At 45.2% G+C, this 288358-nt stretch overlaps 1 protein-coding gene across 2 annotated transcripts; it reads left to right on the top strand.

The window, feature by feature from the left end:
• The first annotated feature begins 49125 nt into the window (after positions 1-49125).
• On the top strand, positions 49126-271150 carry LOC144753689 (uncharacterized). 2 transcript variants are annotated; one of them, XM_078641288.1, is made up of 6 exons: positions 49126-49194; positions 150402-150599; positions 176485-176616; positions 186339-186470; positions 267337-267392; positions 270726-271150. In XM_078641288.1, exons 2-6 carry the CDS (start codon positions 150476-150478, stop codon positions 270927-270929), a joined length of 648 nt encoding a protein of 215 aa, XP_078497414.1. In that variant the 5' UTR covers positions 49126-49194; positions 150402-150475; the 3' UTR covers positions 270930-271150. The 2 variants fall into 2 exon arrangements, 1 of the variants encoding a protein (XP_078497414.1); XR_013594481.1 differs by lacking the exons at positions 176485-176616; positions 267337-267392; positions 270726-271150 and having other exon boundaries at positions 186339-186468.
• The last annotated feature ends 17208 nt before the right edge of the window (positions 271151-288358 follow it).

The raw sequence follows: 288358 nt of genomic DNA, 5'->3' as shown, positions 1-288358 counted from the left end.
CCCAGAGGGGTCACTTTGGGGTGACCTGTGTCTCTGGTTCGGAGATTTTTCTCTCCGCCGAGGAGACCTTCCTCTGGACTGGAATTTCTTTTCTTTAGGATTGGATTGTTTGTTTCCATCCCAGCTCTTTTTTTGTGATGTTGAATTATTATTAAAACATATTTTTCGGGACTTTCAATCAGTTGTGGTTTTACTGGTATTCCACCTAAACTATCTCTACCTAGTTCCTCATAGGATTTTTCTATAATTCTGGCAATTTCAGCTGGTTGGTCTGCTATATCTGTCTCCTTTAACCTCTGGCGGATCGCCACGTTTGCTGCTTCTCCCTTTATGTTGGCTAATAATATAGCCGAGACCTGCTTGAAGTCTTTTAGTAATTTCATACCAAGAGTTAAAGCGGGTTCTGGACCGTATTCGTCTTGAATTTGTTTTAGCACATCTGGTATTACCGAAATGGATGGAACACCGTGCGTTTTTGTGTAGATAGAAGCAAAGACTGTACCCCAAGTGTCACAGTCCTCCACGTGTGGTGCGATTCCCATTGGAAGACAGATAGTCAGAATCCTGTGTTTTTCTAACGGGGTGGTGTCTGGAAACACCGCCTCTATTTGGGTGATTTTTTGTGCTAACCAGAATGGTATTTGTTCCCGTTTAGCTGGTACTTTACCTAGGCAGGATTGTATGTTCTGTGGTGTAATTTTATTTGTGTTCCCCTGGTGAGGGGTCAGCTGTGGAATTTTAATTGCTGGTTGAATTGTTGAAGTCCGCATCACATATTGGACTAATTGTCTATGTAATTTTATTAATTGTTTTAGCTGTGTTAAAAGCTCTGCTGCAGACATCCCATCGATGTCTGGATGTGGTGTGTAACCGGCTAGGACCGGCCACGTTGCTCCTGGTCTCCCTAAGGGACCGAGCCTGGTGATGTGATTATTATGTTTTAGGGCGCCATTAAATAAGAGCAGGTGCTCTTGAAATTTAAGTGGTACTTCCACCTCCTCGAAAGGAGTGTACTCATTAGGAGGGTCCTCTGTTTTGTAATAGTGGAAGTACTTTGTTACAGCATTTGCTGCTGGAAAATGTATCCATGAATAATATACCTCTGTCTGCCGATATTCGTGTGCCTCAATTACGAATATGACTGTGCCACCTCTAGGTGTCAGTCCATTTTCTCTAAGTTTTAAAGTTATAGATTTTCTCTTGATGACCGGGATGAGTATTATATCCGGGTCTGTGTCTTGCAGTGCATTATCAGCTGCTGCGAGTTCAGTTGCTATCCTAACTGTCTCTCTTTCTTCATCACTGTCTACCATTTTACCGACAGGAAGGTTATTTAGTTTGTTTGCAGATCAGGTTTCTTATGGAAACAAAGATTAGATGCACAATATTTTGGAACAGTGTATCCTTCAACGTTGACTAAACCAAGAACCATACATAGGAGTTTCCTCCTGCGAGGTCTGGCGGATATTACCTTTTACCCACTCCAGACGTCTTTGGAGTATTATGGGAAAAAAGGGGTCTGAGTGAAAAAGCACGACTGAGTTACTCTAAATGTCTTACGTTAGTTTTATCGCCCTTCCAAACGTGTTGGGCGCCATGTAGTGTAGTTCCTATTATCCCAATAGGCTCTGCGCATTGGAATAATACCTTCAATAGTATAGGCCTAGACCAGACGTTAACTAGGTCTACTACTGTCGGTATTAGACTTAAAGTTTTGGGTTTGCCAGCTAGCTCAGAGTTCACTAGAAACTTTCTCGAATAGGCAAGGAGGAGTTGAACCTCCCTGGATAGACAAGAAGGGATTTAGTTTCTGACAACCATAGAACATGACAACTTTGCTCTCCCCTAATCAAGAGTGTATCTCTAGAGTCGTGTGAAAACAAAAGACGACTTATTTTACTCAGTCAGTACGTGCATTCTTAGTCTCACCAGATTGTAGAGAAAAGGAAGAGACGGGCGTGTTCAATAAAAGATGTTATTTATTGATCAGTCTCTTTTCTCATACAAGAGAAATGGATCGATATTATTGCAATACTTATGGTTAAGTAAAGTGCATACAATAAAAGCAGAAGTATAAAATAATACTGTAAAAACATTGATATGGTTTCTAAGCCATATGAAGGTTTAAAATGAATAAAATGAATACATACACATTTACATTTGACTAATCGTACTCAACTGGTGTTTCTAACTACGCCTACCCCGGGTACCTGACCTAAGCCTAATACGTGGGCGGGAATAGAAAGTTACAGTTTAAGTTAAGTTTGTTTTGCCAAGTGACTGACTAAAGAATTCTCTGCAAGGGGTTATTCAGTTCTGTACCTGGAATCTAGGATGAATGAGGGATGGTATCTCTCGTCTCTGGTCTCGATATCCCAGGCTGCCTGCGAGGGCTACCCGGAAGCGCCGGAGCTGGATTTCTCGGCAGGAGAAAGGCAGCGTCTCGTTCTCAGCGCGTCAGGAAGGCGGGGCTGCGCCAGCGGGGTCTGCTCTGCTCTGGGCTTCGGCAAGTCTGGCTGCTCCGATCTCGTCACCACCGCGTGTGTTTGCATAGGGCAATATCGGTAATATTTATACCTTTAAGGTGCCGAGATTGACGTAAGGATGGACATAGATACGTCAATAAGGATGTCATACGACCTGGTCGTTAGCACATTCTTTTGCTGAAGTTCTCGGTGAAATCAAAACAATGGCCGCAGGGTTTTTCCCAGGTCTGTCATAGGTTTGATTTGTTTTGAGAACTCCGTATGCCTTATCAGGGGCTGGAGGAATATCGCTTGTCTAATTAGATGGCAAGCGTTATGACCTAATCAGATAACACGTTCCTGTGCCGTAGTGTGGCTTTATCAGATAACGGTTCCTGCATCATGGGGGTTTTCTGCCTCATGGGATGGCTGCTAGTTAACTTGTTAACCAGAATAGGGTCAGGAATAGGGGGATCGATACAGAACCTATAGGAATACATCACAGAGCAAGCAGGTCTCATGTTTACAATGCTAGTGGAAAAGTATTGGTGTTGCCAATGCTTGTTTGTATGGCATTGTTTATAAAAAATAAAGTAAAAGAAGAACAATTTTTAAAGTGCCGTACAAAAGCAGACAGACATCTTAAAGTATTTCTGTACTGAACATTGAATTCAATATTTTCAATCTTATTAAATGGCATTGTTTATTTTTCAAAACATAACAGCCTTCTGAAGCCATGAATATGGAAGTATCATAATTTAAAGTAAAACATGCATTTATGAAAAGCCTAATTTACTTTTAAGCCGACTCAGAACTGGAACAAATGATCTGGTAATTTGGTGCTCTGTAGCAACCTAGGTGCAGATTTATATGCCTCGGAAGAAGCAAAATATCATTTCAGTCACGCTAAGTACACTTTCTGCCTCACATGTTGCTGAGTGAGTGCAGCACCAGGCCTTTCCCGTAAAGCCATAAATGGAGCCTTTGTGTGCCAAGCGCTGGGCTTTCAAGCAACATGTGGAAAGTAGGAGATAAAACAAAACCAACCTGATACAGTCTGCCCTTTAGTCAAACTTTGGAGAAAAAAAATATATATACCTGTTGCCACACCGTACCATCAACGAACCAGACACACTAACACACACAACAATCCGTCATGACAAAGGCAAGGGCACAACATGCATCTCATATTCACGCATTCTCTGTAGGATTGGTGGAAAGTCACAAGATCATCCCCCTGGAAACGTACCCAGGAAGGACCTTTAATTGGAGATCTCTGAAATAATATATGTGTTTCATTGATACATGTATGAGATTTTATACTGCATTCAGATGTGCAATAGCCTAGTAAACTCAAATGTGTCCCCCAAATGTGCACTTATGCTCCTTTCAGTTTGGATGAGAGATATTGTACAGTATGTACACAATCTCAATCTATAAGCAATATAGGGTCAGAAAGATTTGGTCCTTAAAGAAGGGACAGATGTTCCTATGGGAACTTTGTCAGTACCTATGCAAAGATATCTAATCTGCGGTGTGTTGTCAAGTATAATCAGGGGTTGAGTAATAACAGAGGTATTCTTTAAACAACACAGCAGCGATTTCTCTTCTAGGTGTTAAAAACATAAATGAAAGGCCTGTAACCTCTGTATATGCAATGAGAGGAGTTGGCCTAAAAGCTAGGGCAGTCGACCTCGAACCTGGGGAACTGGGTTAGAGTCTCGGCAATGACTCTGAACATCCTGTGATTCTGGGCAAATCACTTAATCTCCCCATGCCCCACAAAAATGAATGTGTCCTCATGTAATGTAACTGGTGCTATGTAAATCGTGCTGGTACCTGCTTCGGGTCAAGTTCGAGCTATATAAACCTCTGTAAAATAAAATGAATAACTCTCCCGGGGCTAGATGTAGGACAGAAAAAATAGTTTGCAACCCTTTTGTGAATGCAATTTTCCTCTGGGCCATGTACTAACACTATTTTGCGATTCGCAAATAATTTGCAATTCGCAAAATAGGAAGCGCCGTTCTCTTCCTAATAGCAACTCACAAGCCATGGACGAATGTTTTGCAACCGCAATTGTGGTCCCAAAACACTCGCAATTTACCGCCCTCTTCAAGAGGGTGGTAATGCAGTCACCAATGGGAAGGGGTCCCCAGGGGACCCTTTCCCCTTTGCAGATGCAGTTGGAATTTGTTTGGGGGGGCAAGCAGTGGTCTTAGGGAACACTAGCTGCCCTTGAACAACTGAAACGAAAACGTTTCATTTTTTCTTTTTAAATGCATCTTGTTTTCCTTTAAAGAAAACGGGCTGCATTAAAAAAAGAAAACCTGCTTTATTGAAAAGCAGTCTCAGACATGGAGGTCTGCTGAGCCAAGCAAGCCACCATCCCTGGGAGGGTCAGCCATTCCCAATGGGGTCGCAAATTGCGAGTGCCTCGTTAATATTCATGAGGTTCACATTTTGCGACCCCACTGGGAATCGCAATCAGTGCCTCTGACACTGTTGTACATTGTAAATTGCGACTCGCAATTTGAGACTCGCAATGGAGCGCAAATTGCGAGTCGCAATTTACACTGGTCGTACATCTGGCTCCTGGTCTCTGTGCAAGGTAGAAATGCCTTCAGAAAGCCTGGTTTATTTAAAAATTAGGAACTGTAGAGAAGTAAAAGGTATTTAAAAGAAATACCAGTGGCCGACCCTGCTTACCCAGGTCCCTAAATAACCCTGTTTAACCAAATACATTTCCACTGTAACAATAAATGTTGCAAATAGAAGAGATGGAGAGTCTGAAAACGCACTACAATTCTAAGCTGTATTTAGCCTGATTTATTTTACCATTAAGCAAACTTCATTGGGATCGATAAGTACATGACAATCATTTCATTTGGCAAAATTAATTTCATATTGATACATGTATTAACAACTAATACTTTTAACTTCCAGTAAGTTGCTCAGCTCATTGACCAATAACAATTCTGACAACAACAATACACAAAATTAAAAATAAATGTCTTATAAATAAATTATTTCAATTGATTGGATTGATGTATCAACATGCTTCGCCCACTTTAGTACTGCCACGGTACATCCAACACTTGTTTTGCGGCTATTCTACTTGCCAATTCTTCAGGGCTTCAATAAACAACATGGAGGGCTGTTCTATATTACAGCAATATTCACTTTTCACCAAATATAAAGGAAACCAAAACACTTCCTTGTGACTGTCTCCACTATTAAATCTTCACTACACCTTTGAAACAACGTGAGATACGTGTGTATTGGGAAACTCAGTAAATGAAAAAACTTTTGATGGACAGCACGCTTTGCAAAACTTTTTATGTTTTAAAAAAAAACATTTTATTACATTTTCAGATTAGTGCATGTTACAACAGTGGCATATGAATATGCCTCTTTTTTTTATATATATGCAATAATGCATGTTTCCTGGTATTACAGTTATACTTGCAGTGATGTAAAAAACGAGCACCACAAGCATTGCAATAAAATGGGTAACACGAGCATGCAGTTGTAATGACCAAAAGGAGAGATGGAACAGCTTCCAAACTCCCTAACCCGCCCTCCAGAGCAAGATTTGGGTGGTCATAGTATTGGCAGATATAAAATCTGTAGAGTATGTGTGGGGTCCAATGATTCGCGGGCGGTGTTGAACAGTCATAGTCAGCGTTCTCTGGTTGACATGCATAGCGATATTTCGAAATCGTGGAAGAGAGGTTGGCCCCCTATAGGGAACTTTTCACACTGCCGAGTCAGAACCAGGTGCTAAGCATGGGTCCATAAGTGTCTATCTATGTCGGCCTCTACTCCAGAGTCTACAACATGAACCTCATTGAGGTCAGTGAACCAGTAAACCTCCCGCCTCTCCCATCATATCCCAGATACTTGTGCGCGGAACTGTTCAAGTAGTGCATTCCAATCAAACAAGGTTGTTTTCTTGTGGAGGTCTCTGTACTCTTCACGCCGCAGTGCATGCTTTGCATCACTTTATAGAGAAGCTGAATAATGTAATAGGAGTATCATCTATTTCTCTGAGAAGCTAATGTTGCATCACAGGTGTAGGTAAGGTAGGACTAACAAACATCACATCAAGACCAAATTCAAGACTCACTGCACAATATGGCATCTCACATACAGACAGAAGCACCATAATAAATCCTGCCTACTTTGCAAGAAGTCCCATTACAATGGTGGCCAAGAGAACAAGTTGTTACATATTTTTCCTCATGGTATTAAAACACACCTGGTGAAGTTCTTACACCTCATTATAAAGCTTAGGAGGCATCCAGTTGTATCACTTTGGTGGGGCCTGTGCCAGACTGGCAGGTGACATCATGCTATATTTACAGATCTCCACGTGTCTGGAGGAGATCGCGGTGTCTTCTTTGAGGCCTCCACCACGAAGACTCCTCTGGAGGCACTATAAGATTGGTGAGCAATCACTATGTTTCAAGTGGTGGCTGAGAAGGTTTTTTTTTCATTTTTCAAAAACAAAACTCCCAAAGCATGAGTTTGCTTGAAAAAAATAATGATAATAATAACATAATGGCTCTCACACCTTGGGAGTTTACTTCAAGCATGTGGTAGTTATTTTACTTTTATCTGTTCAGGACCACAAGACTTTTACTAGCGGTCCCAAACAAGAAATAAAGTGTGTCATAAATCCACCCTAAATAAGGGGGAGGAGGCAGTGTGAGGTACTTAAAATGACTGTCCAGTGGGCCCAGGGCTGTAGGTCTAAGGTTTCCACTAGCAGAGCCAGTGGGAGCTTAAGTTGCAGTGACATGACAGTTTCCCTGACTCTAAATAGAGCAGTCAGAGTAGCAGTTTGGTGGACTGGGTAGTCTTCCACGTTTGCGGTGGAGTACCCTGTGGTGTGAAAAATGCTATTTGACCCCTGTAGTCTCTATGAGTTTTCTTTAATTCGAAAAACACCTTAAAATACAAATCACTCTTCTCCAATGTTTAACTTGAGCCTGTGGTGTCCACTGCTCATCACCGGCACTTGATTGTCAACACTGGCACTTATGACAGCCTGCCAAATGGTGGCGCTGTTTCGTGATTAACACAATCCTTGTTTATTATTTCAATATACATTAAAAGTGACTTGCCGCCCGTGCTATTGTTAGAGCTTTAGGGGCCTGGGATAGTCTGAATTGTCACACTTATAGGCATATGATGGCTATTAGTTCTGTTGGTACAGTCATTGGCAGCACAGGCAGGGACAATTAGTTGTGCAAGCTAAAGTAGCCCCTTGACAAGGGCCCTGGCACTTATGTTTTTTTTATTTATTTTTTTACAAATTAAGCACTGTCCTAGAACCACATACTTCCCTAGAAATAAGGTAGCGACGGCCCATGCTAGGAAGATTCAGCCCCCCTCCGTTAGAGAGAAAATGTTTCACTTCAGCTAAAAAAAACACGCCTGTCTGTGCCTGGGAGCGCCAGTCTGTGTCTTGTGTCAAAAAAGACATTCCCTGAAAATCTGGGAGCTCCTAGTTCCTTCTACAGCTCGGAGCTCTGCCTGCTCCCTGCTCAAACAACTGTGCATGCAAAGAACTATGTTAAAATATTTACATATTGGAAATCATCTAATTATGCATTTGGAAATGAGATTTGCAAATAAAGAATCTTTATTTCCAGTCACAGAAGAATCCTTGCTTAACTAGGTAAGAAACAACCCTTGCCTCCTAGGATATTATTCAAGGTGATTTCAGTTCTCTTAAGGCAACCATGAGGTAAAATGTACTCACTCATCCATTGTGCAGGACTCTTACTGGTTTTACAGTGGATAGGAAGATGATTGTCATGTTTTAACTATTATAAGTGTATTGAACAAAATACATAGCACCTGCTAATGTAAAACTTTACAGCTTTAGAAATGTCATAGTTGAAAAAGGATTGTGCAGCAACGATAGTTTGCTTTCGCTGCTGTGCATTAATTCATTTGGAATACATATGAGCCAATTGCATTCCCATAGTCACCAATTACTATTAAGTAATATTACTATAATTCACCATTAAATACTAGTAGCGGGCGTTTTATTATAGAAGGCATGTGTCAGTGAGTGTTACATAGAGATTAAATGCTATATGATTCACTCATTTTATTGTTCTGTTAATTTCCTTACAAGAATTGGGAAGAATATATGCTTATTTTCTTCTAATTGTATTTATTCTGATACTATTTGGTTTATCTAAATTGGTTTCTCGTGCTTAATGCTAGAGTCGCAGAAATACTTCTGCGAGTCTATCCAGCGAACTTCTCGTTATGTGATTGGCGTATTTGTTGTGAGTGTTTGCATTTGTTCTCTTAAGACTGCAAACCGCTAATTAATTAGCCATTGTTGACTGTGTTTTGTAAAATACATTGCTATATCTTTTTACTTTGTGTCAGCGGCTGTCGATTAGTCTCATACGTTCCTATTCCAGTCAGTCCTAATTACTTCTAAACCAAATTACACTGGGATGTGTATTCATTATACTGCTTCAAATAAGTAAATGAATGCTGGCGTCACCTAATTAATCAAACCTCTCAGAATGCACTGACGTAACACACAACTACAAGATAGTAGCCAAGGGAACAAGGAATACGTGGAGAGCAAGAGCGAGAATCTCTCCCTCACATTCTCAGCCTCTACACCTTTCTCCCCACCTCACCTTTTATCCCTCCCTCATTCTCTCCCTATCCCTTTATCCATTTTATCCTCACCCATAATACCACACTCACTCCCTCCATAACTATTCCTCTCCGACCTGATCCCTCTCACACACTCCCCCTCACGCCCTCGCACATTCTCTACCCTTCCTTCTCTCCCTCAGTCCCTATTCCTTCCTCTCGACATCACTTCCTGTATCTCCTTCACTCACCCTCTATTACTCCCCAGTACCTATGCTTTATATGCATTCCTTGCTTCCTATTCCTCTCACTCACTCTCTGTCGTTTCCTGGATCCCTTCAAAACATCACATACCCACTGCTCAACCCTCACTCACACCACATTACGCACTCACCCACTGTTCCTTTCTACTTATTCCCCTTTTCTATACTTCTTCCTGAAGACTTCTCTCCCTCCTTTTCCCATATTCCTCCTCAATCCTCACCCTTCCTCATCAATCGCTTGATATCACTCCTTGCTTCGTCTCCTCTCCATCCCTAGCTCACTCTCTAACCCTCCCTCACCTACAATCCCTCCCTCACTTCGCCAGGTGGTGCCACCCTTTTGAAAGGCCCATGCTGGTCTTTTGTTGATATGTTGTGGCTCTGTGGAGGCCAGGTCATGGCTCTAGGACTCTCGTCTGCTTGAAATGACCTGTATTCTCGTTTAATATGACAATTCTGATGATCATTTACGAAGACGATTGACATCTTTAAGCACTTAATAAAGTGATTAGTCTATTATTGTGTTTTAGTTTTCTAATTCAGAGGGGGGCACACATTTTCTCATCTGTTTATATCACTTCGTGCGAAAACACGAGCCATGTCAGTACACTGCTTGATTTAGGTTGTAACCCTAACTCACTCCTTATGCTTCCCTCACCTCATCTTCTCTAATCTCTCCTTCCCCTTTCTGTTCATAGTTCCAATTCTGTACTAATGAAGTGCCCTTCAATTGGGCGAATCCATCATTAAACCAGACCCTAAAGACCAAACAGCGCCAAGGGGCGACTAGAAATGGTCCGCGTTCCTCTTTGTTAAATTTCTCTCAGGTTACATAGCATAGTTGGATTTCAGTGTTGCTATTTTCACGGGTCCCTTTTGCGCATACAATGCACAGTGATTCAGTCTGAAATATCTTTTAATCTAAAATATGTTTTTTTGTATCATAACTAAATGCAAATCTCCGAATTCAACAAGGAATGTGATGTGAGCAAACAAGATAATGATCCCTCCGGAAAGAAAATTCATAAGTAGCCCCGAGACAACTTAATTCTTTAGGTTTACAAATGGTGCTGTGATCGAGTGCGACAAGTGAACCAAAGTGTAAATAAATATGTGGATGAAAATACTGAATCAGAATAATAGCAAACAGACACAGTTATATCTCATCATTATTTGTACACAACCTATGGTCAATTTATCGATGCTCCGTTGAACTTGCTGAACTTTTAGTAGGAAAAAATTGTATCCAGCACATAAAGGTAGCCACTCATGTCAAAGGGCATACTTTAGACCAGGTCTGGACTGTCAACCTGGAAATCTCCCATCTACAGATTGTTCCTTGAACATGGTCAGACCGCTACCTCATTACCTTTTCTACCCCTAACGTCCGTCTAAACAATGCCCCTCTGCCAGGCAATTTTATGGCCAGAAATTGGAGTCGAGCAGATATCGATGAACTCTGCTCCTTGTTAACAGTCTCAGCCCCTATTACCCCGGAGGAGTCCCCCCATGTCCAAGCGGAAAATATCAACACCTGGTTGGACTCGGCCAGAGACAGTATAGTACCACTAAGGAAAGTTAAAGCAAAGAGGCCTCATGATGCCCAACGCTCATTTTCGGCAGATCTGAAGGCAAAGAAACTAGCCTTGAGGAAAGCGGAGTGCATATGGCGACGTGACTACGGCCCGAATCAAAAGGCCGCTTTTGTGCCTCTACTAAGAGACTACAAAACAACTATCCTCCAAACTAAGGCAGAATATTTTTCTTCTAAAATATAAAATTCAACCAATAAAGCTAAGGACATCTTCTCCATAGTGGATGAACTCTCCGAATTAGATCTTGTCATTGTAAAACCAGTTCCCTCACAATCTCTATGTAACTCGCTCAATACTTTTTTATCAAGAAAATTGTCACCATCAAAGCTAGCATCCCCAAATCTACTACATTCCTGGTTTCCCCTCACTTTCGCACAAATTCTGCGCTCTTAGACCACCTTCCCCTCATTACTAAAGATGCCTTCCTTGCCCTACTCAAAAGAGTCGGATCTGGCTCTCCTACAGATAGCTGTCCTCCCTTTTTCCTTTGAGAAATGTTCTCGCGCTGCCATGACCCTCCTTTACTGCTTCTCAACAACTCCCTTGCCCAAAGGATTGTACCCAATTTATTTAAGATGGCGGAAGTTGTTCCTATCCTTAAGAAACCCAGCCTAGACCCACTAGCACCCGGCAGCTAGCATCCCATCTCCCTGCTACCCTACCCGAGCAAGGTTTTAGAAACCCATGTTGCCACCTGCTTTAGCTCTTTTGTAGAGCAGACACACTATTTGGACTCCCACCAGGCAGGTTTTTACCTGAACACTCCACCGAGTCCGTTATTTTGGCAGTTCTGGATGAACTGAGAAGGGGGGCGATCAGGGTACTACCCAGGCCCTGGTGCTTCTCGATCTGTCATCTGCCTTCAACACGGTCGATCACCATCTCCTGATCGACCGTGTAGGCCGCTCTGGGATTCAGGGCTTGTCTTTGAAATGGACTACTTCCTTTCTCAGCAACCGTTCTCAATCGGTGCTCCTTGCTAGCTTCAGGGCAGAGCAAAAAAAATTGACCTGACCCAAGTGGTTTTTGCCCTGGTCATCGCGCGTGTTGATTATGCAAACTCCCTGTATATTGGCATCCCGGCCTACCAGTTACACTGGCTGCAACTAGTCCAGAATCAGGTAGCTAGGCTAATTTTCGGCCAGCCAAAAGACCGTCATGTGAGACCATTGTTGAAAAGCCTTCATTGGCTTCCTTTACCCCAACGCTGCCTGTTCAAATTGGGCTGTACCATCTATAAAGCCCTTTCAGGACGTGGGCCCACTTTTATCACCTCAAACATACAGCAGTACACCCCCCTCACTACCTACGGTCCTCAAATAAGAACTTGTTGATCCCCCACACCTTCAAACGAAAAAACATGGAGGGCTTAGATACACGACCTTGGCCCCCCAGTTCTGGAACACCCTCCCACCTAACCTGCGTACCACCAATTCCTATACCAAATTCAGGAAACTACTTAAGACCTGGCTATTCACCCAGGCATACAACTGAAAACTCATTCACTATCTTACAACTGCAGCCGTCCTCCCTTAGCGCCAAGAAACCGCCTGGTGAACATGCGCTCTACAAATCACCTTTAACATAACATAACATAACATGCAAAGCAGAGTTGCCTGAACCTTTCTGAAGTTGTTACAGGAGAAGGGTAAACCCGGTGTCACTGGGACCTGGGTGCTAGACTGTATATATTAGAGTGGTCCCAGTGTATTGGTGGTTTTTACATGGAGGGGAAAAAAGGCAACTTAAACACATCAAAAATATTAAATAATGGAAAACACGATAATATTCTACCAATGTTATTTAATCACATTGGAGATATGCCTTTATGCAGAGAATAAATCGGAAGGGAAACCTAACAAGGCAACAGAATTCACATAAAAAACACATAAATAGTGCTTAAAGAAGGGGGGAGGGAGTGCAAAGTTGGTAAGTGGTGGGAGAGAAAGTTTGTGGTGGTGACAAAGTATCACAAGCAATTCTGGTATATATTGTTCATATACCGGATGGTCAAAGTACACATATTATATACATATTTGCCATATAACACATGAGGTCACAGTCTATTCATTACTGTTGATTGGGTATTGGCAAGTGTTCTAAATGTCGACGTTTTGACACCTCTTCCCATAGGTATCTTGAACCTTACTAGCGGGGTCTTCCTGAGGACAAGTGAGACGTGGTAAGGGCTGGGGACACCTAAGGAAAGAAGGATGGTGTGTCATTACCTAACTACAAACTAAAAAAGTATTAATAAAACTAAGTCCCAAAACAATGTGCAGGGTTTCTTAATATTACCATGAGTGCTGGGTCGGGCGGGGGTCTCTCACAAATCAATCATGGAGCAGGGGGGCTCCATAGCTCTCCAAGTCAAAACTGTGGGATAGGAGTGAGACGTCACCTGTGTATTAAAGGTGACGGTTAGCCAAACTATTAGGCATGGATAAAAGTTTTCTCATTCCAATTTGAAAGGACCACTACGCACTTACTTAATGGGCGTATGTAGCATAAAAAGTCCCGATATATCAAAGGTTATCTTTCCTGGTGGGCAGGGTAGTCCTGAAATTCATTGCAAAGTGTTGTCAAGCCCGAATTAATCAAGGGTGGCATGTGGAATACATTTAGGGAGGAGAGGAAAAAAAACAGCTAGTACAGAAGTCCGGAACAGCATGGGGTTAGAAGAAAAGGACCAAAGTGGTGAATCAAATTATCGCTAGTGGCGGGCGTGAATCAAACCGGCACCGGTGTTTGGCATGCATCGTGCTAGAGTGGGCATTCAGTCTGGAATAGAAGAGAGTTCCATGTCTTGTTCCGAGATGATGAAACAGCGTCTCAAGGTGCTAAGATTGTGAGGGTGTCGCTTGTGTGAAGGTCCGCTCCTGGTGTAAGTACAGCTCGCCCACCTTTCTGAAGCCAAACAGAGTAGACGTGAACCAACACAGAATTCCTAAGGCAGAGAGCAAAAGCTTTTTCAATCAGATAATCAGGAAAAGTAGTTTTGGCAGTATTTTCATAGCATAAACCTGGCAGAAGGGCCTCAGAAAGCTTCACAACAGAACCAGACTGCATGACACTTTTTTAGAGAGTACAGGCCAGATGTGCAATAATTTTTCCGGTCACAAAAGGCCCAATTTGCAGAATCGGGCAGTTTGCTCCTGAAAAAATGCTATTTCAGATGTACTAAATGCGATTCGGTAAATTATTACAGATTCGCAATTTGCATTTGCGTGTGTTGGATGTCCCTTCCAAATATCGAATTGATATGATATCTATTACTGTTTTGCAACCAAATTCCAATTGGAAAACAATAATACTTTACCACCATTTGATGGTAACCCATTCAAAAATGAGAATGTTGAAAAAATATTTATTTAAGAGCAGGATGTGGTCCCATGGTCTACAGCCTGCTCATAAAAAATGAAACTAAAGCGTTTCATTTTTTTTTTCTTTTCAAACACATCCCGTTTCCCTTTAAGGCAACCAGGCTTCATTAAAAAAAACAAATATTGCTATATTTAAAAGCAATCATAGACATGGTGGTTGGCTCTACCCAGCAGGTCACTATCCCTGTGAAGGCAGCGAATTCCAGTGGGTCGCAAATTGCACCCTACCTCATTAATGTGCATGAGGTAGGTCTATTTGCGACCCACTAGGAATCACTGATGAAAGTCATAAGAGTTTCATACATTAGGAATAGCAATTTCCTAAATGCTTTTTGATATATACAAAACACAAATTGCGATCGGTAACATGTTACCGAATCGCAATCTGTGATTAGCGATTCCGTATTTGGAAATGTCGAGTTTAGGACGTCCCTTCCAAATACAGATACACAGTGGTATATATGAATGTTTTGTGACCGAATTATGCTTGCAAAATATTAATTTTTTTATGGACCTCTCAAGGGTGGTGGTTTATCCATTCGCAAATGGGAAGGTGTCCCTTTCCTTTTGTGAATGCTGAAACATTTATTTTATAAGAGCCGACAGTGGTCCCACGGGCCAATACCTACTCTTAAAAAATGAAACTTTAAAGTCCCATTTTTTTTTCTAAACACATCCTGTTTTCCTCAAAGGAAAATGGGCTACATTGAAAAAAAAAGTTTGCTTTATGAAAAAGCAATCACAGACATGGTGGTCTGCTGACCTCAGTAGTCCACCATCCCTGTGATGGCTGTGATTCCTAATGAGTCGCAAACTGCGACCTACCTCATTAATATTCATGAGCATGGATAATTTGTGACCCACCCTAAATGAAACTCAATGAGTTTCATATTTTAGGAATATCGATTTCCTAATTGCAATTCGGACAGAATCACAATTAGGAAATCGGTATTCCTAATATTTGTATATCTGGCCCCAAGTGATTTGTCCAGGATCACAGAATAAGCCGAGACTTGGACTTTGTTCAGATGAAAAGTGGGAGTAGGGTACTGCAGCTAGTTGTGGTTACAGTGCAATAAATCACTTGTTACGAGACAAAAAGTAATAATAGTAGTCAATCTTTTTGTGAGGAAATTGCATCACATTTTTGCCACAAAGTGGAACAAATATACAATCAATTTTCTGCCTCTTGTGACTTTAGTACTAGTAAAGGTTCCACAAGTGCCTCAGATGCGGCTAGTGCTAGTCCTTCTGCTAATCTCAAACAATTCACAGCCACCACCCCGGACAAAGTTATTTAATTCCACTAAGTCAGGATCACTGTTCGACCCATGCCTTCTTCCATATTAAAACAGATTCCAGCTCCGATTACAATACTCTTAGCAGGCATCTTTAATGGGATGTTCAGCATGGGTATCTTTGGTGATCTTTGGGAAAGGGCCTCTATTTTACTGCTCCTAAAGGAATCAAATTTAGACCCAGACAACCCAGCCAATTACCGCCCCATTTTTAGGTTACCTTTCCTAGACAAACTTGTGGAAAAACTTATCAGCACACAATTATCAAAGTTCATTCAGGATAATCATCTGTTGGATCGATCTCAATTCGGCTTTAGGGCTGAACATAGTACCGAGACAGCACTAATAAAATCAACAGATGAGTTAAGAACTATCTGGATAAGATAAGGGGGGCTCTGCAGCATTTATCCTCCTGTATCTGTTGGCAGCCTTTGATACATTTGAGCATGTCACTCTTGTCAACCGTCTAAATAAATTGGGCATCGCCGACAAGACCTTAGCTCTACTTCAATCATGTCTGACTAACAGAACTCATTTAGTCATGCTAGAGAACTTTTCATGTAAATCTTTCTCACTCCTGTGTGGGGGTACCACAGGGATCTTCGATAAGTCCTCTGTTTTTTAATGTTTAGGTTTCAGAGTTGGCCCCTCTGATCAGATCTTTTGGCTTTTCCCCGACTTCTTATGCAGACGACACCCAAATTGTGGTTGCAGCCTCGAACAACATTGAAGTAACTACCTCTCAGTTTCACAACTGTATGAGAGTAGTTAGTGGCTGGATGGGAAAGCATTGTCTCAAGTTAAATGCAGAGAAAACCAAGGTGATATTCTTTGGTAATAACCCTTAATTCTGGAGCCCGGCATGCTGGCCAACAGAGATGGGAACTCTCCCCACCCCTTTACAAAAAGCAAGAAATGTATGCATAATAATAGACGACAAACTGAGCTTTATTAAACACATTAGCTCAGTTGTCTCGGCCAGCTTTAACACTCTGAGAATTATTAGAAAGATCCTTCCTTTTATCCCTCTGACCACCAGAAAAACACTTGTCTCTGTATTAATACTATCGAAATTGGATTACTGTTATGGTCTTTTTACCAAACTTAAAAAACAACATATGAAGAAACTTCACAGTGTACAGAATGCGGCAGCCAGGCTTGTTTTCGATCTGCCTAAATTCCACCCAGTTTCATCGGCCATCCAGGAACTGCATTGGCTGACGGTAATTAACCTGCAGCTTAGAGCAGAATTCCCCTGCCAGGGCACAAATCCTTCTCCCCCTACTTTGTTAAAGCATGGATTTGAGGGCACGGGGATGATATCAGTGGGGGCAAGCTAATCCCTTCTAATTAAGTCACCTCTGGGGCAGGTTCGGTGTCGAACTCAACACCTTGGGTCCTCATCTTTGGGTGATCCTGTGCAGAATGGAGCAGAGGTTGTTTTGGGGTTATCCACGCGGGTAAGAGTTGAGCACTGGACAATATTATTTTTCACATGCCTCCATAGTTGGAGGGGTTAAACTATGGACGGGGTAGCATGAACACCCATTGAGCAGCAATTTCTTGATGTCTATTGAGGATCCCATACTAGGGCTAGCCTGACTGTTCGCCAAACACTTATTACTGCTAGCCTATGACTCTGCTCCTCATTGATGGCAGGGCTGTGCTTTGATGTTGGGTGTTCCAGAGCATTTGTCATGATGCACCATGTCGGGCTAGAGCTGCTTGGTCAGTTCGGGCGTGGGCAAATTCTGCCAAGCTCATGCTTCCCATTGCACATCAACACATTTTGTGTTTTGTACGTTCACACCAGCTGGTCAGCTCCATCGAGTGGTAGAAGGGTTCATTGACTCTATTGCTTGTCGCTAACAAATATGTTGCACAGATTTGCATCCTCGAATCCTTGTCAGTTACAGCCTTCCACCCTTTTGAGGTGGCTGTTAATGAATACATCATTCAAATAACATGTAAAAGCACCCCATTGCAGGCAATGATGCTCTCTTAGATTCTGAGTGTGGCTATATTTGGTAATATAAGGCCTGTTAACAGGGCGGCCATTTTGTTAAAGGGAAGAATGAGACCATTTTGAAATACATCGCTTTTGCGATTTGCGGGGAATAGCGATCATTATGGAAATCATCAGTTTCATCCAAAGTTTGTATTCAAGCTTCAGATTTTCAGTTTCAAGTGAAGGGACTTTTACATTGTTTTAACATATACTGATGGTCACGCCGATCTAACCATGCCTATTGTTGTTGTCTTTTCTTGCTTTCCTATGTATCATAGAGCAATATTGCTGCGCTCTTTACTTGGGCGCATTTTTTGGCATGTGATGGTAACCATTACGCTAGTGCCTGCTGTTTTGGTCTGAGCTCTATGGCCATACAAAGCCCTAGCAAGGTTATGAATTCTCCCATCGCAAATTGCTTACTAGTTTGGGTTCATAACTTGCTTACTCGTTAAGGGCTAATTTACCAATCAAAACATTATTTAGCAGGGCACCGCTTTCAGTGTTTTAATACAACATTGGGCTGATTTTTTGACCTAGTCCATGCTTTGTGCAGGGAGTAATGCCAGAGGAGGTCTGTATTATGATTCTTAATTTCATAGCCTCCTTGGGACCACATGCTAAATCAATAAAGTGCAGCGGTCCAGCTGGTGCCCTTGTACATTCTTCCTTTTGAGTGGCCGCTTATTTACTTTCTTAGCTAGTCTGGGAAAGTTTAACACTGCTATTTGACCTGCACTAAGAGGACCCAATATGGCTAATCTAGGCCAATTTATTTATTGTGCTTTGCCTCTAAGTTTATTTTAATATGACGTGCTGTAGCTGTGTTTCACAAAAAGAAACCTGCTCGGATGAATTCCCCCATAAAACGTATTAACATTAAGTAGTAATAGAAAACACAAAGGAAAATGCTTTGCGCATGCATGCACTAACGTGAAATAATACATGAAAGGACTAAAACCGTATTTACATTGTGCTTTGAAAGAAATGAGAAATAATGCATGACTAAGCTGCATGTGCATTTTGTAGTTTGCATGTTGCATCTTGCTTTGAAATAATAAATAATGCCGCTTTTGCTGAAAGCTTATGCTAATAATAATAAATAATATCCACATTTGTAAAGCGCACAATCACCCGTTAGGGTCTCTAGGCGCTGTCGGGAAGATTAAGCAAGCTATTGCCCAGAGTCACATGGTGCTGGGCTAATCTGCCGCCGGTGCCAGGGATCGAACCGTGATCCCCAGATTCCGGAGTCAGTCGCCCTGGCCGCGGCGCCACACCTCTTCCTCCTATGCTAGGAAGGACCGTTAACAGGGAACAGCGCAAAGGTGGGTGGTAAACAGTGAAAAGTGCATTACCAAATAATTAATGAATGTTGATGTTCCATTTGTTATAGTGGACTGGATGAGACACCATTATGCTTAAGTTAGCCCCATAAAGGAGGGGCTGGAAAAAGAACGAAAATGTTATGACAGATACGCTGAAGGAGAATATTGAGTGCCTGTCAAAAGGATGTGACCAACCGTGGGACTAAAGACTCTTTCAGCCGACATTGCTTAAAATTATGTGCAAAAATGTTGAATGGTAACATGTAATAAATCATGTGAACAAGACAATTATGAAGTAATGGGAATGGATGTAGAACAATGAATATGCCCACAGTTTGAATGAAGACACAGTGGTGTGACAGACCACCCCCTAAGTCCATCAATCAACTGTTGAGTTATGTGAAATGTTCCAACTGATGTGGGATGGACATGTAGGTTTTGGGGTATAACTAGGGTGCCTTTAGGGGTGTGGTTTAGATTTTCAGGGAGAAAGAGAAGGAGGGTAAATGCATCACTGTTCGTCGGTTTGCAGAGAGGCCCAGCTGTTCCTAACCCTGTCCTTCTCCTGGGTCCTGAAATCTTTGTTCCCTGATTTTGTTTCAGGGAACCCCCACCATCACCTTGGCCAGGGGGGTAGTTTTCCACTGACCTTTAGGTTTGTATTATTCTGACTCGTTCTTGCAAAATCACTTACAAATGTATTTTGTCTCTGAATCCTTTGTCTCTTCACCTATCCACTCCGTCATAGGTATATTGTCACATATTATTTAGATGAAACTTATGTCTCTTTATGTCTCTTTATCTATCCCCTCAGTTAGATGTATTTTTGTTTCGCATTTAATTTTGTTGAAACTGATGTCTCTTAATCTATCCACTCCTTATGCGCATGTCATATTTGAATGATGAGTTTGTCTCTATTTGAAATTGCTGATGTTTTCTCTCCCTTTGTGAATTTCATTGCTTGCATTTGTGACCGTATGCATTGAGCATTTTTAATCATTTAATTTTGAGATAAAGCTTTATTAACTTTACCCAGAGTCTGTGATTATTTAGCTAACTGAATAGTTAGTTAGATAGTATTATCATTACCATCAACTATTCAACTAATTGGTTCATCGACCAAATAGAAGGAAAGTTGATGTATAAGTTAGATATATATTTTATGTCACACATGGATTTTGAAGGAAAAGAATTGATTGTATATATATATATAAATTGATACCAGCGCATCAGGGAATCGGGTGAATTTGTATGGACCATTGTTCTGTAATATTATCGAGTATTGATCCTTGATCAGGTATTGGTTTCGCGCTGGATCAGTTGCATAGGTCTAATCGGTGCGGTTGCTCTAGAGGATCCAGGATTTGATTTGGACAGAGAGGAAGAGGAATGGGAGGTTTGCACAACAACTCCAGAAGAATTGGGAGTCATTGTTGTGTTCTCCATAACAGTGTTATTAGGATGACTTCTGCTGCTTGTCCCCTGATCTGCTAAGTCACTCCAGGAATAACCAGAAGAAAAAGGCGTAATTGCGTCCCGGCCAGTTGCGAGAAAAGCAGAAAGAGCAATTGATGGACGGAATGCTGAACAATGAAAACATTCTCCCCCGGTCACAGAGATCTGGGTCCATCGTTTTTTTACTCAACACGCCACCCTCATCTATAAGCAAAACAGTCTTGACCCTGTCCCTCATGGAAACAGTCCAGCCATAACTTCCAGGCCAATGCTTCCCTGGACCAGAAACAAGCATACTAGAACTGGCTTCGGAGTATCACCCCTCATCAGCCAGGCTGGCTTGAATCAAGTGGCACAGTGAGCACAGGATCCACCCCTTTCCACTGAGGGCGACAAAAAGAACAATTGATGGACAGAATGCTGAACTGGGGATGAATGTTTACATTGTTCAGCATTACGTCCATCATCTGTTCTTTTTGCTTCAGTCTGAGAGAAAGACATCAGTTGATAGGCTAGTGGATCGGGCCGCCCCCATCTGTTAATAAAAACTGGAATCTGAAAGATCAAACTGTAAGTTAAAAGATCATTCTTGCCTTTATTTAGAACAATGGTGAATGGAGCTTCCACTTGCTAGAAACACTGAGGAATCTGGAGTTCCCATCCTTGATCTGTATTGTCCTTACCGGGAAAGTTAATTGCTAGGACTAAAAGGTTGTTGGTCAGGCGGAACCTTCTCACAATGTCCACTGGAGCACAAAATCTCGTATCCGGCAAGTGACTGATTTATTGAACTTCTGAAACATTTTAAATTCGAAGTAGATTGCAACAGTAAGGGGTCTTGACAGTGAGAGAGCGAATTGCAAAGGATCCCACCAAACGCACAGGACAGTTGATGTGTAACGCAGTATCTTCTAAGTATCATCTGTGTCCCATGGAGATCTCCCTGCATCTTTCCCCTCAACCAAGACTGCTGGCATCTGATTTGATTACTAGGTCCAATGACAATGCAAAGATAGCCTGGTTATTCTTAGATTCCATGTGGGCTGGCCACCACTGAATCTCACCTATTGGAAGAGGAAAACTGCTTGGGCAAAAGAGACACCCTTTTGAAGATGCTGGATCTTTAATCACTCTCAGGCATGGTAATGAAGTGGTCCCATGTAGATCGCTTGAATGGATGGTGAAAGAAGGCCCTCCAAGTGAGCTATCCAATTAAGCATGACCATATTTTCAAAAGCAGTCTGCAAATCTCTTTCTTGATGGCTTTGATGTTTTAATCTGTATGAGAAATTGTTGGTGAGGTTGAGTGTACAATGAATTCTAGAAACTTGATTTGAGTGTTTGGAGTTATGATGGATTTCATTTGATTTATCACAAATCCCAAGTCTTGTAGGAGTGAGTGCGCCCCTTTTTCCAGTCGCTCTGCCTGGTCCTTCCCACATTTATTACTAAGTTGTAAACTTTCATTTGTGAGGATCTCCCCATTGAAACAATAGGAGAGATGGAGGTGGAGATTTACACTTGAACGTTTGTGAATTGCATTTTGCAGTAAGTAAATAGTACTACTGAAGTACTACTTCACATACTAAAAACTGCAGTTTGTGAATTGGGCCTGCATTGTTCGTCTTCCTCTGAGGTGAGGTCAATAGAAAAGTTAGGGCTACCCTGTGACATTTTCACAGTGGGAAAAAAGATGGCAGTATCAGTTCTAGTACCCGACACAGTAGAGCACCCACAATATATAGTGGATTATTTGTTACTGCCCACCCGAGGTACATTATGGTGGGGGGGTTGGCCATCAGTGTGACACAGGCTCAGGTGGAAGCAATATTTATACATTTAATTATATCCCCAGCTTTAAAGAACCCACTCTACGATTTTTGCAACCTAGGCTCTTTATAGATCTGGGTGTCAGTAGGTGCCTGGAAAGGGTTAAGGACCCAGGGAAAAAAGTGCCACCTCAAAACTCTTCTTGGGCTGGCCCGAGGTTGGAAAGGGAGGAGAAGCATTCATACAACAGGACTGGGCAGTGCAAGGGTGTCCTTAACAAAAGCCAGGGGGGCTGACCAGCAAAAGGGCAGAGCCAGAGTGCTGACATGAACCAAGCACCTTAGCCTAAACTGAGGAAGGTGCAGAATGGTGAAAGGGACAAGGAAAGCAGGCAGCTTGATAAGAGCGCAAACACAATTTTTGCTAAATATGGCAATCATAATTCTGAGGTAAATGGGAGGAGAGAGGCAGGTCAAAGAAAAAGCACAAAGCTCTTTCAAACACCCAAGTCTGGGCAACAATCAGGTGTACTAGGATCTGCGTTGCTAATATAAATCTGCGCGAAGCCAATCCACAAGTAAATAAGCATAAATAAATAGATTAACAGGTAAATAGACAACCAATAGTGCCAGAATTAATAGGAACATTTGAAAGGTATACTTATCATAGCTGCTCCGAGCAGCAAGAAAGAGGATGTGTAACAGTAGTGGAAAGGTGGGATTTTTCTTCTAGAGTCTGCTTACCATTCTCCAAAATCCCGTCACAGGTCGACTGGACCTTTTTACCTGTCATAGAGTGAATTAGGCAACCTATTTACCACTAATCGATACTTGCAACATTTCCCAATTATCTTCCCCAAAGGACCACTGACTAAGAACCAGGTTTAAAGATTTATTACAGAAATGAAAACAGCTGAAGATACAAACACCTCAACACGAGGTTCAAAAGGTAAACGGGCACTAATACAAACATAATCCTACGGAAAAGTCTTAGGCGGCTTATGAATAATACGAGAATCAGTTCCAGAACCATCAGGCTAACAAACATTGCTGTAACTTGGATTCTGGTATGCAATGGAAAGAAAAGTCAAGTTAAAGCTATCCCTATCCTATACTAAGTGACATCCCTACTCAACAACAGCCCATCCTAGCAAAAAGGTGTCAGCCGTGGTGACTTCCAAAGAAGTTCACTCACGTTCTCTTGAATCAGGTGTAATTCTCAATCCTAGCTAAGCTCTTTGCCATCCAACCGCTCTCTCTAGCTCCTCAGCCCATCTGCTCTGCGTCCACCCTCGGGGTGCTGTCCCTAATACGAAACCCCAAAATGTGAGCGACACGCCTTTCGGTACAACCCTCTCGAAGGTGTTGGTTTCCAAAGTTTTCCACTATGGCATTCTTCCATCCTTGTCCGTTAAAACGTCCTTGGGTCTCAGGCTCTCCATCGCTTCAAGTTGTATCCTCAAATTCCTGGTCTACTCCTCCATGTCTGAGTCTAGCATTTCTAACTCTCATACACCATGGGCCCTTCTACTCTACTGTCTACTTGATGGTGCACCTGCAAAGGAATACATGCAATTTGGCTCACATTCCATAAATGTTGCAAAGTTTTCTAAAGGCATCTTTTATAAAACATTTCCACAGCTAAATGCTAAGCAAGACTTTTTTCAAACAGGCCTGCACGAGTTTCATGGACTAGGCCTCTACTTGATTTATAGGCCCAACATCTTGCATGAGCAATCGCTTGGTTCCCTAAGCCTCTAACCTTAACAGCTAATGCATTTTCTACTTTGCTAGTTATCGAGCATAAATGACACAGTTATACATTTCAATAAGCAAATCTGAATGCGCGATAGTGCTTGTTTAAACACGCTTCTCATTAGTGAAAGATTTCATTTCAACGACATCTCTACGTTAAACAGCAAGTGTGGATGTAATTCATAACCTTGGCTCTTCAGATTTCTAATCCCAGTTACTCTAGTTCTCCATCCCACATTGCATCTAAACATGATTAAAAGTCCTCTATATATACGGGTGCTGACTACTTGTACATATGATGCACCCCTACAAATTTGTCTTTAAATGGCGCTCTCTCAGTAGTCAAAAGTTATACTGGACTATGATTGGTGGATGAGTTCTATCTTTAGAGTAGTAGTTGTTCCTCTTAGAAATATGGATTTCTGATCCTTTTACGTTTCTTTATTGAAGTTCCAATATGGCTGTAATTAAAGCAAGATGAATGCATACTCTGAAGCCTCTGGTTCAGCCATAGAGCTGTTTTCATTGACTAAACCTCAAATAAGTGAGTGTTGCTAGAGCTGCCTCTTTGGAACTGGTGAAGCCAGTTCAGGTCCTGGCCTCGGCAACTGCTTTATGTTGCATGAGCTAATCACAGGATCTTCCTTTGCCTTAAAATATATCCATAGTTCTGTTCCCCTGGGGCCAATAGGTATTTTTTTCTTCAACTTTAACTTTCAATTTCTGTAACATGGCGATACATTTTATACATTGCCAACATAACATGCATAGTTACCACAAAGTAAAAATCTGAACAAATATGTAATCAATTGCACTTATAGTTCTAAAGTCGATGCACATTGCAGTGATCGCCATATTAGTGGCAAAAGCACTATACAGTGGCAATGTGATAGATGTCTGTGCAAGCTAAGGTTGATTGTTCATAGTGGGTAAGTATGCCTGGAGTGGGGCCCATATGTCCAGTAGGTGGGATGGATGAGGGAAGCAGCAGCAGGCCATACGTTTCAACGTGATCACTACATGTCATTCCACCAGCTTTCACAGCTTGAGCCAGCACTGCTTCTTCCCTGTAATGTTACTGTAAATCTACCCAAAATCAGGGTGAGTGTAGTAAACTTACGGAATTGTTTCGGTATCTCTTTCACTTACTCCAGGTTGCCCTTCAGCAAATTTACTACGGAATCCTCGGTGGTGATCAACTTTAGTGTATCTAGCAATTCACTTCAATGGTAGTGATTATAGGGTGAGCCCATGCCTTATGCAGTAAGTCGTCATTGGAATCATCACATCTAAAACAATTTGCATTGTCTGATAATCAAAATCTCATTATGTTAGGGGGGGTGTAGTAAGCCCAGTGAATATATTTAAGTTGGATCACTCTGAATTTACCATTCAAAGATATGTCTTTAATCCGTTGCCATAAGTAAGTCCATTGTTTATCAGTAATGATGTGTTCCAAATCAAGCTCCCACTTGCTTTTTAATGATGATAGCCCCACAGCCACTCTAATCATACACATAATTGTACGGTTGTGTGATCAATTTAGCAGGGTTTGGGTTCGCAAAAATGTAGGTGTGTAAAACTTTTTCTGTCAGATGGAAAGCCAGGATATGCTGCACCGAGTGACCCTCACAAACTATGGTATGTCAGGATGCCCATGGATGTAGGTCTGTCCCTCCCCTTATAAAGCAGTGGCCCATATAGAGATCACCAATAGTGCGTAAGTCTGTAGCACTGAGATGTCTAACCACGCCACTATCCATTGTCATCGGTATCACGAGGTTATGGACAAGGGGGAGGTTTGGTGAGTACAGAGGCACATTATGTAATTAATTGGCTAATGTAGAACAACCCCATTTAGTGCTATCCTGTGTATGTATGAATGTCATGCACTAGACGTCAAGGTGTTTTTAATATAATTGTTCGCAATGGTGTGGGGTGGGGCCAGTCCCACTTTCCTGTCTCCAAGTGCGGCTGCCTTCTATGAAGGTGCCAGTAGTGTACACATTGCACCTGGACCTACGAGGTAGTAAAGCACAAAATGAGTGGCCACCTCTTTTATAACGAGTAGTCAATTTATACCAAGCTATTCTAAGCTGACTGCCCACCCACACCAGGCTCAGCATCACAGATATTAGTTGATTAACGTAAGCATGTGTGAGAGAAATTTTGAATATGTGACATAATTTTGGAAGTAGAATCATTTACTTTAGTGCTACCTACTAACAACAGACAGTGGCAGTGTGATCAGTCAGTCAACCAGTTGTGTAATGGATGCCATACACTGCCCATAGTTTTCTCTAATTAAAACTGCAGGGTCTCAAAGATATTGAATTCCTAGGTATCTAACCGGTTCAAGTTGCCATTTGTTATGTTATGTTATGTTATTTTATTTTGTAATGCGCACAGCTACCCAACAAGGGTTTCCCAACGCAGGCCAGAACAGAAGCTAAGAGATATCGGAATTAGCAATGTAGATTAAAAAAACAGGTTTTTAATTGTTTCCGGAAGACGGAAAACATCTTCTCCCTCCTCATCCCATCAGGTAAGGAATTCCATAAGGTTGGCCCAAGAAGAGAGAATGAGCGCCCTCCCATTCTCGACAGTTTAAACCTCGGGATTTCAAACAGTTCTCCTGATGACGAGCGAAGCAGTCTTCGGGGGTGGTACTCATGAACCAGATCTTGTAAATATTTGGGGGCAGAGTCGATCTTTATTCTGAACATATAGCATAAGGTTTTACATTTTATGCGGTGTTCTACCTTAAGCCAATGCAGTTCTCTCAGGGCATTTCCCATGTTGGACATTCTGGGAAGGCCGCAGAGCAATCTGGCTGCAGAATTTTGCACCACCTGAAGCTAACGTAGTACCTCTCTGTTAGACCCCAGGAAGAGAATATTACCGTGGTCCAGGCAAGATGTTACTAGAGCCTGAGTTCTTTGGGTGTCAGCAGGGATCATCCAGATTATTTTTCTTGGCCATTTTAAGATGGTAAAACAGGTGGCTGCTGTCTGATCTGCCTGTTGTTTCATTGACAATTTATTGTCAATAATGAAGCCTAGATTGCATGCCTGAGAGGAGGGAGTAGGTATAGGTCCCATTTCAGCTGGCCAATGTTGGGGGCCCCAGCGTTCAGACCCTTTTCCAAAAATAAGTACTTCCGTCTTTTCCCCGTTAAGCTTCAGCAAATTTAGTTGAATCCATGCTGCAATCCTGCGCAGGCCTATTGCAGATTAGAAGGGTCCTGTTTCCTCCCTGCTGATAATGAAAAGATGATTTGTGTATCATCAGCATAAGAAAACAATGCAAGCCCTGCCGCTTCCGCAATCATTGCTAATGGTTGCACATAAATATTGAAAAACAGCGGGCTAAAAATAGAGCCCTGTGGCACACTGTACGGGGAAGAATAAGATTTTAAAGAGGCCCTGGTGGAGAACACCTGGAATGTGTGTTCCGCTAAAAAGGAAGACACCCAACAGAGCGCCGTCCCAGCGATACCCAGTGCCTGTAAAGATTCAAGTAATACGGTATGAGAAACCGTATCAAAAGCGGCACTTAGATCTAATAAAATAAGGGCAACTGTGTCGCCGGCGTCCAAGCGCTGGCGTAACATCTCAATAACACCTAGCAAAGTGGTCTCCGTGGAGAACCCTGCTCTGAATCCTGATTGCGAATTGTGCAGAAATTGAGATGCTTCCACAAACAAAGATAACTGGCCATTAATGTGTTTCTCCAAGAACTTCGAGAAAGTCGGGAGCAAGGAAATGGGTCTAAAATTAGATGGCATGGTCGGATCTGCATTTGGCTTTTTTAACAGAGGTAGGACCATTGCATGTTTCCAGACTGTGGGCATCTGTGCTTCTCTAAGAGAAGCGTTTAGTAACCCCAACACTACTTTAAGAGCAGGTTGTTCCATCTGAAGAAGCACTGAGGCTGGAAGCAGATCACATGGAGAACCCGATTTAATACCAGTTAAAATTTTTAATAGGGAACCCATATCCAAAAGATTCTCCTGCTCCAATTTTAGCCGCGAGACTTCTGACCCGGAATACATCCGGGTAGTGTTGACACATTAATTCCCCCTAGTTGCTGATGGATTAGTTAAACTTTGTTTATCAAGAACTTGGCAAGGGAATCGCATTGAGGTTCATCAAGAACAGGCGGACTAGGTTCAGTACCAGCACCTGCCAGCTTGTTAACCATAGAAAACAGTCCGCGAGCAATTTTTTGCCCCCGAAATAGACGAGGAAACATAATCAGCACGTGCCTTTTTACACAATGCATGAAACGCCGTCGACCATCCAGCGCGATCATAGGCGCAATATACGAAGTGGTTCACGAACACCACATTGAACCAAACTAGATACATACTCCTGGAATCACCTGGAAACTCTTTGTACCAAAAATTCACTGTATATATTTTTGCACCAGTCACCTTGCGCCGCCCATGCTGTTCACATTGTCACATGCGTCGCTACCTTGGTTTTCACTCACACACCTTGAGCACCAAGTGCAATTTGGGTTGTTCTCAATCTTAATATTTATGTATTGCAGTGCTGTAATAACTGTGAAATACTCTCTTTATGCTTTTGTCCCAAAATGCTTATATAAATGATGCCTTGAGCTCATGCCATAATCATATAGAGTCTCCTTGTCTCCTTCTGGATAATATTGTATTCATATCCACACTAATCGCCTTCAAATTATACCAGTTGGGATACCATATGTCTTTACTTCAACACCTCATCAGCGGTAGCAAGCACTATATGAATGCAAACCTTATCCCTCTCAATCCAAATAACTGACTAATATATCCACCACTCAAATTACTTTCATATTTCACTATACTAATTCGCCACTAATCCTTTATGGGTTCTGGAGTAGCATGCTACTCACCAAAAAAGTGCTTCAACACCTCATCAGGTGTAGCAAGCGCTATATAAATGCAAACCTTTTCCCTCTTCTATACCTCCACTATCCTTTTCAATCCAAAGAACTGGCTAACATATCCACCAATTAAATTATTTTCATATTTCAATATACTAATTCACCACTATTCCTTTATGGGTTCTAGAGTAGCTTGCTACTCGCCAAAAAAGCGCTTCGACACCTCATCAGGAGTAATAAGCGCTATATAAATGCAATTACAATACAGTTCAATACAATACAATACAATATCCCTACCTCTGTTTTTAAAAGTTTGACATTATCAAGCTTTTTGACCGTGTGGAACAATCTGTTGCCTCTTTCCTAGGAGTTTGTAGTGCAAGTAACACAAACAAGCGAACACTTTGCACTGCGGTTCACTATCACATGTTCGAGGAGGACTTCACCGGGCAGTAGGTTTGTTCACCATTTGATAATTTTATATATATATTTTTTACATGAGAAACTATGGCCAGTGAATTATTTGGTCTATGAGGGACTGCAGATGAGCAGCATCACCATCCTTCTCCTTCTTCGCTAGTCCACTGTTATACTACTCCAGGCCTTCCCAGCCCTCCCTGTAGGTTAGGGTTTTGCTTTTCATAACAAGGACATCAGGTCTAGGTCACTCTGTGTGGAAATAGTACTAGCTTGGTGAATACTAAAACTAGAGTATATACTTGTGTGCATTTGCATCCATTTAAAAATGACATGCATGTTTGCACCCTAGGACAGAATTGCGTTTGTTTCTGAACTTCACGTGTCCACATCCCACACAAAGGTTTGGTGGGTATTTGGGTGTCATAGAAGGGCCGCTTGTCCTAAAGGTCTGTAGCTTCTTGACTTCAGTCTGACTTTGGAAATCTCAGAAGTAGATGGTGTTTTGCCATTTACCTCGATGACAGGTTGTCCACCAAAGACCGCTAGGGCCACAGTTCAAGTGAATGTGGAGCTTTCATAAGGGCAAGTGGACTGGTATGTTGGTGTGGCTGATGAGGGGTGGGGGTGGTCCATGTCATACAGAGAAACCCGGAGGCAGACTCTGCCAGGCTACAGACCTTTCAACGCTCCTGGCCTCTCTGCTGTCTCACCGGCCCTGCCGGCAGCCTAGAGCAACCAGTCATTAATCAACCTGGCCCATACATATCGAATACTGTGGACATTTAAAAAGAAATCTGAGAGCTCACACAGCCCAGCTTACTTACCCGCAGCCTGAAGCAATATAGTTGCCATCACTGGTGCTTCCTCCTGACTTTCACCACAGTCCTGATGAAGTCCCTTGTTATGTTATGTTATGTTATTTATTCATTTTTATAGCGCACGGCTACTCAAAAAGAGTGTCCCGGCGCTTTTCTTGGAGAAAGGCAAACAAGCTGTAACATAATAACATAACACCAAATGAAAGACTAAAAGAACAGTAAGCCAGGAGTTCAAGAGAGAGCGGCTACTGAGTAAAAAGCCACGTTTTAAGGCCTTTCCTAAAAACCAGCAAGCTAGTGGCTCCCCGCAGGGCCAGCGGCAAGGAGTTCCATAGCTGAGATGCCAGCAATCCAAAAGAGCGCCCGCCAAGGCGCGCTTTCTTTACCCGAGGGACAACAGCAAGGTGCAGGGCTTCTGACCTCAGAGACCTGGTCGGATGATAGAAGACCAGTCTCTTTTGGAGGTACTTAGCTCCCCCCTTGTGAAGAGCTTTATAGACCAAGGTAAGAGCCTTAAAGGCGATCCTCTTGCGGATGGGCAGCCAATGTAACGTTGCCAGCAATCCCGAGGCACTGGAGCGCCTACTAAGGCCGAAGATTGCCCTGGCCGCGGCGTTCTGCACCACTTGAAGGCGCTGCAGCAAGTACTCTGGAAGGCCCAGGTAGAGAATGTTGGAATAATCCAACCTGGACCCAATCAGAGCCTGAACTGTCAGCGTCCTATGTTCCACGGATAACAAAGGAAGGAACCTCCGCAGCATCCTGAGGATGCCAAAGCACATACCCGACACCCCCAGGATCTGAGATTTCAGGGTTAACCTGTTATCCAACTTCACCCCTAAATTCTTTGCAACCTGAGAGGAGCAGGATGGAGGGAACATATCCCGTGGCCACCAAGTCTGCCAGTCAGGTTCGATGTCACACCCAAAGAAAAGTACTTCGGACTTGTCGGAATTGCACTTAAGGCTGTTTAGGTGGAACCAATGAAAAACAGCCCCAAGGCAATCCCGAATACTCTCCCCATCAAAGTCGCCTCCTCTCGTACAAGAGAAGAGGAGCTGGGTGTCATCCGCATAAGATACGATCTGGGCACCATGCGACTCCACCAGTGCCGCCAACGGGGTCATAATGATGTTAAAGAGGGTCGGGCTCAAAATAGAGCCCTGAGGGACCCCGACTCCCAGAGGCGGCATCACGGCGGAATCAGGCGGGGCCCAGATCGTTTGCCGGCGGTCGGCAAGAAAGGAGGAAAACCAGTCGAACACCGTCCCCCGTATGCCTATCTCGCGAAGTCTTGCGAGAAGACCATCATGGGGAACGGTGTCGAAAGCCGCCGACAGGTCTAACATCACCAGCATGACTTTGCCCCCAGAGTCCAGAACCCCCTTAATGGTTTCCGAAACCTCCAGGAGCGCAGTCTCCGTGCTAAGATGGGGACGAAAGCCCGATTGGGTGGCGTGCAAGATCTCATTAGATTCAAGGAAATTGGAAAGCACGCCTTGAACGTGCTTTTCCAGAATCTTCATGAGGGCCGGCAGCAGGGAGATGGGCCTATAATTGACTGGGGCCTTCGGGTCTAGGCCAGATTTTTTAAGCAAGGGAATCACCATCGCCTGCTTCCAGGTTTGCGGGACCTCACCTAGCCTCAACGAAAGATTCAAAAGCGGATTAGCCAACGGGTTGATCACATCCGCGACTTTCGCTAGAAATTTAGCCGGGCATGGGTCAAGGGGAGAACCCGATTTTAAATTGCCCATTAGAGCCAGGGAGTCCGGAGCAGAGATTGGAGGAAACACACTCAACGTCGCCCTAGGCCCCGCCTGTGGCAGTGTGATGATGTCACGTTCAATTTGACCCACAGACGTTGGTACCAGGAATGACTCCTGGATGCGTTGGATTTTGCTCGTAAAGAAGTCAGCAAGATCCGCAGCCCAGGTACCAGATGGTTTTTGGTCCGAAGTGTTCGACCAAGGTGAGGTGAATTCTCTCACGATGGAGAATATCTCCTTGCAGGAGTTGGAAGCAGCGTCAATTCTCCTGGCTAGATACGCTTTTTTTTCCAGGCGAATGTCCCGGTGATAAGCCTTTACCACCGTTTTATAGGTCAGCTTGGCAACAGTGTCATATTGTGCCCGCCAAGCTCTTTCGGCTACCTTGCACTGCTGCCGCGTAGCCGACAGTGCAGCGGTAAACCAAGGCGCGGAGACCCGTTTCGGTGTCGGGCGAGATGTTACTTCCGGGGCAAGATCGTTTAGCCTGTCCAAAAACCAGTCCTGCATGGTCTGCAAATCCCTGTCTAGATCGCCTGAAAGGAGACAGGGATAGGCCACAGCTGCTTGCGCCAGCATCTCTGGGGTTACTTGATGGAATGCCCTATGGACACGACCCTGTTGATGTGCCGGGGTAGGCACTGACTTACCTATGCCCTTGATCACAAATTTGGCAAGGAAGTGGTCTGACCAAAGGACAGGAGTAACCTCTATACCCTCAAGAGGTACAGACGAGAAAACTTGGTCAAGGGTGTGCCCCTTCTCATGCGTAGGCTCCCGAAGGTAAGGGATAAGTCCCAGAGGGGTTAGCGCCTCAGAGAGTTTGGTAGCAGCCGGATCGGATGGATCATCCAACCGAAAGTTGAGATCGCCAGCCACGACGAAATGTTCAGCTTTCAGGGCCAACTCAACCAGCACCAAATCCAGATCTTCAAAGAAGGTGCCGGGTGCACCAGGTGGCCTGTATATGAGCAGTCCCTTAAAGGATTGGTGGGGCGATAGAGTGATAGAGAAGGCTAGGGTCTCAGAGCCTCGAATGTCAATAGCTGGCAGGATCGCACAGGGGGTTCCTTTCCGGACCACTAACGCCACTCCACCCCCCCTTCCCTTGGCTCTATCCTTTCTGAAGATGTTATAATCAGGCGGGATTGCCATAGCAACGTCAGGGTTAGAAGAGTCGGTCCACCATGTCTCAGTAAGCATGAGGCATAGTGGCTTCTCTATGTCGAGAAGCTCATAGATGTCCTGCGCATGTTTGCATGCTGACCTGGTGTTTAATAGCATGCATCCGAAGCCCATCCTGAAGGTGTCATTGCTCGACCGTAAGGTGAGCGAGCGGGTCGGGTACCAGCCACAACCCGGGCAACGGGACTTCCCATGATATCGACCGGGAAAAACAGTGCGACAGCCAGAGACATGAGGATGGAAAGTGCGAAGTTCGCTAGGGGAATAGCGCAAAACGGGGGTCCCAGGGGGACACATCCCTGATGGTAGAGTCCCACCCGCCGCTCCGCCCGCCTCCGGGACGCTGACGGGCGCAGACGGGCAGGACTCTGGCTTGACTCCGGCGCGAGTCCGGCGCTACCGCTGCGCGTCACCGCTGCGCGGGTAGAGCGAGCATTAAATAGTCTCTGACCTGTGCTCCTATGAAGCGCTAGAGCGCTCAAACACACTCCACGCTCGCCACCACCAAGATGGCGACCAGGCACCAAACACCCAGGTAAGAAAGTGAAAAGTCCGCTCAAAACGCGGTGGGGGGCCCGATTATAGTGCAAGTGTGGGGGCACACAAATGACACTGTAGAACAGAGGAAAATACAATTTAGGCAGAGATAAGTATAAAAACGAAAATTTTTAAAATAGGCAGCGCTGTGCAATAAAATTACAGCAGCAATGCGCGCAAGCATGCAGTTACCTTTCCAAGGGTCGAGCAAATGAAATGCTCGCCCTAAATAGTCTCTGACCTGTGCTCCTATGAAGCGCTAGAGCGCTCAAACACACTCCACGCTCGCCACCACCAAGATGGCGACCAGGCACCAAACACCCAGGTAAGAAAGTGAAAAGTCCGCTCAAAACGCGGTGGGGGGCCCGATTATAGTGCAAGTGTGGGGGGACACAAATGACACTGTAGAACAGAGGAAAATACAATTTAGGCAGAGATAAGTATAAAAACGAAAATTTTTAAAATAGGCAGCGCTGTGCAATAAAATTACAGCAGCAATGCGCGCAAGCATGCAGTTACCTTTCCAAGGGTCGAGCAAATGAAATGCTCGCCCTAAATAGTCTCTGACCTGTGCTCCTATGAAGCGCTAGAGCGCTCAAACACACTCCACGCTCGCCACCACCAAGATGGCGACCAGGCACCAAACACCCAGGTAAGAAAGTGAAAAGTCCGCTCAAAACGCGGTGGGGGGCCCGATTATAGTGCAAGTGTGGGGGCACACAAATGACACTGTAGAACAGAGGAAAATACAATTTAGGCAGAGATAAGTATAAAAACGAAAATTTTTAAAATAGGCAGCGCTGTGCAATAAAATTACAGCAGCAATGCGCGCAAGCATGCAGTTACCTTTCCAAGGGTCGAGCAAATGAAATGCTCGCCCTAAATAGTCTCTGACCTGTGCTCCTATGAAGCGCTAGAGCGCTCAAACACAGGGCGTCCCTGCCCCCAAAACGCCAATTTTGCTGTTCCGTTTAGGGATCGAAACGTCAACACTTCTTTATTTTATTGTCAGGCATATATGACAGAGAATGTATATCTGTAAATATGTTATGATTTGACATTTAATGTATTTGGCAGGAAACTGTCTGGAAAGTCCTTTATCTAATTATTTACTGATGTATATATATGCGCACTACTGTCCTTTCTCACTATCCCTTCCAGGTACCCTGACTTCACATTTTTTGTGCACCAGTTTGTTGAAAAATATTTAGTTATGATTTTTCTTGTACTTTATATCTTGATTCTTTCCACTGCTGTGATGAAATCAAATCACATCCATTAGTGAAATAACTGTATGGTGGTGTTCTATCTTGTTCACACACAAAGGATTAATTATTGCTTTGTCTATCTGCTTTAAATTGCTCTCCACTGTGACATTACCTTATTGTACCACTCTCTGCCACCCCCGGCAGCAGAAGGACCAGCAGGTTCAGCACAGCCTACAGTAGTCTTACCAAATAATGTCAGCAAAGAATCCATTCTGGTTCTTGTGAAACTTGTAATGGTCAGTGTGTTGCCCAGAAATTACAGAACAAGCATTCCTCACACAAATGTCTTCTTCAAAGTATTTATTTTGTCACAAAGAGTTGTCTACCAAACATATAGCTCAGCTCAAGCCAGAGGAAATATCAAGCATAAGCATATTTCTCAATAGAAGAGGAAACGTGTTTTGAAGGCAAAGTTCATTTTATGATTTGAACAGAGACTTTTAATGCATCAGCAATGTGGGCTCTGGCCGCGGGCCCCAGCCTTTCGGTCCTGAAAGGCTAGGGGGGCCCTAGAGCCAGCTATGTTCTGCAGGGAGTCTTGTCCTGCTGACCTTAAATAATCTTAAACAGATTATTTTAAACACTGTTCCCCTTTCCGTTTAGTTTATTTTGTAATGTGAGTGGTGTGTGAGGGTCTATTACAGACATTCTGAGAGAAATGTTGTGTTTATGTTTCATGATGGTATCATCTTAATACAAGCCTCTAATGCCAACCTAGCTAAGATGGCCACTGTGTACCCCAATCTCAGGAAAGCTGTCTACGGCAACCCCACTGACCCCACTGACCCCTACCGAAACCACTACCTCTTCGCTGGGTTTATCCAGTACTCCCCCCTTAACAGTTTTAATTTCTCCACTTTTCCCAAACCCCTCCCTGATATATGACCTCAGAGTTGCCTTGTCCCTGGTTGGTTTATGTCAACCTCCGAGAACTCCAAGCCAGCAGGCGGACGTTCAGTTGGGTTTAATCTCCTTGCCGATTGAACCTTGACAACGTTCTCCTTGGCCCCTATTCTAACCAACCCTCAGCTCATTGACCTCTCCCCCCGGGCTAAGGTTCCTTCCTCACCATTACAAGACCCTCTAATACTTACTGCTCATCTTCCTCCTCATGAATTACCCACGACCAACGTGGACCACTCAGGCTTTCCCCGACTCCCCCGACGCTGGTAGCCTCACCTTCACACCTTACACCCCTAGCCCAACACTCAGACCTGGTGGTGCACCTAGATGATGTATTTCTACAGTTGAGCCATCTCACTTCGGAGCTATATGACCTGAAAGCCCTCTTAAATTATCTCTTCCCCATGATCAGCTCTACAAACAGGCCCAGAGCCGCTACTTGTGATAGCGAGCACAGTGGTCAGTTGTTAGCCCCTTCCTTTTTTAATTCTATTCCCTCTCCTATCTTCCCTCCCATCCCATCTCGAAATCTACTCCCTCTCTAAACTCTCCACCCGCCCCAAAAGTAGTGAGACCCACCCGGCATCCACTGATCTCCATGACCGTCTCAAAACTAGCACTACCTGGTCTAAAATTAACACAACCTTGAAATTCGTTCTATCCTTTCCAACCCTTACAGAGAACCTCCCTGCAATCTGAGATACAGCAATACTGTCAACCTCATCAGGGTGAACTTCACCCTGATCCTTCCCCCCCAATCCACTATGTCTCAAATGTGTTCTGCTAAATTGGAAATCAGCCAGTAAACACGCCTCAGATATCTTCGACCTCATCCAACACAATGATTTAGATATTATCATCCTCACTGAAACTTGGCTTAATCCCACTTCCACTCCTATCTTAGACCTCCTAGTACCCCCCACTCATGATATAATCAGGCTAGACAGAGCCTTGAAGTTGGGTGGGGGCCTAGCCTGTATCTTTAGGAATAATCTCTCAATCTCTCACTTGGAGTCCTCTTCCCCTTCTTCCTGTGAATACCTTTGCCTTAGCATCCCAAGTGAGAGCCTACCAATCTGCAAACTACACACCTTTTACCACCCCCTGAGAGACAATCTCCCTTTCATTGAGCAATTAATGAAAATCATCTCCAGCAATGTCGACTCAGCTGTGCCACAAATCTTCCTTGGTGACTTCAACTTGCATTGGTCTAACCCCAATTACCCCACAGTCTTTTACCTTATATAATTTCTTTATGATCTAGAATTGACTCAACACTGTGACCAACCAACTCATACTAAAGGAGAAACTCTAAACCTCTTCATCTCCAAGGAACAGATCATCACCTTAGATTCCATAACACTGTGTGACTGATCTTACCACCACAGCATCCTCTTTTATATTAACAGGGAGGTGGTGTTGAAGAAGGCTCAACTTCTGAAATCAAAGATATGGAAAAGGGACCTCAGCTCAATAAACCACAATGATCTCGCTGCCCACTATAAATACGTCCTTTCCTCCCAAGTTGACTTGGTTTAGATGCATACACTTACTGACGCCTACAATGTGACCATAGCCATCATCATGGATGACATTGCTCCACTCCAACTTAAAAATGCCTCTTCAAAAATATCCAAACCGTGGTATAATGATAACTTAAACACTGAACATCGCAACCTTAGGGCAGCTGATGCTCCTGGTGATCAAATCCTTCCTCAGATCAACTAAACTCCTTAGAGATATCAGGAGCCTTCTTGCCAAAGAATCAGCAGTCCGGACTGCTGATTCTTCGGCGAGTGCACAGGACCCTTTCTACTGACTAGCGGCGGCGTTCTCTAAGATTGTGCCGACCTTTGCTGCGGCTTTTCCCTAATGATTGAACTCTTTGACCGCACAACCGCTACAGTGAAACTCAATAAATTGCTGACCATTTTGGCGGTGGAAATGTCTTATGCCGATTTTGTCTTACTTCATGATCTCGCCCGGACACCATTGTGTTGTGTGTTCTCTTCAGAGTGGAGCCGGATGGCCCATTTCTCTAAGACTCTTTCCATGATACCACTGCCCCATTACCCTACCCATGTCCCGATGAAGACCCAGGTTTAAGGTCCTACCGTTACCTATTTTCCAGTTGGGGTCAAAACGTCGACATACCTTAACCCCTACCAGCTTGCGCAACCAGAATTCGGGATCTCTATACAAGCGAATGGAGCATGGTTCTGTTATTATTATGTTATGGACATTGATGTCCATGTTCTAGCTCGCTCTATGTTGAAGCCAGGTTTGATTAGCCTATTTATCGTTTGAATTCAGGACTAGCACTAATTACTGTACAAAACCTGCACACTCCTTTACTCACTGTCCTCCCTATCCCGTTACCCGCACTCCCTGGGGCACTATTGTAATTGCCGAATGTAATGTATATATGCTAAATTATATTTCTGTGCACCTTGTGATTAAATAATAAGTGTGCCTTCTGACATTTACATTTGTGTTCTCATATTGGCATACATTTATATTTGTATTGATATCCCTTGTTCTAATCAGACATTTAAGTTTTGGGACCACATAGAGAACTATCAACTTCCAGACCAGCATCAATCCGGTTTTCGGAAGCAGCACAGTACGGAATCAGGGCACAGTACCGAATCGGCCCTCTCACACATTATGGATGACATTCTGAAAATGCTCAACCAAAATTAATCCTGTCTACTAATCCTCCTTGACCTGTCCTCAGCTTTCGACATGGTTTATCATGTCAATCTCCTATCCATCCTGAAAAACAGAATGGGTTTCTCCGATCTGGTGCTACAATGGTTCTCATCCTTCCTTCATCACAGAACACAAAGAGTCAAGGTAAACAACTCTCTCTCCCAGCACTCTCCAGTTCTCATGGGGGTCCCCCAAGGGTCCGCTCTTTCTCCTATCCTATACAACCTCTTATTGGAACCTCTTGCTAACTCACTAACCTCCACAAACATTCTCTTCCACATGTATGCCGACGAAACACAACTATACTTGAAAATCTCATCCCCGGATAACATCATCTCACTCAACACTATCCTAACTAACGTCTACTCAAAATGGGTTAACCGAGAACCATCTCATGCTCAACACCTCCAAAATGGAGTTCCTGTTCATCTCCCCTTCGAACCATCTCCTCAAGCTCGATCTCTGGCTGACTCACCTCACTGCCTTCAACTGCACGCCGATCATCATAGACTCAGCCAAATCTCTTGGAGTTACCTTGGACAAGCACCTGAATATGAATATTCATATCAGCAATGTATGTAAGAGAGCAAACCACTTGATGAGGACTCTCAGAAATATCAAACCTTTCCTTCCACAAAGTGATTTCAAGCAGGTGGTCCAAGCGCTTGTCTTGCTGAGGCTAGTCTATGGCAGTGCTACCCTCTGTGGCCTTCCCAAATACGCCCTGGCTCCACTAAGGGCCTCTCTGAACACCGCAGCTAGACTGGTGACAGGTTCCAAACTAAACGAGCACATATCCCCAGTCTTGAAATCTCTCAATTGACTACCCTTTGAAGCACAAATTCAGCTAAAGATTGCAGTTCTGGCGCACAAAGCCATCCACTTCAAGACTCCCAGGTACCTGGCGCAAAAACTTGAACTATCCTGTGGGAAGAGAGCTTCAAGAAGCGCCACAACTTACCTCCTAAAACCTCTCATCCTTAGCAAAAAGAGAACTTGTCACCAGGACTTCTCTGGTCCTGCCCCAAAGATATGGATCTCTCTCCCACCGGAAGTACGCAGACTCTCCTCGACGACGATAAATAAATGTAACATCCATAAAAAGTTTATTTTCGACTAAAACAGGACCTCACATATAAGAAATGGGAGGTTGTCACAGAGATTATTTGCAGTAATATTAGTGTCACAATATTGAAAGCACACCTCACTATACCTGAATATTAGATGTAACAACTTCATAATTTGGAGGAGGGCACCCGTTCACTGGGCCTGGCCAAAGGGGGGAAAACAAAATTGTGCACCCCCAGTTTGATTAGGAAATCAGGGACACTGGAAAAATGGTAAACACTGCAGTTAGTGCCACCTAGTGGCCATGCCTAGTGGCCATGCATTCTGACAAAAGAAAATGTCAGAAGGGCTTTCATTCCATCCAGGATAATTACTGCTGCAACAGGATCGTAGGCCACCTCAAAAGTTAGGGGGCCGGGGCAAAGAGTCCGGCCTGCCCTGCCCGGTTTACTGCCCTGCACTGATAATTGAATCTTACTGATTTAATCCCATCACTGGTATAACCTCTCCATGTCCCTTGGGTGCCAGCATCATATGTGAGATGAGAGCCAACAGACGGCTACTTCCACTGCATTTAGCATTTAGTGGTGTCATAGGTAACGTTTTGCCACAGCTGCCTCCATCACTGCAGCTAGCGCCTGGATATCCTCTCGGGTGACAAGTCACGCTCTACAAGTACGTCCTGATTGATTGACGCGGTCTTCTTCACCTTGGCAATTGCTAAAAAGGCATACCACGAACCGGGGTGATAATGACTGCCTTTTAGTAAGGCCAACACCTCTGCCATTCACAAAAAAACATAAGAAACAAGTAGAGGTGATAGAAACAGGGTTTTCGATACACAACCACACATGCAGGTCAAGTTCTGTACCTTGGAACACTGTGTCACCAACAGCATTTCAAAAGTCGCGCCCCACACACGTGAAACATGTAAACCACAATCCTCTGCTCACATAGACACTTACATGCATCACCCTTTCGGGGCTACTTGTTGGTAGGTCATTTCACAATGGCTAGGTGAAGTTTGGACAACAATGCACTCATCCTAAGCAGACCGTTGAGAAGCATAAGAGTGCAGTGCATCGTTTACGCCTCTGCGCACGTGGATTAGGAAGTTAGCCCCATTATCATAGCTCAGTCCCTGGTAGCGGCCCAGCCCAGAGGTTTGAGCCTTTGGTTGTCAGAGGTGCTGCCTTTCAACAGCCCCCGCAAGGCGCACGCTACTCACTGATCCGGACCATCTTGCAGTAGGGTGACCAACTGGCATTGGTGCAAATTCAGGACGGTGAGTGTAAAAATTCAGGACAAAGGGTCAAAATTCAGGACACAAATTCAGGACAGGAGGTCAAAATTCAGGACAAAACTTCAGGACAATAGGTAAGTTTTACAGACACATCAGAGGTCGCACAATAGTATATAATTAAGCCCAGCCATTTCCAAACATATTCAACCATTTGCAAACCTATCCATCATGTATCCTTCCATCTATCATTTCACTCATCCATCCCTTCATCCATTCTTTCACTCATCCATCCATTATCCATCCATCCACCCGTTCACCCTATCCATCTGTACACTTATCCATCCACTCTTCATCCCATCCATCCATTAACTCATCCATCCAGCCATTTACCCTTTCACCAATCCAGCCATCCTTTCACTTACTAATTCTTCCACCCATCCACTCTTTTAGTCATCCATCCATCTTCCCTTTCTCTCTCCATCGACCCTTTCACTTAGTCATCCTTCCTTCCATCCATCCATCCACCCACCCACCCATCCATCCATCTACTCATCCACTAATGAATCCATCCATTGACCCTATCACTCATCCATCTATCATTTCACTCCTTCACACATCTATTCATCCTTTTGTCCATCTACCCTCCTTTCACTCACTCATCCATCCTTACATCCACCCTTTCACTTATACGTACATTCATTCACCACTTATCAATCCATCAATCCATCCATCATTTCACTCATTCACCCACCCACCCATCATCCACCCAACCATCCACCCACCCACCCACCCACTCATCCATCCTTTCACCCACCCACTCATCATCCATCCATCCATCCATCCTTCCCCTCATCATCCATCCATCCTTCCCCTCATCATCCATCCATCCATCCATCCATCCTTTCACCCACCCCCTCATCATCCATCCTTCTCCTCATCCATCCATCCTTCCCCTCATCATCCATCCATCCTCCCCCTCATCATCCATCCATCCATCCATCCTTTCACCCACTCCCTCATCATCCATTCATCCTTCCCCTTATCATCCATCCTTCCACCCATCCCCTCATCATCCATCCATCCATCCATCCTTTCACCCACCCCCTTATCATCCATCCATCCCCTCATCATCCATCCATCCTTCCCCTCATCATTCATCCTTTCACCCACCCCCCTCATCATCCATCCATCCACCCTTCTCCTCATCATCCATCCTTTCACCCACCCCCTCATCATCCATCCATCCATCCTTCCCCTCATCATCCATCCATCCTCCCCCTCATCATCCATCCATCCATCCTTTCACCCACCCCCTCATCATCCATCCATCCTTCCCCTCATCATCCATCCTTTCACCCACCCCCTCATCAGCTATCCATCCACCCTTCCCCTCATCATCCATCCTTTCACCCACCCCCTCATCATCCATCCATCCATCCATCCTTCCCCTCATCATCCATCCATCCTCCCCCTCATCATCCATCCATCCATCCTTCCCCTCATCATCATCCATCCATCCTTTCACCCACCCACCCATCCATCCATCCTTCCCCTCCATCCATCCCCTCATCCATCCATCCTCCCCCTCATCATCCATCCATCCATCCTTCCCCTCATCATCCATCCATCCTTTCACCCACCCACCCATCCATCCATCCTTCCCCTCCATCCTTCCCTTCATCCATCCATCCTTCCCCTTATCCATCCTTCCTTTCATCCATCATCCATCCTACCCCTCACCCATCTATCCATCCATCCTTCCCCTCCATCCATCATTCGCCTCACCCATCCTTCCCCTCATCCATCCATCCTTCCTTCCCCTCATCCATCCATCCTTGCCCTCCATCCATCCATCCATTCCTCCCCTCATCCATCCATCCTTCCCCTCATCTATCCTTCCTTTCATTCATCCATCCATCCCCTCATCCATCCATCCTTCCCCTCACCATCCATCCATCCCCTCATCCATCCTTCCTTCCCCTCATCCATCCATCCTTGCCCTCCATCCATCCATCCATTCCTCCCCTCATCCATCCATCCTTCCCCTCATCTCTCCTTCCTTTCATTCATCCATCCATCCCCTCATCCATCCATCCTTCCCCTCACCCATCCATCCATCCCCTCATCCATCCATCCTTCCACTCATCCATCATCCTTCCCCTCATCCATCCTTCCCCTCATCCATCCATCCATCCATCCATCCTTCTCATCCATCCATCCTTCCCCTCCATCCATCCATCCATCCTTCCCCTCATCCGTCCATCCTTCCCCTCCATCCATCCTTCTCCTCATCCATCATCCTTCCCCTCATCCATCTTTCCCCTCATCCATCATCCAGCTACCCTTCCACCCATACATCCAGCTATTTACATTTTCTCATCCATCCTTCCCCTCACTCATCAATCCATCAATCCTCTCATTATCCATTTATTCAATCTTTCATTCATCCATTCACCCTTTCACTAATTCATCCAGCCATCCACCCATCCCTTCACTTACTTACTCGCCCACCTTTCCATATTAATTTGAGCTGAGCCCTTTTGAGAAGAGGCCCATCAAGAACGTCACCCTCGCTGCAGGGGCCGTTCCAGGACTGGGACAGAATCCACCCAGGGCAGAGACACAGAGACAGGATCCACCACAGGGGGGGACAAGAGCCATCACAGGCGGGAGCGGGGGAGGGGGACCGGATCCACCACAGTGGGGGGACAGAAGCCATCACAGGCGGGGGTAGGGGGGACAGGAGCCATCACAGGAGGGGGAACAGGATCCACCAGGGTGGGCACTGGGGTGGGCATGCAGTATTCTAGTATCATCTTGGGCTCCTCGCCCCCTCCTGCACAAGACAACGGGAAGACAGGCTCTCTGTCCAAAATGCCATCCCCCACTGTGATGTACAGTACTTGCAGGAGATACTCTAAGAGAACTGATTGAACTTATTGTCCTCCATACTTTGTTAATCAGTGTGGGTGCGATTGTGCCATTTCTTTATTGTATTACATTATAGACTGCATGTTTGAAGATCTGAGGTTTGCTTACAATTTAGTGACAGTAATTAAGCTCGGTGAAGAGAAGCACGTGCTGCCTCGGTGTAATCAGGGGTGTAATCTGGCCGAGTCTAGGATGTTTGGGGCCCTGGGTAGAAATGGAATGTGTGATCCCCCCTCTAATAGCAGAGACGTGATGCATTCAGGGCTGTTTGCATCTGAATGGATGCCCCTGCTCCTGAAGCTGCAGCCCCTCCCTCTCAGTCACCTTCGAAGCACCTCTTAACAGCTCATCAAGGGCTGGAGGTGTGAGGGGTGCCATCCCGCTGTGCCTCTCCAATGCTTCTGGGTATCTGAGCTTTGATACTGCATCGGAGTCAAGAAGGGAGGTGGCGGCAAGCTGTGCCGGCTTTAGGGTGGGCGACCGGGGCCCGGCTAAAATGACGGACAAATGGCGTCCGTTAAATAATCCTTCACAGACAACGGACAGAAGGACGAAATTACGGACTGTCCGTGAAATTTACGGACGGTTGGTCACCCTATCTTGCAGTCTGTTCTCAGCAAGGCAATGGCTAGAGCAGTCAAGCTTCTTTAGAACTTTTTTGCAGTTTTATATAGTGCAAATTTGGCCCCAGGGCATTGGAGAGCTTTATATAAGAACCTGATTACGTTACAAATTTTTAAGACATGGCGAGATGAAGTGATTTGTCCAGAATCACAGGGTGTCGAGCAAAGGCCGGGAATCAAAATCTGGTTTCTAACAGCTAGATTCATGAAAGGAAATCCGGCTCGCAAAGGGCCAGATTCTCAGAATGTGGCCCTTTGCGAGCGCAAATTTTGCATTTGGGATTCATCATCCCAAATGCAAAAATTGCTAATTGCGAAATTGCATATTTGCGAGGAATTGCATTTAAGGAATCTCTATTTGAGATTCCTTAAATGCAATTCATTAACCATTTTTTATTTGCGAATTCGCTATTTCTGGCCGCTATTTACCGCGAAATCTGACTTTGTGGTAAATAGCGAAAACTTAGAAAAATGCACTTTAGTGCATTTTTCTAAGTGGTATGTTACACACACACATGTCCTTTGGACATGTGTGTGCGCAACATCAGGCTACATTTACATTTCAGGGGTGCTACAGGGTCTCCTTTGGACACCCCTGGCACCCTTGAAATCGCATCCTTATTTGCGATTAGCAAATTGCTAATCGCAAATAAGGAATGACTCCCCATTCATTCCTATGGGCCTGGGCCCATAGGAATGAATGGGGAGTCATTCCTTATTTGCGATTAGCAATTTGCTAATCGCAAATAAGGAAGCTGTAGAAATCGCAATTAAAATTGCGATTTCTACATGAATCCCGTTTTGCACGTCCTTAATAGCGATTCCTTAATAATCGCTATTAAGGACTCGCAAAACGGGACAATGATGAATCTAGGGGTAAGTTCCAAGATGAGCTGCTCTGGCCATTAGCCATATATCCTGCCCCTTATAACACAGACTTACACCTCTCTGTGGAGCACATACTTATTTGAGCCACCCTTACGGTTTCCGTGCTAAGTAAACCAACAACTTAGGTGTTCACTGACTTTAATTGAGCCTGGACATTTGCTGAGGGAGGAAAGGTAGCAGGGAAGAAGTCATTTTTTGGCACAACCAGTTTATGCTAAAAGGAGTTCTCAAAAAGTGCATCCTAAAGGGTCACTTTCCCCTTTGATGTATGGGCACACGGACACAAGCAGCCAGCACTGTCTGGTGTTAGTTCATGGGTCCCAAACATCATATCACGTTAGTCCTCCCAAGGCTTAGGCGGAGTGCTGAATAAAAACAGGGCCATACTGGGAACCCAAAGCAGCCCTGGCAATTATGTCAGACCGGCCCTCCGGCGGGGGAGGGGGTGGTGGGGGTGCAAGTGTGAAACGCTGCTGCTTTTGCCATAGGGGGGCAATATTTCAGCACCTGCAAAACTGGCGCCAGTAACAAAACCGGCACCCTCCCAGCACTGCTATTTTTGTTACTGGGGGCCGATATTGCAGCACCTGCAAAATCGGACCCCAGTAATAAAACTGACCCCCACTGCTGCAAAACCGGACCCCATCCTTCCAGCCTACCCGAGGTAATGCCCGATGCCCACTAAGACCAGTCCTACCCTGAATAAATGCAATTGCATCCAATACATCAGTAGGTGAGCCAAACGGGGCATTGTCCCTGCGATCTCCCTTTGCACTTCTGGGAGTGCATTATTGGACAGCTTGGAATACCTCATTCAGGTCTAAACAGGAAGGTCAGGGTAGATAGCGCGAACAAGTATTAGCAAAACCAGCAGGCTGTCTTTCATCTTGGGTTTTACTAAAAAATTTACTCTCTTGCTTTATCTATGTAGTGCATCTAGGGAGGAACGAATGTAGGGCAGGAAGTCCCAGTGTTTTCTCGAGATGTAGAATAGTCCCCCATGCAACACAATAAAAGTTCCTGAGAGGAGGAGGAAGGAGACACCAAACAGCCAACTGCATGTGGTCCGAGTAAGGCTACGCTGGGCAGAGTCAGAGCCTCAATATATTTGAAAGAATTGGTAACAATAGTTCTTACAGGAATGGGGCCAAGACCTAATATCAAAAGATAAATACAAATAAATATTAAAAATAATGATAACAATTTAAAAGAGAAGGTGGAACAATAAAGGTTTTGTTGCCCATTATGGTAAAAGAATGGTTTGCATTACACATTTTTACTCACCATTCTTCTTTTGGGTTGTAAGGACTACTTGTTTAAATGCTACACATGGACCCCGAAGCGATCTTAAGCTGTTTCAATATATACTAACAGGGCCATCATCGAATTCAGGGTTACCATGTATACGAATATAAAATTGTTATTGCTCCCATGGTGCTGCTGGGTGTTTCCCGTTGCAGTGTCACGATTCATAGCCACCTTGGGACGACACAGATTAACAATTCAGAGGTTAATACTTAAACCAATTTAGGAAAGTGGCAACTTAAAGATAAGTTTTATGCGCATGCCCCCAGGACTTTAAGTGGGCCGGGTCTCACTGGTGCTGAGCACAGGCAGTTTTTTAAAAGGTGCCTCGAAACGGGTCTCTATCGGGCTCTGTTTTGTGCCCTGGCACAGGCGGTCCGTTTTTTCCGGACTGAATTGACAGCAGGCACATCGAAGTGCGCTGCTCACTTTTCACTAGTGGAGAAGTTACTGCATGGCGTCATGACAGGTGAGCATTTTAGGGGAAGGGAAATTCTTTAAAGAGAGTCATTTTCTATTTGAATTGCCCTTCTCTTTCTGAAACTCAGGACCAGCAACATTGTCTTGTGCCACCAGGGATTCAAGTGGAAGCTTTTTCAATATTATATACAAGCTATACTTGCTGCTTATTTATCTGAAGCAACTAAAAAACATTGACAAAGCTAAAAGTCCTGACTTGTTATAGGTATGATGTTACTTGTTCTATGGTATATCTGGATCAGTGCTTCACATAGATAAATAGAAGTGCAGGTACTCTGTAACAGAGTACCTGCTTGTTTCTGAGTAGTGCCGGCACTCTACAATTAAAAGTATTAAGTCACTCTTGAGAAGTGTCGGTACTCAGTACCGGCTAGTACTGGCCCATTTAAAGCACTGCATGCCCCCTTTCTTATTTGATCAGAGGACCCCTGACTTAAAAACAAAGACCACAGGCATGGATACTGATGGTCTGAGCTGCAGTTGCACGCATGTCACTATGCCACTCCCTCTAAACAAAATGTGTTTTTTCCTTGCGTCTCAAGCAGCAGGACAGTGCTAGAGATGGTGACGGGCATAGGGTAGGAACTTGGGGCCGTATGTACGAAATACCATTTTGCATTTCCTAAAGAGCCAATCCCAAGAAATCATTGTGTAGGAAATACAAAATGGAATGCACAAAAATAGAGACTTCCTAATTGCGATTCCCACAAACTCATACCGGGGAGCCTTAGTGCCAGAGGTTGCCACCCCTGAGGTGTGGCTGAGTTGCAGGGCGATCCAAAGGTTTTTGGTGTGAAAAACAGCCACAGAAAGAGCTGAAAGGGGCCTTCATGTAGTACCCCTGAGTCCTTACAACAGGGCCCTGGAGTCAAAGCAACAGCGCCCCTTACTCTCGTGGTCAATGGTAAGCCGGAGCACCGGGGGTGTTCCTGGTGATGCTCCGTCTCTGCCTGTGAGTTCATTTTCCTGTAACATGGGGTCCAGCGGTGGAAGACCCTCAAAGGCCTGCACCAGATGCTGTACATTCCAAATGCTGTGGCTGCTCATGCGGGCAGTCAGTTGCCTAATATCAGTGCTGCTGCCCTTCGATTTCCTGTATGCTAACCTTCCTAAAAAATCCTGCAACATACTTTTCTCCGAATGAAACTGATATTGTCTTCGTTGTGTGCTTGCGAATCTTTCCTTTGCATCTATGTATCCTGAGTCCTCGGTGTGTGTGTCTGCCTATGGGGATCTGCAGGAGGAGGAGTGTGGCAGACCCTGATGCAGAGTTCTGGCCAGGGACCAGGGTTCGATTCCCGCCTCGGCGGGGTCTCGGGCTAAATTTCCTTGGACCTGTTAATTCTCGCCTCGGTGCCTATTCTAATCACGGGCCCCACGCTGCAACTCTGGGCAATAGTTTGCTTAGCCTCCACACCGGCCCCAACAGCGCTAAGGATGCCTGGCTTCACCCCGGGGGTGCCCAGGAGTGGACACTTCACAGGGAAAGCCAGGAGGGGTTCCACAGCGGTATGAGTATCAGCGCCAGGAAACCGCATAGGCGACACCGCAAGGTGACCGTCTGGTGACAGTGCGCTCTATAAGTACCATGACATTTACCATGACATCTGTGCTATGCAGTGTAGTGCATGCACTCGGATGAAGGTGGAACTATCCCTTGACCTTCCAATAGTTGCTGTCTTACGTTGGTTCAATAAAACATTAAGTGCCAGGTGCTTGATGTGCAGAGGCCAGGCTGGTTGCGAAGTCCACTCCACCCCTACACTTCAGCCAGAGAATAATATGTTGCTCGCTCTCATATTGATAATATATATATTGACCAAGCCATCAACCAATCACCAGGCTTAATGAACGGAAAATACAAAGTTGCATAGTTGAAGCTTTTATCTGCAGGGCGCTGATGTGTCTGCCAGGGGGCAGGGAACTCAAATAAAATGCTCAGGCGCGCTTCAGATAAGTGTATTGGGCCTATTTTCAACCCCCCTCCACGAAAACCATGTTCCAAGCAAACTCTGCGGTTTCCTTTCTCTGTAATTTCCTCTTGCTCTGATAGGATCTAGTGCCGGGCTGTTATCTCTCTGAGTGACGTGCTCGGAAGTGGAGGCCGTGACTTGCAGCCAATGAGGTGGCGGCCTCAGACAGTATGTGAGCACAGAGGGAGACATCTTAGAAACTCGTACTGGAGGGGACCCTGGATGCTGGGTAAGTGGGAAAAGAGTGTAAAAGGGGGTGACAGCAGTCATCATTTGTGTCTCTATTCTGCTTATATAACGATGGAATTGCTTCTGTGCATTTTATGTACCTATTTAGAAAGATGTTAATGATGTCAAATGTTGCTTTGAATGCATCTCAGGGATCGATATAGTTTCTACAAGATGGGGTGACCAAGCACCCAAAGTCGACAGAGCGCTGTGCCGCTCGAACAGGGTTGTGGGTACTGATGCAGCGGAGTGCATTCACTCAGAGTAGGGTTTTTCGGGTGATGCAAAGTGTTGTTTGCATCCTTGGACTAACTTAGCATTCTTCTGAACATCTTGGAGTTTATATTGCCTGTCAAGGACCATGGCTTTTAATAGTCACCCTTTTCCTAAGATTAAATCTAATTCCCAAAGCTTCTTGTGTGAATATGACATACTCCCGATGTTGGGAGACTGACTTGTGAATATACTTCACACCCAACAGAAATACATTTTCTGAATTGGGCTCTAAGGCTCTTTCTGGGCTTGCGTGTGTCCAGGTGAGAAGAGAAGCATTTTCCTCCATTTAGAAGCTGCAATGGAAACTCTTTTGGCACTCCTTGCAGCACGGATTCTAAAGGCTCTTCATTGCTGCCTGCCAGGTTTGGGGTAGTGTTGGGTAGTGACTCCACCTGAGCAGGAGCACTGTTTTGGACCTGTTCAGACACATGGTGCGCGTGGGCATCCTTTATGGTATACATGGCAGGCACTGCATGACGGGAGATAGCCAGAGTGACATCCATATTCTCCCTCCTCTTTGATGAAGAGCTGACTTTCAGTGATATACACCCAGACTTGTATTTGATATCAATGAACTGGGTTGGCCTCTGGCCGTATAGGAGGGTTGTCATGTTAGTAGGTCACCATGAGGCTTATTTATGAGCCCCTTGCGCCGCTTGTGCATCACATTTTGTGATGAACTGGTGGCATAAAATATGCGCCTCACTGTGACAGGTAGAATGTATGCAGGGTGGGCGTTACCCCCAAAAAAGGGCTGTAGAAAATTTCACTGCACCACTTCTAGGACGCCACTGAATCAAAACTTACGCCTCCCTCACATCAGTCGTAAGACTGACGCAGGCCCTTTCACACGGTGCATGCCCCATGTGAAAGGACACATTCCTGGAGTTGCATCTGTTTTCAGACACACTTCAGCAATGCGTCCATTTTGCGCCTACAGCTACGCCAGGAATACTGACGTCTCTGTAAATCCTTGCGACATGGAACGCCGTACAGTAAATACGGCGTTCCATGGTGTCGCAAGGAGGGCACACTGAAAAGTGTTGCGTCTCTGTTTCCACACAACGATGCAACACTTTTCAATCCTGACCCTTTCTGTCAAAAATCAAATATGATCCCATTGTATTTAAAGCAGCAAGCCAAGACAATAATTCCCAGAAAACATTAGATGGTGTAATTGAACCCTGGGCTGTGACCAGGCATCCTGGTGGCATGCAGTGAAGAGGCCACCATAGTGCACATAGAGGGCAGAGCACTGACTCCTGAGCCAGTAATTGTTGGTTTTATAGGACTGTCAGGAAGTCAACTGGATTTGTTGGGTCCTTTCAGAAAAGAAGTTACAAATCCCATCTGTTTGCTTCAGAAATGCACATGTGTAGACAAGCAGTGTGATGGGCAATGTTGCAGGCTGCATGCAGGCCTTGTTGGGGCAGGGCCGTTTCATCGTCACAATGTTTTTACAAGATTCTTTAGGAGTTCTTCTTTGATGATGAAAAATGTTGACTATATAGCTATCAGTCCTCTTGATGAGACGTACTATGCCTCAAGGGTGTCTGTGTGTTTTTAGTGTGACTGAGTTTTTTGTGTAACCGAGCTTATAATTAGGTTTCAGAAGTAGGGCAGGCTTGAAAGGAGGTAGTGTTTGCCAAAGTCTAAGCCGCGGTTGTTCAGCAAAGCTAAATTCCACAGCATTTCAAGAAGTTCACTCCACAGTAACTTTTGTGCAAACTCAATGCCAGGACGTACCTTGTCATGTGCAAGACATTTATTACTTGAACCAGTCTCCCACAGAAAACAAGGGTGTGAATTTTCATGGCCTCAAAATTTATGGAGCATAACAAAAAATATACATTGGCCTGGAGGTGGCATTTGCTCTCTTAAGATCCGTGACACGTTCTCTTCAGCGAGGGGTGCATTCAGCTCTGTTGGAAGTGTGTTACTTGTAAGAGTGGCAATACATGCAGTAGTTGATGTCGTGGATTTCATCGTCAATGTCTAAATCCTGACTTTGGTGATGGCTACATGGTGCGCAAATATCATTCGTGAAGCATGTGCAGTGGCACCAAGGTCGATTGCAGCTCAAAAAAGACTGCCTACACCACTCAAATATGAGAAAGGGAATGTTGGAACAGGAATGTCCCCTGATTTGTGAACTGGCATGCACCGCTGACATGAGTGCCCAGCTGCACGTGAAACTGGTATATTGGTGTTTATTTTGGTAGTAGTGGCAAAGTAGCATGTTTTGTGATATTATAGTTGACTGGACCTTTTTAACTGTGTCAGCAAGAATGAGACGTACTAACACCTCATTTGTACCCCTTCGGAAAGGCTGACGACAGCCAGGTGCAGAAAACTCAACTTTCATTGTGCCCATGTTGTGGGAGCCTCTGCTTAGAGACAGCCCCATTGCTGCCTGCTGTTAGCAGCATCACTTTACTCAAAGTGTGTCTAGAGAACTGCCTGTGAAGGACACTTGAAAAGGGAACCAACCCAAACTGGCTCTTAAGGTTCAGACAGTGGGTCCACATCTGCAGTGATCCAAACTTGGCTTGGGTCTGCCTGAAAGCCAGTCTCGCAGAGGTGATTGTACATCACCAGATGTTTGCACTTTCACCTGCAGGAGCTGAGGGTCGGCCTAGCGCCTAGAAGCCTCCCTGACTGGCTGCTGAGAGAGCATTCTGCCTCGCCCTGCAGGCGCAGAGACTGTCAAGGAAGAGAAGCCCAGCGTGTTTTTCCCATGAAGAACACCCAGAGAAACCGAACAGTCAGAGAGAAAGAAACCAGGAGCAACCTGTGCTGTGAGTGAGTCTCCCGTTCTCTTTCTTTGCGGTTCTCATGTGAAACTGCACCCAAAAGACTGCTCAGTTGTCACAATTTGTTTGCCCACCTGACAGAATCTGTGTGCTGTAATCTGGTGCTGCCACTGGTAATTTCGTGAGAAGCCATGATGCTGCCAAGGGAGGATCGATCAGCCTAGGAAGGCCGCAGCTGCCAAGAGCACACATCTACTGACCATTGGCTCGGTGGAGGCTGGCACTTCCTTGCCATAGGATACGTCTGGAAATAGCCAGTGGAGAGCGGAAACTTCCAAAGTTGCTGTGTTTGCTATGATAAGACCTGCCAAGCTCTATTGATTTGATCAGCATGTTCCAAAAGAAGGCCACGCATGCGAGGACGTGGGCTGCACCCGGTCTGCCCCTCAACTGCTACTGAAGCAACAAGCAAGGACTTAGACCTTGACTTGTGGTTGGAACAGAGAAACTGCAAGGCCCTGACCCTAGGACTTAATGGGTCCAAATACAAGGACCTCGTAATGAGTGCCTTTTTTAATTTTAACTTTCATTGTATTCTCAAATTTATGCAGTGGTTTTCTCATTTAAACTCCATTTATAAGCTTAGTTACCTAAAAGTAGGAGTAAGTGAGCATGGGCCCATTTTATAGATGTAAGTAAAGCGATTTCTTCACCTGGAGAAAATAATTTATATCTGTGAAGAAAGTGTTAAAGAAAAATTTACTTCTACCCCTGCTAGTGCACATTATGTTTACTGCTGGCAATCCAAGGGAAGGGGAAAGGGAAGCAGGTGCATGCTGTGTAGCCTACAAAAGTCGTAGATCCATACAGTGTGCAGGTAAGTTCAAGTTCAAGTTCAGCAATTTGTATAGCGCACTACTCACCCAGAGGGTCACAAGGCGCTTGGGGGAGGGTGTGCATTATTTATCGAATAGCCAGGTTTTAAGTTCCTTTCTGAAGGAAATGTGGTTCTGTGCAAGGCGGAGGTGAGTGGGTAGAGAATTCCAGGTCTTGGCCGCCAAGTAGGAGAAGGATCTTCCTCCCATGGTGGATCTGTGGATGCGCGGAACTGTGGCGAGGGCTTGATTGGAGGATCTTAGTTGGCGGGTGGGTGTGTAAAAGGACAGTCGTGTGTTGAGGCATTCGGGTCCTAGTTTGTAGAGGGCCTTGTGTGCGTGGGTGAGGAGACGGAACATTATTCTCTTGTTGACGGGAAGCCAGTGGAGGTCTTTCAGGTGACCGGTGATGTGAGCTTGGCGAGGGATGTCCAATATGAGTCTGGCTGAAGCGTTTTGGATGCGTTGGAGTTTTTTCTGTAATTTGGCTGTGATTCCGGCGTAGAGGGTGTTTCCATAGTCCAATCGGCTAGTGACCAGTGCGTGGGTGACAGTCTTTCTTGTTTCGGTGGGGATCCACCGGAAGATTTTTTTGAGCATACGAAGTACGTTAAAGCAAGAAGATGAGACGGCGTTGACTTGTCTGGTCATCGAGAGGGAGGAGTCTAGGATGAAGCCTAGGTTGCGTGCGTGGTCTGTGGGTATGGGCGCTGAGTCCAGGGCCGGTGGCCACCATGAGTCGTCCCAGGCAGAGGGGGATGATCCTAGGATGAGGACTTCCGTTTTGTCTGAGTTAAGTTTTAGGCGGTTGTTTTTCATCCATTCGGCTACTTCTTTCATGCCTTCGTAAAGATTGGTTTTGGCGGTGTAAGGGTCTTTGGTGAGGGAGAGGATCAGCTGGGTGTCGTCAGCGTAAGAGATGATGTTAAGGTTGTGTTGTCGCGCGATGGATGCGAGGGGACTCATGTAAACGTTGAAGAGGGTGGGGCTGAGTGATGATCCTTGTGGTACTCCACAGATGACTTCGGAGGCCTCTGATTTGAATGGGGGAAGTTGGACTCTTTGGGTTCTTCCGGCAAGGAACGAGATGATCCAGTCTAAGGCTTTTCCTTGTATGCCGATGTTGTTGAGGTGTTGTATGAGGGTGCTATGACAGACTGTGTCGAAGGCGGCGGAAAGGTCGAGTAGGATGAGGGCAACAGTTTCTCCGTTGTCCAGTAGTGTTCGGATGTCGTCTGTCGCTGCAATGAGGGCAGTTTCTGTGCTGTGTTTGGCTCGAAAGCCGGACTGTGAGGTGTCGAGGGAGTTGTTGGATTCAAGGAAGGCGGCGAGCTGGCTATTGACGGCTATCTCGATGACTTTGGCAGGGAATGGGAGGAGGGAGATGGGGCGGTAGTTTTTAAGTTCTGAGGGGTCTGCTGTGGGTTTCTTCAGGAGAGCGCTGAGTTCGGCGTGTTTCCAGCTATCTGGGAAGGTAGCGGAGTTGAAGGAGCAGTTGATGACATCACGGAAATGGGGTGCGATGATGGAGTCTGCTTTGTTGAAGATGTGGTGGGGACAGGGGTCGGTTGGCGAACCTGAATAGATGGAGTTCATTAGGCGGATGGTGTCTTCAGTGGTGATTGGGTTCCAGGCGCTAAGGTAGTTAGAGGGCGGTTTAGGTTCGGAGGTGGGTGGAGTGGACTGTTCTTTGGAAATGTTCTCAAAGCTGTTATGTATGTCGGCAATTTTGTTGTAGAAGAAAGAAGATAACGAATCGCAGAGGTTTGGGAGGGAGTAATGTCGTTTGAGGCTGCGGTGGGGTTGGTGAATTCTTTGACGATGTTGAATAGTTCCTTGCTGTTATGGCGTTGTTGTCGAGTCGGTCCATGAATGCTGATTTCTTGGTGGCTCGGATCAATTGGTGGTGTTTGCGGGTGGCTGTCTTGAAGGGGGTCAGGTTGGCCGAGGTTGGGTTTTTTCTCCATGTTTTCTCTAGGGTACGGCATAGTTTCTTGGATTTCTTAAGGTCATCGTTGAACCAGGGGGCCTTTTTGCTGCCCTGTTTGGTTTGGTGGTTTTTCAAGGGTGCTAATTCGTTAACGCTATGAGTGATCCATTGTTTGAGTTTGGTGGCGGCTTGGTTTGGGTCTGATGAGAGGGTGGGAGGGTTTTGGTTGAGCGATGTGAGGAGTTGGTCGGTGGTGATTTTGTTCCAGTTTCTTCGCGGAATAGGTTGTGGGGGGTTGTGGGTCGAAGTAGTTCTGTAGCTGAAGTGAACACAGCTGTGGTCCATCCAATGGAGAGCTGTGGTGTGATCGAAGGAGATGTGCTTGCTGGAGGTGAAGATTGGATCTAGCGTATGTCCGGCTACATGGGTGGGGGTGTCAACAATTTGTTTGAGTCCGAGATTGTCTAGGTTGTCCAGAAGGGTGGTGGTGTTGCTGTCGTTTTTCTTTTCCAGGTGGAAGTTGAGGTCTCCCAGTAGAATGTAGTTCTCGGAGGTGAGGGCATGTGGGCTGATGAAGTCAGTGATGTCTTCGCTGAATTGTTTACGGGTTCCTGGTGGCATGTAGATGAGGGTTCCTCTGAGGGTAGTCCTGGGGTCGGTGTGGATCTGGAAGTGGAGGTGTTCGGCGGTTGCCAGGTTATCATCGAAGCTGGTAGTGATTCTGATGGTGTTCTTATGGACGATGGCGATGCCTCCTCCTGTTTGGTTGGTGCGATCTTTTCGGATGATCTTGTAGGTGTCTGGGATGGCTATAGCGATGTCTGGTGTTGATGACGCGTTCATCCAGGTTTCTGTAAGGAAGGCGATGTCCGGTGAAGCAGTGTCGAGTAGTTCCCAGAGTTCAGTGGCATGTTTGTGGACCGATCGGGTGTTCAGCAGAATGCATTTCAGGTGGTTGGAGTCGGAGCTGTGTTTGGAGTTGCAGGATTTGGTGTGGGTTGTGGGTGTGTCCTGGGGCAGCCTTGTAGCATTGAGGTGTTCGTCCGGGGTTAAAGGCTAGGAGGGTGGCGGCGTCATACGTTATGCGGGAGGAGTGCGGTTTGTGGGGGCCAGGGGGTCTGGCGCTGGGCGAGGTCCAGGTGCGGACGGGCGTAGACGGGCTTACCTTTGGCGCACCTTCAGCGCGCATGGGGCGCGACCGCTGCGCGTAAACGCGACAAGGCATCAGTCATATGTGGATAGTGGGAGGGAGAGGGGCAAGGGAGGATCAGCTGGGAGGCGGGGCGGGCTGTAGAGGACGGGCTCCCAGGCACAACAACAACAAAATGGCAGAGAAAACGAAACTGCAGACAGGCACAAAGACAAATGAAATATTGAGACAATGTGAGCAAAAGCGCAACAATGAACGGATTTCTAATCAATTAATGCAAATATCACACAAATAGCGTTACAACAGCGTGAATTAAGCACAGTGCTAAAGTCGTCAAAAAGCGCTGAAATTAAATTCTAATTTATGCCAATGCTAATCGCGCTACAGCGTTATGGAGACAGGGGCCAGCAGATTTGAAAAGCAGCAGGACTAGGTAAGGAGCGCAACACAACGATACCAAAGAGAGCAGGGAGCTTGGGGAGCGACCGCTACCAACAGCGTCGGGACGGTCACAGCGCTTCCGAGTACGGGAGCGGGCTATGCAGTCAGTGGGAGGGAGGATCAGCTGGGAGGCGGGGCGGGCTGTAGAGGACGGGCTCCCAGGCACAACAACAACAAAATGGCAGAGAAAACGAAACTGCAGACAGCACAAAGACAAATGAAATATTGAGACAATGTGAGCAAAAGCGCAACAATGAACGGATTTCTAATCAATTAATGCAAATATCACACAAATAGCGCTACAACAGCGTGAATTAAGCAGAGTGCTAAAGTCGGCAAAAAGCGCTGAAATTAAATTCTAATTTATGCCAATGCTAATCGCGCTACAGCGTTATGGAGACAGGGGCCAGCAGATTTGAAAAGCAGCAGGACTAGGTAAGGAGCGCAACACAACGATACCATAGAGAGCAGGGAGCTTGGGGAGCGACCGCTACCAACAGCGTCCGGACGGTCACAGAGCTTCCGAGTACGGGAGCGGGCTATGCAGTCAGTGGGAGGGAGGATCAGCTGGGAGGCGGGGCGGGCTGTAGAGGACGGGCTCCCAGGCATAACAACAACAAAATGGCAGAGAAAACGAAACTGCAGACAGGCACAAAGACAAATGAAATATTGAGACAATGTGAGCAAAAGCGCAACAATGAACGGATTTCTAATCAATTAATGCAAATATCACACAAATAGCGTTACAACAGCGTGAATTAAGCACAGTGCTAAAGTCGGCAAAAAGCGCTGAAATTAAATTCTAATTTATGCCAATGCTAATCGCGCTACAGCATTATGGAGACAGGGGCCAGCAGATTTGAAAAGCAGCAGGACTAGGTAAGGAGCGCAACACAACGATACCAAAGAGAGCAGGGAGCTTGGGGAGCGACCGCTACCAACAGCGTCGGGACGGTCACCAAGGTACGACTGCATGTGTTGAGATTTCCAGTTCTCTGTGTAAGTCTCTCCCAAAGTGGTTCAGGATGGGAAAGGTGTAAATGTAGTATCATTATGCATGCATGCAAATATCTGCAGCACAGTTACATTCTTTGGAGTTTGTGGAAGAGTCACCCCTCCATAGAGTGGTAAGAAGCAGGTTTCCAATAGCTAGCAATGGTCATTCGCAAACACTAAACCTGATTTCATTCATCTTTAATACATCTGTTCTTGTATGGCACTGGATCTTAACAGAGCCCAGGGGCATCTGTCTCTCAGACACGGTTGTGCTAGTTAGAAGGCGGCCCTCTGCTGTCTTGTTAAGTATTATAACAAGAACAGGAGTTGGAAGGAGCTAGCCTGACAGTACTGCAGACGAGTAGTGGAACAAACAACACCCCAAAGAGGACACTTATGTGGACAGCACAAAAATCCCTGACTGATGTGACGTCAGGGCTCTTTTTCCAAACCATTGTTTCTGACAGAATTGAGCTAAACAAATGTAATCTCATCGCTTTAATTGTGTGCTCACACTTGGACTGGTAAACACACTGAGGGGTGGATTTACAAAGAAATGCAACAACCGAGAACAGGAAGGAGCTATTTTAGGCCACACTACACCTTTGCACTATAGTCCAAGGCAGTGGCGTAACAAAACTTGAGGGGGACCCCCTGTTTATGCAGGGGGGCCGATGCTCCGGATTTAGTTCTGATAAGGCGGGATTTTCTTTCTAGAACCTGCTTACCATTCTCCAGAATCCCGTCACAGGTCGACTAGACCTTTTTATCTGTCATAGAATGAATTAGGCAACCTATTTACAAATAATCAATACTTTCAACAATTCCCGTTACTTCCCCCAAAGAACCACTGACTAAGAACTAAGTTTGAAGATTTATTACATAACCGAAAACAACTGAAGATACAAACACCTCAACACGAGGTTCAGAAGATAAACAGGCACTAATACAAACATAATCCTACGGAAAAGTCTTAGGCGGCTTATGAATAATACGAGAACCAATTCCAGAATCATCAGACTAACAAATATTGCTGTAACTTGAGTTCTGGTATGCATTGGAAAGTTATAAAATCAAGTTAATCTATCCCTATACTATACTATGTGACATCCCTACTCAGCAATAGCCCACCCTAGCAAAAGGTGTCAGCCGTGGTGACTTCCAAAGAAGTTCACTCACTTTCTCTTTTAGTCTAGAGAATCCTCAGTCCTAGCTAAGCTCTTTGCCAATCCAACCGCTCTCTCTAGCTCCTCAGCCCATCTGCTCTACCTCCACCCTCGGGGTGCTGTCCCTAATACAAAACCCCACAATACGGGCGACACGCCTTCTGGTACGTCCCTCTCGAAGGTGTTGGTTTTCAGAATTTTCCATTATGGCACCTCTCCATCCTTGTCTGTTAAAACGTCCTTGGGTCCCAGACTCTCCGTCGCTTCAAGTTGTATCTTTAAATTCCTCTGCTACTCCTCCATGTCTGAGTCTAACATCCTAACACTCATACACAATGGGCCCTCTACTCTACTGTCTACTTGGTCCGGCACCTGCAAGGAAATACATATGAATCGGCTTACACATCCTTCAATGTTGCAATCATTTTAGCCAAAGGCAGCTTTTACAAAACATTTCTACCATTTAATGCTAAGCAAAACATTTCCAATCAGGCCTACACAATTTCCATGGACTGAATCTCTGCACGTTTTATAGGCCCAACATCCTACATGAACAATCTTTTCGTTCTTTAGGCCTCCAACTTTAAAGCAAAATACATTTTCTACTTCAAGCAAGCTTATCACGTATATAAAATGCAAATATGAATTTTAATAAAGCAGATCTAAACATACAATGGTAATCTCTTATAACAGCATCATTAGTGTTTCAAAAACCCTTAACATTTGTTCTGCATGTAGTTCTAACATCAAATACTTCAGTTCTCAACCCTACATTGCATTTGAACCTGATCAGTAAAACCTTTATATATGCGGGTGCTGACTACTTGTACATATGATGCACCCCTACAATTTTTCACTTCTGTTTGGCGCTCTCTCAGTCCCCCCCTTTGATGACCTGTGTCATCACCACCATCACACCATCCCTTAGGGTAAGAACCGAGCTAAACAGAGCTTGTAGCCACTCTCCCTCGCTTGAGCATCTCCAACGCTCTCAAGCTGCGATATTGACCATCCTGCAGTCTTTCCATTCTTTCTTCTTGTACTCTCATTGATCTTTGCAATCTGGTTGACCCATACCACTTGTACAGTCTCACCAAACCCCACAACCCAATGACACATGCCACAACTATGATGAGAGGTTTCAGTACAAACCCAAGGAAACTCCTTCCCAGATTTGCAAACCAGTTTCCCACGTTTCCAAATCCCTTGCCAACCTTCTCCCACACGTTCTCTTGTGTCAAATCTTCGATTTCATAATGAATTGCAGTAATGTTACTTATATATTTCTCCAGATCCTTAGAATTATCTGGAATATATGTGCAACATTCCTGGACCTTCAAACGTTTACAGACTCCTACCTCTTTGGCTAGAAGGACGTCTAAAGCAAGACGGTTCTGTAGAACCATTGTCCTTATCGACAACATCTCACCCTCAACCAACACTAGTGACTTTGCTGTATTCATTGACAGTTCATCCACCACAGTTGCCAACCACCGTATCTTCACGTCATTCAGAATGACTCCCAACATGGGTATCACTGCTCCAAACAAATCTCCCACTATCGCACCTGAACTTTCCCCTCGCTTTCCCCTCGTCTGATGTCCTCCCTCTAGGAGAGCAAAATCCTCAGTATGGTAAATTTTGGGAAAAATGATCGCTAAATAACAAGTCCCGTACCATTTTTCCGGCAACCTTACATACGCATTCCTTCCACAGACAAAGTACACAGTGGGAATCACCTGCACCACACTCTTCAAGAAATCTTTCGTGTAATACTCCAGTGTGAAAGTATGTTCACATGTAGTATGACCCACATACACATTTTCATAATACGTCTGTGGTCTGTGAAGGCATAACTTCCCTTTCTGCACTTCATCTAGAGCTATCGGACCATAACTCCCTTTTGACTTGTGCTGCTTCTCCTCATCCGTCCAATCAACTTTACCTTGCCCTGAATCTCGCAACTGTTTTTGCTTCGTGTACCTGTCCTCAACTTGTTCTATGAACTTTTTCTCTGTCTCTGATAACAAGCATGTTAAATTGTGTCGGTGAGCATATGAGGTGTCTAACTCTTGTGTCGGAATGAAAAAATATCCAAGTCTGTCCTCTGACTTATAATAGTCAAACGTATTCAAGTGTTTATAAGCAGGGACTTCCGGTAACACAGCATCATAATTCGAAAAGAAATATTCAAAATGGTTATGCCCATAAAATATGCTAAGCAGTAAACTACATGAAATTCCATATGTCAATGGAAGGTGATGGTATCTAATACCCTCATCTACTGAAGCCGGCAATTGCATACACACATAGCAGTCTTTCGCATCCATCGCATCAATGTACTCATACAACAACTTTGCATACGCATTCGGCCCAAAATTGCCCTTAGACAGATCTGCGTGTAACCTACAAATTTCTTCTGCTAGCAAAGCTTTTTCTACTCCTACTTTCACCTCTTTCTTGCTAGGAGTGATAGGTGTCGGTGTTCCCTCAACCTTCACTGCCTGCTCGTGTGGTACTAAATAGGAAACTGCAACTACTAAAATTATAAGGAGTATCACTCCTCCTAAAAGGGTGCCTATAATGCACTTAGCTCTACGTGTCGGGTTTGCAGCCTCCATGGTCTCGGAACAGGGTAGTTCGTTCTCAACAACTATTCAAAGTCTCTTTTCTTGGTTATTTGAGTCTCTCGAACCACACCTCTGAAAGCAGAAATCCCCGTTCAGCTCTTCTTTTGCAGCAACAATAGACAACCCTAACCCTTCTCCGTCCTCTGTGGAAAGTCCCTAAATTTCTTCTTCTTCCACTCGGCACTAGGTTGGTCTCAACAGCTATTTACAAAGTCTTTAATAATCAATGATGATATTTGCTCCAATTGCACAAAGCACATAATCCAACAGTTCCATGCGAAGGACTACCGCTTCATAAGATGGTATTTCTGGACCAAATGTAGGAAAAATCAGTCTATCCAGGATTAAATCACGTATCTTGTTTAGGTAAGGGGGATTTGGAATGGTGAGTGTCAGTACGCCTTCGATCTCAAATCCGGGTACCAACAACACCACTTCAAACTTAACATTTGGGATCGTACTGGTCACTGCCACTGACCTCACCCTCCCTGATCTCAGTACACCTGGCATTTGTCAGAGGGTAGGTCCACTCGGGAGTGGCGTATCTTCGACAAGGTACTCTCACCCTCCTTGACCTTCTTGGACCTCTTTGCTCCATTTCCTGTTCTCCCTCTTCCTGTTCGGACTCTTCAGACACAGGGGCAAGATCCCTTTCTGAGACCAATCGCACGTTCATACGCCTCCGTCTTTCAGGCCAATGAGCCTCTGCACTCTTCGCTCTTCTGCTTCTCGTTTGCACACCCTGTTCGTCACCGTTTTCAGCTTGTTCTGCGCTTAGATCACCTTCACAGCCATTTCCCCCTTCAGAGGCAGACTCAGCGTCACTGTTGTCGTGATCTCCGTCAGCTTGCTCGGAGGAGTTACCAACTTCTTCAGACACCCCCACAGCTTGACTTGTCCCCTCTTGTGGATCTTCTTCTTCGTCAAGATTGTCCTCTACGAGAGGAGCTGTTTCTTCCAAAGATGCTGGCACTCGTCGGGTGTGGGAAGCATGGACCCAGTTTGGCAAACCTCCACACTTCACAGCAGTATTCGTCACCAAAATAACTTGGAAGGGTCCTCTCCAGCGCACATCCAGGCAGCTTTTTCTGACGTGCTTCCACACCAGGACCCAGTCACCCGGGCACAGGTCGTGACAAAGGTCTCTGGAAGCCGGAATTTCAGCAGCCCGCACCTGAAGGGACACAGAATGGATGACATCAGAAAGTCCCTTGCAGTAATCAAGGATCAGATCATCTGTGATATTTGGCAAGGCGGTTGTAGGAATAGATGGCAGTCTCATAGCCCTCCCCATCAATTCTTCGTGAGGTGAGAGTCAAGTCCTCCTGTCTGGTGTACTACACATTCTCATTAGTACCAACGGCAAAGCATCATCCCATTTCAGGGACGTGGATGAGCACACCTTCGCCATTCGGGCCTTGAGGGTTCTGTTTATTTGCTCCACTATGCCAGAAGCCTCTGGTCGGTAACTACAATGCAGTCTCTGGTCAATGTTCAGTGCAGAGCAGAGCATTTTCACAATTTCGCTATTAAAATGTGTCCCTCTGTCCGATTCCAAAGAGGTCGGAACCCCGAAACGTGGCACTAGCTCCCTCAACAACAACTTTGCTACTGTGAGTGTATCGCACCTACGAGTTGGATATGCCTCAACCCACCTGGAAAACACACACACGATCACCAGGACATACCTAAGGCGATTACACCTCGGCATCTCAATGAAATCCAGTTGCATCCTGTAGAAAGGTCCGCCGGACCTCCCAATGTGACCCATGGTAACTGGTGTTCTTTTCCCAACGTTCATTTGTTGACATGTAACACACCTTTGACACACTGCTTCCGCAGCCGTCCTGAATTTTGGGTTGTACCAAGTTTGCCTGAACACACACATCATGGCATCTCTTCCCAGATGTACAGGACCATGTATCTGTCATGCCATCGGACTCACCAATTCATTCGGCAACACTGCTCTCCCATCAGCAGAAACCCATAAGTCCAACTCTCCTTTGACACAACCAGCCATTTCCCACACTCTTTTCTCATAGTCAGACACCTGCTCCTGCATGCTCTTCAATTCTTCCCAGGTATCTGCTATCTCAAGCATCATGCTTAACTCGGTCCTTTCCTGCGCCCCTTCAACTGTTTGCTCAGTAAATGAGTATCCCTGCTCGGCACAATAACGTGCGACTTCATCAGCATAACGATTACTCATGGACACAAAATCAGTACCCTTGGTATGTGCAGTACATTTCAGAACGGCAATCTCGGCTGGACCTTGCAGAGCCTCCAGCAGCAACCTGATAAATTCTCCATTCCTGATAGGGGAACCTGACGATGTCATGTAACCCCTTTGAGACCACAATTGACCGAAATCATGAACCACACCGAACCCGTATTGGCTGTCGGTATATATGGTGATCCGAATCTTGTTGGCTGCCAAGCAGGCACGTGTCAACGCAATTATCTCAGCCACCTGCGCGGAGTGTACTCCTTCCAGGCAGGCCGCTTCGACTATTCCAGAAATAGTACAGACAGCAAATGCTGCTCTCAACTGACCAGTATTGTCCCTTACACATGAGCCATCCACAAAGTAAATTTCGTCTGGGTCTACCAGTGGCTCATCGACAATATCCGGTCTGGGTTTGGTGCACAGCTCAGTCACATCAAGGCAATCATGGTCTTCCCAATCATCATCCAAGTCATTTGGTAATGGCATCAAAGTAGCAGGATTCAAGACCGAACACCTCCTAAGGGTCACATTCTCCGCAGCAAGTATAACCTGCTAGTAGCGTGTGAGCCTGTTATTGGTCAAGTGTTGTGTTTTGGTCCTGGTCATCAACAATTCCACTGAGTGGGGCACATGTACTGTCAGTGGATGACCCATCACAATGCTTTCACATCTCTCAATGCTGACACCTGTTGCAGCAACGGATTTAAGACAACCGGGCAACGCTGCGGCTACTGGATCTAAGGTAGCCGAGAAGTAAGCAACTGGTCTACGGACTCCTCCATGATCTTGTACTAAAACTGCCAAAGCACACCCTTCCCTTTCACAGCAGAACAATGAAAATGATTTGGTGTAATCGGGCATTCCCAGAGTCGGAGCGCAACACAAGTCCTCTCGCAACTCAAGAAAAGCCATCATACAATCTTTGTCCCATGGTACCGGATCACTTACATCCTTGTGCGTCAGTTTCTGCAATGGCTTCGCCTTCAGGGAAAGATTGGCAATCCACTGGCGGCAGTAACCAACCATACCCAGGAACATCCTAACCTCTCTCTGGGTCGAAGGCACAATCATTTTCATGATCGCCTCAATCCTGTCTGGCGACACTTTCCTCTTTCCCTTCTCTATCCGGTGACCCAGATACTGCACTTCAGACAAACAGTACTGTAACTTGTTGGGAGATACCTTGTGCCCATTCTCTGCCAAATGGTTCAACAAAGCAATGATGTCAATTCTACAAGCATCTTCTGTGTCTGACGCAACAAGGAGAATGTCTATGTACTGTACAAGAACGGAGTTCTGTGGCAGCACCAGATTCTCAAGATTTCTCTTCAATAGCTGATTAAAGATCGATGGGCTCTCTGTATACCCTTGAGGGATACGACACCATGTTAGGACGCGGTTCTCCAGTTTGAACGCAAAAAGAAATTGGCTCTCCTCATGCAATGGGATCGAAAAGAAAGCCTGACACAAGTCAATCACAGAAAACCATTCAGCTTGGAACGGTATCTGAAACAGTATCACTGATGGATTCGGTACCACTGGACAGCATGGAACAACTATGTTGTTCACCTTTCGCAAATCCTGCACAATCCTGAACTTCTCGCCAGGCTTCTGCAAACCCATGATTGGGGAGTTAAATGGACTGCCCATGACTTCCTTCAAAATTCCCTGTCTAATCATGGATTCGATCACAGGTCTTATTCCGGCAATAGTCTCTGGAGTCAACTTGTATTGGGGTGTTCTTGGGAACTCAGCATTCTGTCTTAATTGAATCTTAACTGGCTCTACACCTTTGATCAACCCGATCTCCTCTCCTGTAAAGTCCCACACGTCCGGTGAAACTGTATCCCTCAAATCCCAGGGGAGTTCCTCCACAGTTAATGCAGGATACAATTCTATACACACATGTGTATTTGCAACCTTGAAGGCAGCATCATCATCATTCGTCTGTAATTCTACTCCCTGTGGGGTACAGTAAATGGTACAATTGAGTTTACACAGGAGATCCCTCCCCAACAGACACACGGGACTGGAATCACACACCACGAATTGATGGTTATCCCTGAAACTCCTGATCTTGACTGGGACCGGTTCAGTCAGAGGGTTTGTCATTCTTCTGTTTGCAACCCCTACCACTTGGATAGTCTGTCCTGAAAGGGGTAAGTTGGGGACAACTGCAGACCGCACAGTAGAACGGGAAGCACCAGTATCAACCAAAATGTTGGTGGGGTGTCCAGCTACATCGGCCTCTACGAATGGTCCCCTCTGATCTACCTCCAGCACTGCCCCGAGGTGCAGTCCTCCTCCCCACTCAGGCACCGTCCTGTCACTGGGTCAAAGTAATAATACTCGTCCCCTTCAACTATAAAGGGCATCTGCTTGTAAACCTTGTTCCCTGTTGTAATCTTCGGTGGCTGGGGAACCGGAGCCCTAGGGGCTGAAGTCCCCCCTTTTGTCGTCTTGAATTTGGTTACTGTTACCCTCGGTTCCGGAGGGGCTTGCCTCCTCCTCCTCCTCTTCTTGTACTTGATTGTCTGGGTTATGGGGACACTCGCGTCTCCAATGTCCGACCTCGTGACACTGGTGACACTTGGTCGTCTTTTTCAGAGTCTCCAGGTCTATCCTTGGCCTTGGGCCCTCCTCGTTGTCCCTTTTCTGTCCCCCTGATTTTCTCCCCAATGTGCCATTGCCTGACTGACCCTGTCCTCCCGATTGCATCTGCACTAACATCAGTTTATCCTTAAGCTTCCTTGTCTTGGAGTCTATCTCGTCACTGCAATACCTCGCGTACCTCAAGATCTCGTCCAGAGGCTTGTTCTGCCAGCAAATTAAATGTTGCTGTATCATGAGACAGATATCAGGTCTCAGTCCCAGAACAAACTTGGACACAAACTGTCCCATGTCCTTTGGATCCATCACATCCAATCCACTGTACTGCTTAAAAATCTGCAAGAGCCGCTCATAATACTCATGGACTGTCTCCTTCGGTTCCTGCCTAGTCCGATCTATCTTCACCCAGTCAATGTCCTGTGGTGGTACCTTAGTCTTCAACCACGTGATCACCTGCTCATATTTTGTAATTACCTTGGGTGAGGGTCCATTCGTGCTAGTATCTCGATCTGGCTCCTCTGTGGGCCATTCAACACTAACCTTACATGCTATCCACAGGTCTCCCGGTACTACAATGTCGAACAGTGTGTTTAGATCAATCCACAGTACCTTTGAGATCTTAACAAACCTCTCTACCTGTTTGTACCATTCCACTGGACTCTCTCGCAACTTTGGAAAAGAGTTCGTAAAGGCAGCCAAATCTCCCCTACTCCAGGGTACATGTACATATCCCCCGTGAGCCACCTCCCGCAAGGGGTACGCTTCTGCATGCATCGACCCTCCTCCCGGGGGTGTCTCAATAGCGCTTCGTCTAACGCTCTTTCTCTTCGACCACCTTTCCTCCCATTTGTCCAATTGGGTCCAGGTTCGGATTCCCACACTCAGTTCTCTGATGTGGGTTTTTAATCCGATCACCCTCTTTTCTTCTAGGTCGTGATCCGAGTACTGCAACCTATGGCCACCTTGTAATGCTTTTGTCTTTGTCAAATCCACAACATACTTGTTTGCCAATTCAGACAGTTTCTCATGTGCTGTCCTAGCCCTCCGAGTGACATCTTTTGCCACAAACAACAGTTCATCTGGTTCATAAAGTTCGATTCTCTCTAGTGGCAATGTGCCTTCCACTATTTCCTCCACTTCTGATTTTAGTCTCAACACATCAATCCTTCTTGCTTTTATTGCCACCCTCAATGTTCCTTGGCTAGAATTTCCATTAGAGTCCCTCCCGCCACCGTCCTGACTCACTCGTATGTTTTCTTCAGGTGTGTTAGGGGGAACCCTTCTGTTTTCCCAACCCTCATGGTCCCACTCCTGTCTATTATCGCCAGAGGTGTGGTGGGACACCCCCCTACTTCCCACACTTCCGCGCTCCCATTCCTGCCTGCTTTCGCTAGGCGCGCAGTGAGACACCCCTCTATTTTCCTGGGTTCCATTGTCGAAATCATTCCTCGACCTGTTGCTCTGGGTATCAACAATCGTATCCCAAGTTCTCAAGTCAGGCCTCAATTCTCTAATGGACCTTGGCCGGGGTCCTCTCAAGTCCATCGGTCCTCTCAAACCCCCCTGTTCTCCAGAGGAATCTGTCGATGCTGCCAAAGGGGTGCTCCTTTCTACCGGCCTTGGCCATTGGCACCATCCAGCCACCACATTATTCCTTCTTTCACTGACACTTCTCTCTCTCTCAGTTTGTAGGGGACCCTCGCTCTGTGCCTGTTCTGGATTGTATACTGATACTATGGGACCTATGGTAACAGGTACCGTAAGGGCGTCTGGCAATCTCTGAGAATCGACACCCTCTTCGGTTTGCACCTTTTGCACCGTAAATCTTCCCACTACTCTCGTTGTGGGAGATGGTTAAGGTGCCTTTTCTCCCTTTGCCGGGCCAAACTTGTCCCCTAAGGAGCTCAAACTGCTCTCCATCGGGACGCCACCGTCTATGACAGGGGCTTCCTTGTTCCCCGCCGGTGCTGACCCCCCCCATCTCTGGGTTATAAGGAGGTGGTCTCTCCGACAACAGTCTCTCTATCAGGCTGTCGTCTGTCTCACTGTCCTCATCCTCGGTACTCCTTCTCTGCGCGTCCCCTGCATTGACCAACAATGGATACAACCTGTCCCCTTCGATGGTCTGCACTCTCCACCTCTTGGCTAATGCATCCCATCTCGCATCTTGAACCGCCCTAACTGATCTTTTCACCCTTTCTTGTCTCCTATCTCTGTTCCTTTCATGGGCTGCCCTGATCCACGCGTTTAATGCTTCAAACTGTGTTGGTCTGGGCAAAGGCCGCAAAGAAGTCATAATCGCTTTTAACTGATACAGCACCTCCAGTCTAAATGTTCCATATTTAGGAAAAGTCAATTCCTCTTTTCCGTCAGTCATCTTACACCAGTTCTCAAGCCACAATATGGTATGCAACCAAACATTCGTAGCCATATAATAGGCTGGGGTATCCTCGGGTGGAACCTCTTCCCCACCCCGAGGTTCTAACGTCTTTTCACCTCTAAAACAATCTCGCAGCACTTTTAAGCATTTCCTGATGAAAAACGGCAACGTTTCTTTGTTTACGGCTCTCTTTTACTTCCAATGCCGATCTACCAATCCCAGCGCGGCTCCTCACTAACTGCCCTATCCCAGCGCGGCTCCTTCTGACGTCACTCGCCTCCGTTTCGCAGCAGTTCCCCTCCTTTCTCCGCTCGTCTCCCGGTCACGCATGCGTCCCAATCATACACGGGAAATGATCACTTCCGACCAAGCAGCCACTTCCTTGACTGTACGGCCACAGTCTAACTGTAATTGTCACCGAACCGGCAAATGTCTGTCCACGAACGACCGGACAATCGCCTCACTGATAGGTTACAGACACACGGCAACTTCCGACCAGCGTCCGTTACCCACGCACTCACACATTCGTTCCCCCTATCTCGGTCCTGCGGGCGGTCAATGGTACCTCATGACCCCCTTTACAATGGTCGACAATTACTATGGGTGTTCGATACACCCGAACCACTTAAACTCCCCTTGAGCTTAAGATTTCTCCGGTTGCGCGTGCTCACAACCTGTTCTCCTTTCACACTACAGGCACTCAACTCCGCAAGACAATACAACACACAATACAAACATAACCGCAATCTAACAACGCATGACCCTTTTCATACTCACTCTCTTCCGACCTGCTGCTTCCCGCCGCACCGTCACTCTCCGTCAGTTTCCATAGAACCCCATCCTCCGTCCGCGACTTTCTGGATACTCGTCATTGGTTCTCTATGGGCCTCGGGGAAATCTCAACCTACTCTAGATTACTCTCACTCCAGAAGATAAACCATCCTACTCTGCTACCAACTGATAAGGCGGGATTTTCTTTCTAGACCTGCTTGCCATTCTCCAGAATCCCGTCACAGGTCGACTAGACCTTTTTATCTGTCATAGAGTGAATTAGGCAACCTATTTACAAATAATCAATACTTTCAACAATTCCCGTTACTTCCCCCAAAGAACCACTGACTAAGAACTAAGTTTGAAGATTTATTACATAACCGAAAACAACTGAAGAAACAAACACCTCAACACGAAGTTCAGAAGATAAACAGGCACTAATACAAACATAATCCTACGGAAAAGTCTTAGGCGGCTTATGAATAATACGAGAATCAATTCCAGAATCATCAGACTAACAAAAATTGCTGTAACTTGAGTTCTGGTATGCATTGGAAAGTTATAAAAATCAAGTTAATCTATCCCTACACTATACTATGTGACATCCCTACTCAGCAATAGCCCACCCTAGCAAAAGGTGTCAGCCGTGGTGACTTCCAAAGAAGTTCACTCACTTTCTCTTTTAGTCTAGAGAATCCTCAGTCCTAGCTAAGCTCTTTGCCAATCCAACCGCTCGCTCTACCTCCTCAGCCCACCTGCTCTACCTCCACCCTCGGGGTGCTGTCCCTAATACAAAACCCCACAATACGGGCGACACGCCTTCAGGTACGCCCCTCTCGAAGGTGTTGGTTTTCAGAATTTTCCATTATGGCACCTCTCCATCCTTGTCTGTTAAAACGTCCTTGGGTCCCAGACTCTCCGTCACTTCAAGTTGTATCTTTAAATTCCTCGGCTACTCCTCCATGTCTGAGTCTAACATCCTAACACTCTTACACAATGGGCCCTTCTACTCTACTGTCTACTTGGTCCGGCACCTGCAAGGAAATACATATGAATCGGCTCACACATCCTTCAATGTTGCAATCATTTTAGCCAAAGGCAGCTTTTACAAAACATTTCTACCATTTAATGCTAAGCAAAACATTTCCAATCAGGCCTACACAATTTCCATGGACTGAATCTCTGCACGTTTTATAGGCCCAACATCCTACATGAACAATCTTTTCGTTCTTTAGACCTCCAACTTTAAAGCAAAATACATTTTCTACTTCAAGCAAGCTTATCACGTATATAAAATGCAAATATGAATTTTAATAAAGCAGACCTAAACATACAATGGTAATCTCTTATAACGGCATCATTAGTGTTTCAAAAACCCTTAACATTTGTTCTGCATGTAGTTCTAACATCAAATACTTCAGTTCTCAACCCTACATTGCATTTGAACTTGATCAGTAAAACCTTTATATATGCGGGTGCTGACTACTTGTACATATGATGCACCCCTACAATTTTTCACTTCTGTTTGGTGCTCTCTCAGTCCCCCCCTTTGATGACCTGTGTCATCACCACCATCACACCATCCCTTAGGGTAAGAACCGAGCTAAACAGAGCTTGTAGCCACTCTCCCTCGCTTGAGCATCTCCAACGCTCTCAAGCTGCGATATTGACCGTCCTGCAGTCTTTCCATTCTTTCTTCTTGTACTCTCATTGATCTTTGCAATCTGGTTGACCTATACCACTTGTACAGTCTTACCAAACCCCACAACCCAATCACACATGCCACAACTATGATGAGAGGTTTCAGTAAACCCAAGGAAACTCTTTCCCAGATTTGCAAACCAGTTTCCCACGTTTCCAAATCCCTTGCCAACCTTCTCCCACACGTTCTCTTGTGTCAAATCTTCGATTTCATAATGAATTGCAGTAATGTTACTTATATATTTCTCCAGATCCTTAGAATTATCTGGAATATATGTGCAACATTCCTGGACCTTCAAACGTTTACAGACTCCTCCCTCTTTGGCTAGAAGGACGTCTAAAGCAAGACGGTTCTGTAGAACCATTGTCCTTATCGACAACATCTCACCCTCAACCAACACTAGTGACTTTGCTGTATTCATTGACAGTTCATCCACCACAGTTGCCAACCGCTGTATCTTCACGTCATTCAGAATGACTCCCAACATGGGTGGATCACTGACATAATATCGACGACACAAATATCGAGATACACAAATATCGAGTCAAAAATATCGATTGACAAAATATCGACTCCCTATCTTCAAACAGGTAAGTACCAAAATATCGACTCCAAAATATCGACTTACAAAAATATAGACTGTCAAAATATCGATTTTTTTAAATGTCTTAAAATTAAGTTAAAACTAATATAGTAATAAATATATTTAATATAAACTTAGAAATAATTAATAAAAAAATGTAATTTTAATAAATAATTTATATAATTAAAAAAATTATATCACCAAAAATTACACACACATATATATATATATATATATATATATATATATATATATATATATAACATATTATTAAATAAACATATATAACATTTTAGAAAATGTTTAAAATTTATTGTTACAACTATAGTGAGTTCAACATTAGCAAAAGTGTTGGATAGCGTAGAGGTCAAATTTACTACTCCCACTCCAGTGGGTGCAACAGTAGGGAAAGCGCTGGATAGCGTAGAGGTTAAAATTACTATTCCCACTCCAGGGATGTATGACGTTACAACGCATACTTTTACAACGCCTACCATTACAACAAAACTTTTACAACGCAAAAACTTTTACAACGCATACATTTACAACGCAAGATTTTACAACGCATATACCTTTACAACGCATACCATTACAACGTAAGTATTGGTAAGTATATAATAATTTTTTGAATATAAATTAATAAAAAATATTATAATATAATTTAATATAATTTAATTTTATTAAATAAATTTAATTTAAATGTAATTTTACTTTATTTTTACAAAGTACCCCTGTACCCCAAAAACCCAAAACTGACCCTGAACCCTAAAAATACCCCTTTACCCATAAACTGAAAACTGACCCTGAACACTAAAAATACCCCTTTACCCGAAAACTGACCCTGAACCCTAAAAATACCCCTTTACCCCAAAAACTGAAAACGGACCCTGAACACTAAAAATACCCCTTTACCCAAAAACTGAAAACTGACCCTGAACCCTAAAAATACCCCTTTACCCCAAAAACTGAAAACTGACCCTGAACCCTAAAAATACCCCTTTACCCCAAAAACTGAAAACTGACCCTGAACCCTAAAAATACCCCATTACCCAAAAACTGAAAACTGACCCTGAACCCTTAAAATACCCCTTTACCCCAAAAACTGAAAACTGACCCTGAAACCTAAAAATACCCCTTTACCCAAAAACTGAAAACTGACCCTGAACCCTAAAAATACCCCTTTACCCAAAAACTGAAAACTGACCCTGAACCCTAAAAATACCCCTTTACCCAAAAACTGAAAACTGACCCTGAACCCTAAAAATACCCCTTTACCCATAAACTGAAAACTGACCCTGAACCCTAAAAATACCCCTTTACCCAAAAACTAAAAAGTGACCCTGAACCCTAAAAATACCCCTTTACCCAAAAACTGAAAACTGACCCTGAACCCTAAAAATACCCCTTTACCCAAAAACTGAAAACTGACCCTGAACCCTAAAAATACCCCTTTACCCAAAAACTGAAAACTGACCCTGAACCCTAAAAATACCCCTTTACCCAAAATCCCAAACATATAACCTTTTTAAAATAATTATATACTTACTAATACTTACATTGTAATAGTATGCGTTGTAACGGTATCTGCGTTTTAAAAACATGCTTTGTAAATGTATGCGTTGTAAAAGTTTGTGCAATTTAAAAGTTTTGTTGTAATGGTAGTGCATAGTAAAAGTAGCGTTGTAAACGTTGCATACCCACTCCAGTGGGTGCAACAGTAGGGAAAGTGTTGGATAGCGTAGGGGTTAAAATTACTATTCCAACTTCAGAGAGTGCAATAGTAGGGAAAGTAAATACTTCACAAATATATATAAATAACATAAATAGTAATACCAATTACAAATAATTAAAATATTAAAAAAGTGTATAAAAATATTAAATATTTATTTATAAATACAAAAAAAAAATATTTAATTATAAAAATTGCCTACTCATACTAATTAATTACCTATTAACAATAAATTAATTTACAATTTAAAAATTAATAAATTATTTTCAATTACCAATTATATTTTAATTAATTACCAATTAATAATTAATTAACAATAAATTCAAAATAAATATCAATAAATAAATTAACATATTTAATAAATTATAATTAAATTACTTCCCACCCTATTCCCCTATAAACACACAACCCGCTACAGAAAATAAATTACTAAAATTAAAATATTTATCAATTAATCAATTATAATTAATTACCAATTATATTTTAATTAATTACCAATTAATAATTAATTAACAATTAATTCTAAGTAAATATCAATAAATAAATTAACATATTTAATTAATTATAATTAAATTACTTCCCACCCTATTCCCCTATAAACCCACAACCCGCTACAGAAAATAAATTACTAAAATTAAAATATATATCAATTAATCAATTATAATTAATTACCAATTATATTTTAATTAATTACCAATTAATAATTAATTAACAATTAATTCTAAATAAATATCAATACATAAATTAACATATTTAATTAATTATAATAAAATTACTTCCCACCCTATTCCCCTATAAACCCACAACCCGCTACAGAAAATAAATTACTAAAATTAAAATATTTATCAATTAATCAATTATAATTAATTACCAATTATATTTTAATTAATTACCAATTAATAATTAATTAACAATTAATTCTAAATAGATATTAATAAATAAATTAACATATTTAATTAATTAGAATTAAATTACTTCCCACCCTCTTCCCCTATAAACCCACAACCCGCTACAGACTTATATTACACAAAAAATAAAAATTATTATTAACTTACCTTAAATTCGATATTTTTGTTGTCTATATTATGTCTAGTCGATATTATGTCCATTCTATATTTTTGATTCGATATTATGTCCATTCTATTCGATATTAATTTTCTCTAGTCGATATTTTTGTTGTCTATATTATGTCTAGTCGATATTATGTCCATTCTATATTTTTTACTCGATATTCTGTCCAGTCGAAATAAAAGACTCGATATTATGACTGTACACCAACATGGGTATCACTGCTCCAAACACATCTCCCACTATCGCACCTGCACTTTCCCCTCGCTTTACCCTCGTCTGATGTCCTCCCTCTAGGAGAGCAAAATCCTCAGTATGGTAAATTTTGGGAAAAATTATCGCTAAATAACAAGTCCCGTACCATTTTTCCGGCAACCTTACATACGCATTCCTTCCACAGACAAAGTACACAGAGGGAATCACCTGCACCACACTCTTCAAGAAATCTTTCGTGTAATACTCCAGTGTGAAAGTATGTTCACATGTAGTATGACCCACATACACATTTTCATAATACGTCTGTGGTCTGTGAAGGCATAACTTCCCTTTCTGCACTTCATCTAGAGCTATCGGACCATAACTCCCTTTTGACTTGTGCTGCTTCTCCTCATCCGTCCAATCAACTTTACCTTGCCCTGAATCTCGCAACTGTTTTTGCTTTGTGTACCTGTCCTCAACTTGTTCTATGAACTTTTTCTCTGTCTCTGATAACAAGCATGTTAAATTGTGTCGGTGAGCATGTAGTGTGTTTATCTAGGTACCTATATTGATACTCCTATTTATGACCCTTGTCCGGTTATTAATTCACTAGTGTCCATACAACAGCACAGAAACCCGTCTTCAGATTAGGTCATAGCGCATGCTGTCAAGCACTATCCCTTCAGCCCCCTAGAGAAGCACACCGAGTTCTCAAAACAAATCAAACCTCCAACAGACCTGGGAAATCCCTGCGACCATTGTTTTGATTTCGCTCGAGAACTCCTGCAAAGAATGTAAGAACGACCAGTCCTTATGACATTCTTGCTGACGTCTTATGTCCATCCTTACGTCAAACACGGCACCTTTCAGGTATAAATATACCGACGTTGCCCTAAGCTAAGACACGGTGGTGACGAGCTTGGAGCAGTGCTACTTGCCGGAGAGCCCAGCTGATGCAGAAAAGCCCACGGACGCTGCCCCTCCCTTTTGACGCGCTGAGAGACACGCTGCCTTTTCTCCTGCCGAGAAATCCAGCCTCCGGCGTTTCCAGCCGCCCTCGCGGGTAACTGGGATATCGAGTCCTGAGACAGAGATACCAACCCTCCAGCCTTCCAAATCCCAGGTACTGAACTGACTAACCCCTTACAGAGAATTCTTGAATCAGATTCTTGGCAAAGCAAACTTAACTTAAACTGCTACTTACTTACTCCCTCCCAAGTATTAGGCTTAGGTCAGGTACACCGGGGTAGGCGTAGTTAGAAGCACCAGTTGAGTACGATTAGTCAATGTATATATGTATGTATATCTTTTATCCATTTTAGTATCATATGACTAAGAAACCATATAAATGCTTTTACAGTATTATTTTATAATTCTGTTTTTACTGTATGCACTTTACTTAACTATAAGTATTGCAATAATAGCGATTCATTTCTCTTGTATGAGAAAAGAGACTGATAAATAAATAACATCTTTTATTGAACCACGCCCATCTCTTATTTCTCTACAAACTGGTGAAACTAAGAATGCACGTACTGACTGAGTAAAATAAGTTGTCTTTTGTTTTCACACGACTCTGGAGATATACTCTTGATTAGGGGAGAGCAAAGTTGTCATGTTCTATGGTTGTCAGAAACTAAATCCCTTCTTGTCTATCCAGGGAGGTTAAACTCCTCCTTGCCTATTCGAGAAAGTTTCTAGTGAACTCTGAGCTAGCTGGCACACATAACTTTAAGTCTAATATCGTCAGTGGAAGACCTAGTTAACCACAGTCCTACGTCTATACTATTGAAGATATTATTCCAATGCGCAGAGCCTATTGGGAAAATAGGAACTACACTACATGGCGCCCAACGGTTTGGATAGGCGATAAATCTAACGCAAGACATTAGAGTAACTCAGTCGTGCTTTTTCACACAGACCCTTTTTTCCATAAAACTCCAAAGACGTCTGGAGTGGGTGAAAGGTTAAATCCACCAAACTTAGTAGGAGGAGACTCCTATGTATGGTTCTTGGTTTATTCAACGTTGAAGGATACAGTGTTTCAAAATATTGTGCATCTAATCTTTGTTTCCTTGAAAACCTGATCTGCAACAAAAAACCTTCTTGACAGTAAAATGTCAGAAACTGAAGAAGATAGGGAGGCAGCTAGAATAGCAGCTCAACTCCTAGAGGAAGACACAAGTCTCCTGCAAACTGACCCGGGTGCAATACTCATCCCGGTCAGCATAAGAAAAACTATAACCTTAAAACTTATAGAAAATGGACTGACACCAAGAGGTGGTACAGTCATATTCGTAATTGAGGCACACGAATATCGGCAGACAGAGGTATTCTATTCATGGATAAATTTTCCAGCAGCAAACGCTGTAACAAAGGAGTTCCATTATTACAAGATAGAGGAACCTCCGGATGAGTACACCCCTTTCGAGGAGGTGGAAATACCACTCAAATACCAAGAGCACCTGCTCTGGTTTAAAGGCGCCCTAAAACATAATGATCACATCACCAGGCTCGGTCCACTAGGTAGACCAGGAGCAACGTGGCCGGTTCTAGCCGGATACACACCACATCCAGACATTGAAAAAATGTCAGTAACAGAACTTTTAACACAGTTAAAACAACTGATTAAAATACACAGACAACTAGTCCAATATGTAATGCGGACTTTAACAGTCCAACCAGCTATTAAAATTCCACAGCTGACCCCTCATCAGGGGAACACAAATAAAATCACACCACGGAACATACAGTCCTGTCTAGGTAAAGTACCCATTAAACGGGAACAAATTCCATTCTGGTTAGCACAAAAAATCACTCAAATAGAGGCGGTATTTCCAGATACCACACCTGTGGAGAAACACAGAATTCTGACTATCTGTCTCCCAATGGGGATCGCACCACATGTGGAGGACTGTGACACTTGGGGTACAGTCTTTGCTTCCATTTACACAAAAACACATGGTGTTCCGTCCATGGCGGTAATACCAGAAGTGCTAAAACAGATTCAAAATGAATACGGTCCAGAGCCTGCTTTAAATCTGGGTATGAAATTACTGAAAGACTTCAAGCAGGTCTCGGCAATATTACTAGCAAACATAAAAGGGGAAGCAGCAAATGTGGCGATCCGCCAAAGATTGAAGGAAACAGATATAGCAGACCAACCATTTGAACATACCAGAATCATAGAAAAATCCTATGAAGAACTAGGAAGAGATAGTTTGGGTGGGAAACCAGTGAAACCCCAACCAATAGAAAATCCTGAAAAGGTATTTATTAAAAATAATCTAAACACTTCAAAAAAGAACTGGGATGGAAATAAACAATCCACTCCCAAAGAAAAAAGATTCCAGTCCAGAGGAAGGTCTCCTCGGCGGAGAGAAAGATCTCCGGACCAAGGACACAAGTCTCCCCAGAGGGAGCCCTCTGAGAAAAAATACAACCTTAGAAATAGGGCTAATTTGAAGAAACCTGATAGATATCAAGATATTGATACACGTCCCTCTCGATCTTTTCAGACTTCCTCGCAGAAATCGGAAAGAAGAGGACGGTCAGAACACAGGGAAGAGCTCATCAAGTCCAAAGACAAAGAACCTGCTCATCAAAGTAAAAAGTTACAATTTCCAAAGAAGAAGGTAGCCAGCATTAAAATAATAAAACATGCCGAGGATCCTGAGGACTCAGCTGAAAAACGGAGAGTGGGCTCAGACAATGTTAGACAGCGCAGCAGAAGTGAGCATAGCTCGCAAGATCCTGATGAATCATCTGGAGACAGTGGACACGAATTAATACATTCAAGTAGAAACTGCAGATACCAGAGTTAGCAAACCTCATAAAATATATGAAATAACCTTACGTATAGAGGGAGATAAGACTAGGAAAATAAGAGGTCTATTTTGGGATAATCTCTCCAAGGGCTATGACATCCTTCTAGCTGAAAAAGACTGGCCACCAGAGTTTGTCAGGGAGTACCCTCATGGCAAAGAAATGATTATGCCTGCCTTCTCAAATCATATTCCAATTCATAAAAATATACACTTGCAAGAAAGTGGGCAGTAGCCCAGGCTCCTGCATTATATAAAAATCATGTGGGATGGGATGAGGACTCTCCTCCTCACAAAATCCAGTTAAAATCTCAACCAACTGCACAGAGGCAGTACCCAATTAAGCAAGAAGCTAAAAAACAGGTCAGGGAGATCTTAGATCAACTTGAATACCAGGGGGTGATTGAAACATGCACCTCACAAATGAACAATCCTTTGTATCCTGTCTCCAAACCAGATGATTCATATCGTCTAGTTTTGGACTACAGACACCTTAACTCATGCTGCAAAACGTTTGCAGTACAAAACTCACACAGTGCCGCACTAATGAATAGCATAGTGCGCAACAAATACAAAACAACATTAGACATCTCTAATGGATTCTTTTGTCAAAATATAGCACCTGAAAGCAGATATTTGACCGCTTTTTCAATAAATGGCTCGCAGAAAAATTTCTGTCGTTTGCCCCAAGGGTTCAAGAACAGCCCAGGATTATTCTCAGCGAGAGTAACAGAATTACTACAAATATATGATGATGAGGCATTATCTTATGTCGACGACATCTATCTAACAGATGATGACTTGGAGACTCACTTGAAAAGAGTGAACACCATAATACTTGGGTTCGCAGCAGAGGGTTACAAATTCAACTTCAAAAAGTCAACAATTGTCCATCTGACTGTCCTATTTTTAGGATAAGAATTATCAAGTGAAGGCAAAAGCCTGGCTGACAATTTCCTAGAGAAATGTGCTGTAATCCAAGCACCTAGAACACTGAAAAACTTACAATCAATTCTAGGTTTCCTGAATTTCGGAAGAAGTTACATTATAAATTATGCAGAGAAAGTTAAACCTCTCTATGATCTAATAAAACCAGATTTTAAAAGATCAACTGGACTCCAAAACACACAGAAATTTTGAGATCTTTACAAACAGACATGTTAGTTAAAACAAAACTGCAAACACGCGATAACACACGCAACCTCGTGATTCGAGTCATCCTAGGAAGAAATGCGGATTCACATACCTAACCTCTAATGAGGGAGAAACGGTACCAATAGCTTACAGATCGCATTTGTACACGAAAGCTGAAATGAAATTCAGCCCAACGGAAAAAATTCTAACCGCGGTACAGACTGCTGTAGCGAAAGAAAGAGCCCTGGCCCAAGGTAAACGAATAATCATCGTGACACCAATACCAGCCCTGGAGGCGGTAACAAAGGCAAGCATTCCAAATGCTAAAGCACTACATCCGAGATGTATACAGTGGGCTAATTCCCTTGCTGCAACAGACGTGGTATACGAATTTGACCTTAATTTGAAAACACAAGAATTTCTCCAATATGAATTCGAATGTCCTCTGCCGACTGAAATCCTGCCTCTAGAACGCTACGGCTGTATAATATATACGGACGGATCAGCACAGCCCGCAGTTGGGGGTAAACAAGCTTGCAGTGCTGCGTGCGCGATTGTTAAAGGTCGCTGGCACGAAGGAAAATTTAAACCACTAGTCACTAAAACGCAATCTCTAGGAGATTGTACAGCTCAGCGAGCTGAACTACTAGCATTTAAGATGGCGCTTGAAAATACCAATCGCGAATTCCCCACACTCATAGTGTGCGATTCATATTATTGCGTTCAGTCTTACAATGAATACTTGCAGATCTGGGTTCAGAACGGTTTTAAAGATGCAAAAGGTAGCACAATCAAGCATAAAACGCTTTGGGAACAAATAGTTCTTTTACAAAAAGAACTACAAAAGACTCACGTGATACATACACTGAGTCATCAACGTGATGGCGTTCACGTTGCAGGGAATTCATTGGCTGACGAGGCCGCGAAGGCAGCTGTGCAAACGGCTTCCGTAGCTGCCATCACTCGGTCAAAAACAAAAATAGACAGCGAAATATTACAGGCTGTCTGCGCTACGGTAAAAAATGCGATAGAAACACTCCTGAAAGGCTTTCCAGTAAAGTACTCATACATAACTGATGCTAATAACGTTCCATTTGCTCGAATCCCTGGAGTGGGGGATAGGGCAATTCCGAACATGGAACATAGGTTAGGACTCCTTATAGCGGCACACGAAGGGCTTGCTTCTGTACATGCTGGCGTTTCAGCCACAGTATCATTATTAAAACAAAGATACTGGTGGCCACGAATGAGGAGACAAACTAGGAACTATGTTCTAGAATGTGAAATATGTCAAAGAATGAAGGTATCAACAGTGAAACGAACAGCCCAGACGCCCCTTCTAATCTCAGATAAACCATTAGCCTGTGTTTACCTGGACCACTGCGGTCCCTTACAAAGGGACGGCAACTATAAATATATCATGGTCGCAGTGGATTCATGCACGAGATTCATATGGATGTGGCCCCAGCGATCGGCTGACGCCAGAACTGTTATAAAAGATTTGCGAGTCTTTATCGGCACATACGCAATTGGCATGCTACATTCTGACCAGGGTCCTGCGTTTAGCTCTCTGGCTTACAAGGAGGCTATGACCAGCATGGGCATTGCATTGCGGTACTCTTGTCCCTTTCATCCTGAGGGAAACGGAATTGTGGAAAGAAAAAAACGTGACATAAAGCAATCTATAACAGCTAAGGTATTAGGTTCAGAAGCTGGGTGGGTCAAACATTTAATAAGTGTCCAACGCAGTCTTAATAATCTGCCAAGAAATTCTCTGAGAGGTCTCAGTCCATACGAACTATTGTTTGGGACTAGAATGCTAATCCAGGACCTTGATAGTCAAACTTCAGTGGTTAAAGAAAAATGCTTTGATATCAAAGATCGTTTGGCTAATTTACAGGACTTAAACAAAAAGAGAAAAGACCTGAGCAACATAAAGTTGAAGCAACAGCCAACAGCCACTGAAGAGAAACCACCTGTCCCAGCAAGGCCTGTCTGGATTCCAAAAGTCGGGGATCTGGTCAGAGAAAAGATCGCGGTGAAGAAGGAATTTGGGCCTTCTTACAGAAAAGCAGTTCCTGTCTTGTCTGTCAACGGGACAAGATCAGTAATACTACCGCCCCTTGCTGGTAAAAAGGAGAACCGAGTTGTATCCATCGACCTGGTTAAACCACAATCATGTGGCCGATAACAAGTAGTAGGCCAAGTGGACTCCCAAGAAGTAGTAGAACACCAAAGTTTGCTACGAACACAGAGGTTCAAACTGAAAGACTAATCACAATTGATACATCTACAGTAAAACGACAAGGACTATGCAACAAAGCCATGGAACTTAAACCTCTTGAAACCCAAATTAAAATCTTTAAACAAGAAGCACCAGTCTATAATGATGTAACCACAGACTATGCTAATGAAACAAAGAAAATTCCAAAAACGAAAAGGAATCCAGAAGCAATTGAAACAATTGACAGAACAGCATCAGGCTACTTCATCAACTTCGATGATTTTTCTGAGGATCCAAGTGAACCTGAGGAACAGCCAACAACAAAAATTTTTAAAGACAAAGCAAAGGAACTCTTTCATCAACTACAAGAAACCTATCTGATTTCTCCTTGGATTGAACTTTGGGTGGCACTAGGAGTATTCATCCTCATACTTTGGCTCATCATGGTACTATGCTTGGGACATTTCATTGAGGGAAAATATGTTACAATGGACACAGCAAGTCAGAACATCAACTTGGTCCTGAAACCACACAAGTCTTCACACATAGAGAAAAGAGAACTTTCTTCAGTAAACTTCACAGCCAATTCTATACCCGGTGGGGTAGCATGGGACAAAACTGATTACGAAATCTATGGTCCGGTTGAGCTTCTGAAGTATCCTCATCAATTTAAGATTTCATTAAGTGACTTTGTAAAACCAAGCACATTTGCTGATGATTGGGACTTTGAAAGTATTAATAATATGATGTCTGATCTAGTAATGTCAGCTAAATTTACAGAACATGATTATTTGCAAGGTTCATCTAATTACGATCAAATGTTTTGTTATAACCATTATGGTAACCATTATCTGCATAAATCTACTCAACCTAGAAATGTTTTAAAATTTAACCAATGGGAACATTGTGCAACTCCACCAAAAGGCAGTTCAAATACATATTTTGATAAATATTCATACTTTTCAGGGTTCAACACAAGTAATGCAGAATCATTTTATTTCAAATTGTTAAATAAGACAGGAGTGAAAACCATGCTTACAAACACAAAATTAATATATTCAGACTCATTCTTTGAAAAAATGAATACATTTGGTTTTGATTTCTGGAACAATAACATTGAAACGAAAACGAGCTGGGGCACAAAAGATTGGCAAGTGCAAGGTATAGAATCATTATTTAGAGCCTGCATGATCCCAGAACAAATTATATTTTTGAATGATACAATTCAACAGACATCCTGTCTTGGCCTAGCCAAGATTAAAGACTTAAATAAACCGTCTATTCCAAAACCAACATCTACCAGTAATAGCACTACGGAGGATGAGATAGACGTATCCCATATTTTAAACCAAAACAGAACACATGCTGATTGGAAACAATGGTTGATCTGGCCCACAGACACAAATAACTGTCAAGACAGATTCCTGAACAAAATACAGGGGTTCACATTGACCAGGCCAGACCCAAGATACTCCCAGAGACAACATCCAGGGATTGTAACTACTTATAGTGTGGGAAAACTCTGCCTTCAATGGCTACATACATCCACACTGTCAGAAATTAAGCAACACTTAACTTTACTTAAAGAAGGTGCTGACTTGCGTGATTTCATCATGGGACCACGCAAACAGCGTCTAAAACGTTTCATAGCGGCCTCTATATATGCAGCTTACAACGAAGCTTGGAAAGTAACTCAAATTGAGACAGCAGAGAAAATACGGGAAATTGACCGTGTTAATTTGGAAAAATCACTTTCTGTTGTAGACAATGGGTTAATGACTCTGTCTTCCAGAATATATTCACTGGACAGTATTGTATCTTCTGCAATCGATATAATAGAACAAGACTTACTGATGTTGCAACACGGTCAGTCTCAATTACGTTCTATTGTACAGCTTGGCTGGACGTTACAAAATCTGCGTTCAGGCTATGTGCCTTGGCGTTTAATCAACACAACGTCACTATTTAATATCTTTAACCTTACTGATAAACAAATCAGTTTGGCACAAAAGGGTGCTGACTATACAATTCTGAGCATTGAAAAACTTGAGAGATTACCATTGACAATGTCAGAACGACCTGTCATTGAATGGATAATACATGGGATAATAAATATTCCGATAACAACTTTCCAGTTTCAATACTGCCAAAAATATATACAGGCAGGCCAGTATGAAAGGTTGGGTAAAGGATACATTAAATCCACATGGAACTTGCCCTATACACACACATGTGTCAGTAATAACGGACAGAGTGTATTTCTTAGTGGTAATAATTGTGAAAGATCGCTAAGTGGCATACTTCTGTGTAAGGGTATTAGTTTGCATGGGGCCTGTGAAGGGACTTCAAATAATCTTTCATGTCACCAGTTAGGCACACCTGCAACACAAATAGAACCATTCTTTAGAAGACTTTCGAACGGGAGTTACATTCTAATTGTAGATCACAGATGTTGTGGCTTGCTGCCAGGAAAACCTTATCTCATAAGCGTGACTTCCAGGGTCATGTGCTGTGAAAGAGTATTGTTCCCGAATGATGCTCCAGACAGGGAGGGAAGGTTATGGCCCAGTTTAAAAATCTCTTCTATTCGAATTGATACTTTAAGCAGAATGAAGACTGTGCTCCTACAGACGCCAACCCAGTTGACGTCATCAAAAGAAACGTATGATCTCCAAGTTGCAAGGACAATGGCAGAGATTCATTCAATGTTATCAACAAATAGCCCCCTACACTTCGCAGAAATGTTGAACGAAATCTTAAATATTTCTGATACAAGTGGTATCGCCAGTGTATTTAAGACAGTTTTTTCAGGCGCTTTAACACCATTCAAAGCGATCCTGGGTATTTTTCCAAATTTCGTCCATTCCATCTTTGGCGGACTTCCACTCCTGTTGGGACTCGTAGCAGGCATTTTATTCTTGCTACTCTTGCTTTGTTATGGCAAGCCATGTCACAGACAAGACTCCAGCTACAATGGAAGAAACGATCCTAGCTATCCGCTACCGGGACCGCATAACTAAAGTCCTTGGCTTAGCCCGGCTACGAGATCTGAATATGACCTGGTTTCTTTCATTCAGACCCATCTGGCAGAATTGTGTTATGCCTATATTAAGGTGCATGCTATGCAGCGAAGAATGCGTGTTAGACACCTGTCTTACACTACAATCAGACGTACCATTGGATGCAGATACTTTGTTGGGTCCGGTAAAGGCTCATTCATTGTGCTGTCCCCAGCGGCTACCTATCCTGATGACGGCATTCGTGGAAACTTCACCACTGCGATTGAAGGGTAGTGAAGTACAAGATGAAGGCAGCATCGACCAGGTACGACCTTCTGTAAGCAGTTCTGATCAAACCATCAGTGAAAGCAATCATGCGCGTGACTGCATGGTAGCGACATTTTCTAACCTAGTCCAACTCTCACCTGAAGCTGTAGACTGTTTTTTCGAGAATCTATCTGAAATGATGTTTTCACCGGAACAGAGAGAATGATTTTAAACAAACTTGCACACAGCGTTCCCTGAACTCTGATTTTGGCCTTCAGCCTTTTGAAAACAAAGTGACTGTGAACTATTTTTTCTCTTCTCCCCTGAATAGCAAAAACTTTTTTTTCCAAAATTCCAAAATATTTACCTTTTTGACACTTATCTTCTGCTTAAAGTAAAACTATTCTTAGAGAACAGAACTTCTATTCTTAGGAATACTAGAGTAATTACATTACCTCAACCTCTAGTTTATATGCAATACATTGTGTTTATATGTGATGAGATGGTCTCGCAATTTTCTTCTGTATCAAGAGCCATTTCATGTGTAATTTCGCAAATCGTTCATGCTGATATAATATGTGCATCTCCTTATTGAATGATTATACTGCTTGAATGCATACAGTACCTATACTCATTTCGTGCGTTTTTGCATACGCCATTTTTCAAAACAACAAAAAAAAAAATTATATGTTTTTTGGGGTGGTCCGGTATACAAATGCACTGTTAGTTATGTTTACTATTGCTTAGGTTAGTAAATATGTACATAATTTCGTGAAGTGGGTGTAGTGTGTTTATCTAGGTACCTATATTGATACTCCTATTTCTGACCCTTGTCCGGTTATTAATTCACTAGTGTCCATACAACGGCACAGAAACCCGTCTTCAGATTAGGTCATAGCGCATGCTGTCACATTAAGCAAGCACTATCCCTTCAGCCCCCTAGAGAAGCACACCGAGTTCTCAAAACAAATCAAACCTCCAACAGACCTGGGAAATCCCTGCGACCATTGTTTTGATTTCGCTCGAGAACTCCTGCAAAGAATGTAAGAACGACCAGTCCTTATGACATTCTTGCTGACGTCTTATGTCCATCCTTACGTCAAACACGGCACCTTTCAGGTATAAATATACCGACGTTGCCCTAAGCTAAGACACGGTGGTGACGAGCTTGGAGCAGCGCTACTTGCCGGAGAGCCCAGCTGATGCAGAAAAGCCCACGGACGCTGCCCCTCCCTTTTGACGCGCTGAGAGAGACGCTGCCTTTTCTCCTGCCGAGAAATCCAGCCTCCGGCGTTTCCAGCCGCCCTCGCGGGTAACTGGGATATCGAGTCCTGAGACAGAGATACCAACCCTCCAGCCTTCCAAATCCCAGGTACTGAACTGACTAACCCCTTACAGAGAATTCTTGAATCAGATTCTTGGCAAAGCAAACTTAACTTAAACTGCTACTTACTTACTCCCTCCCAAGTATTAGGCTTAGGTCAGGTACACCGGGGTAGGCATAGTTAGAAGCACCAGTTGAGTACGATTAGTCAATGTATATATGTATGTATATCTTTTATCCATTTTAGTATCATATGGCTAAGAAACCATATAAATGCTTTTACAGTATTATTTTATAATTCTGTTTTTACTGTATGCACTTTACTTAACTATAAGTATTGCAATAATAGCGATTCATTTCTCTTTTATGAGAAAAGAGACTGATCAATAAATAACATCTTTTATTGAACCACGCCCATCTCTTATTTCTCTACAAACTGGTGAAACTAGGAATGCACGTACTGACTGAGTAAAATAAGTTGTCTTTTGTTTTCACACTACTCTGGAGATATACTCTTGATTAGGGGAGAGCAAAGTTGTAATGTTCTATGGTTGTCAGAAACTAAATCCCTTCTTGTCTATCCAGGGAGGTTAAACTCCTCCTTGCCTATTCGAGAAAGTTTCTAGTGAACTCTGAGTTAGCTGGCACACATAACTTTAAGTCTAATATCGTCAGTAGAAGACCTAGTTAACCACAGTCCTACGTCTATACTATTGAAGATATTATTCCAATGCGCAGAGCCTATTGGGAAAATAGGAACTACACTACAAGCATATGAGGTGTCTAACTCTTGTGTCGGAATGAAAAAATATCCAAGTCTGTCCTCTGACTTATAATAGTCAAACTTATTCAAGTGTTTATAAGCAGGGACTTCCGGTAACACAGCATCATAATCGAAAAGAAATACTCAAAATGGTTACGCCCATAAAATATGCTAAGCAGTAAACTACATGAAATTCCATATGTCAATGGAAGGTGATGGTATCTAATACCCTCATCTACTGAAGCCGGCATTTGCATACACACATAGCAGTCTTTCGCATCCATCGCATCAATGTATTCATACAACAACTTTGCATACGCATTCTGCCCAAAATTGCCCTTAGACAGATCTGCGTGTAACCTACGAATTTCTTCTGCTAGCAAAGCTTTTTCTACTCCTACTTTAACCTCTTTCTTACTAGGAGTGATAGGTGTCGGTGTTCCCTCAACCTTCACTGCCTGCTCGTGTGGTACTAAATAGGAAACTGCAACTACTAAAATTATAAGGAGTATCACTCCTCCTAAAAGGGTGCCTATAATGCACTTAGCTCTACGAGTCGGGTTTCCAGCCTCCATGGTCTCGGAACAGGGTAGTTCGTTCTCAACAACTATTCAAAGTCTCTTTTCTTGATTATTTGAGTCTCTCGAACCACACCTCTGAAAGCAGAAATCCCCGTTCAGCTCTTCTTTTGCAGCAACAATAGACAACCCTAACCCTTCTCCGTCCTCTGTGGAAAGTCCCTAAATTTCTTCTTCTTCCACTCGGCTCTAGGTTGGTCTCAACAGCTATTTACAAAGTCTTTAATAATCAATGATGATATTTGCTCCAACTGCACAAAGCACATAATCCAACAGTTCCATGCGAAGGACCACCGCTTCATAAGATGGTATTTCTGGACCAAATGTAGGAAAAATCAGTCTATCCAGGATTAAATCACGTATCTTGTTTAGGTAAGGGGGATTTGGAATGGTGAGTGTCAGTACGCCTTCGATCTCGAGTCCTGGTACCAACAACACCACTTCCAACTTAACATTTGGGATCGTACTGGTCACTGCCACTGACCTCACCCTCCCTGATCTCAGTACACCTGGCATTTGTCAGAGGGTAGGTCCACTCGGGAGTGGCGTATCTTCGACAATGTACTCTCACCCTCCTTGACCTTCTCGGACCTCTTTGCTCCGTTTCCTGTTCTCCCTCTTCCTGTTCGGACTCTTCAGACACAGGGGCACGATCCCTTTCTGAGACCAATCGCACGTTCAGACGCCTCCGTCTTTCAGGCCAATGAGCCTCTGCACTCTTCGCTCTTCTGCTTCTCGTTTGCACACCCTGTTAGTCACCGCTTTCAGCTTGTTCTGCGCTTAGATCACCTTCACAGCCACTTCCCCCTTCAGAGGCAGACTCAGCGTCACTGTTGTCGTGATCTCCGTCAGCTTCCTCGGAGGAGTTACCAACTTCTTCAGACACCCCCACAGCTTGACTTGTCCCCTCTTGTGGATCTTCTTCTTCGTCAAGATTTTCCTCAACGAGAGGAGCTGTTTCTTCCATAGGTGCTGGCACTCGTCGGGTGTGGGAAGCATGGACCCAGTTTGGCAACCCTCTACACTTCACAGCAGCATTCGTCACCAAAATAACTTGGAAGGGTCCTCTCCAGCGCACATCCAGGCAGCTTTTTCTGATGTGCTTCCGCAAAGGTCTCTGGAAGCCGCAATTTCAGCAGCCCGCACCTGAAGGGACACAGAATGGATGACATCAGAAAGTCCCTTGCAGTAATCAAGGATCAGATCATCTGTGATATTTAGCAAGGCGGTTGTAGGAATAGATGGCAGTCTCATAGCCCTCCCCATCAATTCTTCGTGAGGTGAGAGTCCTGTCCTCCTGTCTGGTGCACTACGCATGCTCATTAGTCCCAACGGCAAAGCATCTGGCCATTTCAGGGACGTGGATGAGCACACCTTCGCCATTCGGGCCTTGAGGGTTCCGTTTATTTGCTCCACTATGCCAGAAGCCTCTGGTCGGTAACTACAATGCAGTCTCTGGTCAATGTTCAGTGCAGAGCAGAGCATTTTCACAATTTTGCTATTAAAATGTGTCCCTCTGTCCGATTCCAAAGAGGTCGGAACACCGAAACGTGGCACTAGCTCCCTCAATAACAACTTTGCTACTGTGAGTGTATCGCACCTACGAGTTGGATATGCCTCAACCCACCTGGAAAACACACACACGATCACCAGGACATACCTAAGGCGATTACACCTCGGCATCTCAATGAAATCCAGTTGCATCCTATAGAAAGGTCCGCCGGACCTCCCAATGTGACCCATGGTAACTGGTGTTCTTTTCCCAACGTTCATTTGTTGACATGTAACACACCTTTGACACACTGCTTCCGCAGCCGTCCTGAATTTTGGGTTGTACCAAGTTTGCCTGAACACACGCATCATGGCATCTCTTCCCAGATGTACAGGACCATGTATCTGTCGTGCCATCGGACTCACCAATTCATTTGGCAACACCGCTCTCCCATTAGCCAAAACCCATAAGTCCAACTTTCCTTTGACACAACCAGCCATTTCCCACACTCTTTTCTCATAGTCAGACACCTGCTCCTACATGCTCTTCAATTCTTCCCAGGTATCTGCTATCTCAAGCATCATGCTTAACTCGGTCCTTTCCTGCGCCCCTTCAACTGTTTGCTCAGTAAATGAGTATCCCTGCTCGGCACAATAACGTGGGACTACATCAGCATAACGATTACCCATGGACACAAAATCAGTACCCTTGGTATGTGCAGTACATTTCAGAACGGCAATCTCGGCTGGACCTTGCAGAGCCTCCAGCAGCAACCTGATAAATTCTCCATTCCTGATAGGGGAACCTGACGATGTCATGTAACCCCTTTGAGTCCACAATTGACCGAAATCATGAACCACACCGAACCCGTATTGGCTGTCAGTATATATGGTGATCCGAATCTTGTTGGCTGCCAAGCAGGCACGCGTCAACGCAATTATCTCAGCCGCCTGCGCGGAGTGTACTCCTTCCAGGCAGGCCGCTTCGACTATTCCAGAAATAGTACAGACAGCAAATGCTGCTCTCAACTGACCAGTATTGTCCCTTACACATGAGCCATCCACAAAGTAAATTTCGTCTGGGTCTACCAGTGGCTCATCGACAATATCCGGTCTGGGTTTGGTGCACAGCTCAGTCACATCAAGGCAATCATGGTCTTCCCAATCATCATCCAAGTCATTTGGTAATGGCATCAAAGTAGCAGGATTCAAGACCGAACACCTCCTAAGGGTCACATTCTCCGCAGCAAGTATAACCTGCTCGTAGCGTGTGAGCCTGTTATTGGTCAAGTGTTGTGTTTTGGTCCTGTCATCAACAATTCCACTGAGTGGGGCACATGTACTGTCAGTGGATGACCCATCACAATGCTTTCACATCTCTCAATGCTGACACCTGTTGCAGCAACGGATTTAAGACATCCGGGCAACGCTGCGGCTACTGGATCTAAGGAAGCCGAGAAGTAAGCAACTGGTCTAAGGACTCCTCCATGATCTTGTACTAAAACTGCCAAAGCACACCCTTCCCTTTCACAGCAGAACAATGAAAATGATTTGGTGTAATCGGGCATTCCCAGAGCCGGAGCGCAACACAAGTCCTCTCGCAACCCAAGAAAAGCCATCATACAATCTTTGTCCCATGGTACCGGATCACTTACATCCTTGTGCGTCAGTTTCTGCAATGGCTTCGCCTTCAGGGAAAAATTGGCAATCCACTGGCGGCAGTAACCAACCATACCCAGGAACATCCTAACCTCTCTCTGGGTCGAAGGCACCATCATATTCATGATCGCCTCAATCCTGTCTGGAGACACTTTCCTCTTTCCCTTCTCTATCCGGTGACCCAGATACTGCACTTCAGACAAACAGTACTGTAACTTGTTGGGAGATACCTTGTGCCCATTCTCTGCCAAATGGTTCAACAAAGCAATGGTGTAAATTCTACAAGCATCTTCTCTGTCTGACGCAACAAGGAGATCGTCTATGTACTATACAAGAACGGAGTTCTGTGGCAGCACCAGATTCTCAAGATTTCTCTTCAATAGCTGATTAAAGATCGATGGGCTCTCTGTATACCCTTGAGGGATACGACACCATGTTAGGACGCGATTCTCCAGTTTGAACGCAAAAAGAAATTGGCTCTCCTCATGCAATGGGATCGAAAAGTAAGCCTGACACAAGTCAATCACAGAAAACCATTCAGCTTGGAACGGTATCTGAAACAGTATCACTGATGGATTCGGTACCACTGGACAGCATGGAACAACTATGTTGTTCACCTTTCGCAAATCCTGCACAATCCTGAACTTCCCGCTAGGCTTCTGCAAACCCATGATCGGGGAGTTGCATGGACTGCCCATGACTTCCTTCAAAATTCCCTGTCTAATCATGGATTCGATCACAGGTCTTATTCCGGCAATAGTCTCTGGAGTCAACTTGTATTGGGGTGTTCTTGGGAACTCAGCATTCTGTCTTACTTGAATCTTAACTGGCTCTACACCTTTGATCAACCCGATCTCCTCTCCTGTAAAGTCCCACACGTCCGGTGAAACTGTATCCCTCAAATCCCAGGGGAGTTCCTCCACAGTTAAAGCAGGATACAATTCTATACACACATGTGTATTTGCAACCTTGAAGGCAGCATCATCATCATTCGTCTGTAATTCTACTCCCTGTGGGGTACAGTAAATGGTACAATTGAGTTTACACAGGAGATCCCTCCCCAACAGACACACGGGACTGGAATCACACACCACAAATTGATGGTTATCCCTGAAACTCCCGATCTTGACTGGGACCGGTTCAGTCAGAGGGTTTGTCATTCTTCTGTTTGCAACCCCTACCACTTGGATAGTCTGTCCTGAAAGGGGTAAGTTGGGGACAACTGCAGACCGCACAGTAGAACGGGAAGCACCAGTATCAACCAAAAAGGTGGGGGGTGTCTAGCTACATCGGCCTCTACGAATGGTCCCCTCTGATCTACCTCCAGCACTGCCCCGAGGGTGCAGTCTTCCTCCCCACTCAGGCACCGTCCTGTCACTGGGTCAAAGTAATAATACTCGTCCCCTTCAACTATAAAGGGCATCTGCTTGTAAACCTTGTTCCCTGTTGTAATCTTCGGTGGCTGGGGAACCGGAACCCTAGGGGCTGAAGTCCCCCCTTTTGTCGTCTTGAATTTGGTTACTGTTACCCTCGGTTCCGGAGGGGCTTGAACCTCCTCCTCCTCCTCCTCTTCTTGTACTTGATTGTCTGGGTTATGGGGACACTCGCTTCTCCAATGTCCGACCTCGTGACACTGGTGACACTTGGTCGTCTTTTTCAGAGTCGCCAGGTCTATCCTTGGCCTTGGGCCCTCCTCGTTGTCCCTTTTCTGTCCCCCTGATTTTCTCCCCAATGTGCCATTGCCTGACAGACCCTGTCCTCCCGATTGCATCTGCACTAACATCAGTTTATCCTTAAGCTTCCTTGTCTTGGAGTCTATCTCGTCACTGCAATACCTCGCGTACCTCAAGATCTCGTCCAGAGGCTTGTTCTGCCAGCAAATTAAATGTTGCTGTATCATGAGACAGATATCAGGTCTCAGTCCCAGAACAAACTTGGACACAAACTGTCCCATGTCCTTTGGATCCATCACATCCAATCCACTGTACTGCTTAAAAATCTGCAAGAGCCGCTCATAATACTCATGGACTGTCTCCTTCGGTTCCTGCCTAGTACGATCTATCTTCACCCAGTCAATGTCCTGTGGTGGTACCTTAGTCTTCAACCACGTGATCACCTGCTCATATTTTGTCATTACCTTGGGTGAGGGTCCATTCGTGCTAGTATCTCGATCTGGCTCCTCTGTGGGCCATTCAACACTAACCTTACATGCTATCCACAGGTCTCCCGGTACTACAATGTCGAACAGTGTGTTTAGATCAATCCACAGTACCTGTGAGATCTTAACAAACCTCTCTACCTGTTTGTACCATTCCACTGGACTCTCTCGCAACTTTGGAAAAGAGTTCGTAAAGGCAGCCAAATCTCCCCTACTCCAGGGTACATGTACATATCCCCCGTGAGCCACCTCCCGCAAGGGGTACACTTCTGCATGCATCGACCCTCCTCCCGGGGGTGTCTCAATAGCGCTTCGTCTAACGCTCTTTCTCTTCGACCGCCTTTCCTCCCATTTGTCCAATTGGGTCCAGGTTCGGATTCCCACACTCAGTTCTCTAATGTGGGTTTTTAATCCGATCACCCTCTTTTCTTCTAGGTCTTGATCAGAGTACTGCAACCTATGGCCACCTTGTAATGCTTTTGTCTTTGTCAAATCCACAACATACTTGTTTGCCAATTCAGACAGTTTCTCATGTGCTGTCCTAGCCCTCCGAGTGACATCTTTTGCCACAAACAACAGTTCATCTGGTTCATAAAGTTCGATTCTCTCTAGTGGCAATGTGCCTTCCACTATTTCCTCCACTTCTGATTTTAGTCTCAACACATCAATCCTTCTTGCTTTTATTGCCGCCCTCAATGTTCCTTGGCTAGAATTTCCATTAGAGTCCCTCCCGCCACCGTCCTGACTCACTCGTCTGTTTTCTTCAGGTGTGTTAGGGGGAACCCTTCTGTTTTCCCAACCCTCATGGTCCCACTCCTGTTTATTATCGCCAGAGGTGTGGTGGGACACCCCCCTACTTACCACACTTCCGCGCTCCCATTCCTGCCTTCTTTCGCTAGGCGCGCAGTGAGACACCCCTCTATTTTCCTGGGTTCCATTATCGAAATCATTCCTCGACCTGTTGCTCTGGGTATCAACAATCGTATCCCAAGTTCTCAAGTCAGGCCTCAATTCTCTAATGGACCTTGGCTGGGGTCCTCTCAAGTCCATCGGTCCTCTCAAACCCCCCTGTTCTCCAGAGGAATCTGCCGATGCTGCCAAAGGGGTGTTCCTTTCTACCGGCCTTGGCCAGTGGCACCATCCGTCCGCCACATTATTCCTTCCTTCACTGACACTCTCTCAGTTTGTAGCGGACCCTCGCTCTGTGCCTGTTCTGGATTGTATACTGATACTATGGGACCTCTGGTAACAGGTACTGTAAGGGCGTCTGGCAATCTCTGAGAATCGACACCCTCTTCGGTTTGCACCTTTTGCACCATGAATCTTCCCACTACTCTCATTGTGGGAGATGGTCGAGGTGCCTTTTCTCCCTTTGCCGGGCCAAACTTGTCCCCTAAGGAGCTCAAACTGCTCTCCATCGGGACGCCACCGTCTATGACAGGGGCTTCCTTGTTCCCCGCCGGTGCTGACCCCCCCGCCCCATCTCTGGATTATATGGAGGTGGTCTCTCCGACAACAGTCTCTCTATCAGGCTGTCGTCTGTCTTCCGGGTTACGGCTCGGTCACACTGGATGCAGTCTACCTGTTTCACTCGTAAACCTTCTCGGTATCTGATACATAATCCCCCTGAAGAAGTGCTATCCTAGCACGAAATGCATTGGGGTTGCTAACTTACCTTGAGAAGAATGATATATGGATTATAAGTCTTTTTCCATGTATAAAGTTGAAATGAACATATGAAGACAATATGTTACTGGGATCCCTTTGAACTTATTTGAAAAACGTTGGCAAATAAATGTCATCAAAAACATTTGGAGACATGATTACGCCCATTCTAATTACTTCTGTACCACGCACTGTATGTGCACCAAGAGTGCTCTGAGACAGCTCTTACCTCCTGTAAGACTTCCGTTTTTGTTTGTATCTTCGCACCTTCTGGAACCAGAAGGTGATCTCCCAGAGCACCTAGAAAATTACTAATTCTGTGTTACTTACAAGATTTTTACTACCTCGGAGTGCAGCGGTCGCCTCTACATTTCCCGTCTGTCTCACTGTCCTCATCCTCGGTACTCCTTCTCTGCGCGTCCCCTGCATTGACCAACAACGGATACAACCTGTCCCCTTCGATGGTCTGCACTCTCCACCTCTTGGCTAATGCATCCCATCTCGCATCTTGAACCGCCCTAACTGATCTTTTCACCCTTTCTTGTCTCCTATCTCTGTTCCTTTCATGGGCTGCCCTGATCCACGCGTTTAATGCTTCAAACTGTGTTGGTCTGGGCAAAGGCCGCAAAGAAGTCATAATCGCTTTTAACTGATACAGCACCTCCAGTCTAAATGTTCCATATTTAGGAAAAGTCAATTCCTCTTTTCCGTCAGTCATCTTACACCAGTTCTCAAGCCACAATATGGTATGCAACCCAACATTCGTAGCCATATAATAGGCTGGGGTATCCTCGGGTGGAGCCTCTTCCCCAGCCCGAGGTTCTAACGTCTTTTCACCTCTAAAACAATCTTGCAACACCTTTAAGCATTTCATGAGGAAAAACGGCAAAGTTTCTTTGTTTACGGCTCTCTTTTACTTCCAATGCCGATCTACCAATCCCAGCGCGGCTCCTCACTAACTGCCCTATCCCAGCGCGGCTCCTTCTGACGTCACTCGCCTCCGTTTCGCAGCAGTTCCCCTCCTTTCTCCGCTCGTCTCCCGGTCACGCATGCGTCCCAATCATACACTGGAAATGATCACTTCCGACCAAGCAGCCACTTCCTAGACTGTACGCCACAGTCTAACTGTAATTGTCACCGAACCGGCAAATGTCTGTCCACGAACGACCGGACAATCGCCTCACTGATAGGTTACAGACACACGGCAACTTCCGACCAGCGTCCGTTACCCACGCACTCACACATTCGTTCCCCCTATCTCGGTCCTGCGGGCGGTCAATGGTACCTCATGACCCCCTTTACAATGGTCGACAATTACTATGGGTGTTCGATACACCCGAACCACTTAAACTCCCCTTGAGCTTAAGATTTCTCCGGTTGCGCGTGCTCACAACCTGTTCTCCTTTCACACTACAGGCACTCAACTCCGCAAGACAATACAACACACAATACAAACATAACCGCAATCTAACAACGCATGACCCTTTTCATACTCACTCTCTTCCGACCTGCTGCTTCCCGCCACACCGTCACTCTCCGTCAGTTTCCATAGAACCCCATCCTCCGTCCGCGACTTTCTGGATACTCGTCATTGGTTCTCTATGGGCCTCGGGGAAATCTCAACCTACTCTAGATTACTCTCACTCCAGAAGATAAACTATCCTACTCTGCTACCAACTGATAAGGCGGGATTTTCTTTCTAGACCTGCTTACCATTCTCCAGAATCCCGTCACAGGTCGACTAGACCTTTTTATCTGTCATAGAGTGAATTAGGCAACCTATTTACAAATAATCAATACTTTCAACAATTCCCGTTACTTCCCCCAAAGAACCACTGACTAAGAACTAAGTTTGAAGATTTATTACATAACCGAAAACAACTGAAGAAACAAACACCTCAACACGAGGTTCAGAAGATAAACAGGCACTAATACAAACATAATCCTACGGAAAAGTCTTAGGCGGCTTATGAATAATACGAGAATCAATTCCAGAATCATCAGACTAACAAAAATTGCTGTAACTTGAGTTCTGGTATGCATTGGAAAGTTATAAAATCAAGTTAATCTATCCCTACACTATACTATGTGACATCCCTACTCAGCAATAGCCCACCCTAGCAAAAGGTGTCAGCCGTGGTGACTTCCAAAGAAGTTCACTCACTTTCTCTTTTAGTCTAGAGAATCCTCAGTCCTAGCTAAGCTCTTTGCCAATCCAACCGCTCTCTCTAGCTCCTCAGCCCATCTGCTCTACCTCCACCCTCGGGGTGCTGTTCCTAATACAAAACCCCACAATACGGGCGACACGCCTTCAGGTACGCCCCTCTCGAAGGTGTTGGTTTTCTGAATTTTCCATTATGGCACCTCTCCATCCTTGTCTGTTAAAACGTCCTTGGGTCCCAGACTCTCCGTCGCTTCAAGTTGTATCTTTAAATTCCTCGGCTACTCCTCCATGTCTGAGTCTAACATCCTAACACTCATACACAATGGGCCCTTCTACTCTACTGTCTACTTGGTCCGGCACCTGCAAGGAAATACATATGAATCGGCTCACACATCCTTCAATGTTGCAATCATTTTAGCCAAAGGCAGCTTTTACAAAACATTTCTACCATTTAATGCTAAGCAAAACATTTCCAATCAGGCCTACACAATTTCCATGGACTGAATCTCTGCACGTTTTATAGGCCCAACATCCTACATGAACAATCTTTTCGTTCTTTAGGCCTCCAACTTTAAAGCAAAATACATTTTCTACTTCAAGCAAGCTTATCACGTATATAAAATGCAAATATGAATTTTAATAAAGCAGCCCTAAACATACAATGGTAATCTCTTATAACGGCATTATTAGTGTTTCAAAAACCCTTAACATTTGTTCTGCATGTAGTTCTAACATCAAATACTTCAGTTCTCAACCCTACATTGCATTTGAACCTGATCAGTAAAACCTTTATATATGCGGGTGCTGACTACTTGTACATATGATGCACCCCTACAATTTTTCAATTCTGTTTGGCGCTCTCTCAGTTCGTAGCTCTCAGGCCCGTGACCTCCCAGTGCCAAAAGGGGACCCTGGAGCTCGCTCCCCCCCCCCCGCACGACAGGGGCTGTGGGGGTTTTGCTACGGCACTGGTCCAAGGATGTGTGTGTGCTATCTGCCATACATTTTGTGCCAGGAAGGTACCCTTCCAGTACAAAAATCATATGCTTAGACAATATTGTTAACGTTTCAGACATTGGTTGAGTGCTGTACTGTGCAGCACAAATGCAATATTTGAAATATTACAATAAATTGGAACATTTCTCTGACTTTGCAACTGCTTTGAGAATTCTTTTTGATGCAAAGCCAGGTCTGGCAATCTTTGTATATCTGGCTGTGTCGAAAACCTTGGGTGATAGCGTTAGAACAGCCTGTGGTTGGAACAGAGAAGCTGCAAAGCTCAGAACACAAGCATGAGGTCTTGAAAATGTTTCTCTCCACATCAACAGGTAGCTGGTTTCACTGGTTTTGTATGTATGGCCCTTAGCTGTTTTCCCAGTGAAAAAAAATAAATTAAAAAAAATAAATAAATATATAGAAAATAAAGCCCTTCCAACCAGTCCCCTTCGGGCTCCTGCTTCTTCTTTGTGAGGGAGGTTTTTGTGGAGACATTTTTGCGCTGGCCAGTAGCGCATTTCAGAAGCCCCCGCCGCGTCATTGGGTCCGGACTTATTCTGGCATGCCTCACGGCTATTTTGTACTTTCTTTCAAGGAATGTGTCCGGTACCCGCCCCTGCAGTAGGAGAACGAGAGCAGTTGCGGTATTGTACCTCTCTTGTGGCAATTTGCTCCTCGCATTTAGCCCCTGCTTTTGGACTTCCTACACTGGGGGCTGTGGCGGTACGAGGGGACCTGAGTAAGGACTTTGTAATCTCGTGACAGTGGAGTGTGTCACAGTGTCCTGCTACATTGGGGTCCCGCTGCAGTGCAATCTGCCTACATCAATTCTCCTCCTATTTACACCGACCTGCGCTGCTGTTCAAATGGGGCATCTTGGGAGTTGCAGTTCAGACCATGAATAACGAACTACAACAGGTGAGCAAGACTGCAAAGGGGAGGAGCGGACCCACGCCAGCTATTCAAGAGGCAGCAGGGAAGAACTCACTGTGTTCAGTATGGCCGGTGTTGGGCGCTGAGGAAGGCGAAAGCCGAAATGCATTCGCCGCCACCAGAGCTGTTTTTAGAAAATAAAGCCCTTCCAACCAGTCCCCTTCAGGCTCCTGCTTCTTCTTTGTGAGGGAGGTTTTTGTGGATATATATATATATATATATATATATATATATATATATATATAGATATATATATATATATCTATATATATATATATATATATATATATGAACCAGTTTCCTGACTTCTCTCACACTTCGAGCCTGGAAAATGCTCAGAGAGAGGAATACGGACACCAGGTTATCGTGGAACAGCAGGTCTTATTTATTTTAGCTAATCAGACGCGTTTCGGATATCAAAGTATCCTAGATCACTGGCAGAAACGCAGTCCGCTTACTGTTTTTATACCATTATTTTTAGTTGTGTTTTTTTCACAAATGCTTCACCCGTGTCACGTGGTAAGTGGACATAGAAAACATACTTTGAGCACTTTCTTGATTTTGTCAAAATGTTATAACAACATAAACAAACCGGTCGGTTCATTTGTACACAAAGGGTGATCTTGAAACATTCCTTGTCTGAAAGAATGCAGGGACACATTGGCATACAGTGCGAATTGTAATGTATGATTTAAATAAAGATAAAAGAGAAATATATAAATATATTCGTCATTTGATCATTTAAAAAAATATATATAACATACATAAAATCATGTCGATAAATACAATACTTATAGAACAATTGGTAAAAATTCGCAAACCGTGCTAAAATGATACCTGAATAAATTCATATCTTGTATTAGGTCCCTAAATAGGTATGTACACACGTCACTCCAAAAATTTCACAATATGTTAACAATTTATTGGTCAGCATTGAAAACTAAATGCATAGCCTGAAACTGCAAAAGTAATATGTTGTGCAAAGAGAATTGTGCAAATGTGCAGGTAATATTCTAAAACCAGGTGTGTTACAACTTAAAAAATATATATATAAAAAATATATATATATAAATTCAAAAAACAGGAAAAAAGGGGGAATTCATTTCAGCAGCTAGGGAATCAAATATACAGTATTTAAACACAGTTGTTGCACTAAGTGGGAACTGTAAAGAAAATTGTGGAGATCTTCTGTATCGTTCAGCCCTTTAGGATGTTTGCTGTCCAGCTCTAAAATTATTTTGGTCTCCAATTGTCTCAGAGCTCTTTCCCTGTTGCCTCCTCTCGGGCATTCACGGATGGTTGCAATGACAAAATACTGGAGACATTTAGATCATTGCCATGCACTGCTCTAAAATGCCTGGCAACCGGGTACGCTGTGTCGTTGTTGACTATGGCTCGAAGATGTTGAAGGATTCTGACATGCAATTGTAACCTGGTGCTGCCTACATACCTTAGGCAACAGGTGCATGTCAGAACGTACACAGCGTACTAGGTTTTGCAATTGTAGTTGCCTTGGATCTTGATTTCAATCGGGCTGAAAGGAGTCAAATATTTAGTGGTTTTGACAATTTGAGATCGCATAGAGACCCCTCTTCGAAATGTGATGGTAGGGCTGTCAGGTAAATCTGGGGCTAGAACTGCATCCGTCAGGACTATAGGCCAATTACGATTGATGATAGACCGAATTTGGTGTTCCTGCTTATTAAATGTGAGGATGATTCTTGGTGTATTGGCTTCATCGATCTGTTCAGCAGTGGCATTTATAGGTTCTAATAATGAGTCTCTAGATCTTGATGCGACCTTAGACAGGGCCTGATTGAGGGTGGATGTGCTGTAGCCTCTCTGTCTGAATCTTTGGAGGGCTTCCCTTGTGCATACCTCCTGTTGGTCTATGGTGCTGGATATTCTCTTAATTCTTAGCAGTTCACCATACGGCATGCTTTGAACTAGATGTTGGGGGTGGGCACTCGATGCATGGAGCGTCGAATTGCCCTCTGTTTCTTTTCTGTGGAGGGTGTTGTTGGCTTTGCCCGCCTCAATATATACTCTTACATCTAGGAAATCAACCTCCAAGTCACTGGTATGGGAGGTAAATCTTAAATTCACATTGTTGTCATTGATGTTATTGACAAATGTATTAGCACTCTCCTCACTACCTTGCCACACAATGAAAACATCATCGATAAACCTGAGCCAATGTCTGACATGCCTGGTAAATTGCTCATGGTGTACCTGTTTAAGTATCTGCTCCTCCCACCAGCCTACTGTTAAACAGGCATAGCTGGGGGAGAAGCAAGATCCCATCGCTACGCCCCTTAGTTGTTTATACATCTGCGTGCCAAACATGAAGTAATTGTTATTTAAACACCATTCTATACATTTCAGTATGATCCTGTTGTGTTCATAGCATTCAGCTGGTTTATAACCTAAGAAATATTTGATTGCCTCTAGCCCCACATTATGATCTATACATGTATATAATGACTCAATGTCAAGAGTTATAAGTCTCATGTTGGCTTCCCATTTTATTTCCTTGATTTTGTTGAGGAAATCTCCCATGTCTTTCACGTATGTCGGAAGGTCTTTGACCAGATCTTGTAAAAAGTAGTCGACATGTGTTCCCCATCACTGTTAATGGCAGATATGATGGGTCGTCCAGGAATGGGACTGATGTTCTTGTGTGTTTTAGGTACAAAGTAAATTGAGGGAATTATTGGGTGCTCAATCCATAACAATTTGAACTCCTCAGAGGAAATCATACCATCACGCTTGAATTGATATAGTTGTTTCATGAGCCTCTTCGTAGCATTGGTGTACTCTTTCACGTTAGACTGTTTGTAGCATGCCTGATCAGAAAGCTGACGATGAGCTTCCTTGAGATAGTCTTGTTGGGGCCAAAGAACTATGTTGCCTCCCTTATCAGATGGATTTATTATCACTTCACTATTTTTGCTGAGTTTATCCATGAGTTTGATGTATTCCATTTCATTGTGACATTTTTTCCGTTTGTTGTAATTGAGTCGATGATATAGTTGTTTTATATCCTCTGTTACTCGTTCGTGAAAAATGTCAATATATATATATATATATATATTCACTGAAAAAACCATAGGTTATAGACCATATATAGTTAGGAATTAGCATTTAAAAAAACCTTATTTTACTCACACAAAACCATTGAAATTCCATATATAGTTAGTTGCACTAACTATATATCGCGCACCCGCAATCCACTGCTGATGATGTCACATATTACATCATTCATGACATGGTCAGTGACATCACTGATGACATCACTGATGACATCTCAAATGACATCACCGATGACATCACTGATGACATCTCAAATGACATCACTGATGACATCATGACACACCAATACCAGTTACTACATACGCACTCACGGATTCCTACGTCTACACACACATTCACTCATTCACCCATACAATCAATCATACATACAGTCACTCATTATTACAACACTATCATATGCACTCATACACCTATGCAGACACTCACACACTGCCACTCATCCATGGAGTTACTCACACACCTAGTCAGTCCTGTAAAGAATCAATCACACTTCCATTTCCTCATCTATACAGTTAAACACAGAACACCATACTTCAGTGACATCACTGATGACATCTCAAATGACATCACTGATGACATCTCAAATGACATCACTGATGACATCATGACACACCAATACCAGTTACTACATACGCACTCACTGATTCCTACGTCTACACACACATTCACTCATTCACCCATACAATCACTCATACATACAGTCACTCATTATTACAACACTATCATATGCACTCATACACCTAGTCAGTCCTGTGAAGAATCAATCACACTTCGATTTCCTCATCTATACAGTTAAACACAGAACACCATACTTTTCACACATATACTAACACATACTTACTCTCTTATACAATCACTGATACAAGTACACATTGATATGCACAGAGTCACACACCTCCCAGCCAGCCACACACACACTCAGTCTTCCATACATCCACTCATTCTTCAATATGTAAAACATATTTAAACTTTACAAAAACACACAGACACTAGATGATGTCATCAGTGATGTCATTTGAGATGTCATCAGTGATGTCATCAGTGATGTCATTTGAGATGTCATCAGTGATGTCATCAGTGATGTCACTGACCATGTCATGAATGATGTAATATGTGACATCATCAGCAGTGGATTGCGGGTGCGCGATATATAGTTAGTGCAACTAACTATATATGGAATTTCAATGGTTTTGTGTGAGTAAAATAAGGTTTTTTAAATGCTAATTCCTAACTATATATGGTCTATAACCTATGGTTTTTTCAGTGAATTTTCAAGGTTTTTTAAATGCTAATTCCTAACTATATATGGTCTCTAACCTATGGTTTTTTCAGTGAATTTCAATGGTTTTTTAATAGCAAATATCATAAGCTGTCGAATGTCAAGTACGTGGTAAGTAAAAACATTTTCGTGTTTATGCACACTGATCTGCTTTGAATGCTGCCCCCCCCTCCCCCTCCTTTCTATTAGGAGTACTCTCTCTTTACAGATAGTGAAGGGTAGTTAACGCAGGCCTTTGCCCCCCTTGTAATCCGTCGTGCCTGCTTCTCTCTCCATTTGATTGATTGTTATCCAAGCATTTACTGTTTTAGAATTGGTTCTCTTTGGTTCATTCTCTATTTACAAACAAGCACAGAGTCGCAATACTCTGTTTAGTCTTTGCAGATAGCGAAAAATCGTGTAAAAAAACAAAAGGAATCGAGCAAAATCAGTAGGCCACTAATGGGATCTCTTTTTGACCTCGCTAAAATAGAAACATTAGGAACAACCCCTCATGACAAACACGAAACTATTGAGATGAACTGAACTCCACACCATGATGGCTGCAATACAGCTCGGCTCCGCCACCCACCCCGCCCAAAATAACGATAAACTCTATGCAAATATTACAAATATATACAACACACCAGCAAAGTAACAGGGTAAAACATTTTATTAAACAACTATTTACATAACTATTTTATACTTTTTGTTGCCCGATCCGGCTAGCTCAATCGATCGAGCATGAAACTCATGCACTCTGATGGTTCAAAGTTTTGAGGAGTGCTTGTAACACTGTCTGAAGCCTATTTGCACTTGCTTCAGCTTCACTATTGTCAAAGTAAAGTGGGGACTGTTTGAGGACGTGACTGCATTTGTGAACAATGTAATGCGGTGCCACCCTGAACCGCTTGACGGAGGCCCCCGAGGGATGGTGTGATGGCGCGGACTCTGAGGGGGCGCTTGGCTCCGGCTCCCTCCCCAAGTCGTGTTCTCCTGGTGTAGCCTGAGATCGCCCCCGACATAGGTGGCCAGCTCCCGGGATCAAGCGGAACTTTTTGCCTTTTGGTAACTCTTCCATTCTTGACCTTGTCCCACAATCCGTTTCACCTAAAGACACGCTGTAGTGGGGCGCCCCTTTACCATTTCAGTTGCCATTCCGCCCGCTTTTGCTACACTGTGCCTCTTCCGCTATTCAGCTGTTTACCGCCCGCTCTTTCGACTACAGCGTCTCGCTCACCATGTAGTTGAGTTGCTCCCGCTCTTGCGGTGCAGCGATAGCCGGCTGCCACAGTACTCTCAAAATGGCGGCCGGCTCTTCAGATTTGGGCGTGGTCCACTAAAATTGCCCTGCGACACCTTGGAACTCGGACGCTTGTCTGCTAGAGATTGGGCTCCATTCTCGAAAGCGTCCCCTCAGCCTTGAAGATTCTACAAAAGTCTTGGGGGCCCCCGACTCCCGCAGGCTTCTGGTGGAGAGCGGCTAGCATTATTGCTCGTCGAATGGCCACGACGGAGCTACGAAATGGTGGTGCTCTCATGCTAACGCCAGCTTCAGTCTGAAACATCCAGAAACACTGTAGACTACCAATTCGATCAGTTCCGGTAGCGCCCCAACGTGACCCGGTAGAGAAGAACTAGCCCTCCCCTCTTTCACTGATGGTTCTTGTTGCCTGTCCCTTCTGTTGTCATTTAACAGAACTATTTAGCCTGCTGAAAGGGGTTGTGTTCCGACCGCTGGTTGGTGGAGACATTTTGACTATATTCTAGACCTGCGTTGTCGCGTAATGCGTCATATGACGCGCCGCGTTAGCGCATCCGGAAGTGATCCGGGGCGCGACGCGCAGCGCGTAACGTAAGCATAACAGGTCATGTGACTTGTTAATAAAACTTTTCATTGGTTCATTTTACTTTTCTTATTCTAATGATGCTTTCGAACATTATTTTTTCTTAAATATATGTTATAATGTTCCAGGCTAATGTACTTTCCCGGAAAATTTACAACTGTCCTGCAAGTAAAATATATTCCTTTTTCGAGAAAAAGGGCGTTTCTTCGTCCCATGACGGAGCCGTTGAGCAAAAGAGGGTCGGCCTGCTGTCTTAGTCGCCGATACGCCTGAATATGAGATTCTTATCGATCACTTTATGTTGCAGGAGTAGAAAACACAACAGCCCTTGACCATTTATCTTTACTGCGTTCCTGCGTATTATACCTTTTACCCTTCATGTAATTGGTCTGCTTTATTTCACTTGCCTTTTACTGATTCTCAAACAGTGACTATTATTAAAAACTTTACCAATGTATATACTACTACCATGTTTTCTTTTAAAAACCTTTATTGTGAAAATGTCATTATACAAATACGGGCCTATAACCACGTGGGCCGGCCACGGAGCAAACTGTAATCGTATATGATGAGTAGACATTTACACTGTAGAGGAACGTAACGGGCGGGCCATTAGGTTGCAAGAACTAAAGTGTCTAACAGTTGCGGAATCGGTGGACGTACATTTTATAATTAAAATACGACAGGGCCACTTACAATAAAATTATCTAGATATACATTTGCGGGCAAGTACCATGGGTGACGTTAATTCGAACTTTCAATAGTACAGTAATCAATAACACATCAGAACTTAATATCAATAGGGATATCGAAATATTCAATCTATTCTCGTCCCCGCCCGCCATGTGCTTCAAAACTGCATACGTATCTCGTGATATCAAGGTTGTGCAACCAGTACACAACAAGGAGTTACGAGTCCCATTTATTCCGGCGCCATTTTGGGCGAGGACGGGCAGGTCCAGGATATAGTCAAAATGTCTCTACCAACCATCGACTATGATGATGTTCATATGCTGTATTTATTAGAGTAACACTCATCTGTCCACATGAAATTAATTTGCCACAATCTAAACATGTCATTTTAATCTTTCCAAAGTTCTTCTAAATATTTGGGACCGTTTCCCTTGCCTCTGATGCTGTCAGTGCCACTTCTTTGATGAATGTACTGGCAGGTCGGGGGTTCTCCTCCAAATCTCTCTTTAATGCAGCACTATAATTAATCGGTGCCACCTCTCCATATGACGATGCATGGTATAGTTACCATAACTATATTTTTTTTGGGTTCCTCTGGAGAGTACATCGTGGCAGATGAAGCGTGTAACGTACCGGGCATTTACCTTTTTTTGCATGTAGAGGAAAGGAAAAAAAATTCGAGCGTCCGAGTTCTAAGGTGTCCCAGGGCCATTTTAGTGGACCAGGCCCAAATCCAAAGAACAGGCCGCCATTTTGAGAGTCCTCTTGCAGCCGCCTGTCGCTGTAGCATCAAGAGCGGCCGAAACTCAGCTGAATGGCAACTGAAACGGTAAAGGGGCGCCCCACTACAGCAGACGAGCCTCCACCTAGGAAGGCCTGTTCACGCCGCCTCCCCCCCCCCCTTCGGGCACCCCACGCCGTTATTCGGAGCAGGATTGTAGGATGGCCACACCAGTACGGCAACTTGCTAGACACCACCTCGGTGCCTACCGAATCTCAGCGCCTTGTGGTGTCTTCTATTCAGAAAACATTGTTGTGCTGCCTTCGACCTATTCGCCGCAAGTGCGCACGCAACTCAGCTGCATAGCTTGCTAGACACCACCTCGGTGCTAACCGAATCTCAGCGCCTTGTGGTGTCTTCTATTCCGAAAATATTGTTGCGCTGCCTTTGGCCCCATTCGCACATCGGTCCGCTACTGACGCCATCTCACAGGCCAACGGGGCGCCCCACGCCGACTTTCAGCATTGTAGGATGGCCACATCAGTGCGGCAACTTACTAGACACCACCTCGGTGCCATCCGGATCTTGGCATCTCAGCGCCTTGTGGTGTCTTCTATTCAGAAAATATTGTTGCGCTGCCTTTGGCCCCATTCGCACATCGGTCCGCTACTGCCGCCATCTCACAGGCCAACGGGGCGCCCCACGCCGACTTTCAGCATTGTAGGATGGCCACACCAGTGCGACAACTTGCTGGACACCACCTCGGTGCCATCAGGATCTTGGCATCTCAGCGCCTTGTGGTGTCTTCTATTCAGAAAATATTGTTGCGCTGCCTTTGGCCCCATTCGCACATCGGTCCGCTACTGCCGCCATCTCACAGGCCAACGGGGCGCCCCACGCCGACTTTCAGCATTGTAGGATGGCCACACCAGTGCGACAACTTGCTGGACACCACCTCGGTGCCATCCGGATCTTGGCGCGTTGTGCTGCCTTCGGCCTATTCGCACATCGGTCCGCTACTGACGCCGCCTCACGTGCCAACGGATTTTCTACGCTTTTTATACCCTATGCCGCATAACAGGTCATGTGACTTGTTTATAAAACTTTTCATTGGTTCATTTTACTTTTGGTTTCCTAATGATGGAAGGCTTGATCATATGACCTAAAAATAACACTTTTCATTGGATGAAAACTATTTTTTTTTCCCAAACGATGAAAGCCCCACCTTGTTTCTGGATGTTTCAGACTGAAGCTGGCGTCAGCATGAAAGCACCACCATCACGTGGCTCCGTCGTGGTCATTCCGCGAGCAATCATGGCAGCCGCTCCCCACCGGAAGCCTACAGGAGTCGGGGGCCCCCAAGACTTTTGTAGAATCCTCAAGGCGGAGGGGACGCTTTCGAGAATGGGGTCCAAGACCTAGCAGTCCGATTTCCAAGGTGTCCCAGGGCCATTTCAGTGGACCAGGCCCAAAAAGGAAAGAGCCTGCCGCCATTTTGAGAGTCCTGTGACAGCCGCCTATCGCTGCACCGCAAGAGTGGGCGCAACTCAGCTGAATTGCGGATTTTGACACAGTGGACCAAAAGCGGACGGAATGGCAACTGAAACGGTAAAGGGGCGCCCCACTACAGCAGACGAGGCTCCACCTGGGGAGGCCCGTTCACGCCGCCTCCCCCCTCCCCCCGGGGCGCCCCACGCCGTTATTCGGAGGGCGGCAACTCAGCTGAATTGCGGATTTTGACACAGTGGACCAAAAGCGGACGGAATGGCAACTGAAACGGTAAAGGGGCGCCCCACTACAGCAGACGAGGCTCCACCTGGGGAGGCCCGTTCACGCCGCCTCCCCCCCCCCGCCGGGGCGCCCCACGCCGTTATTCGGAGGGCGGCAACTTACTGGACATCACCTTGGTGCCATCGTTCTGCTGCCTTGGAACTATTCGCACAACAGACCGCTACTGATGACCCACCCCCCGCGACGCCCCACGCCGGATACCGAAATCAGTGCGGCACCCAGGCAACATCACCTGGGTGCCGTCCAGAAATCTGGACGTTGTGCTGCCTTGGGACTATTCGCACAACCGACCGCTACTTCCTTCTTTTTCCCTAAAATTTTTTAAATGTTTTTACTGTTTTTGTTTTGTTGTATATATTTATAAGTTATTAAAGTTTTATAATCCTACTACTTTGTTGGAGTGCTATATATTTTTAATGTGACACATAATTGTAAAAACTTTGATGTACAAAGAGTCATCCCTGGAATCTTCCGCTTCAGGCTCGGTCCCCTCCCCAATCACAATACAGGATGGTTTTCAGATAGTAGGAACGCGTGTGGTGTGACGGATCTCATCGGGTGTGGGCCTTGATCTACTATAACTCCTTTGAAGAGGGGTAATTCTTTACAGCTGGGGCCATAAACTACATCTGCAGGGCTAGCTGATAGCCTGGGACCGGCCTGGACAATCGGACACAGAGGAAGAGGAGTGTCAGAGGGTGCGGTAGTGAATAGGGCGAAAGGGAGGTGTCGGGCGGGCACAGGGTGTGATTCTCAGGGAAGAGCAGCGCAGATGGGGGGAGGTTTATTGCCCATGCATAAGACAGAGAGCGGGGGTGACCAGTGCCTGGGGGAGATGCTTGCGAGGGTGGGGAGCCATGCTAAGGATCGACAGCGTGCAGAGAGTGGGTCTGGTCAAGTCATCTAAAATGGCTGCCGTGCACGACAAAAGTGTGGCATTTGAAAAAAGGCAAGATGGCGCAGACAATGTTTTTCAACACTTCCTGATTTCCTTCGAATCGAACGTTAACAGACGTTGGGGCATATTACCAAAGTTAAGCGATATTTATCCCTAACGATGCTTAGCAACGAATTTTTTACCGCTAAGCATCATCAGAAATTATCGCAGATAAACCTTGCTATTATCAAGGTTTATCGCAAATGCGATAAAAAACGGCCGCAATGCATTAATATCGCTGAAAAGTCAGCGATATTCATGCATTACCGAGCTAATACTCTTAGCCATGTTATCCACCTCCCATTGGATAACATGGCTAAGAACTGCTCAGGGCAGGTGTTACTTTTTGGAGATATTCGCGCTTAGCGCAAATATCTCCAAAAGTTGGTAATAGGAGATAGCGATGTTAGCGACTGTTTCCAGTAGCTAACATCTTGGCATGCCCACTTTGCATGTCATTAGTGATAAATATCACTGACATGCAAAGTGGGGCCCAAGATGGTCGCTATCTCCTACTAGCGGTCGCTAACTGGTGTTAGCGACAGCTAGGTAATACGGAGATAATTTTATCTCCGCTTTCTTGTCTTTTAAAGCCAAAAAAGCGGAGATAAACCCCCTTGATAATATGCCCCGTTATCTCTCCCACACTACCGGTCCCCCTGGGCTTAAACGCCGAGATGGTAGGGACTGCATCCCGTGAAGATAGGCCGAGACGTCACTCAGCAGAAAAAAAAGTTTTAAAAAAGTCTATAAACATACAATAAGTTAAAAGTCAATCATTCTTCATTCCTTGTAGTACGCTCCCCAGTCCGCTTCCCGTTACGCTAACCGGGCGCACCCCACCAAAAAAGCCTCCACATCAAACCTATGGGGTCAGGGAGGATCTACTATGCCCCCTTATGGTCATTTGCCCCTTCGCTTTGGCCTCCTCTTGTCTCTCGATCCTACCGAGAGACAAGATGGCGGCCGCTACGGACTGTTTGGAATGTTTACAGACGCCGGAGAACCAATCAGCTTCGCTTCACAAAGCTCCGTAACGCGAAAAGTACGCGAACTGGAGCGCTGCCCGTTCCGCTGTTACAGATATATATCTTTTTTTGAACGTTAATTTCTCAAAATCCACTGGAGCACATATATTGAGACCTAGCAAAGGCACATCGGGCTACCAGTCCCTACAATTTTGCCAAGTTTCGTGCAAATCCATTCAGCCGTTCGGGCTAAAAGTGAGGCCAACCGCCCTATGGAAAACTCAATGTTAAAAACACGTTTTGGGACCCCCCTTTTTTCTCGGCCCCCCCTTGACGAAACCCCCCCAAATTTTCAGGGGCTACTCAGAAACAAAATGTTCCATTTTCCTGAACATTTCAGCCAATTCCGTCCACAAACGCCAAAGTTATTAGACATAGAATTTTCAAAAATCCCATAGAGAAAAAATCCTAACTATATATACCTACTGGCGACCGCCAGTAGGTAATATATATATATATATATATATATATATATATATATATATATATATATATATATATACTCCTCTTACTTGGTTCCACTAGTTCCAAAAAAGTGCACTGGTTCCAAAAAGTGCAAAAGGATTGAGAGAGTGCCTTGGGTGCCTTCTATCGCAGTGGCGAGCCGCGTTTCACAACACACACAGTCAGAGACCAAAATTGCGTCAGCTGACACAAAACAGGAGCACACTCGAGTCTGTGAGTATTTTATTTATTCGTGTAGAGCCTCCCTCAGCACTATCTATATATATTAGTTTTTTTGTTTGTTTACACGGTTGTTGCTCCATCTTATTGATAAACAAAGGGCATATTGAATGCACATCCATAACATGCCCTAGGAATCAGGCACTGTTTCACAATATTTCATGTGAGGTACAAGATCGTTAGTCCTAAGGAAGGAACCTGAACGCGTAGGGGTAATCTTTGAGCATCAAGACATGGTGACTGAAAAGATAAATAGTAGCCATTGATTGTTTTGAAATTTGTAGTAGGGAGACCACCGAATAAACATTTTTTCTCACCCACACATGATCTAATATAGATCTGAGTTAATAAAGGAGAACATAAATGTGGACTTCAGAGACACAACCTCACCCAACTTGCAAAACCATAACTAAAAAAATGTACAACCAGTGAACAGTAGTACTCTGGGATGTGTGCCAGTGCTAGATGTGGACCTCATTGATGAAGTACACCACACTAGGTAGATGAGGGTTTATCGTCCTATGAAAGTACAGGAATGTATGAGAACTCCATGGGAGGTTTGGCTGTTTTTTCCAGGACTGGTGCACTTCTAGTTTTTATGTCTGTTCATGGAGAGCTTAAACTGTCCTTTAACTCCTCTCGTTCCCTCATTCATGTATTAGCACCTGTAGCTGTTGTATATGTGTGAGAGAAATATGTGATGTCCCTACTGCTTTAGTGACCTGTCATTTACTTATTTTGTTTGTTTTAAATAAGGATGTGCAGCTGATGCTCATGCTTCACCTTAGTTGGGAAATGAAGTTTGGTAATAAACATTTCTACTACTCAAAAGAGACAATGATTTGCGTTGTCAGTGCGTATTTCAATGCACAATGCAAATGAAAGAGTTGAACCCTCACAAAATGTGAGCCAACTTTACTGTAGTGTGTCAACTACTTGTCCTATAGTGTACCTGTTCTGTATGTGTGAGAGAACCGTGTGATGTCCCTTCTGCGACCTTTTATTTATTCTGTGTGTGAGGGAAGATTGTGCCGCTGGCACCCTAGTTGTACCTTTGTTGTGATGTGATAACTATAAGCCCCACAATGCAACATGCTGTTGATTGAAAAGCCGGGAATGGTGGCTGGTAATGCATGCCGGTATTGTAGTTGACAAACTAATGCAACTGGGAAAGGCAAATTATACAGCATTATGTGGTACAATCTGTAGCAAAGTTTATTTACTTTGACATTTTAGCAACTATTTAAATTGTTTGGGCACTGTTGATTCACTTTAGTACCAGTTTAACATCTGAATACAGATATCAACAACTGAAAGGTAACTGATATAACTTTGCAAAGTGTCTGACACTGCTCAGATTTACACGTAGCGATTTTCAATAACTTTTGATCTCTTTGAGGCATAAACAAGATTTATTTTATGATGACATCTTTGAAATATTCAGCAAATGCATTATATCGCAAGTGAGGAGAATCCATGATTATACCACAAATGCTGCAGTCGCAGAAACGCATAATTCCAATGGCCCAGATTAAATGTCATAGTGCCAAATGTCAGACTTCTGAAACACAAAATAAACTTAAAATCCTGACTTTTTGGCTTTTTTTCTCGTAGGCAATCAAGGGTTAAAAAGCCCACTGGGTGAGAGAGCAGAGAGATACTTTTAAATTCAAATGTAAGTACCTCAGTGGGTTAACATTAACAATCCTTGGATAACCCAATGGGCCTATTAAAATATATATTTGTCTCAACAATGCACCCAGCATGATCCAAAGTGTCTAACGAGACACTATGAAAAATTAAAAGCAATAAGCTGGAACCCCTTCCTGAGCCCATCCTTAGCCTACAGGTTGGTGTGATTTAGGTGGACCTCCTGAAATGTACCCTGCCTTGAACAAGTACAGCATGAGCTGATGTACCACGAGGGGCAACAGTACAAAGAAGGAGTGATTAGCAGTGCTTAATTTGTGTCGGTGGTTTCCAGTGCTCAGCACTGACACTTAATTGACAGGGCGGGGACTATACATTTTTACCCCTCGCTCGAAATACCCAATAACTATTAATAATGAATATACCTAGCTGGGTGACTGCGTGGCATGCCTCCACAGACAGGCCTGCCCTGGTTTAGGCATGATGAATGTGTATTGTTCATCATGCCAATGATGTCATTAAGCCTTTTTGTCACAACCCTGGGCAGTCACTAAATAATTGTGCCATGCTCTCCCACATCACCGCTACTTTTGGCAGTGTGCAGGACTATATCTGGCTCACGGTCCACTGCCGCAGCGGTCCTCCTTCTACAGTATGCAGGACTATATCTGGCTCAAGGCCCACTGCTGCACCAGTCCTCCTTTTAAGAGTATGCAGGACTATATCTGGCCCACAGGCCCACTAGCCACACCAGTCCTAATTTTAGCTGTATGCAGGCAGGGCCGGACTGGGAACCACAACCGGCCCTGGCAAAGTGCTCGGCCGCCCCCTCCCCCCTCCCCACTGGGGGGGTGGAGATGCCACCGAGCTATGCTGCAAAAACGGCCCTGTAACAAAAAAGGCCCTCAGGGGCCTAAATCCAGCCCCCACCCGTGTGGCCCACCGGGGCATTGCCCGGTGCCCATCATGGCCAGTCCAACCCTGTATGCAGGACTATATCTGGCTCACGGTCCACTGCCGCACCAGTCCTCTTTTTAGCAGTGTGCAGGACTATGTCTGCCAGTGCGCGCTCCCCTGTACCTGAGCTGCATGAGCCTGGCAGCATAATGGGAATGTTTTACTCAGCATTTTAGTTGCTGCTCCCGGAGTCTTTATAAATGTTAAATGGCTTTTGGGAAATTTTGAGCACTGAGACCTAATACTTTACAAATTGAGCACTGCTAGCAAGCCCCTTTAAACACAGCTGGCATTGCCCATTAGCTTCCTATTTATTATGTTATGGGTATCATATAGTGCCAATCGTTAATTGGCGCCTTGGTGCTTTCTTTAAGTTTGCATTCTTTTGTGCTAAATAGGCCTGGGCGGCGAACTCTGCTCAGTTCGCAGAGGTTTTTGCACTCCGCGCTCTGCGGAGCTTACAAAGTTCCGAAAAACTCGGCATCTACGTAGCGGAGTTTTTTACTCATTCGCCAATGGTAAATTGGCTAGCATGGAAAATCCAACAGTAGGTCTTTTCCCAACGATATTTCTCACTGCGGGCAGTCGCGTATGGTTGCTACCGCTCGCTTTGAGAAATCTTCCGTTCGCATTGAGGAACTGCCGCTTGAGTAGAACTTCCACTCGAGCAGCAGAAAGAAGAAGCGCCCTCTTGCGTGATGCCATTCACGCTGTAATACCAGGGAAAGTAAAGACCTTTGAATATTGCAGAATTGGGGGCCAGAGATTACGAGGCCCAGCAGAAGGCTCAGAAATAAAACACTACAATGGTGCTAACGCGGGATTACTGGTTACTAATTATCTTACCAAATCCCAAACTATGTCGACTGAATCGTTGGTACCTGTCTTGGAGTAAAAGGTAATCTCGCAATAAGTCAATCAATTTAAGAACTTACACCACTCTAAATGACCACTGACCAAATTTAAGTTTTAAAGTTTTAATATAAAGTCAAAGATAACTGAAGATACAAACTTCTCAAAATGAGATTCAAAAGGTAAATCGGTATCACTATGAACATGAACTTCTTGAATAATCTAAGTCTGAAGAACAAGATAATAAGTACAAGCTCAAAGACCATAAGGGTTGTCAAAATAGATATAAGTTGCAACCTCAAAGTCATTACAGAAAAGAAAATTAAGGTTAGTCTGTCCCTACACTATTTTAAATGACATCCCTACTTAGCAAGATCTTAACCCTCTAGGTGTCAGCCGTGGTGACTTCCTAAGAAGATCACGCACTTCTCTTTGTCTCTTCTCTGATAATGGGTCTCTCCTGATCAGCCTATCTGCCTACCCATCCGCTTCCTTAGGCTCCCAAAATCATCTGCTCTGCTCTCCTCCCGGGTCTCTTTCCCTAATACCAAATCACATTTCTGATAGGAACGCCCCTTGGGACGCCCCTCACGTGGTACATCTTTGCGCGGTAAACTCCATGATGGTACTCTTGAAGACCCTCGTTATAGTTGACCTTGGTTCCCAGGCTTCTTCTTCAGTGCGCTGATACCCCCTGAAATTCCTGGAAACTCCTACAGGCCTGCGCAAGGCGCCACTGAACAAAGTCCCTTTCATTCGAGCTGATTAGGACCCTCGCACCTGCATACAGCTCGTCCTGCAGTGGGCCTCAAATTCCAGACTCCACCATATCTTTAGTCATAAAACACTCTCAAAGCTCGGTGCTGGACACCTCGCGACCTCTTCTCTAACGAGCACATGACGATTTACACGACATGACATTATCTCCTCTGGCCTACTTGATTTACATGCAGCAGGTCCCTGCACTCTTAAAACGTTAACTTGATTTAAACAGCAAACATTCTTAACTAGCATACGTTTCTAAAATAACACATCTATAAAGCATATACTTTTAACCCTAAGTTCAATAGTACATTTTGGAAGAACCACGTCAACCTTATCTCACATTAATTTAGCAGCACGTTCAGGTTTGCTGTGAATTGCCCTAAGGCCTACACATAATACTGGATTTTCAAAGTTACATTTAATTCGGACATGATTCTTTTAACATGAGAACATGAGGTTTTCACATATATTCCAACATTTCTACATTAATCTCACACCGTTATAATTATAGTCACTCTACTTAACATTCTATACATTTCACTACTAAATATAAAACACTCTGTATATTTCACTCCTGGATATAAAACACTTGTGTGCAAAACATGTTTAAACTAACTACGTGCTTGTAAATATGGCGTACTTATACATTTTTTCTCAAACTTGTGCTCTCTCAGTCCCCCCTTTGATGACCTTCAGGGGTCATCATCACCAAGACACTAAAAATGTAGAACCTTTTAAAGTGAAGACAGGGCAGTTCCACCTCTTTTCATACTCTCTAATGCTTTCAGACTCTTATATTGAGTGTCCTGCATCGCTGTCAACTCTTCTTCCTGTTTCTTCATAGCTCTCTGTAACCTATTTGCTCTATAACATTGATACAAACGCACCAATCCCCACAAAGTGATTACACAAATCACTATTATGATGATGGGTTTCAGTATGTACCAAACGATACCCTTTCCTAAGTTGGCAAACCAACTTCCAACTTTACCCATTCCATGACCTACTTTTTCCCACACATTTACCTTTGCTAGGTCCTCAATTTCGTAGTGTATGGCAGTGATATTTTGTATATACTTCTCTAGAGGTTTTGAATTGTCTGGAATGTAAGTACAGCATTCCTGGACCTTCAAGGCCTTACAGACTCCTCCCTCTTTTGCTAACAGAACGTCTAAAGCAAGTCGGTTCTGAAGAACCATTGCCCTAATCGATTGCATCTCCCCTTCTATCAGCATCAATGATCTTGCAGTACTAGCAGATAGCCTATCTACGACTGTAGCTAACCTCCTAATCTTGATGTCATTCATTATCAATCCTAAGAAAGGGAATGCAGCACCTAGTACATCTCCAACTACTTCTGCTGCACCCAGCCCTCGCTTCCATCTAGTTGATATTTCTTTCTTAGGCGTGTCTAAATTCTCAACATGATATATTTTAGGGAAGACAACAGCCAGATAGCATGATCCGTACCAATTATCTGGTAACTTCACATAGGCATATCTTCCACATACAAAATATACATTTGGTATTGCTTGCATCCCTTTCATAAAGTTCTTAGAGTAATACTCCAATTGAAAGGCATGTTCACAATGGACTTGACCTACATAAAAGTTTTCATAATATGAGTAACTCCTGTGAATGCACAGTTTTCCCCGTTTATCCTTATCCAAAGCAATTGGACCAATACTACCTTTTCTTTGATGTGCCCTCTCCTCCTTGGTCCAATCTGTTTCCCATTGTCCTGATGCTTTCAAAATCTTCTGCCTCCTGTATCTAGTATCTACCTGTGCTATAAACTTTTTCTCAACTTCTGATATTTGACAAGTCAGATTGTTCCTTCGAGCATGTGAAGTATCTAACGTTTTCCATGGAATAAACCATTTGTGTAATCTGTCTTCGCTTTTGTAGTAGTCCCATTTGTTCAAATGCTTGAAATTCGGGACCTCTGGCAATGTCGAGTCGAAATTCGAGAAATAATACTCGAACCCTTCTCGTCCATAGAACATGCTCAACAATAAACTGCACGTTATTCCATATGTCAACGGAAGATGATGGTATCTGATACCCTCCTCCACTGAAGCTGGTAATTGCATACAAACGTAACAATCCTTTACTTCCATGGCATCAACATATTCATAAAGCAATTTAGCATAAGCATTTGACTTGTAATTTCCCTGTGACTCGTCGGTGTGAAGCCTTTTTATTTCTGCATCTAACAATGCTTTGTCTTTCTCATTGATGTTTCCCTTCTCTTTAATAATGGTAGTTTTCGGTGTTGATACTCCCTTATCCTCCTTAACTGCGGTTTCATCCCCTTCGTGTCCCGCTAGGAATGAAACAGTTACCACTAAAATTATAAGAGAAACCACTACTCCTAAAAGTGTAACAGCTATACATTTTGCCCTGCGGTTCGGGTTGCCAGCCTCCATGTTCTCAAACAGTGTAGTTTTTGACTTTCTTCCAGCATTCACTTCCTCTTCTTTTCAAACAAAGTCTTTCTCTCTTGCAATGTCTGTCTTTGAACACTTGGAAGCTTGACAATTTGTTTCCGCAAAACAGTTCAAAGTCCAGTAGAAAATAGACAACCCTAGCCCTTCTCCATCCACTAAAATGAAACCCCTATCACTTTTCTTCTTCCACTCGGCGCTAGGTTATCTTGCAACAAGTTTTTACAATTTCTTTTCAACAGTCTTGTTTTCGTCTGAAGTTATGTATGACTCAAGGAGTGACACTACGTCTTCATAAATGTCCATCCGAAGTATCATTCCCTCAGGTTCTGGGCAGTTCGTACCACAACATGGAAAGTCAACTTTTTCTAGGATTATTCTCCTTATTTCGCTCAAGACAAGTGGACGGACAAAATTGAGAGTTAGCGTTTTTTCAATTTCCACTCCTGGTACTATCAGTTCTACATCCACAATTACAAAGGGGTCCGTTCTAATCAAGATCACTTTCTTCACCTTTCCAGTTCTGCGCCCCTTTGAAGACATTCACAATATGGTATTAATCCACAACAATAAGTGCTCCTAGCATTTCTACTATTCGCTCAAGCATTTCCAAACGAAGAAGAGTTCCCTCCAATATTGGATATCGTGAACAGCAAACTGGAAACTCAACTGTCTCTAAAATCAATTTTCTTATTCCACTCAGGAGAGCAGGATGAACGATGTTGAGTGTCAGCAACCTTTCGGTCTCCGCTCCTGGCAGTAGAAACCTTATTTGCACTGTGATGATCGGGTCAGTTCTGATCAGTTCCACTTCCCTGATCCTCCCTGTTCTGTGTCTCCCAGACATCTGCAACGAGGTAGGTCCAGTCGGGAGTAGAGTATCTTCTACTAGGCACTCGCACCCTCCTTGATCTTCTAAGACCCTCCTCGGCTTGATCCTGGATATCTTCTTCTGGATCTGAGTCTTCGGATATAGGAGTAAGCGTTTCTTCCTGGGCCGACCTCAAACTTAGCCTTCTTCTCCTTGTTGGCCAAGTGGCAGCTCCAAGCCTTATTCTCCTATTTCTTGTCCTCTCACTTGGTTCTTGGTCGCTCCGATACGGATCTGAGTCTGAGTCGTATTCACTTCTGCTCTCTCCTTCAGTTGCGTCTTCTGTCTCACTGCCGTCCTGCCTTTGCTCTTCTTCTGAATCCGTTGCGTTCCCAACTTCTTCCGACACCCCCTCAGCTGCCTCAATCCCTTCTTGCGACTCTTCTTCCACTTCCGGGCTTTCGTCTGGGATGGGAGCTGTTCCTTCTAGAGGTGCTGGAACTCTTCTAGTATGGGATGCATGGATCCAATTTGGCAGCCCCCCGCACTTCACCGCGGTGTTCGTTATCAGGATTACCTGAAAGGGCCCACGCCAGCGAACATCTAGGCAGTTCTTCCAGACGTGTTTTTTAACTAAGACCCAGTCCCCTGGGTTCAGGTCATGACACAGGTTCCTCGCTGCTGGAACTTCAACTGCATGCACCTGAAGGGACACAGAATGGATGGCGTCAGACAGTCCTTTACAATAATCCAAGATCAGATCATCTGTAATATTCAATAGAGCAGTAGTTGGAACTGTAGGAAGTCTCATGGCCCTCCCCATCAGGATCTCGTGGGGAGAAAGACCTGTCCTCCTGTCAGGGGTGCTGCGCATGCTCATGAGCACTAGAGGAAGAGCATCTGGCCAACTCAAGGATGTGGATGCCACTACTTTAGCCAATCTATTCTTCAAAGTGCCATTCACTTGTTCCACAATTCCTGAAGCTTCTGGTCGATAACTACAATGCAGCTTTTGATCGATATTCAATGTGGAGCACAACATCTTCACTATTTCGCTGTTAAAATGTTTTCCTCTGTCAGATTCCAAAGAGGCAGGCACCCCGAAGCGCGGTATCAACTCCCTGAGCAACAATTTAGCCACTGTGAGTGTATCGCACCTACGTGTAGGGTACGCTTCAACCCATCTGGAAAATACGCATACAATCACCAACACATACCTAAGGCGATTGACTCTTGGCATTTCGATGAAATCTAATTGCATTCTATTGAAAGGCCCCCCTGACCTCCCAATGTGACTCAGTGTGACTGGTGTTCGTTTGCCTACGTTCAGTTGTTGGCAGGTAACACATCGCTTACATACTGATTCCGCTGCTATTCTAAATTTAGGGCAATACCAAGTTTGCCTAAACACTCTCATCATAGCATCCCTTCCTAGATGTACTGGACCATGTATTTCTCTCGCCATGGGATTAGCTAATTCTTCAGGTAACACAGCTCTCCCATCTGCTGAAACCCAAAAATCCATTTCACTTCGCACACAACCTGCTATTTCCCATGCCTTTTTCTCTGTTTCAGGTGCGTTCTCCTGCATTATTCTTAAATCCTCCCAAGTGTCTACAGTTTCTAACATCATACTTAATTCAGTCTTTTCTTCTGCACCTTCTATTTCCACCTTTGAGAAAGAATAATTTTGTTCCGCACAATAGCGTGCGACTTCATCAGCGTATCTGTTGCCTTGTGACACAAAATCTGTATTCTTAGTATGAGCTACACATTTTACTATTGCGATATCAACTGGACCTTGCAATGCTTCTAACAACAGCCGCACAAATTCTCCATTTCGAATGGGCGAACCAGAGGAGGTCATGTAACCCCTCTGAGACCACAACTGCCCGAAATCATGAACCACACCGAAACCATATTGGCTGTCCGTGTAGATGGTGACTCTCTTTCCATTTCCTGCTATGCAGGCACGAGTTAGGGCAATAATCTCTGCTACCTGTGCGGAATGTACTCCTTCCAGGCAAGCGGCTTCCACAACTCCAGTAATGGTACAAACAGCATAAGCTGCTCTCAACCGACCAGTATCGTCTCTTAAACATGAGCCATCAACAAAGTAAATTTCATCGGGGTCTGACAATGGCTCATCCACAATATCTGGTCTGGGTTTCGTGCATAGTTCAGTCACATCAAGGCAATCGTGGTCTTCACATCCTTCGCCTTCTATTACCGTAGGTAATGGCATCAAAGTAGCAGGATTCAAGACAGAGCATCTCCTGAGAGTCACGTTCTCTGCGGCAAGTATAACTTGCTCGTAGCGCGTGAGCCTGCTATTGGTCAGATGCTGCGTCTTCGTCCTGGTCATTAACAATTCAACTGAATGTGGTACATACACCACTACTGGATGTCCCATCACAATACTCTCGCTCCTTTCAATGCTGACACCCGTTGCAGCAACGGATTTGAGACATCCGGGCAACGCTGCGGCTACTGGATCTAATGTAGCCGAAAAATATGCAACTGGTCTACGGGCATTACCGTGGGTCTGTGCCAAGACTGACAAAGCACATCCCTCTCTCTCACAGCAATAGAGTGAAAATGACTTTTCGTAATCTGGCATTCCCAGAGCCGGAGCACGACATAAATCGTCTCTCAGCTGTAAAAACGCCACCAGACATTCTTCATCCCATGGTACCGGATCACTCACCTCCTTGTGCGTCAGTTTCTGTAAGGGCTTTGCTTTCAGTGAAAAGTTAACTATCCACTGTCGGCAGTAACCCACCATTCCTAGGAACATTCTAACTTCTCTCTGTGTTGTAGGCGCATTCATTTTCATTATCGCCTCAATCCTCTCCGGGGACACCTTACGTTTCCCTTTTTCTAACCTGTGCCCTAGATACTGTACTTCTGTCAAACAATACTGCAACTTGCTCGGAGATACCTTATGTCCATTTTCAGCTAAATGATTCAGTAAGGCAATTGAATCTGCTTTACAAGCTTCCTCTGTTTCTGACGCAACAAGTAGGTCATCTATGTACTGTACCAGAACCGAATTCTGTGGCAGTACTAGATTCTCAAGATTCTTTTTCAGCAACTGATTAAAGATGGATGGGCTGTCTGTGAATCCTTGTGGGATTCGACACCATGTTAAAACGCGATCTTCCATTTTAAAAGCAAAAAGATACCTGCTCTCTTCATCCAATGGGATTGAAAAGAAAGCCTGACAAAGATCTATCACTGTGAACCATTCTGCTTGACATGGTATTTGAAACAATATCACTGATGGATTCGGTACCACGGGACAACATGAAACGACTATGTTGTTAATTTTTCGTAAATCCTGAACTATCCTAAACTTCCCGCTAGGTTTCTGCAAACCCATAATCGGGGAGTTACAAGGACTACCCACGATTTCTTTCAGTATTCCCTGCTGTATCATTGACTCGATCACAGGCTTTATTCCTGCAATCGTTTCCTGTGATAATTTGTATTGAGGCGTTCTTGGAAACTCAACATTTGGTTTTACCAATATTTTTACCGGTTCTACCCCCTTAATCAATCCTATTTCTTCTCCTGTGAAATCCCATACCTCTGACGCCACTGCATCTCGTAGGTCTTGGGGAAGATCTTCTATTGTCAGAGTAGGATATAGTTCTACACAAGATTTGGAATTGGCCACCTTAAAAGTAGCATCTTCGTCGGTAGTCTGTACCTCCACTCCTTGCGGGGTGCAGTATATGGTGCAGTTCAATTTGCACAACAAATCCCTTCCTAACAGACATACCGGACTCGAGTCACAAACCACAAACTGATGTTCGTTCATATGATTTCCTATTTTCACAGATACTGGTTCTGTCAAGGGACTAGTCATTCTTTTATTTGCGACTCCTACCACCTGAATTGTTTCCCCTGACATCGGCAAGTCTGGAACCACCGCTGATCTCAGAGTCGAACGAGTAGCCCCAGTGTCCACTAAGAACGTAGTGGGACACCCTGCCACTTCTGCCTCAACAAATGGCCCTCTTTGATCCACTTCTAGGACTGCCCCGAGGGTACAATCCTCTTCACTGCTCACCCGTTGTCCTGTCAATGGGTCAATGTAATAACACTTTTCTTCCTCGATAAACAGAGGCATTTGTTTAAAGACCTTTCCCCCAGCTGCTATCTTCGGTGGCTGTGGGAATTGGGCCCGTGGAGCCGAAGTCCCCCCTTTGGCCACCTTACTGCTTGAGACTGTCACCTTTTGCACTGGGTCTTCTTGGACCTGTTCTTCTACTTCTAGCTCTCCATTTTCAGGGTTAAAGGGACACTCGCGTCGCCAATGCCCCACCTGGTGACACTGATGACACTTTGTCGTTTTCTTTAAAGTGGCAAAGTCTATCCTAGGTCTCTGCCCTTCCTCATTGTCCTTATTCTGACCGTTTGGCTTTCGTCCCATCCCCTGTTTCTGCTGGCCACCCTTCCCAGCGGACTGCATTTGCACCACCATCAATTTCTCCTTTAGATTCTTGGCTTTAGAATCTATCTCGTCACTGCAGTACCTCGCATAACGTAAAATCTCATCTAGTGGTTTGTTCTGCCAACAGATTAAATGTTGCTGTATCATCAAACAAATATCAGGTCTCAACCCCAAGACAAACTTTGACACAAACTGCCCTATATCTTTGGGATCCATTACATCTAGTCCACTGTATTGCTTGAATGTTTTCAATAATCTTTCATAAAACTCGTGAACTGTCTCCTTGGGTTCCTGCCTTGTTCGGTCTATTTTTACCCAATCTATATCCTGTGGTGGTACCTTATCTTTCAGCCATGCTATTACCCTTTCATACTTTCGCATGACAATCTCAGACGGTCCATTAGTCCGAGCATCCCTCACTGGTTCAGTATTTGGCCATTCAACACTAGTCTTGCACGGGGTCCACAAATCAGATGGGACCACGATGTCAAACAACGTGTTCAAATCTATCCACAGTACTTTCGAGATTTTGACAAACCTCTCTACCTGTTTATACCATTCGACTGGATTGTCCCGCAACTTCGGAAACGAGTTGGTAAATGCAGCTAAATCTCCTCTACTCCAGGGCACATGTACATAATTTCCGTTTGATATTTCTCGCAAAGGGAATGCCTCCATCTGCATTACCCTTCCCTCAGGGGTCATCACATTTGTACTTCGCCTAACTGTGCCCTTTTTCGACCACCTTTCTTCCCATTTATCCAGTTCCCTCCACACTCTTATCCCTGTTACCAGCTCTCTTATGTGTGTTTTTAATCCAGTAGTTCTCTTCTCATCTAGATCTTGGTCTGCGTACTGTAATCTGTGGTTACTCTGTAATGCCCTTGTCCTAGACAAATCCACGGCATACCTGTCTGCCAAATCAGTCAATTTCTCATGAAACGCTCTAGCTTTCCTAGTAATATCCTTTGCCATGAACAATAGCTCATCCTGTTCATACAATTCTATCCTTTCCAAAGGCAATGTTCCATCTATTATCTCATCAACATCTGATTTTAAACTGGTAACATCAAGCCTTTTTGCCTTAATTTCAGCTTTCAAGACACTCAATTTAGCTCCTCCATCCGCATCTCTCCCATCCCAGCTCCGAGATCTACGTTTGGGTATTGGTGAATTATAGGGAGTCCTCCCCTGTTCCCATCTCTCTAAGTCCCATGCCTTTCCATCTTCTCGGGGTGGGTGGTGAAACACTCCTTCATGCCTCCTAGCCTCCCTCTCCCCATCCTGGCTAGTTTCACGGGATGCAGGGTAAGATGTTCCATTACTCCCTCTTTCTTCCCTACTTCCCTGTGATTCTTGATTACTCGAGGCGTGGCGGGACCTATCGCTGTTCTCCTTTCTCCAATGTTGAACGTCTTCCCCAAGTGTATGATGAAGGCACCTAAACCTATTCTGAAAAGCCCGTACCGCCTCATCTCCTCCTTTCCCCCAGAGACGGGACATTTCCTCACATTCTACAATCCTAGTATTTTGTTCCGGCTGTTCTCTCTGATTTGTAGGACATGCATCCCCTCTATTCTCTTGACTTTGGCCTTCCCGGCCCTGACTACTCTCGCTGGCCCCACAATGAGATACTGTCCCATTGCCCCTGGTATCCCACTCTGGTTCCGTCCTTGTCCTGTTACTCGGGGATACTATGGACCCGTCCCATTCCCTCAAATCAGCTCTTAACTCTGAAAAAGATCTTGGCCGTGGTCCCCTTAGATCCATTGGTCCTCTCGGACCTCCCTGTTCTGAATTGGGACCGACAGTTGTGTCTAATGGGGTGTTCCATGTTACCGAACCTGGCAATTGTTTCCATGCATTTGTCACATTATTCCTCCTTTCCATCTCAATCCTTTCCCTATCCAATTGCCTTTGTTGTTCCCCTCTATCTCTCTCAGAATTATAGATCGAAACTATGGGTCCTATGGTAACAGGCACTTGAAGAGCGTCTGGCAATCCCACAGACTCAACCCTTTCGGTGGTTGGCGTTTTCTGCACCACAAACCTTCCCACTACACTCTGTACAGTGTTGTTTGGAGGTGTTTCTCCACTTTTGATAGGTGTCCATTCCGATATAGGGAGTGGTGTATATCCTTCTATGTCATTCCCATCTTCCCTTGCGAGCCCTCTATCTTCTATCATCCCCACTCTCGGAGGTGGTCTATCCATTAACAATCTGTTTATCAGATTGTCCTCCGACTCGCTTTCCTCGTCTTCTTCCATGAGGTTTCCTCCTCCTGACACCTCCCTCATCGGATACATTTTCTCCACCTCAATAGTCTGTACCCTCCAACGCTTTTCCTCCTCATCCCATTTGGAATCTCGCACTGCCCTTACCGATCGCGTCAGTCTTTGTTGACGCCTGTTCAAATTTCGGTCGTGTGCAGCCTTAATCCATGCATTAAGAGCCTCAAACTGTGTTGGTCTGGGCGAGGGTTTCAATGAGGACATGGTTGCTTTTAGCCGATGTAACACCTCTAATTTAAACGTCCCGTACCTCGGGAACTGCATTTCCTCATTCCCTTCCGTAAGCTTATTCCAAGCCCCAATCCACAATATCGTATGCAGCCCAACATTCGTTGCCATATAATGAGCTGGCGTACCCTCTGGGGGAGCCTCTTCCCCGTAATAATGTTCACTTCGTTTACGTTTAAAAATCCCTTTCAAACACTTAAAACACTTCATGATTTCTCTTTTCTCCGCGTTTGTTTACTTCCTGATGACACTCCACCAATCTCAGCGCCGTTCTCACTAACTGGCCTATCCGTACGCGACTTTCCTCCGACGTCACTCTAGCCGCCCAACCAGAGCGCGGCTCTAGCTAACGTCACACCAACCGCTCAATCAGAGCGCGGCTCTAGCCGACGTCACTCGTCCCCCTTCGCAGCAGTTCCCCTCCTTTCTCAGCTCGTCTCCTCGGTCATGCACGCATCCCATTCATACTCTGAAAAATGATTACTTCCGTCCAAGCGATCACCTTTCTTGACTGTACGCCCACAGTCTTTCTGTAGTTGTCACCTTAACTTGGCAAGATGTCTTTCCGTTTACTTCCAGACAATCACCTTCTCCGATAGGTTACTCACACGCAGTAACTTTCGACCAGCGTCCGTTACTCATACATTCACTCTTACACTCCCCCTATCTTGGATCCACGGCGGTCAATGGTACCTCGTGACCTCCGTACTATGGTCGACAACTACCCTGGATGTTCGATACACCCAAAACCACTTAAGCTCTGGCCTGAACTTAAGATTTCACCAGTTCACCCGTTTACCAGGTTACCAGTTTACCAGGTTGCGCGCGCTCACAACCTTCTCTCATTCACACTACAGGCATTCAACTCCGCCAGACATTACAATACAAATACAACACAAAACACCGCAATCTGTTCACGCATGACCCTTTTTATACTCACTCTCCGATACTGCTGCTTTTCTCGCACCGTCTGCACCTTTCGGCACACGATTCTTCCGCTGCTCGTCTCTCGACGTCTCGGGCCTTGGGGTAAACTAACCTCTCTAGATTACCTTCCTCAAGAAGATAACCATCCTCACTCTGCTACCAACTGCTAACGCGGGATTACTGGTTACTAATTATCTTACCAAATCCCAAACTATGTCGACTGAATCGTTGGTACCTGTCTTGGAGTAAAAGGTAATCTCGCAATAAGTCAATCAATTTAAGAACTTACACCACTCTAAATGACCACTGACCAAATTTAAGTTTTAAAGTTTTAATATAAAGTCAAAGATAACTGAAGATACAAACTTCTCAAAATGAGATTCAAAAGGTAAATCGGTATCACTATGAACATGAACTTCTTGAATAATCTAAGTCTGAAGAACAAGATAATAAGTACAAGCTCAAAGACCATAAGGGTTGTCAAAATAGATATAAGTTGCAACCTCAAAGTCATTACAGAAAAGAAAATTAAGGTTAGTCTGTCCCTACACTATTTTAAATGACATCCCTACTTAGCAAGATCTTAACCCTCTAGGTGTCAGCCGTGGTGACTTCCTAAGAAGATCACGCACTTCTCTTTGTCTCTTCTCTGATAATGGGTCTCTCCTGATCAGCCTATCTGCCTACCCATCCGCTTCCTTAGGCTCCCAAAATCATCTGCTCTGCTCTCCTCCCGGGTCTCTTTCCCTAATACCAAATCACATTTCTGATAGGAACGCCCCTTGGGACGCCCCTCACGTGGTACATCTTTGCGCGGTAAACTCCATGATGGTACTCTTGAAGACCCTCGTTATAGTTGACCTTGGTTCCCAGGCTTCTTCTTCAGTGCGCTGATACCCCCTGAAATTCCTGGAAACTCCTACAGGCCTGCGCAAGGCGCCACTGAACAAAGTCCCTTTCATTCGAGCTGATTAGGACCCTCGCACCTGCATACAGCTCGTCCTGCAGTGGGCCTCAAATTCCAGACTCCACCATATCTTTAGTCATAAAACACTCTCAAAGCTCGGTGCTGGACACCTCGCGACCTCTTCTCTAACGAGCACATGACGATTTACACGACATGACATTATCTCCTCTGGCCTACTTGATTTACATGCAGCAGGTCCCTGCACTCTTAAAACGTTAACTTGATTTAAACAGCAAACATTCTTAACTAGCATACGTTTCTAAAATAACACATCTATAAAGCATATACTTTTAACCCTAAGTTCAATAGTACATTTTGGAAGAACCACGTCAACCTTATCTCACATTAATTTAGCAGCACGTTCAGGTTTGCTGTGAATTGCCCTAAGGCCTACACATAATACTGGATTTTCAAAGTTACATTTAATTCGGACATGATTCTTTTAACATGAGAACATGAGGTTTTCACATATATTCCAACATTTCTACATTAATCTCACACCGTTATAATTATAGTCACTCTACTTAACATTCTATACATTTCACTACTAAATATAAAACACTCTGTATATTTCACTCCTGGATATAAAACACTCGTGTGCAAAACATGTTTAAACTAACTACGTGCTTGTAAATATGGCGTACTTATACATTTTTTCTCAAACTTGTGCTCTCTCAATGGTTTACATTAGGAAAGAGCCTTGCTCCCAGTGCTAATGGTGAACATGCAAATCCGGATGCAAATACCACACGCCATCATCCTAAATTGCCTTTCGGGAAATACATTAACTGTTGACATGAGCCATGAGCTCACATGTTTGTTTGAGCATTTAAGTATGCAAGTGTAAGCCTAGAGGTAATATTAACTGAAACAGAAGTTGCAGACAGAGATTAAATATGTTCATGTAGATATGCAGGGATGCAAGCCGCCTGACAACAGAAAATGTTGTACAAAAATGTACATTTTAGCCTAAGATTTCCACTGGGACAAATTTGAAATAAAGTTTGGAAAGGGACCGGGGAGGGTGGCAGAGGGGTGTGTCTGCACAAATTAGCTTGGCCTGGTCGGAGTTACCGACAAACTCTGCCAATTCCCGCAGAGCTCCACAAGTGGGCGGAGATTTGCTAACGAGATCTGCTCAGCGGCTGCAGCCTCTATTGCAGTCCCTTCCTTCCCACTTCCATTTTCTCCCACGCCTATCCATTCCCTTTCCTTTATATTCTTTCCTTCCCTCCTTTGTTCTGCTTCTCTAATTATCACTTCTCAGTGTTTTTCTTCCTTCCTCTTTCTCCATAATGAAGCCACAAATGCTGGATTATAAATTAATGTGGTAAACTAATTATTATGCAAACGTGTGGGTGTCTGAGGAGTCCTCGAATATACTTGCATACATTTCAGATCTGAAATAAAGAGGATTCTGAGTTAAGGAATGTAATGTGCGGGCGGTGGCGTGCACTTGTCTCTCCGGCAGTGGCAGATGAGGCAGACGGTCTTCAAGAAGCTCAGAGACGGACATCCGTCAGGCAGCCCCCAACCCCGATTTCTGGACTCCCGGATTAAAAGCGCCGTGAAGTTCCCGGATGGGTCTTCATCTCCCACCGATCCATGCTCCCGTGTCTCAAAGTGCCCGAGAAGGTTCGAGACGCGCAGCTTGATCACCGCTTGACTCGCGGAGACCGAGCATTACTGATAGAATTAATCAAGGGAGGAGACTGCCGGCCAGACTCACGGACTTCCACTGCGGCACAAGTCAATGACCTACGGGCATGCCGACAAAGCCCAATTACAGAGGGGCTGCCGACTGCAGGTGTCCCTACTGTCTGCTGCCCCGCTGAACCACCTCACATGACTCTCCTCAGCAACATCGAATGATATAAAAACAATAAGAGAAAGAAATAATACAATCCAGGACATCACTGCGGAAATACTGCAAAACAGTAAGGAAATTCCACAACTTTACCATAGAATACTGCCTCGAAGTAGTAAGCTGAAAGAAGAGTATTACAATTCATTGCTGCTGCATGGTGTGCTGAAACAGGGGCGGCTCTAGGCTCATGGCGGCCATGGGCAGGGAGCGAAGGTAGGGGGCCCCGGAAGAGGGGGTCCGGGCGGGGCGGAGCCAGCAGTGGGTAGGGAAAAAAAGAAGGCAATCAGGAACCAGGAGGAAACGCAGGCGCAGAGGCCAGTGAAGAGGGGGGGTCAGGGTGTTTGGAAGTGGAACAGAGCCGGAGGCCGTCAAATCCCTGCCAGGGGCCACCACACAAATATATATCCATCCTCATAGGATTATTATATTAAGGATACATATTGGCGTGGTGGCCCTTGAGGTTTGGTGGCCCTGTGCAGGTGCACAGCTTGCACATGCCTAAGGCCGCCCCTGGTTGAAACCACTACGGGGCATGTGTATCAAGCCCTTTTCCCGTTCGCAAACGGCCTGATTCTCAGAATCAGGCCGTTTGCGAACGGGAAAAGGCCTTTTGGGATGTATCATCCCAAAAGTGTATCGCAAATTAGAGAATCTCAAAATTGGCGTTTCTCTATTTTGCGATTACATTTAAGGAATCGGAAATTGCGATTCCTTAAATGAAATGTATGAAGCACCTACGTTGTGTGATTTCACCTTAAGAAATCGCAAATTACGACCAACTTCAAGTGAGTGGTAATTTACGATTTCTTTAAAAAGTGCACTTTTGGCCTTTTTTGCCTTTGGCATGTATGTGCACCACATGCGCACAGATGTTCATTTCAGGGGTGCATCAGGGTGTCTTTTGGACACCCTATCACCCTTGAAATCGTATTCTCAATTTGCGATTCTCAAATTGCGAATCACAAATTGAGAATGTCTTCCCATTCATTCCTATGGGCCTCCTGGCCCATAGGAATGAACGGGAAGGTATTCCTTAATTGCGGTTCGCAATTTGCTAATCGCATTTAAGGAATGCCAAGAAATCGCTAACTATTTGCAAATTTTTAAATACATCTCGTTTGCGATTCTCAAATAGCGATTCTCAAAAAATCGCTATTTGAGACTCGCAAATAGAGTATTTGATTCATATGCCCTCAATTACCTCACCAGTAATGTAGGTAACATAGTATACTGAAACCATAACATTACGATACCAATACTAAAGTGTGGCTTGTCTTAACATTAATAATCACCAAAAGGTGTGCCAAAACTACAGCATTACAACAGCAATACTACAAAAAAAATTGCCAAATTCACAGCTTTACCATATAAAAAATGTGACACAGTAAGCCAAATCACATAATAACAAGAGCTATACAACAGCAAATTGGACTAAAACCACGGCAGTAGCATATAGTATTGTATCACGATGTGCTGAATCCACAGCATTACCAGTATACAGTGCTTTAAATGGAAAAAAGTAAGTGCAGGTACTCATTAAATTGAGCTAGGTGTGTGGTAGTGGGCGGGGTTAGAGGCGGGGTGAGACATGTTGATACAAAAACACTTCTGTTGAGTATTCATTTTTCCCTTGATAGTTGTCTCAAACATATCAAATATGCAGAGAAGGGCATTTACACCAGTTGCAGGACATATCAAAACATGAGAGAAATGTTGCTTAATAAACAAATGTGCTAACTAGTTACACAAAATGAATGTCAAACACCACATGTTAATATTTCCATGATAGTTGCAGCTTCTTAGTGTCATACTATTCCTACTTAGTTGCATTTGGCGCAATCCTTTTATATTCAAGTGTGCACAACATACACACAAAACAAGCATTCCACACTGTTAGATCTGGCGGTCTCTAGTTGGCAATGGTATACATCTTTGTCCAAATAGGGACCCTTGCTTCTAAGTCTGGATAAGGGGATTACACTCCTAAATAACCCCTGATCACCCCCTTGGTAGCTTGGCACGAGCAGACAGGCTTATCTCAGAGGCAGTGTGTTAAGCATTTGTGAATATACACAGTATTACAGTGAAAACACTACAGATGGACACAACACAGGTTTTATAAAAATAAGTATTCTTTATATAGACTTCAAACAAGACCACAAATGACAAAAATCCACAATACTGTACTTAAGATTGTCTTAAAGATGGTAAAAGTTACTTAGTTCAAGTTGATGTTAAATGCGACAAAGTTCTCAACAAAGTACCTGGATGCATAACGCAAAGTGAACAAAAGGCTCGCAAAAGGGGAGATGCGTCGGTTCCGTGATCTGGGGGAAATGATGCGTCGTGCCTCAATGCTTGCGCAGAGTAGGGGATGCGTCGTGATCCTTACCGGTGCAGGGTTGATGCGTAGATTCTCGGCTTGCGGTCCGGTTGTGATGTGCAAGATGGCGCCTCGATGCGATGATCCGGGAGCGATGCAAGAAGATGGCACCCTTGATGCGACGATGCGATGACGCTGTGATGATGATGCGTAGGCGACCTGGCAGCCTTGCAACGACTGTACTTTGGAGCTGCGACAGGCCCTGCGACACGCTTCTCCGGTGATGCGATGGCGACTCTCTTGATGGCGTCACGCTTCTCTGGTGATGCGACAGCAGGCAACTTTCGACGAAGACACGCTTTTTGGGAGATGCGGCGGCAGCACGCTTCTCCGGCGGTGACACGCTTCTTCTTGTTGCGTCGCACTTCCAGCTCCCGACACACAGGCTTCTGCAGTTAGAATTCCCAGCAAGGAAATTCAGGGGGGAGCTGGAGATGAAGTATTTTGTCCCGGAGACTTCAGCAGGAGGCAAGCACAAATTCAAGCCCTTGGAGAATATTCTGTAGATGATGAAAGTCCTTAAAAAGTTCCTTCTCCTTTCCTTTGGCAATAAAGAAACCACTGTAGGCGAACCCAGCAAACAGCACACTGGCTGAGGGGCAGTCCAAACTCCTGCAGCTTCCTTGGTTCTTCTCCTTGGCAAAAGGTTTCTTGTTCCCAGAAGTGATCTAAAGTTCTTGGGTCTGAGTCCAAATATTTATACTGCTTTTATCTTTGTTCTCTGAAGGCAAAGGGGCATTTGCCCATTCCAATCCAGTTCCTGAGCACTCTGTTTACAGGACTCCTTCTTTCCTTTCACAGTGCAGGGCAGAAACATCAGACGCCCCACAGGAGGTGGAGCCAGCATTGTGGAGGGAAAGCACAGCCCTGGAGCACTTTGTTGACATGATTCCTTCTCTTCTTTCACAGTGCAGGGCAGAGACATCAGCCGCACCCCAGGAGGTGGAGCCAGTAGTGTGGAGGGAAGGCCCAGCCCTGTTCAGTTCCCAGGTACAACTCCTCCCTCCGATCTAGATGCAGATCTCCCTATTCACCACTGGACTGACTCATTCTGTCTCTTGGAATCCCCTAGCCCTGTCACTCAAACTCCAGACAAGGACTACACAACCTAGCAGAGGCAGGCCTTGGATAGTTAGACAAGAAAATACCTACTTTCTAAAAGTGGTATTTTCAAATACAGAAGGTTAAAACCAACTTTACTAAAAGATGTGTTTTAGCATTCTGAGTTCAGGCATACTAAATTAGAATTTCCACCATGTTCCCTGGGTCAGTTAGGATTATAAGAATGTATTAATCTAACTGCCCATTCTGGCCTATGGAGAACAGGTAGCCTTGCAATAGTGAAAAATGAAAATGGCTGTAATTCACTATTAGGACATGCTACACACACCAGGGCATGTCCTACCTTATACTTACAATGCACCCTGCCCATGGGCCTACCATAGGGGTGTCTGATATGAAGCAAAGGGAAGGTTTAGGGACTGGCAATTGGGTGCACTGGCCAAGTCGACATGGCAGTCACAGACTGCACACAGGCCTTGCAATGGCAGGCCTGAGACACACTTTACAAGCTGCTTCTGTGGGTGGCACAACCAGTGCTGCAAGCCTACCAGCAGCATTTGATTTACAAGCCCTGGGCACACATGGTGCACTGTACTAGGGTCTGAAAAGTAAATCAAATAACCCAATCATGGAATCACTAATTAGTACATCAATTTAACATAGGGAGCACTGCTATTCAGTGCCACAGTGCCCAAAGCATATATAACCAGCAAAAACATATCAAAAACAGAGGAGGCAATCCAACAAAATGTAAGGGAGACTCACGCCAATGATGCCAGGTCTAACACACACATTTCTTTTCAAATACCTCCTGAGTGTCCCGATTCTCTTCCGCTCTGATTTAATTTTTCTCTCACACACAAAGATCAAAGATCAAAAAGTTCTTTATTCGGTTAAAAAGCAATAACCATAAAAGCAACAGAACGTCACAATTCATTTACAATTTTGAATAGTACAGCAATTTACAAGGAAGATGTTAATATAGTACATAGTATTTACACTGTTACAATTCGTTTAAACAAATTGATTTCCGATATTTAAAAGCCTGTTTAAAATACTCAGATAACGAGGCAACAGTAAAAACATTGTCCATTTTTAGCAATTCTAAAAACGCTGGGCGACATCTGTACAAATGCATCTCCTTTAGGATAGGGACGATAAGTTTTCTACGGGGCAGTGTATAAAATTTACAGAAAAATAAAACATGCATGTTAGATTGTACAGATTTTTCATCACAGGGGCATAGAGGCAATTCATTGGACCACGAGTTCATTTCAGGGAAAGTAAATAATCTAAAAACAATATTAGATCTGAAACGTGTTAAAAGAAATCTGTCATAATTGGGCATATGTAGGCTTAAGTATGGCTGTAGTGTGTCTCTGGTTAAGATTAATTGATGTGAAGTAACAGAGTTTTTCTTAGTTTCTTCAAGCAGTCTTTTTTCTCTAAGGTAGTCCATACACAGTTTTTTCAGTGCTTTTCTGGGGATGTGTACCATAGTAGACGGATCGTCATAGTATTGCGAACGGTCAATTTCCTTCAGGAATGTTCTAATATAGTTTAACCATTCGACTCCGTTTACTCTACCAAGTTTTAGAACATCCTGTAGTATGGCACGATTTAGTACACATTCATTCACAGTCCAAACTCTGTGCCATAGAAGAATGGGTTGTACTCTAATTATATCTGAAATATACGGCAACCCCAGCTCAGCATGGCAAATAAAAGTCGCTGTGCTTTCTGGTAATGATAAAATGTGCCGTAGAAATTTATTTTCAACTGTTTGAAGTCCTTTAATGTTAGAATAACCCCAGAGCCCTGCTCCATACATTGCCACAGATACACACGTCGCATTATAAATAGTTAAAATTTCTCTGATTGGTTTCATTCCCAATTTTCTTGTAAAGCTCTTCAGTGCCATAATTGTCTTAGAAAACAAGAGCGTTCTTGCCTTCACCGCACTTGTCCAGGAGCCAGTCTCGTGGAACAAGATTCCAAGATAGGGGAAGGTGGATGTTCTTTCTAAAGGGGCGTTATTTATATACATCGATTTCATTTGTTTCTTAATGCGTGTGCCACAGTTCATAGAAAAGGTCTTACTACGATTTATTTTTAAATCAAGGCTGAGCATGAACCGATTAAAGGATGTTATCAGTTTTTGCAGGGCCATGGGGGTACGAGCCATTAGGACGGCGTCATCTGCATACAACAGTGCAGGGATAAATCTTTTTCCAATCTTAGGCATATCCCCACACTCTTGCAACAGATGTTTCTCCAGGCCATTTATATAGATAAGGAATAAAAAGGGCGCCAGGACGCACCCCTGGCGCACTCCGCGCCCTATTCCAAAAGACCTGGTACATTCCCCCCCTTTGCCATAACGCACAACAGCAGTGGCTCCTGAGTATAATTACCTTAAAAATTTAATTATCGACTTTTCCACGCCCAGCCGTGACATCAGGTCCCATAATTTAGAGTGAGACACGCAATCAAAAGCCGATGTAAGATCAACAAATATAAAATACAGACGCTCCCTTTTTATCGTGGTGTATTTCTGCTGGATCAAAAATAAATTTAGACCCTGCTCTGTTGTTCCTATACCCTTTTGGAATCCAAATTGTAAATCACTGATTGCCCCAAACTCCTCTGCCCAGTTTTGCAATTTAGCTAAAATCACTCTGCCCAGGATCTTTATTGATGAGTCAAGAAGGGATATTGACCTATAACAGGCACAGTCTTGTCGGTTTCCCTTCTTATAAATGGGTACAATAATTGATGTGAACCAGGAAGGACTCAATCCCTTCACCATAGCTGCGTTAAAAAGTTGTACAAGTATTGGGCCCCAGAATTCACTATTTGCCTTGTACAAGTCTGCCGGGATTCCATCTAGGCCAGCCGCCTTGCTGCCCTTTGTGGCTTCCAGACTTATTAGGATCTCAGGTAATGTTACCTTCAGTTTATTTTCCTCCTCTGCTAATTCGCCTTCCATATTTAGGCCTGTATTTTCCACCTCGTCTATGGGCACGTACAGAGTCGAAAAATGCGCAACCCAATCCTCCTCATTAATCGCAATTTCCAACCGTGCTTTAGTGGTTTCATATGGAAGAGGGGCGTTTACCACCCTCCAGAAGGCAGATATGTCTTTTGTTTGTGAGGCTATACAAAGTTCTTCCCATACTCCCTTTTTAATAACATTTCTTCTATCTTTTAGGGCCTGGTTGTAGCCTTTCCTTAAGTTTCTTATCTGAACAATGTCACGTGGATCCTTATGTATTGCATGCTTAAGCTCTTTGAGGGCCTTGGTGCAAGTCCTGTCAAACCATCTTGTGCCTTTCTTTAGTCCATTTTTTGACGCTAATTTCAGATTCTCTTTGATAGTGGATGCAATGATGTTAAAATGGACTATTATACTTTAACTATCGGAATCTTCGTCTAAGCAGATTTTAAAATTACCGGTGCAGGTGTTTACCAACTTTTTAAGAAAATCTTCCGGTACCACCTTACTCCACTTGAGAGTGTACCCGTTCTGCCTCCCTAACGTAACATCTGGGGCAACCTGTACAGGATCATTACGACGGGCCAGAAAAAGGTTCTCAATCTCAAGTATTTGCGGTAAGTGGTCACTCATTGGTGCATCCAGAATTTTAAAACTGCCTATCTTGTGACCATAACCATTTGAACAGAGGCTAAAGTCTATGGTAGTGGATGCTCCCCTCCCAATAAAGGTTGGTACAAAAGGTGCTGGTTGCTGAGTCATTTCATTGGCAAAACCCAAATCATAATCAAACAATAATTCATTCAATAAGTCCCCGGTCTGTGTGTGTTTAAAATGTGAAAGATTAATGTCCTGCTCCAACATTAAGCCACAAATGCCTTTACATCCTTTTATGCATAATGGACAATTAAAATCACCCCCCATAAAATCATTACTTCCTTTTCCTTGCTGTCTAATTCACATTGTAAGTCATTAGCTAACATTTTCAAAATGTTTCGTGACATATTGCCTGGAATATTGTTATAAAAGTTTATAATTACAAGGCACAATCCAATTTTAGTATCTATTGCTAATTTATGGTAAAAATCACATTTAGAATAAAAACATATCCTCTCATACCCTAATCCGTTCGAGACGTACGTAATTAGACCACACTTAGGTCTTCCATGTATACCACCTACTGCTGGAGTACAAAATGTTTTATAACCATTTAAATGTATCTGATCTATAAACCAGGTTTCTTGGAAGGCCATAATGTCCAGATCATTTGTAACAGTCTCCCAGGAAGGATTAGTAATTTTTGTTTTCAATCCTGCCACGTTCCAAAACATCATGGTACATATGTCTTTGTTTAAGTCTGTACCACCTTTATTCCTGGTATCTGCTCCATTGGATTTGTTATACTCCCTCTCCAAGATATTAATCACATTTAAGGTATCATTTGTATTTAGTGAATTTTTTCCGTTATCCTGCCTTATGCTCATATCAGGTGGTGAAACATTTCCAGCACTATCCATTGGCTTACTGAGGGTGGGTAAAAATAAGGAAGATTGTGATGCCTCATTGTCTGACTGTCAATCTACTGCCTCCAAATCGCTAAACCTATTGAAGCAGGGGATGGAAAACGGAACATATTGTGGATCCATCCATTCTGCATGTCGATATTGGTCCGCATAATGTGTTCTCCCCCCCCTTCGCTGAATTGTAGTCCATCCATCATTTACCCCTTCTCCCCATGTGTTGTGGGCTAAATCCCCATGCATTTTGTGACCCCACCCTCCCCGAGGATGACTTGAGCCCCTCATCCAACTCCATCTATTATCCGTGGTCTGTACTGGCATATAGAAAAAGGAGAGTGGTCTTGCCACAATTGTTGCTCCATTATTTCTCCTAGCCCTTAGACAAATATGATCCACTGATCTGGGGTCATCAAAGGTTATCACCACACAGTCTCCTTGTATTCTCTTTTTGGTTTTCCCCACCCAAGGAACCCGCTGCACCATTAAAATGTTACTGGTTATATTCGGTGGAAGGGGGTGATTAGAATTTAACCAGTGAAACACTTTATTTTTAAGTGCCCAAAATGATTCTGTGACCTGGGCAGCTAATTCGGGAACCCCAGTTAAGATTACCACGTATGGGCAGGCATCTGGTGGTAAATTGATCCCTCTACGTTTTTCCATCTTGTCTTGTGGAGGTATCTCAGCAGTATGGGTAGGGGTATTTAAGGTCTCTGGTTTGTTTTTGTTAACCTCAGTCGTTGGAGTAGGTTTAGCTGGGTTTTTACTTGTCACAAGAGGACAAGGATTTAGCAGAGGTGTTTTAGGGGTTGATTTTGTGACTTCAGCTAGAGGTTTATTTGTTATTTGTAGTTTATTTTCAGGGAGGGTTAAATGAGCTAATTATTTAGTCTGAATCGGGCGCAGGGCTTCTATATCCTTGTGCAGAACATTTAATTGAGTTTCTATTGCTGGAAGCTTATTTTCCAAAGGAGACAACAAGGATTTAATAAGGGTTTTTAATGTCGATATGAAAGGATCTTCCCCATCTATATTAGTGGCTGTACTATTGGGTGTGGAGCTATTATTAAAGATATCCGCCAGAGTATCATCTAGGGTAGAGTCATCAATAGTCAGAGGCATCATTAAAGGGCCAACTACTTCTTTCCTAGTGTCCTCTCTGGGAGCTCGCCTCATTTGCTCAATACTGTTTACGGGTCCCAATTTGTGTACAGATGTCAAATTTTTCTTTTTAAGAATGGGAATGTTTTTAGTGTGCCTGTTCTTTGGGATTGCTCCCTCCCTTTTCCCTTGTAGCTCAGTATTACTTCTTTCCACCTGGAGATCTATTTGTGTAGGAATCAAGATATTCCCAGATGGTGCCAAATACTGTGTGTCAGAAGAAATAGAGTCCCCGAGTTCTGGCTGAGTAGTCATGTTGTTATGGACCTCTACAAGTATCTGCTCAGAGGTGATCTGGCCCACAGTGTTTTCAGGGCTGCGGGCCTCAGCAATGTGGCCCATGGAGGACCTCTTAGCAAATGCTAGATCCTGGGACACCCTTCTCTCCATAAGCACAATTCCCTGGTCTATCAGTGTGTTTGTACGTTTGATGAAGTCATCGAGGGTCCCAATCAGCTTTGTCCCTCCAGCTGCAGCCTTACTTCTGGTTTCACTAGGCATAATATAGAATGTAGTAAATCTGAAATAGTGATCTTATAGTCAGGCCCAAAATGTCATGAAAACTAATATAAACTAGTTCATAAATAAATGCCTACCGGTCCAGGATACAGCAGGCAAAATGTGCAGAGTTTATGGCCCAGGCCAGCCTCCTTCGGCCTCTGACGGCCTAAGACGGCCCGCCCTCTGCCCGGGCTCAGCCCGGCGACCGCCCACGCGCGTCCCGCGTGGCGGTACAGGCGACACCCTTTTCAAGCGCCTCCGGGCGCGTTTACGGGCGTGGCAAGCTGAGGGATCCTGGGAATAGTAGTGTCACGTCCCCCCCTCTCTGTGGCTGCGCCTGATGGAATACGGCGCTTGCGGCGGGGGAAAACGGCACCAGGCAGCAGAAACAGCGTGTCCTCCACGCAGACCCGTCTCAGGTAAGGGCAAGGCGAATTCAAGCGTTCCGTTGCTCAGGGAAGGTTTTTCAGCCTCCGTCAGGTTCAATTTCAGCAACCCGCCTGCCAGTACAGGCGACGCCCTTTTCAAGCGCCTCCGGGCGCGTTTCCGGGCGTGGCCAGCTGAGGGCTCCTGGGAATAGTAGTGTCACGTCCCCCCCGCTCTGTGGCTGTGCCTGATGGAATACGGTGCTTGCGGCGGGGGAGAACAGCACCAGGCAGCAGAAACAGCGTGTCCTCCACGCAGACCCGTCTCAGGTAAGGGCAAGGCGAATTCAAGCGTTCCGTGGCTCAGGGAAAGTTTTTCAGCCTCCGTCAGGTTCAATTTCAGCAACCCCAAACAAGCAGACAAACACTCTCTATTAGTCTTCATATCTCTAACCTCTCGATCCCCCCCACTTCTTTCCCATTCGTTCCTAACTCCGTCCCACTCTCTTTACCCCAATTGTATTCTATCATTCTCTACTATCACTCTCTCTAGTTCTCTGTACCTCTCTTACTCTTTCCATAGCTGTCGTGATCGCTTCCCCATCTCTATCTGCGCTTACCCCTCTGTATATCTTTTTCCCCTTTAAACTCTTGTCTGCTTCTTCTATCTCTGCCCCTTCACTCTTCACCTTCTCTCACCTCATTATCCGTCCTCTCCCCTCGGCAGAAGGCCCCACGGTCGGTAAGCTTTTAGTGGGAGACAGTGAGCACTGCTGGGCTGTGAACATGTGCAGTGTCCAGCAGGGTAGAAGTCTGGGGCAGAAAAATACTGGCCTCTGATGGGATGGTCAGTAGACCGCTTCACACCCCACCTGGGCATGGGGCATCCTGCCTAAGTAATCCCCACCACCTCATCCCCGCCTATTATGCACTAAACGTCACAGCAGGCGGGCAGGGTGGGGATTGATTTGCAGGGGCAAGCGAGTCAGGGGAAAGAAAGCCAAACCCCAGTGAGAGGCCAAGAGGTGAAAATTGCCCTTGTTACCTGGGTTCCTAAGAGGCCACACATGAGCAGGCTCCCCCCCACTCATTCAGTCTGCACACATCACTGTGCTGCGCCCCAGGTAGCACATGTCCCATACACTATCTGACAAGACGTCCCAGCATGGAGGCTCGGCAGGGGGCGGTTGAGGACAATGAGAGCTTCCATCTGAGTGGGGAGGGAGCAGAGGCTCACATTCTGAAGCAGCAGGCCTCCAGCAGGCCGTCAGGCCCCATCGTGACGCTTTCCACAGCTGAATGACACAGACAAACAGCAAAACAGCAAACATGCTGCTAAAAAAACAGGAACAAAGCTGGCCCTCGGCACCGGCCGGTGCCCACCTTATCAATTCGACCCTGAGTACCGGGACTCTCCTAGGCAGTGGAGAAGTGCCGGTACTCAGCTTAATAAAAATAAGAAGTGCCGGTACTCAGTACCGGTGAGTACCAGCCCATTTAAAGCACTGCCATTATATCACTGAAGCCGAGTGTTCTTAAACCACAGCATTGCCTACCACACAGCACCACAGCACAACCTACTCAAAGAATTAACACAAAATGCTGCAGCACAGTAAGGTGAAATCAATCAATCCATCAATCAGTCAGGGTTTTGTGTAGCGCGGCTACGCACCCGTGAGGGTCTCATAGGGTGAAGGATCATTGAAAGAGCCAGGTCTTGAGGTCCTTCCTTAATTGGGTCAGCAACGCGGATTGCCTGAGGTGGCGGAGCAGGGTGTTCCAGATCTTGGCGGTAAGGTAGGAGAACAACCTTTCTCTGGTTCTGGTCTTGTGGATCCTGGGGACGGAGGCAAGGGCGAGTTGGGAAAATCGGAGGTGTCTGGCGGGTACATGGAATGTGAGGCGGTGGTTCAGGTATGCTGGTCCTTTGTCACGTAGATCTTTGTAGGCATGAGCGAGGAGCTTGAAAGTGATTCTTTTGTTGACTGGGAGCTGGTGGAGTTGTCGGAGGTGTTCTGTGATGTGGCTGCGGCGGGGGATGTTGAGTACCATTCTGGCTGCAGTGTTTTGAACATTCTTTAGTGTCTTGAGCTGTTTCTGGGTGACGGCGGCATGAAGTGCATTGGCGTAGTCGAGTCTGCTGGTGATGAGTGTGTGGGTCTTTCTGGGTTCTGTGGGGATCCATCTGAATGTCTTTTGAAGCAGGTGGAGCGTGTAGAAGCAGGCTGAGGAAACTGCATTGATTTGGCGGATCATGGTGAGCGATGAGTCCAGTATGATGCCGAGGTTATGTGCGTGGTCCGTCGGGGTGGGAGGAGATCCTAGAGTAGCTGGCCACCAGGAGTCATCTCAAGCTGAAGGGGTGGGTCCTAGGATGAATACTTCGGTCTTGTTCGAGTTGATCTTGAGGCAGTTGTCTTTCATCCATGTAGCAGCCTGGATGAAACCGCACATAATGCTACCACAAAATGTTTCAAAATCAAAGTATTCCCATAACAATGTAGCAGTCTTTTGAACCAAAACCAAAGCATTACAATAAAATACCACAACATGACTACAGCATGGTATTGCGGGCTGAAAGCACAAAACTGCCTAATACTGCAACACAGTGTGCTGAAACCATAGTGCTACCATACAAATTGTGGCGCAATGTGTCAGTCTCTTACCCTTGTACCTTAGCAGCAGAATAAGCTGATCTGCAGCATCATCAATCATGCAATGCACAGATCCCAAAAATTACCAAACTATAGGCAAAGACAATCAATTATGCGATTTTTTTTAGCTGAGTTTCTGCGCAACTATGAACCTACTCTCGGAGCTGACTTCTAAAGAGGGCTTTCATAACGGCAACGATCATAACCACTATCATTTTCAAGTTACGCATCACCCAGAAGTAATGCCATTGGACTTAAAAAAGTGCAACAGTTGGAAAAATTGTCCAAAACAAGGACAACCCACACAAAGATGGAGATGGGTAACACAATGTGATGTTAAAGTCAATAGAATATACAAGCCCGGGGCCGGTAAACTCTGCCAGGTGATGATTGCCAGAGTTTTTGCCGAACTCTGTGCTCCAAACAGAGCGCAGAGTGGCAAAACTCCACGAAATCCACAGGCAGAGTGGAGTTTATCCTCCAGCCCTAAAATGAGCCTGGGTCGAACTCCTGAAAATTTTGCAGAAGTCAAACATTGTACATATAGCACAGTACTGCAAACTACACCAAAGGCTGCAGAAACTGGTTTGGGTATTTTTCAAGGGTCATTCTCAGGCTCCGTGCCTTTGTATGGGGTGATTCCTCCCACATCAGGTAGCACTGGGGCAGGCTCTAAATGTGAGTTCCCACAATATGGGCACAATGAAGTGAGAGATCTCTCCACCTGGCTGTCAATAAACTTTCTGAAGCATACATTAGGGACAGACAGAGGGTAGGCCTGGCCTAGAATCTGCCTTACCATGAACAACAGACGCTACAGTCCCACCCTTCACCCATACCATCAACCAAATAGCAGTGCTCAGGAAGAACTAAATAGCAGCCTCAAACAACCTAGGTCCATGAAGCTGCTAGAAGTATTCAGTCGACATACTCCTCACTTCATTGTCTTGGTCTCCACTCATCAGCTCCATGAATGCATGGAATACATTTCCACTGTCTTGGAAGTTATCCTCATCCCCATCTTGTGCAATGCGACAATCAAGGGCATCCAAAATGGATCCCACTTTGCTTTTGCAGTTAATACTGAAGCCAAACGTTAAAGGCAAACACCAGAAGACATCTTCTTCAGCATCTACAGAATTTACTTGTTGAAGTTTGCATTATTTGCCCTCATATTCTCTCATGTTGCTCTGATCAGGAGGTTACTGCTCAGGGTGGGTGAAATATTCTGTTTGGCTGATGAAATTGGTTGAATTTCGGCATCTTCGCATTACTCTGGTAACATGGAGTTCCAGGCCAAATTCCACCAATCTCCGCATGGTGGAATTCTTTCTCACACGTGGCTCCTGGGATGGTAAGCTGGCAAGCGCAAGTGAGATTTTGCATCCTCTAGTGTAATTGACAGTCTCTAGGACGACATCCGGTCCGATTTTCTTAACATGGAAGTTCCCGACCGTTTGAGGTCAGAAGTGTGCAACTCAAGCAGAAAATCCACTCAAGCAGTAGCAAAATCAACTGGAGTAGCTCGCGCCCTCTGATGCCAACCGTGGTGCAGTTCCCTCTGATTTTTTCAGCAATGAACGCACGCCTGGCACTAAATCACAGCACAAGCAGCCCAACTTGCCTATTACTGACCTTTGGTGGAACTCCGTGGAATCTCGCAGAGTTTTTATGTAACTCAGTGGAATTCCGCAGAGTCAAATTCTGCGAGTTCCACCCACCATTGTTACTCCTTTGAACACAGTTTTGACCACAGGCTAACTCTCTCAATATTTCCATGTATATGTGTTCTGACATTACTTTATGCTTCCAACTGTTGAGCTGATCAACTGTTCTTGCTAAAACAGTGGTCTAGTTGTAGCGTTTCAGAGGATATACAGATTGCATGCTGTCTCAAAAGTGGCACTATGTATTCACATGAAAATTCACCTTGACTTAAAATTTTCTAATGTTGCTTCTTATATTTTAATTTAACCTCTCCTTGCTTTCCATCCTATGCATGCCTCCTCTCTCTGAGCACAGCCTGCTCTATGCCACACCTGTGTTTGCCTTAATCCATATTATTGTACTTCTTCAAATCGCCCACACTTCATTCCAAATATCATAACCTCTCCTTTAAAATCATAACTTTGCAACCTAGCAATACCTAATCACCTGCATCTCTTCTAATAATACCATCAACCATTTGCAAGAATTCACAACCCCACCCTAAAGTTCACACCTAACTCGTATTATTTTAATCCACAGTTTGGAAACTGGAGTAAATGCATGGAATGTTTTTCTTACAAGAAGAAGACTAATTCCAATAACCACCAATAACTACTAAATAAATACCAACCTTAAGTTCTGGAGCAGCATGGTGCCCTGTGTAAAGCACTTCATCTCCTCATCAAAAGTAGTAAGCACTATATAAATGCAATTACAATACAATGCAACATATAACCCTCATGGCCCACACTAATACTAATATCACAACACTCAGTGGTCGGGTAGTTGATTGTAGTTCATACAGATTGCATAATAATTTCCTTATGCTGCTAGACACTCTCAATCTCACAAAAGATCACATTGCTACAAGTCATTTCCATCACCCAGTACTCTATCACCCCACACCAGTACACAGCCCATCACCAGCTCAATAGGCATGAAATAACTGAAGAGTTCTGCCACATGCTGCTGGCCAATGGAGGAATTTAAATTTTTTTCACCTCTGCAGGTCCCAAACAGCCACATAGAATGAATGATTGTTGACCTCTCACTATGACAATCAGATATGGGATTATAGTCTATTCAAGCAGATCCCTCCAATAAGTCCCCCTTCAACCTTGCCCGCCTAGGACCATAAACTTTAGGCAACATATCTGAGAATGGACGATTCAGCACTGTAACCAGCTAAATAGACTATGATTTAACAAATTGAATAGAGAGACCTGTAGAACTGTTTAAATGTTAACAGTTTACTGAAAACCACAAACTACTTGCCTCAGTTTCACACTGTTTCACCCATCACACTGGTAAGTGCTGCATCCCATAACATGATAACCACGCCTCAGTAGTCATCATGCATGACACAGAAATACTTCCCACACAGGATCAAAACAAACAGAACATACTTCCAAATACACTCCAGATGAAGTAGCATGCTACCCATATAGGCAAGAGATCTAGCGCTCCGCATAGGGGTTGTAAGCACTATCTAATTGCTGTAATATAATACATTACAATACATTTATGTTGGCAGAACCAGAATCATGACTACTGTGACCTCAGTGCTCTTTTCCCAACCTGTTGCTGCTCACAGGATTAAGCTAAACATATTTAATCACATTTCCTTCATTGCATGCTCTTGCTTTGACTAGTGAAAACATTGAGAAGCTGATATACAAATAATTAGCACAATGCAGGGCAGCAACCAACCTTGTTGCACTTTGTTGCACTAAGGGGAGAACACACCATATTTACTAAATATTGTTGAGGTACTGTACCATTTATGAGGTAATGCAGACCTGTTTCCTGGTGTGTTTTTCAAACTGAAGTAGGTTGGAGCGATATTGGCATTCAGTTTGAAGCCCACACAACACTATTCCAGATTTCTTTTTTGTGGTGCATTTAGATGTCGAACATTAGGCAAGTTAAGACTGAAACTAGTGTCATGTCATATGATATAGTGCCTGAGGAAGTGCCAGTGACCTATATATACGTTGCCTGTGGTTGAGGATGAATAATTGTATTCCTCCCAGCACAGCACAGCTTCAAAGTCGTTAGCCCGCTTTTTAGGCTTCCTAGCAGAATACTGTGGTTTACTGTGTTGAGGGATCTAAGAGCTCGTGGATTATTTAGGTGTTTTCTTATCTCTAAGGGCTAAAGTGGGTTAGAGTTTGACTTGTAGATAGCCAAGTCCTTCAAATCTGCCAATAGTTTCTACAAGAGAGTGGTGATGGTTCAGGGGCCAAAGGCAACTGCGCGTAAGAAGGACACATTATCGATGGCCATGATGTGTGTTTTGTATATGAGTGTAGGACAGCCTTGTAGGTAAGAGCGGTGGGGCTTGCTGTTGGGGGGATTTCGACAAACGACGATGAGGAACAATTAATTATTTATTTAACTTTCTCTTGTGGTAGTCTGTCGATTTGTCTGTCGATTTCCCCCCAACTCGGCCTCACCGCTCTTACCTGCCCGCGCCTCGGCTGGTGTAGGAATCGGATTATTTGGTGGGGACAGTACTGAGTGTTTTTAAGTCTCGCACTGGCGATGCAGCGCGAAGCGCTGTCTCTCTGCGAGACCTATAGTCACCAGCTATGCTTTCAAGGAGACAGGAGTTGGGCACACGCAGCATGCCGGAATCGGATCAGGTCGCGCGCGTGAACACGCGTTCCATTGCGACTGGGAACAGCATGCCGGAAAAACACGCGCGCACAGACACACGCGCACACACACAGACACAAGCACACACACAGACACACGCATGCACACACACACACACAAACACACACGCGCACACACACACACACATGCGCACATACCCCCTCCCCCCCCACTCACCGGGCTCTTTCCGCTGCTACAGGCTCCGTCACTCCGCGGCATCACCTGGCACATGCTGCTCTTAATGGTAAAGGTACAGCGAACCACGCTGGTTGTCCCTCTCTCCCTCATCAGCGGGTCAGTGTCGGCAGCAGGCAGGGCTCTCCACGAACACGGGAGCCCCGCTAGCTCACACGCTCACTTCCGGCTGGCTTCACGGGCACAGGAGCGTGGTGTAGGCTCCCATCTGCTTCCTGTCTTTTTGCGGCCCCGCCCCCGACCCAACACAGGTTGCCTGGCTTCCTTTCCAAGCCAGGCTGCGGCGGTGAGTTTCTCAATACGTGACTTGTTTTATTTACTGCGAACAACTAAGATCTATCCCAAAGTATGAATCGCAGTGTTTACCTCAGAGGAATACATAATTGAAAATGCATGTGTTATCAGTGACAGTTCGGGTACACCAGTTTGGTAAATTCCCCAAAGCCTTCAAACAGAGCTGTGTCTGGTCACATAATCGTCATACTTGCTCCTGTGATTGGTTCTTTTAAACCAGACAGTTGTTTTGGGAATCTTTGAAATGCAGTCCAAAAAAGACGCTCGCTATAATATGCATCAAAGCATCGTAGCAGAAATGTGTGTCAGAGCAACAGGGTTTTCTTTAGCCACGAACACACTGCCTAGTACCTAAAGTGACAAGAAACAAACACACCCACGTAATTCCCTGCACTCGCACAAGAGCTTCCGACGAGGGAGTACTGTGCCGGAAGTGGGGTTCTACACAAAGTGAGGACAGAAACCATGGGCTTTATGTGAACTACGCAAAAGTGTAAAACTAGAGCCTGTGTCTTATAAGCTGTACTGCAGCTGCTGAGACGTCTAATCAGTTTTTGTTTTTTTTGCAGAGTTTTATATAGCGCGAACTAGAACCGAACCGAATCAGTTATCAGAGCGCTTTACATAGCACCAGTTACGTTACATGAGGACACACTTTCATTTTAGGCACGGGGAGATTAAGTGATTTGCCCAGAATCACAAGGGGGTTTTTGGCGTCGTTACCGAGACTCGAACCCAGATCCCCAGGTCCGAGGTAGAGCGCCTTAGCCGTTAGGCCAACCCCTCTCCTTTGTTGTTCAATACAACAAAGGATCTTCATAGCTCAATCATTCTGGCAGAGCGTCAGCAGGGTAATTATGGGAAGGAAATGGTCAGAAGATTAATGGCATTCCTGAAGCCCGCAGGAATGGCCTCCGAGATTGCAAAGCAGCGCTGTCGTCAGAGGGCACGCAGGGCCATGGAGATACAGAGGCAGCTTTGCAGCGTCACAGCCGTCATTTTCATTCAGACGATGCGTGACCGCTCACCGGATGTAAGAACTGCTGGTCCAGCTGCAGTCTGGACCACGATGAAAAAAAGGGAGGCAGCTGCATTGGGTTTCCTAAGAAGTTGCCCTTGTTGTTCCCTGTAAAACCTTGCTGACATAGTTATTGCGAGGATTCCTTTAAGAGACTGTCATTCTCCACAGGACAGCTAAGACATGTTCTGGATGGGTGTCAGGGGTACCCTTCATGTTTCCGTAGTGGCAGTGCAGTTACGCCGACCACATACCTGTCCCACCATGAAAAGGAGTTTGGCAAACGTTCCAAGAGTCTCTACCACTCTACTGCCATCACTCTACCACTCTACCGCCCTCACTCTACCACTCTACTGCCCTCACTCTACCACTCTACCACCCTCACTCTACCGCCATCACTCTACCACTCTACCGCCCTCACTCTACCACTCTACCGCCCTCACTCCACCGCCCTCACTCTATCAGTCTACCTCCCTCACTCTACCACTCTACCGCCCTCACTCTACCACTCTACCGCTCCACCGCCCCCACTCTACCGCCCTCACTCTACCACTCTACTGCCCTCACTCTACCACTCTACCGCCCTCACTCTACCACTCTACCACCCTCACTCTACCACTCTACCACCCTCACTCTACCACTCTATCGCCCTCACTCTACCGTCCTCACTCTACCTCTCTACTGCCCTCACTCTACCGCCCTCACTCACTCTACCGCCCTCACTCACTCTACTGCCCTCACTCACTCTACTGCCCTCACTCACTCTACCGCCCTCACTCACTCTATCTATTGCCCTCCCTCTATCTATCTATCTATCTATCGCCCTCCCTCACTCTACCACCCTCCCTCTTTCTATCACCCTCCCTCCCTCTATCTATCGCCCTCCCTCACTCTATCGCCCTCCCTCACTCTACCACCCTCCCTCTTTCTATCACCCTCCCTCCCTCTATCTATCGCCCTCCCTCACTCTATCTATCGCCCTCCCTCACGCTATCGCCCTCCCTCTATCTATCTATCGCCCTCCCTCTATCTATCGCCCTCCCTCACTCTATCCATCGCCCTCCCTCTATCTATCACCCTCTATCTATTGCCCTCCCTCCCTCTATCTATCGCCCTCCCTCCCTCTATCTATTGCCCTCCCTCCCTCTATCTATCGCCCTTCCTCTATCTATCTATCTCCCTCTATCTATCTATTGCCCTCCCTCTATCTATCTATCGCATCACTCTATCTATCGCATCACCACAGCATCACTCAGCACCATCACAGCATCACTCAGGGGCACAACAACATCCCTATGCGCTACCACAGCATCACTGAACACTACAGCATCACTCATCCCCACCACAACATCACTCAGCGCCACCACAGCATCAATCTGTGAAACCATTCAACAACAACTGGTTCAAAAATGTTCTCTCAATGTTTCAAGCTTTATTACAAATGTCACAAAAAGATGTTAATATTTCACTTCTGTTCTTGGATTTTCGTCACAATAAAAGACACTGATCATAATCTTCACAAAAGTTATTTACAAAAGTTTAAGCTATTGCCGTTATAAATTACAATAACTTTTATTTAAGTATTATTTATTTAAAAAAAATTAAAAGCCAATGTTATTTGTAATATCAATACATCTAAGTCACATAAATGCAACACTTATTGCATTACAAATGCTATAGGTGTCACATTTGCGAAAGTTAAAACTATTGGAATTGTAAATGACAAAGCTATTAATTTAGCTATTTTCAAAACCAACACATAAATACAAAATTTGTCATCTACAATACCAATAGCTCAAACTTTCCTAATGTGAGACCTATTGCATTGCAAATGCTTGTTTATCTTGGTGTCCCTTTTTGATTCTACCTCTTTTTCAGAGATTTAAATGTGAGAAGGCAGACTGTAGTAGAGGGGTGTTGATAGAGTGTGATGCTAGGATGCTGTGTCTTTTTTAAATGAAGTGTTTTTATTAAACAAATAGTCCAGTAGCTGTTTGGACGTAATATGATTATCTTTAGCTTAACTGGAGTTCACTTCAGCCATGTTTTTCTGCTGGTCACAAGACCAAATGCCTGAGGAAAGTGCAATTCTCTGAAATTCCATGCCTCTTTTTCATCTTGTGTCCCTAAACGTTAAAGTGCTGATTCGCTTGCTCCGCTGAAATGTTTCCATACTTGTTGCAGCCTGAATGCCTTCTTCTTTTCCTTTCACATGATCTCCGCCTTCGAACATCTATATGCGCCCATTGTTTGAATCCATCACTTGTCTCTGTTGCAAATCTGCTTGCACACTTCTATATATTTGTGTTGTGCCTTTGCTTTTTGAGCTTGTGCCAAAAGTTTGCTGGGAGAGCTTCTGATGGACTGAATCTGTGACTCAAAGATTATTTTTTCTTTTGTTAAGAAACAATTTCCGACTTTTATTAGCATGCGAGTAGACTTTAACAGTGGGTTGCACACATGTTGTTTATTAAGGCACAAGGACAGCAGGAGCCCAATATATATTCATAATCTCCCTTCTTTGGTTGGAGGCCTGGCTGGTGTGCTGAGTGTGAGTAGGATGGGAACACGTTTTCCATTGTTAAGGGTTGGGAGGAAGAGTAGAGACAAAGGGAACCTAAGAGGAGACATAGAACAAGGAGGAGAGGAAAGGAAAGTTGTGTAATTAGAATTGGGTGTGTCTTTGTTATTCTTGGTTATGTGCATTATTTTGGATGTTCAATAAATACACATGCCAACATTTTTTTTGTTTAACAGATTCTTCAGCAGTGGTGCCAAATATCAGCACTACACTAGGAATCTGATCGACAGCTGCGGGAAAGGGATTTTTGATGCCCCTCAAGATGTCAGGCAACCAGAATGACTTCATTATTCCAGCTGGAATCGCGGCCATTACCTTCCTGCTGCATGTGACTATTCTTGTCATTGGATACTTCAGGCTATGCGACAAAATTGGTACTGTATTTTATTCATTTTGTTTTACTAAGATAATTATTCATCTTCTTTGAATAGTGGTAGGTAGCACGTATTGTATTGTAATTGCATTTATATAGCGCTTCCTACCCCTGACGAGGCGTCAAAGCGCTTGTTCGGCGAGTAGCACGCTACTCCGGGACCCACAGAGGATTAGTGTTGAATTAGTATAGTGAAACATGAAAGTGATTTTACGTGGTGGATAGGTTAGTCAGTTATTTGGATTCTGAAGGATAGCGGAAGGATAGAAGAGGAAAAAAGGTTTGTATTTATATAGCGCTTGTTACCACTGATAGAGCGTTGAAGCCCTTTTTTTTGCGGGGGGCGAGTAGCACGCTACTCCGGAAACCCATAAAGGATTAGTGGTGAATTAGTATGGTGAAATATGAAAGTACAATATTATACTTGACAGAGAACAGTGCTTCATACACCCAATTGTATTTTTTTGTAATTGGGGATTTTGTAAAGCACTGCTAACCGTCATTCAGTGGCCGGAGAATGCTTTTGGTTGTCGGTACCGGTAACGTGAAGAGGTCCATAGGATACTGTTTTGCTAAAGCCAGGTTATGGAGACAATGGCGAACCTGCAAAACGATCTGTCATAAGGTAGGGTCAGAGCGCCGTACGCTTACAGTTCTTCATCATTGCTATACTCATTTTCTTCTGACCTAGTGCAGATACAGGCCTAATATTTTAAGACTGGTCAAGACCATAATTGTCATTCTATAGCAGCTCTATTTAAAGTGACTATTCACACAATCGCATGATCCTAATGGATACATTTTCTTGATGTTATACATATATGTTTTCTGATGAAGACTCCTCCATTTCAGCTTGCAGTTATTTACCATCTGATACCAATTTCACAATGCTCTGAGAACTCCTGGGCTCGCATTATGAATAGGACGACCTGTCCCTGTTCGCACCTTGGCGCACCCTTAACTTTGTGTGTAAGGCACCTTCTTACAACCAATGTGCTGTTCAAAATGCAGGGTCGAAGTAACGCCTGCAATGTGAACTGAAATTTAGTGAAAGGCAGACTGGCTGTTTGAAGTCAACGGGTCAGATCAAGCCTCACTGTTAACCTCATTGTTGCTGGCGACGTCCAGCGGATGTCACGTGCACTACCTCGGTAGTGCTGCGTACGTATGTTGGACATCACGGCCCCGCCCGCGCAATAGCGCGGAACATTTAGCGCAGTAAAGGGGTTAAAGCAAAGCGGTGACCACCCTCCCCAATTGGGTACAGTACATGACCAAACCGGTGCAATCCATAACACAGAATGGGGTGCTCAACCATCTGCGGCCCTTTCTGTAATACCATAGTGCCTTTGGGGTGCAAAAAGCAGGCAAAAATAACCGTTGTGCTTCCAAAGCACTATGTCAAGGGTGCTTTTAGGTCTCGTAGAGAGACCTAATGCCACCCATTCACCAAGCTGACTTTTTACGATGAGGATTTTCAACAGTTCACGTGACCACAAGCTCCTCGTGCACGAGCTTGCATTCGATCATCAAAGGCACACAAGCTTCTCCCAGCAGGCAGCCCACCCCCTCCCACTCCATATGGTCGCTCGAGTTGCAGGCAGCCCACCCCCTCCCTCTAATCCCACATCTTCCCCGAGCCTTCTGCCTATCAGCCTCCCTCCCACCTCGCTGATCCACTTCTCCCTGCCAGCAGCATTTGCCACATCAAAGGCTTCCGCTGCCCCTCCCCCCGCCGTCACTTATTCACGGCCGCAGGCCGTGACTCGCATGTACTTCCCCGGCTCTGCTCCCCGCCCCGCCTCCTCTCTATCCCTCGCTCTCCGCCAGATCCTAGTTTTATTTATTTTTTTTACTCGTTTTCGTTAGGGTTGGTGCTGTCTTTTGTGGTGTGTAGGTATCACTTCCCATGAGAAACCATGTGGAGGCCACATGGAGGTGTCCATCTGCTTTGCCACATCAAATGCTTCAGCTGCCCCGCCCCCCGCCGTCACTTATTCACGGCCGCAGGCCGTGCCTCGCTTCTACAAACATGGATTTCCACAGCAACAGCTTCAGCGTTTCTTTCGTTGCTCTGGTGCTTACAGCCACTTTTGAAACGGAAGTCACGCTGCAAATTTCTCCTGTAATGTACCGATTGCTACCTCATGTATTTTGGTTGCTCACTATTGTCACTTTTGATCCATGTAACTTAATGTTTGCTTTTGTAACTTGTTCATTTGTAATTGTTTAATCTTGTATCATTACTGGTCCTATTGTGAAGCGCTCTGACACCTTCGGGTAAAGTCCGCGCTATATAAAATCGCATAAATAAATAAAAAAGACATCAACGGTTGCTGCTCCCCGTCTGCCCCCCCCCAAGCAATGCCGACAGCTTGTTTCTTATTCTATTCCGACTTCATCCGCTTCTATTTCGAGATGAACACTGCATACATATAGCCACCGGCTTGGTTACTCGCATGTTTAGAAAAAAAGTTTTGTTTCAAATCGGGAGCTCTCTATGGTCCTTCCTTCATGTTTTTGACACTCTATCGGCGATTTAGAGTTTAACACTGGTCCTCTTTCTTTGACTACCGTTTCACCCTCTCGGTTCGCTCTTTGAAGTCCGTCCTTTTGCTCTCTCACTCTGTAATTCGCTTATATATAAACGTGATTCTTCACGTCATAGTGAAAAGCCAATAGTTCATTAGAGCATTTCCATTAAAGCTGGGCCACAGCTGCAGTTCTTGTGTTGACACACTCGGCACAAACTTTCTGTTACGAACATTGGCATTGCTGGGGCTCTAATCGTCGAAACAGTCGCCCATAACTCCCTCTTTAAACATTGCAATGTGTATGTTCAACTTGTTTTTAATACAGTGCAAAATCAGCTCCACGCCATTGGAGTAATTTGCATAAGTACCGGATTACATTACGCATGATCACTTACATTTATCTACGTATTTCAGAGCACTGCCGAAGACCATTTTGGTAAACGAAGTCATTCTCTATCTGTATATAAAGTGGATTTGAGTGCCCTCAGAAATAAACCCATATAGGTTGCAGGACAAGGGGAAGCAGGAAAAAAATGCAGCTTTGTACTTAGCTGAAACGTGACGGACACAAATAATAATTAAAACGACCTTTTTTGTTTAAATTTTCCAATTTCATTTGGCAAACGCTCCTTTCATGAAAAGCAAGGCCAGCTATAAAATATTTTTAGGAAACTTCAGGCAATTACATTACAAGATTTAAAAAACGAGTCACTAGACAAATGTGAAAATGTACACCAAGCCAAACAAGACATGCACCAAACTTCTCATTTTATGGCCAGCTGTGTGGGCAAGAGTTTTTGCTGGAACACATTTAGGTGGAGAATCATTTTTTTGGGAAATATATTAACCGATTTAAGCAATTGAAAATCGTAATACTGCTCTACCATCCGGGACATTTTACATTGGCACGTCATTTCACCTAAACTTTTGAGGGCAGGGACTAAAACTTTACACACCATATTTGACACAGCTATATGGTATATGTTTGCAAACAGCACTAGTCCACGGACACCTCTCATATAAACTGTACACATGTATCAACTGATAGGTATGGATGCAATTAACCATCTTCCTTAGAGTTACTCTGCTTCCTCTTCTGCTTTCACCACTGTGCCTCTCTTCTGCCGCTGTGCCTCTCTCTTCTGCCGCTGTACCTCTCTCTTCTGCTGCTGTGCCACTCTCTTCTGTTGCTGTACCTCTCTTCTGCCGCTGTACCTCTCTCTTCTGCTGCTGTACCTCTCTTCTACTGCTGTGCCTCTCTCTTCTGCTGCTGTGCCTCTCTCTTCTGCTGCTGTGCCTCTCTCTTCTGCCGCTGGCCTCTCTCTTCTGCCGCTGTGCCACCCTCTTCTGCCGCTGTGCCACCCTCTTCTGCCACTGTGCCACCCTCTTCTGCCGCAGTGCCACCTCCTTCTGCTGCTGTGCCACCCCCTTCGGCTGCTGTGCCACCCCCTTCTGCTGCTGTGCCACCCCCTTCTGCTGCTGTGCTGCCCTCTTCTGCTGCTGTGCCGCCCTCTTCTGCCGCTGTGCCTCCCTTTTTGCCGCTGTGCCTCCTTCTTGCGCCACTGGGCTGCCCTCTTGCGCCACTTTGTCTCACTCTTGCGCCGCCATTGGTTACAGACCCCGCAGCTGTTGGTGCCTGTGTGAATGGGAAAGGGGACAGAGTACATGCACTTCTATATGTCCAGTTTAAGGACTGGGAACAAAAATAGGTTTCGTCTTTAGAATTAAATGCATTTTATTATGTTATGTTACTGGTCCTTTTGTTTTTTTGGTTTTTGAGCTCTGTGCGGTATGGCTCTGAACTATCTGCAATGTGTTTTGCAGCACTACTCTGTGATGCCTGTACTGAGGGTTGCTGCATAGTTCTGGTATATACACATCAAGTAGGTGAGGATTAGTGTGCAAGGGTTTTGGTTGTGCAGTTGTATTGGTTTTATGTGTGTGTGGTCTTCAACACTTGTTCGTCTTCACACCTCTTAGATCCTTTATTCTCTTCTGTCATAGCTCCTCTCTTTTTCACCCTCCTTCTTTTAATTTCTCTACACCCTTTCTCATTTTTTTGCACCCTCACACACACTGCACACACTGCACCCTCACACACTGCACACACTGCACCCTTGCACACACTGCACCCTTGCACACACTGCACCCTTGCACACACTGCACCCTTGCACACACTGCTCCCTCGCACACACTGCACCCACACACACTGCACCCTCAAACACACTGCACACACTGCACCCTCACATACACTTCACCCTCACACACACTGCCCACATTGCACCCTCACACACTGCACACACTGCACCCTCACACACACTGCACCCTTACACACACTGCACCCTCACACTCTGCACCCTCACACACACTGCACACACTGCACCCTCACACACTGCACACACTGCAGCATCACACACACTCCACCCTCACACACTGCACTGCACCATCACACACACTGCACCCTCACACACACTGCACCCGCACACACACTGCGCACCCTCGCACACACTGCGCACCCTCACACTCTGCGCACCCTCACACTCTGCGCACCCTCACACTCTGCGCACCCTCACACCCTGCGCACCCTCACACCCTGCGCACCCTCACACCCTGCACCCCCTCACACCCTGCGCCCCCTCACACTCTGCACCCTCACACTCTGCACCCTCACACACTCTGCAATGGAACATACAGTCCAAATACCACTCAGTGCCACATAACACTCTATATATGTCGCCCTCCCTCTATCTATCGCCCTCACTCTATCTATCGCATCACCATAGCATCACTCAGCTCCACCACAGCATCACTCAGGGGCACCACAACATCACTATGCGCTACCACAGCATCACTGAACGCCACAGCATCACTGAACGCCACAGCATCACTTGTCGCCATCACAATATCAGTCAGCGCCACCACAGCATCAATCTGTGCAACCATTTAACAACAACTGGTTCAAATATGTTCTGTCAATGTTTCAAGCTTTATTACAAATGTCACAAAAATATGTTAATATTTCACTTCTGTTCCTGGATTTTCGTCACAATAAAATACAATGAACATAATCTTCACAAAAGTTATTTACAAAAACATTTGCCATTATAAATTACAATAACTTTTATTTAAGTATTAATTATTAAAAAAAAATAAGCCATTTTTTTGTAATATCAATACATCTAAGTCACGTAAATACAACACATATTGCATTACAAATGCTATAGGTGTCACATTTGCGAAAGTTATAACTATTGGCATTGTAAATGACAAAGCTATTAATTTTGCTATTTTCAAAATCAACACATAAATAAAAAAATTGTCATTTACAAGACCAATAGCACAAACTTTCCTAATGCGGGACCTATTGCATTGCAAATGCTTGTTTACAGTTGAGAATCTGAAACACAAGGAGGTTACCTGACTTGCCTGCGATCACATTACACTTAAGAGGTGAAAGCAGGATTGAAACTCACTTCTAAATCCACGTTGGGTATTGCCATCCTTCCCCAGTTCAGTGCCGTACCTCTCGCAGTCATTAAGTACGGTATAAGCACAAGCTTTTACCATTATTTTTGGAATGACATTTGTTCCAGTAGGTCCCTATAGTAAGAAACAAACAGGCAGGCATGATGAAAATTACCCGGGATTGTATAACATGTAAACGCAGATAGTAAAAGTTCAACTTCAACCACAGTGATTGTCAAGTCCTCATTATAACTGGAGTTAATTTTGTCTTCCAATTTTCTGTGTAGCACACCATGTGTATAAGAGTTGATAATGATGATTTCCTATGAAAACAAAGCTCACAAAATGTTATATTAATGGTGGCTTAGATATCACTGAATTTACAGCTGTGCAGCTGCTAAACCCTTTAACTAATGGGGATTCGCACAACTCTGTGCAAGGCAGTGATTGGATTTTTTATTTCGCTAAAACAAAATCCAAGCAGCTGGTTGTTCCTTGCTGGGGGACAGACTAGCGTGTGACATGCTCAGCTGCTTTCAGGGCTGAACTGGCTGTAGCGGGCACAGGGCATTTCCCAGTGCTGCACTATCGGCCCCCTGTAACAAAAGCCGGAGCAGCGCTGCTTGCTAGCACACCCCACTCCCACGGCAGGCCAAGCAGCAATCTGCCAGGGCTGGTTGCTGTTCCCAGTCCAGCCCTGGCTGCTTCTCATGCCTCTCTCCTACCTCCCTTCCTCTACACCTCCAGGAAACAGTAGATCAAACTAGTAGGCAAGACTAGGCTGGAGGTGGCGTTAGTAATATGTTATGTGGATTCGCAGACCTCACTATCACCTGTGAGGGTCTCTGGTGCTGACCTGCTCTTAGAGCCTCATGTCGCCCACCCAAAAGCATAATCATTGAATGAGCCCAAGAGGGGTAAGAGAATCCGTCCCAGGACCATTTGATATGTGTGAGACATCCATTCATGATATCACAAGCATATCATACATAGGGTATAGTTAGAACCGTGTTTGCATAGGAAATGCATTTTTTGTGTTGCTAATAACTTTGGTCCCTTTGGACGAATTTTTACAAAACCTGCCCACAAAAAAAGCTACTTTTTGTCTTGTTTGCTCATGGAAAGTTTCAGGTTGATCAGTCAAGCTGCGGCCATGAAAAAGGGGGGGTTTCCAAATACATTTTCCCCATTCATTTTTCCTTAGGAATTTTAAACCCCGCTACAGCCCCATCCGCTGAACAGATTTATACCAAATTTGGCAGAAGGCTAGATCTTGGTCCAGAAAGAGTACTGTTTGTGTTTTGGTGTCAATCCATTCAGGAGTTTTGGATACAATAAGGTTCCATCAAATTGTATATATCACACCGCAGAGAATTCATGGAGCAGACAGATCTCAAACTGAGATCTAATTGGCTGCCACTACCTCAACCAGAAAGTGGTGGCAGCCATCTTAGGATACAGGACTCGAGCCCTAAAAAAATGTAAAAAGACATAGAGGGGCAGGGTAGGGATACTGCAACCCCATAGGCCAGGTGGTGAGATCCTGGAGGGATCCTAGAGGGACTCCACCTGGGACAAAAAACATTTTGTTTAAAAATTTGCTGCAAATTCATAGAGGATCCACAAATCCATGGAACTTCTTTTGTAAATCTCCACCCTCTTTAAAATACAGATGGCCCTGGGTGAAGGGGTCCCCAGCGCTTAATAAGGCTTGGGGAGGGGGGAGCAAGTGCCCACATCCCCTGCAAAATAGATACGGCCTTTGGGGATGGGGTCCCCAGGGCCTGATGAGGCTTAAGGAGGGGGGCCCACATGGCCCTCTTCCCATTTATTAAAAAAATCTGTCCTGGGGACGGGGTCCACAGGGCCTAAAAACATAGGGGAGGAGGTTCACATGCCCCCCTCATTATATTACATAGGGCCCTGGGAGATGGGATACCCAGGGTCTAATGAGGATCTGGGAGGGGGGCATGCAGCTCCCCGTCCCTCTTAAAAAGAAGTCCCTGGGGATGGTGTCCCCAGGGCCTAAAAAAGGACAGGGGCCACATGGCCCTATCCCCTTTAAGATACATAGGGAGCTGGTGGACGTGGTCCATAAGGCTTGAGGAGGGGGCTAAGAGCCCCTCCCACTCCCCAAGAAGGCTTTTGGGAGGGGGCCGCAAGCCCCTCCCATGTTTAATTGTATTTGACCCCAAGGAGTGGGATCCCCGGGGCCCAAAGGTCAATCCTATGCCACGTGTGCAAGGCTTAACCTCCCACTATGGACAGCCAAGGCCGTGTGCGGTGTGAGTTTGGCTGCATGAAGGGGGTTGGCCAAAGCACCTGGCAATAGGCCAGGCGTTCTGGTCAAACCTTGCTGTGCATGGCCAAAGGCTGTGTGCAAACTGGGGTTGGCAGCATGTGGGTGGTTAGCCACAGGTCTAACCGCAGGCCAGGCCCTGTGGCCAACCTGCCACCTGCAATGCACGACAAAAAGCCCTGCGCAGCATGGGGTTAGCCAACCCCCCCCGCACACCCAAAGTCTGTGTGCAGCGTGGGTTTGCCCGCATGTGGGCGTGGTAATCGCAGGGCCTGGCCACTGGCCAGGCCCTGCAACCCACCCCATGCTGTGCACTGCCTTTGGGTGTGCACAGCAGGGGGTTACATTTTCATATGGGAATAAAGTATTACTTTATGTTAAAAAAAAACTAGAAATTCACTGAAAAAAACAATGGTTAAAGTAATGTTATAGTTAGGTGAAACATTCAGTAACAACATTAATGTTTTAAACTTTCAAAAACACAGAAATCCATCAGATATAGTTACAGTTCTCTCATGTAACTATAACGTGTGCCCTAAGGTAACTGCTACGTACCACAAACATTACATCACTCATGACATCTTCTATGACATCATTGATAATATCACTGCACAATTAAATTATAGATAAGAAAACGGTGTGTGGTGGGGCATGACTTATAGTTATCTTAGGGCCCAAGTTATAGTTGCTTGAAATAAATTATAGTGGGTAAATATATACATATATATGTTGTGTCTGGATAAAGCTATATATCTCAGAAGAGCTCTAATGAGAGCAAATCACATTGCTTTTATTCATTTCAGGTTGGCTTGGATGGTATTTTACCAATCCAAACCTGCAATACTGTGCCTGGAGTCGTAAAAGACTTTGACTATTTTACAGCTCAGCATCCTATGCTTAAAGACCCCAGCTGTAGAAATGGCAAAATACTTTGTCCCTTTCTATCACATTGTGGATGTCACTGTGCTAATCTTATGCTTGAAGACTTTGATAGCAAAGTAGACATTTGATGTGAGCAAATTTAGAGTGTTGCTGGTGTTAAGAGTTTATATATATATATATATATATATATATATATATATATATATATATATATATATATATATATATATATATATATATATATATATATATATATATATATATATATATATATATAGAGAGAGAGAGAGATAGATAGATAGATAGATAGATAGATGTGTCTCCCTTGGGCGTTCTCCTCGCGAAAACCAGAACCAGAGGCACATGGTTAACAAACGGCAACTCCTTTCCTGGTCAGTTTTTCAATTCTGTTTATTAAGTTATTTCAATCTAAGAATGGACTGACTTCTTCGGTGAATTGCCTTCTACTGGGTCACTTTGGGTTCTGCATTGTGTTTGTTAAATGCTTTGTTCCTTCTCAGAGTTGTTGACCCTCAACTGACAACTAGAGCGATAGATTCAAGTTCATGTGTTGCCTCATGTCTTCCATCATCTGCAATTAACAACCTCATGCTAAAAAAATATTATTATGTTCACAACATATTTCTTTGACTCTCCGTATACATTAATTGAGTTTTACATAATTATTTCCTTTAATCATTTCTTTCTTTATACATATATTTTCTTTCTTTTTTGTTGTATTATATGTGGGTTTTTAAAAGTATGTTTATGTTTTACTCTTGTTTTTCTATTTTTTGAAAAAAGGAGAAAAAATGGGAAACCAAATCCTAGATGCAGCGATGATGATCTCTAATGCAACTTCATTGTTATATACACCAAATATACTGTATTTCTCCCCAAGGTTAATGAGTAATTGCCCTTCTTGGTTCTTACTTCATTTCACTAATTTTGAGGTATGAATTATGTAACAATAATATGGTAAATTCAAAGTGCAAATTCATTAAAGTGCAACATGCGCGGGGATTGTTTGTTCTACCCCAATGGAAGCCGCATATTAAAAAAGTGCAATTTTCATTAAAGTGCAAAGTGCAATTATTATATCCTTCCTCAAAAGAGAGCAGCATATAAGGGAAAGTGCAAGCTGATTAAAGTGCTACATGCAGGGCGGTTTTTCTTGCCCTACTTAAACAATCAGCATATGTAGCGAGGTGCAAATTAATCCTAAATACATAGTGCTATTCCATTCATCATGCCCCTTCAATCATGTTTTCAATTTCGAATTGTTTCACCAATACATGATGCTGGCTATTCTTACGTTTTTATCTAAACATTCAAGTCTCATTCCCCGAAGTTTACTGTGAACAATCAGTTGTTTAAGTTAACATATATTCCTGATTGATCTTGATATTATCAGTGTCATAGTTGAACAAGTGAATCAGTGTCTTCATTAATCTAGGAGTTACCAATGTTATAAGTGGGCAAACAGTACTGCATCTTTATTATGGCCCCATGGTGTCTCAGTTCCAATCAATAATATAAGTTGTGATTCTTGTTTTCGCAGTTCCTTCTCTCGATTTCCCGCTCTTGGGTGGGCGCTGACATGTTTTATCGGTTGTGCATCTGGTCAAAGTGGCAGGCTACTGGGTAGTTCTTGTCCCCATTTCTGGTCGCTCTTATATGCTGTAGAATCCTTCATTTTAGTTTGTTCTCGGTGCTGCTGATGTACAGTTTGTTACAGCCACATTTTAGTGTACAGATAACAAACTCCGTATTGCACGATATTCTTTCTTTGATCGGCCCGATGCGACCATCATTGTGCGGTAAATCCCACTGTTTACACTATATTTACATGCCTTGCATGAGTTGCAATTCACAAATCCTTCTTGGTTCCATGACAGCCACGATCCCATGCCTTGTTGATTTCCTTTATTTATATAGTGACTTGATGTCAAAATGTCTCCCAAGGATCGTGCTTTTTTTGATGTAATTTGTGGGCCTTTTTCAAAGATTTCTGTCAGGTGTTCATCATTCTTCAAAACACACCAGTGTTTCGTTAAAACCTTCTTGATACTGGGCTGTGCCAAGTTATATTCTAAGAAGAGTATATTAATGGCTTTGCTGTTCTCTTCCTGAACCCTTTGGGGTAGAGGGACTCCTTCCTTGTTTTTTTTTTGGACCTGCGTTTGGCATCCTGGAGAACAGTTATTGGATATCCTCTTTTTCTGAACATTCTAAACAGCCTGCACACATCTTCATCATAAAGCTCTTTGGTAGAGCAGATTCTCCTTACTCACAACATTTGGCTGTAAGGGATACTCCATTTCAATGCATATGGGTGGCCACTGTTAGCGTGTAAAATGGAGTTGGTTGCTGTCGGCTTTCTGTGGATTCTCGTGGTCAGAGCATTCTCCTTAACCTCAAACACCACATCCAAAAAGGTGCAATCTTGCCGAATCAATGCACATGTGAACTGCAGATTACAATCGTTGTTTTATTTAGTCAGGAAGAGCTCCAGATCCCTTTCACTGCCTTCCCATGAAATAAATAAATCTTCGATTAACCTGGTCCACAATGCCTCACTTTCCATATGCATGTTAGTTTCCTTGCGATTTGTTAAAAATCGCAAATCTCCGAAAGTTCTTCACTGATTGCTTTTAAATTTTGACGCAACGTTGGATTCCAATAGAGGGGTATTTTTATATACACAACGTTGGATTCCAATACGTGAGTGTCGAATATGTGCGTGTTTTTATTCGAAAGCCCGAACAGACACATACAAATGTCAATGTTCCTTTGTTCAAAAAATTAAATCTTTGAAAGTTCTTCATCGATTGTTTTGAAATTTTGACACAACGTTGGATTCGATTACGCGGGTGTTTATATATACACAATGTGAGATTAGAATATGTGCGTGTCCAATACGTGCGTGTTTTTAATCAAAAGGCCGAACAGACTCTATCAATTTGGTTGCTGCGCAAAAACTACAAGAGACGCACAGAGACAATAGTCTACATATATTTGGATGGATAATTGGTGTCAGGATGGCAGACCGGGAAGTGGGTGGAGAGAGGGGGAGGAGTTGGTTCACTTTGCAACATTAAGAAAGGACGCATAGAGACAATAGTCTACATACATTAGGATGAACAGTTGGTGTTAGGATGGCAGACCGGGAAGTGGGTGGAGGGAGCGGGGAGGAGTTGGTTCACTTTGCAATATTAGCGCATGTTTATGTATACACAATGTGACAATAGTCACAAAATCATATTGTGTGCCCACAAGCATTGTGAAATTAAACATATTAGAAATGTGCGCTTACTGTTTTCTTTATCTAGTATTAGGGATCAAAAATATTTGTATATCTGAATGGTTGGGTTTCCTCATACTCAGTTTCAGTTCAGTTTAAAATGCTTTATTCGGTTTATAAGACATAACCATATAAGCAAGACAAGTACATAACATTTCGATGAATGAATTATTAAAAAAAGTCATCAGTTAACATAAAGTGGATATTTCATTTATAAATCTTTTAACACGACATTCCATAAACAATTTTTCCATTTGATAATCAAAAAGCAATTTATCTCGCGTTAAAACCCTGGAATACATTAAAATTTGTGTCATACAAATGTAAAAATCCAAGAAATTGCCAAAAAATATACCCTAAATCAAAATGTACATACAATTTAGAATGTACAGACAGGTCAAATTTCATATAACACAGTCAAATAATATCAGATGACTATGGATTTCCTGGCAGCTGTACATTTCAATATATATGTCGCGACAAAAAAGCATGTATTCTGAGCTTTCCAAAGAACATAACAGGTTCATTGCTGTTTTTGTGGAACGAACATGGTTTTTTAAGAAGACAGGTTTTAAATAAAATTTCCTATATGAGGAATAAAATTTGCAAAATAATAAAAAGTGGCAGCAACTCTGTCTTGAAATGTTGTCACATGGGCATACAGAGTCTGATTGAGATTTCATTTTAGGAAAAGCTACTAGATGGTGTGCAATACCCAATCTTAAGCGCGTTAAAACAAAACGGTGGGAGTTTCGAGTCACAATGGAGAGATAAGATTGAAAACCAATATTCAGTTGTAGGTCCCGGTAAAAGGCCACACTCGATAACTTTCCAGACATCTTTTCACGGTTCTCCTTTTTAAATATGAGAAACCTTGTTTTTATTTCTTTTTTGGAGAATAGAATTACATTCTCAGGTTCAAGAAAAATATTACAATCAAACAAGAGATTATACCAGTTGTATATATATTTGAGCCAAGAAATACGGGATACATGGTCCAGCCTCAGGCAGTCGCGAATAATCTCTTTTGTGAACTGTGTTTCTGTTTTGGCCCAAATGGAGCGCCATAGCAGCAGGGGGCGTAGTGCAGCTATATCAGAGATATATTCGATTCCTACCTCCTTATGTACTAATTCAGTGGATGCCGAGGTAAGTGCACAAAGTAGCTTTTTAAGAAATTTATTTTCATCTCCCTGAAGAGTTGGATTGTGTTGGTGCCCCCATACACCAGCACCATATAAAGCCGATGAGGTGCATCGTACGTTGTAGATTGCCATCATATCTTTTATACTTCTGACCCCCAGTTTTGAGGAAAATCTAAAAATACTACTGGTATTCCTACTCATCTTTGAACTTATATTATCAAACTCATGTTGCCATTTACCATCCCCTGAGAAAGTAATAAAGTTTGACTTGTTGCATTTTAACCTTGTCAATGAAAAAACTCGAGCTTGCTGTCTTGGCCTTACTCCCACAAGTCATCACAAAAGTCTTAGTTTTGTTCACCTTAAGTCTCCTACTTTCGATGAATATCATGAAATTATCAATAAGTCGTTGTAGACCAATCTGTGTGCGTGATATTAAAACAGCGTTGTCCGCATATAATAATATAGTGACCGCCTTCACTCCTATGTGTGGTGCATCCGCAGGAATCCGGCTCAAAGTTGAGTCAACCTGATTAATAAATAATGAAAATAAAAAAGGAGCTAAAACACAACGCTGTCGGATGCCTCTTGAAACTTTAAGGGAGGGGGTACATTCACCAGAGGGTCCATAACGTACTTTACATGATAGTTTCTCGTAAAGCCTAGCTAAAATGTGTATAATTTCATTGAGTGCGCCTAAGTCAATTAAAATGTGCCATAATATAGAGTGATCGACAAGATCAAAGACACTGCTCAGATCCACAAAGCAGAGAAACAGAGATCGATCCTTAGCAGTGGTATATTTGTTAATGTTGTGATCCAGGTTAACACACTGCTCTAATGTCCCCAAGCCTTTTCTAAAACCATATTGCACTTTAGTTAAAATTGCATTTTCAGCGGCCCAGGTTTCTAGCCTTTTCAACATTATCCTGCTCATGATTTTGATTGATGCATCCAAAAGGGAGATCGGGCGGTAGTTGCATGCTTCAGATTTTGATCCCTTCTTAAAAAGGGGTATGACTACCGACTGACTCCATGAAAATGGTAGGCTTCCTTCAGCTGCCACATTAAAAAGCCTAGCTAAAAGTGGCGCCCAGAGGTTCATTTCGGTTTTAAACAAGTCTACCGGGACCCCATCTGGGCCCGGCGCTTTCCCTCCTTTGCTATCAATCAAACCCTCATATACCTCCTCGAGGCTTATTCCAAGGGGCATGGGCTGCCATACAGAGTCCTCCTGAAAAACAGTTTCTAAAATGATCCTGTCTGGATTAAAAATATTAGTAAAATGTTCGATCCACGCATTGCAATCAACAAATGATGTTATTTCTGGTATATTATCGTTCTTTAAAAAGGGACTATTTATAATCTCCCAATAAAGTTTGCTGTTATTTGTTTCGGAAGCTAAGTTAAGGTTTTGCCATGCCTCTTCTTAAAGCTCCTTTTTCCTTTTGATCAAGGATATTTTGTACTTATTACGTAACATTTGGATGTTTGTGTTGTTCCGGGGCTTTGTGCTCAGTGCTTTTTTTAACTCGTACAGTGCCCTTGTGCAACTTTTGTCAAACCAACCCCTCCTAACATCTCTTTTCACCCTAGTTTTTTTAGTGAAGATTTCTTCTATAGTTTCATTAATCTTGAGGAAATTTGAAAGCAAAATTTCTGGGTTAACTTCGTCGCAAAGGCAATACTCTATCTCAGTTCTACATTTGTCCACTACCTCTTTGTGTATTTTGGAGGGATCAATACCAGCCCATTTGATCCTCATTCCATTTGGTCTTGTGGCAGCTATATCCTTAGAGCAGACATTAGTATCAAGGGGTTTAGGACCCCAACTGAGTAGCAGTATAGATATGCTATTATGATCACTCAAAGCTTCTTCATTAACCCATAAATTAGAGTAATCACTATTACTGGAAATTAGAATGTGGTCTATATTAGTGTGCGCGTTCCTACCTGTGAACGTATGGCAGCTGATGTTGTTCTTATTCCTATTACAAGATAATAATTCCAAATCAAACTTAGCTATCAGTTTATTCAGTGAATAACCATAGTTAGAGTGGGGGAAGTGTAGATGATCTAAACCTTCCCTATCGTTGTTATCCATTTCTTTCCTGAATCCACATGGGTTCCCCAGTGCCAATGGGCACGGTTGAATATTAAAATCTCCTACCCATAAGATGGTAACAAGCCTACTGGCTACTGCCAGAACTCTTTCAATTTCCTTCTCTAAAGGGAACAGAATTTTTTCCCTAGAGGCATCGAAGTTATTATTATAGAAATTAACAAGAATTAAATCTGTGCCTCTGTTACTTTCCAGCCGCAGCACCTGGCTATGGGGTTCTACCACTGAGTAACTTCTGGTTTTAAAAATAGTTAGTTTATTGGAAATCAACAGTAGTAGGCCGCCCTTTGCTCTTCCAGCTGGGGAACTAATAGCGTTTAGGCAGTATGAGGAGTATCCTTCTATATGAATCGATTCCTGACTCCACGTTTCTTGCAGGCAAATGATATCATGCCCTGCAGTAATAAAATCCTTCCAAAACGGGGTATTTAACTTCCCCTTAATGCCTGCTAAGTTCCAGCTAACTAGTGAATAACCTCCTACTACTCCTTTGGTTGTGGTAATAGTCTCTGTCCGTAGTGTCACCATATCATCATCGGGGTCTGTACTAGCGACTCTATTTACTCCTGTTAGGTTTTGATATACCGTTTCCTGTTCTTCTTCGGCAATAGATATATTTAATCCTGCCATTATATGGGTAGTTCTAGTTGCTCCATATAGTTCCTTCTCATCGCTAGTTTTCTGCAAGCATAATAAGGATGAGTTTAACGGTTCACAAAAAGGGATCACTTGTTCTTCTTCGGCAATAGATATATTTAATCCTGCCATTATATGGGTAGTTCTAGTTGCTCCATATAGTTCCTTCTCATCGCTAGTTTTCTGAAAGCATAATAAGGATGAGTTTAACGGTTCGCAAAAGGGGATCACTTGAGTATAAAGGGTCGGTGGTATGTTTCCTGACTCCTCTGGATATTCCCCTTTTGACCTTTCAGATAGGTTAGTCTGTTGACACTCTAACTTCACCCTCTGTCAGTCGTTCTCATCAAGTGAATCAAAGGCCTGAAACCGATTATAAGTGGGAATAGTAAAGCATGGACGTGGGCTGGGAAACATTGGGTGCATTACCCGATGACAAGGTAGGGGAATATTCCTGGGATTAAGGTTAAGGTCCATAAGGTGCCTATAAAAATAACCTAAAGGGAGAAGAGTCGTATTATACTCCCAGGGTGATGGGAGTGGAGCTTTAGCCAACATATTCTGGGCCCAATATGGAGATCTAAAATTTATAATTATGCAGTCCCCATCAAATTTTTTCCTGAGTGGGCCCACCCAACCCACTCTTTGTGTTAGGATAATTTGATTGGCTTCCTCCATTGGAAAATTACAATTTACAGACAACCAATGGAGGATTCTATTTTTTTGGCTCGCAGGATTTCCCGTTTGATCTCTTCTTAATTTAGGGACATTAACTAAAACCGCAACATAGGCCCCGCATTCCGGTGGTAAATTAATGTGGGCCGGGACCTGTCTTGCTCTAGTTGCTATGTTCTGTTCATCCTTGTCTACTGAACAATTCTTCATGCCTCTAACTTCCTGATCAGTAGGTGTCGCTTTATTGTTGCCTGTGACTGAGGGTGCTCCTCCTAAACTAGCCTCCTTTGATGAACTAGGTTTTGGTAGCTGTTTTAGTGCAGGTTGCGTACTCGCTATAGTTTTACTCGTACACGGAATCGGAGCAGGGCTTTTATTATGGGCGATTACTTTTTGATTAGTGTTATTATTTCTGGCTTTAGTTCCATTGTTATTACTCTCTGTGTTAATAATTTTTGCTAATTGCACATCCATAGCACCCCACCTTTTTTCAATATTTAAGATCTTAGAGCTAATGGGTCCTAATAGAGTGGAGAGCAAAGTCTCCATTCTCGCCCAAAAACCTACGTTCCCCAACTCTGTACTTGACTCGGGAATTTTAGTAGCAGTATCGTTTGATTGATCCGTGCCCTTATTACCACATTGTCCTATGTTATTATGTGCATCCCTCTGTTGTTTCCTACTACCTTTAGCTGTCAGTCTACTTATTGTTAACTCATTTGTAGTGTGTTTGAGTTTATACTTCGCTTTTTGCCCCCTTGTTCGTGCTGGTGGGCTTTCGATATTTTCCCTGTCCCCATCATGGCCTTCTACTTCCACCGGATCGTCAACAATAAGAAGAAGAGGGGCTTGACTCACATTCTCATTCCTACTTGGTGACAACATGGTCGGAGTTGACGAAAGCCTACTTCCTAAATTTGAGCATTCAATTGGGGTTCTTTCCTGTTCAGGGCGGTTATCATTAATCTCTGCTCCAGGGAACCCTGCAAAAGATACTGCGATTAATGAATCTGACAAGTTGCCCAACGCCATAGATGTGTCATCTGGTTGCATGAGTGGTGGCAAACTGGGGGGGAGAGAGAAACGTCTTTCCGTATTCTCGATAGCTGTTACCACCACCCCGATGGTCTTCTGCAGCATTTTATCTATCGCAGTAAGACTAGGTAAGGGGGTATTAGAAGTTGTTGTTACCTTCCTATTTTTTGGCCCTGGAGCGACAGGTGTGTTCTTACCCATGTTGCTTATAAATATAGTACAACCAAAAAATAAGTCAGGCTAACAAAATAAATCCTATAAAACTGGGAGGCACAAAGATGGCTACAAATGTTATTTACCAGTCCCGTTGTATCAATGCCTGGTAAATCGGGAACAATGGAAGAAATCCTGCCAAGGGGAATGTCCGAGACGAGATAGCCTGCTGATCTTTAAGCGCCTCCTCGCGCAGGATGATGACAACAGTGGCGGCGTCCTGGGTTGGGGCTGCTGGTAACCGTAGTCCTGCCCAGCGGAGCAAAGCCTGGCCAGACAGGAAAGCAGTGGGGGTAGGTCGCTCAGCGGAGCGAAGCCCGGCCGCTACACCCAACAAGTAAAGGTGAGCCTCGAACGCCTCAGCGGAGCAAAGCCCGGCCGGCGTGAGACCCTCTCAGACCAATACATTCTCGAGGGCTGTCTCATTTGCCTGCGGGGTATTCTTTTGGGAGCGGGTTAGCATTTTCCTGGCCACTCTGCGCCTTTTTGTAGCTGTTCTTGAAATGAAAGTTGCGCTTGACCCCTTAGACGACCTGATCTCATAGCATAGGTGGCAGCGAGTCTATGGGGTTACAGGACAATACAACACTACTATCACGCACTATTATGCTGATGTGCTGCTCAGTTTCCCCAATCTTAAGCCCTCTGGGCCACCGACCACTTCTACTGCTTGCCTTGCTTGTCCTGCTGTTTGCCGGGAGAACGAAAATGAAATGAAATGAAAATATGGCACTCCTGTGCCTAAACTCTCAGCCTTGCCACCACTCTGGGTTTGCCCCAACTCAGTACTGCCTGCTTGCCGCCTGCTGCGTACCGCGTGTCGCTCACCTTGCACCTCCCTCCACAAGCCTCAACTGCAAGCCGCACCCGGTCCAAAAATCACCGGGCTGCTTCCGCGGGAGGGGGAGGGGCAGGGAGTCAGCTTTCGCGGGGAGCGGGGTCACGGCGGGTTCTCGGCAGTTGGACGAATCCTATACTCCGTAGCTGGGGTCGTGGCTGGAAACTGTGGAAATCGTGGCTGGGACCAACTCAGGTGTATTCCGTCCCACTCTCACTCCCGTCCCGCTCCCGCACTCCAAAGCTCCGAGCTCTGAAGCACTGCTCTCCGTGCTCGCCGGAAGTCCGCAGAGTCTATCCGCTCAACTGGTCATTCTGCAAATGTAACCCTCATACTCAATTTTAAATAATAGAGCATTCTGATTGGCCCAGGGGGCATTTTTTTCCTTTGGTCAATTTGCTTACTTGGGAGACACATTCCCACAGGAGCAAGCACCCTGATTGGCTGCCTGCAACATGAAGAAAAATAATGCAGGCAGCCATTACCAGATTCAGAACTAAGGACCATATGTTCAAAGGCATTTTGCATTTCCTAACGACGCAAATCGTATTTTCGAGCCATTAGGAAATGCAAAATGCCATTTCGTTATGTATGAAAGACATTTGCAGTGGTGCAAAATGCAATTTTTATCTAGTAGAAATCGTATTTTGGAAATCACTAAATAGGAAATCGCTAATAGGGATTTCAAAATAGCAAATCACTAACCAAATGTACAAAGGATTTCCTAATTGCGAATAGTTGCAAATTGGCCATTTAGGAAATGCATGTACCATCAATCTTGATCAGGTGGTAACCAGGTGCAAACTATAAAAAGGCGCCCAAAATACACCTGGCTCTTTCAAAATGGTAGCCCTGTATATTTTGGCAAGGAGGATGGGGATTTTGGCTGGCAGACAGAGAAGGAGGAGACAGGAGAGGATATTTTGGTTGGGGGTCACCCTGCTTGAACAAAAAGAAGAGATTTTGAGAAGTACAAGCTCAGTAGAGAGATAATCCTGGATTTAATTGCTGAATTACAATCTCAGGTTCAGACCCCAACACTCAGGAGCAATGTAATCCCACCACATGTACAGGTAGTTTGTTGCCTACATCTCTTAGCTACTGGCAGTTACTATGGGGTCATAGCAGTGACAAGGGAGGTGTCACAAAGTGCCTTTTCCAGGTGCTTTTGCAGGTTTCTGGACTTCATGGTTAGCAAAGTTAACCAATATATATATTTCCCAAATACCCCCTAATTATTGCAACAGACCAAATTAATGTTCTACCGGGTAGCACAGTTCCCCAATGACATTGACTGTGTTGATGGCACATACATTGCCATATGTCCACCCTCAGCAAATTAATTCATATACAGAAATAGGAAAAGCTCACACTCACACACTCACACACTCAAAGTGCAGATAGTGTGTGTTGCCTCCTGTATCATAACAGACCTTCTGGCCACGTTCCTAGGAAGCATTCATGACTTTTTCATGTTTCACCACAGTGGAATTCAAAACCGACATAGGGTGAATTTAGCAATGGCTTTTTACTAGGTGAGAGAATTGATGACTTAATTAATACAGTGGCCGGAACTGTTTGCATAATGTGACCTAATGATTTTCCTTCACATGCTTTTAAGAAGACAGTACATATACCGTGTGTTCCTGAATACTCACACCATACCTGACTTCAAGGAAAAGAAGTGAAAGGCAATACAACAAGGCACACAGGATAAGTGGGGTACTGCAGAAGGTACACAGCTCTCCATTATGAAGAAGCATGCCGCATTCGCAGATGTCCCATCTCTACTCAATGGGGCCACCTCTCTCTACAGGAATCACTTAGACATACATTTTCCAATCCACTCCCATATGCCACCCGAGACTCTATGGCGGTAATGCTCCGGCTCCCCAACCCACCTGCAAAACACCCACTTGCCATGCATGAGCTACAATACTGGCCCTGAACCCCCATCTTCGATATTGTGCACAATCCCCCTGCTCCCATCTCACAGGATTATCCACATTGCTCACTGTAATTGCTTCCGACCTGCACTATACCTTGTTATTCGACTAGTTTATTTTTCTTTGTGACCTAATGTTCTAATGGGACTTCAATTACCATCTACATAGTATATATAATGCTTGCTAAAGCAACTCTTGTTACCACTATAACTATTCACACCTGTAAAATGTTCATAGTATACTACATTACTGATCTATTTGTACAATGGGAAATCAGGACTGGACTGGCCGTAGCGGGCACTGGGCGTTTCCCCGGTGGGCCGCCAGGGTGGGGGGCCATTTTTGTTACTCGGGGTCAGCAATATCGGCCCCCTGTAACAAAATCGGCTGAAACCGGCCCTAACAAACAGCTTGGCCGACCCCCCTCCCCTCCCAGGGGGGCCGGCCAAGCGGTTTGCCAGGGCCGGTTTCTGTTCCCAGTCCAGCTCTGTGGAAAATCCCAATAAAAGGAAATAAAATATAAAACAGGGCACATAGGAAAGCACACTCCATCATTGAGAGGACCTTTGGGATACTGAAGTCCAGGTTCCGCTGCCTCCACAAGACCAGTGGAGCACTACTGTACAGATCTGAGACATGCTGTAAGATCATCGCTACATGTCATACTACACAATATTGCCATGAGGAAGGGTCTGCCCAACAACCCCCTTTAGGATGAATCTGACTCAGGTGATGAATTACCACCATTACAGGTGCAGCAGATGGAACACATGCAGCAGAAGGTCTTGCACGATGCGCAGAGATCACCAACAACTATTTTTGAGGTAAGAGTGATTACAACATCTAAGAAATGGACATCACAAATGATGGTAATGCATGGTGCATAACTGAAAGATCATCTTTTATTCAGGTTGTGACCATAATGTATTTATCCTAAATCAACAATATACATTGCAGATGGAATATTGTGTCAACCAGGCAAAAAAGTATATAACTGCAAACAAAACAACTGTATACTCATGACGTTGAGCATTCAGTGGATTCAGTTCTTCTGGACTCTACATGGGGTTGGGTGCCTCATCAGCAACACTGGCCTGTGGAAGTGTGGGCATGTCAGACCCAGAAGTGTTTTGGCGTTTACACTTGGTACTGCATGCCTCGTGCATAGATGTGCCACTAAGGCTAGAACCCTCTTCACGCTCAGGTTGTGGGTCTGTATGTTTTAAAGGGTTGTGTTCACTTGAACTATCCCACATGCAACGTCCTGGAAGCAATGCCCCATGTCAATCTGTATGTTTACAGTTCTTCTTGCTGGATCTGTTGTCAAGGCATCAAAGCAGGCCTTGTACTGCCTGTGCCTCTGCACACAGTACTCCTTCTCCATGGCAGCAATCCAACGGTCTTTCCCTTTCTGTAATTGCTGCATCAAGCTTGACATTCTTAGCAGATGCCTATTGGCAGTTCAGATTTCTTTGGTTTGCAGGCGCTGTACAGAGATGATGGACTTCTCCAGGCCACCAAACACAGGAGAACATCTCTGCCATGTCGTCTAATACATTCTCATTGTGGACTGTTGCTGGTTGGCCTCATACTGTCTGTGTCCTGCCCACCGATGTTGTTGTATCCCTAGATAAGGACTGTCCCGCATCACCGTCCACAAAGTCTGGTAGTGTTGCAATAGTTGCTCACCTAGCAGTTGGAGTGATGGGCATAGGAGTTGGTAATGTGCTGTCCTCCATTTCCACATGTATCAGTAGCATCTTCAGCCTCAATTGTTTCTGACATGTCCTGGTAGTGACCTGTGGAAATGCATGTATATAGTTAGTGTAAATAAAGGATTAATGTCTATTCACTACATCGTTATAACTGTGCATCATGTGTTTGTGACATGCTTCTGAAGTACAGATATGTGTGGCATAGTCATCAGCACAGTACAGCATGCACCTTTGGTGTACTACAACTCCCTTGATGCATTGTCAAGGTAGAGCAAGCATCTCAATTGAGTTATTTATGCTGTCATGTTTTACTTGGGGATTTGAAAACATTATGTTATGTTAAGTAAGTAAAGGGGAGTGGACATACCCTGGCTGGTGTCTGCGGGATTGGAGGTTTCAATGTCTGACACTCCCACCACACTTTCTGGTTCCAGTGTCGCCTCAATGAGTATCTACATGGGAGTGGGGTGTTTTGAGGGTCCTCTGCCTGTGCCACGACCTGGTAGCTGTCCTGCTGGCTACCTTCTCCTTTGTGCGAGATCTCAGGTCATGCCAGCATTTGCATATCTCTGGGATGGTCCTCTGTGTGACACCAAGGAGTTCCCCTTCTCCAAGATGCTGTTACATATATTGTATTTTGGGCTCTATGGAACAGTGAAAGAGGCCTTCCCAGATAGCCAGTCCATATGTGCCAGACATTCTTTTGTCGGGAACTCCAGTTCCTTTTTAGAAACCTTGACCTTCTTCTTGCCGCTTCCATAATCCTTGGCCCCATCTTCCTTGGACATGGTGCAGTTCAGTCACAGGCATTAAACTGCCAGTGGTTATACCAGCACACACCTCCCTTACAGCACCTTTCTGGGATACTGGGCTGTGGCCACACTCTTTATTTCCTAACTTCCTGGTCTGACATCATCATTCTGCATCCAGAATGGACTTTTCCAAAATTGTGATTCCCAAGTTGCGATTGCAAGTCCGTAGGAATCATTATTATTGAAGTTTGTGGTTACATGCATCTCGTTTTGTGATTCTCTAATAGCGATTTCTACGGATTTGCTATTAGGAAATCGCTACTCCTAGCTTTTGTACATATGCCCCTTAGTCCACTGTCCTGGGTTTATTTGTGAAAAATAATATTAGGGGGCAGGGTTGGAATACCTTGCCCCCCGAGGCCCTGAGAGGGTCCATGAATGTCATTTGGAGGTAGTCAGGGATCGCAGATGTGACCTCTAGCTTCCTCCCTGCTACTTCTCTTGGCACTTCGAGACCCCTGGCCTTAAAGGGGGAAAACCCCTTTGCCTCCTCTGATGCCAGGGGTCGCAAAGGAAGTGTCAGAAGTAGCAGGGAGCAAGCTAGAATTCACAGCTGTGGCTCCTGACTACCTCCAAATGACGTCCATGGAGAGGACCGGGCCAATTTGTTTGTTTTTGTAAAAATCTACAATCCCACTGGAGTCCAGCATAACTGCAGCTGGATTGCTGCTTAATTTTTTTTTTTTAAATAAAACGCCCAATGGTGTTTCATATATTAATATTTGGACCCTCGGGGTGGGCCAGGGCCTGCGGGTCATTATTTAAGTATTGTAAGGTATTTGTGGAGGGGGTGTATGAGGTGGGGCCCCCGTCCTGAGCCAGATGGTTGAAAGGGGGAGGGGCGCATGGGGCAATCCTCCCTGAGTCACTAATGGACCTTGGGGAACCTATCCTCGGAAGTTGAATTTTCAAAAATGGGGGGGGAGGGGAGTGATGTGCGGCCCCCTCACTGAGCCAAAGTGAGGCCCCGGGGACCTCACCCCCCAGGACCAATTTCAAATTTAAGGGGAGACGGTTGAAACCTCCCGCTGGGTATGAGCAGAAATGCCTTCCCTGCCTGCAGGAAAGCAGGGGAGACTCGAGTCCCTAGGGCCCTTAGTGACTCAGGGAGGGGGAGTGTGCACCTTCTTCTTTATAGAAAACCAAAGATTCCAGGTGATGAGGTCCAGAGGGCTCGCTGTGGTTTGGGGAGGGGGTCTGTGCCAATGGGTTGGTGCAGGGCTTTGCCATAAACCAGGCCCTATGACTAAGTCCACACTGTGCATGGCCAAAGACCTTGCACAGTGGTGGGTTGACTTTACTTTTTTTTTTTTACTGGAAATTTACTGTAAAAACCAAGGGTTAAAGTGGCGTTATAGTTGGGTGAAAATTTCAGAGACAACTTTTTATACTCAATAAACTCCTGAAGTTCACCAGTTATAGTTATCTCTGGTAACTATAGCTCATGCCCTAGGGCAACTATAACTTGCACCCTCACCATGCACAGCTATTTACCCCGTATATTACATTACTCATGACATGTTCTATAACATCACTGCAACATTAAATGACATCGTTGATGACATGACAGTGCATGGCACGAGTTACAGTTACTAGAAATAACTATACCTGGTGAATTTCTTTTTAGAGGTGGGATGCATTCATATCTCGAGTTTGTTACATTTTTCCAACATCCAACCCTTTTGACAAGGTTTCGGTTGAGCACTATCCATTTCTTGGTGAGTCTCCCGTGTATGGGAGAATGGCTTTAAGATTGCAATGATTGCCATTGTGATGGTCGCTCACCTCAAAGCACAAAGTACATTCTTTTTTTCGTGGCAGGTTTTGATCAAGATGCAATATCAAGTTTTATTTAAACCATTTTTATTAAGTTTTAATCAATGGAAATCTCACCTCATTTCTCTTCAGTTATTGGAGATTCTCCAGCAATGTCTGGCTGTTTTGAGTTGAATCAAGAGGGCAATTATATTAAGGAAAATGTATAACAATAGATTTATTGAGGTATTCTGGGGCAGAATACAGTGTATTGTTTTAGCGTATTTCAAGATTTTTAGCACTTATATTTAAGCAATTGTATGATGTATCTATGGGTTTTTTCAATCTACTGTGTAGAATTTGTTTTTATGGTTTGGAAGAACCAGATTATATTGTACAGATTATACTGAATTGAATTTACTAAACGTTTGCTGTCAAGAACAAGGGAGAAGATTTCTTTAGCAAGTCATTCATCCAATGAGCCTTGTATGTGTTACATCTCTTTTTCAGAAACATTTTCCTGTAAACACGGAGAAAGTTATGCTAGCTGCCTTGTCAATTCAGAGACGGTGAGAGCAGAAGAAGGAAATAAAGTAATCACAACGGCAGGAGTTGCAAAACATGAGGCAAAACATGGCAATGGTGAGATCTTATCGAAATGAACACCCGTCAAGGAGAACAGGAGGGCGAAATATTTAGTAACATGATGAACAGTATGCGAGTGAGGGAATTTTATTCTCTTACCTTCAGTCTAGCAAGGGGTTTTCTAACTGCTAGGGTTGTGACAGAATAGGGTTATGCTGATGAAGGCTGCAACAGAAGAGAAGACTGGATCTGGTTTTGTAGAAAGACTTGAGGGTTTCCCCCAAGGATTGTGTTGGGAACATTTATGGCTTTTGAATATTTAGAAGCTAACTGAGTGAGTAGATGTTACATTCAATTTTACTTGTCGTTGGGGGGAGTTCTACACAATGAACACTGAGGAAAAGTGGTGGCAACTGGGTCATGGATTTTTCAGGTTAAAGAGCAACAATATAATATTTTAATATGGGATGAGTAGCAGTGGTAAAAACTGGGAGGATTGAAAGGCAATTTCATAAGCGCAAACTTGAGTTTATCCAAAAATAAATGCTTAGGCATTGTTCTGGCAAACAGCATATTTTTAAAACACATTTGCCTTTTACACTGTGGAGAACCATATGGGACGTAAAAGCAAATTTAAATGAGGGATTAATGTAAAATACATAGTGAATAATAGAATGCATAATACTTTTACATAGATTGTTGTGAGTCCTCCGAAGTTAGTTTGCCTTTATATTTTAAAATACACCAATTCCCGACCACCAAGTGAATTAAAAGGAAGGAGTTTTATTTTTTCGGAGAGCAACTGACACTCATAAGAGGTTTCTGATACCCTTGGGATTCGAGCTGTTGTTTGTGAATTTGGGACTTTTCAGATTTGGTTGGGAAACTGCTCCACAATGCTAGGGACATATGGGTACATACTACTACTTCAAGGCAAAATGTCTAATCAATTACACAGCTAGGAACTTTGCTTAGTAATGCTAGAGGATGTAGTGCTTTCATCTGCAAGGGTCATTATTTTAAACCTATGCTGGACAAGTTCACGGAGGCTTATGGCTTTTCCCACAGAGGTGTTGCAGAAACAAGTTAGCAAGTTCCGGAACCACCGGCCCTCTTAGGGTAGCATGGCACAGAGTGGGAAGGCTAAGTCTAGAAGGCAATTGTGACGTACTTGCGCAGCACACACTACAGCACCCCAGCGCAAACCCACCAAAAATGACACCACACCATCTTGGTTAAATAAAAAATAGAGAGGCTTTATCTTTTTTTGCATTAAAAAGGGGGTGAAGTTTCCAATAGTTGATAAATTAGGGCTTTGGACATTCCATTTTTGGATTAACTGCATTAATTAAACAGTACATTGTATTGCATTCCCTCACAATAGTCAAAGGACCAGGTATTTAAATATAGTCAATCAGCAGGGAAGTATATTACAAATAAATCAACGGGTACATGCAGCCGTTTAAAGTAAGCAGGTAAGTACATTAAATACTGAATTGGCAATGTGGAACAAGCATGTAAATACATTAAGTTTTGATTTAGCAGGTATTTGCATCAATTTGAAACAAGCAGGTAAATACATTAAGGTTAGAACTTCATTGGTTCTATATCCAGAGTGCGCTGTCTCTTCCTAGTTCCTGCGCACGAAAATTATGGTTGCTTAATTTCAGGGGGGGGCTCTGATCATTGCAGCACTGGCAGAATTAGGCGGCAGACGTACAGATAATATCGGCATGCTTCTGTCAAGGGCCAGACAGAAGGCAGGGGCAAAGGTTAGGTCCCAGCCTCACTTCAGGGGTCGTAGGAAGGGTCCCTCTCAGCATACAGCACCCACCCTCCTAGGTTTCCGGGGCCGGGGCAAGGTCACTCTCACCAGCTGTCAAAATGAATTGGAGAAGTGTGGCTCACTGGTTAGAAGCGGCAGACACTGAAGCAGAGGTCAGGCCCGGGACCAGGGTTCAATTCCCGACGCGGCAGGGTCTTGGGCTCAATGTCCGCGGACTCGATAATTCTCGCCTCGGTGCCTACTCATATCATGGGTCCCACTCTGCAACTCTGGGCAATAGCTTGCTTAATCTCCACAACGGCCCCAACAGCGCAGGGATGCCTGGCTTCACCTTGTGGGTGCCATGGAGGGGGCATCTCACAGGGAAAGCCAGGATGGGTTCCACAGCGGTATACAGCGCCAGGATGCCCAGAGATGGGGCGGCAGTGCGCTTTACAAGTATACACACATTTACATTTACAATTAGTCCTTTTAATGTGTGGACACACTGGGGCATTGTGCTCTATGATCTTCTCACGGACAGGGCCAGATCAACAGGAAGGAGGGCAGCACCCTCAGACCGACCCACAGCCCCTAGGAGCAGTCCAAGTAGCCTGTGACACAATCCCCCTGACGCTGTAGTCTGCACTCCAGCCAGCCCAGCAGTGTGACAAAAAGGCCCCCCAGTGTCCTCCTTTATATAGCTTGGGCCCAGGTCACTAGAGTGGACCGGAAGGTTCTGGAACCCCCTAATGGTAACCTATGGGCCAGTGCTCTGAGGTAAATTCTAGCAGGCGCCCATTTTCTGAAACTCTTGCATCCCGCCCTTTTAGGAAGGTGCACCTGTGCCTCAGCACTGATTGGCAGTGGTGAGGCGCCCGGAGACCTAAGGCCACATGAAAAAGAATTGGTGGAAAAAAAATGTGAGGCAGAAAGAGAGAAAAAATATGGGGGACCACCCAAAAGCTGACAGGTCTAACACTCGTCCCCACCAGCTGAAAGTGGGGAGAGCTACCCAATCCCTTGGGAGTTCTTGTCACTAAGACGGAAAAACCTCGAGAGACCGTCAGCATTGGCATGGTCCACTCGAGGCTGGTGTTCCACCCTAAAGTCCATTCCCTGTAGGGAGATGGACCACCTTAGCAACTTGGGATTCTCGCCCCTCATTTGCATAAGCCACCGGAGGGGCCGGTGGTCGGTCTGAACAAGGAAGTGCGAACCAAACAGGTAAGGCCGCAATTTCTTCAGGGCCCAAACCACCACAAAGGCTTCCCGCTCCACCTCTGTTGCCGGGGGAGTAGTCTCCTGGAAAGGAAAACCACTGGTTGGTCCAGACCCTCTTCGTTGAGTTTCGATAGCACCGCCCCAATGCCATGTTCAGACGCGTCGGTTTGGATGATGAATTCTTTGGAAAAGTCTGGGGGCCTGAGCACAGGGGCCGTGCACATGTATTGCTTTAAGGTGTGAAAGGCTCGTTGGCACGCCTCGGTCCAGACTACCTGTCGAGGGTGTTAACTGGATGTAAGCTCAGTCAAGGGAGCCACGATGGTACCATTTCCCTTGACAAAGCGGCGGTAGTAGCCGGTGAGGCCCAGAAAAGCTGGGACCTCAGTCTGTGTCTTGGGGGGTTCCCAGGCCATGATGGTTTCAATCTTGGCCTGGAGGGGCTGCACCTTACCCCGACTCACCAAGTGGCCTAGGTACACTACCGACCCCTGCCCGATCTGGCACTCGTTGGCCTTGATCGTCAGGCCTGCCTGCTGCAGGGCCTGAAGTACTTCCCGAAGGTGACATAGATGGTCCTCCCAGCTGCTGCTGAAGAGAGCGGTGTCATCAAGGTAGGCAGCAGAAAAGGCCTTCAAACCAGAGAGGACCTGGTTCACCAGCCGCTGGAAGGTAGCATTGGCGTTCTTGAGACCAAAGGGCATCACTCAGAACTGGTTGTGGCCTCAGGGGTGAAGAAGGCAGACCTCTCCTTCGCCCCATCTGTCAGAGAGATCTGCCAGTACCCCAACGTGAGGTTGAAGGTACTCAGGTATTGGGCAGCTCCCAGCCGGTCAATGAGCTCATCCACCCTTGGGATGGGATGAGCGTCAGTCTTTGTCACTGAGTTCAGCCCCCTGTAATCCACACAGAACCTGAGTTCCAATGTGGTGCCAGGTGGGGCAGCTTTTGGTACCAGTACCACCGGATCAGACATGGGGCTGTCGGAAGGTTCAATCACTCCCAACTCCAGCAACTTGGTGACCTCACTGTGGATGCTGGCCTTCACCTTATCCGACAGCCGGTAGGACTTAGACTTCACAGGTGGGCTGTCCCCTGTGTCCACATCGTGGGTACACAGGTGGGTCCTCCCCGTGATAAGGGAGAACAGCGAAGAGTGCTGCTCCAAGATTTGGCGGCAGTCCCTCTGCTGCTCAGAAGTCAGGGATGGTGAGAGGACCACTCCTTCCACTGAACCATCCTTCTCCTGTGACGCAAACAGGTCAGGGAGAGGCTCGCTTTCCTCTTCCTCTGCCCCATCAGTCACCATCATCAAAGTGACTTCGGACCTCTCATGGTGGGGCTTGAGGCAGTTGACATGGAGCACCCGGTAGGGCTGCCTGGGGGTCTTAAGGTCCACCAAATAAGTGACCTTGCCCATCTTCTCAACCACTTCAAAGCACCCTGTCCAGCGATCCTGGAGGTCACTTAGCTCTCCAGGCTCCATGACCCACACCTTCTGTCCAGGCTCCAGCTCCACGGGGTGAGCGTTGTGGTCATACCACTCTTTCATGACTGCCTGGCAGGCTTCGAGGTTGTCAGAAGCTTGCTTCCACAACTTAGCCATTTTGCTACGGAAGGCCAGCATGTAGCTCACAACATCCTTGGGAAGACTCCTGGGAGTATTTTCCCATCCATCTTTCACCAGGCGGAAGGGGCCTCTAACAGGGTGCCCATATGGAAGCTCGAAGGGTCTAAAGCCCAACCCCCTCTGCGGCACTTCCCTGTAGGAGAACAACAAGCAGGGTAGGAGGATGTCCCATTTCCTCCGCAGGCTCTCAGGCAGACTTCTGATCATGCCCTTCAGAGTTTTGTTAAACCTTTCCATCAGACCATTGGTCTGGGGGTGGTAAGGGGTGGAGAACCTGTAAGTAACTCCACACTCCTTCCACATAGCCTGCATGTATGCCGACATGAAGTTAGCACCCCTTTCGGACACAACTTCCTTGGGGAAACCCACTCGGGTAAAAATCCTCATCAGGGCCCGGGCCACCGGACGTGCAGTGATGGACCTCAGAGGAATAGCCTCTGGGTACCGGGTGGCATGATCCACCAGAACCAGGATAAACCTGTGACCGGCGGAAGTTGGTGGATCCAATGGCCCAACAATGTCGATGCCCATCCTTTCAAAGGGGGTGCTAACGACGGGTAGTGGTTCCAGGGGAGCCTTCAGCTTAACCCCTGTTTTCCCACTGGCTTGACAGGTCACACACTTCCTACCCTCATCTGAGCCCAATGAAAGTATGGAACAAGCCGGGCAAAGGTCTTGTCCTGGCCCAGGCGTCCTGCCAAGGGAATTTTGTGAGCCAACTCCAAAAGGAAGGCTCGGTAACGCTGGGGGACTACCAAGGCCCCGGACTAACCGTGCACCGGAGCTTTGGGCTCACTGTAGAGGAGGCCATCTTCCCAGTAGATATGAAAATTCCCTGATGAATTACCTGCTGCCTGGGCTTCGGCCTGTCGCCTCAGGCCCTCAAGGGAAGGGCACTCCTTCTACGCCCGACAAAACTCCTCCCTGGTAGGTCCTCCCGCCACTCCGCAGGGGTAGGTAAGTCCTCCAGGGAGACAACATCCCCCTCCGTGGACTCCGGGACCACCATCTAAGGTGCCCCATCCATCTCACGGGGTGTGGATGCCGGGGCACATTTCCCCCGTCCCCGGGTCTTCCCCTTTTTGGCAGCTGGCTGGGCCTTTGTTTCAGGCTCCAGCCCTTGTGAACTGCCCCACTGGGCAGTCATGGACCGCGTGCTCGCACAGGTCCAGTCAGGTGTTCCCAACATTACCATATGTGCCTTGAACTCTACTTCTTTCCAGGCATTGTGCTCAAGGTCGTTTCCCAACAGACAGTCGACTGGCAGGGCAAGGCTTACAGCAACTCTCAATGGGCCCTTGACTCCTCCCCACTCAAAGGGAACCTGAGCCACAGGGTAGTGACTCAGACTGCCGTCAGCCAATACGGCCGGATGGAATACATCAGGGATCACTTGCTCCGGGGACCCCAGCCGCTTCAACACCGTCGTCATGCTAGCACCTGTGTCCCTCAGAGCCACCCCCCTCTGGCCGTTGATGGTGACCCATTGCCTATACGTGGTGGTATTTGGGGGCACATAGGTCTTAGGAACCATCTCGCTGTCTCCCAGGGATACTAGGGTCAGCCCTGTCAACACACCCCCCTTGTCTAGGGCAGCTCCTCCCCAAGCACTACACTCGCCACCCCGGGTTTTTTTCCTCCAGTGGGAGGGTGCGCCCTCTTTGGACACTTGGGATCTCCTTTATAGTGTCCAACATAGCCGCACTCATAGTACCGGACAATTCTGGGCTGCTGACTACGGTCAGGATAAGTGGGTTTTCGGTGGCCAGATTTGGATGAGGGTAACCTTCCCATGCGAGCTATTTTGGGGGCCTTTGTAGAACTCCTTCTTTTTATCTCCCCCCTCTTTCTTCTGGGAAGAACCCTGACCAGCTTTTTGGGATTCCCCCCCCGATCCCTTAGAAGACACCCTGGTACTAGCCCAGGTGTCTGCCTCCTCTGTAAGCTTCCTATGGCTAGTCAGCTTGCTGTCCACCAGGTGTTGGCACAGCTCCGGAAAACATTTCTCAAGGAGGTGCTCCCTTAGGAACAGATTGTACAGCCCCTCGTAATCAGTAACCTCACGTCCCCGCACCCAGCCCTCTAGTGCCTTACCAGCATAGTCCAAGAAATCCACCCAGTTTTGCGTCGGAAGCCTGTGGCTGTTCCGGAATTTTTGCCAGTATTTTTCAGGGGTCAGCCCAAACTTCCTGAACAAAGGAAATCTTCATTATGGGGTAATTGGTCTGCTCCTCCTGTTCTAGAGCCAGAAGTGCGTCCCTCCCCACCGGGGGCAAACTCCATCTTGCCAGATGGGCCCTCAGATATTTGCATGGAATTGATAGGACACTTGATAAAAAACGTTAAATAGGAGCTACCTACAACAACCACTTCAGGAAGGATTTTGGAAAAAACAGAAATGTCAATTGAAGAGAATAACTCTAGGAAAACAATATTGCCAGACAGAGAAAGAACAACAATTAGGTGTGAGGTGCGTGGTGCACACTAAGTTGCTGTAGGGTGTACGCAAGCACAAATCCAATCCCACCGCTGAGCACCAAATGTTGGAACCGGGACCACCGGCCCTCTTAGTGTAGCATGGCACAGAGTGGGAAGGCTAAGTCTAGAAGGCAATTGTGACGTACTTGCGCAGCACACACTACAACACCCCAATGCAAACCCACCAAAAATGACACCACACCGTCTTGGTTAAATAGAAAATAGAGAGGCTTTGTCAATTGAGCCACGAGGTAATAAGCAAAACTTAAAAATAACAAAATGATCAGATATTTACCATGAAGTTGATAGCTTCAGGAAGTGATCGAATTGTCGGATTGTGATCATTTGAGACAGTTGATACTGTATGACCATTTGAGTCATAGAAATTTAAAGTGATGGTTTATGTCTTGATCTCAACAAGCGAGCTGTGTATTTTGTTCAATCTTGCAGTAAATCTCTTCAATGCCTTAAGGATCTTAAAGTCACAGAACTTAGTACAAGGAAAAGCGACTAGCAGATTGTATTTTATGTACTGTGAAATTTAATACATTAAGGCCCAGATGTAGGTAAATCATATTTACCGACTCTTAAATACCGAATTTTACCGATTCGGTATTTAAGAGTCGGTAAATATGAAGGGGGACATGTAGGACAATCCAGATGTTTTTTTCCTAATCGGAAAAATTCGGTATTTACCGATTTGGTAAATACCGACCGGTAATGCCCATTCATTCCTATGGGCTTTGAAGCCCATAGGAATGAATGGGCAATACCGACTTTCACAAGGGTGCAGGGGGTGTCACTTTGACACCCTCTGGCACCCCCAAAAGAGGCTCGGGTGCCATGTGGCAGGCATACATGCCCTAAGGGCAGGTCTGCCTGTCATATGGCATAGGTGTGCATGCACACATGTGCATGCACACCGGAATCGGTATTTTACCATCAAATGGATTTGATGGTAAAATACCGATTCGGTAAGGCTTGTGGGACTCAGAAGAGTCCCACCTACATATCAAATTTACCGAATCGGTAAATATACTGAATCGGTATTTTACAGAATCGGTAAATTTACCGATCGGTAAATTTACCGATTCTGTAAAATAGAGTGCCCTACATCTCAAATTCCAATTACCGGTTGGTAACGGCCGAATTCAGCCGTTACCGACCGGTAATTGGCCACCTACATCTGGCCCTAAATATGTAAATTAGAAATGTAATTTATTTGTTACCATTTTTGATACTTGGTAATTATTTTGAATATGAGAGTAAGTATATTACAAAGACCTGAGGATGTTTTTTTAATTCGATCAAAAATAAATATAGTGAATTGATCGCATTATTTAGCGTCCGATACCACTCTAAATATTTCTATGAATTTACACTTTGAGAAACAGAAACACAGGGAGGTGATTTGTTTTTCTTAAGATCACATTACATCTAATCTGGGAAACTAGGATTTAAATTTGCAGCTTCTGAATCCACTTTGGGTATTATCACCCTTCACCAGCACAATATCATACCCTTTTCCCGTTATACACGCTCTAATTATTATACATGGAATGTCACTGCTTCAAGTAGATCATTAAATGAATTAATGGACAGATAATATGATGAGATAATAATATGAAAATTATGTGAATACATGCAATATAAACATGCATATTGCAGCAACTCCAAGTCATTTTATACCAATACCCACAGTGGTGTCAAGTAGACCTAACTACTGGAGCTTGCCTTTTAAATATCCCCTATTGCACAAGAGGTGATTAAGATTTGTTCTTATATGAAAAAAACAAGATTCTAAAGATTCTTTTTTCCACAATACTCATTGTATATCGTTTTTTTCTTAGATCCCTGTACTTGATGTTGCAAAGGTGTTTTACAATACTGGCTCCATTAAATAAGCCCATGTCGATAGTGTATGCAGTTTTTTTAACTCTGAGTTTTGACAGTACAGCCATTGGATATCTTCAACCTGCCTTTTTCAGCCATTGGCTTGCTTCTTTGTTGATCAAGTCTTAGGTCTGCCCAGTGGAGTATTAATTATCTCTCACCTAATGCTATTGGCTATTTATGTGTATCCTTCCATCTCCACTTGTGCGCTTGTATTCAACTGCACAAGGGACCACTTTATGACTATAGCCCTCACTATCCATTTCCTGCTGACGTTAATGTGCATACATTGAACGAGTTAGCACAATATACACAGACCCACTGGCTTTCACAATGCATGTTCTAATTATTAACAGTCCTCTATTTCAGGGTAGGAATAAAAGTACATTATTTCAAAATTTGTGAACTTTAAGAAACAGGTGACATGGTTTTAACAAGCAAGCTACAAACCCTTTGATGGACAAGCACATTGAAAAAGCCCACGTCCTGCCCCTTATTAGAAGCTTACTCCAATGAACAATACACAAAACATGCTTATTATAGGCAAGAATATATCCAGTCTACAGTGAAAATGTCCACTAACGTGAATAAGGATCAGAGAAATGTAAGCCATTGGTGAGTTTTTTGTATGCAAGAGTTTAACTCAAGTGGACCTAAAATATGTGAATCAGATACTTTGGTGGTTCTTTGACCACATTCTCATGTGTCGTTCCCACTGTGAACATTGGTATGCCTGCAGAATACTGAGAATAGAAAGGTCAAGGTTTCGATTTTTCATTTTTTTTGCAGAAGAGTTTTCCTGTAAACGTGGAGAAAGCTATATTAGCAGCAGTACAAAACCAGAGATTGTGGCAGCAGGTGCTGGAGAGAAAGTGATTGCGATGTTTCAACGTCGAAAGAAAGAGGACCAGGATGGTGATGGTGAGCTCTAACTTTCAAGGAATACCCTTCCAAGGGAATGGGAGGGTAAAATATTTAGACAAGTCAAAATGGTGGCCAGAGGAGAAGTCCTAGCCCTTAGTTTAAAGCCCACCACAAATGAAATCCGAACTCCTTCAAAATATCTGGAGGATGTAAAAATATCAGGAGCAGAAATGTTTTCAGGGCTGAATCTAAAAAATTCTGAAAACACTTTGACACATCCAAGTCTTTCGTAGGGAAACCTCATCTCTTCCCCATCCTATCATAAGACATCTGTCAACATACTGACATCAATTCCGCAAGAAAAAAAGAACAAAATATTTTCTGTCTTGATCCATAAATGCTTTTTTGATTCTTGTTCTACCTTCTCTCTCCATTCCATCCTTTACTCTGTTCTATCTGTATCTTGCTTGTCTTCTCCTATATCTCCTCTCACGTTTCACTTTCTTACCCTCCCTCATTCCCATTTCTGACCTAGGGAATCATCAGCTATTCTTAATCACATATGACCTTTGTCCTACTCCCTAAACTATATACTATAAACTATATATATATGTATATACATATTTATATATATCCAAGAAAGAAGTGACTCACACAGATAGGATTCACCAAAGAACAAAAATATACTTCCACTACAATATAGTTTTGTTCCTTGGTGAATCTATCTGTCTGAGTCACCTCTTTCTTGGATATTTAATTACTCTGCGACTCATTGTATCCTTTGGGATCCAGATTTTTTCCCCAGCTGGCTGTTGTTTTCTTGTGATACTTCATCTTCAAGTATATATATATATATATATATATATATATATATATATATATATATATATATATATATATATATATATATATATATAGTCCGTTTGTAAATCCTAGTGCATGGTAAACATGTGTGTAGGACTACATATCCCAAATGCTGCAATTTGGTGGACAAAAGACAGCAGCCATTTGGTGGACAAAAGACAGCAGCCATTTTATAATGGTGAAAATTCGTATTTTGTTCACCTAATAATCCTCGGATACAAGATACTGTGAATCAAATATGAATACAATTCAAGAAATAACACAGGTATTGGCAATAATCAATTCTCACTTGGATAATTCATCTATCAAGTGTGTTCAGTTTCTTGGCGCCTTACAAAACAACCATATGAACAACTCCGCCCCAGGGGGCCAATACTAAGTTTAGGGTGCACCATCTTAGTTAATCCTATTATCCTGATTACATAGGAGTAACTAAAAAAGCTCAAACCATTCAAGCTGTTTTTGTGAATTTGTTTGATAGCTTTCAAGAAATATATATATGGGACATTTCAGGTTTGATAAGCAAATTGTTTATTTATAAAACAATGCAGAGATCACATGGGTACCAGGCACTACTTCAAGGACAAAAGTCTAACCACTGACACTACTAAGAATTGTGTTCACTGAGAACAGTGATGCTGTGGAATCATTTTCAGAGATGAGGTGGAATCTATGCTGTACAAGTCCACGAAGACACAATGCATTATCCACACAAAGATGTTGCCAAAACAACTTAATAAGTACTATGTTAGGAATTTAATCGCAATAGGTAGGAAATACAACGATATATTGTCTCACTTAGTCCAAGTTAAGATTTCCCTACAGCTAGGTATTTTCTATGAAATTGGGAATTTGAACACATTCGACTGGGACATCATTTGGCTGCCTTAGAGCAATCATGAAGAAGATAGATGCGATCTACGGAAAGATAATGGCCTCAAAGACAACTGAGGTGGTTGATCCTAACAACCTTTCCCACAATAACACACAACAGAAGTCACAAGCTAACTGCCTAAGAAGCTTTCCCCCTATCTCCTTAGAGGAAGTTACTGCTTTAGTGACCGAGATTAAGAGTGGTAGCCCTCAGGACATCATCCCTGCCCGCATTATGCCCATGCTGGCTGAAGTCCTGGGCCCAGAAATCCAGCAGCTAATTAACCTGTCACTAAGCACGGGAGAGGTTCCGAGGGATTGGAAAAGGGCATTAGTGAGACCATTGAGAAAGAATACCACCGTTCCTTGGACGGAACTTACCAACTTGAGACCTATTTCTCTCCTTCCCTTTATGGGTAAAGTGATAGAGAAATTTGTTAATAGGCATTTGTCTAGATACATCGAGGAGACAAATGGACTGGATCCATCCCAGTCGGGTTTCAGGCCGAGACATAGCACCGAGACCACCTTGCTGTCAGTTGCAGACGATCTACACATGTTCCAGGATAAAGGTCATTCTGTTATCCTGGTTCTGTTGGATCTGTCTGCGGCGTTTGACACCGTGTCATATGACATCATGACCACCAGGCTTGTTAACATCGGCCTGGAAGGTGGGGCTCTAGTGTGGTTGAGGAGTTTCCTGACAGATCGCACCCAAACAGTCACCTTGGGTGCCTATCGGTCAGAGGAGTTGGGGATCTCGAAGGGGGTGCCACAGGGCTCTTGTTTGAGCCCTACCCTTTTTAATATCTATGTGGCCCCCCCTAGCGAACATCATGAGGTCCCATGGGTTTATCCCTGTGTCATATGCGGATGACACCCAACTCCTCTTTCCTTTTAAATACTTCACGGATGAGGTCAGGAACTCCTTCTCCCAGGGGATGAAGGCAGTGGCCCACTGGATGGCATCTAACTTCCTGCAATGCAATGTTGCAAAAACGGAGGTGATGCTGTTCGGTGAGGCCAAACTCCTGTGGTCCCCCGACTGGTGGCCGCAAGATCTTGGCCCAGTCCCAGAGCCCAAGCAGGTGGTTAAAAATCTCGGTGTGCGTCTGGACCAGGAGCTATGCCTGAAGCAACATGGCAACCAAGTGGTGGGGTCCTGCTTCCATGTCATCGGAATGCTGAGGAAAGTTTTTCCCTTGCTCCCTGACACAACCAGGAGGACGTTAGTGCAGGCCTTAGTGTTGAGTCGCTTGGACTATTGCAATGGGTTGCTTCTATCAGCAAATGAGGGAGTAACTGCCAGATTGCAGGTAGTCCAGAATACCGCGGCCCGTCTTGTTCTAAATCAGCCCTCTCGCACCCCCTCCAAACCCCTCTTGAACACCCTGCATTGGCTTGCCATTAAGCAAAGGGTGAAGTACAAGACTTGTTGCATTATATACAAGTGTCTCCAGAAGAAAGGCCCTGTGTATTTGTCTAACAGATTTTTTCCCTATAAACCTTTGAGATCCTTGAGATCTAGTGAACAAGCCCTGCTGCAGGTTCCGAGAGCAAAAAAGGCTAGACAGGGTGGTAGAGCCCTCTCAATTGCTGGCCCGACGCTGTGGAACAGCCTCCCACTTTCCTTGAGACTTTGCAAGGAGTATCTCCCGTTCAGAAAACAGTAAAAAACCTTTTTATTCCAAAACTAGTGTAAATTTTATATACTTACTGCTATGTGCTGGAAGGTTGCCAAAGGCGCGGAGATACTCCTTTGGGAGGTGATCCTAGCGCGTTATAAACCTACAAATAAATAAATAAGTCAAAAGACAATACTATTATAGAGATTGAAAGTTGTTCCTTGTCATTTGAGGGCAGCTCACTCAGTCCTGAATTTCTTTGTGTATTCGTACCTATATATTTCTCCAAATTCAGACTCGGAACAAGCGCCACAATGCAAAAAAAGCACCGGTCTGTTTATATTACACAAAACACCATGTATTGCATATAGAGCATTCACCCCACCAAGCCCTTAGCTCACAAATGGCTGTCAATTTATGTTTTGTCCATTGCATAGATGCCAAGTGGTCCTTTTTTCAAATTAATTTATTTATTTAATGAGATTTTATATAGCGCGAACTTTACCCGAAGGTGTCAGAGCGCTTTACATAAGAACCAGTTGCAAAACATAAGGACTAAGGATTACATGTGTTACAAAAAAGATACAAACAGAAAAAAATGCAATTGTACAAGATGTAAAGTCACACAAGGAAGAGATACAAACAGGATGAAAAATTGCAAATGTACAAATAGTATAGTCACTCAAGGAAGAGATACGAATGGATATACTCTAAGAGTCACATAGGAATGGTAGAGAGTACAAAGGTCTAATGCATATACTAGTGATTAGAGTTATCTCTATATACATAGGGAAGGGATACGAATGGACATACTCTGAGAGTCACAAAGGAATGGTAGAGAGTAAAAAGTTCTACTGCATATAATAGTGATTAGAGTTATCTCTATATACAGAAAAGCAGAGTTCCATTAAGTGGGGTCGGAGGGGGGATGCAGTCACAGCACCAAGGGAGGGTGGGAGGTATACACGGGTATGGAGAAAAGGCAAATCAGAAAAGGGAAGAAACATTTGAGGATCGTCAAGGGGGAAACGAGTGAAAAGGGTTAAAGGACGAGGGAATGAGCAAGATGGCGGGTCAGGGTCCAGAGAAAAGCGGCCGAGAGCAGCAGCAAAATGGTGGCCAGGACATAAGAAAAAGTAAAGAAGTCCAGGAGAGTCCGTGGCGTAGTTTCTTTCATTCGAATGTGGCTGCAGGGCTGCTGCCTGCATCTGGTGTTTTCACGGCTCCGCTGCTTTGTTTTGCGGAGGAGTGTGTGTGCCCCGAGGGCCGCTCCGCACGGGCCCTCTCTACTGGCCCAGAATTGCGGGGGCTGCTGCAGACGTGGAGTGGCCGGGGAGCGCGGCCAGGGCTCACCTTTCTCGGCGGGGGCTGCATGGTGATCCTGCAGGTCCGGGAGAACCATAAATCCCTGGTGTGGAGAGGAGCCTCCGGCGCCAGGGGAGCCGCTGTTGTTGGGTGGCGGGTTGGATGCTAGGCTGACGGGCCTCCCCGCCATTTGCCGCCGATCGCTGCGGCTGCCCCGCGCTAGCGGCTCACGGAGCGGGCTTCCCTGGAGGTTGCGGCTCTGTTCGGAGTGCTCGGCTCCAGGAGAGGGGGGGGCGGTGGTGGGATCCCTTGCTCCTGGTACGGTGGTTCTCGCCCCTGTCCTTGATGCCTTTTGGCCTACAGAAGGTTGGATTCAGAAACATGTTGTTTTGTTTTCATCATTGTAAGTATGGGCTCAAAATCCCAGCATGCCAAGTGCTGTTGACTAAAAAGTCAGGACTTGGATGTCGGTCTCTCACATAACATAAGACCTCTTAATATCTCTGGTTTTGGCCTCACCGATCATCTGGCGTGCTTCTCCTGACAATAGTATGGACAACAAAACTGTGCTTTTAGAACAACCATGATGCATACAGCTCTGCTGCCTGCTGTTATAGCTTGGGACTAAAAGGGGACAGAAAAGTCAGTCAGACTCAAAATATTAACACCCTTCTCATCTCTCTACAGAGAGATGTCAAGTTGTCACATAAGCATTTACGGTGTGAGTAGTTCTTCTAGTTGTGTCTTTCCTTTGCATTCAGTGACTTGTAGTCCTGCATGTATTAGGTGGCGAAATAACGAGCGGAACGCAGGGAATAAAACCAGGACGGAATGGGTATAACATGGAACACTTTGAAAGTCTGGCTTTGTTCATAGAGCCTGCAAATGCTTAATTCCAATTGTGTTTTCAAAATGATGACTATAAATGCAAATTTTCTCTGCTGAAACTCATTAACGATGCATTCTCCTTTACCAAATGTTATGCGATACCAATGGCAGATTTTATGCTATATAAATGACAATAATTTATTTATTTAGTTGTTAGTATGTCTTGATAAATATTTTGACGATGAAACATAATGTTCGATGTGTCAATAAACTTGAACTTGAAGTTGAGAAATAATTATACATATTCATTGGAGATACACTGAAAGCCTGACTGGCTTGTAGCACAGAACTGCTTAACTAGCCAAGTTCTTAATATTCTGCCAACCTAGCCTCTTACCTTCTGCATTAGTTTACACATAGTGACTGTTCTGTGCATCCTAGGGGTGCTCACAATATCCTGCTGCGAAGGCTGGACAGGCGGCAGAGGGTCATTTGCCATGAGGACGCTAGAAGTCCTCTGTTCCTCTCCTCAACATACACTCTTGGCTGTTTCCAGTGGCCCAAGCTCTCTGGGATCCCCAGATGTTTGTATTTAATCCAATAATAAGTTCAGCCATACTTACTGGTATATGTCATCCTGCTTTTCTGATTGTGAAAAATAAAATCTATTCGTATGAAAACTTAAACGCAGGGCTAAATGAGCTGCTTGGGCATGTCATAAGGCAACATGAGATCTCTGCTTGCTGCCTGCTGGCCCTGCTCACACTGGGCAGAGTTAGTCTCTCAACCCTCTCTGCCACTCCTCTTTGCTACATTGGCTGAATGATTGCCCAGGCTGTCAGAGACTTGGACCCATGGCATTTCCTTGTCCACCCATACTGGCCTATACACATCCACCTTCAGCAAATATTCCCCATTCTTGAAACTTTATTGGTATGCTAATAACATTTATTTTGAAATTAAAAACAACAAGCATTGGTAGCGCCACCAGGTCGTACTCTTATAATGCGACTGCAGAGCTGTTGGATTTGGAAATATTTGTGATATGTTCCAATGACGCGCAAGACAGTGTTCTTAGGTGGAAAATACATTTATTCCAGTAAGCAGACTCCAGCCACATATCTGGCTCGAGCTCCAGTTCCACGAATATCTCAGCATAAACTGATGTCCCAACATTCTACAAACCATGCATAAACAATAATCCTCCTAACATATCAACCATAGGTCTTTGAAAGACAGGTACCACTGACACTAGGTTGAAGGGCATCTTTCTAAATCTATACATGGCATTGAATGTAACAAATGCAGTGAGGTCCATCGATTCCTCATGCAATCTAACCTGGGGGTAAAACCACCTAGCATTCCCCAGCATACATGCCAGCTCATGAATCCCAGAAATGGGAGACCTGTCCATCCCAACCGCTTTGTTTAGACCAGTGGTCGAAGTGGGGGAAAAAAAGTAGGGGAACTGTGGGCGGAGAATCAGAGGGCGGGAATGACCTGAGGATTGGATCAGTGGGCGGAGTTAGAGGTGTGGCCAGGATGCGCAAAACACCCCAATCTTTAGTATTTGTGTGGCATTTCACTGACCAGTTACAGCTTATTATGTTATGTAATTCAACCAATGGATACACATGATTATTTAACGATTAACATGAGCTATCGACATTAGAAACATATTCCACTTAGTGAATTTATTTTAATCACAGAATGTCCCAAACATGCTTAAAGGTGGAAGCATGAGCCATTTGTTTCCGAGCCATGGAGTTTCTGTCGTCAGCAATATACACAGAGACCATCAATTTAAGTGTGTAAATGACTGTATAGGAAATGTTACATAAGACAAAGGACTACAAGGTGTAGGAGTCACATGATAACCATACTAGTAGACAGTACAGTTTAATAGTGATTGGCCTGGAGAAACACAAACTCAGAATTTAAAACTTAATACCATGATTGGGGTTCTCTTTAAAAATCATTATTGATTTGTATAAAAAATAACACTTTTTGCAACATTAGGATAATAAAAGGCTTAGGGAAAAAACCATAACGCTCTAGTTTATACCTTGCAGTTTGTATGCAGCTCTTAGATGAAAGTTAATAGCTCACTGTTCTTTGTTAGGATTTTAACTTATAAACTGCAAGTAGCAAAAGGATCTCACTGACAAAAGCAGTAACCCACTGACCTATTTACAATATGTGCACTTTGTGATGGGCCTGGTACATTTTCTTTGCAGCAGGCACTTTAACCCTCTGCGCTATCTTTACATGAGTCAAAACTTCCACTAGACAAATCTCCGATCTCGCTCTAGGAAGAAGTTTATTCATCAGAGTTATCATGACATTTTTATTATTGCCGAAAATAGCTGGCGACCAGGAAGGAGGCAGGAAGTGCTTTTAAAACCATAATCTACGACACCCCCACTCAAAGTCAGCGCCCGTTGCGGTCACACCAGTCGCACTGCCTTAGAGCTAGCTCTTCTCAGGGGTCCTGTGACCTCAGTGACAGAGTCACTGTTGCTCTAGGGTCTGCTACTTCGTAGGCCTGCCCGCAAGGCTGGAGGTGAACTTCAGTATGGATTGTGGTGGGCAAGCCTTCAAGGTGAACCCACACTCGCCACTGCTAGGGTCCACCTGCTGGTGCTCACACACAGGGCTTTTCTGGTGCCTTCTAAGGTCTGGCATGGGAATGTGCTCCCTCAGGAGAGTGGTCTGGGGGACTGTTCATGAAGGCTGAACCTGATTCCCCAGTTCTAAATTTAGCAGCTCTGCCCCCAGTGCTACATCTGCTCCCTCACTGAACACCATACTGCCCCACTGAGAGAAACTCATACTGCCTTCAGCTACAATCCAATTTGACCTGCTATAAATAAGTGGATGCGACTCAATTCAAATTACACACTAGGCAAGAGCAATATGCTGCCTAAAAGAAAACGTAACAACATCCTGGAAAAAGCAAACACTGATTTCGACTGGGGCTGCGAGCTATTCGCGCTTACACCAGTGACTTAAAACTGAGACTTCATTTTAACTGTGTTTAATAGCGTTTTTTACCAGGCTGTGACAAAAATTGTATTTAGAACGATAATTTTTATCTGGGGGCTCTTTAACCAGAGAATTAATTGGGAATTATTTTAGGCACTCTGATACCCTTGACACGCTCTTTTATTATTTCCCTACCTCTGTTTGTGGCGATTTGATCACGCGTCTGGCAGCGGTGGGCGCCATCTTGGGGGTAGCGGGGTCAGCGCTCTAGTCGCGCAGGACTCCCGCCCTCCTCACTCAGCTATAAAATGTGCGTTCTCTCCAGCCGCGCCTAAGCCAAGCCCGTCTGCGCCCGTCCGAGCCTGGACCGAGCCCAGGGCCACCCCCCTTACATCCTCGCCCTCAACAAGGTTAGTCTATACTGCTAATGAACTTCGTAATCTAAACAACACTCTACAGAATGTTCATGTGCCTCCGATATGCTTACTAGCTGACCCCATTGGAGGGCCATTTTTATGCACTATGTGCATTAACAAGAGCCTGGTTACCCCAACCCAAATCCCCCAAAATCCCCAGAAACTCATACATGCGGCACTTGTTAATGCCCGTTCGCTTCCTTGTCACAAAATTGACATATTGGAGTTGCTCAATACCTATGCTATTGATCTCCTATTTCTGACCGAGACTTGGGGAGACAATGCATCAGGGCCGGATTTTAAGGCTGCGATGCCAGAAGATTACTGTCTCCATAGGCAGGATCGCATCTCTGCCCATAAAGGCGGGGAGATTGCGATAATATATCGCAACTGCCTCCGCGTAAAAACCATTGATTTAAAACATAGGAGTTGTGAGGCGTTTGCCTTTACGATTACTCTTACTACCAACCAAACATTCACAGGCACTCTTCTGTACCGACCTCCAGGCTCTCGCTCGAACTTTCTTTCACAACTCCATCAGTTGAGCGAGCTATCTGCAGATCATAAATACTTCACTCTCCTGGGAGATTTTAATTTTCATCTTGATTCATTGTCAGATAAAGACACCGATCAGCTTATTAATGATCTTCTCGCTGTAGGTCTCGAACAACTGATCACAGCGCCAACGCACGAAGCAGGTCACACGCTTGATGGCATATTTACCAACAACCCCCATATCATCAAGAACAAAATACTTCCCTTAACGTGGTCTGACCACTTTGCCATTTTATTCGATATTCAAATTAAAACCACAGCTCCCAACATTACATCTCCAAACCCTCACTTAATTTTGAGAGATTGGAAAAATCTAGACTACAATCAACTTGCACAGACTCTTACTGATGCTTTTATGAGTATAGATAATATATCTGACCCCAACATTGCAGCTATTACCTACACTTCTATTCTAGAAGAGGCTTTTTTTACTTTAGCTCCACCTAGAACACTCAAACGCAATAGGAAGACTCCTTCGGCCCCATGGTTCACCGAAAACTTAAGACTCCAAAGACAACACTGTCGTAACATGGAACGACATTGGCGCAAAAACTATAACTCAGCAGACAAGATAACCTACAAAGCTGCACTCCTTGGCTATAAGCAGAGCATAGCACTAGAGAAAAATATCTACTACACTACCCAAATAGACCAAGCTCGATGCAGCATGAAGAAACTGTTCGAAGTTGTAAACCACCTTGCCGAACCACCCAATCCCCCTACTGAAACATCTCAAAATTTCTGTAATGTACTGGCCGACTTTTTTTCCGAAAAGGTCTCATCTATATTCAAAGACTTTAACCCACATGTGAAAATCTCTGATACCTCTGACTCTCAGATATATGAGATTCCGACAGCTCTCACTGAATTTACCAGGACGAACCCACAAGACATTCATAAACTAATTCAGTCAATTAAATCTGGCTCCCCTCTGGATCCTTGTCATCCATCCATACTTAACAATATTCCAAATATCATTACTATACCATTGACACATATCTGCAACATTATGTTTTCTACAGGTTCCTACCCTACCATCTGGAAAAACACCATTATCAGGCCGCTTCTTAAGAAACCTTCCCTGGACCCTTCACTATCTTCCAGCTATCGTCCCATTGCCTCTCTGCCGTTTCCAGCTAAGATCTTTGAATCGGTCATGAATAAACAACTGTCTGACTATATTCAAACTAATGACTTGCTAGACGACACCCAGTTCGGTTTCCGACAAGGTCACGGAACAGAGACTGCCCTTATCAAGGCGGCAGACGAAATAAGGGCCACAATGGACAAGGGTGGACAGGCTGTCCTGATTTTGTTGGATCTGTCGGCGGCTTTCGACACGGTCGATCATGCAACTTTGATCGGCCGTGTCGAGGCCATCGGCATTAAACATAGAGCCAGGGACCTTATTACATCCTTCTTGGCTGATCGTAGGCAAGCAGTTAAGTTGGGTACTTTTACCTCACCTACTTTCAGCCTTCCTTGTGGAGTCCCTCAGGGTTCCTCGCTAAGTCCGACTCTTTTTAATATCTATGTTTCGGACTTAGCGAGGGTAATAAAAGAGTATAACATCAACCTGACAACATACGCCGACGATACCCAGTTGGTACTATCCATACACAAAAACGGACCCACTGTTGCAGCAAACTTTAAGAACGGTATGAGGGCTATTAGCAGTTGGATGGCCTCCAACTGCTTAAAACTCAATTCATCTAAGACGGAAGTCATGCTCTTTGGAAATATTCAACCTTTGTGGTCCCCCTTATGGTGGCCTGAGGAACTGGGAATCCCACCTCAACCTGTCAGTAAAGTCAGGAATCTGGGAGTGATATTTGATAACAAGCTCCTCTTCCATCACCATGCGAACGCGGTAGTTTCATCATCCTTTAACATCTTAAGGAAAATAAAGAAACTCCTACCGTATCTTCCCATAGCCACGGGAAAAACACTTATATCCACACTGGTGTTTTCTCGCACTGACTACTGCAACGCCCTCTTCCTCAATGCCCCAAAAAAGGTTATTTCCAAACTGCAATCAATACAAAATGCCTCCGCCAGAGTTCTATTGGGCATTCCCAAATATAGCTCTGTTTCTGGATATCTGGACCAATTGCACTGGCTCCCAGTCAGAAGTCGCACGAAGTTCAAGACCCTCTGCATTGTCTATAAGGCAACAAATAATATGGGACCTAAATTCCTGAGAAGTTCTTTTAAGCCTTTGGCAACCCCTAGAACGCTGCGTTCCAATACGGCTCATATGCTTCAGATTCCCAGAACAAGGAAAGTTACCTGGGGAGACAGATGTTTTGCCATAGCAGCGGCGAAACTGTGGAATTCCCTTCCCCTCAACATAAAGACTAGTCCATCTTTGATTGTCTTCAGAAAGCAGCTAAAGACTTGGCTGTTCTCTCAACGACATGACTCATAGATCATCTCAACCAATGTCTTAATGTTCTAACCACTGGTTTTTCAGCCTTTAGCTTTCAGCGCCGAGACACCCAAGGGTAATTGTAGCGCTTTAAAAATTGCAAAAATAAATAAATAAATAAATAAATAAGGAATGAAAGATTTAATAAAGCATGTAAAATGTAAGCAGGAACATGGTGAACTTAACGCTTTTACAGTCATTATTCAGAAATCAACAAGTATGTTTGCCTGAAAAGTTAAGGACATAACTACAGGGCCCAGAAAGGACCCATTTCAATGTCCACTGCTTATATGCTTACAAAACGTAAGCAGTATGGTTTCAAAAGACCACATTTGGGAACACAAAGCCGCCGTACACATTTCGTTTTCCAATCCACCCATCAACCAGGTATTGCAGTACCTCCAGGCAGGGCCGGTCCTAGGATTTTCGGGCCCCTGGGCAATAGGGAATGTGGGAGGCCCCTGAAATCTACATAAGTGACACCTTCTGATCTCGGGGAAGCTGCTTTGTGCAGACTCCACTTGGGCCGCAGCTCCTCTTCTTAGCCACCCCAAGCAACTCTTGTACAGCCCATTTCGAACTGAAGGTGTGAGAATTGCTTGGGGGCTGAGTTAAACCTGTGTGGGATAAAGTGCTGACAATGGGCGCCCAGCCGAGTCTCTGAACTGGCTGCCGGAGAGGTGTACCCTCCCCTAGGCTTTCCCACACCATCCCTTAGAGGCCCCAGGAGGGAGGGGTGCCCGGGGGGGCCTCCCATGAGCCGGCAGACATACACGAGGACTAGTGGGGTGTTAATTGCCATTGTAGGGGGCCCCATCCTGGCAGGCAGAGTGTCAGGCCCTGGGCAGCTGCCCACACTGTCCATGCCTAGCGCCGGCCCTGCCTCCAGGTAGGAGGTACTAGAGGAAAACAATGCTGTTCAAAGAAAGACAAGAAAACAAAAGTAGCGCTTTACTGGCAAGCTCTGTAAAGTGGTGCTAATGTGTTGGGATTTGAAAAAAAATATCTGGCCACTTTAAGAAAACTCCATCTTGCTTTATGTAATTATTTTCCAGAGTTTTAACATTTTATTTTCGAGGCTGCACTTTGGAATAGAAAAATGTCAAAACGGCATTTCCTGCGAAAGTGTTTTTCTTTTTTACATCCATTTCACAGGGGTACAAATGGACGACAGGAAGAGACGGTGAGAACCATTTCTTGATTCATGATTTTCTGAAAAGTGAGAAGGAGTAGGACAGAATGAGAGGGAATAGGAGTAAGAAAGAGGGGGCAGCTGCCAGCGGCAGAGCAGAAGCGGACACCTTCCTTGTCTTGTCTGGGCAGGAAGTAAGAGACAGAGACCTTTTCCTTCTCTGCTCCCCGCCCGTCCATGAACAGAATATTTCTGACGTCCAGGGACGCATGTTCATAATAAAAAAGTTGGGGAACGGATTCTACAGAATTAAAGAAGTAGGGTCACGCCGTGCCCTGCCGTTCCCGCCCACTTCGACCACTGGTTTAGACCACTAAACTCCACACACAAACAAATATCCCCATTCTGTTTCTTTACCCCCACCTGTGGATTCAACCATTCCATGCCCTCAACCTTCTCAATTACACCTGCCCTTTCCAGTTTCCACAAGTACAGCTTCCCTGATCTCAAAAGGAGCATTCCGTACTTTGCTTACCACAGGTGTGGAACCTTCTTTTATTTTAATCTTGTGTACATATCCTTTAAAACACCCGAGAGAATCACAAAACATGTCAGGAAATACTCAGAAAAGGTGTTTGATTAACCCCTTGACTACTTTACTGTGATCCACCACTTTGACATTGAAATTCTTCTTCAATCTAATAGGCGGATCAGAATTAGGATTCAATATGACTCCCACATCAGGTTGATAAAACCAACTTATAACTGCATCACCCTTGGCGGCAACATAAATTTTGCCAACAGCCATGCTTCCCAAGTGATCCACAATAACTTGAAAATACCCCACAAGTTTTATAGGCTCTCCCACAGACCCAGGTAGTCTGACATTGGGCGTACCTTGTTTTTTTATCCCATTTACGATAGTCAATTTCACCCCTGAATCAAAAAGCATTTTAACACTTTTCCCTTCCACCATAACACAGTCTTAATTACCTTCACCTCCTTTGCTTGACACTTGTAAAAGTATCTCCTCGCACTCTTCCAACTCTTGCAAAACTTAATTGATCTTTCGTTCTTTACCTTTGCTTCTACACTTGCTCATATGCCCTTTCCGTAAACACAACTTGCAAGTGATTTTCAAACCTGGGCACCTCTTATTATTTGCCATGTGCACAATTGTCCCACATCTAAAACACTTGCCTGTAAATTGTTTGAATTTATTTTGACCTTCCACATCTACCTCTTGTTGATCTATTCAAAACAGACATTCTTCCACCTGTAGCATTCTCAGAGACATTTTTCTTTATAACCTCCTCCACACATGCTAAACTGTGTTCAAGCCTTTTAGCTACAATAATAATCTCAGTAAGAGAGGGATATGTTATGTTATGTTAGTGCTATTTGTATTGCGCACGGCTGCTCCAGCGAAGGAGCGTCCCGGCGCATCGACAAGGTGGCGAACACAACACAACAGGAAACAGAAAATGTTATTAAAAATGGGGGATTTAGATTTTAACATAACTGGGAAAACAGAAGAGTTTTAGCGGCCTTGCGGAAAGAAAGCAAGTCGCCAAGAGTCCGGAATTTCAAGGGGAGAGCGTTCCAGAGTGCGGCTGCCCGCACCCTAAAAGAGCGACCCCCCGCCCGACTGAGTTTGAACCGAGGGGCTACCGCTAATTCTTGGTCCAGCGATCGCAGAGTGCGGCCCGGGATATAAGGGCACAAAAGTTGGCGCAATAAGGGAGGCGACAGGCCCTTCAGAATCTTGAAAGATATGCACAGCACTTTAAAGTGGATCCGCTGCCTAACGGGTAACCAGTGCAGGGCTCGCAAAGTTGGACCGGCCGAGCAAAACCTAGGAAGACCTACGATTGCTCTGGCTGGGACCACAATTCTTCCCTTACCTTATTATTGTTACAGCCAAGCATACATTTATCTCTTAACCGCTCATCAACAGAATGACCAAACTTCCACATTAAATGCAACTTCCATAATCCACTATCTTTCCTTTGATTTGCATGTGTTTCCCAAAGTGACAATGTTCAAGTATGGATGACACCTTTGAAAGAAAATGTGAATCCAACTTCTTCAAACACACTTCATACTCATTCATTCCATCACTCTCTTCGGGTAAATCAGGAAGATGATCAAAAATCTCTTGACCTTTGGGTACTAAATAGTGCATTAGCAGAGATGCCTTTCTTTGAGTGCTTAAATTAGTGCCAAACACTCTGGCATACCTGGAAAATAAATGTTTCCATTTTGCCCACTTAATTAACAGCTCCCAGAGATGACCAAACAATAGGTGCAAAATATGCACAAATATTATTCGAAATTGTCAACTGCACACACACACGCATAAAATAAAAGCACTGTGAAACACACCGTAACCTTAAAAAACCAAGGGCCAGATGTACGACCCGTTTTTGCATGCGTAAATGGGTTTGCGACTCATTTGCGACATGGCTTACCTCCTTCCTGGAAGGGCGCTTCTTTCAGGTCTTTGAAGGAGAGGTTGTTTCCACCAAACAGCCACTTAGTTGTGGGGTCCCCCAGGGCTCGGCCCTGAGCCCCACACTTTTTAATATTTACATGAGGGCCCCTGGCAGAGATAGTCCACCCATTTGGCATCCGAATTGTCACCTACGCAGACGACACCCAGCTTGTGGTGTCACTGAATCACGCTGAGGGGTCATCTAGCACTCTGAGTCCTTGCTTAGAGGCAGTGGCCAGATGGATGGAAATCTCCTGCCTTAGATTGAATGGGGAAAAAACAGATGTCATGCTAGTAGGCAATCCTTCACCCACCATTCTTGCCCCCATCTGGCCCATGTGTTTAGGACCCCCCCCCCTCTCCCAAACCACAGATAAAAAGCCTAGGAGTGTGGCTGGACAGTTCACTCGATTTTATATTCCAGGCCACTAAAACCTCATCCACCTGTTATGGCCTGATGAGAATGCTCCGGAAGGTTCTCCCTCTGCTCCCGTTCCAGGCGAGAAGAATCATGGTCCAGGCTTTTATACTTTCTCGCCTGGATTACGGTAATGCTCTCTACCTGGCAGCGCCGAGGGCTGCGATCAACAAGCTTCAGGTCACTCAGAACTGTGCCGCCCGACTGCTTTTTCAAATTCCACGCTGGCAGTCGACCAAATCAGCTTTGAGGAAACTGCACTGGCTTCCTGTGGCAGCCAGGATACAGTTTAAAGCCATGTGTCTGACCCAGAAAGCTATACGGAGAATGGGTCCAGCTATAATGCATCCTTTAGTGACCCCATACCTTCCCTATAGAGCTCTTCGCTCTAGCTCATTACACCTGGCCACCACTACTAAGATAAACAAGGTTCGTTGGGTTGGTCGCTCATTCTCACACAACGCCGCAAGAACATCCCTCTTGCTCTCAGAGAGAACAACAATCTGCTGGCATTCATAAAGCTTTTTAAAACTTATTTGTTTGGAATAATCTGTTAGCCCTCTGCCCTGTTACCTCTTGATTCTAGCCAACGTGCTGCGAGGCCTTAGGGTAGATTATGCGATATACAAATTTAATTTTAATTTCATTTCATTTCGTTTGCACATGCAAAAACCTACAGGGCCATGTACAAACCCTATTTAGCGAGTCACAATTTATTTGCGACTCACTAAATAGGATAGGCAACTCTTATTAGGAAGGGGCGTTCCCTTCCTAATAGCGACCCCCAAATGCCATGTATGACTATTTTGCGACCGCAATTGAGGTCGCAAAACAATTGCAGTTTACCATCCTTCACAGAAGAGTGGTAAACCACTCGCAAACTGGAAGGGTTCCACAGAAGACCGCTTCCCCTTTGTGACTGGGTGCTAAAATATTTTTTTAAGGGCAGGCAGTGGTCCCAGGGACCACTACCTGCCCTTGAAAAAGGAAACGAAAATGTTTCATATTTCTTTTTTTAAATGCATACCGTTCTCCTTTAAGAAAAACGGGCTGCATTGAAAAAACAATGCATTATTTAAAAGCAGTCGCAGACATGGAGGTCTGCTGAGCCCAGCAGGCCACCATACCCGGGAGGTCCAGCCATTCTCAATGGGGTCGCAAATTGCGAGTGCCTCATGAATATGCATGAGGCATGCAATTTGCGACCCCATTGAGAAGCAATAACAGTGTCTCTGCACTGTTGTACATGTTATTTCGCGAGTCACACATTGCGGCTCGCAATTGAGCACAATTTGCGACTCACAAAATCTAATCTGGGCCAAAATCCTTAGGAATAACAGCGTTCACACCTTAGAGGTAAGAAAATTAGAAAGGCCAAAGTAAAAGAGTAATAAGTGTCATCTGTGGTTAGTTGATATGTTCACAATGTCCTCACAAGACACCACCAGTGTAGTAACAGCAGATGAAAGATGCGCTAGTCACCGAAATTGACCCACAACTGATGAAAATTTCTGTTGTGAGTCACTGCCAACACCGTCCCAGCAGAAGACAGGTGTGCAAGTCACTGTTGATCTCTGTGACTCGCAAATGAAGAAAATACTGAGGTGTTCAAGTCACCGTTAATTACAGTAACTCACGAAGGGGTATAATATTAAGGGACAGCTTTAAAATTATCGCCACTTTAGCGGCAGGAAACTGCAGCTAAAACGGCGATAATAGGCTTGATAATATGCTCTTGTGAATTCCAATAGAAGCCCATGTTCTGGTGTTAACATGGGCTTCTGTTGGAACTCTCGACAGCATATTATCAAGCCCATTATAATTTTAACGCCGTCCTTGATAATATGCTGAGATGTGCAAGTCACCGAAAATTAATGCCAGCTTAAACAAGTAATGCTCTGACAGAAATACCTCAAAGATGGTGCCAACACGTTGATGCCACTAAAAGCACCATAGTACAAAGTGTGTCTGTCTCAAACGCCAGAGTCCGGTACCGTGATGCGTCATAGATGCACAGAACAGAACGTGTCAGAGTACGGATGCTGAGAGGCGTGTCAGACACATCACAGACACACAGAACGCAGCGCATCTGAGTACGGGTGCTGGTAGCAAGATACCTTCATTAGTCCCGTGCAAGCGAAGACTGCCACAGTCAGCATGAGGGCAAGCCGCCCTCAACCCTTCGTGGCTTCACTATTCCGTGTGAGGGGCGCAGTCAGCATGAGAGCAGCACCTCGTGGCTTCACTGTGACTGTACCCGCGACCAATGTGCAAGTCTCTCCTCCCACCTGCCCAAAATTAAGCAGTAAGCCTCTGACCTTCAATATGGGTAGAAATTCACTCCAATACGTGCCAGTCCACAGCATTAAATAATCCAGAGCAGCAAAAGACAGCAAGCAGTCCTTCACGAGGAGTATGCGTTAAAACCTTTGTTTTGTCCACTTTATGTTGAAGCCTTCATAAGTCTGGAAACTCCCAAAATGATGAATTATCTTCATTGCCAAAATGAGGTGTTCCAATAAAGCGCAAGACAGTGTTTTTAAGTGGAAAATAAGTTTGATCCAATAATAATAATAATCTGTATTCAGCAGTAAATACAGTCATAAAAGAGACAGGTGTCCATTATGTCTTTGATCACAGCTGAGTTCTTAACTTCAATAGACTACCTAAATACATTTATAACATTAAAACAGAATCGGGCAAGTCATAGTTAGGAGGAACAGCACAAATAGTCCGCAATAATCATCAACTGTTCATTACATTTGTAACAGCATAGCAATGTGCAAACTCGTAACTAGTCTTGTGACGTTCAATCACCTCTAGTGTTTCTTGACATTAAAGCAGATCTTAAAAAGTTAGTGGCCCAGAAAGGTGTGTAGGAATTGGGTAACAGCTGTAAAACCAATGGGGCAACACAGGCAAGCCTGAATCTCAGATCTTTTAAAAGCCCTTAAGGCATGGGTACTCACAAACTTTCTCTCGGGGGCCAAATTTACAGTTTGGTTTGTGTCTGAGGGCTGCATCGGTGGGGGGCGGGGTCAGTGGGGGAGGGGGCGGGGCTAGGGCAACAACATAAAACTGACCATGAGGTTGATCACAGGTCCCTGTAGCGGACGCCTTCGTCCACTGAGCAGTCCCAGCATACACACATCTCTCTCTCTCTTTCTCTCTCGGTCTCCCTCCCTCTCTCTAGCTCTCTCTCCCTCTCTCTAGCTCTCTCTCCCTCTCTCCCTCCCTCTCTCCTGTCTTCCTCTGTCTCACTCCGACTGTCTCACTCCCTCTCTCTCACTCCCTCTATCACTCCCTCCCTCTCTCTCCCTCCCTCTCTCTCTCCCTCCCTCTCCGTCTCTCCCTCCCTTTCCCTCCCTCTCACTCCCTCTCCGTCTCACTCCCTTTCACTCCCTTTCCCTCCCTCTCCCTCCATTTCCCTTCCTTTCCCTCCCTCTCCCTCCCTTTCCCTCCCTCTCACTCCCTATCAGTCTCCCTCCCTTTCCCTCCCTCTCACTCCCTCTCACTCCCTCTCCATCTCCCTCCCTATCCCTCCCTTTCCCTCCCTCTCTGTCCCCGTCTCACTCCCTCTCCCTCCCTGTCCGTCTCCCTCCCTCTCTGTCTCACTCACTCCCTCTCCCACTCACTCCCTCTCTCACTCACACACTCCCTCTCACTCACTCACTCTCACTCTCACGCTCTCCCTCTCACTCACTCACTTACTCCCTCTCACTCCCTCCCACTCACTCACTCCCTCTCACCCCCTCACTCACTCCCTCTCACTCACTCCCTCTCCCTCTCACTCACTCCCTCTTCCTCTCACTCACTCCTACTTACTCACTCACTCCCACTCACTCCCTCTCTCTCACTCCCTCTCTCTCACTCCCTCTCTCTCACTCCCTCCCTCTCACTCACTCCCTCCCTCTCACTCACTCCCTCTCTCTCACTCCCTCTCACTCACTCCCTCCCTCTCACTCACTCCCTCTCTCTCACTCATTCCCTCCCTCTCTGTCACTCCCTCTTACTCTCACTCACTCCCTCTCACTCCCTCCCTCCCACTCACTCACTCCATCCCTCTCACTCACTCCATCCCTCTCACTCACTCCATCCCTCTCACTCACTCACTCCCTCTCACTCACTCACTCACTCTCACTTACTCACTCCCACTCACTCACTCCCTCTCACTCATTCCATCCCTCTCACTCACTCCCTCCCTCCCTCTCACACCCTCCCTCTCACTCCCTCCATCTCACTCACTCCCTCCCTCCCTCTCACTCACTCCCTCCCTCTCACTCACTCCATCCCTCTCACTCACTCCCTCTCATTCACCCACTCCCACTCACTCCCTCCCTCTCACTCCCTCCCACTCCTTCCCTCTCACTCCCTCCCTCTCACTCCCTAGCTCTCACTCACTCCCTCTCACTCACTCCCTCCCTCTCACTCTCTCTCACTCACTCACTCCTTCTCACTCCCTCCGTCCCTCCCACTCACTCACTCACTCACTCACTCACTCACTCCCTCTCCCTCACTCACTCCCTCTCACTCCCTCCCTCTCACTCCCTCCCTCTCACTCCCTCTCATTCACTCCCTCCCTCTCACTCACTCCCTCCCTCTCACTCCCGCTCACTCACTCACTCCCTCTCACTCCCTCCCTCTCACTCCCTCTCACTCACTCACTCCTTCTCACTCTCTCTCACTCCCTCTCACTCCCTCTCCGCCCCCCTCCCCCTCCCCCTCCCTTTCCCTCCCACTTCCTCTGTCACCCTCTGTCATCTCACCCTGCCTGTGTGCCAGCCGGGGCACACACACACTCGCAGCCGCACCTGAAAACTTCACAGGTCTTCAAAAGACTATTTGCATGTTAATGAGGCCTTTGTATTTCACCTCTTCTTAGGCCCCTGCAATTTTACTCTGGCCATTGCTAGAATCGCCCGGCCGGCAGCCCCCACAGAGCAGCAGAGTCTCTCGCGCAGCTGCAGACACTTAAAAAAAAAACATAAAACACAGGTATGATGTCTCGGGGGTCCGCGGGCCGCCAGGGAAGGCTTGCCGGGCCGCCCTCGGCCCGCGGGCCGTACTATGAGTACCCCTGCCTTAAAGGAATACTCGTCTGGAGTGCGTAAAATATTTACAGAGAAAGACAAAGTGAAGGGTATCCTGTGGAGACCTATTGTCGCAGCCACAGGAACCTCTATCTTTTATATGTGTGGCTAAGCCAGAGGGCGAAGCCAGTAAATGGCGAAGTTCGTTCAATCTAAAATAAGTAATTAAAAATCAATTGTGCACACTTATTAACACAGATAAAAGAGGCTGCATGCCTTGCACAGACGTTAGTAGGGTGTGACCTCCTACCATGGGTAATCTAAACTCCTTAATCCTCTAGGTGGGCCGCGGCATGTTAAAAAAAAACTTTTTGATCATGTGCCTATCCTGGGGCTTCACATTATCATAGCTGGAGAACATATCTGCTCTGCCTAAGGCGGTGAAGGTGTCATTAATGTATTTCAAACATGGAATTTTCAGCCAGTGATCAAGTGAGAGGCCGTCCTGGATTACTTATCTGTTAAAACCTGCCTCCTCATTGGAAATGAATGAATGAAATTAAATGGGTATTTATAAAGCGCGTTTGCTGCCCAAGGGCGTCCAAGCGCTGATGAAAGGTATGTTTGCTGATCAAAAGTGGTTTGACTGAGAGGATTAATGGTGGGCATTAAACAAAAGAGTTTTCAGCTGTTTCCGGAACGAGAGGAGATTGGGGTTGGACCTGAGTTTGAGGGGAAGGGAGTTCCATTATTTGGCAGCATTGAGGGAGAACATCCTACCACCAGCTCTTGCTCTTTTTATTCTCGGCACTAAGGCCAGAAAAGACTGACTTGATCTAAGATTTCTGGTGGGCTGGTACTGGGTTATAAGTTGGCGACCAATTGCTGGACCTGTGTACCAAAAAGCCTGGTGGGAGATGCACATCGCCTTGAAGGCGATTCTCTGTCGTACAGGTAACCAGTGCAATTTGTTCAGCCCCGGTTTGGCTGGTTGTCTACGAGGCAGCTGGAGCAAAGTTCGGGCGCTGCAGTTCTGCACTATCTGCAGCTTTCGTAGTGTGTATTCCGGAGCACCGAGATACTGAGCATTGTTACAGTCCAGCCGAGATTGAATAAGGCCCTAGATGGCTACCTGTTTGTCCTCCATAGGCAGGAGAGGGAGGACTTTCCTCAACATCCGGAGAAGGCCAAAACAAGTTGCAGACAGTTTCGTGGCCTGAGTGTTGAAGGAAAGAGCCTTATCCAACCAGACTCCTTAGCTCTTTATGTTGTTCTTGGGGGCTGGGGGATTGCCTAGGCATGGGGGCCAGAGAGAGTTGAAGTATTCCGGAGATGTGCGTCCCAGGAGCATCAGCTCCGTTTTATCCCCGTTGAGTTTAAGGGAGGATGATGTCATCCATCCCTTAACTGCCTCCAAGCATTTCAATAGTCCCGATGAAGATGATTGGCCGTCCTCCTGCGCCAGAGAAACCACTAGCTGGACCAGATCTTCACCCAGCATTACAAAGGTTTGACAGCCAACATATCCACGACGTACTTAGTTGCTCCAGTATGCAAACTCCACCCACGGCTCTGGCTCCTGCTCCTCCAATATCGCAGCACCAGCTGATCTTCCAACATTCTACAAACCATGCATAAACATTAAACGAACACTCTCAGCCATACATTCCACATTCCAATAAATTTTCCCACTCATGCCAGGATACCACAGTTTGTCTGTAAAGTATTGTTTATAACAAGTAAAATAAAATACACTTCAAAATACTGAAGAACAAACAAATACACATCTTTGGTGTATCAAAACTGTACATTGAGTTCAATGTTTTAAATCTTTATAAATGGATAGTTTATTTTTCAAATATTTTTCACTGAGGAAATTCTGGACATAATTTAAAATGTACAGGAAGTTTCAGAACATAAAGGGAAATGTTTGACAAGGCATTTTTACTTTACACATGATCCAGTCCCTAAAAAGAAAAGAGTACTGTAACTGAAGAAGTAGAAGACCAGTGATTCTGCTTCAGACGGCCCACAGGAATAATTGGCGATATCTAGTGATCGGCAAGCAACCTCGCCTCCTGTGTTCGGCAATCAGCCGCCGCCGCACTCACTCCCACGGCCGCCGTCCTGTTTCCTAATTTACCCTAACACCGTATAATTATCCGGTTCTGCTTTATCGTTAAGATCTGCAATGGCTCTCAACCATTTCATATTGAATTAGCACTCATTACTTCCATCAACCTTGGATGCTTCCTACCCCGCGCTCGCCATCCAGGCAGCGCTTTTTCAGGCTTACTATATACTGTTGTCCTGTTGATGATCTATGTATCTAGCAATAGATCGAAACGTCGTCGACCCTCTAAACAGCATGCACGTTAAACTCACTTGTTAAAACAAGTGCATTACTGTTTACTTCTAAAAGCTTGCCCTTACTATTTTTCATTGGCAAAAAGCTTGTTTTGTCTTGCCTGAAAAAATGTGTGTTTAATTGTGATTGTCTTTATGTTTTGTTCTTGAAGGATACAGGACTGTGTCCCACTCAATTACGTTCTGGTTTATTGCTAACAATCGCTTTTGAATCTATTAAATTCAAATGTCCGGCTGGACATCTTAAACTCAATATAGTACTGATTCTGGTCTATATACACTGTTTTTAGGTCTCGCATAAGGCAGCACTTGTGCTGCCTCTACTAGGCATTAAGTAATCTCTGTGTTGGGTAAAACTCTGCCTATTGGCAGTAGTCTCTGCTGCTGCTTGCTATTTGTTGAACGTTGCCATAGCTCGTGTTAGCTTGGTTTTTACAGGCTCTTTATTTGAGACGGACTTCGGTCTAGTCCGGAAGCAGCGGCGACTAACTACTGTTTTCATCCGCTATTGGAATGCAATGGATGTTCCTCTGAATTCCGGAATATGTAGTAATTTTTTCCTTTGAACTGCTCTAAGTGCCCGAATAGCAAGAGGTGCAGGGACTGCATATCCCATCATGCCAAGCGTTTTCTCACCGCGCATTGATACCACCACCATAATCCATTCCAGTGCGTGCTGGCATTTATTTTTTTAGCTGTTGGGAAGAGAGCAATTGTTTGACGCATCCTTGGATTGTGTTTTGGGTCGGCACCTTGCTCGTGATTCGCCTGCTCTCTTGTCTGTCTGTTCCCCTCTTCCTGATTTGATGTTTTTCTTCCCTATTCTTGTATATCTGCTTCTTGAATGCAGAACTGGATGAGATCCCTCGGCTCTGGGAACAAGAAAAGAGAGCCACCTCCTGCAGATCCGAAGCGTCCGCCATCCATGAGGTTGATGCAGCCGCGGCCTGCATCGGGCCTCTGGCCGGTCCACACCGCAGGGGCTCCTTGTCCTCTCAGGCAGGAACTGCGCACTGCTCTGCACGTGTGAACGCCCCTGGCGACCCTCACGCTCGACCCCAGGTCTGCCCAGTAGAACGGCACTCACTTCATCCCTCTGTGCGGAAGAAGGTTGAGCTGGTTGTGTTAGGGTTTGAATGCGTGTCCTGCAAGTTACACAGATCCTGTACTGTTGGCGCCTAACCCAATGAGCTGCTTTACCTCTGCCAACCACGGCGAACGCATTTGAACCAGGTGTGCACACATTTAACAATAAGGATCCACTCTTCGCCGCTTCGCACGGGGCGTTGTAAATGTCAGAGCCTTGAGCAGAATTGGATATTGTTGTATTCGAGTAGAAGCGGTGCCGTGTTGGCCTGCTCCGGCCGCTCTTCTGCAGCAGACCTGGCACTGTGCCGTGACGTGTTAGCACTCCACTGTCCGCAGCATGTCAGGGAGTGACCCCAGTGTAGTTGTGAAGCCTGGAAATTCGGTCCAAGAGCTGCAAAGGGAGATTCGAAGCACCAAGGGGAATGTGGCGATCCTTAGATATGCAAGTTGTATGCAGTGCGTAATATCTGCATGTGGCTATTGTGTAACTGATCACCGTTTTACCAAGTACTGGGGTGAGTTTGATGTATGCAGGGCGACAGTATAGGACCCGGAAACATTTTCCTTGAAGGCTGATTCCTGCGACTGTCCTGAGCTGTCGGTTATGAAGCCAGACCGAGTGCCAGGAGTGCAGGGATGGAGGATGGTGGCATGCAGACACTCACGTGAAGTCAAGGCCCGCACATCACAGGGCCATGTCTGTTCTTGGTTACTGTACCTCGGAATTTAGGCGCAAAACATGTTTGGCGGGTGAATCGGCATATGTTAGCTTCATCTCTTTGAAGCACAAACAGAAAACGGCGGCATGTGTAACAGAAATGTGTGACCCACGGAGAAGGGCATGGCTCTATAGGAGTGTGTATGTGTGTGTGTATGTATGTGTTTATTGAACTTTGACTGGCTCACTCCAAGACAAACTCACTTGAGGAATACTGCACATGTGTAGCTACGACAGCCAGAAGGCTGCGGGGGTGGCCACGCCCATTGGGGCGTTCTGGAAGAGTTTACATTCATCATACCATGTTGTCCTCCTGTTTGAGCATCACACCAATGATTAAGGGTTATAAACCCGAAACACGTCTGGCGGAAAGACGAAGGGTGATCAGTTCTCCGCCTTAACCTGACTGCAGCCTCCATTAATAAAGAAACGGGACGGGAGTAATACTTACCTGCGTGGCTCTTCCTTGAGGGTAACCTTTGTTTGTGATATGTGTGCGTGCCCGGGAGCTGTCAGAGACCGGGCTGCCACACACGACCGGGGGGGGGGGGGGCTGTAGCCCTTTGATTCCAATGGGTGTTGCGCGCCTGAGATATATATATATATATATATATATATATATATATATATTACCTACTGGCGATAGCCAGTAGGTATATATAGTTAGGACCTAGCTACCATAGGAAATCCGCAACATTCTATTGGGAATAACTTTGGCGCCGGTTGAGGAATTTGCGTGTAATTTTCCAAAATTTTGGCCAGCTCCGCTGCACTCCTTCCCTGAAAGTTTCGGGGGGATTCGTGAAGTGGGGGCTGAGAAAAAAGGGGGCCCCAAAACGTGTTTTCCCCATGTTGATTTCCATAGGATGTTCTGACAAGGCTACAGCCCGAACCGCTGAACGGAATTACACCAAACTTGGCAAAACTGTAGGGATTGGTAAGCAGAAGTGCCTTTGCTATATTTGGTGAAAATTGCTCCAGTGGTTTTTATGAAAATTAACTTCAAAAACACATATATATCTGGGCGGAGCCTAACCACACATCTCATCGTGAGATCTGATTGGCTGTCAGCACTTCATCCAATAAGTGTTGGCAGCCATCTTGGGACCGATATACATGATAGCACCTCATTAAAAAGCATTGTAGTTAATAGAGGGTTTTAGGACTTTAGTTACATTATAAATCATTTGTTGATGGTACCATACTCATTTTAGAAATTGTGGTGTGTTCTAAGGTTATTTTACCATGTGAAAAAGCCTTCTGCTGGGATATCATGAATCATGTTTGAAGGAAAACTATTATCTCATGCTTTTCCCACAGTGGTTTGGAAGGGGATCTATAAGCTAAACTGAAAGCATATTTTCTGTAAATTCACATTATCTTTCTCAGTCATTTGAGCATGAAGTCTGACATTCTCAGTAAAACATGTACATCCAACAAGGACAGAGACTGTCAGTTGATTCCTTTGTGTTCTACTGCAGCCGCCTAGAGCGTTCTAAAGAACAACTAGAGCGCTAACAGTCCTACTTATTACAAAGGTATGGCACACCTGAAGCCATCTTGATTGGAATAAAGTGATAACTCTTAAAACATTTAATTTAAAAAGGAACAAAATGAGGGGGTATATTTTGCCATAGAAAGTATGATTAGTGCTGCAGAAAGAAAAATTAGGGCACATTTTGAGTGACTTCCCAAATCCTCTTATATTTCATTAAAAAATTCTGACATGCAGTCTCCCAAGATGGCCACCAGAGACAAAAGAGCCCAAATGTAGCCAAAATATCACCCAGATGTAGCCCAAGTATAGCCCAATGACAGAATGTCCCAGAGTGTTCTAAAGAACAACTAGAGCGCTAACAGTCTTACTTATGACAAAAGTATGGCACACCAGAAGCCATCTTGATTGGAATGAAGTGGTAAGTCTGAAAACATTTAATTTAAAAAGTAACAAAATGAGGGAGTTCATTTTGCCATAGAAAGTATGATTAGCAGCAGACTTCCCTGGTGAGCAGTAGCTTTACTACAGTGATCTAATGAGCAACTAGAGTGCTAACATTCAGAATTTATGGCAAATGTGTGGCACATCTGAATGCCTTCTTGATGGAACCAAAGTAAACAAGCATTGAAAATGCAATAGATCTCGCCCTCGTTTAAGTTAAAGCCATTCTGTTTGTAATGAGGTGGCTTTTTAATTTTGCTTTTATTAGTGTTTTTAGAACTTTCATGTAAATAACATGCATATGTAGGCATATATGTATATGTATGCATGCATTTATATTTGTATTTATATAGATATGCAGATTATATATGTTTATATATGTATGTATATATATATACACACATACATAAATGCATATGCATATATATACATATATATATGTGTATATGTGTGCGTGTAGAGAGAGGTAGAGAGGTAGAGGTGTAGAGGTAGAGAGGTAGAGGTAGAGGTAGAGAGGTAGAGACTAGTAGAGAGAGAAGTAGAGAGAGGTAGAGAGGTAGAGAGAAGAGAGTGAGTAATAGTGTAGAGAGTGAGTAGTAGAGAGTAGTAGAGAGCAGTAGAGAGAGTAGCAGAGAGTGAGTAGTAGAGAGTAGTAGAGTGAATAGTAGAGTGAGTTGTAGAGAGTAGTAGAGAGTGAGTAGTAGAGAGTAAGTAGTAGAGTGAGTAGTAGAGAGCATTAGAGAGTGAGTAGTAGAGAGTAGTAAAGAGTGAGTAGTAGAGAGTAGTAGAGAGTGAGTAGCAGAGAGAGAGAAGAGTAGAGAGTGAGTAGTAGAGTGAGTAGTAGAGAGTAGTAGAGAGAGAGTAGTAGAGATTGAGTAGTAGAGAGTGAGTAGCAGAGAGTAGTAGAGAGAGAGTAGTAGAGATTGAGTAGTAGAGAGTAGTAGAGTGAGAAGTAGAGAGTGAGTAGTAGAGAGTAGTAGATAGTGAGTAGTAAGGAGTGAGTAGTAGAGAGAGAGTAGTAGAGAGTGAGTAGTAGAGAGTAGAGAGTAGTAGAGAGTGAGTAGTAGAGAGTGAGTAGTAGAGAGAGAGTAGTAGAGAGTAGTAGAGTAGTAGAGGATGAGTAGTAGAGAGTGAGTATTAGAGAGTAGTGGAGTAGTAGAGAGTAAGTAGTAGAGAGTAGTGGAGAATATTCCAAAGTTTGGCACAGCACAACTTGCACAATAAGTCCAATCAAATCATATCACTTAGAGTCCTTATTGAAGCGCTGAATCTTGGTGTATATTCAAATGCTATTATTTTCCTTAAGTTTATGTACCACAGCCAGCTGACGCATTTCGTTCTGTACAACAGAACTTCTTCAGGGCGTTCTGATTTTCTTCAAGTTATGTCGGTATCCTGTTGTCATATAACTAGATATTTCTTTCAAATGTTAGACGAGACGTAAGTACATTCTTATTCAAAGTGACTAGGTATCAATTTTACCCACACAATTCGGGCAGACTTGAGTAATTTATAGCATCCTCAAAGTCAGTCTTTCAAAAATTCCAAAGTATAGGACATGATAATCCAAATCCAAATGTTTCTCAAGAAAAGTCATTTTCAATCGTTGGGAATTTCGGCGTTTGGGCAGATATGACCCAGGGACCCCCAGTATGCAAGGGGAATTAGTCCCCCCTCTGCAAACGCGCCAGTGGCCTGCGTTGCAGAGAGGTGTAAAAAGAGGCATAGCCTCATTACACCTCTGTGCAATGCAGCCCCCTGGCGCATACTGGAGGTTCCAGGTGGGCTAGTTGGCCCCCAGGGACCCCCAGTATGCAAGGGTAATTAGTTCCCCCTCTTCAAACATGCACGGGGGCTGTATTGCAGAGAGGTGTAAAAAAGGGTGTGGCCTCATTACGCCTCTCTGCAATGCAGGCCCCTGGCGCATACTGGAGGCTCCTGGTGGGCTAGTTGGCCCCCAGGGACCCATGGGCGTAACACAAGCCCCCGCAGGCCCCGCGTTGCGGGGGGGGCCTCGCGTTCCAGGGGGCCCCGTCCGGGCCCCTCAATACATCTGATCTGCGCGTCGTCGCACAGTAGGCTGGCTGTGATAAAATGGTGCGCAGCGCGGGCCCCGTCCGGGGCCCCTGCGAGCTTATGGTGCGGGGCCCCGGCGAGTCTTCGAATTAGTGCGGGCCCCGGCCGGGGCCCGAGTCTAGTTCGAAGTGGTGCAGGCGGGGGCCCCCGAGTCACGTCCGAAATGGTGAGGTGGCCATCACCTTAGTGAGGCACTAGTTGTTGAGTGTGGGCCCCGGAGTCCTGCCAGTGCACACTGCACAGTCACACACCACAGACCTCTTGCAGTGCTGCCAGGTCTCAGGACAGGTGCCTCCTCTGTCTGATGCAGACCAGGCAGGGGCACCCCGGGCACTCTGATGCAATTACAAATGATTGGTGCCGGGGCCGCCCTGAGCAGTAAGTTTATTCTTTAAAATCGAATCCATTAATTGGCGGCGGGACAGTGTGGATGCGTGCGCGGCGTGCAAACACTTGATTACTCCCTCCAGTCCTTTCACTTTCCAATTCCGCCACGTATGCGCGTGGGGCGCGGGGGCAGGGCTCAGGGGCGCGCACAGCCAAGCCATAGTGAAGAGGACAAAGCCAGGCCCGCCCATGCTCACAGGACTGTCCGAAGTAAGTCCGTCCCGTCACCGGCGGGGCCTCTTTATAATTTAAATTGCCCGGCCTTGCCCCTGTCCTGGCTAGCCTTGCGCTGCGCTGCCCCCCCTGCCCCTCTCCCCAGCCCCTGCCTGCTGCCTTGATCTATTCACGGAGCCCCTGGCTCACTTTCACTGCGCACCAGACCAGGGTGCCACGGCGCAGGGGGGCGCACAGAATTTGGGAATCGCTCTAGGAGATTGCTGCGAGAGCAGATTATTTAATGCTGGACTAATGTGGCAACCAGTGCTTCCCCCAGTCAATATTAACTGTTCAACAAAGGGCCCATGGGAGGCCTCTCTTCAATCAGTGAGCCTAATGTATTTCCTGGTGTGCTTAACCAGGCCTCTGTGTGCTGCGGGCACAAGCAATCTCAACACTTCCTTGTCAAAGGCTGTGCCCCTCCACCATCGACTCCCTTCTGGGAAAGCCCAAACCATTTCACCGGTGCGTTGGCCACAGCAGAGGCTTCCGCCATGCAGGGAAACCCCATCTTGCAGCCTTGGAAATTAACAGACCTTTCCTGTCCCAGGATGGATTGCACAGAACAGCACACTTCTGCCTTTCCAGGTAACACTTACTTACCTTACCAGCTACTTTTCCTTAATTTACACAAGACTCTGGCATTAATCTGAGCTTTATTTAAATATGAAGACATTTGATATTTCATACACGGTGACAATAACACAGACTAACGTAATACGACTGAGCAACACACCCATCGCTGCTCTAGGAGATTAGGTCCATATAGGAGGCTGCTGAAGGGCATTATGTATGTGTGTCAAAAACGTGGCACGACGCGGTTCAGCTTCCTTTCTCCTGCATGTGACTCCCCAACTCGATCTTAACACTGCACACTTCCTAATATTTCTTTTGAATTAGAACGGCACGCCATGCTTTCTCTTATTTCAGCAGGGCGGCATGCCGCGCTTCAGCTTCAACAATACCAGCTGTGCCTTTCTTCTGCACGGCTCGCCCCCTTTGATTTTAGTCCTCCTCTCCCTCATCCCTGCTTCTATCCCATGTCACAGCCCCTCCCCCACCCCCCCATTCCTGAGTCTCTCCCTATCTAGCCCCATTCCCATCCCGGTCCCCTACACTAACCCCCACCTGTGCACTAATTATACCACCTTGAGGAGGTCGCTCGCTAACATGGGCTCTCCAGCACTCTCCGCCATAGATGGTGGCCCTGCTGCTGCTCCTTGCCTCCAAATACACAGTTAAGACGAATCAAAACGTTTTGTTTGCAATTGTCCAATGATGCCATACGGTGAAACTGAAAGAAGAACCTCCGTGCTGATGCACGACTTGGTGTTAGCCGGGCTGGTTCATGCATCGTTATGTTATGTTATGTTCATGCTTTTCACAGTGGTCGGTTGCTACCCTGGTGGTCACAACCAGAAAGTGCTTAATAACAATACTTCCTGACTGCTTAAGCAGTAGTTAGTCAGTGTTAGTCATGATTTCCATTCTACTCTGTGCTCACAGCACTTAAGCTGTGTCGTCCATTGCCACACCATCTAATGTTCAACAATGCCCTGTTATGAGAGAAGAACCTCCATGCTGATGCATGACTCGGTAATAGCCAGGTGGGTTCATGCACCTTTATGTTATACTCATGGTTGTTGCAGTGCTCCGTAGCTACCCTGGAGGTCATTGCAGTTTTTAATCCTGGGCACCGGTGCTTATAGCACCAGTTAAGGGCACACCTGTTTAAAAGGCACATGATTTCCCCCAGACTCACAAGATGTTGAGCCACGCCGAGACTCAAACCGGGGTCTCCAGCTCCGAAATCGGCAGGTCTACCCATGATTAGCCCAAGTCCTCTACAGGTTAATAAGTGCTGGGGCTCTAGTCAGTCTCCAGGTTCTCACTCTGTTTTTAAACTGCGTTTTTTAATTCTTTTCACTCAGCTCGGTTGCAGTTGACTTTCACTTTTCACTGCATTGATGAGCGGACAAAGGGAGGGAGATAGGGAAAGGGAGGGAGGGAGAGAAATAGGGAGGGGAGGGAGAGAGATAGGGAGGTGGAGGGAGAGAGCTAGGGAGGTGGAGGGAGAGAGATAGGGAGAGGGAGGGAGAGAGAGGGAGGGAGAGAGAGAGGGAGGGAGAGAGAGAGAGCGAGAGAGAGGGAGGGGGAGGAAGGGAGAGAGAGAGAGAGATAGGGAGTTGGAGGGAGAGAGAGAGGGAGGGAGAGAGAGGGAGGGAGAGAGAGGAAGCAAGAGATAAAGAGAGAGGGAAACAGAGAGAGGGAGACAGAGAGGGAGGGAGAGAGAGAGAGACAGAGAGGGAGGGAGAGAGAGAAAGGGGAGAGGGAGGGAGGTAGACAGAGAGAGGACGGGATAGAGCGAGGAAGGCAGACAGAGAGAGGGAGAGAGAGGGAGAGAGAGAGAGAGAGAGCGAGAGAAAGAGAGAGAGAGGAGAGGGAGAGACAGAGAGAGGAAGGGAGAGAGAGGGAGGAAGACCGAGAGAGACAGAGAGAGAGAGAGAAAAAAAGATGTGTGTATGCCGGGTTTCATGGTTAGTTTTTTATGTTGTAGCCCTGCTCTTCCCCACTGACCCCGCCCCCACTGGTGCGGCCCTCGGGCAAAAAAACCACACTGTCTACACTGCCTTACTGTGTCCAAAAATTATGCATCTCCAAAAAAGTGGCGCCGCCGGAGGGAGGCATGGTGGGCTGGGCCGCGGGGTGGGGGCCCCCTCCATGTGCTTTGCAGGGGGGCCCCCTCAAGTTTCGTTACGCCACTGCAGGGACCCCCAGTATGCAAGGGGAATTAGTTCCCCCTTCTGCAAATGTACCAGGGGGCTGCATTGCAGAGAGGTGAAACAAGGGGCATAGCCTCATTACACCTCTGCAATGCAGCCCCCTGGCGCATACTGGAGGTTCAAGGTGGGCTAGTTGGCCCCCAGGGGCCCCCAGTATGCAAGGGGAATTAGTTCCCCCTCTTCAAACATGCACGGGGGCTGCGTTGCAGAGAGGTGTAAAAAGGGGTGTGGCTTCATTACACCTCTCTGCAATGCAGTCCCCTGGCGCATACTGGAGATTCCTGGTGGGCTTTCAGGTCTTATATAGTTAGGAATTAGCATTAGAAAAAACTTTGAAATTCACTGAAAAAAACATAGGTTTCAGGCCTTATATAGTTAGGAATTAGCATTTAAAAAACCTTGCAAATTCACTGAAAAAAACATAGGTTTCAGGCCTTATATAGTTAGGAATTAGCATTTAAAAAACCTTTGAAATTCACTGAAAAAACCATAGGTTTCAGGCCTTGTATAGTTAGGAATTAGCATTTAAAAAACCTTTAAAATTCACTCAAAAAACTATAAGTTTTAGGGGTGTTATAGTAAGCTGGACATTTCACTCATACAAAACCATTGAAATTGCTCCTATATAGTTAGTTGTACTAACTATATTTCGCGCACCCGCAATCCACTGCTGATGATGTCACATATTACATCATTCATGACATGGTCAGTGACATCACTGATGACATCTCAAATGACATCACTGATGACATCACTGAATCTAGGAGTGCCCCACAGAGAGTGAATAATTTCACCGATACATCAGACTCAGAAGGTGAAGGTTCAAATAGTAATTATTATGAACCGGATGGAGGTTTCCAATCTTATGCAGCACCCCGTCCCCAACAACGTTCTTTTTTATCCAACAGGGGGCCTCGTCGAGGTCGTCCGAGAGTGAGATTCCAGGGACAGAGGCAGAGCAGGGTCAATTTTCAAACGTATGGTAAATATGTTTCAAGCCATTCCCTCCCACGCCCCTGCCCCCCTAGCCCCCGCCTGCCCCCACTGCACAGACGCCGCGCTTCATAGTTCACAAGCGCTCTGTTAATAAAAGAAGAAATAGACGGACGCTTCCTCAATGGTTTCCCTACACCCCCATTCATGCCCTTTTGTGTGGCTTTTTACACAGAAGAGTTTCCACACCATGCCACACAGTTCCACACAATGCCACTCAATTCCATACCACACAACAAAATTACACTCCACTGCATAGCACATAATCACACTGCACATAAATCTACTCCATGGCACACATCAACACTCCACATAAACACACTCCACACCGTGCTACATAATTCTACTCAACATAATTTAACTCAGTCTCACACAATTCCATGCAACACAATTCAACTCCACACAATTCAATTCCACAGTACACAATTCCACTCGACAACACATCATTTCACTACACACCGCATACATCTAATCCACACCACATAATTCAACATCATGCCACATTATTCAATACCACTTTACATAATCCCACTCAATACATGACACTTCACTACGCACAATTCCACATACTTACTATTCACATAATTCCATTGCACAACCATACCCTCAACCAACATTTCTCATATTGGTTCACTTCAGGTCTTACAGCACAGTTTCTTTACGATAACTTTTCAAAAAATCCAAACAGCAAACACACACTCTCCTCCACTTCTTTTGGTGTGTACACAAACACAGCCTCTTTGTGTATCTATAACCTACTCTCCATTCATTCTCTCTACCACACTCTTTCTACTACTCTATCTACTCTTCATTCGTCACCTCATACACAAACTACCTATTCCTCTTAATCTTACTTGCTATCTATTTTATACAGCTCTCACCCCTATCTATTCACCGTACCACATAATTCCACTACATAAATACACTACACACCACACTGTTCAACGCCACACTATTTCACAACTAACAATTCCAATCCAAACCACATAATTCCACTACAAACAATGTACATCCTCTCCAAACAAAACACATAAGTAAAAAACAGTATAATTCACACAATGCCAATAGCTCAAACTCTCGCAAATGCGAGACCTACTGCATTGCAAATGTTTGTTTTACTCATAATTATTTGAAGGACCAATTGTTTTTCATAACTAGTTAACACCCAGGGTCCTTCCTACCTTTTGGGTTCCCTTTTTTTTGTATAACAAACACTGAAGTAGAAGAACAGCACAAGAGGGGCCAAACAAGTTAGGTTAACCTAAACAACCATGTTTAGAGTTTCTTCCTGAAGGTTCTTTCAAGAGGTTCTTGTCTTAAGGGAAGGGGTAGTGTTCCACAACTTTTGAATCCTGAAAACCAAAGGAGCAATGCCCCAAGCAAGATATTTTAATGACGAGCACTGCGGCCAGTGCAGCGTCTGTCACTCAGAGTCTTTTACTGGGCTGGTGGGGTTTAACTAATGAAAAGAGATAATCAGGGCCTTCGCCATTAAGGATCTTGTGGCATTTTGCTTGGTGATAGCCAAAGGGCGAGGCTCGTGGATGTCCACCTAGGGAGCTTCAGCAGTAGGCGTGCTGCCACATTCTGCACTCTCTGCAGTTTTCTTAATCCACCCTGAATGGCTCCGATATAAAGTATATTACAATAGTCCAATTTGCACATGACAAGAGCCTAAACTACTGTTTTCCTGGCAGATATAGGAAGGAGGTCCATGGTTTTAGCCAGAGTCTTGAGAGTGCCGAAACACTTCCCGGCCACCAGGATATTTGGTTGCCAAAAGTAAGATAGGAGTAATAAAATAATGCTCACTTTGGGCTTGGGTCTGGAGTAGGGCCGAGTTTCTTTGGCCACCAAGCTGCTGACCAAATGGATGGTTGTTTCTCAACAATGAGTACCACTGTTTTATTTCGGCAGCTGAGTGACCGGAAATCATATCTCCCATTAAAGGAAGACCCTACAGAGATATTACAAACCAAAATAAGAGGTCTGGTCGAGGAAGCAACCGCCGAGGGCTGGATTACACCACAGGAAGGACAATACCTAACAACTAAATACCCTACGATACCGTATTTTTATTGTCTTCCCAAAGTGCACAAACCTCAGAGGCCGCCACCCGGGAGGCCCATTATTTCCGGTATTGGTTCAGTTCTGGAACCTCTGTCGACCTTTGTCGATTATTTCTTGAACCCCATGGTCAAGGCTATGCCTACGTTCCTACAGGACACGAAAGATGTCCTGAGACTCCTCCCAACAGTACAATTTGATATCGAAAGGGACATCCTTGTATCATTCGACGTTGAGTCCCTTTATACGTCAATTCCGCAAACTGAAACCCTGGAGGTGGTAGGTGCTTTGCTGGAGCAGAGTAACCATCAGTCTATCACTCCAATACGTTTCATTATGCATCTAGCAGAAATTGCGATGAAAGAGAACTACTTTCGCTTTGAGGACATCACTTACCTGCAGGTGTCCGGGACCAGCATGGGCAGCGTTTTCGCGCCGAGCCTGGCGAATCTTTATGTCCATAACTTTGAACAGCAAGAAGTCCTTACACCCGCCAACCCCTACCTACCATCACTACACGTATGGAAACGTTATATTGACGATATCCTGGTGGTGTGGCGGGGCACGGAAGAAGATCTCGTGTCTTTCCACGGATGGCTGAATAGTAAGAACGCCTACCTCAATTTCACCATTGAGTACAGCCAGACATCGTTGGCCTTCCTTGACCTGAGGTTACATGCAACTCCAACTGGCATCGAATCAGAGCTCTATCGTAAGCCGATGGCTAGAAACGCACTACTGCGATATGATAGTTGTCACCCACGGGCCCTGAGGGACAATTTGCCTTTCGGCCAGTTCCTCAGGGTTCAAAGAAACTGCTCTAGCAAAGAGGCTTTCAAGACCCACTCAAAAAATCTGGAATGCCAACTGAGTGAAAAAAACTATCCAAAGAAGATTATTCGTCAGTCTAAGAAGAGGGCTTCTAATAATAACAGGGAGTCCCTTTTGGAGATACACCCTCCCAAAGAGAAGACCAACCGCATTGCCTTTGTCAATACATTTAATAGTCGATCAAACCAAGTACAAAGGATCATAAAGAAACATTGGCCTATCCTGAAAACCGGCGGCGATGACATAGCTTTACCAATCTTTGCCTTCAAAAGAGGACAAAATTTAAAGGACCAGCTAATTCATACACGCCCACGGAACAAGGAACCAAGACAAGTTGGCACCCTGTGGGACCTACCTCCTGTTGTCGGACACCATCCATGTGGGTCGTGTACGGTTTGTCCCCAAACTTGTAAATCCACTGTGGTTGACATAGGGACCAACCGCCCATGGACACAAAATAGATTTACAAACTGCAATAGCAGTAATTTAATCTATCAGATAACATGTCCGTGCCCACTACGATACGTTGGCATGACGACCAGGAAGATAAGGACACGGATACAAGAGCACAAAAGTACAGTGCGTTGCCGAAAGCAAGCCACTCGCCTTACTGCACACTTCCTGGAGAAAGGGCATGGCCCTGATGACTTTTGTTGGACAGTCCTGGAACAACCACATATTCCTGATTTTTGCACTGACATCAGTCGTTTCTTGTTCAAAATAGAACAAAAATGGGTCTATCGATTGAACAGTGATAAGGAGGGTTTGAACGAGCCAATACCCTGGATGTCCCTCTAATTATTGTTACCTTACATTCTTACTCTCTTTTTTCTGGAAAATGACTAACAGTATAAATTTCTGTAACCCTCTTTAGGGATTTAACAGCATCATACAGGCTCGAGTTTTCCTCCAGTCTCTACCAAAAATACCCCCACTCTCAATAAAACCCAATACCCCCCTCTCAAAAAACCCTACTCATAATTGTTGCTAAAGACACAATAATGGCTTCTTTCAAAAGATGTCTTGGCAATATATTGCACTAACATAATAAATATACTTTGTTTCCTTGTATAAATACTGTCTGAAGATTAATTTACTATATTAATAGTAAGTTATTTCGAAAGCTCAGTTGGAACTACTTGTCCCAGCATGCTTTGCATCACGTGACTGCTCTCGAATCACGTGATGCAGTTTGGCGAAATACGAGCATACAAACATCTTCCTTGCATGATCGCCGGTGCCCCCCCAGACAGTACAGACGACTGCCCGGAGACACCGACGGATAGGTAAGCGGCTGCATAGTACTCGCTTGCCAGCGTACATCCGGCTCGCCTGATAACAACACGCGTAAGAAAAGCAGCGTCAGCCCTTAACAGCAAACTCGTTTTCTGTGTTACTCAAACTCTTCCATCTGAGTTGGCCTACATGTGTATAGGTTTCGAATAAAATCAGCGGAATTATACCAGCGGTACAATTCGATTCCAGCCATTAGTTCGACCGCCGGGGTATAGTACTGGCGGGGTACCTACATATAATCAGCGTAAATGTTAATGGAGTATCTATAGCCATCTCTTACCTCCGTGTAAACCTTGCTTTTAATTCTATGTTAAACCAACTCCAAAAGTAATTTAACAATTATTTTTAGAGCGGTGCTCCTCAAACCTGAGCTGCAGCCAGGTGGGGTGAAGCCTCTCAACCATCATCTATGGGTGAGTGCACTTTGGAACGTTTTGTCCGAGTAGCTGTGAATGTGTCTCCATCACACTGTGGTTTTTATTGCAAAAAAACTACGAGAATATGATTCATTCATGTTTTTTGTTTTTTGTCTGTTTGTCTTTCTGTCTGGATCCAATACCGTGTGATACAACGCGATAACAGTATACGGTTGAGTACACACCTGGATTTTCAGGTGATATTTTTTCATTATTCATTTTAAGCAGTAGTGTTGTCTATTAAGGTCCTGACGAATGCATTAGAAACTTGGTTCTATTGAATGCAGAAACATGTTGACCACTATCAAGTACGGTTATTATTTCAAACCCACACTTGCACTTGCTTTTTAACCTTAGGGATTGGGAGATACTAATAAATTTTGTTTTTCTACCCGATTCACCTAATTTTACGATAAACCTTTCACTTTTCACTACCATCACCAAACACTGCTTTTTTTCAGGAGCCTCGTTAATTCTTGCACAATATATACCTCCCACTTGTCACATTTATCGGTCACGGTAACATTAGACCAGCCGTTTTTGTCTCCTGGGTAAGGAGAACCCAAATGATGAGAAAGAGGGCGGTACAGTGTGGCTTCTGATGGGAACTATTTTCTCCATATGCTCTTGAGCCTTGAATTGGCCTGCATTCTTTAACATGCATAATGTCCTCCCGGGTGTTATTTGTGTAGTATCGGTGTTGTGATCCATTCTGTTTGACTTATGTTTTTGACCCCCAGGTATTTTTTGTTGTGATAGTAACATGTTTTGGGGCATGTACCTGGTTGGTCGATAAACCTGCCCTTGGACCCTCCTCCAAGTGTTTTGTTGTGTATACTACTTATCCAACCATACTCTACTTGCCGACATGTTTCATTGCCTTTCAAATTTTAGGCAATTTCTTCAGGGCGTATATGGATGGGAGCAGCCAGATGTTGAGAAATCTGGAGGATCTCTAAATCCTCAATGAGGGCAGAAGCCAGACGACAGGTTGCATCTTCGAAGTGTTAATTCGAATCGTCTGTGACTATCAGATTAGAGTAGTGCAGCGCATCAGAGGGCAGGATTTCTGCTCTGCTAGTGAAGAACTAAAATTAGTGGCTGGTCCAGGTGGACGATAGATTAGGAATCCAGCTAGTGTGATTTTGTTGGAAATAGAGTGAAAAAAACGGATTCACAATCTATGATCTTGGCGACATACATGGTACAACAGATCGATTGTTTAAAAATTATCTCAATCCCTCCCCTTCTTTGAGAGATGCGATCCTGTCTGACTATTTGATTGCCTGTCGGTATTGAGCTAAGGATCTCTGGGGTGGAATTTTAGGTGAGCCAGGTCTCAGATAGAAAGATTACATCTGGCTGATTATCTGTTGGAAACTCAACGATCTCATTTTTAGGTCTCGCCTAGGCAGCGCGCATGCGATGCTCTAGGAGGGCCTTTAGCCATCGGTCTTCAATTTTCAAGCACTGCACTTGTGCTTGTGGTGGCATACACCTAGCGGGAGCGAGCAGCAGCGCACCATAAGCATGAGTGCAGTGCTTGAAAAGTGAAGACTGCTCACCTAGTGCGCGTGCTCATGCACCACTTGCGGAATCACCTCCTGCTCCCTACCTCATCTCCCTCTCTCTCCTCCCCCACACGTCCCGGTCACTCACTCGCTCCGCCCTCTCCGTCTCCTTTTTCTTGCATTTTCGAATGACTTTACGGCCACTTGTAATGGTTTAATAACTCTTGTAACGGATAATAGACTTTGGTTTACAACTTTAGTCGGTTATATTAGTATTGTGCCATCAAAACTCTTTCATAATTTGTTTCCCAGGTGCCCAGTTTACACTATTTGCACACCCCACCCACGGTTGCTTAATACGTCGGACGAGGCACAAAGTACACGTTTTATGTCTGCATTTTTCGTGCACCCCAAAGAACAACAAAGTGGAACGGAATAAAGTGCATATCACAATGTCTGATCAGGTTTGCCGGCAGCTATCACGGAAAAGAGGGGCCCCAGGACATAAATGCATCATCCAATATGGCTGCCAAGGGCCTGCTGGCCAATGGGTAATTGGGAAATGTATCCACTCCAAGATGCACTGAAAACCCTGTTAGATCAGGACATGTCACATATCCCGCAACAAAAGTGATGGATGGCAGGCTTCAATTAATCGCAACCACTGGTAAATATTTTGGGACACATTCCATTCCATTGTATTTACCTCTCACCATAAGGAAGAACTACATGCCAATTAATATGGGTACTGTCCCACAAGAGACCCCAACCTCATGTTTGTGTTATGTGGGGCCTCACCAGGGAGCTATAGCTGGAATCCCAGCGGTACAACCTCTGACATATCTTTCCCATTTGAGGCCCACTCGCCTTCATTAATTCCAGCATTTCGGCAAATATTTATTTTGTAATCGAGTCGCGATGAGTAGCCATGGTATGGCCAGAAGTAGTCCTGAGCTTATTTAAATATGTATGTACGTCGGAAAAGGGCAAGATACCTTGTGTTCACTTTCAAAAGTTTTACCCACCTCCTCCCTCCCGTCTATGTCTGCTCCGTCCACAAATCACTCCCTCCCCGTCACTGCTTTCAACCACCATTTACAACAAGGGGTGGTGAGGGACAGAGTCTCTGAATTAAGCAGAATACTCTCACCCAGTCAAAAGATCAGGGCTAGATCCAACACCGTTTTTTAGCTCATTGCACCATCCCAGTTTCAGAACCTGGCTGTATGCAAATTAGTCTGTTCCTGTCCCAGTGCATGATGGGAACAGGGCAAACCAAACTACAAAAGCCAATTCTTACACTGGGAAGGAAACAAGCTTCCGGGGACCGGTTTCTGGCATTACAGCCGTCTTCGGCCCGGCTTGCTTGAATCCTGATGGTGCAATGAGCAAGGGACTCATGTCTGAGTATACCCTTCCACGCTTAGGGTGGACAAAAATATTTACAACAAGGGGTGGTGAGGGACAGAGTCTCTGAATTAAGCAGAATACTCTCACCCAGTCAAAAGATCAGGGCTAGATCCAACACCGTTTTTTAGCTCATTGCACCATCCCAGTTTCAGAACCTGGCTGTATGCAAATTAGTCTGTTCCTGTCCCAGTGCATGATGGGAACAGGGCAAACCAAACTACAAAAGCCAATTCTTACACTGGGAAGGAAGCAAGCTTCCGGGGACCGGTTTCTGGCATTACAGCCGTCTTCGGCCCGGCTTGCTTGAATCCTGATGGTGCAATGAGCAAGGGACTCATGTCTGAGTATACCCTTCCACGCTTAGGGTGGACAAAAATATTTACAACAAGGGGTGGTGAGGGACAGAGTCTCTGAATTAAGCAGAATACTCTCACCCAGTCAAAAGATCAGGGCTAGATCCAACACCGTTTTTTAGCTCATTGCACCATCCCAGTTTCAGAACCTGGCTGTATGCAAATTAGTCTGTTCCTGTCCCAGTGCATGATGGGAACAGGGCAAACCAAACTACAAAAGCCAATTCTTACACTGGGAAGGAAACAAGCTTCCGGGGACCGGTTTCTGGCATTACAGCCGTCTTCGGCCCGGCTTGCTTGAATCCTGATGGTGCAATGAGCAAGGGACTCATGTCTGAGTATACCCTTCCACGCTTAGGGTGGACAAAAATATTTACAACAAGGGGTGGTGAGGGACAGAGTCTCTGAATTAAGCAGAATACTCTCACCCAGTCAAAAGATCAGGGCTAGATCCAACACCGTTTTTTTAGCTCATTGCACCATCCCAGTTTCAGAACCTGGCTGTATGCAAATTAGTCTGTTCCTGTCCCAGTGCATGATGGGAACAGGGCAAACCAAACTACAAAAGCCAATTCTTACACTGGGAAGGAAACAAGCTTCCGGGGACCGGTTTCTGGCATTACAGTCGTCTTCGGCCCGGCTTGCTTGAATCCTGATGGTGCAATGAGCAAGGGACCACCATTTGGCTTTAATGAGCTTCTCCTACTGCTCTGAATGCCCCTTTACATCGTCATTGCGTTTATATGGTGACTTGTCTTTCTTACCTGCTCGTATTTGTGCAAGCTTCCCATTTTTTAGGTCGAGCTATTTATAGCTCTGACATATTGTAGGGCAAACAACACTCTTGAACAAGCGGATTCCTCCCAATGCATGTGATCTATTGAAGCGTGACGCTTCGCCAGCGCGCGCTTGGCCTCACTCACACCCCATATGCTCGTTCCCTCCCACTCGCTCGCTCCCCCGTCTCCCCACCCCCATCCGACTTGCAAGTAAGCCTCGCACACCACCAGGCCCTTGAAGCGCGACACTTCGCCAGCGCGAGCTTGGTCTCACTCACACCCCATTTGCTCATTCCCTCCCACTCGCTCACTCCCCTGCTCCCTCGCCCCCCCGCCACCATCCGACTTGTTTCACTCTTATGGTTACCTCTTGTTTCGCTCTTATGGTTACCTCTTGCCTGTATCACATCACCTCATTATATATTTTACCTTTCTTTCTCCTGCCCCTGTAACTTCTGCCCTATATTTCTCCATCTTTGCCTTTCCATGTTTTCCATATTTCCCTTCCTACCAACACTTTCCCCTCTAACTTGGGACTCTCATCTGCCTTTCGCCATTTGTTTCTCGCGGTGTCTCTCCCTTTTGCTTCTCTTACCTGTGTTTTTTGTTTGTTTCATTTTATTGCTAAATCACTCTTTTTTCCTTCTCGTTCTTTTTCCGCTTTGTCTTCCCCGTTCTCTTCTCTCTGTTCCACGCAGTCTCCCTCTCTCTTGCCTTCCTCTCCCTTCACCCTCACCCCAGTGCTCTCTCCACGTCTCTCCCAGCTCGCCGCAGCCTCACTGCCAGTCTCACGAGAAGAACGAGGCGGCCCTGGTGATCCAGAGCTGGTGGCACCGAGCACAGTTCCACCGGCGTGAATGGCGCCACGTGTGGGTGCTCTCGCAGTACACCCGGTGCCCCGTACATTAACTCTACAACTGTTAGATGAATATTCCTCACTCTACAGCTTGTTTTTCCTTTTGACTCAAATTGCGAGTTATATAATTTCACTGCTGGGGCTGGATTAAGAGTCTTGCGAACAGGGTATTTATTTAATGCGATTTTATATAGCGTGAACATTACCCGAAGGTGTCAGAGCGCTCCAGAGGTACTCCATTCCAATTGCGATGGCATACCCTCTGCCCGCCTCATTTAGAGTTGGGCCGGCAGGTAGTTTTCCACTGGCAGAGCCAGATGTTAGCTCTTGTTACACTCTCCCCCTGAACCTCTTTCCACAATGTATCGCCTTCCTTCAGGCCGTCATGCCTCAAAGCACAGCGCTCTCCCAAGAGCCTCGCTGCCCCTCCCCACCTTCTCGTCAGCTTCCCCGCCCCACAACCTTTCCTATCCCTCCTCTCTGCCCCATTCCGTCGCAATTTCTCACTCCACTTTTGTTCTGGCGCCACCCAAGCTCCCCTCTCCGCACTGCTGCATCTGTAAATTCAAACCCCCCCTTCCCTGCCAGGTTCTTCTCCCCTTCCACTTCTGCCCGCTTTTAATTATTTATTTAGTTGTGCACGTTTTATATTTAGCATGGCGCCCGCTTTTAATTGAACGCATTGCTTGTTTAGTAGAGCCAGCTTTTTATAAAAATTTGTTTGTGTTTGAGCGGCATCCAAGAGCACCTCGCCGCACTGCTACATCTGTAAATTTAAACCACCCTTCCCTGCCAGGTTCTCCTCCCCTCGTGCTTCACGTGTAGTCCCCACACCTGTTAGCACTCCTACAATACGGCCGCACAAGGCAAAACCTTCTTCAAACAAGCATTTGCAATGCAATAGGTCTCACATTTACGCAAGTTTAAGCTATTGCCATTGTAAATGCCAATGCCTTTTATTTATGTTTTACAAACAAAAACATAAATAAAAGGCATTGTGCAATGCAATAGCTCAAACCCGCATAATTGCGAGACCTACTGCATTGCACGACTCAACGCCACAGTACCACTCAACACCACAGCACCACTCAACGCCACAGCACCACGCAACGCCACAGCACCACGCAACGCCACAGCATCACTCAACGCCACAGCATCACTTAACGCCACAGCATCACTCAACGACAGAGCATCACTCAACGCCACAGCATCACTCAGTACCACTGAATGCCACAGCACCACTCAACGCCACAGCACCACTCAATGCCACAGCACCACTCAACGCCACAGCACCACTCAACACCACAGCACCACTCAACGCCACAGCATCACTCAACGCCACAGCATCACTCAATGCCACAGCATCACTCAACGCAACAGCATCACTCAGTGCCACAGAATCACTCAGCACCCCTCAATGCTACAGCACCCCTTAATTCCACAGCACCCCTCAATGCTACAGCACCCCTCAATGACACAGCACCCCTCAATGCCACAGCACCCCTCAATGCCACAGCACCACTCAACGCCACAGCATTACTCAATGCCACAGCATTACTCAATGCCACAGCATCACTCAACGCCACAGCACCACTCAACACAACAGCACCACTCAAGACCACAGCACCACTGAATGCCACTGCACCCCTCAACGCCACAGCACCCCTCAATGCCACAGCACCCCTCAACGCCACAGCACCCCTCAATGCCACAGCACCACTCAGCACACAGCATCCCTCAGCACATAGCATCCCTCAATGCCACAGCATCACTCAACGCCACAGCATCACTTAACGCCACAGCATCACTCAATGCCACAGCATCACTCAATGCCACAGCATCACTCAATGCCACAGCACCACTCAACGCCACAGCACCACTCAATGCCACAGCATCACTCAACGCCACAGCATCACTCAGCGCCAAAGAATCACTCAGCACCACTGAATGCCACAGCACCGCATCACTCAACGCCACAGCATCACTCAGTACCACTGAATGCCACAGCACCACTTAACGCCACAGCACCACTCAATGCCACAGAACCACTCAACATCACAGCACCACTCAACACCACAGCACCACTCAACGCCACAGCATCACTCAACACCACAGCATCACTCAACACCACAGCATCACTCAACGCAACAGCATCACTCAGCGCCACAGAATCACTCAGCACCCCTCAATGCTACAGCACCCCTCAATGCCACAGCACCCCTCAATGCTACCGCACAACTCAATGCCACAGCACCCCTCAATGCCACAGCACCACTCAACGCCACAGCATTACTCAACGCCACAGCATTACTCAACGCCACAGCATTACTCAATGCCACAGCATCCCTCAGCACCACTCAACGCCACAGCACCACTCAATGCCATAGCACCACTCAACACCACAGCACCACTCAACGCCACAGCACCACTCAATGCCACAGCACCACTCAATGCCACAGCATCACTTAATGCCACAGCATCATTTAGCACCACAGAATCACTCAGCACCACTGAATGCCACTGCACCCCTCAACGCCACAGCACCCCTCAATGCCACAGCACCCCTCAACGCCACAGCACCCCTCAATGCCACAGGACCACTCAGCACACAGCATCCCTCAGCACATAGCATCCCTCAACGCCACAGCATCACTCAACGCCACAGCATCACTCAACGCCACAGCCACAGCATCACTCAACGCCACAGCATCACTCAACGCCACAGCATCACTCAACGCCACAGCACCAATCAATGCCACAGCACCACTCAATGCCACAGCACCACTCAACGCCACAGCACCACTCAACGCCACAGCATCACTCAATGCCACAGCATCACTCAGTGCCACAGAATCACTCAACACCACTAAATGCCACAGCACCACTCAATGCTACAGCACCACTCAATGCCACAGCACCACTCAGCGCACAGCAGCCCCCAACGCCACATCACTCAACATCACAGCATCACTCAAAGCCACAGCATCACTCAATGCCACAGCATCACTCAATGCCACAGCATCACTCAGCACCACTCAACGCCACACCATCACTCAGCACCACTGAATGCCACAGCTTCACTCAGCACCACTGAACGCCACAGCATCACTCAGTACCACTGAAGGCCACAGCATCACTCAGCACCACTGAAGGCCACAGCATCACTCAGCACTACTGAACGCCACTTTGTGCAACCATTCAACAATAACTGGTTCTAATATGTTCTCTCAATGTTTCAAGCTTTATTACAAATGTCACAAAAAGATGTTAATATTTCACTTCTGTTCTTGGCTTTTCATCACAATAAAATACACTGAACATAATCTTCCCAAAAGTTATTTACAAAAGTTTAAGCTATTGCCGTTATAAATTACAATAACTTTTATTTAAGTATTAATTATTTAAAAAAATAAAAGCCATTGTTATTTGTAATATTAATACATCTAAGTCATGTAAATACAACACATTTTGCATTACAAATGCTATAGGTGTCACGTTTGCGAAAGTTAAAACTATTGGCATTGTAAATGACAAAGCTACTCATTTAGCTATTTTCAAAACCACCACATAAATAAAAAAAAGTGTCATTTACAATACCATTTGCTCATACTTTCCTAATGCGAAACCTATTGCATTGCAAATGCTTGTTTTTGTTCCTCGTGCTTTTGTGGCATTTGAACAGCAATGTTTTTCCCCTTATGCTTTTCTGGCTGCTAAAAGACATTGTGCTTCTCCTGTATATTTAAATACTTATTTACATCGGGAAAGGGCAAGATAAATTGTGTGTACATTTAAAACTTTTACCTGCCTCCTCCCTCCCGTCTATGCCTGCTCAAATCACTCCCTCCCCCGTAACTACTTTTAACCACCATTTGGCCTTTGATACCGTAATTGGTTGTCATCGGTGTTTCGAACTGGCCTCCCCCCGCCCCATGATCGGTTCAGAGTCTCTGCGCAGACATGTTCATAGAGTCAAAGCGCTTTGATGTTTTTTGGCCTCACTCGGCCTGCATCTCGAGACCCAAATGTAGGCGCCAGAACGGGCTACATGTTGAAGATCCTAACAGTGCATATTTCCATGAGAGTGGGTAGCGCTACATAGCTCATAGCGCATAGCTCATAGATGCGTGTTCACAGTGTTGGCACAACTGATTAATAAAAATGTGCGCTAATAGGCTCATTCAATGCAAAGGGCTAACATGTTATGTATACATTTTAAACAGCGCCACCCCTTTGCAGCCCAGCGCCTCGACATACCCACAAATTTACATTGTGGTTTAAGGAGAAATCTGGATACATGTCAACACTCCCAGTTACTGTCCTCAGTAGTGATCCATGACTGAAAGTTCTCAAAACACATAATCCTAAAAAAATCCCTGCACCCCACTTTTCAAAAAGTGCACCTTGCACAGACTTTTCTCAGGAAACTCTTCAGGATCGCACCTCTTTTCTGTCCTACAATTATCTTATGAAAACACACTGGTTCTGGAACTCCTTGTTGCAGCTGCATAAATAACACCCTTTCTGTCTGCACAGGAGTGTCTGTCAATGAGATCTATGAAGCTTGTCTTACGTGAGCTTACGCGTAACACTGCTCCACAAGTACCCAGCTTCCCTGCCTGATGCTTTACATGCGCTTTTGTCTCAAGTGCAACCATCCGCCACATGTGCCAATAGTTATGGCTAAACACTTATAAGGGCCCAAAGGCGAGACCTATTGGCTGTGCCAATGCTTGTTGTGCTTAGGTAGTGAATGGCAGTTGATTGAGAAACAGCAGGCCGTCAGGGGTGAGCAGCGTTGTCCGTGAAGGCCTCCAGAGGCAGGCCTTTTAAGACAAATCCGCACTTATCGCATCCCAGGGTGTTCTCGCTGGTTATCCAAGAGGTGTCTAGCAATGGATGGACTTCAATCCCAGTGTAAGCCTGCGCTATCTGTTATGCGAGTTCTATACATGAATTGCCACTAAGCAAAAAACTGAATGTCTGTCTCAATAACTCCCTCTTGCACGTTATTTTTCATCCCTTCACCTTTGTTTTTCTATGTATTTTCTTTCTCTGTTTTCTATATCTATAACCACTTGCACAAATTAAGCAGTTGGATTAAGAAACATATTTAAGGTCACGATAATTCATATAGATTCAAATTTGCTTGATACTGATGCAAAACACAGGGCAAATCTATTTTGCTGCTTATGTCGCAGAGAATGGAGCAAATACATTGAGTAACAACTAAACATATAGCATATTCATTGTTTATACATCATTTTACACGCAGTATATGTTGTTTAACAAAGAAATCACCTTTCCCTAATAACTGATTTTTTTTAAAGGAACAAACTGAGTTTGACTCCACCGCAGTCCCGTTATTCACAGTAACAGTGGAGAAAAAATTTATTTTCTCCATTTCTTTTAAAATCAACATAAGACTGTAAAATCATTTTGGTCCTTCGTTTACTCTGGTACAAATGCTGACTTAAATCCTGATAGCTCCAATCAGCATCACAAAAGGAATCGAACATTGGAAAATCCAATAGGTTTCACCTTTGGGACCCATTGGCATTGCCAAACCATTTTAGCCATGCTGTACAGTATCCCCGATCACTACGCTTGTGCATGCCTACCAAATGACGTGTATGTTTATTTGCTTTTTGTTTTCTGATCCATCTCGGATCAGGAAATAAAAAGAAAGAAAACACGCAAAAGTGAATTTTTGGGAAAGCTGGTGGGGGAAAGCAACAAAGCTGGGGCGCGGATGCAACATGAGGGCAAACCCATGGGGGAAGGAGCACATGCAGGGAGCACGGAAGCAACCGGGGGCTGAGGAGGTCAGAAGCATCTCAAGGGCTAGAAGCACCATGGAGCAGCCACGGCCGGTGGTAGGTGTAACTGCAGGGCGGTGACGTAGGGGGGGAGGGGCAGGGTGGGGGGTTGTAATGTCAATCAATCAGGAGTTTGTTAAAGCGCGACTACTCACCCGTAAGGGTCTCAAGGCGCTAGGGGTGGGGGGGGGGGGTTGGGGGGGGTGCAGGTTCCATTCCATCAAGGAGGGGGTCTGTCGAAGAGCCAGGTTTTGAGGTTTCTTGCGAAGATGGGGAGCGATGTTGTCTGTCTGAGGTGGAGCGGAAGGGCGTTCCATGCTTTGGCCGCGAGGAAGGAGAAGGAGCGGCCTCCCGATCTGGTCTTTCTGGTGCGGGGGACCACAGCGTAGGAAAGCTGGGCTGAACGTAGGGTCCTTTGGGGTGCGTGGAATTTGAGTCGACTGTTCAGGTATGCTGGTCCGGTGCCGTGGAGGGCCTTGTGTGCGTGGGTGAGCATCTTAAAGGTGATTCTCGCCTCGACGGGGAGCCAGTGGAGTGTGCGCAGGTGCTGGGAGATGTGGCAGTGTTTTGGCAGGTTGAGGACCAGTCTTGCGGCGGCGTTCTGGATGTTCTGTAGCTTGCGGATGAGGTTTTTGTTTATTCCGGCGTAGAGTGCGTTGCCGTAGTCGAGTCTGCTGGTGACCAGGGCGTGAGTGACTGTCTTTCGGTGTTCGAGGGGGATCCATTTGAAGGTCTTACGAAGGAGGCGGAGGGTGTGGAAGCAGGAAGATGAGACAGAGTTGATCTGGCGGTCCATTTTGAGCTCGGAGTCCAGGATGATTCCCAGGTTGCGTGCGTGGTCTGTGGGGGTTGGCGGGTTTCCGAGGGCGGTGGGCCACCAGGTGTCACTCCAGGCGTCGGGGTTTGGGCCCATGATGAGTACTTCTGTTTTGTTAGTGTTTAGTTGTAGGCAGCTGTTTTTCATCCATTTGGCGACGGCTTCCATGCCTTCTCGAAAGTTGCGTCTGGCGGTGTTGGGCTCGTTGGATAGGGAGAGGATGAGCTGGGTGTCGTCTGCATATGACACGATGTTGAGTCCGTAGGTTCTGACGATGGGGGCAAGTGGAGCCATGTAGACGTTGAAGAGCGTCGGGCTGAGGGAGGAGCCCTGGGGGACTCCGCAGGTGATAGGTGTGGGGTCCGAGAGGAAAGGGGGGAGTCTGACCCGCTGCGTCCTGCTGGAGAGGAAGGAGCAGATCCAGTCGAGGGCCTTGTCCTGGATTCCTGCATCGTAGAGTCTGCGTATTAGGGTGCGGTGGGAGACTGTGTCGAACGCCGCTGATAGGTCGAGGAGGATGAGGGCTACTGTTTCTCCTTTGTCCAGTAAGGTGCGGATGTCGTCTGTTGCGGCGAGGAGGGCGGTTTCCGTACTGTGGTTTTTTCTGAAGCCGGATTGGGAGGAGTCGAGGATGTTGTGTTCTTCAATGAATGTGGCGAGTTGGCTGTTGATGGCTTTCTCGATGACTTTCGCTGGGAACGGGAGCAGGGAGATGGGTCTGTAGTTTTTGAGGTCGGTGGGGTCCGCTGAGGGTTTCTTTAGGAGGGGGTTGACCTCGGCGTGTTTCCAGTCGTCGGGGAATGAGGCGGTCGCCAGGGAGCAGTTGATGGTTTGGCGGAGCATGGGTGCGATGGTGTTGGCGGCTCTGTTGAAGATGTGGTGGGGGCAGGGGTCCGTGGGGGCCCCTGAGTGGATTGACTTCATTGTCTTCAGTGTGTCTTCGGTGGTGAGGGCTGTCCAGTCATCAATCACTGGTTTCCGGGTGTCGGGGGTGGTTGGTGAGGGTTCAGTGTGTTGGTTGTCTTCGTCGAAGTTGTCGTAGATGCTCTTGATTTTGTGGTGGAAAAAGATGCTGAGTTTGTCGCAGAGGTCTTGTGAGGGAGGGATGTCGGTAGACTCGCTGGTGGGTTGGGCGAACTCCTTGATGATGCTGAAGAGTTCCTTGCTGTTGTGTGCGTGGGTGGAGATTCTGTCTTCAATCGCTTTTTTCCTCGTTTCTCTGATGAGTTGATGGTGGGCGTTGGTGGCGGCTCTGAAGTTGTTGTGGGCTTCTGTGGATTTGGTGTTTCTCCAGGCCTTTTTGAGGCGGCGGCATGTGCGCCTGGACTCTCGAAGTTCGGTGGTAAACCATCTGGCTTTCTTGGCATGGGTATTGTTGTTTTTCTTGAGGGGGGCTATGGTGTTGGTGCTGTCCGAGATCCATCTATGCAGGGTTCGGGCTGCGGTGTTGGGGTCGTCGTTTTCCGCGATGGTTGGGGTGGAGTTGTTGAGTGAGGAGGTGAGCTGGTCATCGGTGATTTTGGTCCAGTTTCTTTGTGGAAGCAGGTGCTGGTGTCTGTGGATGGTGGGTGTTCTGAAGGTGAAGTGGACGCAACGATGGTCGGTCCATGGGAGTTCGGTGGTGTGGCTGAAGGTGATGGAGTTTCCTGTAGTGAAGAGGGGGTCGAGGGTGTGTCCTGCTGAGTGCGTGGGCTCGGTCACGATCTGGCGGAGTCCAATGTTGTGGAGGTTGTCCAGGAGGGATGTGGTGTTGGGGTCCAGTTGATTGTCGAGGTGGAAGTTGAGGTCTCCCAGCAGGGTGTAGTTGGTGGATGCGATGGCCTGCGGGGAGATAATGTCCGTAATGGAGTTGGCGAAGGGTCCGCGGGGTCCAGGGGGTCGGTAGATGAGGGTTCCTCGGAGGGCGGCGGTGGGGCTAGCCAGTATCTTGAAGTGAAGGTGTTCCATCAGTTCTGTGGACTCGTCAGGGAGTGTGCTCAGGCGGAGGCTGGATTTGTGGACGATGGCGATTCCTCCTCCTGGGTGGATGGGGCGGTCCTTCCTGGAGATCTTGTATCCTTGGGGGATGGCGATGGCGATGTCCGGTCCTGAGGTGGTGTTGGTCCAGGTTTCGGTGAAGAATGCTACGTCTGGGGTTGTGCTGTCGAGGAGGTCCCAGATTTCTGTGGCGTGTTTGTGGAGGGATCGGACGTTGAGGAGGATGCATTGTAGGGTCTTCGGTTCGGTTGTGTTCTTGTGGGCGGGTTGTGCTGGATCCGTGTTCTTGGCGATGCTGCAGGTGTGCCGGCAGCGGTGACAGCTGAAGGGTCCATGGGTGTCGGCTGGTGATGCTAGCTTGCAGTTGTTGTTGCAGCCTGGGTTGAGTGCGTGGAGTGCTGCTGGGTCGTAGCGTTGGCGGGGCGGAGGTCCAGGGTTCCTGGTGCTGGTCGCGGACGGGTCGCAGACGGGCGCAGACGTGCTTGCCTTTGACGAGCCTTCGGTGCACCAGCGGCGCACCCGCAGGGAAATGGGCAGAAATAAGGCGCAAAAGAGCAGAGGTGCAGAAAGGTGAAAGATAGAAAGGGGAGAAAAAGGAGCTAAGGAGCAGAAAGAAAGAAAGGAGACAGAGGTCCACTGGACCACCAGGGATGAGGCGCAGGGAAACCTGCGGGTGGAGGAGGGCCTCGATCACCAACACTCAAGAGTGCAGGGGCAGGGGCACCTCACTTAATGGTGGAGCTGCGAGGGTGGGAGAGCAATTTCACTGACAATGAGTCAGTGGTCTTGCTCGCCTGTCCCCGCAGTGGCCGCCATTAAATAGGGGTCGGGGAGGGCTGGACAGCTGGGAGGCGGGAGCGGGGAGGGGAGCTGGATTGGGCCGGTCGTGCTGGGGGGAGGAGGGGCCGCGGGGGCAGCAGCGGCGGGGAAAGGTAAAGGGAGGAAAGAAGGGATAAAGAAAAAAGGGAAAATAAGCAGAAATAAGGCACAAAAGAGCAGAGATGCAGAAAAGAGCAGAAAGGGGAAAGATAGAAAGGGTAAAAAAACGAGTGAAAACGTGTGAAGGAGCAGAGGGAGAGAAAGGGAAAATGGGCAAAAATAAGGCACAGAAGAGCAGAGGTGCAGGAAGGTGAAAGATAGAAAGGGAAAAAAACGAGTGAAAACGAGTGAAGGAGCAGAGGGAGAGAAAGGGAAATGGGCAGAAATAAGGCGCAAAAGAGCAGAGGTGCAGAAAGGTGAAAGATAGAAAGGGGAGAAAAAGGAGCGAAGGAGCAGAAAGAAAGAAAGGAGACAGAGGTCCACTGGACCACCAGGGATGAGGCGCAGGGAAACCTGCGGGTGGAGGAGGGCCTCGATCACCAACACTCAAGAGTGCAGGGGCAGGGGCACCTCACTTAATGGTGGAGCTGCGAGGGTGGGAGAGCAATTTCACTGACAATGAGTCAGTGGTCTTGCTCGCCTGTCCCCGCAGTGGCCGCCATTAAGTAGGGGTCGGGGAGGGCTGGACAGCTGGGAGGCGGGAGCGGGGAGGGGAGCTGGATTGGGCCGGTCGTGCTGGGGGGGGGGGGCCGCGGGGGCAGCAGCGGCGGGGAAAGGTAAAGGGAGGAAAGAAGGGATAAAGAAAAAAGGGAAAATAAGCAGAAATAAGGCACAAAAGAGCAGAGATGCAGAAAAGAGCAGAAAGGAGAAAGATAGAAAGGGTAAAAAAACGAGTGAAAACGTGTGAAGGAGCAGAGGGAGAGAAAGGGAAAATGGGCAAAAATAAGGCACAGAAGAGCAGAGGTGCAGGAAGGTGAAAGATAGAAAGGGAAAAAAACGAGTGAAAACGAGTGAAGGAGCAGAGGGAGAGAAAGGGAAATGGGCAGAAATAAGGAGCAAAAGAGCAGAGGTGCAGAAAGGTGAAAGATAGAAAGGGGAGAAAAAGGAGCGAAGGAGCAGAAAGAAAGAAAGGAGACAGAGGTCCACTGGACCACCAGGGATGAGGCGCAGGGAAACCTGCGGGTGGAGGAGGGCCTCGATCACCAACACTCAAGAGTGCAGGGGCAGGGGCACCTCACTTAATGGTGGAGCTGCGAGGGTGGGAGAGCAATTTCACTGACAATGAGTCAGTGGTCTTGCTCGCCTGTCCCCGCAGTGGCCGCCATTAAGTAGGGGTCGGGGAGGGCTGGACAGCTGGGAGGCGGGAGCGGGGAGGGGAGCTGGATTGGGCCAGTCGTGCTGGGGGGGGGAGGGGCCGCGGGGGCAGCAGCGGCGGGGAAAGGTAAAGGGAGGAAAGAAGGGATAAAGAAAAAAGGGAAAATAAGCAGAAATAAGGCACAAAAGAGCAGAGATGCAGAAAAGAGCAGAAAGGAGAAAGATAGAAAGGGTAAAAAAACGAGTGAAAACGTGTGAGAGAGCGCAAACTGACCTAAATGTATGAGTGCATCACACTTACCCGTAGTAAGCACAAATCATGAGGAGAAATGCCATGAGTGCTAGTAGTATCTGCAATTATATTCAGCAGGGGATCCAGGAGGGGATCCTGGGGGCCCTAGATGGCCAGTGGATCTGAGGGGATCTGGACGAAAATCCTTTCAAGAGCTAAATGAGTACATGAAGAAGTGGGATGAGGCAGTGGAGGCTCACAAGAGCATCATAGCTGCAGAAGCTGAAAGGGAAAGTCAAGACAGCAGAGCTCGGACTCACTGCGGGGCTGGGGAGAGCAGCCCGGAGTGGGACTGGAGAGAGAGAGATAGTAGGGGAGTCACCCATTGGGCCCGGAGTGGAGATAGAACGGACCTGGAAAACGGGGGCCCCGGGAGTGGAGGGGTGGCGCGCCCAATACTCAGTGAAGGGGAGAGGAGAACGCAAGAGTACAGAAACAGCTTTAAGTGTACCCACTGTGTGCCCGGCACCAGAGAACTGAATGGGAGTTGTGAGAGGTCGCACCATAGTCCCTGTGATGACGGAAACGAGCGCAGCCCAGGGAATATGGGGAACCAGGAAGGATCGTATCGGATACTGAGCGATATTAGGCAAAGGGAGAGTAGCGACCAGAGGGAAAATAACAGAGAGGAGTACGGTGAAAGGAGAGAAGCAGGAGAGAGTGGGCAGAGCAAGAGTGGGGGTAACAGGCCCGTGTTCCATCACCTTCCGAGATCGGATGGCCGAGCATGGGACCTGGAGAGATGGGAGCAAGGGAGAGCACTCATTAACTCTCCCGAGCCCAAACGTAGAGCTCGGAGTTGGGATGGTAGGGAGACCAGTGAGCCCCCTTCGAAAGACATATTGCGAGCTGAGATAAAAGCTAAGAGACTCGATGTCGCCAGCTTAAGGTCAGACCTGGATGACATGATAGATGGTACCCTGCCTTTAGAAAGAATGGAAATGTATGAGCAGGATGAAATACTGTATATGGCAAAGGACATCACTCGAAAAGCGAGAGCAATCCATGAGAAGTTAGTCGAACTAGCAGGCAAATATATGGTGGACCTGTCAAGAACCAAAGCATTACAGGGTAACCACAGGCTACATTATACAGATCGAGACCTAGATGAGAGGAGAACGATCGGGCTGAAAACGCACATAAGGGAACTGATCACTGGAATAAGGACATGGAGGGCACTAGATAAGTGGGAAGAGAGGTGGTCCAAGAAAGGGACCGTCAGGAGAAGCACGCTTGGTACGACACCAGGAAGGCTGCAGGGAATAGAAGCATACCCTTTGCGTGAAGTCGCAAATGGGAATTATGTACATGTCCCTTGGAGTAGGGGAGATTTAGCTGCTTTTACCACCTCCTTCCCCAAATTGCGGGAAAGCCCAGTGGAGTGGTACAAGCAAGTTGAGAGATTTGTAAAAATCTCAAAGGTCCTATGGATAGATCTGAACACGCTGTTTGACATTGTAGTACCAGGAGATCTGTGGACAGCATGCAAGGTTAGCGCTGAGTGGCCCACAACGGAGCCGGAGAGAGATGCTAAGACTAATGGGCCGTCCGAGATTGTGATGGCAAAATTCGAGAGAGTGATGACTTGGCTGAAAGAGAAAGTGCCAATGCAAGACATAGATTGGGTCAAAATAGACCGAACCAGACAGGAACCCAAAGAGACAGTCCACGAATATTATGAGAGATTGCTGAAGGCGTTTAAACAGTATAGCGGCTTGGATGTAATGGATCCAAAAGACATAGGGCAATTTGTGTCCAAGTTCGTCCTGGGACTGAGACCGGATATTAGTTTAATGATTCAGCAACACTTGATTTGTTGGCAAAATAGACCCCTAGACGAAATACTGAGATATGCCAGGTACTGCTGTGATGAGATAGACTCCAAGGCTAAGAAACTAAAAGAAAAATTGATGGTGGTACAGATGCAGGCAGCAGGGAAGGGGGGACAGCAGCAACAGCAGCAAGGAACAGGTACAGGAGGAAAGAAGCAGTATAGTCAGAACAAGGGCAATGAGGAGAGCTCCACCTTTAGACCCAGAATAGACATAGCTGCCTTGAAGAAAACGACTAGGTGCCACCAGTGTAACGAGGTGGGGCATTGGAAACGCGAGTGTCCCTACAATGTAGAGATAGGAGAACAAGAGGAAGAGGAGGAAGAGGTCCAGAGCGCGCCTACGAGAGGGGTGACGCCATACCAGGGAAAGGTGCTCAAAGGGGGGGGGGCTCCTCCCCGAGCCCAGTTCCCGCAACCTCCCCGAGTAGGGAATATGGGTAAGACCTATAGACAGATGCCCCTGTTTGTAGAAGGAGAAGAGTGCTATTATGTGGACCCATTAACCGGACAGAGAGTGGAAAGAGAAGACTGCACCCTCGGGGCAGCCTTGGAGGTGGACCAGAGGGGACCCTATGTCGAAGCAGAAGTAGCAGGGTGCCCCACGACATTTCTGGTGGACACAGGAGCCACTAGGTCCACGATCAGATCAGCTGCAGTTCCAGACCTGCCCATGTCTGGAGAGACCATACAAGTGGTGGGGGTCGCAAACAGGAGAATAACCAGCCAATTGACAGAACCGGTACAGGTGAAAATAGGGAAGTACAGCGATGAGCACCAGTTTGTGGTTTGCGATTCAAGTCCTGTGTGTCTGCTAGGCAGAGACCTGTTGTGTAAATTGAATTGTACAATATACTGTACACCTCAGGGAGTGGAGGTATTGACCAATGATGATGACGCAGACTTCAAAGTTGCAAACTCAAGAATATGCGTGGAGCTGTACCCTACTTTGACAGTAGATGAGCTCCCCTGGGACTTGAGAGAGACAGTGGCACCAGAAGTATGGGACTTCACTGGGGAAGAGATTGGATTGGTCAAAGGGGTGGACCCAGTGAAAATTGTAGTGAAACCGCATGCTGAGTTCCCAAGAACACCCCAATATAAATTGACTCCAGAAACGATTGCAGGCATAAAACCCGTGATCGAGTCCATGATTAAACAGGGAATACTGAAAGAAATCGTGGGTAGTCCATGCAACTCCCCGATTATGGGTCTGCAGAAACCAAATGGGAAATTCCGGATAGTACAGGACCTTCGAAAGATTAATAACATAGTCGTTTCGTGTTGTCCAGTGGTACCGAATCCATCAGTGATACTGTTTCAGATTCCATTCCAAGCTGAGTGGTTCACTGTGATTGATCTTTGTCAGGCTTTCTTTTCGATCCCTCTGGACGAAGAAAGCCATTTTCTTTTCGCATTTAAGCTGGAAGGTCGCGTCCTAACATGGTGTCGTATTCCTCAGGGGTATACAGAGAGCCCATCGATCTTTAACCAGCTTTTGAAGAAAAATCTTGAAAGTCTAGTGCTGCCCCAGAAGTCAGTTCTGGTCCAGTACATAGACGACCTCCTCGTGGCGTCAGAAACAGAAGAAGCTTGCAGGGAGGACTCCATTGCTTTGTTAAATCACCTAGCTGCCAATGGGCACAAGGTGTCCCCGGGAAAGTTGCAGTACTGCCTGACAGAAGTGCAGTACTTGGGACACAGAATAGAGAAAGGCAAACGAAAGGTGTCACCAGACAGGATAGAGGCGATCATGAAAATGAATGCGCCTAAGACACAGAGAGAGGTCAGGATGTTCCTAGGGATGGTGGGTTATTGCCGACAGTGGATCGCGAACTTTTCACTGAAAGCAAAGCCCTTGCAAAAACTGACGCATAAGGAGGTGAGCGATCCGGTACCATGGGACAAAGACTGTTTGATGGCATTCTTACAGCTGCGAGAGGACCTGTGTCGTGCTCCGGCATTGGGAATGCCTGATTACAATAAACCATTTTTGCTTTACTGTTGTGAGAGAGAAGGTTGCGCGTTGTCTGTGTTAGTCCAAATCCATGGGAATGCCCGTAGACCAGTTGCTTATTTCTCGGCTACTTTAGACCCAGTAGCCGCAGCGTTGCCCGGATGTCTCAAATCCGTTGCTGCAACGGGTGTCAGCATTGAGAGATGTGAAAATATCGTCATGGGGCACCCGTTAGAGGTGTGTGTGCCCCATTCTGTTGAACTGTTGATGACCAGGACCAAAACACAGCATCTGACCAACAGCAGGCTCACGCGCTATGAGCAAGTTATTCTTGCTGCAGAGAATGTGACCCTCAGGAGATGCTCTGTTTTGAACCCTGCCACCTTGATGCCACTTCCAAATGATATCGAGGATGATGATGAATGTACAGACCATGACTGCCTCGATGTGACTGAACTATGCACCAAACCCAGACCCGACATCGTAGATGAGCCACTGACCGACCCAGACGAAATTTTCTTTGTCGATGGCTCATGTGTAAGAGACGAAGTTGGGCAGTTGAGAGCAGCTTACGCTGTTTGTACAATTACTGGAGTGGTGGAAGCTGGGTGCCTGGAAGGAGTACACTCCGCTCAGGTAGCCGAGATTATTGCCTTGACACGTGCTTGCTTGGCAAGCAATCAAATTCGAGTCACCATATACACCGACAGCCAATATGGTTATGGGGTGGTTCATGATTACGGGCAGTTATGGTCTCAAAGAGGGTTCATGACCTCTTCAGGCTCTCCCATTCGCAATGGAGAGTTTGTGCGCCTGTTGTTAGAGGCGTTGCAATGTCCAGCAGGTATCGCAGTTGTAAAGTGCACCGCACATACCAAGAATGAGGACTTCGTCTCGAAAGGCAATAGATATGCCGACGAAGTCGCGCGGTATTGCGCAGAACAAGGGTACTCTTTCACAGAGGTGGAAGTGGGTGGAATAAATGTAAGGACTGAATTAGCCATGATATTGGAAACTGTTGATACTTGGGACGAACTGGCAAACATGCAAGAAAATGCTCCTGATTTTGAAAAAGAAACATGGGAAAAGGCAGGATGTGTAGTGGGTGAGTCCCATTTTTGGGTCTCAGCAGACGGCAGAGCGGTGTTGCCCAATGAGATGGTGAGCCCAATGGCCAGACACATACATGGTCCCGTACACCTAGGGAGAGACGCTATGCTGAGAGTGTTTAGACAGACCTGGTACAATCCTAAGTTTAGAATAGCAGCAGAAGCAGTGTGCCAGCGTTGTGTGACCTGTCAGCAGTTGAACGTAGGGAAAAGAACACCAGTTGCACTGAGCCACATAGGAAGGTCTGGAGGTCCATTCAATCGAATGCAGATAGATTTCATTGAAATGCCGAGGTGCAACCGCCTCCGCTATGTCCTGGTGGTTGTTTGTGTATTCTCCAGATGGGTTGAGGCATACCCTACACGTAGGTGCGACACCCTCACAGTGGCCAAGTTACTGCTTAGGGAACTCATTCCGCGCTTCGGGGTGCCGGCCTCTTTGGAATCAGATAGGGGAACGCATTTCAACAGCGAGCTTGTGAAGATGATTTGTGCGGCTCTGAACATAGATCAGAAATTGCATTGCAGTTACCGACCAGAAGCCTCAGGAATTGTGGAGCAGATCAATGGCACGATCAAAGCCAGAATTGCAAAAGTATGTTCCTCAACGACCCTGAGTTGGCCTGACGCCCTGCCATTGGTCCTCATGAGCCTTCGTAGTACCCCAGACAGAAGAACGGGGTTGTCACCACATGAGGTGTTAATGGGGAGAGCAATGAGGCTGCCATCTGTCCCAACTACTGCACTGTTAAATATCACAGATGATATGATCCTGGACTATTGTAAGGGGCTGTCTGACGCCATTCATTCTGTGTCCCTTCAGGTGCAGGCTGCCGAGGTTCCATCGTGCCAGGGCCCGTGCCATGACCTGTACCCTGGGGACTGGGTCCTGGTGAAAAAACATGTGAGAAGAAGCTGCTTGGATGTTCGTTGGCGTGGGCCCTTCCAGATCATCCTGATCGCGAATACGGCTGTGAAGGTGGGAGGCCTGCCCAATTGGATCCACGCGTCACATACGCGAAGGGTTCCAGCACCTCGGGAAGAAACAGCTCCTCTCTCGGATAGACGTCCAGCAGAGGACCGAGAAGCCATAGAGGGGGCTAGCCAAGCTGTAGAGGTGCCAGCGGAAGCAGGGAACGAGTCTGACCAAGCTGAGGACGGTCAGTACAACAGCGAAACAGACGACGCTACAGAAGGAGAAAGTAGCTGGGAGTACGAGTCAGACACTGACAGGTCTGACAGAGAGCGAGAACAGACAAGAAGGAGAAGGAGTAGAAGGGCACGTGGAGAAGCTAATTGGCCGCAAAGAAGGAGCTCTAGCCTGAGGTCAACTCCAGAGATAACCCTTCCTCCAATATCAGAAGACTCAGACCCGGAAGAAGGTGCTCAGGGCGCTGAAGCACCGGACTGAAGAAGGTCAAGAAGAGTGCGTGTGCCAAGCAGAAGATACTCCACCCCTGAGTGGACATATCTGGCGACAAATGTCTTTGAAACAGGAGACAGGGAGGATTCGAGCGGTGGTGGTGTCCAGTTCTGAGCCCATCGTCACCGTGGAAATACGACTGTTGGTACCCGGAGTCGAACAAGAAGGGTCACTAACATTCATGCTCCCCAGACCTCCCCGCCTCAGCAAGTTAAAACACATGTTTCTCTCAGAATTGCAATTCCCCGACTTTGGTACAACGATAACAGCCCATGAAGAGCACAATCTTCGTTTGGAAATACTGAACTTTGCTATCGAAGCTGCAGGCACAAACCTGATAGTAGATGCTTAAAGGACTTTGTAAATAAAGCGAGCAGAAAAAGAAGATTACCTAGCGCCCAGGAAGCAGAGAATATTAGGGAACTTCCCTTGAGTTGATGGAGAAGGGCTAGGGTTGTCTTTATTGAACTGTTAAAGGACTTTTTGCGAAGAAGGTTGTCAGCTTCCAGTTGTGTGGATTCTAAAGACAAAAAGAGTAAAAAGAGACTGTAAAGGAACGAGAAGAAAAGGACTTTGTGCCAAGATAAGAGAGAGCTATATTGTCTGACGAAATGGAAGCCGGCACCCAGAACCGCAGAGCTAAATGTATAATAGGTACACTAATAGTAGGAGTGATAATATTAATAGCTTTAGTGGTAACAATTTCTTATGTAAAGGGACATGAGGAAGAGGCGAAGGTAACTGATGTGAAATCTGTAGAAACGCTTACACCCACTGTTGCTGGTGAGAAAAGGGAAAACACTCAAGAGAAAGCGTTATTAGCTGCAGAAGCCCGCAGGTTACACGTAGATGAGTCCCAAGGAGACTTTAGGTCAAATGCTTATGCTAAACTCTTATATGAATACGTGGATGCCATGGAGGTTAAGGACTGTTACGTCTGCATGCAGTTGCCGGCGTCTGTAGATGAAGGCATTAGATATCATCACCTCCCGCTGACATATGGCATTACATGTAGCTTACTGCTTAGTATATTTTATGGGAGAGATAGTTTTGAATACTATTTCTCCAACTATGATTCAGTGTTGCCAGAAGTCCCAAATTATAAGCAGATGAACAAATGGGACTACTGGAAGAGTGAAGACAGACTGGCCAAGTTCTTCATTCCTTGGATTACCTTAGATACTTCACATGCCCGTAGAAATAACCTGACATGCAAAGTGTCAGAAGTCGAGAAGAAGTTCATAGGGCAGGTGGATGATCGTTACAGGAGACAAAAGATTTTGAAAAAATCAGGACAATGGAAAACAGATTGGACCGAGGAAGAGAAGGCACACAAGAGAAAGGGTAGTAGTGGTCCAATAGCTTTAGATAAGACGCAGAAAGGAAAGCTATGTCTTCACCGAGCCAAAACGTATTACGAAAATGTATACGTGGGAGAAGTCAGTTGTGAACATGCTTTCAATATAGAGTACTATACTAAAGATTTCCTGAAGGAAATGCAAGTGATTCCAAATGTGTATTTTGTATGTGGAAGAAATGCCTACGTGAGACTACCTGACAACTGGTATGGATCATGTTACCTAGCAATTGTCTTCCCCAAAATATATCATGCACAAGACTTAGAGATCATCGAGGGCAAGACATCATCGAGGGGAAGGAGAGATATAGGAGATGCAGAAATGGTTGGAGATGTCTTTGGAGCTATGTTCCCTCTTTTGGGACTAATCCTTAATGATGTTAAAATTAGACGACTGGCAACAGTCGTCGACAGGTTGTCTGCCAGCACTGCTCAGTCCTTAATGCTGGTAGAAGGAGAGATGCAATCGATAAGGGCTATGGTTCTTCAGAACCGTCTTGCGTTAGACGTCCTACTAGCAAAAGAGGGCGGAGTCTGTAAGGCTTTGAAGGTCCAGGAATGTTGTACTTACATTCCAGACAATTCAAAGCCCCTTGAGAAAGTTATTAGGAACATAACTGATATTCACAAGGAGATCGAAGACTTGAGTAGAGAAAATGTCTGGGAAAAGGTGGGCCACGGAATGAGTGAAGTTGGAGGGTGGATCTCCACCTTAGGCAAAAGCTTTGTGTGGTATATACTAAAACCTATCATCATAATATTGATCTGTGGGATCATATTGTGGGGATTGGTGAGGGTATTCAAATGGTACAGAGCAAGAAGGTCAGAAAGGGCCCAAAGAGAGCAGCTGCAGAGATTGGCTGCCATACAAGATAATCAGTACAGGAGTCTGAGGGCTCTGGAAACGCAGAGACAAGTTATGCTAGCAATAACTGCAGTTTAAATGTTAGTGATGACCCCGAGAGGTCATCAAAGGGGGGAACTGAGAGAGCGCAAACTGACCTAAATGTATGAGTGCATCACACTTACCCGTAGTAAGCACAAATCATGAGGAGAAATGCCATGAGTGCTAGTAGTATCTGCAATTATATTCTGAATGTATAGCTAATGTAGAGATTTAAGTAGAAATGGAACTAATACAGAAATGTGTGACACTATATGATTTTATTAGATGTGATTATTCCTGAATCCATGTCGTGTAGCTGCTAAAATGTAAGATGGCATGTGGTTAAACGCAGAACGTGGTAGGCCTCAGGGCCAGAGCTAGAAGGGAAGGGGAAGGTGTTTCTTTCCACGACATAGATTGAACTAATGTTTTGGTCATTGCATTAATGGGCCATGATTTATAGATGTGTTTACTGAATAATAGAATAAGAGTATTAACATGCTTTGATTAATGAAGAAGTTGAATGCTATAATCATTATGAGAAATGTTGCGAACCTTTTTGGAAGTCTATGAGAGTTGGGTTCTTGGCTGCAGATGTCTGTCTGCAAGAGAGAAGGGAGGATCCGATTATAAATAATATGAATAGAGGTCTGTTCAGTAGACGGCCCAGACATGGAGGAGGGTTCCGGAATGTTTTAAGGGGTATCAGCGGGCCGGAGAAGAGTCTGAGAAGCAAGGTCAACTCTAACGTATGAGGCCCAATACAAAGCAGCATGGAAAAAGCCAGAAGCTACACCACGTGAGGGGCGTCTCACGAGGGGCGTCTCAAATGTTGTTGACTGTTTTGTATTAGGGACAGCACCCCTGGGTGGAGTTAGAGCAGATGCCTGAGGACCCTTTAGAGAGCGGATGGGTAGGCAGAGAGGGGTCATGACTGGAGAACTATAGGTTTTCACCAAGAGACTAAGAGTGAGTGACTTCCCTTGGGGGTCATTCACTGCTGACACCTTTTGTTAGGTTGAGACTTGGTTAAGTAGGGATACCATCTAGAGCAGGGTAGGGACAGCCTAACCTGTGTGTTTTCCTCCAACTTAAATGAAGGAGAGATCTCAATGTGCGTCAATGCTGATAGCTTTATTATTCTTAGAACTTGTGCTGGTAATTTCCGTTGCTCGTCTGAGGGCTTTCAGAGAGCACATGTATGTAGTTGGACCTGTGTATCTCGTGAATCTCATTCTGAGATGCCTGTATTTGCAGCTTATCCTAACCTTACAATAAACTTTTGAAAGCTAGAAGTTGTTTGTGATCTTTTGGAGCGGAGTCCTTTATTGGGTGAACTAACTTGGTAAGAGAGGCACTTTCTTCCCTCAATGACAGGCAACAAAGGTTCAGTCGACCAGATCGGGGTTTAGATCAATAGTGATAAGGTATCGATCAAAATCTCGCCCTTCCAGTTGGTAGCTATAGAGGATGGTTGCCTTCTTGAGGACGGTGACCTAGGCCAGGTTAGCTTACCCCAAGGCCCCTAGAGATCGATGATCGGAAGAACCGCCCGCCGAAGAAGATCCGGATGACGTGAGACAGAAAAAGCAGCAGTATCGGTCGAGAGTGAGTATAAAGGGTCATGCGTGTTAGATTGCGGTGTTTTTGTATTGTATCTATGTTGTAATGTCTGGCGGAGTTGAATGTTTGTAGAGTGACTGTGGAACAGGTTGTGAGCGCGCGCAACCGGTGGAAATCTTAAGTGCAAGGAGAGCTTAAGTGGTTCGGGTGTATCGGACACCCAGAGTAATTGTCAAATAGTGTGAAGGGGGTCATGAGGTACCATTGATCACCCGAAAGACCGAGATAGGGGGAACGTAAGAGTGAGTGCGTGAGTAACGGACGCTGGTCGGAGGTTACTGTGTGTGTAAGCAACCTATCAGAGAGACGATAGACATTTCGTCAGTTGTGTTGACAATTACATATAGACTGTGGACGTACAGTCGAGGGAAGTGACCGCTTGGTCGGAAGTAGTCATTTTTCGGTGTATGAATGGGACGCATGCATGACCGGGAGACGAGTTGAGAAAGGAGGGGTGCTGCTGCGAAGCGGAGAAAAGTGACGTCAGAAAGTGTCGCGCAGTGATTGGCTGACCGGAGAAAGACCGCGCTGTGATAGGCCAGCTAGCAAAGACGTCAGAAAGTGTCGGGCTGGGATTGGCCGACCGGAGAAAGACCGCGCTGCGATAGGCCAAGTTAGCAAAGCCGCGTTAGGATTGGTGGATTGTCATCAGGAAGTAAACAGAGTAGCGAGGCTGGATATTGTGCGCATAATTATGAAGTGTTTTAAATGGCTGAGAGCGGCGTTTAAAAAAGAGAAGCGGGGATCGGATGAAGGGGAAGAAGCCCCGCCGGAGGGTACGCCGGCTCGTTACATGGCAGTGAATGTTGGGCTGCATACGATCCTTTGGATATCAGAGTGGAGTAAGATTACGGAAGGAAATGAGGAACTGACGTTCCCGAAGTACGGGACGTTCAGATTAGAGGTGTTACATCGATTAAAATCAGTCATGACCTCAATGAGACCCTTGCCTAGACCGACCCAGTTTGAAGCCCTTGATGCATGGATTAGGGCAGCGCATGAAAAAAATATGAACAGACGACAAGAAAGGGTGAAACGATCGGTAAGGGCAGTGCAGGATGCCAGGTGGGATGCGGATGCTAAAAGATGGAGAGTGCATAACATGGAAGTAAATAAACTGTACCCAGTGTTAGAGGTGCCCGGAAATAAAAGCCCCCTAGAAGAAGATGATGAGAGCGAAACAGAGGACAGCCTGATAAACAGATTATTGACAGACAGGCCACCCCCGTATAATAGAGCAGGGGGAGAGGTCGAGCATAGTGAAGGAGAAAAGGGGGGCAATGCAGGGGAGCATGGACCGCTTCCCAGTTCAGAGTGGGATCCTGAGGCAAAGAAAGAGCTGTCCCAGCCTAGTCAGGTGCAACAGGTAGTCGGGAGGTTTGTGGTACAAAGAGCGCCGGAAACGGAGTGCGCCACATCCTACGGATTACCAGCTGCACTACAGGTACCTGTTACCATAGGTCCTATAGTATCGATATATGACCCAGAGAGAGCAAGAGGGGAAGAACGGGTACGGAAGGACGGAGAAAGAGCAGAGACGGCAAGGAGGAACGACACGATCAATTCCCCAAGTCAGATGCCGATACCCAGAGAGTGGAGCACCCCGATGCACACAGCAGGGGATCCAGGAGGGGATCCTGGGGGCCCTAGATGGCCAGTGGATCTGAGGGGATCTGGACGAAAATCCTTTCAAGAGCTAAATGAGTACATGAAGAAGTGGGATGAGGCAGTGGAGGCTCACAAGAGCATCATAGCTGCAGAAGCTGAAAGGGAAAGTCAAGACAGCAGAGCTCGGACTCACTGCGGGGCTGGGGAGAGCAGCCCGGAGTGGGACTGGAGAGAGAGAGATAGTAGGGGAGTCACCCATTGGGCCCGGAGTGGAGATAGAACGGACCTGGAAAACGGGGGCCCCGGGAGTGGAGGGGTGGCGCGCCCAATACTCAGTGAAGGGGAGAGGAGAACGCAAGAGTACAGAAACAGCTTTAAGTGTACCCACTGTGTGCCCGGCACCAGAGAACTGAATGGGAGTTGTGAGAGGTCGCACCATAGTCCCTGTGATGACGGAAACGAGCGCAGCCCAGGGAATATGGGGAACCAGGAAGGATCGTATCGGATACTGAGCGATATTAGGCAAAGGGAGAGTAGCGACCAGAGGGAAAATAACAGAGAGGAGTACGGTGAAAGGAGAGAAGCAGGAGAGAGTGGGCAGAGCAAGAGTGGGGGTAACAGGCCCGTGTTCCATCACCTTCCGAGATCGGATGGCCGAGCATGGGACCTGGAGAGATGGGAGCAAGGGAGAGCACTCATTAACTCTCCCGAGCCCAAACGTAGAGCTCGGAGTTGGGATGGTAGGGAGACCAGTGAGCCCCCTTCGAAAGACATATTGCGAGCTGAGATAAAAGCTAAGAGACTCGATGTCGCCAGCTTAAGGTCAGACCTGGATGACATGATAGATGGTACCCTGCCTTTAGAAAGAATGGAAATGTATGAGCAGGATGAAATACTGTATATGGCAAAGGACATCACTCGAAAAGCGAGAGCAATCCATGAGAAGTTAGTCGAACTAGCAGGCAAATATATGGTGGACCTGTCAAGAACCAAAGCATTACAGGGTAACCACAGGCTACATTATACAGATCGAGACCTAGATGAGAGGAGAACGATCGGGCTGAAAACGCACATAAGGGAACTGATCACTGGAATAAGGACATGGAGGGCACTAGATAAGTGGGAAGAGAGGTGGTCCAAGAAAGGGACCGTCAGGAGAAGCACGCTTGGTACGACACCAGGAAGGCTGCAGGGAATAGAAGCATACCCTTTGCGTGAAGTCGCAAATGGGAATTATGTACATGTCCCTTGGAGTAGGGGAGATTTAGCTGCTTTTACCACCTCCTTCCCCAAATTGCGGGAAAGCCCAGTGGAGTGGTACAAGCAAGTTGAGAGATTTGTAAAAATCTCAAAGGTCCTATGGATAGATCTGAACACGCTGTTTGACATTGTAGTACCAGGAGATCTGTGGACAGCATGCAAGGTTAGCGCTGAGTGGCCCACAACGGAGCCGGAGAGAGATGCTAAGACTAATGGGCCGTCCGAGATTGTGATGGCAAAATTCGAGAGAGTGATGACTTGGCTGAAAGAGAAAGTGCCAATGCAAGACATAGATTGGGTCAAAATAGACCGAACCAGACAGGAACCCAAAGAGACAGTCCACGAATATTATGAGAGATTGCTGAAGGCGTTTAAACAGTATAGCGGCTTGGATGTAATGGATCCAAAAGACATAGGGCAATTTGTGTCCAAGTTCGTCCTGGGACTGAGACCGGATATTAGTTTAATGATTCAGCAACACTTGATTTGTTGGCAAAATAGACCCCTAGACGAAATACTGAGATATGCCAGGTACTGCTGTGATGAGATAGACTCCAAGGCTAAGAAACTAAAAGAAAAATTGATGGTGGTACAGATGCAGGCAGCAGGGAAGGGGGGACAGCAGCAACAGCAGCAAGGAACAGGTACAGGAGGAAAGAAGCAGTATAGTCAGAACAAGGGCAATGAGGAGAGCTCCACCTTTAGACCCAGAATAGACATAGCTGCCTTGAAGAAAACGACTAGGTGCCACCAGTGTAACGAGGTGGGGCATTGGAAACGCGAGTGTCCCTACAATGTAGAGATAGGAGAACAAGAGGAAGAGGAGGAAGAGGTCCAGAGCGCGCCTACGAGAGGGGTGACGCCATACCAGGGAAAGGTGCTCAAAGGGGGGGGGGCTCCTCCCCGAGCCCAGTTCCCGCAACCTCCCCGAGTAGGGAATATGGGTAAGACCTATAGACAGATGCCCCTGTTTGTAGAAGGAGAAGAGTGCTATTATGTGGACCCATTAACCGGACAGAGAGTGGAAAGAGAAGACTGCACCCTCGGGGCAGCCTTGGAGGTGGACCAGAGGGGACCCTATGTCGAAGCAGAAGTAGCAGGGTGCCCCACGACATTTCTGGTGGACACAGGAGCCACTAGGTCCACGATCAGATCAGCTGCAGTTCCAGACCTGCCCATGTCTGGAGAGACCATACAAGTGGTGGGGGTCGCAAACAGGAGAATAACCAGCCAATTGACAGAACCGGTACAGGTGAAAATAGGGAAGTACAGCGATGAGCACCAGTTTGTGGTTTGCGATTCAAGTCCTGTGTGTCTGCTAGGCAGAGACCTGTTGTGTAAATTGAATTGTACAATATACTGTACACCTCAGGGAGTGGAGGTATTGACCAATGATGATGACGCAGACTTCAAAGTTGCAAACTCAAGAATATGCGTGGAGCTGTACCCTACTTTGACAGTAGATGAGCTCCCCTGGGACTTGAGAGAGACAGTGGCACCAGAAGTATGGGACTTCACTGGGGAAGAGATTGGATTGGTCAAAGGGGTGGACCCAGTGAAAATTGTAGTGAAACCGCATGCTGAGTTCCCAAGAACACCCCAATATAAATTGACTCCAGAAACGATTGCAGGCATAAAACCCGTGATCGAGTCCATGATTAAACAGGGAATACTGAAAGAAATCGTGGGTAGTCCATGCAACTCCCCGATTATGGGTCTGCAGAAACCAAATGGGAAATTCCGGATAGTACAGGACCTTCGAAAGATTAATAACATAGTCGTTTCATGTTGTCCAGTGGTACCGAATCCATCAGTGATACTGTTTCAGATTCCATTCCAAGCTGAGTGGTTCACTGTGATTGATCTTTGTCAGGCTTTCTTTTCGATCCCTCTGGACGAAGAAAGCCATTTTCTTTTCGCATTTAAGCTGGAAGGTCGCGTCCTAACATGGTGTCGTATTCCTCAGGGGTATACAGAGAGCCCATCGATCTTTAACCAGCTTTTGAAGAAAAATCTTGAAAGTCTAGTGCTGCCCCAGAAGTCAGTTCTGGTCCAGTACATAGACGACCTCCTCGTGGCGTCAGAAACAGAAGAAGCTTGCAGGGAGGACTCCATTGCTTTGTTAAATCACCTAGCTGCCAATGGGCACAAGGTGTCCCCGGGAAAGTTGCAGTACTGCCTGACAGAAGTGCAGTACTTGGGACACAGAATAGAGAAAGGCAAACGAAAGGTGTCACCAGACAGGATAGAGGCGATCATGAAAATGAATGCGCCTAAGACACAGAGAGAGGTCAGGATGTTCCTAGGGATGGTGGGTTATTGCCGACAGTGGATCGCGAACTTTTCACTGAAAGCAAAGCCCTTGCAAAAACTGACGCATAAGGAGGTGAGCGATCCGGTACCATGGGACAAAGACTGTTTGATGGCATTCTTACAGCTGCGAGAGGACCTGTGTCGTGCTCCGGCATTGGGAATGCCTGATTACAATAAACCATTTTTGCTTTACTGTTGTGAGAGAGAAGGTTGCGCGTTGTCTGTGTTAGTCCAAATCCATGGGAATGCCCGTAGACCAGTTGCTTATTTCTCGGCTACTTTAGACCCAGTAGCCGCAGCGTTGCCCGGATGTCTCAAATCCGTTGCTGCAACGGGTGTCAGCATTGAGAGATGTGAAAATATCGTCATGGGGCACCCGTTAGAGGTGTGTGTGCCCCATTCTGTTGAACTGTTGATGACCAGGACCAAAACACAGCATCTGACCAACAGCAGGCTCACGCGCTATGAGCAAGTTATTCTTGCTGCAGAGAATGTGACCCTCAGGAGATGCTCTGTTTTGAACCCTGCCACCTTGATGCCACTTCCAAATGATATCGAGGATGATGATGAATGTACAGACCATGACTGCCTCGATGTGACTGAACTATGCACCAAACCCAGACCCGACATCGTAGATGAGCCACTGACCGACCCAGACGAAATTTTCTTTGTCGATGGCTCATGTGTAAGAGACGAAGTTGGGCAGTTGAGAGCAGCTTACGCTGTTTGTACAATTACTGGAGTGGTGGAAGCTGGGTGCCTGGAAGGAGTACACTCCGCTCAGGTAGCCGAGATTATTGCCTTGACACGTGCTTGCTTGGCAAGCAATCAAATTCGAGTCACCATATACACCGACAGCCAATATGGTTATGGGGTGGTTCATGATTACGGGCAGTTATGGTCTCAAAGAGGGTTCATGACCTCTTCAGGCTCTCCCATTCGCAATGGAGAGTTTGTGCGCCTGTTGTTAGAGGCGTTGCAATGTCCAGCAGGTATCGCAGTTGTAAAGTGCACCGCACATACCAAGAATGAGGACTTCGTCTCGAAAGGCAATAGATATGCCGACGAAGTCGCGCGGTATTGCGCAGAACAAGGGTACTCTTTCACAGAGGTGGAAGTGGGTGGAATAAATGTAAGGACTGAATTAGCCATGATATTGGAAACTGTTGATACTTGGGACGAACTGGCAAACATGCAAGAAAATGCTCCTGATTTTGAAAAAGAAACATGGGAAAAGGCAGGATGTGTAGTGGGTGAGTCCCATTTTTGGGTCTCAGCAGACGGCAGAGCGGTGTTGCCCAATGAGATGGTGAGCCCAATGGCCAGACACATACATGGTCCCGTACACCTAGGGAGAGACGCTATGCTGAGAGTGTTTAGACAGACCTGGTACAATCCTAAGTTTAGAATAGCAGCAGAAGCAGTGTGCCAGCGTTGTGTGACCTGTCAGCAGTTGAACGTAGGGAAAAGAACACCAGTTGCACTGAGCCACATAGGAAGGTCTGGAGGTCCATTCAATCGAATGCAGATAGATTTCATTGAAATGCCGAGGTGCAACCGCCTCCGCTATGTCCTGGTGGTTGTTTGTGTATTCTCCAGATGGGTTGAGGCATACCCTACACGTAGGTGCGACACCCTCACAGTGGCCAAGTTACTGCTTAGGGAACTCATTCCGCGCTTCGGGGTGCCGGCCTCTTTGGAATCAGATAGGGGAACGCATTTCAACAGCGAGCTTGTGAAGATGATTTGTGCGGCTCTGAACATAGATCAGAAATTGCATTGCAGTTACCGACCAGAAGCCTCAGGAATTGTGGAGCAGATCAATGGCACGATCAAAGCCAGAATTGCAAAAGTATGTTCCTCAACGACCCTGAGTTGGCCTGACGCCCTGCCATTGGTCCTCATGAGCCTTCGTAGTACCCCAGACAGAAGAACGGGGTTGTCACCACATGAGGTGTTAATGGGGAGAGCAATGAGGCTGCCATCTGTCCCAACTACTGCACTGTTAAATATCACAGATGATATGATCCTGGACTATTGTAAGGGGCTGTCTGACGCCATTCATTCTGTGTCCCTTCAGGTGCAGGCTGCCGAGGTTCCATCGTGCCAGGGCCCGTGCCATGACCTGTACCCTGGGGACTGGGTCCTGGTGAAAAAACATGTGAGAAGAAGCTGCTTGGATGTTCGTTGGCGTGGGCCCTTCCAGATCATCCTGATCGCGAATACGGCTGTGAAGGTGGGAGGCCTGCCCAATTGGATCCACGCGTCACATACGCGAAGGGTTCCAGCACCTCGGGAAGAAACAGCTCCTCTCTCGGATAGACGTCCAGCAGAGGACCGAGAAGCCATAGAGGGGGCTAGCCAAGCTGTAGAGGTGCCAGCGGAAGCAGGGAACGAGTCTGACCAAGCTGAGGACGGTCAGTACAACAGCGAAACAGACGACGCTACAGAAGGAGAAAGTAGCTGGGAGTACGAGTCAGACACTGACAGGTCTGACAGAGAGCGAGAACAGACAAGAAGGAGAAGGAGTAGAAGGGCACGTGGAGAAGCTAATTGGCCGCAAAGAAGGAGCTCTAGCCTGAGGTCAACTCCAGAGATAACCCTTCCTCCAATATCAGAAGACTCAGACCCGGAAGAAGGTGCTCAGGGCGCTGAAGCACCGGACCGAAGAAGGTCAAGAAGAGTGCGTGTGCCAAGCAGAAGATACTCCACCCCTGAGTGGACATATCTGGCGACAAATGTCTTTGAAACAGGAGACAGGGAGGATTCGAGCGGTGGTGGTGTCCAGTTCTGAGCCCATCGTCACCGTGGAAATACGACTGTTGGTACCCGGAGTCGAACAAGAAGGGTCACTAACATTCATGCTCCCCAGACCTCCCCGCCTCAGCAAGTTAAAACACATGTTTCTCTCAGAATTGCAATTCCCCGACTTTGGTACAACGATAACAGCCCATGAAGAGCACAATCTTCGTTTGGAAATACTGAACTTTGCTATCGAAGCTGCAGGCACAAACCTGATAGTAGATGCTTAAAGGACTTTGTAAATAAAGCGAGCAGAAAAAGAAGATTACCTAGCGCCCAGGAAGCAGAGAATATTAGGGAACTTCCCTTGAGTTGATGGAGAAGGGCTAGGGTTGTCTTTATTGAACTGTTAAAGGACTTTTTGCGAAGAAGGTTGTCAGCTTCCAGTTGTGTGGATTCTAAAGACAAAAAGAGTAAAAAGAGACTGTAAAGGAACGAGAAGAAAAGGACTTTGTGCCAAGATAAGAGAGAGCTATATTGTCTGACGAAATGGAAGCCGGCACCCAGAACCGCAGAGCTAAATGTATAATAGGTACACTAATAGTAGGAGTGATAATATTAATAGCTTTAGTGGTAACAATTTCTTATGTAAAGGGACATGAGGAAGAGGCGAAGGTAACTGATGTGAAATCTGTAGAAACGCTTACACCCACTGTTGCTGGTGAGAAAAGGGAAAACACTCAAGAGAAAGCGTTATTAGCTGCAGAAGCCCGCAGGTTACACGTAGATGAGTCCCAAGGAGACTTTAGGTCAAATGCTTATGCTAAACTCTTATATGAATACGTGGATGCCATGGAGGTTAAGGACTGTTACGTCTGCATGCAGTTGCCGGCGTCTGTAGATGAAGGCATTAGATATCATCACCTCCCGCTGACATATGGCATTACATGTAGCTTACTGCTTAGTATATTTTATGGGAGAGATAGTTTTGAATACTATTTCTCCAACTATGATTCAGTGTTGCCAGAAGTCCCAAATTATAAGCAGATGAACAAATGGGACTACTGGAAGAGTGAAGACAGACTGGCCAAGTTCTTCATTCCTTGGATTACCTTAGATACTTCACATGCCCGTAGAAATAACCTGACATGCAAAGTGTCAGAAGTCGAGAAGAAGTTCATAGGGCAGGTGGATGATCGTTACAGGAGACAAAAGATTTTGAAAAAATCAGGACAATGGAAAACAGATTGGACCGAGGAAGAGAAGGCACACAAGAGAAAGGGTAGTAGTGGTCCAATAGCTTTAGATAAGACGCAGAAAGGAAAGCTATGTCTTCACCGAGCCAAAACGTATTACGAAAATGTATACGTGGGAGAAGTCAGTTGTGAACATGCTTTCAATATAGAGTACTATACTAAAGATTTCCTGAAGGAAATGCAAGTGATTCCAAATGTGTATTTTGTATGTGGAAGAAATGCCTACGTGAGACTACCTGACAACTGGTATGGATCATGTTACCTAGCAATTGTCTTCCCCAAAATATATCATGCACAAGACTTAGAGATCATCGAGGGCAAGACATCATCGAGGGGAAGGAGAGATATAGGAGATGCAGAAATGGTTGGAGATGTCTTTGGAGCTATGTTCCCTCTTTTGGGACTAATCCTTAATGATGTTAAAATTAGACGACTGGCAACAGTCGTCGACAGGTTGTCTGCCAGCACTGCTCAGTCCTTAATGCTGGTAGAAGGAGAGATGCAATCGATAAGGGCTATGGTTCTTCAGAACCGTCTTGCGTTAGACGTCCTACTAGCAAAAGAGGGCGGAGTCTGTAAGGCTTTGAAGGTCCAGGAATGTTGTACTTACATTCCAGACAATTCAAAGCCCCTTGAGAAAGTTATTAGGAACATAACTGATATTCACAAGGAGATCGAAGACTTGAGTAGAGAAAATGTCTGGGAAAAGGTGGGCCACGGAATGAGTGAAGTTGGAGGGTGGATCTCCACCTTAGGCAAAAGCTTTGTGTGGTATATACTAAAACCTATCATCATAATATTGATCTGTGGGATCATATTGTGGGGATTGGTGAGGGTATTCAAATGGTACAGAGCAAGAAGGTCAGAAAGGGCCCAAAGAGAGCAGCTGCAGAGATTGGCTGCCATACAAGATAATCAGTACAGGAGTCTGAGGGCTCTGGAAACGCAGAGACAAGTTATGCTAGCAATAACTGCAGTTTAAATGTTAGTGATGACCCCGAGAGGTCATCAAAGGGGGGAACTGAGAGAGCGCAAACTGACCTAAATGTATGAGTGCATCACACTTACCCGTAGTAAGCACAAATCATGAGGAGAAATGCCATGAGTGCTAGTAGTATCTGCAATTATATTCTGAATGTATAGCTAATGTAGAGATTTAAGTAGAAATGGAACTAATACAGAAATGTGTGACACTATATGATTTTATTAGATGTGATTATTCCTGAATCCATGTCGTGTAGCTGCTAAAATGTAAGATGGCATGTGGTTAAACGCAGAACGTGGTAGGCCTCAGGGCCAGAGCTAGAAGGGAAGGGGAAGGTGTTTCTTTCCACGACATAGATTGAACTAATGTTTTGGTCATTGCATTAATGGGCCATGATTTATAGATGTGTTTACTGAATAATAGAATAAGAGTATTAACATGCTTTGATTAATGAAGAAGTTGAATGCTATAATCATTATGAGAAATGTTGCGAACCTTTTTGGAAGTCTATGAGAGTTGGGTTCTTGGCTGCAGATGTCTGTCTGCAAGAGAGAAGGGAGGATCCGATTATAAATAATATGAATAGAGGTCTGTTCAGTAGACGGCCCAGACATGGAGGAGGGTTCCGGAATGTTTTAAGGGGTATCAGCGGGCCGGAGAAGAGTCTGAGAAGCAAGGTCAACTCTAACGTATGAGGCCCAATACAAAGCAGCATGGAAAAAGCCAGAAGCTACACCACGTGAGGGGCGTCTCACGAGGGGCGTCTCAAATGTTGTTGACTGTTTTGTATTAGGGACAGCACCCCTGGGTGGAGTTAGAGCAGATGCCTGAGGACCCTTTAGAGAGCGGATGGGTAGGCAGAGAGGGGTCATGACTGGAGAACTATAGGTTTTCACCAAGAGACTAAGAGTGAGTGACTTCCCTTGGGGGTCATTCACTGCTGACACCTTTTGTTAGGTTGAGACTTGGTTAAGTAGGGATACCATCTAGAGCAGGGTAGGGACAGCCTAACCTGTGTGTTTTCCTCCAACTTAAATGAAGGAGAGATCTCAATGTGCGTCAATGCTGATAGCTTTATTATTCTTAGAACTTGTGCTGGTAATTTCCGTTGCTCGTCTGAGGGCTTTCAGAGAGCACATGTATGTAGTTGGACCTGTGTATCTCGTGAATCTCATTCTGAGATGCCTGTATTTGCAGCTTATCCTAACCTTACAATAAACTTTTGAAAGCTAGAAGTTGTTTGTGATCTTTTGGAGCGGAGTCCTTTATTGGGTGAACTAACTTGGTAAGAGAGGCACTTTCTTCCCTCAATGACAGGCAACAAAGGTTCAGTCGACCAGATCGGGGTTTAGATCAATAGTGATAAGGTATCGATCAAAATCTCGCCCTTCCACGTGTGAAGGAGCAGAGGGAGAGAAAGGGAAAATGGGCAAAAATAAGGCACAGAAGAGCAGAGGTGCAGGAAGGTGAAAGATAGAAAGGGAAAAAAACGAGTGAAAACGAGTGAAGGAGCAGAGGGAGAGAAAGGGAAATGGGCAGAAATAAGGCGCAAAAGAGCAGAGGTGCAGAAAGGTGAAAGATAGAAAGGGGAGAAAAAGGAGCGAAGGAGCAGAAAGAAAGAAAGGAGACAGAGGTCCACTGGACCACCAGGGATGAGGCGCAGGGAAACCTGCGGGTGGAGGAGGGCCTCGATCACCAACACTCAAGAGTGCAGGGGCAGGGGCACCTCACTTAATGGTGGAGCTGCGAGGGTGGGAGAGCAATTTCACTGACAATGAGTCAGTGGTCTTGCTCGCCTGTCCCCGCAGTGGCCGCCATTAAGTAGGGGTCGGGGAGGGCTGGACCGCTGGGAGGCGGGAGCGGGGAGGGGAGCTGGATTGGGCCGGTCGTGCTGGGGGGGGGAGGGGCCGCGGGGGCAGCAGCAGCGGGGAAAGGTAAAGGGAGGAAAGAAGGGATAAAGAAAAAAGGGAAAATAAGCAGAAATAAGGCACAAAAGAGCAGAGATGCAGAAAAGAGCAGAAAGGAGAAAGATAGAAAGGGTAAAAAAACGAGTGAAAACGTGTGAAGGAGCAGAGGGAGAGAAAGGGAAAATGGGCAAAAATAAGGCACAGAAGAGCAGAGGTGCAGGAAGGTGAAAGATAGAAAGGGAAAAAAACGAGTGAAAACGAGTGAAGGAGCAGAGGGAGAGAAAGGGAAATGGGCAGAAATAAGGCGCAAAAGAGCAGAGGTGCAGAAAGGTGAAAGATAGAAAGGGGAGAAAAAGGAGCGAAGGAGCAGAAAGAAAGAAAGGAGACAGAGGTCCACTGGACCACCAGGGATGAGGCGCAGGGAAACCTGCGGGTGGAGGAGGGCCTCGATCACCAACACTCAAGAGTGCAGGGGCAGGGGCACCTCACTTAATGGTGGAGCTGCGAGGGTGGGAGAGCAATTTCAATGACAATGAGTCAGTGGTCTTGCTCGCCTGCCCCCGCAGTGGCCGCCATTAAGTAGGGGTCGGGGAGGGCTAGACAGCTGGGAGGCGGGAGCGGGGAGGGGAGCTGGATTGGGCCGGTCGTGCTGGGGGGGGGAGGGGCCGCGGGGGCAGCAGCGGCGGGGAAAGGTAAAGGGAGGAAAGAAGGGATAAAGAAAAAAGGGAAAATAAGCAGAAATAAGGCACAAAAGAGCAGAGATGCAGAAAAGAGCAGAAAGGAGAAAGATAGAAAGGGTAAAAAAACGAGTGAAAACGTGTGAAGGAGCAGAGGGAGAGAAAGGGAAAATGGGCAAAAATAAGGCACAGAAGAGCAGAGGTGCAGGAAGGTGAAAGATAGAAAGGGAAAAAAACGAGTGAAAACGAGTGAAAACGAGTGAAGGAGCAGAGGGAGAGAAAGGGAAATGGGCAGAAATAAGGCGCAAAAGAGCAGAGGTGCAGAAAGGTGAAAGATAGAAAGGGGAGAAAAGGAGCGAAGGAGCAGAAAGAAAGAAAGGAGACAGAGGTCCACTGGACCACCAGGGATGAGGCGCAGGGAAACCTGCGGGTGGAGGAGGGCCTCGATCACCAACACTCAAGAGTGCAGGGGCAGGGGCACCTCACTTAATGGTGGAGCTGCGAGGGTGGGAGAGCAATTTCACTGACAATGAGTCAGTGGTCTTGCTCAGGTAAGTAAACATATAAATAAATAAAATTAATTTCGTTGTGTGCACTGCATCACCAAATGCGATGCAGTGCGCGCAACGAAATTCGTTTTATTTATTTTTATGTTTACTTACCTGTTAATTACCGTAATCCATACATTACAACCCCCCACCCGGACCCTCCCCCTCCCTACGTCACCGCCCTGCAGTTATACCTACCACCGGCCGTGGCTGCCATGGAGGTGTTGGTGGGGGTTGAATAACACAAAGGGAGCGTGGCAGCAAAAGAGCAAAAGTGGAGCACGGAGGGCAGGCAAGGAAAGCAAAAGATTCAGCGAGAGAGCAAGGGGGAGCTGGGAGGGGGAAAAGTACATGGGTGAGAAAGCAATGTGGGTTGTGGATGACACAAGGGCAAGAATAAGAAGCAGGCAAATGAAAGAGACAATGAAGCCAAATAATAGTAAGCAATGAGGGCACCTAAGCCCACTGTAAGCTAACAATACATCGTGAAAGCTAACAATACAACCTGAAACATGAGAGTGATGAGGGCACCTAAGCCCAATGTAAGCTAACAACACATCCCAAAAGCTAACAATGCATCCTGCAACATGAGAGCGATGAGGGCACCTAAACCCACTGTAAGCTAACAATACACCCCAAAAGCTAACAATACAACCTGAAACATGAGAGCGATGAGGGCACCTAAGCCCAATGTAAGCTAACAACACATCCCAAAAGCTAACAATGCATCCTGCAACATGAGAGCGATGAGGGCACCTAAACCCACTGTAAGCTAACAATACACCCCAAAAGCTAACAATACAACCTGAAACATGAGAGCGATGAGGGCACCTAAGCCCAATGTAAGCTAACAACACATCCCAAAAGCTAACAATGCATCCTGCAACATGAGAGCGATGAGGGCACCTAAACCCACTGTAAGCTAACAATACACCCCAAAAGCTAACAATACAACCTGAAACATGAGAGTGATGAGGGCACCTAAACCCACTGTAAGCTAACAACATATCCCGAAAGCTAATAATACATCCTGAAACTTGAGAGTGATGAGGGCACCTAAGCCCACTGTAAGCTAACAATATATCCTGCAATAGACCCACTGTAAGCTAACAATACACCCCAAAAGCTAACAATACAACCTGAAACATGAGAGCGATGAGGGCACCTAAGCCCAATGTAAGCTAACAACACATCCCAAAAGCTAACAATGCATCCTGCAACATGAGAGCGATGAGGGCACCTAAACCCACTGTAAGCTAACAATACACCCCAAAAGCTAACAATACATCCTGCCACATGAGAGCGATGAGGGCACCTAAGCCCAATGTAAGCGAACAACACATCCCAAAAGCTAACAATGCATCCTGCAACATGAGAGCGATGAGGGCACCTAAACCCACTGTAAGCTAACAATACACCCCGAAAGCTAACAATACATCCTGCCACATGAGAGCGATGAGGGCACCTAAGCCCACTGTAAGCTAACAATACATCACGAAAGCTAACAATACATCCTGCCACATGAGAGCGATGAGGGCACCTAAACCCACTGTAAGCTAACAATACACCCCAAAAGCTAACAATACATCCTGCCACATGAGAGCGATGAGGGCACCTAAGCCCACTGTAAGCTAACAATACATCACGAAAGCTAACAATACATCCTGCCACATGAGAGCGATGAGGGCACCTAAACCCACTGTAAGCTAACAATACACCCCAAAAGCTAACAATACATCCTGCCACATGAGAGCGATGAGGGCACCTAAGCCCAATGTAAGCGAACAACACATCCCAAAAGCTAACAATGCATCCTGCAACATGAGAGCGATGAGGGCACCTAAACCCACTGTAAGCTAACAACATATCCCGAAAGCTAATAATACATCCTGAAACTTGAGAGTGATGAGGGCACCTAAGCCCACTGTAAGCTAACAATACATCACGAAAGCTAACAATACATCCTGCCACATGAGAGCGATGAGGGCACCTAAACCCACTGTAAGCTAACAATACACCCCAAAAGCTAACAATACATCCTGCCACATGAGAGCGATGAGGGCACCTAAGCCCAATGTAAGCGAACAACACATCCCAAAAGCTAACAATGCATCCTGCAACATGAGAGCGATGAGGGCACCTAAGCCCAATGTAAGCGAACAACACATCCCAAAAGCTAACAATGCATCCTGCAACATGAGAGCGATGAGGGCACCTAAACCCACTGTAAGCTAACAACATATCCCGAAAGCTAATAATACATCCTGAAACTTGAGAGTGATGAGGGCACCTAAGCCCACTGTAAGCTAACAATATATCCTGCAATAGACCCACTGTAAGCTAACAATACACCCCAAAAGCTAACAATACAACCTGAAACATGAGAGCGATGAGGGCACCTAAGCCCAATGTAAGCTAACAACACATCCCAAAAGCTAACAATGCATCCTGCAACATGAGAGCGATGAGGGCACCTAAACCCACTGTAAGCTAACAATACACCCCAAAAGCTAACAATACAACCTGAAACATGAGAGCGATGAGGGCACCTTAGCCCAATGTAAGCGAACAACACATCCCAAAAGCTAACAATGCATCCTGCAACATGAGAGCGATGAGGGCACCTAAACCCACTGTAAGCTAACAACATATCCCGAAAGCTAATAATACATCCTGAAACTTGAGAGTGATGAGGGCACCTAAGCCCACTGTAAGCTAACAATACATCACGAAAGCTAACAATACATCCTGCCACATGAGAGCGATGAGGGCACCTAAACCCACTGTAAGCTAACAATACACCCCAAAAGCTAACAATACATCCTGCCACATGAGAGCGATGAGGGCACCTAAGCCCAATGTAAGCGAACAACACATCCCAAAAGCTAACAATGCATCCTGCAACATGAGAGCGATGAGGGCACCTAAGCCCAATGTAAGCGAACAACACATCCCAAAAGCTAACAATGCATCCTGCAACATGAGAGCGATGAGGGCACCTAAACCCACTGTAAGCTAACAACATATCCCGAAAGCTAATAATACATCCTGAAACTTGAGAGTGATGAGGGCACCTAAGCCCACTGTAAGCTAACAATATATCCTGCAATAGACAGCTCATGCATTGTCTAGGAGGGGAAACCTATAAACGATACAAATGGATTTGCCATTTTTCGCATGAAAAATGTCCAGTAGTATCGGCAATGGTTTCCAGGCTCCACTAGCAATCAGTTGCCCACCAAAGAGGGATCTCTCTTATTAATATCTTCAAATGTTTGGACCCAGAAGGTTAAGTCATGATATGCCAATACTTCCCCATCAGTTGGAATGTTATCTCAATGACTCTTATTTTTCTGCCTTTAGATGAAAGTGATGCCTCCTCCGAGAGTTCAGAGGGCGACAGTCACCCAGCCTGCCAGGTAACTGAAAGACGGACAGTGGCAATGGCTTGGAATTGAGGGGCGTATTGTCACCGCTATTATTCAAGATCAAGGGGCCGTATGTCTGTCTGTTTTCTGATAACTTCTACAGAGGCTATAGTTGCTGCTGGTGTGCACTAGAAGGACATTTGAGGACAGATTTAATGACTGGTATAAGAGCTTTAAAATTTAGAGGATGTGAAAAATTGAATGATTAATTAATATGGACCTGTGTATTATATAACTATATATGGTCATTTAATTTACCTTTACTTCTGATCATAGCTGTCCATAGAAATTCTTGATTTATAATCTATTTTAACATATATAAATCATAAAATATTTAACCCTGGGCGTATTTTGCATAGTAGCGCTACGCGTAGCTACGCGTAGTGCACTTTGCACTATGCACGCTACGCGTAGCTACGCGAACTATAAAGAGAGGTAGGGAAAATGCTGTTCGCACTGATTGCACAGTGCCGAATGCTTGTCCGCACTGTGCAATTATTGCAAACAGCATCTTGCACAGTGCAAGCGGTCGTTTTCTGCCGTTCGAGTTGATTTGTACTCGAGCGGCAGCTTTCTCAACGCGGACTGGTAGTTTCTCATTGCGAGCGGTCGCGAACATACGGGACCACTCACAATGAGAAACCTGACCTCCCCCCGTTGAGAATCTCGCAGGGAGGTTTATTTTCCACGCTCGCGATCAACAACTTGATGTTCCTGATCGCGAACGAGGAAAAAGTCTCGTCGGGATGTTGATTTTGCTCGCTCGCGGCCGCCAACTTGCCGTTGAAGACCGCGAGCAAGCAAAAAATGCGCTATGTGTTTTTGCACTGTGCTACATGCAATTCGCGTAGTGCCTAGCAGCACAAACTACGTACGCTCCGCGAGTGTAGCGTACTACTACGCCCAGGGGCGAATATATTACATCACATGGATTTCCTAAATGTCAACAACTGATAAATATTTAGGGCCTGATTTAGAGCTCGGCGGATGGGTTTCTCTATTACCAATGTAAATAATACCCCCTTCTGCCTTATGACAAGTGCATTATACCACATGACGCTTGTAATAAGGCGGGTAGAATGTCCATCACATTTGAGATGGAGTATCAGTCCACCAAACTCAAAATCAGGCTCTTAATATTATAACGCTTCCATTCCTAATGAATATATTTCATTTAATATATTTGCGTTTAAATATTAATCTCAGATGTGTTGCTATAAAACTAATTATGTCTTTGAAATCTTTATTTAGGAAAAGATGGACCTTTGAAGGATATCTTATATTTATATGAAACAAAATACACATTATCACTTACACAGTGTCCTGATAAAGGCTATTCAAAATTGACCACAGGTCCAACCATCCCAACCAGGTCAAGATATTTTCTGTACGCTGTCCCCTAAGTAAACACAGGAGATGATAGACGGAACGCTGAAACTTTTTAAGTTGCTCAGCATAGAACAAGCAAGTTCCTCATTCCCTTCTCTTGTCATGTAATTAGTCATGATGTGTGATATACTATCAATTGGGTTTTTCTATAATATATGTTTTAATATTTTTTTTTCCATACATGGTTGCTATATCTCCGTAGTGCTCATGGGATGAAGTGTGGTCACAGGCAAATAGCCATGTTTACCATTACGTGGCAGATAAAGATGTAAAGTTAGTTCAGTCAAGAAAATTCACAGTATCTTCTTTGACTAAAAGTTGATTGACCCCGAGTAAGATGACATAAGGATGTCAGATATCTGTTGGGATCTTTTCACACCAGAATAAAACAGATTCTAGACCTTTTGGGACACCTTATTTATATCTTGATCAGTGGTTAAATAAGCCAACAGCAGAGATCTCTCTGAAACCAGCAAATCACAATTTCAAATCATAAGTCAGGGACAGAGGCTTGCGTGTTCAATGATGTATTGGCTGGTGCTTTAAGGTGGCATCGCCATGTGTGAAGAGTTGGGTGAGTAAAGCTATTCATAAAAGTGCTGTGAATATGGTCAATAAACATATCAATTCTTTTAAGGTCAATCGATAGATGTCCTTTTCTGGGCAGCTCTGCTAAAGTCTGTAGAACTGACATTAGTTTATTACAGGGCTTTATAGAAACTATGCTTTAACCTGCAGCTACAATATAGACCGCACAGCATGTCAAGTCCTGCAGTTGGCTTATGATATACACAACTACAGCACATACCTTGCCAATGACAAACATTTGTTATGGGTCGAACATGTGTCCTCCTGTGTTATGAGCCTGGACAGTGGTCTGATGATGGGCTTTGTCCTGCACAGATGCCAAGGTTCTGTAGATTTAGTGTATACATGAATATTTGTGTGTGATATTTGTATAGAGCAAACCTGGCTGATAGACCATAAAGTATAGTCCACGGTCACAGATAAGGGTACAGTCCACAAGTGATTGGAGGAATTGCTGGATTCTGAGAGCTGAAGATGACTGTGCATAGTTGTTTTGGGAACACTTTAAGGTCTGGACTATGTTGTACCAACAAAATACTGTGCAGGGGTCCTGGACGTGCAGATGATCGCAGTGGCAGAGTAATACATCCTGCGTTATGTTATGCAGTGTTAATATGGGCCTGCAAATGTACCATATTGTGTTGTGTAACTGCGCAGTAAGTAGTAGGTCTAGTGCGTGGCTTAGCTGCTGGCCTTAAATTAGCCCATACTATGAAGCATCAGTGTTTGCACATGTAAGTCTGAGCTCTGGGCTCTGTGTATACTGAAGCCCTCCAGACCATATCTGGTCTTCAAACCTTCCATTGATTTCTTCTGCTTGATGTTATGCGCCTCTCTCTGCAGGTAGTCTTTGCACATAGCATTGCGCTGCACCATGCTGGGTGACACTCTATCTTTGTGGAAGTATAGTGTTTAAAAGCTGTTTAGCTCTACCACAAATGACATGCTGTTGGCGGTGTTGTAGGATGGGGGTTTAGCAGTGTATGGTAAAGTGTTCTGCAAGTTGGCGTATCCAGAGGCGGTTTGCATAAATGCTTGACTGGTGCTAATGTCCACCACAGTGCTATTTAGCACCACATTACACTTCTAAAACTGCTCTGTTTTTCAGACAATCAGTGCTGTTTAGATCTGGGTTCCATTTTGCAGTTTTCTACAAAATAGCCCCCAGTCACTACATGTGATATGGTGCTAAATAGCATCTCAGTGTGTAAATTTGCACTGCCCAGTGGTTGTGCCGGGACGATGTGAAATGTAACTTACACTGCATTGCCTCTGACTTGCAGCATGCACTGCAATCACCTGTGGTCTGAAAGATGTAAAGCAATGTTGTCTTCTTCTTTCCTCCAGACACCGAAGGCAAAACCAGACATCACTTACAGCAGCCTGGTCTTTCCGGGCACAGGCCGAGGTGCCGACGGCATGCACAAAAAAAAGAAATTCCCAGATTACATCAACCTGGATCCGGAAAAGGCAAAGCTTCAGCCCAGGACCGTTTTGCATCCTAAACGTGACGGATCTACAGACTACGTCCAAGTTTCTCTGCACACCTAGTCTCTGCAGTGTTTAACTAAAAGGAAGATTTCTGGTGCCTAAATCTCCGCTAAGAATCCTGTGGCTGGAGCTATTTCATGTCGCTGCACTGAATATCATGGCTGCGTAGTGTGGACTCCACCTCATGGCCCTCATTCATGAGGCTCCGTGTGGCACTTTTGCGCCATCGGAACGTCACTTTTTTTACTTTCTGCTGGCGCAATGTGTCCCAGCATTTTTACAAGGCCACCTAAAGCCACTTTAAGTGGCTTTTCATGTCTTCGTAAATATGTGCCTTTCACGCAGAACACTGCGTGAAAGGGGCATTTCATGCGTGTTGCTGTGGGTGTTCCCACGCAACAGCCAGGGCCGGACTGGCTACCAGGCAGTTGTGTGTGCTGCCGAGCTAGGGGCTAATTTCTCTGTGGTGGGAGCTTATTTCGTTGATGGGGACCTGCGTTCGATTTGAAATTTAAAAAGCAAAACAAATTTCGTTTTGCACACGCAGGTCCCCATCAACGAAATTAGCCCCCAGCACGGCAGCACACACAACTGCCCGGTAGCCAGTCCGGCCCTGGCAACAGCCATGGAATATGAAGCATTCCAGATTTAAGAGAAATCGTAAACCTGGGAATGCATCAGAATCGCCGGCCCAAGGTTAGCGTTAGGGAGGCACAATGAGGAGAAATGTTTTAATTCCTACTCTTTTTTTCCTTTTTCTGTCAGCTGCATTCTGCAGCACTGAGAGGAAATGGCCTAAATTTATTGAATTTGGGCAGGAAGGTATCCCTTCCTGCATAAAATCAATCAGCCCCAACTGAGGCACACTTAAAAACTATCGTGCAAGGGTGCCTTCGCTGGCACATGGCACCCCATTGTGCGCCGTCACAGGGGAAAAGGACAGGAACACTGCATCACATAAATATGCCTCATTCCTGCCCTTATGTTTTGACGCAGGACAGTGCCGAAAGATTACTTGTGGTGCTGACCTGCAACAAAACCTCATAAATGAGGCCCCATGTCTCTGTAATCCACTGCCAGACACTACCTGGCCCTCCATCTCGTTTTTGCATGTTCCGGCGTTCTCTATTTGTGACGGTTGGAGGCGAGGCCGGCGTTAATCTGCTAGCTCAACTACAGCACCGATGCTTAACCCTGAACGCCGCTCTATGCGCTTCATGGACCTTAATTCTGTGAAACTGCAAACAATGGGAAGTCATATTAATTCCTCAACGTTTATCAATTCCCCAAGCTTGTTAAAAGAGCATAGCGACTGTGTTAAACAAAAAATGCTTGCTAACTTTTTTAAATAATGTTTTTTCTGTACACTGCTCCATACCATTATTTTGCTATTTGTAATTGCTGCATATAGCACGTGTTACTATTAGCCACATGAATGGTATGCAATGCACTGACCTTAGAAGAATGTAAGCCCGATATTCGAACTGATGACCTACAGACCCAGTGCAAGCCATATTACCAACCTACCAATAATACTTCTTTTGATCTCATCCTTCATTTGCTTGAATTTTTTTTATCAGTATCTCTCTACTAAACACATGTATGTATTACACAAGGTGAGATGTATATTTTTCAGCCTTCACCCAACTTCTCTGAGGTAATTATTCAAGGATTCTAGTACAGTCACCTTCAGCAGTACAAGGTAGTGGCAATAATGTTTCCATAAGGACAAATCGCAACAGATCTTTTAACTACCTTCAGTTTAAGATGTGTGTTGCCAACTCTTGCAGTTAATTTTCAAATCTTATAATTTTGCTTTGTTTTCTTGTACCATGAAGAGTAGAAGATTACTACCAGGTCATCCCCAACATGAGTGCTACCCACCGATTATGAGGCTACCAGAGCACACAGCTAGGTTCCACCCATCGATCAAAGATATTCCCTCCCTCAAGAACTGAGACAACCATTTTCCTGTTATTGATCCAGCATCCTTTGGTCGGTTTTCTTTTGGCTTTTTCTTGGGGGAAAAGGGCATAAATGTCTCTCCCTGAGATCACTATAGTTCTGGGTAACCCCATATTTGGAAGTAGGGTGCCAGAAGCCCCCATCTCTGGGAAGAGAGCTGGGATAGCCCCTCTATGCTGAGCAGAATCATTTCCAACTAGTACTCTCCTGGAGCTGTGGCAGGAATGATATTGTGGACAGTAGAATAGGTTGGCTCTTTTTGCCCATTTCGTTCAGTGGACACATAGTATGTTTTCACATTCACAATCACATTGCATGTTTTATTTAGGCACCCCTGGATATTGAGGCATAGATTTGCAAATCTTGTGGCAAAAATAGAAATGTTGCCGCACAAAAATTTAAATTTTGCAGCACTTTATTTTACAATGATTCCTTTTCAGCCTTAAATGAATGGAAACTGTTTTAGCAGAGTATTCCACTTTAAAATAGGCGTGTTTCAAGTGTCTGAGAGTTTTTGTTATGTTTGCATTTGGCCACAGTATTACTTATCTTGGACCAGATTTCGGGTCCCAGATTGTTCGAAAAGTTACCATTGAATGGGTAGTTTTATCTGCAGTTTGATCATTAACAGACCCTCATTCTGATGGCCTGTGTCTACAAAGGGGTAGAAAAAGGTCGTGCAGGAGAAGCGAAGGTAGACTTGGATCGGGCACTCTAGTCTCCAGAATGTTTAATCCGGCGTTGTGTGCATTTACCCTTTAGGCCACTTTTTTGCTACCTAGTTAGGAAGCAGGGGTGAGGCTTCCTGCCCGAGAGAAACACCTCGATTAACTAGAAAAGTCCAACAGCATGTCACGTCATTCAGGCATCGAAAAAGAAGAGAGTTTTTTCCTGCTCCAAGTGTCAGGTTTTATACCTTTCTTTCTAGCTAATCTTTCTACATTTTACATTCTTTTAGGTAAATCCAAGCTTTTCATTGGCTGTCCTGTGTCAGACCATCATTAGGTCATCTCAGATTCTTGACCAAGTCCAGGCTTCACATAAGCCCTATTGTCTTTTCACTTCCACAACTTTTGCTTCCTCAAGAAAGATACTTTTCCTCGAGTTTTGAACATTCACTTCCTAGCCTTGGCAAACACATTAAGTTCCTGTCCTTGAGCCTTTTCTCCGAGAGCGCGTTCAACTCAGTCAAAGGACTGCTTTTTCAATTATCAATGTCACTGCAGTAAAAATCTTCACAGCTGCGCATGTGCAAGGCTCCACTCTGGACAAGTTTTCGCGGCTGCAGCTTTGTCAGCCATGTTTTCTGAACCACCTTTAGGCCTCACTTTGGAAACTATTATTAAACAAACACAAGACATCAATTAATTAAAGAATTGAGACCCATTCTGTTACCCACCCCCTTTGCTAATTAATCCTGTTAATTATATTACCTAGCAGAGGCACGATCAAGCAGCATTATATTTACCTTTCCTTTAGGAACCGCACAAACTCCTCAAGCTTTTGTCACAGAAAGACATAACATAAGCACACAAATAAGCACATGCCATTAGTTAAACAGCCGCATTTAATACTGACAAAGACAATAGACAAGGTTAGTTTATTATTTTTTTCTTTTGCGTTTGCAACATAAAGCACATTAGTTTATCCCGCGTGTACTGATGAATGTATTCTTAACTAAGTTGATTAGTAATTTTCACCACAAGCTTATTAATTCAATTACGGTTATGGGAGATTTAACTTCACAAGTTTGAACAAAATTTTGTTCTTCAGCTTGCTTCATCAACTCCCTCATCTGGTGATTTCAAAATCACCAAACAACACCCAAAATTTATAAAATTTTCAACCCTTGAACATGTTTTGGACTTTCTTAATATTAGTATTTCTAAACTTTAGATTCATCTGTTTTTCTGCATTTTTCATATTGAATTTGCAAAAATGTCATCAAAATTTGAATAGTAATACTCCAGACGTCCAGTTTGATAAAACAAACTAGCTATTACACTACAGGTTATGCCATAAGTAAGAGGAAGCATATTATACGTGACACCTTCAGACACAGAAGTAGGTAACTTTACACAAATGTAGCAGTCTTTTGCATCCATCACCTTAACATATTCAGATAAAAGTCTAGAAAAGGTATTACTAGAAAAATCTCCAACAGATCTATCTTGATGAATTTCTGGTTTGTGTACAATAATTTTATCAGTCTTATCAACTTTATCATGATTGACCAGAACTTTACTAGTCATGTTAGTTTTATACATCTCTTTATCCATTCCAAAAGGGAAAACGACAGCTAAAATTAACCAAACAAAAATTATCAGGATTACACATATTGAAGACATTTTGCAACATCTTTTGAAAATTGAGCATCTCGAATTATTATTATAAGAAGGCATACTTTTACTCCTAAAAATAAAAGAAAAATTAAAAATGACTGAATATACTCCCCTTTTTTTTTTTAACAGATAATTTTATTTTCTAACAGCTTTTCTTCGACCTTATGTCATACATTAATGTGTTTTCCAGCTAACACAATTTCTTCGACCTTGTGTCACCTAACACAATTTCTTCAACCTTGTGTCACCTAATGAATAAAATCAATCATTATCACTTGCATCATCAGAATTTGGTGGAATGATGATGTAGGTCCACTCAGGTGATTTGTACTTTTGATTTGGCTTTATTACTCTTTTTGCTTTGCTCTTAATCACTTCTATTTTCTTTCCTACTTGCTCTTTCTTACTGGAGTTTTCTTCCTTTTGACTTGTAATCTCATTCACCAGGTCTTTTGCTAATTTAAATGTTATGCCTTCGTTTTCATTTGGCCAATTATCTCCTTTTCTTGATAATTTCCTTTTCGGTTCCGCTAAATTATACTCCACTCTCCAAGCTCTTTTCCTTGATCTTTTCACTTTTGATTCATCTCCACTTTCATCTGTTCCACTTTCTGTGTTATCAGCTGATTAATTAATAATCAGTTTTTTAGATACAGGAACTTCTTTACTCAGCAGTTTCACTCTGTTAGGAACATCATCCTTATAGCTGGTACTTGGAACTTCTTCTTCTTCTTCAATTATTTCCAATTTTCTAGTTTCAGAATTTTCGTTCCTTCTTCCAGAGCTTCCAATCTGCTTTTCAATACTCTCCTGATCTTGATCTTGAATTACTTCTTGTTCAGCTTCTTTTTCTGCTTCTTGATCTAACAGATCTTCATCATTTTCTTCAGAATCTTGTATCACAATTTCTTCATTTTCATCATTCAATGCCTCATTCGCAATTGAATTTTCCAGATGTCGACTTTCTTGTCGATCTTCAGGATCTGGATTTCTTTCAGGTTCTTCTTCTGAATCTGAATTAGCTGTTGTTTCACCTTCGTCAGGATTCTCAGGTGCTGGCACTCGTATGGTATGACTAGCATGAATCCATCTCTTCAATCCCCTACACTTTACTGCATTTGTTGTGATTAGTATCACTTGCCTTGCCTTCTGCCACCTGGGTACTAGGCAGTTTCTTCTTCGATGAACTTTTGTCCTCACCCAGTCTCCTGGTAACAGATCATGAGCTTGTTCTTTCTCTTTTGTAATTACTTCAGATCCCACCTGATGGAACACAGAAGTCACCACATCAGATAGATTTTTGCAGTAATCCATTATGATGCTATCATTAATGCTCAACAGTTTATCAACTGGAACAAATGCTTGCCTCATGACCCTACCCATTAAAATCTCGTGAGGGCTCAAACCTGTCTTTCTATCTGGAATGCTTCTCGAAAACATCAAAACAAGTGGAAGAGCATCTGTCCACTTCATTCCTGTTGCTAAACACATCTTTGCTATTCTGTTTTTTATTGTACCATTCACTTGCTCAACAACACCTGATGCTTCTGGTCTGTAAGCACTGTGTAGTTTTTGCTTTATATCCAGTGCTTCACAAATCAATTTTAGCAATCTATTTTCAAAATGTGTGCCACGATCTGTCTCGACCGTCACAGTAAATCCATACCTTGGTATGATTTCTCTCAAGAGTAATTTTGCCACAGTAATTGAATCATTGTGGCGTGTTGGGAATGCTTCTACCCATCTTGAAAACAGACAGATTATCACCAAGACATATCTGAGTTTGTTTTGAGGTGGCATTTTAATGAAGTCAAGCTGTATTCTGGTAAATGGACCACCCTCCTGCCCTATGGTTCCCATGCTCACAACAGGTTTTCTATTTGGGTTGATCTGCTGACAGATAAGACACCTCTGACAAAGGGATTCTGCAATTATTCTGAATTTTGGATTGTACCATGTTTGCCTAAATATTCTAATCATTGAATCTCTACCAATATGTCCTGGACCATGATACATGCGTGCCATGTCAGAAATCATAATGTCTGGCATTACTGGTCTGCAGGGCCGGACTGGCTACGGGGCAGTTGTGTGTGCTGCCGAGCAGGGGGATGATTTCGTTGATGGGGACCTATGTGTGCAAAACGAAATTCGTTTTGCTTTTTTTATTTTAAAGCGCACACAGGTCCCCATCAACGAAATAAGCCCATACCGTAGAGAAATTATCCCCCTGCTCGGCAGCACACACAACTGCCCGGTAGCCAGTCCGGCCCTGCTGGTCTGTCATCTTTGTAAACCCAAACCTCATCTTCTTCTCTCTGTCTGCATCCTGCTTTTAACCATGTGTTTTTCTCTTCATCATCTGCCTCATCTTGCAACTGTTTTACTCCCTGCCAAGTCTCAACTACAGATGTTAGCATAAGTGAGTTCAAAACATGTTCATTTTCTTTTTCTCGATTAATTGACACATTATTTTTTGCACAGAATTTTGCTATTGTGTCAGCATACGAATTTCCTTTTGTTATGTAATCTTCACCTTTTTTATGTGCTGTGCACTTCACTACTGCAATTTTTTCTGGTATCTGAATTCCATCAATTAGTCTTTTAATCAGCTGTGCATTTCTGATTGGTGATCTCGCAGAAGTTAAATAACCTCTTTGAGACCAGAGCTGACCATAGTCATGGACTACACCATAACCATACTGACTATCAGTCACTATGGTAATCTTTAGCTCTTTTCCCAATTCACATGCACAAATCAAAGCAATCAATTCTGCTACTTGAGCTGAACGAATTCCTTTGAGACAAGAAGCTTCAATTACATCTGCAACTGTACATACCGAATATGCTGCATTCAGAGCACCTTCATCTGTTCTTAAGCATGAACCATCAACAAACAAAACATGGGGGAGGAGCCAAGATGGCGATGAGGACGGACGTGTAGTCTCTCGGCTCCTCGATCCTTTGTCCCTCGCGACGATATCCTGATCTTTCTCCTGCCATGGCATACTAGCGGGAGGACGGCGTAAGAGCGCTGAATTGCCTGTTGCTCCCCCGATGTCCCTGCCTGCCTCAGTACCCGATGCATTTTCGAGCGATTTGCAGATTTCGTTTCTGCCCCCGTTACCGAAGCCCAGGCTGGGATCCAGACATGGCGACGGCCGGAGCTGCGAGGGGTTATGGACGCAGAGCGAACCTGGCACCCTGATGAACGCTGCTGTCGGCTAGGGGTCTACGCCTGCCCTACACTGTGTGCCTGCCGACCGGGGGTTCTCGCTGGTACCTCTGCTGCTGGGATCTACAGGTGAGGGGCGCCGAGCCTCCCCCATGGTGGCCGACGTCTGAATACCGTAGCCCCCCCACAAGCCTGCTCCGGCTCAGTCTTGCCTGCGTGCGGCTTCTCTTACGACCTGAGTCCCTGTTGCTTCTGGATATTTGCGCCCACATGCCCCTGTGTATTCCCCGGTGGGGCGGCTAAGATGGCTGGTCCGGCTGCACTGATTACCAACGTTGCCCCGGATAACAACTGGACTGTGCTGCGGGACCCTGGGTACTGTACTGTCTTGGTGGCCGCGCCTGTGACTGTGGAAAAGATGAAACCCCCGGCCGTTCCAACTTGTGGCTCTATTCTCGATGCCATCGACGACTTGCGGGCAGAAATGCGTGAAGGCTTTCTGTCGCTGTGCGAGAGACTTGAGGCTGTCGCGCCCGGGGTGATTCGTACCCCGCTGGCTTGCTTTTCTCATTGTAACGCTTTGCCTATCCTGACTCATGGTCGGGCTACATTGTTGCCGCATGAGTGCTCCACACTTCATCTCTCCGGCGGTGTTGATGACCGCGGTTTGAAGCCCGCTTTCTTCACCAGCGCTACACTGTTTCCACCTCTATCGGAGCTCATGCTTTCTGCCATGGTTATGCTGCCTTTGGGACTGGCGCCACAGGCGCAGCGTCTACTTCGCCTGACTGCCCACGCTCAGTTGGCCCCGCTTCTGACTCTGATTATTTTGCACCATTGGGGGCACCTGTTGGCACTATTCAGTGGGGTTCATGGATTTGATCGGGAATGGACCCGTCCATTTTGTCTCGGAACAACAACTCCCTGCAGAGAGCGGCCATCTTGTTCCTTTGTTCTACTGGTGGGGGTTGCCCCACGAGAGTTCTGGCCGGGGAGACGTGTGCGGACTGGCCAGGGTTAGCGGATTCCCTTGGTGGACGGTACATTCCTGGCTGGCGAGGTCTCGGACTGGAGCGCTTCTTTACAGTGTGCTAATGTGACGCTCTTTGCTTTCTGTTATGCTCGTAGCTCACTGCGTTTGCTGGTACACATGAGGGGATACGACTACTTTGGGTTTGATTGACGGGTGGGGATTCGGGAGGGGACGCCTCTCAAGTTTGTACTGATATGACACTTGTGCTCTCCCTACCTTCCTTTGTGCTGTATATTTTCTATTCTTGTTACGGTGTGTAGGAGAGGATGAATGGTTTAGGTGTCCGAGAGACTTAGTATCCGATTCGCTCCTCCCCCTCTTTTCTTCTTTACTGGGAGTTATAGATTAGATTGCTCTTTTCTTACTCCCTATATCTTAGAAGTCATCTATATTCTTTCCTTTTCTTCTCTCTTCTTACTCTATATTTCGGGTTTATTGGGCGACAGACACACTGCTGGGGGGGGTAGGCCGTAGCCTCTGCATGCGTGTAGGGTGGGGGTTGGGGGATGGGTTTTGAGTTTGGTTTCGGTTTCTATGGTACCTTGTTTTTGCTTTCTTTCTTTTTGCCTTTGTTTTCCTTTCTTTATTTTCTCTTGGGTCCGTGTTTGGGATAGTTGGTGGGTGGGGGGTGATGGGCTCTGTTTATGACGTTGACTGTTATAATCCTGCTTACAATTTCAGAGCTGCTCTTCCGCCTATGTGAATTACTCCTGGGTTTCATGATTGCATGATAGTATTGTGGTTACTATTACGTCATGCCTGCATGGACTCTGTTATTTTGATTTCTTTGTTTATGCCAAAATGGCGAATGTGGACCTTCCTAACCGCCAGAAAATATAAAACAAACCTTTATTAATCCTGAGACGCAGTAACGCCATGATCTACAGTGTAACTTTCGAATATTTGCTTTTCGTGACGAGATGTTACTGTGTCGCCGTGTTGCATGCGTGGGTGCATTGAATGTATCCGTGGCCGGCCGGTTGGTTATGGGCCCGTATTTGTTCCTTTTTGATGCACAACAAAGGTTTTTAAAAAAAAACAAAAAAAAAAAACAAACAAAACATAATCTGATTCAGCCAATGGGACATCTTTTATGTCCTGTCTGGGTTTAGTGCAATATTCTAATACATCCAGGCATTCATGATTAACCTCATCCCTGATTTCTGTTTCAGTAGTGTCAGGTAATAATGTGGAAGGATTTAAATTCACACATCTTGCAATTGAAACATTATCTGAACCAAGGATAACCTTTTCATATTTTGTTAGCCTACTATTTGTCAAATGTTGTGTTCTGCTTCTTGTGAGGAGAATATCTACTGAGTGTGGTACATATACTTTTACAGGAAATCCAATTATTATTCCTTCACTTTGTTCCAAACTTACACTGGTTGCAGCTACTACTATTAAGCAACCTGGTAATGCTTTTGCAACAGGGTCAAGAACAGCTGAAAATATGCTATTGGCTTTCTCAGTCTTCCATGTCTTTGAATCAGAACTGATAATGCACATCCTTCTCTTTCACTGCAATACAGCTCAAATTCTTTTTCATAATCAGGCATTCCTGATGCTGGAGCTTCACACAAACTTTTCTTTAACTGTTCAAAAGCTTCTAATTCAGTTTCTGTTAGGCTAATCGGGTCTTTTATGTCTGCTTTTGTCAGTCTCTGCAGTGGCTTTGCAATTACTGAAAATCCACTAATCCATTGGCGACAATAACCTACCATTCCTAGAAACATTCTAACTTGCCTCTGCATTTTTGGAGGTTGCATTGCTTGAATCATTTTTATTCTTTCTGTTGTCACTTGTCTGACTCCCTTTGCAATTCTGTGACCAAGATATTTTACTTCTTGTTTGCAAAACTGTAATTTTGCAGGAGATACTTTATGTCCCTCATCTGACAGATGATTTAAAAGAGTAATGGTATCTGTTACACAATTATCTCTTGTTTTTGCAGCTACAAGGAGGTCATCAATATACTGCACCAACGTAGATTTTCCAGGTAAATCTAGATTTTCTAATGATTTCTTTAGCAGCTGATTAAAAATAGATGGACTTTCGGTGTACCCTTGAGGGATTCGACCCCATGCTAGGATACGCTCTTTGAACCTGAACCAAAAATGTGCTGCCTTTCTGGATGCAATGGAACAGTAAAGAATGCATTACACAAATCTATAACTGTATACCATTCAGCATCATGCGGAATCTGATATAAAATTACCACTGGGTTTGGTACAACTGGGCAACATGGAACAACAATTTTATTAACCTTTCTCAGGTCTTGAACAATCCTGAAAGTTCCGTTTGGCTTTTTAATTTCCATAATCGGTGAATTACATGGACTACTCTCAATTTCTTTTAGAACACCTTGTTTTATGAATTTATCAATTACAGGAGTAACCCCTTCAATCACTTCTGCTTTCTTTTTATACTGTGGAATGTTTGTATAATCTGCTCCTTGTTTTACTGATATTTTTACTGGATCTACATTTTTCATCAGACCCATTTCATCTCTAGTGAAATCCCAAATTTTTACATTCACTGTGTCTTTTAATTCTTCAGGTAGATTATTCTTATCAAACACAGGAAATAGTTTACTTTCTTCTGCCTCAGCCATTTACATTGTTAATTTGTAAAGCCCATCTTCTTCTGGAGTTTGTAGCTCAATACCATCCGGTGAGCAATATATTTTACAATTCATTTTGCAAAGAATATCCCTACATAATAAATTTACAGGACTGCTATCACAAACTATAAATCTAAGCATGTCTTTAAATTTACCTATTTCAACTTCAACTGGTTCAGTTAGATCTGTTTTTATTTGCTGATTAGCTACACCTACTACTTGGATTTTATCTCCAGAGAGAGGAAGGTTTTCTATTTCCACTGATCTAACAGTAGAACGGGTAGCACCTGTATCCACTAGGAAAGTAATTTCTACATCATTCACTTTACCATTTACAAATGGACCAGATTGATCTACCTCAAGAGTGGCTCCAAGCACACACTCTTCCTCCTCTCTCAGGCACCGTCAGAAGTAATCATCAGATTCACTCCCTCCATCTTCTTTCAAGCAATATTGTTGTGACACATTCGACACATTCACTCTTGGCAATCTGTTTACCTGTCCACCTCCGATGAATCCTGTTTCTGCACTGTATCTCTGCTCATTTACACAGTCTGGAAGTGGCGGTTGTGGTAACTGACTTTTCTGATTCACTACCTGTCGCTGTAGCTGTTGCTGCTGATTTATTTGACCGTCCTGACTCTTTCAGAAGCGGTCGCTCCCCATGCTCCCTGGCTCCTGGTATCGTAGCGCTATTGCTATCATTCTGCTCACTGCTGATTTCAAGTTGCTTTCATTGCTTCATCGCATCGCTTGCATTATTATCTGTGGTATCATTGCGCTTTTGGTCTGCATTGCTCTCATTGCCTGTATTTGCATCTTAGGGCTAACTGGTATCGTAGCGCTTTATTGCACATTAGATCGCATTGCTCGCTTAATCCTTTGTGCCTGATTGTGCCGGTGCCTCCATCTTAGCGACATCCCACACTAATCTCGCCCTGTTTCGCTTTTGTTTTCCTGCCATTTTGTTGTTGTGCCTCATAAGCCCGTCCCTCCACCCCGCTCCCGCCTCCCAGCTGCTCCTCCCTCCCACAGATAGTGAAGTATTGTCCCGTCCACATCAGCGCCTGTGACCGTCCTGACTCTTTCAGAAGCGGTCGCTCCCCACGCTCCCTGGCTCCTGGTATCGTAGCGCTATTGCTATCATTCTGCTCACTGCTGATTTCAAGTTGCTTTCATTGCTTCATCGCATTGCTTGCATTATTATCTGTGGTATCATTGCGCTTTTGGTCTGCATTGCTCTCATTGCCTGTATTTGCATCTTAGGGCTAACTGGTATCGTAGCGCTTTATTGCACATTAGATCGCATTGCTCGCTTAATCCTTTGTGCCTGATTGTGCCGGTGCCTCCATCTTAGCGACATCCCACACTAATCTCGCCCTGTTTCGCTTTTGTTTTCCTGCCATTTTGTTGTTGTGCCTCATAAGCCCGTCCATCCACCCCGCTCCCGCCTCCCAGCTGCTCCTCCCTCCCACAGATAGTGAAGTATCGTCCCGTCCACATCAGCGCTTGTGACCGTCCTGACTCTTTCAGAAGCGGTCGCTCCCCACGCTCCCTGGCTCCTAGTATCGTAGCGCTATTGCTATCATTCTGCTCACTGCTGATTTTAAGTTGCTTTCATTGTTTCATCGCATCGCTTGCATTATTATCTGTGGTATCATTGCGCTTTTGGTCTGCATTGCTCTCATTGCCTGTATTTGCATCTTAGGGCTAACTGGTATCGTAGCGCTTTATTGCACATTAGATCGCATTGCTCGCTTAATCCTTTGTGCCTGATTGTGCCGGTGCCTCCATCTTAGCGACATCCCACACTAATCTCGCCCTGTTTCGCTTTTGTTTTCCTGCCATTTTGTTGTTGTGCCTCATAAGCCCGTCCATCCACCCCGCTCCCGCCTCCCAGCTGCTCCTCCCTCCCACAGATAGTGAAGTATCGTCCCGTCCACATCAGCGCTTGTGACCGTCCTGACTCTTTCAGAAGTGGTCGCTCCCCACGCTCCCTGGCTCCTGGTATCGTAGCGCTATTGCTATCATTCTGCTCACTGCTGATTTCAAGTTGCTTTCATTGTTTCATCGCATCGCTTGCATTATTATCTGTGGTATCATTGCGCTTTTGGTCTGCATTGCTCTCATTGCCTGTATTTGCATCTTAGGGCTAACTGGTATCGTAGCACTTTATTGCACATTAGATCGCATTGCTCGCTTAATCCTTTGTGCCTGATTGTGCCGGTGCCTCCATCTTAGCGACACCCCACACTAATCTCGCCCTGTTTCGCTTTTGTTTTCCTGCCATTTTGTTGTTGTGCCTCATAAGCCCGTCCCTCCACCCCGCTCCCGCCTCCCAGCTGCTCCTCCCACGCTCCGCCCCCCTCCACTATCCACTTATGACAGATGCATCTGCGCGCAGCGTTCACGTGCAGCGGGCGCGCCAAAGGTAAGCCCGTCTACGCCCGTCCGCGCCTGGACCGCGCCCAGCGCCAGACCCCCTGCCCCCGTAAGACCCACTCCACCCGCTTAACGTACGACGCCGCAACCCTCTCAGCACTTAACCCCGGCCGACTCCCAAACTGCTACCAAGCCGCCCCAGGACACACCCATGGACCCTTCACCTGCCACTCCTGCAAGTTCGACTGCTGCAGGGACCACACCAAATCCACAAACTCCAAACAGAGCCCCGACACTAACCAACTGAAGTGCATTCTGCTCAATACCCGCTCGGTCCAAAGACACGCCATTGAACTTTGGAACCTACTCGACACCACATCGCCGGACGTCGCCTTTCTTACAGAAACCTGGATGAACTCCTCATCAGCACCCGACATCGCCATAGCCATCCCGGACGGCTACAAGATCATCCGAAAGGACCGCATCAACCAAACAGGAGGAGGCATCGCCATCGTCCATAAGAACACCATCGCATCATGACCAGTTCCGACGATAACCTCTCAGCCGCCGAACACCTTCACTTCCAGATCCACACCGACCCCAAGACCACACTCAGAGGCACCCTCATCTACAGACCACCAGGACCCCGCACACAATTCAGCAAAGACATCACTGACTTCATCAGCCCACACGCCCTCCCCTCCGAGGACTACATTCTACTGGGAGACCTCAACTTCCACCTGGAAAAGAATAACGACAGCAACACCACCACCCTTCTGGACAACCTCGCCAATCTCGGACTCAAACAACTTGTTGACACCCCCACCCACTATGCCGGGGACACACTCGACCCAATCTTCACCTCCAGCAAGCACATCTCCTTCAATCATACCACGGCTCTCCATTGGACGGACCACAGCTGCGTTCACTTCAACTACAAAAAGACTACGACCCACAACCACCCACAACCAATTCCCCGCAGAAACTGGAACAAAATCACCACCGACCAGCCCTTCACATCGCTTCACCAAAACCCTCCTGCCAAATCATCGGACCCAAACCAAGCAGCCACCAACCTCACACAATGGATCACCCACAGCGCTGACGAATTAGCACCCTTGAAAAACCATCAAATCAAGCAAGGTAGCAAAAAAGCCCCCTGGTTCAACGATGACCTTAAGAAAACCAAGAAGATCTGTTGCACCCTCGAGAAAGTCTGGAGAAAAAACCCTACCACTGACAACCTGGCCACCTTCAAGAACGCCTCCCGCAAACACCACCAGCTGATCCGATCCACCAAGAAATCAGCATTCAAGGATCGACTCGACAACAATGCCAACAACAGCAAGGAACTATTCAACATCATCAAAGAATTTACCAACCCCACCGCCGGCACCAACGACATCACTCCCTCCCAAGACCTCTGCGACTCTCTAGCCTCGTTCTTCCACAACAAAATAAATCGCTGACATACATAACAGCTTTGGAGACCAGTCCACCCCACCTACCTCTGAACCTAAACCCCCCTCCAACAACCTTTGCGCCTGGAACCCAATCACCACTGAAGACACCATCCGCCTGATGAACTCCATCCACTCAGGATCGCCAACCGACCCATGTCCCCACCACATTTTCAACAAAGCAGATTCCATTATCGCACCCCATCTCCGAGACGTCATCAACTGCTCCCTCAACTCCGCTACCTTCCCGGAAAGCTGGAAACATGCCGAACTCAGCACCCTCTTGAGGTAACCCACAGCAGACCCCACTGAACTCAAGAACTACCGCCCCATTTCGCTCTTCCCATTTCCTGCCAAGTCATTGAGAAAGCCATCAACAGTCAGCTCGCCGCCTTCCTCGAAGCCAACAAATCCCTCGACCCTTCGCAGTCCGGCTTCCGAGCCAAACACACCACCGAGACCGCCCTCATCGCAGCAACAGACGAGATTAGAACTCTACTGGACAACGGAGAAACAGCTGCTCTCATCCTACTTGACCTCTCCGCAGCCTTCGACACAGTCTGTCACAGTACCCTTATACAACGCCTCAGCAACGTCGGAATACAAGGAAAAGCACTGGACTGGATCATCTCGTTCCTCGCCGGAAGAACCCAGAGAGTCCGCCTCCCCCCTTTTAGATCAGAGGCCTCCGAAGTCATCTGCGGCGTACCACAAGGATCATCACTCAGTCCCACCCTCTTCAACGTATACATGAGTCCCCTCGCATCCATCGCGCGCCAACACAACCTCAACATCATCTCCTACGCAGACGACACCCAGCTGATCCTCTCCCTCACCAAACACTCAAACACAGCCAAAACCAACCTACACGAAGGGATGAAAGAAGCAGCCGAGTGGATGAAGAACAGCCGTTTAAAACTGAATTCGGACAAAACGGAAGTCCTCATCTTAGGATCATCCCCCTCCGCGTGGGACGACTCATGGTGGCCACCGGCCCTGGGAACCGCACCCATACCAACAGACCACGCACGTAACCTACTCCTCCCTCTCGATGACCAGACAAGTCACTGCCGTCTCATCACCATGCTTCAACATCCTACGTATGCTCAAAAAAATCTTCCGTTGGATCCCCACCGAAACAAGAAAGACGGTCACACATGCACTGGTCACAAGCCGACTGGACTACGGAAACACCCTTTACGCCGGAACCACAGCCAAACTACAGAAAAAGCTCCAACGCATCCAAAACGCCTCAGCCAGACTCATCCTAGACATCCCCCGCCAAGCTCACATTTCCGGTCACCTGAAAGACCTCCACTGGCTCCCCGTCAACAAGAGAATAACTTTCCGCCTCCTCACCCACGCACACAAAGCCCTCTATGACCTAGGACCCGAATACCTCAACACTCGCCTGTCCTTTTACACCCCCACCCGCAAACTACGATCGTCCAATCAAGCCCTCGCCACAATTCCACACATACAAAGATCCACCATGGGGGGAAGCTCCTTCTCCTACTTAGCGGCCAAGACCTGGAATTCTCTCCCCACCCACCTCCGCCTTACACAGAACCACCTCTCCTTCAGAAAACAACTAAAAACTTGGATATTCGATAAATAAATTACCCCCCTCCCTCAAGCGCCTTGAGACCCTCTGGGTGAGTAGTGCGCTATACAAATGTTAAACTTGAACTTGAACTTTTTATCTCATTCTGCATCTGTGGATTCAATGATGCATTTTGTAAATAATTTCTGGGCGGATTCTTACATTCGCGCTTCCAGTGTCCAATTTCGCCACAATTAAAACATGTGAGTTTCTGTTTTAACTCTTCTATATTTCCCATCAATTTTGGTTTATTATAATTACCTTTAAATTTCCCTTGATTCTGATCAACATTTTTATTTCCTAAAGTTACTAATTGTTGTTCAGCCACTTTTACCTGTGTCCACATAGCCTTTTCTTTTAGCTTCTTTTGTTTAGCATCTATTTCATCACTGCAGTATTTTGCTTTTCTCAAGATTTCATCTACTGTGTTTGACTGTCAACCAACTATTCCAGTTCTTACCATTTCACTAATTTCAGGTCTCAAGCCATATACAAATCTATATATAAAATGGCTCAGGTCTTTCTCACTTAAATTTTCATAACCACTGTATTGTTTGAATACCCGCAGTAATCTTTCACAAAATGAATGTACTGATTATTTTGGCTCTTGAGTTGTTCTATCTATTTAAATCCCAATCTATCTCTTTTGGGGGAATCTTGTTTTTCAAAAACACAATTACCTGATCATACTTTCTCATTACCTCTGGTGAAGGAGCACCTGTTACTTTATGTCGAGGATATTCTTCTTTAGGCCAATTTATAGTAATTTTACATTCTGCCCAAAGATCTGATGGGACAACTATGTCAAAGAATCCATCAAGATCAATCCACAAAACTTTTGAAACTTTCACAAATCTGTCTACCTGTCAATACCATTCTACAGGTTTTTCTCTCAATCGAGGAAAATCA

This window comes from Lissotriton helveticus, chromosome 5_1 (assembly GCF_964261635.1).
Source record: "Lissotriton helveticus chromosome 5_1, aLisHel1.1, whole genome shotgun sequence".
NCBI lineage: Eukaryota > Metazoa > Chordata > Amphibia > Caudata > Salamandridae > Lissotriton > Lissotriton helveticus.
This window is presented reverse-complemented; position numbering and strand designations above follow the sequence as displayed.

Excerpts from the sequence above, each read along its gene's own strand:
- LOC144753689 (XM_078641288.1), top strand. The coding sequence starts at position 150,476 with ATGCCCCTCAAGATGTCAGGCAACCAGAATGACTTCATTATTCCAGCT. Across the intron at positions 176,617-186,338 it reads TGAGGCAAAACATGGCAATG|AAGAGTTTTCCTGTAAACGT; the intron begins GTGAGATCTTAT and ends TTTTTTTTGCAG. Across the intron at positions 186,471-267,336 it reads AGAGGACCAGGATGGTGATG|ATGAAAGTGATGCCTCCTCC; the intron begins GTGAGCTCTAAC and ends TTCTGCCTTTAG.